This window comes from Peromyscus californicus, unplaced genomic scaffold (assembly GCF_007827085.1).
Source record: "Peromyscus californicus insignis strain IS unplaced genomic scaffold, ASM782708v3 Scaffold_16__1_contigs__length_79575227, whole genome shotgun sequence".
NCBI lineage: Eukaryota > Metazoa > Chordata > Mammalia > Rodentia > Cricetidae > Peromyscus > Peromyscus californicus.
The window spans coordinates 74,813,605-75,054,905 of record NW_026294458.1 but is presented as its reverse complement, the minus strand read 5'-3'; the positions used below and the strand labels follow the sequence as shown (position 1 = coordinate 75,054,905).

Sequence of the window (241,301 nt, the reverse complement as noted above, 5' to 3'; positions counted from 1 at the left end):
CCTGGGTTCTATAAGAAAGCAGGCTGGGCAAGCCAGTGAGCAGCACCCCTCCATGGCCTTTGCATCCGCTCCTGCCTCCAGGTTCCTGCCCTGTTTGAATCCCTGTCCTGACTCCCCTCAATTCACCCTTGGCTGTGGAGCTGGGCCATAAACAGACTGAGGAGTGCTGCTCTGAGGACCAGCCTTTGCAATCAAAGGAGGGCAGGTCCACCGGCTCCATCCATGCCCTTTGTCTTAGCTCAGCAATGTTGTCCTGGGAACCCGAGTCGCAGTTGCATGGCCCCAGTGGTTGAGCAGAGGCAAGCCAAGCCACAGGGAGGTTGGAGACAAATCTGGCAGCCTGGGACTCAGGATAGAGGAGGTTCAGGTCCTCCAGTTGGGGCTGGGACACTTGCCCAGCAGGGCCTGAGGATTACATGGGTCTGTGGCTAGCCGGACCATTTCTTCCATTTGTCCAGCCGCCAGAAACCAGGAGCCCCGGACAAACCCACAGCGCTGGCCTGAGAAGAAAAAGTAGCTTCATGGGCTAGGGCCGAAAGCACAGACCCTGTTTTGTCCCTCCTGCCAGGTGGCTCCATGGCTCTGCCTCCTGGTTTCCTCCACCCAGGGAAGTGCAGGGGTTGGCAGCTTCTAGGTCTGAAGGCCCCCTCTCCCCAAGGGTGCTTAGCCTGGAAGAGAAAGCCCACGGGAAGCGGAGTTGTCTTGAGTACCAGGAGGAGTGTGGGCTGCTGTGTGGGGCTCAGCAAATGCAAGCTGAACTGGGGTTTGACTCAGCGGAGGGTAAGGCCACCCGAGGGGGCCCCCGCAGAGAAGCACCCAGCCCCTCAGCAGTGAGCTCCTTGTCGCCAGAGGGAAGCTGAGGCTGGGTAGAATCAGCAGCAGGGACAGATTAACCCACCAGGGCTTTTGATCAAGTGTGTTTGCTCATTGGGAAGGAACGGCCTCCATCTTTGAGGCCGTTTCAATGTTCAGTCGCTCTCATACTGGTCCAGTGTCTTTTCATTCTGAAGGTGAGGAAGGACATCTGGATGGAGGGATTCTACTCAGCATCTGGGAGGTAAATCAGCCACAGACTCAGGCTGCGGACTGCTCTGGTCTAGGCAGGTTCAGCTCAGAGGTGCATGCGTTTGATCTCGGTTCCCACTGTTGTCCCGAGTTGGTGGCTAATTTTGTGAGTCAACTCCGAGTTTTTTAGATGCAATTAGAAATCCCTGGAGGCTGGATGGTTCAGAGGTCAATGGCACATGCTGCCTGTGCCAGGACCCGGGTTCAGTCCCCAGGTCCCCACAAGACAGTGATCACTGCACTGGATCAGACGCCCTCTCCTGGCCTTCCTGGGCACCAGGTACCCATGTGGAGCACATACATAAGTTCAGGCAAAACACTCATACACATTAAAGATTCTTTAAAAGTTTAATTTCTCAAGTCTGAGTGTAGTGAGAGGTCCCGAAGAGCATTGCATCTGGGCTTTGAACTACCATTTCTGATTGTTACTTGGATCTCGTTTTGTAGACCAGGCTGACCTTGAACTCACAGAGATCCACCTGCCTCTTTCTCTTGAGTCCTGGGATTAAAGGTGAGAAACTTTGAAGTTTTTGGTTCTTTTCTGAGTTCTTCCTAAAGGACTCAGAGCCTTTTCAAAACTTAGTTATGGGAGGACTTGGAAAACCAAGATGTCTCACTGCTGAGAATCGTTAGGGCATCTGGCTCCTTCAAACAGCTTCAGATAAGAGGTTTTGATCTGTGGAAACTGACTTGCTAAGAGGTATAGTGTGTAACAATAAAAAAAAGTTTTTCAAAGTAACTGTCAGCTCACCAGCCAATTCCCCTGCTGTTTGGCTAAACCTAAAATTCACCTTGGAGTGACCCTAATTCCTTCACAGACCCACACAAAACGGAACATGGACACTGAGTAAGCAGCCTGTCTTCCAGTGCAGTGGAACCACTCCAACACCTGAGGCTGAACTGCCCCTCTAGGCACGAGGGGAGCCTGCAGCAGACCTGCTTCCTGCCACCCTCCCTGGTCCACGTCCACCCTCCCTGGTCCATGGCCGCCCTTCCCACTGGCTCTGTTCTCTGGAGAACCAGGAGTGTCTCGGGCAGCGACATCTGCACGTCTGTTATGGATTTCCTGAGGTCAAGTCCCACCTGCCTTTCTGAAGTGTCCTCCAGCTCCCTCAGCTCCCCAGAGGGGAACCCTCAACACTGGCTGCCCTGGAGCCTCTGGGGGTGAGTGCTAACTATGCCTGGCTCACCCACAGAGGCTGACTCTAACGACCTAACCCACATGGGGGTTGATTTTATCCTGCTTCCTGAGCAAAGCAGGCTGGGACCTAATGGTGATGCCACCAGATCCACCACTCTAGGGTGAATAGGCAGGGGTCGGGTGGGGTGGGAAATAAGAGGGAAGAAGGGAATTGCTAGGGAAGGGGAGACCAGGGAAGGGGCGCTGCCAGGGCCTCCCACTTCTCCTCTCCTCCAAATTCATGTTTTCCCCAAGGTCTGACAAAGGCCTTGACCAGAGGCCAAGTAACCTAGAGCAAATCCCACTTGAGATGCCTTTTGGGGACAACATCTGAGGACACCAAGTCAGTTGAGTATTCAGAAATAAGTACCCCTGGGTGATCAGTGCTAAGTACTCCTTACCACAACTTTACAGACTCTTCACACCTCCCTTCAGAGCCCAAACTGGAGGAGAGCCCAGGCCACACTAAAGAGATCGCCTCCTCCACCACCACACAGGCTGCTGAGATGGCTCAGCAGATAAAGGAGCCTGCTGCCAGGCCTGGAGACCCGAGTTCAGTTCTCGAGACCCGACTACCAGATTGTTCTCTGACCTCGGCATGTGCACAGGGATCATACGCACACACGCGTGCACATACATGTACAAAACCAGAGGAAGCACAAATGAACCAATGAGCATTCACACGTTTCACTCATAATTCTCTTGCATGTGTGTCCAGCTCTGGCCACCAGGGCCTTAAGCTGACGTGGGAGACCACTCTGCCCATGCCTGCTGCAAGGCCAGGCAGGCCAGCCCTCCAGGCCTCCGAGCAGAGTCAGTGAGTGAGTGACCTCCAGTGGCCACTGGGAGCACTGCAGGCTTCCACTTGGATTTCTCATTTGTGGTCCAAGTGGCCGGCCCCTCCTGTCTCTTCTCCTCAGCACCCAAGTGTGTTAAGTCCCTCAAGTGAAGGGACCCAGGTGCAGATCACATTTCCTAGTCTCAGAAACTCATCAAAGAGGCGTTAGCCGGGCAGTGGTGGCGCACGCCTTTAATCCCAGCACTCAGACGGCAGAGGCAGGTGGATCTCTTGTGTGCTTCAGGCCAGCCTGGGCTACAAAGGGAGTTCCAGAACAGCCAGGGCGACACGGAGAGACCCTCTCGAAAAACAAAACAAAACAAACAAACAAAAAAAGAGGCATTGGCCTCGCTCCACAGAGTCCCCGTAGAAAGGGATGACAGAAGAAGGGTACGCTGGCTGCTGGAGCACAGTCAGCAGACACATTTCTCTACGGGAATCAACTCATGGGTATTTATTCCGCTCCAATACCACTGTAACCAGCCTCAGCTCTTGGGCCTCCTGCACACAGGGGTGCCGGACCCCAGCAGGCCTCAAGAAGACTTGGGAGCCTCATCAGGACCCAGGGTTTGGGCACCTCCTTCATGTTCCTGAAGTCTGGGCCTTTTCACTTCGGGAGGCTCGTCCTGGGGCTCTCCGGGCATCTCTGAAAAATGAACAGACATAAAGTTAGCAAGCAGTGAGGGCGAGTCAGGTCAGGTGACGGGAAACACAGAGTCAAGATGAGGGGTGAATGGCCTGTGAGATCCGGTACTGCCACAAGGCACAGAGATACACCAAGGTGACTGCGTGTCAAGACAGGCCACGTCTGCCACAGCTGAGGATGTGACAGGGTAAGAGGTGGCATCAGGTGGGGACTGGAGAGGTGGCTCAGCAGTTAAGAGCACTGAGTGTTCTTCTGGAGAACCCAGGTTCAATTCCCAGCACCCACACGGCAGTTCACAAGTGTCTGTAACTCCAGTCCCAGGGGATCTGACACCCTCACACATTCCTGCAGACAGAACCCAAAGTACATTAAATAAATAAATCCTTAAAAAAAAAAAAAAAAAGGTGTCCTCAGGGATGTTATTAAGCCCCCTGCAATACTACTCGTCTGCCCCAGACGTCAGCTGGCATGAAGTGGAGAGACCTATCCCCCAGAAGCCTCTACCGTTCAGTGCAAGGGTCACTTTACTCCTGGTAAAGCAAACGCCATCATGTCCAAAGGACAGTCGCGATAGGACATTGGCCTTCTCAGAGCTTCCTTTATAAGGTCAGGTGTTAACTTCCAAAGAACACATCCTATCGATGAAATGCCTGCCAAAGCCGGAACAGCCCTCTTACCTGGCTCCATCTCTTCTGTGGAGGAGGGGGCAGTTCCGCTGGTGGGCAGTGGATTGGGCGAAGCTTCTGCTTTTAACGGTGTTAAGTTTATTCTCCTTAATTAGAAAAAGTAAAAGGGGGAGCTGCTCCTTAGTGTCAGAGAAACTGTTTAGGTATAAAGCTAAGTTTCAAAACCACCAAAGGAAATGCATAGATTTTCCCCCAGAGCATATCCAGCAGGGTCATAAATGTTGTGACATGCTGCCATGCCCAGTGAGGACAATGTTCTCGTGGGAGGCTCTGCCACCACAGTTCATAGTCAACCGTCACCATAACCAATCACCCAAGTTCCAAAAGCTGAGCCCTGCTGGGTAGGAGTCTAGTTCACACCTTGCAGAATGTGAACCCAAAACACACATGGTCCCTTTTTAAATTTGGAGTTTTGCTTCCCAATAACTAGTGCTTTCTTTTTAAAGTTAAAACTGCAGGGAACTTGGTAAATGGATCAGAAGACATCAAGAGAAGCAATTTAACACCAAAAATATCTCAAAGAATGCCTTCCCACACCTAAAAGAAACAGAATATTAAAAACACATCTTACGCCCAGTGGTGGCAGTGGTGGCGCACGTCTTTAACCCCAGCACTCAGGGAGGCAGAGGCAGGTGGATCACTATGAGTTCGAGGCCAGCCTGGTCTACACAGTGAGTTCCAGGACAGCTAGGGATACATGGTAAAAACATGTTTCAAAACACCAAGAGACAAAAAAAGAAAAATTCACCACATTGTGGGGTTGGAGAGATGGTTTAGAAATGAGGAGTGTTTGCTGCTCTGCCAGAGGACCCAAGTACAGCTCCCAGGAGGATGTCTAGGGGACCTGACATCGTTTTCTAGCCTCCAAGGACACCTGTGTGCACATGAGTATGTGCACTCATGCGCGTGCACACACACACACACAGTTTTTAAAAATGCATTCTTATTCTATACAAAATAGATTTCAAAAGAGCCAAACATTACATTTGAATTGTATTATGAATTCAGTAATGGTCGGAGGAACACAGCAGGAGACTGGGAGGTAAGGAGTGGGAATCCAGCCTAGCAGCCCACACCTCACTGAGTCCACCTAGAGGATGAGAAGGGACAGGTGGAGTGGGCAGTGCAGTGTCAGGGGACAACTGGGCATCAGAGATGAAGAAGGAAGGAAAATCCAGGCTGGCACTGGCCCCTTCTGGTGGGCAGCAGCTGTTTGCAGCAGGAAATGCCGGCACAAATGCATGCTAGCAGATGGCTGTGGCCAGGACATCACCCGGGAGGCCCCAGCCCACCAATGCCCACAGCCAAGCAGCTCGGGAAGATGCGCACACAGCAGCTCTCCTCAGCCCTGAAGGAGGGAATCCCCCATTTGTGTCACGTGGATAAGCCTGGAGGATTTGCTGAGTACCAGACCAGGATCTCCCCGAGATGAGGGATCAGAAGGGTTGCACTCATGGATTTTTCTTGGGGGTAGGGATGGGGGACTGAGACAGGGTCTTGGATGTACTCAAGCTGGTCTGGAACTTATCACGTGGTCCAGGATGCCCCAAACTCAGTCTTTCTGCCTCAGTCTCCCAAGTGCCTGGAGGTGCGTGCCATCATGCCACGTGGATTGATCTCACATGGAGTGAGAGCGTGATGGAGGCTGGAGTAAGGAGAGGGACGAGGGGTTCGGCAGCTGGCAGTGTCACTGCTAGACAAAGATGCTGGGTGGTGGTGGCCCACGCCTTAATCCCAGCACTCATGAGGCAAGGGCAGGCCTCTGAGTTCAAGGCCAGCCTGGTCTACAGAGCAAATTCCAGCACAGCCAGGGCTACACAGAGAAACCCTGTCTGGAAAAAAAACAAACGCAATGTACCCCATGGGAACATATGGTAATAATGTACTAATCAAAATTAAATCAGGAGTTGGGAATGTAGTTCACTTGGCAGGGTACTTGCCTAGCATGGACAGAGTCCCCAGCAATACATAAAACTGGATGACCCTAGCACTCAGGGGACAGGGCAGGAGGACTGCAGAAAGTTCCAGGCCAGCCTGGGCTCCATGAGACCCTGCTTCCATTTTAAATAAATAAATATAAGACTCGAAGTTTATAGGAATGTGCCTGTGATGGTGTGGATAAGCCTCCTGCAAAGGCCCCAGTAGAAGGTCCCTGGGCTGTGGTGTTATGGGAGGGAGGGCCAAGGGACGCTGCTGGGTCACTGAGGGTGCCCTTGAAGGGGATACAAGGACACTGGTTCCTTCTTCCCTGCTCGGTCCTCTCGGCCTCCATGAGGTGAGCAGCCTCCTTCCCCCACACGCCCACCATCCTGTAGTGACACGGCCCAGAGCTAAGAGGCGGTTCACTTTGGACTGATGCCTCAGAGCCTGTGAGCCAAACAAGGCTTTCCTCCTTCTCAGTGACTGTCTCAGGCATTCAGTGAGTGTCGGAGAGCTCCGTGACGGAGCACTCCCGTGATTTCCTACACCACGGGGTGCCTGGTGCCGCTGGCTGAAAAGAGGGCTCTTCCTGTCCTTGTATGCTCATAACCTAAGCGGAACAAACCCCTGCCAGAGAACACTACCGGGGCGGGGGCCACAAGACCAGGAGACAGAAGATGCACTCAAATCGGTCTCAGCAAGACTCTAGCGTCACCAGGAGTAGGTATCCAGGGCCTCCCCCAGGACGCAGGCACGAAGATCGCAAAGGGCAGAGTGTACTCTGGAAACATGACAGCAGAGTCAGGAGACAAGGCAAGAAGACAGAAGAAAAGACCCAGGACCGACAGCAGGGGAGGCAGGCCACCTAGCACACATCACAGATGGTACCATGGGCAGAGGCTAGGCTTTACCCCTAGGTAGGACACGCAGGTCCAGAAGGAGGGAAGTGGTCCCTTCAGTGTTTGCCGGGGCTCATTTCCCAACGACAGTTTCTTGTTTTGTCAAATGCTCTTACCGGGGAGTTGTCTTGCTCCAGGACTGCAGCGTGTTCAGTGTGACCCTCCGGGGTTGAGGGGCTTTTGTGTTTTGACTAGCGGGCTGCAGGGTCTTCTCCTCAGAAGGTCGTGGCAAGGAGCTTTTGCCAGCAGGCGTGGCTGAGGGACTGTCCCTGATGGCAGACGGAGCTGGAGACTGTGTGGTTGGTGAGGGGGTGGTGCAGGGACTGCTGGGGTCCTGGATTCTGCCAGTGGGGGTCCCTTCGACCGATCTGGATCCTGGTGAAGATCCCTGGTGTGTCTGGTTCTTGGTTTTCTTTGCTGTATCAGGAGTTCTTATGCTCAAAACTGGCTTCTCCTTCAAAGGTATGCCAAGTTCACCCTTCTCGAAGGTCACAAATGAGCAATAACCATCCGTGGAGGAAATGGCCAGGAAGGTCCCATCACTGGACCTGTGTTCCCAGAACAAGGAAGAAGTCAGTTACTGACGTCTACAGATCACGCTCACACTTCCAAGACCAGGCAGGAAATGGAAGGTGGAGCCAATCACAAGTTGTGTTTGTTTGAAGGCAACAGTCAGGGGAACCACACAGCAGACGGTTTGAACACGCTCTTCAGGCACGCAGAGTGTCCTTTCCCAATCCCACCTCGGTCTCCGGAGCCACCGGGATCTATGTGCCCTCCGATCACCTTCACCTGGATAAATGTGAGGCGATCTTTTCTTTTCTCAACATAAAGAATAAATTTAGGGCGGCTGAGACAGGTCAGTCGGAGAAGGCGCTTGCTGTTCAAGCCTGATGACGAGCTGCTCCCGGGAGCTATGTGAGGAGACAGCAGAGGACCAACTCTACGGAGCTGACCTCTGACCTCCCGATGTGAGCTGTGGCACACACCCCCCCACACACACACACACATACCCACACACACTAAATAAAAAGTCTTATATAGGGAGCTGGAGAGATGGCTCAGAGGTTAAGAGCACTGACTGCTCTTCCAGAGGTCCTGAGTTTAATTCCCAGCACCCACATGGTGGCTCACAACCATCTGTAATGAGATCTGGTGCCCTCTTCTGGCCTGCAGTCAGACATGCTGTATACCTAATAAATAAATAAATCTTAAAAAAAAAAAAAAAGTCTTATATAAAAAAATTTAAAGAAAAACAAAGGACCTACAGAGGTAGTTTGGTTGGTAGAGTTCCTGCCTAGTGTGTCCAAGGCCCTGGGTTCAGTACCAAGCATGAACTGGGCTTGTGGGTAAATGCCTCTCATCCCAGCACAAGGCAAGGGGAAGCTGGAGGGTCAGGATTTCAAGGTCATCCTCAGGCACAGAATAGAGTTAGGCCACCCGAAGCTACATGGCACTGGGGGAGGGACAAGAAATACTGGTGAGTGGCCAGGCTTGCTGGGGTACAGGGAGAGCCCAAGGCAATGGAGTCTGCAGGGAGCTAAGGCATCGAGGAAGGGCAGCATCACGTGATACGGGCAAGTGAGGTCTCTGACCAGCAAGTCCCCAGGGCTTCCCCTCAGCTTACTGGGATTTGGCTGACCCCACAGAGCTATGTGCATGGCGTCAGAACTCACTGCTGGGAAGAGAGATGGCTCAACATGTCAGAGTGTCTGTGCGCAAGACCGATGACCTCAGTTCGGGTCCCTGGACCCGTGTGGAAGGAGAGGACAGACTCCTGCAAGTTGTCCTCTGGTGTTCAGACGCACGCCATGCACATGTGTCCTCTGGTGTTCAGACGCGCGCCATGCACATGTGTCCTCTGGTGTTCAGACGCGCGCCATGCACATGTGTCCTCTGGTGTTCAGACGCGCGCCATGCACATGTATGCGCGCGCACACTCACCCGAAACAAAACTGGTGAGCAAGACCATACTCCCTGACGGAGAGGCCCCACCTCCTCCACAGCCTCTGTCTGTTAGCTACTCACCAGGAAATGTCGCTCAGGGTGTGGTAATGGATGTTAGACACGTAGCCAAATGGGAAAGGCTGCTGAGTGTCATAGAGCAGCACGGAGTCCTCGGAGGCCACGGCAAACACCATCCGGTAGGGCAGGCTCACCAGCTCAGGGCTGGGCTCCTCCAACGCTTCCTCTGTGGGGAGAGGACAAGCTGACTGAGGCTGCAGAAGCGCAGTTCCCAAAGGAGAGAGCCAATCCTCCCCAAATTCCTCCCTCCGGGGAAGGGAATGCCATGTCACTAGGGGCTAGTTTACTGTAAGCCGTACAGACGAGCTCAGTTCCTGGCTGGCAGGACGGATCAGTGGGTAAAGGCGGCTGCCACCAGGCCTGCCCATGTGAGTTTGACCCCCACATGGTGACAGGAGAGAGCTGACTCCTTCAAGTTGTCCTCTGACCTGCACACATACCGTGAGGCACGAAACCACCACCCTCAACAACACACTTGCACATAATAATAAAATAAAAATTTCAATAAAAAGAATTCAAGCCGGGTGTCGGTGCTGAACACCTTTAGTCCCAGCACTCAGGAGGCAGACGGATCTCTGTGAGTTCGAGGCCAGCCTGCTACAGAGCAAGTTCCAGGACAGCCAGGGCTGTTACACAGAGAAACTCTGTCTCAGAAAACAAAACCAAACAAAAAAAGAATTCAGCTCCTTCCATTTATGTGAGGAAGAATAAGAGGCCCCCAGGAACCAAGGGGTTCTGAGTGTCGTGAACCTTCTAAGAAGTGCAGCTTTCTGTTAGGAGAACGGTTTCTTTCATTTAGTGTCTACTTTATAGAGTTCATAAAGTGTTTCCTTTAGCAAGTGATAGCTTGTCTCTTTTGGGGGAGGGCGTGGCAGGAGTGTGTGTGTGTGCGCGCAAGCCTCACTCTCTAGCCCAGGCTGACCTATAATCCCCATACAGCCCAAGCAAACTTCAAACTCACAGCAAGACTCTGTGCCAGCCTCCCAAGTGCTCAGATAACAGGTGTGAACGACCATGCCTGCTCAAGTCATGTTTTTAAAGCTCTATGTAGTTAGCGATGTCATTTACATTAAGGATTGAAAAGTTTAAAGTAGGGCTGGAGAGGTGGCTCAGAGGTTAAGAGCACTGGCTGCTCATCCAGAGGTCCTGAGTTCAATTCTTAGCAACCACATGGTGACTCACAACCATTTGTAATGAGATCTGGTGCCCTCTTCTGGCGGGCAGGAATACATGCAGATAGAATACTGTATACATATTAAATAAATAAATCTTGAAAAAGTTTAAAGCAGCGTCTGCTTCCACCCTGAAGGAAACAGGGACCAGAATACTTTCCCCACTCTACTAGACTAAGTAAGTGGACAGCAGCTTTCAAGACACTGGCCAGCAGGTGGTGAGGGACAGCGACCCCGAGAGTGAGCAGGTACACAGAGTCCACAGTCACCTCCACTGGCTCCAAGGCAAGCCCAGGAAAGGCACAGACCCCAGGCCCAGCTTCGGAGAGTCTCAGCTGAAAGCCTGGGCCTCGGAGCTCAGGAAGACCAAGGCAGCTGGAAAGCTCCAGGCTACAAGTGAATTGTCAGCTCAGTGCGGACTGGAGCAGACCAGCGGAGACACTTCCTGGGACTGAGGAAGGACCTCAGAGAACAAAACAGGCCAGCGGTGTGTGCTTCCCAGGCTCAGGGAAACCTCACAGTCGCTGGACATCAGTGAGTGTGCAAAAGGCTTTGCCTTAGGGTGCCAAGTGTGCTGTGAACCAAATGCTGCCTGGTCCTATTTAAAGAACCTTAAAAGCAACAGCCCAAAGGATCAAAATGTTTCTAAGCAATATAACTTCATCCCCGAACAAAGTTCAAGAATATTTACAAGACCAGCATTGGTTAAGGTAGACACAATCTATGGCATGAGGTTAAAAATTCAGACACACAAAAAGAAGAGGAAGGGCTGGGGCCGTAGCTCAACTGGCTTAGCATGCAGAGCCCCGGGTTTAAGACTCGGGGACACCTAACTGGGTGTGGTGGTGCATGCCCGGGACCCCAGTGTCCAGGGCCATCCTCAGCCGTGTGACAGTGAGTCTGAAACCAACCTAGACTACACAAGACCCCAAACAACAAAAAGCCTCATGGAAAAACACAATGAAACTAGTTAGTACTAATGTATTTTTTAACGTTGCTGTAGATGAGAAAGTGTACTCTTGACAATGAGAATAAAGGCACACTATGCATTATGGGACACTACACAGGAATATGCATGTCAAAAAGGCTATGGGCAGGACTCTTGATGTCTTCACAGCAAATGTCAACATCGAAGAGATGAGACACACCCTGATTTAAACATTATATTATACACACACTGAAACATCCTAAGAGACATGCCCTAATATAAACATTACATTGTACACACACTGAAACATAGGATGCCCTCAGAAATAGATCATTTTTACACGTAAAGGGAACAAAATTAAAAATCTGAGCCAAATCTGCACAGCTTTCTCCACAAGACAGCCACCAAGTCCCGACTCCGGGGAAAGCACACACCCCACACACTGTGGTTCTGATGTACCTGTTTCCGCCACTGGCCTCAGTTCAAAGTAGACAGGACAGCAGCGGACAGCGAGAGTCGCTTTCCCAGGGCACGGAAGGTGGGCGATGGGCCTGCAAGGGTGACCACAGGTTAGCAACAGGCCCCGCCGCTCGGCAAGGCAAACCGAGGCAGCTCTTCAGGCGCGTACCTTTTCAGGTGTTTTCTGGAGAACACATACGTTGTGTTTGTCACATTTTCACCAGATTCCATACATCCAGCTGGGGAGCAGGGGGAGGGAGGGAAGAGTCACGGTTACACTGTTGCCCAGCAAAAGATCCCAAGCCTTCCCATCTGGCTTGCAAAATATTCCTCCCCTGGAGTGGTAAACTGACAATGTGTCTGTGACAGAAGCACACACAAATGTTCCCTTTGTCCAGTTCCACCTGCCTGTCACCTCCACCTGAGGGAGGAAGCCCAGGGCAGGAAGAACTGGAGTCAGGAGCATTCACTTGTAAACCCTGTGCTTGAGAACAGAGGCAGTCCAGCAGGCAAGCGTCCTGCGGGCAGGCCACTCCACCACCAACGCCACCCACTGGACTAACCTACGAGAGCCACCGAATCCATCATCCTCCCCTGGCCAACCATCCCGCCAACACCAGCTAGAAGAGCAGACCCACTCTGCTGCCCAGTCCCACCTACCCCAGCTTCCTCCCCGGGAACAGCCCTCTCCAGCAACACCAGCAGATTATAGGCACAGGCACCACCCACACCAGCAGGAAGAACAGACCCCACAGGCACAGGGAAAGCCCACGTCAGCCAGAAGAACCGGACGATAAGCGGGATCTAGGTACCCAAACCCCACAAACCTCAGCTGAGACAACCCTACTGGACCTGACAACCGCCAATCACCAGAACCCTTGGCCATTCAGGCCAAGATTATAAAGGAAATAGACAAAAAAGGAACAAAAGACCCAACCAGCAAAGACATCACAGGAATCAACACCTGTACCTATAACTATCCCAAACCCAGGTGGGTAGACGGCAGTGTGAGAGCACATTCAACAACATAAAGAGCAATATGGCACCACCAGAACCTAGTGGTTCTATATCAGCAAGACCTGAACATCCCAGCGCAGATGAGGCAGAAGAAAACGATCTTAAAAATAACTGTATGAAGATGATAGAGGCCCTTAAGGAGGACATGAAAGAATTCCCTTGAAGAAACTGAGGAAAAGACAAACAAAAGATTGGAAGAAATCGATAAATCCCTTAAAGAGAGCCAAGAGAGCAGAGGCAGACCCAGCTGCCAGCGCTCCACCTCAGCGCTCCCAGGTCTGTTCCCAGCATTCAGACCTTGGCTGTCCATCTCCCCAAACCAACCCTTGGGTTGTCTGGAGACCTAGCCCACGCTGCATCCTGCAGCCTCTTGCAGAACTGACTGTCACATGGTTTAAAACGTATGTGCATGCGTCTGACATGTAAACGACCATTCTAGAACTACAAGGGACGCATTACTCTTGCTTTTGCGCTTAGCTAGTCCCTGCCCACCTCTCCTCACTACCCCACTGTGACAAACCAATGCTGGTTGTCTCCCTGGGCACATCCAACAGCTCCCCACAGCTCAGGCACACACACTCCCACAGGGTGGTCTTTCAGTCTATCTGTTGTAAGCAGCAGATTTACAGTTTGCTTGTTCCTGTCAACAGCTCATAAGTTGGCACACAGAGCACTAAGGCCTTTTTTTGGTCATGCTACAATATTTACTAGTAGAAAAATACCATCTTCTGTTGAGAGGTACTGATTCGGAGGCTTTAGATATTTTGGTTTGGTGGGAGGGTTGGTTGTTTTTATTTGCTTGGTTTTGATTTGTTTGTTTGAGACAGGGTCTCATGCATCCCAGGCTGGCCTCCAACTCACTATACAGCCAAGGATGACCTTGAACTCCTGGTTCTCCTGCCTCCTCCTTCCAACATTAAGTGATGAATTACAGCCAAGAGCCACCACATGGCGTTGACATACAGGCCTATAGATTCCTATGCCCTTTCCTTTGCTAAGGAATTATGTCTCAGATGTGAGACAGGGATTGGATGGCGTTAACTGTTGCCAGGCTGCACTTGAAACACTCTAACAAGCAGCATTCCCAGCGTATGTACCCACATCCTGCAGGGCACTAACTGGAACTGTTACTTTTTTCAATTTGAGGAGAGTAGCAACATCTACACTGTCACCACAGTTCAGTTCTGTGTTTGCCTGTTTCTGGGCGTCAGAACCGGTTCTTGGATGCACTGGACCCTTCCCTCATTACTCTATTTATTTATGGCCCTCAGAGCCTCACACACGTTAGGCCAGCACTTGACCAATGAGTTACAGCCAGTCCTCATTTTCCTTTAGGGCTGTCTACATTTGTGTTTTGTTTTCTTGCCAATTGAGAGGGCTGCTGCATAGGATACATTGTATCAAAAGCATCAGCTGCCACTTCTATCTGTGTCACAGCCGGCTACACCTTTACCACATGAAAGCTAAACCTTCAGACCCAGGCCCGGCGGTGCACACCGATAACCCCAGCAGTCAGGAAACAGATTTGGGGATCAGAAATCAAGATCATTCTTAGCTACATAACAAGTCTAGGGCTAACCTGAGCTACACAAGACCATGACACAAGACAAAACAAAACAAGTTCTGGGATACAGATGTAGCTCAGTTGGTAGAATGCTTGCCTAGTATGCTTGAGGTCCTGGGTTCAAGTCCCAGTACTGTTTAAACAACGTGTGCTGGTGCATGCCTGTCATCCCAGCTGCTGGGAGTGGAAAGGGAGGTGGAGTTCTAGGTTACCACTAGATACACAGTGAATCCCAGGTCTGCCTGGGATGTGTGGAACAAACAAAAATTAGGACAGACGGATGGGAATGTGTAAGAGCTAAAACTCTTTTAAGAAAAATTCATCTTAGAGAAAACACCGCTCCGAGCCTCTCAACTCCCAAACTGTTGTGAACATCAAAACCATGACATTATCCAATGGCCAGGGTGGCAGTGTCTGAAGTTCCCGAAGGACGTTGTGCAGACAGTACGCTCTGCTCACACTTGCCAGAGCTGAAAAGTGTCACAATGGGAACACAGACGTCCCCATGCTGCCATCACACCCCTGTCACGTGTTGTCAGACACACCTGGAGTGAGAAGCAAAGATCCGTCTGGAGTGAAACTGAGTCTGCGGAAGAATGACTTCATGCTGTCGTCATGAAACATCCGGAAGCTTCTTGCCTGTGGCACACAGAGCTTGAAGTCATTCCAAGACATCTCACACAAAGGCTCACCACCTAGAACTGGCTTGCTGAGAACTGAGGCACACCAGTCAGGAATAATTACCCAGAAACACAGAATTAAATCATTCATGAGAACTGGTCGGCCAAGAAGGCAGTCCGAGAGGAAGCCTCATTAGTTGGTTGATAGGTCCGCAAGGGTTAGGAGTCCCCAGATCTCAAAGCATTGTTGAAAGGAAAGGTGAAATAGTCTATGCTGGGCTGGCAAAATGGCTCAGGGGTAAAGGTACTTGTGGCCGGCCACACAGTGCCTTCAGAGAACTGACTTCTGACCTTCATAAGCCCGCTGGGACATGTGCCCACACACAGATGAAATTATAATAAAAAGTACTTCCTACCTCTCCTTCAGGCCCTAGTCCAGACAGCATCTTTGAAACGTTGAAGGCCACACGCTTCTTCTGAGTGCTATAGACGCGCAGCACCCTGAAGAAAGAGAAGTCTGAGTCGACACAGGAAGTGGATCTCTAACAACTTACTGCCCGGCTGTGGGTGCCACACAGCTTCAGCTGAACCGCTACGGACAACTAGACTTCACTGAGGGATTCGGAAGGAAGCACCTAAGTATGCCACAGTGGGAAATAGGGAACACGTTTATTTTTACTTCACTTCCCTTACTTATCTCTCACTGAATAAATAGTTCTGCTCCCCACACGAGGAAGGTGAATCCTCATTTGTGAGCCATGACGACTGGCCCAATATCAACATGTGTGACTAGAGTGAGATCTGTTCTGTGTGGACTGTCTTGTTTGCAGAGATTTCTAGTGTAAGGAATGCCAGACACAGAAACTCACACCTGTGATTCCAGCACCTAGAGGATCACCATGAGTTCAAAGCCAGTCTTGGCGACAGAATGAGACGCTGGAAGCTGAGACAGGAGGATCAGAAAGACATGATTGTGCCCCTCCCGCCCTCTAAAGAGCAAGGATGGAAAACGCCAGTGAATGAATCTTGCTCCCAAGTTACACTGTTCCCACTAACCAAACTGTTCTCTCTAACATGCCTCAAGGAGACAGCAGAAAATGCACAGCATTCCCGAGGAGGAGTGTGATAGTTTGAATGTAATCGGCCCCCATAATCTCATAGGGAGTGGTACTATTAGGAGGTGTGGCTTTGTTGGAGTGGGTGTGGCCTTGTTGGAGGAAGTGTGTCACTGTAGGGGTGGACTTTGAGGTTTCCTATGCTCAGGATACTGCCCAGTGAGTCAGTTGACTTCCAGTTGCCTGCAAGATGCAGGATACTCGGCTATCTCCAGCACCATGTCTGCCTGCATGCTGCCATGCTCCCTGCCATAATGAACTGAACCTCTGAAACTGTAAGCAAGCCACCACAAATAAAAGTTGCCTCTCTAAGAGTTGCCGTGGTCATGGTGTCTCTTCACAGCAACAGAAACCCTAACTAAGACAGGGAGCATCTACAATAAACAGACCCTAATCCTTATGTACTGTCCTTATTTCAGGGCCATATTAAACTCAATCTTTATATTAAAAGCAGCCGGAGACTGGGGCTGTGGCTCCGCTGCCCAAATGCTTGCCCGGCATGCCTGACGCCTGTCTTCAGACCCCAGCACTGCACAGCCCAGGGCATGGTGGAGCAAGCGGAAATCCTAGCACTCAGGAGGTGAAGCAAGAGGATGTGAAGTTCCAAGACAGCTTTGGTTATGCAGAAAGTTTGAGGCCAGTCTGGGCTACATGAAATATTGTCTCAAAAAAAAAAAACAAAAAACAAAAAACAATAAAGGGTTGGCGAGATGGCTCAGTGGTTAAGAACACTGGCAGCGATTGCAGAGGTCCCAGGTTCAATTCCCAGCACCTACATGGCGGCTCACAACTGTCTGGAACTCCGGTTCCAGAGGATTTGTCACCTGTTTTGACCTCTGTGGGCACACATGCAGCCAAACCCTCATACACATAAAAGTAAAATAAATCAATCTAGAAAAAAGTATATAAAAGCCGCTACAGCAGTAAACCACGATCAGCGTCAAGTGTGGGGTGTTTGCCCAGCATCAGCAGACTCTGTCTGATCCCCAGCACTGCAAAAGAAATGGGAAGTGACCATCTCAATCCACCCACCACCTTACTGGTGTGTCTCCTGGAAATCAAGTGGGATTCAGTTGAGTTGACGTTAAAACGTCCTTCGTAATGGGGTGGAGAGAGGGCTCGGTGACTAAGAGCACGCATGGCTCTTGTAGGGGACCCCAGTTTGTTCCCAGTGCTGACAGCTCCCAACTACTGGTAACTCCAGTTTCAGGGGATCCAATGCCATCTTCTGCCTCCAAGAGCAGCAGGCACACACATGGTGCATGGACACAAGCTCCTGCTCCATTAATTCACCCAGCCAATGAAGATTCAATGCTGTCAGCTCTGCATAAGGCACCTGACCTCATTGGTCTCTAATTCCTGTCTTGTCAGAATAAGCAAAACAAAAACAAAAGCCCAAACCAGACTGTCAATCCCCTTAGAGAGGCCGTGATAAACTCCGCAAAACCTTTCCTGTCACTTACACACCTGTCACAACTCAGGGTGGCAACGTATTGACCCAAAGGGTCCCAGGTAACTCCTTGTACGTAACTTTTATGTTCATTGAAAATGGAAATCTTCTGTCCTACAAAGAAGCACACAAAAGCATTACCAAGACTCCCGAAAAGCGCACCGCACGAACTAAGACTTCCACACGACTACCTAGTTCCAGCCCTCCCTTCCGCAGGCAGTCCAGAGAGGCTGTGTTCCAAATCCCGTGTCAGGCTCGAGGGACCCACAGGTCACCCCACACAGCCCTGCCCTCCAATCACAGCAGTCAGAGTAAGGGAGCCGGGCATCGACAGCAAGCATAAGGCTCTGTGGGTCACAGGAGGCAGGTGTGAGCATCCCAGACCTGTGTTGAGTCCTCTGGGTTGGGTAAGAAGGGGGGACGGGGACGAGAGCATCCCTCACCCGGTCACAGCTGAGCTTAGCATGCGTGGTGGTGACACCTGCTAATGGTGGAGAGAGGGGTCGGGAACAAGAGGAGGAGGAGGAGCCACAGCTGGAGCTGACCTGTGTTTCAAAGAGGAAGCTGAGGCCAGATGTGTGCACCAGTGACCACTTGGGAAGACGAGGGTAGGGGGATCCAGGGTCCAAGGCTAGCCTTGGCTATAAAGAGTTTCAAGACACCCTGGGCTACCTGAAACCCTGTCTCGAAAAACTCAAACAGACAAACCAATAAACTGAAGTTTAGAAAATAGGACAGAAGAGTCATAAGCTAGGTCACACCCACAGAAGGGTGGAGGGCTGGAGCTGGGATGGCTGGCATGGACACTCCGTGGGAAAGCCAGCGGCACAGAGCTTTACTGGATGAAAGGAAAACAGTTACCAAGCTATAACCAACCACTGACTAGCCCCCAAATTACTAGTATACTTCAGACTAGTATACTTCACTCGAACCATGCAATAGTTAATAATTTAAGTTACTGTGGGAGCCCACAGAGGTTTCCTAGTGAGATCTGAGCTTGCTTTACCAGCAGGGCTGCATAAGAGGATGACTGGACCACGGGCCTGGGTACCAGGTGTTTGGAAGGGTCTGCACTTGGCTGTGTTGAGGGGGGGAGTCGTCTTTTGTTCTTCCACTTGGCATTGTCAAAAAAAGCCCTTTGGAATAAAGTTCAGGGTTGAAGAATAAGGACCCAGGCCCTCCCAAGGCTATCCTGTGTTTCTGTCTTTCCTCTCGTCACCTGGGTATCTCCTTCTATCTAATATTTCTCACTTCTCCCTACTCAAGAGTACCCTGGGGTAAAAGTGGGAGCAGGTCTCCCACCAGTTACCACTCAAAGGCTTTAACCATTTGAAAGCAAACAAAAAAGCAAGCCCAAGGCCCTGGGTTCAATCCATGAGAGGGGTGGGAGAGAAAAACCTCCTCCAACAAGTGGTCTACCCTTCATTTTCCCAACTCCTCTCACCCACCCCACTGCCACCCAGCTTCCACACCCACCACCCACCAGCACCGCTAACCCAGTGCCCAGGACCCACATGGCACAGGGACATGCTTCAGCCTGATCTCCCTCCCTCTCTCTCTGTGTACCCCTGGCTGTCCTGGAACTCATAGACCAGGCTGGCCTCGAACTCATAGAGATCCATCCGCCTGCCTCTGCCTCCTGAGTGCCAGGATTAAAGGCATGCACCAACACCGCCCGGCCACTTCAGCCTAATTCTAATTGTGCCATCCTCCTTCCTCAATTTTTAGGGATTGAAAAGATCACTCAAGGGGGCCTGTGTAGATAGCAAGTCAGCTAGTCAAGAGAGGAACATGAGGACAGGCCTGCCCAAGGGCAAGGGTTCGAGAAACAGGCCTGAGGCCAGGGCTGGGAAACAGAGGCGGGACACAACACAGACGCCAGCTGGGCTTTGTCCCCAAGGGTGAAAGGGGCGGAAGGGGGTCAGAGGGACAGACTTTGATGATTTAGGATCACACTGGAGACAAGCTAGACAGAGAACGGCAGGCCAGAGGGAGCCTGGTGGTTCAGTGACACTGGCCCCATGGCTCATATATTTGAATGTTGGGTCCCCAGTTGGTGAAACTGGGAAGGATTAGAAGGTGTGGCCTTGTTGGAGAAGATGTGTCACTGGGGCTGGATTTTAAGGCTTTAAAACGGCTGTGCCATTTCCAGTTAGCTCGCTCTCCCTCTCTGCTTCACGGCTGTGGAGTAAGATGTAAGCTCTCCAGTGTGGCTCCAGTGCCGTGCCTGCCTGTCGCTGTACTTCCCACCATGACGGACGTGGACTCTGACCCTCTGAAACCATGAACGCCAAATTAAACACTTTCTTTTATAAGTCGCCTTGGTCTTGGTGTCTTATCCCAGCAACAGAACAGTAACCTGATAGGGGGTAACAAACCAGAGGGAGAGAACTCTGGGACCCGGGGGGGGGGGGGGGGGGGGGGGGTCTCAAATAATAACTCTGGTAAGCAGGAGGCAGGAGAGGGACACGTCATTGAGGTAGACACTGACAGAAGAAGTGATGGAGGTCTGGGATGAGGCCTTGATTTCTGCCTCTACCAAAACTGCTCCCTGTTCAGCACCCTTAACAACATTTCCTGCCTCCTCATAACAGCAAAAGTATACCACCAGCTGGTCTGGAGCTCAGCAGGTCAGAGCACTTCCTGCTCTTGCACAGGAATCAAGCTCGGTGGTTCCTAGTACCCAGACTGGGAGCCTTACCACTGCCTACAGCTCTATCTCCAGGGGATCGGTCAACCTAGCCTGGATTCCACGACACTGCACACATGCGCACATACACATAATTTTAATAAAATAAATATATCACTCACCTTTGCTGACATCCCATATGATAACTGTGTTATCCACAGAAGCAGAGGCCATCAAATTCCCGTCAGTGGCCCAGCAAATGTCATACACATCTTCCAAGTGGCCCCTGAAGCCCAAAGTCAGCAGAAATAACATTATTTCTGCAGAAGAGAAAAGCTATCCAAAAGTTCGAAGTCTGGGACCATGCGTTCAAATGAGACTCTAGAAGGTCTCAGTGGAGATGTGTCAGCCCTGGCTACAAACAGTGTTTTCAAATAGCTGGATCTAAAATAAGTCAAAGGGCCTCGCAGGCCTACGGGGATAATCCCAGCACTGGGAACTTGGGCAACAGGATGTAATTCAAGGCTAGCCTGGGCTACACAGCTAGGCTGCCTAGCTCAAAACCACCAGTTGCAGAAGGTGGGGGTGAGGGGGGTGGGAGGGGGGGATGTGTCAATTATTTTTTTTTAACCAAGGAAAATCTCATAATAGAAGGAAATATCTATTCTTATCTGTTTTTAATCCATTATTATGTTATGAAGTAGGCAAAAGTTTTAAGTTAGGCACATGAACATTTTGTTTTGTTTTTTTGAGACAGGGTTTCTCTTGTGCAGTCTTGCTATTCTGAAACTCACTCTGTATAACAGGCTGGCCTTGAACTTAGGGATCTGCCTGCCTCTGCCTTAAGGTGTGTGCCACCACCATCTGGCAGGTACACAAATTATTAAAGTATTCAGGCTGTAAAGAAGAGTCACGCCAGCTGGAACTTAAGCACACTTGTTGCCCTTTCAGAGAAATCAAATTTGGTTCTCAGCACCAACGAGTACCACAGTATCCCCTGTAACTCCAGTTCTAAGGGACCTGATGCCCGCTTCTGACCTGTGCAGGTACCCACAACGGCATGCACTCTCACTCGTACACATAAATAATCATAAATTATAAAAAGTAATAAAAACAGATCTTTAATTTAAAAAAAGGGAAGGCTCACTCCCACAGCCCCTCCCCTTACCTCAGGGTTTTTACCACAGTCCAGTGCTCCTTATTCAGCTGAGCCTCATCCTCATCCTGAAAGGCGGTCTGCTCTGGCTCCTTGCTATCATTCATCTTCCACAGCAGAATGACGGCGTCTGTGGAGTGAACAGGCACAGCATGAACAAGGCTTTCCCACACCATGCCTCCTCCATCTCTGGAGTTTTAGGGTGTTTTGTAAGTTTTATGCTGCTCAGTGGACACTCTGGCCATGAAGAGTCATTCACTTCTAAGAATATGGACAGACTGCCTGATGGTATGTGCCTGTAATCCAGCCTTGGGGAGTCTAAGCCAGGAGGATCAGGCATTCAAGGTTAGCCTTTCGCTACATGGTGAGTTTAAAGCTAGCCTGGGCTACATGGGACCCTCTCTTAGAAAAACACAAAGAATTTGAACAGGATAAGTAAATTTGCCTTCATCAATGAAACAAAACAAAAACAAAACCAATTCATAATAGACCCGACCTAGGATCATCACACATATAGGCGTCCCTGGGCCAGCTACAGACCACTTCAAAGTAACCAACTGCATCGAGAAACCAGAGAAACACGGATAGCTGACCAGAAAGAGGAAAAGTAAGGGTCTGCAAACCATGTCTGTGGAAGCTTCATCGTGCTGCATACCCATCTTACAGGGTCCCTGTGAGGACTGGACGGGGCAGTCCGCAGGAAGCCAACACAGGGGCTTGGACGCGGTAAGCCGCCGACTACTGCCACCTATTCATATCGTCATGGACACATCGGAAACCTTAGCTTGACACTAGCAACGGTCTGAACCGACGACTTCTCCATGCTGACTACAGGCTCACCGTATAACCTGCCATGCGATCCTTTCAGCATGTCCAGGAAGGAGATCGGATGAGTGAGCAGAAAAGAAGAGACAAAAACAGCTCACTTAAAGCCACCTGGAATCCTACCTCACAAGCTCATCATGGAGCCTGCTGGAGAGGAGGCAGGCCTGGGAAGATCGGCACCCTCCATGAGGTGACTGGAGGGAGATTTTGGTCTTCAAGGCTAAGGGGCTTTGTAAAAGGGTAACTGTCCAGGGCCAGTTCATAGGAGACAGCCTACAGTCTCCTCAATGCTGTTCCACATACCACTTTCCTGTAAATGTGTATATGCATGTGCATTGTATGCATGTGCACAGACACACACCCACACATTCTGGGCGTCATGACACAGAATTCAATCATGACACTTTTTCCAAACAAAAACCATGATTTGCTTTACGTTATTCTGTCCTCTAGAGTATTTAATGTATGGTATAAAGATTACTTTTTCTGTATCCTTTTTTCCCATCACAGCACAGACAATACAAATCAATCTACGCCAAACACAAATTATGGGAAGATTATACAGAGGTGCAGGCCCACGCCCAGCACCGTAGACAGGCTCAGCACCATCCCAGGCCAATGACAGTGTCACTGTGTGTCAACTCTTCCTACCACACCCAACCAGCCTGCAGGGGACAAATGGGGAAGGAGCTATTTTCAGACATACCTTCTGAGTGTAATGCTCTGTCCTCCATCTTCACACTCTGATACAGTCCAAAAATGTTACTTATTAAATAATTTGAAAGGCATACAAAGGCATACAGGGAGGGTAATGACACCCGAAATGGAAGACAGGTCTCAGGTCTCAGGTCTCATTTTTTGACTTTCTTTCCTCGACAGTATCTTGCTGTTTATCCCAGGCCAGCCCTTCAATTCTCAGTCACCCTGTCTCAGCCTCCAAGGTGCTATGGTTGCAGGCCCATGTCACTCCCAGCTCAAAAGTCACTATTAGACAGGAAACACGTCAAGTGTCAGATTGAAGAGCTATTAAGTACAATACTTACCATCTCCTCCAGATGCTAAGATCTCCCCAGCTGGAGAAAAACGTACGACATTGACAGCTTTGGTGTGCCGAGCGAGATTGGAGAGAAATTCCACAATGGCTTTCCCATCTGGCCCCTTCTCCACCTTCCAGATCTGTTGACAGCAAAATATTCACAAGAGAAAGACACTAGCCACCTTCCTCTCTCCCTCTCACTAGACAACTATCTGTTTTCTGGTAGAAAATGCAATTTCCTTTTTGAAACTTGGCAAATTGAAGGAAGTGTTAGCAAAAATGTAAGCCAGCAGTCCCAGGACCTGCGATCTTCCCTTCCAGTTCTTTCTAGAGGAAATGGGCACGGCACAGGAACTCTACTCAGTTATTTTGACAATGTCTCACCTAACCCAGGCAGGCCTCAAACTCATTGCTAAGGAGAATCTCCAACTTCGGATGCTCCATCCTGTACCTCACAGGTGCTGGGAGTGCACGCCAGCAACAGAGTTCTCATTATTCTAAGGTACTGGGAACCCACTCGTAACAAAGTAGAGAACTTTAATTAAGAAAGTCAATCTAGCCAGCACTCCTTGCTTACTTACCCCAGACCTGAGAATTTAGCATTCTGGGCTAGGTAGCAAACCGACTTGAGGTGCTGGTTTCCGTTTCAAATAAAGGAACGAAACCTTGGACTCCACATAGGACTTTCCTGTATCCTCCCACCGGCCCATTTACCCTGACGGCGGTGTCCACGCCCGCGGAAGCCAGCCTGTGGATCCTCCAGGCGGCACCATGCTGGAAGTCCAGGCTGTACACTGGTTCCTTGTTGTGCCAGGCGATTTCACACGTGATCACTTTCATCCTCCCAAGTCCCCACCGGGCAGAGGGAGGCTGGAAACGTTAGCAGAGTTAAACAGCGACCCTGGAACAGCAAGGGCGAACCAGGTAAACTGCACTGCAACGCAAGCTGCTACCGACGCGGGCATCGGCGAGCCTCAGCTAAAACGCTCACACCGGCACTGACTTCCACTACTTTACCGTTCCGGAAGAGAAAGAAACCAAATACCCCAGATGGAGGCGAGGCGGGGGGTACAGCGCATCCCGCCGAGGTGGGGTCCAGGGACCGGCAACCGGGTACGGGCAGTCACCCTGGGCAGCAGCCTCCGGGGAAGAGGGACTGGTGGGGAGGGGCGCGGGTTCGGGCGGCGCAGCCGGGCCTGGCGGGAGGCGCGCGGGTCCGGGTCCCGGTCGGGACTGCGGCCTGGGACCGACCGGCCTCTGTCTGCGCCCGCGCCCGCGCCCGCGCCGCGATCCCGCCCCGCAGCCCCGGCGAGCAGCTGCAGCCCGACCCGGTTCAGAGGCACCGAAACCCGGGATCTGCAAGGAACTTACCTGCAGGGACGCGGTCCGCAAGGAGCCGCCACCACCCGCGGCTTCCCGCGCGCCGAAGACCACGCCTCTCAGAGGGCGGGGCTACGGACGCTCCTCCTCTGAGTGGGCGGGGCTGTCTCAGGGCAAGGGCTCCGGCTGGGCGGGGGTCCTAGGGCGTCCCTCCTCCCCGTGGGCGGGGCTGTTGCGGCAGCGAGGCTTCCGGTGGGCGGGGCTCTGGACGCCCCTCCTTCCCGTGGGCGGGGCTGCCGGGGCCCGTGGCTCTTGCTGGGCGGGACCCGGAATTCTGTCCCCGAGCTGGTCCTACCTTGGAGGTGCAAAACCAACAGTTCTGTGGTGTTTTTCCAGGCGTCGCCGCAGCCTGCTCAACCGACCCGGGTCTGCCCGAGGGGAATTTACAGTCTGGAAGAAAAGCAGGGCGAGAGACGCAGCCCAGCCTACAGTGGCGGGTTCCATCAGCAGACCCTCCCTGACTGTGACCCCTGCACTCAGGGGGACCCTAAGCTCAAGGTTATCCTCAGCTACATAGAGAGTTCCAGGCCAGCCTGGTCTACTTAAGACTAAACAAAAACAAAATATAACACCTATTATAGGACAGATGGGAAACTGGGACTCATCCAATATTACCAGAAAACATCCACCCACCCAGTGAGTATTTGAATGCTGTCACTCCCCACCAAAGATCCCAGAATGCCTCTGAGGAAACTGTTTTCTGCCCTCTCCTAGTAATGTGAGCCTGGCATAGTTATATTAATCCAGCCCTCAAGAGGTAGAGACAAAAAGAGGACCAGAAGTTCAAGGCCAAGTTTGAGGCCAGCCTGGGCTGCATAAATATAGGAAATCAAGTTGTAACTCCCATTCCAATTATTTAATGTTTAATTCATCCTCCATGGCCCTTCTTAATAATTTCACATACTTTTAAATGGCAAGACTCTTGTCTCCTTTGATCCTGACTTCTTATAGGCCAGCGTATGAAAATTACATTTTTTATAAAGAATGAATTTCAGGAGCTGGAGAGATGTCTCAGTGGTTATCTTCAAAGCACTTGCTGCTTTGAGAGAGGGCCAGGCTTCAGTACCCAGTACCCACATGGTGGCTCACAACTATCTTTAATTCCAGATGCAGGTAATCCAACACTCTTTTCTGACCTCCAAGGGCACCAGCCATATGCATGGTGCACATACATACATACAGGCAAAACTCATACACATAAAATTTAGAAATCTAAAAAATAATTTAAATTGTAATCAACCTCTGACAGAATAATATTTACGTTTTCAGTTATTATTTATTCTGAGACAAGGTCTCTTATATCCCCACAAAGAGAGTAGCTCTCAAACACATAATATAGCCCGAGAATGACCTTAAACATCTGATCCTCCTGCCTCCGCCTCCAGAATGCTGGGATTACAGGCCTGAACACCCACCATGGCTGGTTTATGCTGGGAGTCAAACCTCGTGCTTGCTACCTGAGCTGAATTACAGCCCCAGCCCCAAGCTATATCTTTAATGTTAGAAATACAGAATAAGCTTTACAACAAAGCAAAACATACAAGATAGAAAGGAAGTGCAGTAAAAACCCAACTGTCTGTTCTTTATTTGTTTTTGTTTTTGTTTTGCTTTGTTTTTTGAGACAAGGTTTCTCTGTGCAGTCCAGGCTGTCCTGGAACTCGCTCTGTAGACCAGGCTGGCCTCAAACTCAGAGACCTACCTGCCTCTGCCTCCCACGTGCTGGGATTAAAGGTGTGCGCCACCACCGCCCAGCATTTAACTATCCATTCTTGACACAGCGTGGGGGACTTTGTGACAAAAAGCTACATCATTTTAACCTAACTATTCAAACCAACAAAATATTTCTCAGTGTCATTTGCATAAGAATTCATTTAGCAGCATCAGTCAATCCAAGCCACTTTCACCCAGTTTTCAACGAGAGAAGCATGGCCTCCTGGTTTGCACCTGAGGAATATGTTCTTAGAGCTGTGTAAAGACACCACTTCGTTCTCAGGAACCTGGAGCTCTGAAAAGCCCAAAGACTTCATACATTTGAGTCTTCATGGAAAAGTGATTTCTCAGCTGCCAGTACTGCAAGTGTACCTGTGCTCCAAATTTCAACTGCAGTAGTGTGCCCCGCTGATCCCAGCAATAAATCCTATACCATAGTGTTACTGCTTCATATGTTCTCTCTGTCTCTGTCTCTCTGTCTCTCTCTCTCTCTCTCTCTCTCTCTCTCTCTCTCTCTCTCTCTCTCTCTCTCTCTCTCTCTGTCTCTTTCTCTCTCATATAGGTATTCCAGGAGCTCTGCCAAAAGCAAGATGGGCCGGGCGTGGTGGCGCACGCCTTTAATCCCAGCACTCGGGAGGCAGAGCCAGGCGGATCTCTGTGAGTTCGAGGCCAGCCTGGGCTACCAAGTGAGTCCCAGGAAAGGCGCAAAGCTGCACAGAGAAACCCTGTCTCGAAAAACCAAAAAAAAAAAAAAAAAAAAAAAAAAAAAAAAAAAAAAAAGCAAGATGTGCCCACTTGTGTAACAGTGGTACCATTGCTATGGGGGCAACCAACACCAAAAGATGCGCCCGTGTTTTCGTTACATTTCTATTGCTGGGAAGAGGCAGCATGACTGAGGCAACATTAAAAAAGATAAATAAATAAATAAATAAATAAAAAGAGCAATTAGGGCTCACAGTTCCAGAGGGTGAGTCCCTGATCATCATGGCAGGCAGTATGGCAGAACTCTTCTGGTGTGACAAAACACACACCCCGGAGTGGCACAAGTTTTTGCTCTCCTCTGTGTCTGTGCACACCCATGTGTGTGCATTTATGAGGAGGTTAAAGTCCTTGAAGTACTGACCACTTTTTTTTTCCCAAGACAGGTTCTCTCATTAGCTGGAACTCAGGTAGGCTAGGCTGACTGGCCAGAAAGCCCCAGGTAATCTGCCTGAACTTCCAAGGACTAGACGTCACAGTACATCTGGATCTTTTTACAAGGGATCTGAGCATTGAACTCACGTCATGTCCTTGTGCAAACACCATCTCAACTATCACTCCAGCCCTGGTACAGATGGTTCGTGTCATGTGAAGAGTGACCTGACATGACAGGAGGGAAGGGTGTGAGTAGTTCATTTCATGAAGCCCATGGGAAGGAATGCAGGATAATGCGAGAAATCCATGGAGTCTATTTAATGAGCAAGGGAATTTATTAGGGGGTAACTCACTACAGCATGGGTATTTATCGTAGGGTCCAAGAAAGCCACGCTATGTCCCACACTGATCTTCTTCCAGGATCTGCCTAGTCACTCCCAGCATCCAAACAATGAGGGAGCAAAGAGAGCACCACATATGTGCATCCCAGGTCTTAAGGGACCCTGGTGGCCATGCCCCAGGGGCATGTACTTCAAGGTCATAGGCAGGTGTAGCAGTTACCTGATTCCTCACTAGGAGCAGTGCTTCAAGGTCATACCTATAACAGCTACCCACCACATCTCTCCCTTTTGTCTAAACAAAAAAGTTCTAACCTAACACAAAACTATATACAATAGAAATAATTATCAAGTATTGTCCAGGAGAAATAAAGGGTAATGATCTAAACAAAATGGAACTACAACCAACAAGAACAACATCAAACAAGAGACACATACTAAAATCCAGAGATTTCTAGAACATAGATAAATGGCATGTTACAGAGATTATTCCAAAATCAGTCCTATCCTGAAGAATTTGAATCTAGTGCTTATTATGTTCTAGCTAAGATACGAGAAAATTGTAACTGTAACTATTAGTCTTCAACTCCATCAAAGACCTGAGAAGGAATATAATAATACCTGAGAAAATGGGAAATGCACAGAAGCAAATTTAGAAAATCTTGTGAGAATAGACAGAGACAGCTGGCAGCCTGGATAGTCATCTAAAGTTTCTCAGCACTGTTGGGGCATCCAATTTGGCTACAGGCCTACAATATCTGACAGACCATTTTCAGAAGCAGGAATTTTGAAAGATCTTATCCTGTCTTGGCAGAGTTCAGTAGTCGCTTTTCCTTGTGTCCCACTCGTCTGGAAAGGAGAACATTTGTACTGTCAGCAGTCGAGGTAAGGGTAATTCTTTGCCCAGCAGGCCATTTTGTGCCAAGAAGACAAATTTCCAAACAGAAACATCTTAGAAGCCCAACATTCTCTCAGGATCAGATCAGTACTGCCAGGAGCAATCATGTCTCACGTCAACAGAATTCTAAGTTATCAAAACATTTAAATGTCATATTCTCTAGATCTATGAAGTGTTTGAAGATTACTTATCCATCTGAACTAAGTATCTGTAAATTTGGACAACCTAGCTACATAACTATAGAAATGACAAGCATGAGTGACTATAAATCTGTAACTCCTATCTACCTAAATAACCTAAGGACTAAGGCTTCATATAAGCAAGGTAAACAATCTGTAAACAGATGTACAGTAAAGGGCAATCACCTCAAAATTGTGACAATACACAAAATATCTTAAACAGAATTACAAATGTATAGTGCAATATGCAATATGACAGCAATATCCTTAATATGTATCAATATACAAACTATCCTAAATAGAGGTAGAACATACATACAGTGTGACAAATACAGTTTTATATTTGTATCAATATACAAAATATTTCAAACAGGAGTAGGAATATATGTACAATACGATGAATATAGTTTTGTATTTGTATCAATATACAAATTATCTTAAATAGGAATATAAAAAATAGTTTACATTTGTATCAATATACAAGAATCCATAACAGTGCAAATTATCTAAGGCTGATATTTTACTAAATTAATTTATTAGTATATACAATAATCTACTTAATATCTTATACCTATCCATTCCTCTTTTTCTTTACTTAAGGAGACTATTTAGTCTAATTTTTATTGTTCCACCCCCAACCCTATAACCATTATCCATAACCCGGAAAAAAAATGAAACCTTTGGGAGAGGGGGTATCATTTTCTTAGAATTGTTTCCTGTTGTTTAGGGAGCAAACATATCTCTGGGTTCCTATAAGAAAGCTTAGATAGCCAGGCGGTGGTGGCGCACGCCTTTAATCCCAGCACTCAGGAGGCAGAACCAGGCAGATCTCTGTGAGTTTGAGGCCAGCCTGGGCCACAGAGTGAGTTCCAGGAAAAGCACAAAGCTACACAGAGAAACCCTGTCTTGAAAACAACAACAACAACAACAAAAAGAAAAGAAAAGAAGAGAAAGCTTAGATAGTTAGGTCTCAACAGGACTAGCTGCAGATTCTGCAGCCAGTCTCAGAGTAATGGGTAAGATTGTCTGAGATCTGGCTAGAAATGTAGTATGACGGACCATCTCACCTTGGAACTGTCCTGGAGAGTTTTCAGCCCAAAGTTGATCATTGAGTAATGTTCATGGGTACCATAGCATCATTCTGGACTGGATAAATTTGTTGTTGTGGGGCCCCATCTTCCTTCTGGAGACTTAAGAGATTGCTATTGGAAAGACTTATTTTTTACTGTGGAAAACTTGAACATTATTAATATCAAAATGGAAAGTTTGGATTTATTCTGGATAGAGAAAGGATTCTCTGAAAGCAAGGACAAGCATGGAAAGAAATAGAATCTTGACAACAATGGTCCCTACATTATTGGTTTTCTTCTGTCTCACACCAATTGGCTCTTCCTATATGAGACAGGATCCCCAAATTCTTCTTTTAGCAACATGTTTGGGTTTAGAGAAGCCAGCTTGGTTTATTATTGAATCGGGACCATAACTATTCTAGAGTTAAAGAGATAATGATGTTAGGCAGTTAGATATTACCCCAAAGTATATATTGGTACCAATATGTCTTTCTTTTCTGCTGTAGATGTCTAGGTGTCCAAGGCCTTATGATTTTCAGAAGATGGGTATTCCTATTATCCTGTATTGACAAAATACAAAACCCTGCCCCAACCCTTGTTTGTTAAGTTTTTCTTACAACGTGTAGAATTGTCACATTGGTGTATGAGTTATTACTTCTCTTCATCAAGGTTTCTCCTGTTCAAATTGAATTTTTATTAATTTTGTTGGTGTCTATAGTTTTTCTTCTGTATAAACAAAAGCAAAACCCCTTCCCCAACATAGGACGTATCCTGGTTTCCATCCTGAGATCAACACATCTTTGAAGTAAACCAGTTGGTTTAGCTCAGGAGTTTTTTCTGTCGTCCAGTGTCTCTCCACAGCTGTTGTTCCTTTCTCATCAGCATTGAGAAAATTCAAGGTTAATAAAGCATTATGTAATTTATTTTAGGGGTCATGTTATCTCTTTCTGTTTATTTAACATATCCTTTAAAGTTTGATTAGATCATTAGTTTCTATGACTGCTTGGCCTGTGGAATTGTGTGGTATACCTGTAACATGCTTTATATTATAATAAGCAAAAAAACTGCCTCATTATATTTGAGACATATGCTGGGGCATAGTCTGTCTTAATTTGTACAGGTTCCCATGATGGCCATAATTTCCAATAGGTGTGTAATCACAGAATCAGCCTTTTCAGAACTCATAGGAGTTGCCCAATGAAATCCTGAATAGGTGCCAATGGTATGATGTACATATTTTAATCTTTTAAATTCTGTAAAATGAAATATCTCCATCTGTCAAATTTCATTTCTTTGTATACCTTTTGGATTGCTTCCAGGTAATGGAGTTTGGTTGTAGAAGGAACAAGTAGGACATATTTTTATAACTTCTTTGGCTTCTTGCCAAGTGATGGGAAAGTCCTTCTTCAAGCCCTTGCTATTTACATTGTTTTTCTAATGAAATTCTGAGGCTTCTAGCATATTATCTATTAATAGCTGATCAATCTCATCATTACCTTGTGCTAGGGGACCTGGCAGACCTGTATTGAATCTGATGTATGTTACATATATAGGATGTTCCCTATTTCTGATGACTTCCTATAATTGTATAAATAGTGAAGTTAATTCTGTATTATTAGGAATAAATTCAGCAGTTTCAATATGTAAAACAACTCTCTCTCTCTCTCTCTCTCTCTCTCTCTCTCTCTCTCTCTCTCTCTCTCTGCATATTGAGAGTCAGTGACTATATTGAGGGAGTCCGTGAAGTCCATTAGTATTATAAGAATGACATACAGTTCTGTCTTATGTACAGAATTGTAGGGGCTTTGAACCATTTTACTTTAGTCTCCTGATTTATATTCTGCCTTTCCTGATTTATTTGTATCAGTATAGAATGTGGGGACTCTAGAGATTGGCTTTTGCCATATAATGTGAGGAAGGACCCATTCAGTTCTTCTTATGAATTCTATTCTCTTACTTTGGAGATAACAGTTGTTAATCTCTCCCAAAAAGTTACTGCAGGCTCTTTGTCGGTATTCATTATCTTTCCATAAAGAGGAAATCTCCTCATTTGTTAAAGGCATTAGAATTTTGCTGGGTCCATTCCTGTCAATTTATGAAGTCTGAATTTTCCTTTTAGAATCAAATCAGAGATATTTTCTACATATGTCTTTAACTTCTTACTTGGTTTACATGGCAGAGATATCTATTCCAATATAATATCTTCCCTTTGCATCAAAATACCTATGGGAGAATGTATGGAGCGGAATATGACCACAATGCAGTTAAATTCTGTATTCACACAACCCACATGTGCCTCTTGTATTTTCTTTTCTACTAAAGCCAATTCCTTCTTAGCTTCAGCTGATAATTCTCTTGGACTAAGTCTTTGTCCCCTTTTGGGGTATTGGCTAAATGTACTAGTCCACCTTTAGGTATTCCAATGATAGCCTGTAAGTTGGAAATGCTTCCTAACAATTTTTGAAAATCATTGAGAGTCTGCAATCGATCGCTCCTGAGTTATACCTTTTGGGGGTCTAATTTTTTGGAGATCTATATTATATCCTAAGTCATTAATAGAATTTCCTCTTTGTATCTTTTTAGAAGTAATTTGTAGTCCCCAGTGAAGCAAAACCTTTTTTTTTTTATTTCTTTAAATGTATTCTCTAAGGTACCTAACTTTGGATCAGCTAATAAGATATCATCCATATAATGATAAATTATGAATTGTGGAAATTTCACATGAATTATTTTCAATGTTTTTGCATAAAATATTGGCACAGGCTGGGACTATTTAACATTCCCTGTGGGAGGACCTTCCATTGATATCTCTTGATTGGCTGGGAATTAATACTATTAGGTACTGTTAAGACAAATTTTCTCTATCCTTTTCTTGTAGAGGTATGGTAAAGAAACATTCCTTTAAGTCAATAAGTATAATAGGCCATTCTTTTGGTAACATAGTGGGCAAGGGCATCCCATTCTGTAGGGAGCCCATAGGCTGAATTACTTTATTAATGGCTCTCAGATCTGTCAGCATTCTCCATTTACCATATTTCTTTTTAATAACAAACACAGGAGGATTCCAAGGGCTGACAGATTCTTCAATGTGTTGAGCATTTAAATGCTCCTGAACCAGCTGTTCTAAAGTAGTTTTAGGTATTCCAATGATAGCCTGTAAGTTGGAAATGCTTCCTAACAATTTTTGAAAATCATTGAGAGTCTGTAATCGATATCTCTACCATGTAAACCAAGTAAGAAGTTAAAAGGCTTGTAGTTTCTCCTGTGTCATAGGCCATTGTCCAATCCAGACAGGTTTATCAGTTAGCCATTTTAAAGGTAGGGCTGTTGGTACTTTTGAGCGTTTAACAGTTGTTGTGCTCTGTTTATGTACAGCCTGAATGGTTGGTGGCTGGTTTTTTGTAGTATCTTATAATGTTATTCCTAGAAACATGAATTAGTCTATATTCCATTTCTGAGACTGTAGGAATTTTAATCTGGGTATTCCACTGCTATAACAATCTTGACTCCCAAGATTCACCGCTACATTTGCCACCTGTGGCTTCAGCCTTCCTCTCTGTCCTTCTGTCCCTATGCACTCTACCCATCTCAAACTTTGTTTTAATTGAGATAAGGTTCCAATCTGTAGAAACTGGATATCTACCCCTTGAAGAAGCCAATTCGGATGCCATGATTTTGGTGTAATTACATTCATTCATGTCCACACCTGTGTCTACCAGGCCTTCCAGAACATCACCATTAATTTGTACTCTAAGCTTTGGTCTTTGTTCATTTATGGAAGTCTGCCAAACTATTTGTTTTATGGTGTGTTTTTGGAAGTTTTGGAAGATCCATCTATCAGAGCTGTTCTATCTTCCAGTGCAGTATTATTCTTTACATTAGACACTCAGTTATTTAATTGTCCTGGAGAGGAATTTCCTCCACAGTGGCTGGACATTTTTGGACCATGTTCCATCTGGGGGCCGTGAGAGGTCCTCTGAGGCATTTCCCACTGGTAAAGGTTGCCTCATATATCTATTGTTGATCTGCATTCATTGGTCCAATGTCGGCCTTTGCCATGTCTTCTGCATAATCCAGAGGGTTGGGGTCTCCCGTTTGGGTTATTTCTAGAAGCATTTCTTCTATACAATTTCTTCTCATATGACCTGGTGTACCACAGTTAAAACATTTGGTACCTTGAAGCCTCCTTCTACCTCTGGAAATGGCCTCTCCTATCCAAGCCTCATTACCATAGTTGAGACTTAACACTGCTTATATATTGAATCCATTTTTCCAAAGGTGCTGGCTTGACCTTTAAAGGTGTAAGTATTCTTTTGCATTCTATATTAGCATTATCAAAAGCCAAGGATTGAGTTAATACTTGTCTTAATCCTTGGTCTGATATTGCCTTGTTTACAGCCGTGGTCAGCCTTTGTAAAAAAATCAGTAAATGGTTCTTCTGGCCCTTGGCAAACCTTCGTGTATAGCTCAGTTAGTTTCCCTGGTTCTGGAATTTTTTCCCGAGCATTTAAAGCTGCTGTACAGCATAGGGATACTGTATGCTCATCAAAGGTAGCTTGTACATTTATGTGGTGATATTGTGTTCCCCAATATATTGTGCACTCTAATAAATTTATCTGGGGTCAGAGAACAGAACAGCCACTAGACAGACATAGAGGCCAGAAAATGGTGGCATTCACACCTTTAATCCTATCACTTGGGAGGCAGAGATCCATCTGAATCTCTGTGAGTTCAAAGCCACACTGGAAACACCCAGGCATGGTGACTCACTCCTTTAATCCCAGGAAGTGATGGCAGAAAGCAGAAAGGTATATAAGGCATGAAAACCAGGAACTAGAGCTGGTTAAGCTTTTAGGTTTCTGAGCAGCAGTTCAGGCAAGATCCATTTGGATGAGGATACAGAGACTTCTAGCCTGTGGAAACATGATCAGCTAAGGAACTGGCAAGGGGAGGTGGCTGTGGCTTGTTCTGCTTCTCTGATCTTCCAGCATTCACCCCAATAACTGGTGCTGGGTTTTAAGATTCGTGCTACACATTTATATCAGTGAAATAGCCCTCACCAAGAATTTGAACTTGGGAGATCTCAAAACCTCTGATCTTACCTTGTTGTTCAAAGACTTTAGCCTCTTCTCTAGACTGCTTTTCCATTGTAATTGCTGGCTGTATTCTAAGACAGCTGAGATTAACTTATTTCAATCACCTGGTATGATTCTATTTGTAGACAACCACGTATTTAACATGTTTTAAATATGCTGAATGTATACCATAGGTGACTACCACTTTAATGTTTTTAAATCCCCCATATGAGTAGGTTGCCAGATATATTCTACAATGCCTCAGGATGTTTATTTATCATCTGCTGGCTTCTCACAGATATTGACAGGATAAGCCATTTTATGAGTCACCTGGTGATGTTATTACTTGTATGGCTTTGCCCTTCTGCTTATTAGTTTCTTTGTTATCTTTACTGAGAGACTATTCCAGAGCTTGAAATTGATTGACTACCACCTGTTGCAGTGTTTGATCCTCCTCTGTTGTAAAGGATTCTAGAGATTTCATGGAATCATACAATTTTATAAGTCCATCAGAAACAAACGATTCCATAGACTTTATTCTATCAGCTAGCGATGATCTTTCCTCCTTATAAATGATCTGAATGGCATTAAGATTGCTCTGAAAAGTTATTGTTTTATCCATTAAGTATTCATATTTATTATCAATACAATTAAATCTGGTTGTCCAGTTATTATTAATCAACTGAAGTTCTTATAGTAAATTAGCAGATTACACAGAAAGAATCCACTTTCTTAAATCCTCATTAGTATTCTGTAAAGCCTTAAGCTCTTGTGGTAAATTAGCAGGCTCCATAGAAAGAATCCGTCTATTTAAGTCATCATTACCAGTCTGAGTCCATTTAAAAAGCAAGGGAATTCATTAGGGGGTAACTCACTACAACACAGGTATTCATCATGGAGTCCGGTAAAGTCAAGCTATGTCCCACACTGATCTTCCAAGATCTATCTACCTGGTCAGTCCCAACATCCAAACTATGAGCAAAGCAAAGAGAGCACCACATATGTGCATCCCAGGTCTTAAGGGTCCCAAGTGGCCACGCCCTGGGGGGAGGGCATGTACATTAAGGTCATAGGCAGATGTAGCTGTTACTTGCTGCCTTACTGGGGCAGTGCTTCAAGGTCATTAGCTACAACAGCTACCCACTACAGCAGTAGACACAACCTGCTTGTATGTTAAGTACATCTTTTTTTTTTTTTTTCCTGTTTTTTGAGACAGAGTTTCTGTGTAGTCCTGGCTGTCCTAGAACTCGCTCTATAGACCAGGCTGGCTTCAAACTCAAGAGATCCACCTACTTCTGCCTCCCAAGTGCTGGGATTAAAGGTGTGCACTACCACCACCTGGCATGTAAGCACATCTTGAGTGCAGGCTTTATTCGGTGTTTTTCCAGTAGACAAATTCCAGAGTTTCAGTAATAACTATCTTTGGTTTTCATGGCCACTTTGCCTAGGCTTTGTGTCTACCCTTCTTACATACAACTCCTGTGCTGGTTTGAATAGGAATGGCCCCCATAGACTCCTGTGTTTGAACGCTTAGCCCATAGGGAGTGGCACTGTTAGGAGGTGTGGCCTTGTTGGAGGAAGTGTGTAACTGTGGGGGAGGGCTGTGAGGTCTCAGATGCTCAAGCTACGCCCAGGGTGGCACACTCTGCTTCTGCTGCCTGAGGATCAAGATGTAGAACTCTCTGCTATCTCTCCAGCACCATGTCTGCCTGCATGCTGCCATGTTTCCTGCCATGATGACAATGAACTAAACCTCTGAACTGTAAACTAGTCCCAGTTAAATGCTTTCCTTTATAAGAGTTGCTGGGGTTATGGTGTCTCTTCACAGCAATGGAAATCATAAGTGACAACCCCCTAGTATCACCTACAATTTTTCTATTTTATAGTCTTAATTATCAACATGTTACAAAAGATCTTGGTTTACTGTTTAGTGGTGGCTGCACCAGCAGTCAGTTTGACTGTGCAATAGTTCCTTTCCAGAGCCCTAAAATTAACATTGTAACCAAGAACCTTAATTCTGAGAAGCAATGGATATGGTTACACTTTCTTTTCCACTAAGCTGACATTCATGGTTTTGGGGACCTGTGGTTCAGTGTCCAAGCGACAATTTCAGGATCTAGGAATCCACTGAGACTCTCTCAAGTGAATCCATGCATGAAATAAAGTAACTAGTGTTTTCTGATATAGCTGCCTGGATGTTATTAGTGTTTATGAATACATCAGTACAAGCTTTTAGATTCATTACAGCAGCAAAACATGAAAGAGCAGGCAAAGAAAAAAGGTCAACACTTTCAACCTAAGACAAAGTGCAACTGTCCTGTTTTTATACATGTCAAATTACTGAAAATCAGTATGATGTACAGATTTTTGGGGGGAGAAGGGGAACAACTCATATACTTAACTGCACAAAGGAATATAAATCCCTGCAACATTTCTTTGAAAAACAGTAAAATGTATATTCTCTAACCTTATCAATATTTCCTGCGAAGAACTTACACTCCAGATATATTTGAAAAGGTAATTTGGTATTTATTCATTTGCATGGTATTTTTGACATATTAAAAGACAAACAACATATGCATGGCCCTGTTTCCAACCCCTACACAGCAAAAGAAATCCACAAATGAAGACTTGCAGCACATTCCTCTCAGAGAATGCAGCTAAAATCCCTAGCTGTCCGTAGTGCAATTCGGCCTGTCTTGAACCTTTCTCAAGAAGTGATGCTGAAATGTTACCAACATCTTGCTAAGTACCACTGTAAGTTGAGACATAAATTCAGTAAGTATATGAATGTTTCTATGTATGCAGCTATTTCTGGAAGGCCATACTCAAAGGAGTATGGCTTCAGACGATGGGGAGGCAGTCTTCACACTTCCCACTAGAGTATGACTCACTTTTTTCTTGCTTGTTGATTGTTCAATTCACAAACTCCTTGAGTACAGTACTTGTGGATACCCATCCATGAGCTACAGAATACGGGCTCATCACCAGTGGCAGCTGGAATTAACTGGGCAAGTGTTTTTAAAAAATGCTTTTATTGCTGGCCTAGTAGCACACACCTATAATCCCAGCACTTAGGAGGCAGAGGCAGGTAGGCTGCCTACCACGGGTTCTAAACCAGACTGGCCTATGTAATGAGTTCTAGGTCAATTAGGGACATACAACAAAAACAAACAAAAAAACCTGTTATTGGGCCTAGCCCCCAAAGACTGATTTAATAATGGGGTGTGAACAACTTTGGAAGCTCTAAAAACTCCCCATATGACCTCACTGAGGTGGCCCAGTACAGATCACCTTTAGGTGTGTCCGACAAAGCCATAACAGCTATAAACACGGGCAGCACAAGACTGTTGCTGTAACACTGCTCCTTTGGTTACTCAACTGTATGGTTCTTGTGTGTGAACTTCATGGATGACAACCTTGTGTCAGTGTCAGCATGAACAGGCCTGGAGCGTTCATGGACAGAAGTGTGAAAATCAAAACATCTGAGATGATGGGTAGTGTCAGAGGAAGCAGGCACAGAAGGGGTCTGGAGTCCAACCCAAGGACACGGGGATATGCACACCACTCCTATTCTGTGGGGTCTCAACTTTCTCTCCGCCTGCAGCCTTAGCTGACTAAAGCGGGTTCTGCTTGTGAGAGACTTTATATCGCTCTGGCTGTCTTGCTTACAGTTTCTGTTTTAGATTGCGCATCAGAACAGGAAGATCGCTCATCTAATCCCGTGCACCAGTGAAGCCCATGCATTTCTCTTTATCTCCACCTTTCAGCCTCTTTTGCTAAAGGGTGGAAGATATGAAAACACTTCAAAGAACCAGTTTTATAAGCAAATTATTTTAGGAAGCCTATGATTGATTTCTCATGAAGTCACATAAAGCCATATAAAATACATTTTCAGGGGTATAGCCAACCAAAAGAAAGATGGCATCTTCCAAGAACCCTTGTACACACCTCAAACATTCACAAAGCTTCTGTGACCTACAGAGGTGCTGTCACTCAGGCAAGATGAATGGTTTACACAAAAGCTTTCATTTTGGGCTGGGAATGTGGCTCAGTAATAAGAGTACAGGGCTTCAGATTCACCCCTAGGACCGTGAGACTCTCACCTTCAAGAGCAATGAGCCTGGCCTTACAGAAGGGAAAGTCTCATAAGAGCATCGCTTATAATTAATACAGTACACTATGTCAACTGAGGGCCCAGTGGGTATGTGCTTAAATATCTGAATTAACACTGATTCTTCAAAAGCATGTGAGGATCTGTCATTACATACACTTAGCATGTATTAAAGAGAAAATCAGCTTGACACCAAAAATAACTATCACCTTTATCAAGTAAATAAAAACAAAAACTTCATTTATTTGCAATTTCCAGAAGGTAATATACATAAAGACTCAATGTTGTATACAACAGATGTGTAACTAACCACACACACAAAATGAATATGTACTGAATTTTCAGAAACAAAAGTTAAAATAAATAGCAACAATAAAACTTTGGAAAAAATAACACATTTTAGTTGTGGAAAATATGATTCTTAATTATATACAGTTCATATGTAATAAAAGGCCATCTCCTCTTTTCAGATTGCACAAAACTTGGGACCAGTAAAAGCATATTTTCCGGCGTGTGACACTGTAATCGCAGGCCCGTTTGTGATTAACTCCAGGATAAAAACACGTACATTCATAATATCGTAGAAGATACGCAGTACTGTGTGAGAAAGACTGCCCTCTCAGCTCACGTTGGCCTGCAGGAACCCTACATAGGCTATACAGGAAATTTCACAAAAAGAAATCTCAAATAATTATTGCGCCCACTTCATGCTGAATCAACAGCCAAAAATGGGCTTCTAAGTAAACATGGTTGTCGCTGGATATTTTTAATACTTCAAAGATCTTTTCATTGTCCTGGAAAACATTTGACTTGATGACTAGCAATCTCAGCACAAGAAAAAGCCAGGCGAAATGAAGCTAGCTTTGGCTTTCCTTTCTCCTCTATGCAGAATGATCTCCGACAGGAGTTTACAGAGAAAAGCACTAGCCTCAGCTCCCTTGCAAGCAGTCCTCATCAGGAGGGTCACTACATTATTGAGAATCTTACTTATGCTCATTGAAAAGAAACAACAGTAGCAACATATCCATTTACATTATGGCACAGCCCTCAACTTTGAGAAAAATACATTTTAGGGAGCCAGAAAAATTGCACAAACCGTAGGAACAACCTGAAAACCTCCTGGTGAAAAACACCAGTCTCTAGGGCAATAAAAAAATACGTGTGGGCTCAATACAAATATTTACATTCAGAACAGAAGCTAGGGTAGCTACTCAGTTGCTCGATACCAGCCAGTCACAGGTTATTTCAAGTGTGTCCACAGTAGCTGTGACACTAGATGCATAGAATACAGTGAAAATGCGGTCCTTCAGTCTGTTGCCTGTTCAACTGAACTTGCCATCGTGAAAGCTGTAACCACATGTCTGCACCTTAAGTACTGCTGATCTCACTCATCTGCTCCACCACTTGTCCTAGAATCTCATCCACTACATCAACGTCATAGTTGACTTGCTGAAGATCCAGATCAGGCACAATCATAGCTAGCAGCTGTCCTACATTGACTCGAAGAGAACGAAGTTTGAGGCTGCAAATACAAGTATTAACTGATTAGGTGAACACTGCAATATAAATGACTTCTCTTATGGGATTTAAAAATTAAAAGTGAAAATACAGAAACCTCTGTGGAATGATACAGAGTAAAATGAAAAGTAGAAACTCTTTCAAAAACTGGATTTAATTAAATAACCAATTGACTCATCAGATGCGAGGCTAAACCCAAGTAGAATGTTTCATTAAACTAGAGGCTCTTGAGATAACCTGGACTAGAAAAACACACAAATTAGATGTTAGTTCCCAATTTGCTGTCACCTAGGAAGACAGCAATAAGTGAGAACACTAAGAACTAAAACACTGAGCTTTAAATTTCACCTTCTATTGGAGGAAAATAACCTGAATTGTACTTAAATTGTGTTAGGAAAAAATTCCGTGGTCAAGTAAGTATCCAAAACCGTGGTTTGAATACCATGAAGCGGGCTTTGTTCATCTGTGAGACTTCTCTAATGTGTGTCCTAGTAGGTTAACTGTTAAGCTGGTACAGCCTAGGTCATCTGAGAGCAGCTTCAACAGCCAGGCTGGTCTGTAATTATTAGTGTCTAAGGTGCACGAGTCAGGATGGAAGCCAGCAGCAGCCTTCGGCCTCAAGCTCCTGCTCGGACTCCCCTCTTGGAGGGATTGCAACCTGGAAGCTTAAGCCAAACACTCTTTACTCCCAAGTTGCTTTTGGTCATAGAAGAAGCCAACTGAGATCACGTGATAATTCATTTATTGTTTAGACTTGTAGCTCTTACACAGAACCCTGCACCCACGTAGAAAATAGCTGAGATCCTGTATCAAAAAGAACAAAACTCACCACCATCACCTAAAGCTAAACGAAAGCCCAAACCTGAATACCCAGCTCTCACTCAGGTGGTTATCCATTGTCCTGGCCCACTTTTAATAGAGTCCTAGATCATAGTCATAGTGAAATTCAGCCCAGTGTTCATTTTTTTTACCCAAATAACCCAAACCATTTCCTATCCCTTAATTTAGCAACTTGAAGCAATGTTCCTTCTCTTAACCTTCCGTATCAGCAGCTCTGCCAGGACCACAATGTGTGCCAGTGACTACAGAGAAGAGTGTCTACGGAGCGTGTGTGAGCAGAGGTAACTAGTGAGCAGACACCCCCACTCTGCAAACAAGCTCCAATACCTTTCCCCGTCCACACAAGTGACGGACTCCTCAGCATTGCTTGAAGTTGAAACATCTGCTCCTGCTGGCTGACTTGTGGACTTCAACTGTTCAATTTCAGTTTTGAGTTCTTCACACTGCGAATGAACATGTGATTTTTCTATTTCCAATAACTGAACCTGACAAAAAATACAGTTTATAAGCATAAAATTTTAAAAACACTGTAAGTGGACCCTAGAAAAGTGAAACACCAAGATGTTAATGCTGTTGTTTGAAAAGGCTCTCATTTCATCCACTTAATATTATTAATTACAATAAAAGCTTGTATTAACTTGCTTGTGTTTTATCATTTAACACAATAACCTATCATTCAGAGTGCACACAGGGCTGGAAAGATAGCTCACTGGTTAAGAGCACTGGCTGTTGGCAGTTCCCGTTCCAGGGGAACCCACACCCTCCATGCACCAGGCACCCACAAGGTACAAACACATACATAGAGAAAACACCTATACACATAAAATAATAAAGAAAACTTAAAAGGCTAATGTTACATTGGATGCGGTGGCACACACATTAATATAGCACTTAGAAGGGAGAGACAGGTACATCTCTCTCTCTGAGTTTGAGGCCAGCCTGGTCTACACAGTAAGACCCTATCTTAGAAATAAAATACTTTGCAAATCTGAAGTAGGACATACGCACAGGCTACCATTCACATCCTGATAGCTAATAATGCTTTTCTTTTTCCTCCAAAGAAAACACCTCCAGTAACTGCATTTTCCAGGCACCGATTAGCCCAGCAGAATATAAACACTGCTTTCCTGCAGCCTGGAAGACCCAAGTGCGATGGCTGGACCCGCGGAGCCATCTCAGATCACACTTACTGCGCACTAAGAAGTAAACCAACACCGTACAAGGAGCCTGTGTCTGAACTGTAGAGTTGCCATTTCATTGGACTTTATTATGTTGCTTGCACTCAGAGGTTTCCTCCATAAGAGGGTACTACTGGCTACCCCACATGGTTGTTAAAAGGTGTACTAGTTTTACACGCCAAGTTCTGACTATACTGAATAAAAGTTACTCAATCAAAGCAACATCCCATTCACTACAGGACACTCACCACCATAACTAACCATTGCCCATTGTTTTCTAGTACTCTCAAACCTCTTTTTTTGCAGGGAGGAGGGATGGAAGGCCAAGGAGGGGAGACACGGTCTTATGCAGCCCAGGCTAGCCTCAAACTTACCATGTAGTGAGGATGACCTAGAACTCCTGATCTCTGACTCCATATCCCAAGTGCTAGGACTACAGGTATTTACCACACCTGGTTTAATACATAGCATTAATTTATTTTACTTTTTTGTTTATTGGCGTGTGTATGTGGAAGCCTGAGGCAGACATTACTAACTCTTGACTTTCATTTACTGAGGCAGCATCTCGACCCTAGAGCTTGCAAACCTCAGACTAAACTGCCACACCCACTGGGCTTTTATGTAGGTGGTGGGATGTGAACTTCAGTTCCCATGCTTATAAGGCAGGGGCTTTATTCATTGAACCATCCTGTCAGTCCCTATTTTAGACATTTCTAAGAATCCAAAAGGCTTCTCCGTATCCCTCCATGCCGCCAGGAGGCCCTCTCCCCAGGTAAAAAGCACACGATGGCTGCTGACCGGCTGGCACTCACCTCACTTTTATACTGGTCCCTTTCAACGATGCACTTGTCCAGCTGTCTGAACACATCGTCCAGCTGCACAGCCATTTCATCCATCTCGCTCTTACTCTCACTGCCAGAGCACTGGCTGCACTCAGTCTTCACGTGCTGCAGAGCGCTGCACTGTTTCTTCAGCCTTTCTATTTCTTCCAAAGCTTGCTGATACTGGGACCCCACATGGTCCGGGCTTTCCGACTTCCCGTTAACACTTTCAAGCACAAACACAGCATCAGTTTCGGTGGACTGGTGGCAAGTCTCCTTCTTCACGCATTTGTCATTCATCTCCAGGATCCTCTGCTGCAGCACTTTTATCTCATCAGTGTACATCTCACACTGTCTCTTGTAGTCATCTCTCTCTTGTGTGACGGAAAGCAGCTCACCCCTCAGTTCCTGTAACTGACGGCCAGCATCATCCGCCGACCTATCCAAGGCTTCCTGCACCTTGGCTTCCGCACCTACACAGGAGGACAGCAGTGTCACTGGATCACTCGTCACACCCATCTCGTCGTCAACACTCTCCTCCTTTTTCACAACTAAACCTGGCGCATCAGTCTGCGTGGAGCCCACAGCAGTGCCCGGGTCGCACTTGGAGGTGGAGGTGCTTGTTGCACTGGCCTGGGCACAAGGTTCGGGGCTGCCTACAAGTTCAACCTGCACAGCACTTTGTTCAGAGCGGCTCTGCTCTGACTTCACTTCCACATCGTGATCGACTGCAGGTTTGGGGGTACTATTTTCTTCTAAGATGATGACATCTTCGTCATCATCATCTTTGTAAGGTTTTGAATTTTCAAAGGGAGGATTATTTAATCTCCGAGTCTTTGTATTCAGAATTGATGAACGAGTACTAAGTCTCCGTTTCAGGCTGGAAGAAATTATAGACATAAAATGTAAGTTTGTAAAACATGGGCATGACAAACAAACAAAAATTTTACCGGGCGGTGCCATGCCTTTAATCCCAGCACTCGGGAGGCAGAGGCAGGTGGATCTCTGTGAGTTCGAGGCCAGCCTGGGCTACCAAGTGAGTTCCAGGAAAGGCGCAAAGCTACACAGAGAAACCCTGTCTCGAAAAACAAACAAACAAACAAAAAAACATGGGCATGACAGAATACAACTTTCCCTGTTGCTGTGTCAAAATATATGACAAAAGCAATTTAACATGGGAAGGGCTCATCCGGCTCACAGTGTGAGGACACAGTCACCGTGGGAAGGGCTCATCCGGCTCACAGTGTGAAGACACAGTCACCGTGGGAAGGAAACCATGGCAGCAGGAGGTTCGATGGGGATGGACTTGTGGAGCTGGGACCCTCCCATCCTGGCAGAACAGGCAGAAAGTAGAGCCAGCTACACACCCTCACATCTATCCCCAGTGAGGTACGATTTCTTCAGTTTCAGTCTTCTAAACCAGTCCACTAAGGACTCAGTGCTCAAAGGACTTGAGTGATCATCCCAACAAGGTACTGTAACAACTCTCTAATTATCATGAAATTCTAAGAAATGCCCAGGTTGACTTTTTCAATATCACACTATTCAGTCCTAATGTTGAATTAATGATACAAATTATTTTCTCCTTTACTATTAGGAAATAATTGACTATTGAGATCTCTCTCTCTGTTTTTTTTTTTTTTTTTTTTTTTTTCCCTCCTTCAAGGCAGGGTTTCTCTGTGTAACAGCCCTAGCTGTCCTGGAACTCACTCTGTAAATGAGGCTGGCCTTGAACTCACAGAGATCCGCCTGCCTCTGCCTCTCGAGTGCTAGGATTAAAGGTGTGAGCCACCACTGCCGGGCTCTTTTGGGTTTTCAAGACAGGGTTTCTCTGTGTAGCCCTGGAACTCATTCTGTAGACCAGACTAGCCTGAACTTAGAGATTCACCTGCCTCTGCCCCCCAAGTGCTGGGATTAAAGGCGTGCACCACCACAGTCCACCATTGATCCCTTTAGAGTACCAATTGTCTATGCTGACAAAACATCTCTTCACGGGTGGTTTCCAAGCACTACAATAAATACAAGCCCTAAATCAGAGCCCTTCTTGAAACCAACAGTGATCAAAGCCCAACAGATTCTCTATTATTGTGTGTTGAGAGCTAGTCTAATCCAAGATTTTCACTGAAATATTGCGAAGCAATGTAGTTCCTTGTCTAAAATCAGGAATGAGCTTGGTAGAGGCAATAATGGCCTGGGGCCAGGCAGGGCCTTAGGGGCTGTGGATGCTGAGAACTCAACTCTTCCTACTGTACAGGGTGATGACCACCAGTCCTCAGGCTGCTGTGTGCAATCTGTACGTTCCCCTTGTGTGTTACTGTCTGACGAGCTTCCTACCGAAGCTAGTCCTTCCCGTTTTCCCTGTCAGGAAAACCTGTACATAAGATGTTGTGCTGAGCTATGTGTCTGCCTGGCCTAAGACATAGCTTGTGCCAGACCTCCTGACCTCAGCTTTCCTTTCTTCTTCACCTTCTCATCTGCTGCCCACCTCCCACTTAGGACCCCATCATTGAAGGATGACCTGCTGGCCCAAGTCAATTTCATATAAAATGATTCCCCCAAATTGGAAATTGTCTTGAGGCTGGGGAGATATCTTAGGAGGTAAGATTACTTGCTGTTTAAGAATGAGGACCTGATGCCAGGTGGTGATGGCACATGCCTTTAATGCCAGCACTTGGGAGGCAGAGGCAGGAGGATCTCTGTGAGTTCAAGGCCAGCCTGGTCTACAAAGCAAGTTCTAAGACAGCCAGAACTGTTGCACAGAGAAACCCTATCTTGAAAAACTAAAAAAGAAAGAATGAATGAAGACCTGAGTCCACATCCCCAGCACCCAAGGGAAGAAGCACTGAGCACTAGAGGGTGGAGACAGAGAGACTAGGGACTCAGTGATACTGTACCAGACTCCTTAATCCGCCTATTAGACTGTACAGAGAAGAGAAAGCTAGCTGAGCACTAGCATTCACTGCGTCTGAGTCCCGACCTTAGATGCCATGTGACAACATGCAACAAGTCCTGCTGCCACAACTTCACTGATAATGGACTGTACCCCAAGCTGAGCCACAATATATATGTATGTAGTGTTTTGTCTAAATGTTATGTCTGTGTATCACATGCATACAATACCCATGGAGGCCAGCAGGGGACGTCAGATCTCCTGGGAATCCTAACTGGACAGGCAGCTGGTGCTCTTACTCACTGAGCCATCTCTAGGCCCCTTAGGTGGCTTTTGTCAGGGTGTTTTATAACAAGGACAGAATAAATAACTAAGATGGTCACTGGCCATTATAAAGGCAGTGATTTTTATACTACATACTGTTAACAGGCCCCATATTTTGACACAACTGACACCATGTCAGAGGTGCCATTCTGAACACCCGCCAAAACAGGAACAGAAGAGCTACTCCACCAAAGACTAGGTCCACCGGTCCAGGAAAGATCTACTCCACCAAAGACTAGGTCCACTGGTCCAGGAAAGATCTACTCCACCAAAGACTAGGTCCACCGGTCCAGGAAAGATCTACTCCACCAAAGACTAGGTCCACCGGTCCAGGAAAGATCTAATCCATCAAAGACTAAGTCCATAGGTCCAGGAAAGAGCTACTCCACCAAAGACTAGGTCCACAGTTCCAGGAAAGAGCTACTCTATCAAAGACTAGGTCCACAGGTCCAGGAAAGAGCTACTCCACCAAAGACTAGGTCCATAGGTCCAGGAAAGATCTACTCCACCAAAGACTAAGTCCACAGGTCCAGGGAAAGTCCCCACATGCACTACCCTTGCATTTTGCTTCTGTAGTTCTGCTTCTTGCTAACTACACTTGCCAACTTAAGTGTGTCAACCAGGGTGTGGTTTCTGTGGCTTGTGCACAATAGGGAGGTGCTCACACAATTAAACTATACAGCCCTAGGTCTCCCATGCTTCTTGCTTTGAGATGGGGTGTACAAAAGCCTAGAACACTTACTCTGTAGCTCCAAGCAGAACTTAGTTACCCAAGGAGCTAGGATTACAGGCCTCTGCCACTAACCCAGCAAGAGGTAGAGATCTGATCAAACCACACACCCACACCCATATGCCTGTAAAATCTTGTTTCCGGCCCCCCCAAAACAACAGTCTTACATAGGCTGGCCTCAACTCTCCACAGGCAAACATGAACCTCCTGAGTGCTGAGATTACCAGTATGTGCTATTATAGCTCTCAGTTAATCGTTTTTAGCTAACTTAACTATGTAGTTGAAGACAGTAGGGAAAATCCTTGAGAATTTTCACATTCACGTGAACTCTAATTTCTTAGAATTGCATTATTGCTGAACAAGAGACACCACTAACCTGCTGCTCTCAGGTTCAGACTGAGGTGAAACAAGGTGGTTACTTATAAGCCTTGTTGTAAAGGGACTCCCGACTTCTGAAAGATGTGGTCTTGGAAGATTCTCCTTCATAGGAGAAAAGTTCTGACTTGAAACACTTGTTGGATACAGTAATTCAGGATTAATCTGTTGGAGGAAAAAAGAAAAAGGACCTTAAAAGAACTATTTTAATGTAATAGTTACCAAACACAAGATACACACAATCTATTTTCCTTTTACCTCGAAGATACTGAGAATCATCCTAAACATGTGGATCTCTCTCTCTCTTTTTTTTTTTTTTAAAGATTTATTTATTATGTATACAGTGTTCTGTCTGCATGTATCCCTGCAGGTCAGAAGAGGGCACCAGACCTCATTACAGATGGTTGTGAGCCACCATGTGGTTGCTTGGAATTGAACTCAGGACTTCTGGAAGAACAGCCAGTGCTCTTAACCGCTGAGCCATCTCTCCAGCCCTACATGTGGATTTCTTTTGCTAATTAGAAATGGGTAAGTGGACCAGTAAATTAATCCAGCCTGCTACGAGGGTAGCATGGTTTGATATCTTATCACTGTTTGTATATGTGCACGTATATGGTTGTGTGTGCATGTGTGCACATGTGGACTCAAGCTTGTGGAGGGCAGAGGCCAATGCTGGCTGTCTTCCTCACTCACTCTCCACCTCATGTTTGACATAGGGTCTCACTGAACCTGAAGCTTGCCCATTTGGCTGGAATCGCTGGCCAAAAACCTTCTGGGAACCCTGTCTCGGCCTCCCAAGCACTGGGTCACAAACACTCACTACGAGTCGTTTACTCCTGGGTGCCAGGCACCCACGCCTCAGCTCCTCACACTCGCACAGTGTGCTCTTAGCTGGCTGAGCCATCTCCAGACTCCAGTGTGACAGTAAGGAGATAAACAAAGCAAACATACAAGACAGACTATAAGTGGCCACAAAGGCAAAACAGATTTGCTAGGCTGTGAACCTAACACATACACAGCTTAGAAAATAGAACAAAAATATTCTTTTGAGAAATTGGAATGAAAGTGAATATAATCATACAGTACTTTCAAAACCAAAGTCACCCCACTGTTCTTCTCCCAAGTCCTGTACTCCCCACACCACACGAGAAAGCACCGCAATGCAATTACAAGTAAACCTACACCCCAGGCAGACCAAGACTTCCTGTCCAAGAACTATTTACAGTCAGCCAAAATATCCCACCAGTCTACCCATAGCTTATCAAACTGCCTGGCCTCCAAGAAATATTTACAGTCAGCCAAAATATCCCACCCAGCCTGCCCATAGCTCATCAGACTGCCTGGCCTCCACCTCACGACTCCCTTGTCAGCCTCCCCCACATATGGCTCTCTAATAACAAGATTCTTTGAAATCCAATCCCAGCTGCCCTTAGACAAAGTAGTGGAGATGCCCACTGGAGCCAAGTCAACCTACAGGAGCCATACCCTTAAAGAAAACTGACCCACAGGACTGGAGAGATGGCTCAGCGGTTAAGAGCACTGGCTGCTCTTACAGAGGAGCCTGGTTCAATTCCCAGCCCCCACACGGCAGCTCACAGTTGTCTGTAACTCCAGTTCTAGGAGATCCGACACCCTCACATGGACATTCATGCAGGAAAACAAAAACAAAAAACTCCAATGCACATAAAAAATTAAAAAGAGTTAAAAAAAAAAGAAAGAAAAAAGGAAACCTGACTCCCCTAGTACCATCAACGGCTGACAATGCCCCTCCCTTCAAGTGGGAAGCTGACTAGTCTGACCTTGTACTGACAGTCACAGAGCTCTCAACCACTCTCTCCTCCTGGCCCTCTGGTCCTCATCATCTTCCCACCACCTCTTCCCTGATGTTTCCTCAATTTTAGGGGAATGAGGATGAGATCCATGTCCCATTTATGGTTGTGCACTCCATAGACATTTATTCTCTTCATTTCAGCAATTCTGAGTGCCTGACAAGATTTGTGAAAGGCTGCCTTACCTCAATGATACACCACTAAATATTAATAGGACAGTCTGAAGACACTGTTGGGCTAGGAAGACTTGGGGAAAAGAGCAAGAATGGGCACCAAAAAGAGAGAGTGTGAATGCAACAAGTTCCTTTCAACTGGTTATAAAAGTCCAAAACTTTAGAATTCAGCATCAGTTAAACCAAGTACTTCTAAAAATTAAGACAGATATAAAATGGAAGGATTCATTACCCGAGGGATCATTTCCAGGTGTCTGATCCTGTATTTCTCCTTGCTGCTTTAAAAGAAAGATGAAAAATGAACATCTTGATATTTAGCCTATCAATATTTCCACAATCCCATTTTCAAATGATATACCTATTTCACTACCAAGTTACTCAAATATCTACAATAAACTTAGCTTTGATTTCATTATGATCACTGGTGAACATTTAGACTATGGAGCACCCCCCACCCCATACACATTCTCTCCTTTAATTAAAAAACAACAACAAAAAACCTTAGTAACACTTAAAGTCTGCCTGAGCCACATTACATAAACATAAACAGGGATATTAAAGGCTTTAAAGTGGTTTCATTACTTCCAAAACCACTCTAAAATTATGTAAATACTAGCAGACCATGGGGTTGTGTGTATGGTGACTCAGTTAGCAAGGTGCCTGCTGAGCAAACCTGAGATGAGAAACCAATCTCGAATGCCCTAGACTCCAAGTACAAGCTGGGCATGACACACATCTAGCCCCAGTGCTGCAGAGGTGGGGCCTGGAGGGGCCCTGTCCTTCACTGGCAGGCCAGTCAAGCTAAAAAAAACAGGACGGGAGAGCCTGGTGCTATGGTGTACACCTTTAATCCCAGTACTTGGGTGGTGGAGGCAGGAGGATTTCTGTGAGTTTGAGGACAGCCTGGTCTACATAGAAAGTTCTAGGCCAGATGGGGTTACATAGAACCACCCTGTCTCAAAACAAAAACAAAAAAGGAGCGCAAATGAAGACAGCTGACACTGACCTGTGGTCTCCACACACACACACAAACATCCATGTAACACACACAAAAGGTTCTTAGCCTTCTATGTTCAGTGCATTATGTAACTGCTCCATAGCTCATCTCCACTTCCTGTTTACCCCTAGTCACACTGCTTGAGCCCTACAAATGACTGACTGTACCCACGTACTACACTCTTACCACCCGGTGAAGACTGATTATAGAAGTGACCTCCTTCATGAAACTTCCTGGTCCATACCATTCCTGCCGTCCCTGGCCAGGCCAGAAGAACTCTCCTTTGAGCTCCTAACACAGGACTGTGCCCTTTACAGACTTCACCTGTTTTAATGTATGTATGTTCTGCCTGCATGTCTGCCTGCGTACCACATGTGTGCACTGCCCTAGGAGGTCAGGAGGATGCTGGGTCCTCTAAGACTGGAGTGTCAGGTGGCTGCGAGCTCCCACATGGGTGCCAGGAGTCAAATCTGCATCCTCTGGGGAACAGCTTTTTAACCTTGAGCCATCTCTCTAGGCCAGGCTCCTCAACTTCTCATTGTTAATGTACACGGCACCTTTTCTGTCAAGACGGAGGCTCCTAACAGGAGTGTCTCTGCACAGCTCATCTAACACAGCCCCAAAGGCCAAATTCTTCTTAGCAGAGCACGTGCAGCTAAGCCAGCAAACCCGGGTCCTCACAGCACACGCTGACACAGAGCAGCACTGCCAGTGCTCTTCACGGGATCACTGCTCACCACACTCTATGACACTGCACACACCAGTGCTCTTCACGGGATCACTGCTCACCACTCTACAACACTGCACACACCAGTGCTCTTCACGGGATCACTGCTCTCCACACTACGACACTGCACACACCAGTGCTCTTCACGGGATCACTGCTCACGACACTGCACACACCAGTGCTCTTCACGGGATCACTGCACACCACACTACGACACTGCACACACCAGTGCTCTTCACGGGATCACTGCGCACCACACTCTACGACACTCACGTCTTTTTGTAGGTTTTCTCATAAGTGGGATGGACCAAGTCCTCATCTTCAGGTTCTTCTGGAACGTCACAATTTCTAGAAAACAAAGATGACAAGAGAGTCACACGTCAGCAGTCCCAGCCGCCCCCTCCCCCAGTGCTGTCTGCCTCTCAGAAAGGGCATTGCTGTCTGGTACCTGAACTGTGGGTCAGGGTTATTGTAGCAGTACCATTTTTCTGGAAGCTGATCTATTCCATCTGGTAATTTTCGCCACTTTAGACAAGAATCACACTGAACCCATGTCTGATCAGGGCGCTTCCTTTAACAAAACAAAAACAAAATATTAAATGGAATTATGGACTCAAGTATTCCATTTCTTGTCTACATTGTCTCCACACTAAATATTTCCTTATCTCCAATCCTGAAAACTGTGTGATCAAACTGTATTTAATGTATAATGAAGTTTTTAAAGTTGGCAACTTTGCAGAGGTTAAGGCCACATACCGTTTTAATAGAACAAATGTCTCTTTACTCCTAGCCCTTGGAAGGCAGAAGAATGTCAGTAAGTTCTAGGCCACCCAGGGCTATAATGAGGCCCTGTCTTGGGGGGTGAGGGTGGGAGGTGGTGATAGTGTACACTTTTAACCCCAGCACTTGGTAGGCAGTAGAGGAAGGCAGATCTGAGTTGAGGCCAGCCTGGTCTACAGACCAAGTTCCAGGACAGCCAGGGCTACCTAGAGAAACCCTGTCTTGAAAGACAGGGGGAAAGTGAGGGAGAGGGGGAGGGAGGTTGTCTTAGGAAGAGGTGTACACAGCCAGCGAGAGAGAACTCACTGGATAAGAGCACTTGCTTCTTTCTAGGAGACCCAAGTACAAGTCTCAGCACACACTTGTAACTCACAACCATCTGGAACTCCAGTTCCAGGGCATCCAACAGCGAGGTGGACACCAGACACTCATGAGCTACACAGATATGCAAGCAAAACAACCATATACTTAGGTAAAAAAATTTAAAAAAATTATGAAGACACATTTTACATAAGACTTTCTTAAGGGTTTCAACTCTAGACTGACTTCAAACTTTGTAGACCAGGGTGGCCTCAACTCAGAGATCCACCTACCTCAGCCTCCTGAATACTGAAATTAAAGGTGTATGTCACCATGCCCAGTTGGCTTCAAATTCTTCGTCCTCTATTCTCTGATCACTGAGTGCTGGATCACAGAGCTGACTCACCAATAACATTTTCTTTGCTGTGAACGTTTGTGTGCATGTATGCTTGTGTGTGCACATGTGCTTGTGGAAGGCAGAGGTCAACCTGGAGAGTCTTTCTTTAGCAACACCATCCACCCTAGTTTTTTGAGGCAGTTCTCTCGTGGGCCATGTAGGCAAGGATTACAAGTGCATGTTCCCATGCCCAGCTGTCACACCTGTGTTCTAGAATCAAACTCAGATCCTCATACTTGCCAGCAAGCACTGTATTGCCTGAGCTATCTCTAGCCCCTCACCAATAACTTTTCAATACAGTTTTAAACAGTGGGTAGAAGCAGAGCATGGGGCACACGCCTTTCATCCCATCACTTGGGAGGCAAATTCGAAGCCAAAGTAAGCTTAGTGGGTCCTTGTGGCAGGCCACAAGAGCTGAACTCCAGCTCACTGACATGCTTGCCCAGCATGGGCCCAGGGTGAAGCTCAGAGGCAGAACAGGTACTCTGTATAAACAAGGCCTCATGAACGTACAACTTCAAATGAACTCAATGTTTACAAAATTAAGAAAGCAAACTAACCTAATGACCCTTGTTCCCTAAGATTTCTAGGATTCCAAATCCTGGCAAGGGCTTTCATGCTCACAAAGGCACAGGCCCAGTACCTTTCTATTGTTGCCTATCACTGCACAGGGATTTTACTCACTGTTCATTTGTAGAATTATTAGTACGCGCTACATGTACTAAGGAGCACATGCCAGGCATCATACTGTACAATTCTTTTTCTTTTTCTTTTTTTTTTTTACTTTATTGTTTCATTTTATATGTATGAGAGTTTTGCCTGCAAGTATATCTATGCACCAGGTGAGTGCCTGGTTCCCAGAGAGGTCACAAGAGGCTGTAGGATTCCCTGGGACTGAGTTAGACTGTTGCTGAACCAGCAGGTAGGTGGTGCTGGGAGTCAAAGCTGGGTCCTCTGGAACAGCTCTTAACACTGAGTAATCTCTCCAGTTCCAGGTCCTTCAATGCCCTCTCCAACCAGGAATACAAGTGGTACACAAAAACATACATGCAGGCAAAACACACGTACACATAAAATAAATAAATAATAGACATCCACTCACTAATGTGGAGTGTGTTTATTTACTTTCTCGTGTGAGCCCTACGTTTGTGCAAAGCCACAGACACACCGTCACCTTTGAAAGGACCTAGCATTCAGTACTTACTGTATGTCTTCGACTGGCAAATTTAGAGGGTATTCTGCATTTTTCTTCACTTTCATTTCATTCCAGTAATCATTCAGCTTTTCTCCTAATGCTAGTATTGTAAGCCTTAAAAAAATAAATCATAACATTAATTCCAGAAAAAATAAAACATCAATTCAAGATCAATTTTTAAAAAGTAAACATAAAACAAAAGTAATCTAACAATGATTATAACAATATTGTGAGCAGAAACAAAAACCTCCAATTGTATAACTAATAAAAACATTCAAGCCGGGTGGTGGTGGCGCACGCCTTTAATCCCAGCACTCGGGAGGCAGAGCCAGGCGGATCTCTGTGAGTTCGAGGCCAGCCTGGGCTACCGAGTGAGTTCCAGGAGAGGCGCAAAGCTACACAGAGAAACCCTGTCTCGAAAAACCAAAAAAAAAACAAAAAACAAAAAAAAAAACCATTCAAGTATGCCACCTTTCCTTCTGCAAAGATTGTTGTAAACTCCTAGATTATTGGGGGTGGGGTATGCAAAAAGTGAGGGAAAGGGACAGGGAGGACTGGAGGTACAGCTCAGCAATAGTGTACTTATCTAATATGTACAAAGCACCCAGAAGAAAGAGCAGTAGGATACTAGGACCTACCACTGCTGAGACACACACTATTGTCTTAGTTGGGGTTTCTATTGCTGCGACAAAACTCCATGACCAAAAAGCAAGTTGGGGAGGAAAGGGTTTATTTGGCTACACTTCCAGATCATGGTCCTTCATTGGACAGGAACTCAGGAATTCCTGGAGGCAGGAGCTGATGCAGAGGCCATGGAGGGGTGCTGCTTACTGCTTGCTCAGTCTGCTTCCTTATAGAACCCAGGACCACCAGCCCAGGGGTGGCATCACCACCATGGGCTGGGCCTCCCCTCATTGATCACTAAATGAGAAAATGCTTTACAGCTGGGTCTCATGGAGGCACTTCCTCAACTGAGGCTCCCTCCTTTCTGATGACTCTAGCTTGTGTCAAGTTCACACACAACTAGTCAGTACAGCTGCAAAGCAATATACCGAGAGAACCAGAAGCCCCTTGCATTTCAATCCCAACTAATAAAGTCACTGCTTCACAGCTTTTTCTTTCTTTCTTTCTTTTCCTAGTTTTTCATCCAGAAATTCACTATGTAGACCAGGCTGACTATGAACTCAAAGATAACACCTATCCCTGCTTCTGAGAACTATCACCATGTAACTTATTCTCGCTTAATGCCCGGTTGGAGGCTTTATGTTGATCCCCCCGGAAGTGCTTCTATCACCGACACATAGATGCCCTAATGACAACTCATCTTCCTTCCTAAAGTCACACCTATCTATCTTTTTATCATCATTTACATAACTCAAGCTATTGAACTACATTCATTTCTTCTTAGTGGGAACAAGGCTTCAAAGGATGTATATTAATATACAGTTTTACTTAATAGACTACTGGTTTTCAAAAAAAGCCAATAATCTCCACAGCTATCAAGGGATCTAAGAATGCCAACCCTGCTACATGTGTCAACATCTACCAGGTCCTTTTCATGTTTTAATTTTTGTCTATGCTACCGATGTTTGTGGTCCTACGTAAATAGCCTGCCTAACTGAGATGGAATCAGTGGTAGAGCACCTGCCCAGCAAGCTGGAGCCCTTGGGTTCTATCTCCCGTACTGCCACAAACCAACAGTTTTAGAGACGATCACTTTCCTACTACGTTATAACCTCTGAAATAAACTGAATGCTCAGAGGCATAAAAGGCCATCCAGTTTTAGACCATCTGTCCATCATCCCACTAAAATAGACTTCTTAGTTTCTACAAGTTTAGTGCAATCTAGCAACGACTAAAGGAATACTGTGAAGAGAAGAAAATTCCAACAATGAAAAAGCTGGGCATGGTGGTACGTGCCTTTAATCCCAGGACTAGGCAAGCACATCTTTCTGAGTTCTAGTCTAGCCTGGTCTACAAAGAGTTCTGGGGTAGTGAGGGCTGAAACATAGAAACCCTGTCTCAAAACAAAACAAATAAACAAACAAAAACACACCAACAATTCATAAACATTCAAAATTAGTCCATGTGCTTTCTTCTGTAGGGACTTACTGGACAGAATATAAAACAGGCTTATTAAGTACTGACGCCAATGCACATGTGTTTCAAAAAATCAATCACCTTCAATTCCATTCCACAATGCTTTATGGTTTAATTTATATGTCTCCGTATTCTCAGATAACAGACTCTTCATAAAGGTGATATTTTTTTCCTTACTCTATTACTACTACTACTACTACTACTATTATTATTATTATTATTATTGAGCTAGAGTCTCATACCTCATTCTGCAGACCAGAGGAGTCTTGCATTCAATGCCCCTGCCTCAGCTTCCCTATTACTGGGATTATAGGTGTGAGTCCTGACATTAAACAGCTAATTGTTTATTTTTCTTTCCAGTCTCTTAATATTTGAATTAAATGACTTATATTAATGTACGACGCGTGTGTGGGTATAGACATTGAAGTCAGAGGACCACTTCCAGGAGTGTTCTCCTCCTCCTTTAACACAGGCTCTGGCAACTCGGGTTGCCAGGCTTGCGCAGCCAGCACTCACCGCCGCACGCGGCTCCCCCCCCCGCAGCCATTTTGCCAGCCACTAGTCCTTCATTTACCTCCCTTGGATTATGTCAGCTATTGCCCTGGAACAATGGTGAACAGCTGATATTCCCATTCATTCTCACTGTTAGAGGAAACCTACCACTAAATTGCCATTAGCAATGTTACTCACTTCCTTTATAAATTATCTCGGCTTAGCATGCCCTTGGTTATAAGTGGTTCCTTTAAAAACCTCACAAATGGGGGCTGGTTACGGTGTACACCTTTGATCCCAGCAACTCAGGAGGCCAAGGCAGGCAGATCTTGGAGCTTGAGGCCAGCCTCGTCTGCATAGCAAGTTCTAGGCCAGCCAGAGCTACATAGTGAGACCCTGTCTCAAACAAACTTGAGGCTGGAGGGATATCTCAGTGGTTAGAACACTGGCTATTCTTCCACAGGACCCAGGTTTGACTCTCAGCACCTACACGGTGGCTCATAACCATCCATAACTCCAGTTCCAGGGGCTCCAAAGCCACCTTCTGGTTTCCACAGGCATTAGACGAATGGTCCATAGTTATAGATGCAGGCAAAACACCCCACACCTAAAATAAACCTGCAAACAAGCCAAAAAACTCAAAACAAGAAAAGTTCACAAACAGGTACTGAACTTAATAAAGAGCACATAAAACATACAAACAAGCCAAAAAACCACCCCCAAACCCAAAAAGTTCACAAACGGGTACCGAACTTAATGAAGTACACTTCTCCACAGATGTGAAGACACCTGGTATTTTTGCTTTTTTTCAATCAATGTGATCAATAATGCTGGTTTTTCAATATTGAAACTACCCATCAGGGTCCTGACATTAAACAGAAGTGTCTGTCACTGACCCTGATGGCCCTTCAGGGTACTGTATGGTGGTAGATAGCTGACTCCCTGAACTTACTGACTTCCTTGTGAACCACACAGATGCTCAAAATAAATAAACATAAAACAATTTTTACCAGTAATCTCTCAGAATATAGCCCCTTTGGTTTTAATAGTATTTGCTACTATTTTAAATCAGTAACAGGTCCATATAACCTTCTTTTCACAATGTGCCTGGGTTTATTATCAAGGCTATGTACTTTCATAATAGCTTCCAAAGAGTTTGTGAGATTCCTAACACATCTTCCTTAAATGTTTGCACTTAGAAATATTTTCTAAGTCTGTGAAAATTAGTTCTGTTACCCTCTTAATGGTCTAATTCTTAAAGTTTTATTACATTTACTTAGTGTGTGTGTGTGTGTGTGTGTGTGTGTGTGTGTGTGTGTGTGTGTGTACCATGATGCCCTTTAGAGGTCAGACAACTTGGAGGAGTTGGTTCTCTCCAGCTACCGTGTGGATCAGAGCAGCAGACGTGGCAGCAAGTGCTTTTCCCAGTCAACTCCCGTCAGGGCCTCAGTCTCTAAGCTGCCTTAGCTCACAGGTTCTCTTGCCTTAGCCTCTTCAGCACGGGGATTACAGGTCTGCATCACTTCTCACTGTGACCACTGACACGGACACTTGCTGGCGTCCCCCAGTCTCACTGTATCTTACAGACTACTGGTCTCCAACAACACTTGCTGGTGTGCCCACTGTTGGCATACTTTCCACTCCAAATCCAGTCCGGGACAGTGAGGACTCTGTGCTTATTTTATGCTGAAGCATTTTTGTGTCTTCACTGTTACTGAACTTCTGGTCTGAAGGCAAGTGCTCCCAGCTGTGCCCCAGCTGTGCCCAGCAAGGCTGCGAGCAATATGGACTACTGGGGCACAGCTCAAGAGGATACAGAAGGAAACAATGTTACAGCTGGGCTAGTGACCATTCATTTAATAATTGGGCCAAGAATCTGGGTGGTTTTTGCCCTTGTCCTAAGAATATGCCTGAGGCTAAATTGAAAATCTTCAGAATAATTTTGTTGGCAGGGGAGATTTCAAGATAGCCTAACATTAGCATGGTTATTAGCGACTATTTTGTTTGTTTGTTTTGGTTTTTTGAGACAAGTTCTCTGTGTCTCTGTGACTTAGAAATCACTATGTAGACCAGGCTGTCCTGGAACTCACAGAAATCTGCCTGCCTCTGTCTCCCCAGTGCTAGGACTATAAATATGTGCTACTATGCCCAGCTTATCGGTTATTTTTTTCCTTGTTTTCCTAGACAGGCTTTGGAGCCCGTCCTGGAACTCACTTTGTAGACCAGGCTGGACTCACAGAAATTCTGCCTCCAGAGTGCTGGGATTAAAGGCGCGAGCAACCACCACCAGGTTTAGCAATTATTCTTATGCAGATACCACCCAGCTAAACTTCCAACTTGTATAATGAAAAGGCCTAGGAATTGTCTGTTCCTAAAAAGAAGCAACAAAGGAAAACTTACGTGTAATATGAATCTTAAAGGGTCTAATTAATAAAAAATTCGGTGCCAGCTATTGGTGTAAATTCTGAAAGGTTAAAGGTGTGTGTGTGTGTGTGCCACCATTTTCTGGCCTCTATGTCTAGCTAGTGGCTGTTCTGTTCTCTGACCCCGGGTAAGTTTATTAGGGTGCACAATATATTAGGGGACACAATATCACCACACTTATGCAAATGAATTTCAGGGAGGGGTCAGTCTCCATCCCAAGCAGGAAGCAGAGGCAAAGTGGAGTGAAGGAGCTGTGGAAACTTCTTCCTCAGTTAAGGAAAGCTGCTGAAACCAGCTGTATTGCGGGAAGTCCCTGTATGGAGGCCTGAAGAGGACACTGTGTAGCTGTCCAAGTGAAGTCTGGACTGTGCTGGAGACCCTAGGACGTCAGAGGGGCCAGCTGTGGGGTGTCTGCCATGGGGAGTGCAGACAGGGTGTGGAACCAGCCCCAGAGGGAGGAGTGTGTTGCAGTCAACAAAGCCTCTAATTCCAGTAGAGGCAAGAGGATCTTTGTGAGTTCGAGGACAGCCTGCTCTACACAACAAGCTCCAGGACAGCAAGGACTACAGAGAGAAGCTCCTTCTCAGAAACAAACAAACCACTGAAAGAGAAAAGCTATCTAAGCCTTTTGACATCAGACACAAATTAGCTATAGGATTTGAAGTTTGCCAAGATAGGTTTGGATCTTGTTTTGGTCCAGTGTTTACTTCTTCTCTGCGCCCTTCCTTACTCCTTGCGTTTGAATGACAACCTATATTTTGTGGAAGAACAGAGTTTGCTTTTTCTTATTTTCCAGGGTTTTTTAAAAGATTGCCTGAGTCTCAGAAGAGACTCTGAAAGACTACAGGGACTTTTGAAGGTGGACTGAATGAACTTTGCATTATAGCTATGACCCTACCTGGGCCAGGGAGTGGACTGTGGTGGACTGAATGAGAAGAGCTCTCCTAGGCTCTTATGTTTGAATACTTGGTTCCTAAGTTGGTGGATTATTTGGGAAGGATTAGAAAAACGAGGCCTTGGAAGAGGTGTATCATTGGTGGGTGAGCTTTGAGGTTTCCAAAGCTCACACCATTTCCCAGTTAGCTTTCTTCTCTGCCCTGTGCTTGTGGGCAAAGGTGAAGCTTAGTCACTGCTCCAGTGCTATGCTTACTTGCCATCATGCTCTCATTCGTGATGGTCATGGATTTAACCTCTGAACTGTAAGCCCCAAATTAAATGCTTTCTTTTATAAATTGCTTTGGTCATAGCAAATAAAAAGACATCCAGAAAGAAAATGTATGGGGCTGGCGAGATGGTTCAAAGGGTAAGAGAGCTGCTCTTGCAGATGACCTGAGTTCGGTTCCCAGCACCAAAATCAGGTGGCTTACAACCTCCTATAAATTCAGCTCCAAGGGATCCAACCTTCTTTTGGACTCCGTGGACATCTGCATTCACATGTTCACAGATCCACACAGACACACATATGTATACATATTTAGAAAATAAAAAGGAGAGAAGCCCTATACTACAGAACTTTAAAACAGTGAGTAACTCATATAGAAAAGGGGCTGGTCTTCTCTTCCATCTCAGAATTTGTCATCTATCCCACCATGAGCAGAATATACAATTCTGTATCTCAACATGATACAGAAAATAGAGCAAATCTCTGCCTGTGGGTATTGGGGTACCTACCTGTAATTGCAGCACTTGGGAGGTGTAGGAAGGACTGTCAGAAGTTCAAGGCAGAGTAGACTACATAGCTAGTTCAAGGCCAGTCTAGACAGGTCTACCCCATCTCAAATATGTCCTCTGGCTAAAGGGGTGAATATTCCAGCCATCTCAGGAACATGTTTCCTCAGAACATTAGTATATAAATGGGCAACATACCTGTACTCATTAGTATAGTCAAAATCTTGCTTATTATGAGTTGGCTTAAGGAAATTACATTCTATAATTCCAACCACTCCAACGCCCATGTTGTTTGCCTGAAATATAATGAAACAGCATTTCAGACATAACACATGTTTACTATATCCTTCAACAAAGATTTACATCATAAACTGCTTTCTTATACTTTATATGACTCCCCTGAAATTTACTGGTAAGTGCTTAGTGTTTTTTATTAAGTTAATTCCTGGATATATTAGAGCTTCTTCCACACCCACTCCTGGCAGGTGTCCGTCTAGATGAGAACTGTGAGCAAACTAACCAAAGGAAAGGACCACAAGGAATTCAGTGCAGGGACTTTCACAAGCACAGCCACGGGTGAGCACAGTCCTGGTGTCAGTGCACCCACACCAGCAGCCCCTCATCCTGCCACCTGTAAACCACTGTACTACAGGCACCTGCAGCTTGTAGTTCATGTCTCCTTCTTACACCTGGTACAAACAGCAGTCTAAACGAACCCACACTACGATGCTGTCAGAATGTATAATACATTCTACAGGAACTCCGAATAAGTTGAAAGGAATGAAACGGAAATACTTGGGGACAAAGAGAAAGCGTGCCTGAACCCTTCACACGTGCTCACTTCAGCAGCCCATGCAAAGTTGGAAAGGCATACAGGTTAACACGGCCCATGTGCCAAGAGAGTCCTTATCTAAATCAAACAACACATCTTTAACAGGGCCATGTGTGCTCATGATTATCACCAATACTAGAAAATACAGACGCTCTGATGTATGCAGAACAAACTACATGGTGGGCTATGACTAAAAACCTAAACTAATATTACAACAATGAAAGTTACTTAAAAGGGCAGTAATTCCAGGGCCAGAAAAATAGCTTGGGGAACAGGCCCCTGGTACCAGCCTAACCTGCAGCCTCACATGGGAGGAGGGCAGTTCTAACCTATCAGCTACTGCTTTTCAGGGTGGTTCCATAAACACCAACAGAAACAGCCAAGTTAAACAACAAACGAACACCAATCAAATTCATTTCATTAATCACGTGACCCACATCCAAAGGCAGTTAAGAGACTGGCATCTACAGGAGTCACGCTAGCTCAGTTTGAGACCAGCCTGTGATACATAGTGAGATGGTCACACACACAAAAAAGACAAAACACCCAAACTTCCCTCCAAACAACTCAGCACAGAGATGTACCTCTGCGTCTGAGAACCACACTCCCTAAGTCTGGGGCAAACTACTTACTAGTCCCCATCTCCAAATCTGTAAGATAAAGTAAATCCTCCGTCTCCTCTTGTAGGACGGAGAACCAAATGACAAGTGACCACGGCCAATGACAGGCTAATGCTGCTTTAAAAGACTGATATCCAGCCAGGTGTGGTGCACGCACCTTTAATCCCCACACTCGGGAGGCAGAGGCTGGTGGATCTCTGTGAGTTCAAGGGCAGCCTGGTCTATACAATGAGTTTCAGGACAGCCAGGGACACATAGAGGGACCCTGTCAGAAAGCCAACACCCCTTCCCACCTCCAAAAAGACTGACACCTAAAAAGTCATGAGCAAAAAATAAATTATTCTTTTGCTAAAATCATTTTTTTTCAAATATAAACCTTACCTTTAACTGACACCCCACTTTTTCATAAGCCTTGATGAGTCTATTTTTGTGATACATCATTATCCCATAATGATCTTTATTTCTGCAGTTGAACCCAAAAGTAATTCTCACTGTTCTAGTCTTGCAATATTAAGGAAAATTCTGAGCACAACACTTCACCCCCTTGCATGACTCTTTGTGTATACTAATAAACCCCGACACACAGGGACTGCACAGACGGGTCTCCTTCCACGAGATGCAAGTTTGAGTCTCAGCATCTACATGGTGCCTTACAGCCATCTCAGTCCCAGGGGATCTCATACGCCACTGGCCTCCTTGAGCACCAGGCACCCGCGTGATATACACACACGCAGGCAACACATTCATACATATAAAATGAAAATATATAAATCTATTAAAAATAAGTAAGTCCCAAAGTACACACAGAAAGCAAATCTGGAGACCAGACTGCTGTGGGGAGGGCTCGTGAGATGGAGCAGCGGGTAGGACGCTGGCCACAAGCCTGGCAAACAAACGGACTTCCACCCCTGGGACCCACGGTGAAAGAGGAGGGGTGCCTGCAAGCCGTCCTCATCTCCATGCACCCACTTACGAGCACCCAAAGGAACCTAACTCCTTAGCGTCCCAGGAACAGAGAGGGAAAGAACAACCGACTCTGACTGTGTGTCCCTCCATCTGCACAGCCTCAGACATGAAGGATACTAGAAATTTAGGCCGGTACACATCACGTTCAATGTAGGCAAGGCTCTTGGAGACCAGCTGTGTCTTCACTTTCTGTCCACGCAGGATGATCTGCATTCGTGGCTTTAGGTATAAAATACTGCAGTAAGCCTGGAAAGAAACAAAGCAAAATCTGTCTTTTCCAAAGACTTATTCACAGATGTATTCAGTATTACTCAGATATGAATGTGGTAACGAACGCCTTAACTCCTCACTAAAGCGACACAGACTATAGAGGTGGGGTAGAGTTCATGAAAAAGGTATGCACTGAACATGTAGGAGGCCCTGGGTTCCACTCAAGTATCAAGCAATGAAAACAACACGAAATGACATTAGTTATTCTGATTTCAAAAGAATTTTTTTTGAGACAGGGTCTCAAAATAGCACAAACTGCAATACGAATTTCTAAAAATGGTCTTTCAATAAAAATCCCGGATCCAGATAATGCTAAAAGATCAGAGAGACAAAGAACAAGCCACTGCCACATCTCACCTCTAGGACTCCTCAGCCTGAAAAGCCTCTAGCTCCTGTCTCCTCACGCCTTATATAGCTTTCTCTGCCCAGGCATCACTTCCTGGGATTAAAGGCGTGTGATTCCCCAATACCTGAACAAGATTAGAAGTGTATGTACAGTATATTCTAACAATTTACCTCAAATTTGTATCAATATACAAAATTTGTATACAATATACAAAAACCCAATCCAATGAAAAATATGTAAAACTAGTAGTTGCTTTTTAAAAGTAAATTCAATAATCTACCTTTTTATCTTATATCTATATCCTCCCCCTTTGCTTTTCAGAGTAGGTTGAATAATCTACCCTTTTATCCTATTATTTTTTGTTTTTGTTGTTTGTTGTTTTTCAAGACAGGGTTTCTCTGTATAGTTTTGGAGCCTGTTCTGGAACTCACTCTGTAGACCAGGCTGGCCTCAAACTCACAGAGATCCACCTGGCTCTGCCTCTCAAGTGCTGGAATTCAATCCATGTGTCACCACCGCCCGGCTAATCCTATTATTTCTATATCTTTTTTTTTTTTTTTAGTAGATTCAATAACCTACCTTTTATCTTATATCTATATCCTCTTTCTCTCTTTTCAGAGTAGATTCAATACCCTTTTATCCCATCATTTCTATTTTTTAGAGTAGATTCAATAACCCACCTTTTATCCTATCATTTCTATATAATACATTTCTATATCAACAAGCTACCTAGAACTCAACATATAGCTAAAGACGGCTTTGAACACGTACTTCTCCTGCTTCTACCTCCTTGAGGAGCATTTCGGGTGTGCACCAGCACACCTATAAACTCCAACACTCGGAGCCCAAGCAGGAGGATCTCCACTTTGTGGCTACCCAGTGAGATCTTTCTCCAAAACAAACTCAATTGTCAGAACACAATTCAGGAATGGAGCCGTGTGAGGAAAATTCTTCACGCTTGTGAGCACACTTAAACAAGAGTCTGGTGACTTCAGTTTCTTCAGGAGAAACTGTTTGTGGCATGTGCTTTCATGGTCCTCCCCGTTGCAGGGAGAGGAGTGAGTTGTCTTCAGATTATTCACTACTGCTTGCTGCTGTTATTCAATTAAATGTTTAATCTACCCTTTATATGTTTGCCTCTATGGAAAATGTTTTTCGCCCTGTGTGGCTTGTCCTTGGGATTGTATACAGCATGAACTCATGAGAACTTTTTGTTTCTTTGAGACAGGGTTTTTCTGTGTAGCTCTGGCTGTCCTCAAACTCAGAGATCCGCCTGCCTCTGCCTCCTGAGTGCTGGGATTAAAGGCATACTAACCCTCAGAGTATAAACTGTCTGAGGCTCTGAATGAAGTTGGCTATTGCGTGAGACTTTAGTCTCATCATTTATCTCTCCCTTCTCCCAGGTCCCACCACTTCTAGAACAGTGACACTCAATGACACTAAGACCAGTGAAAAATGTGCTGATCTACATAGATACTGACACATTGTCAAGTGCTATGTATAAATAACATTTAAAATTTGTTTGTTTTTCGAGACAGGATTTCTCTGTGTGGCCCTGGCTGTCCTGAACTTACTCTGTAGACCAGGCTGGCCTCAGAACTCACAGAGATCCACCTGCCTCTGTCTCCTGAGTGCTGGGAGTAAACGTGTGCGCTACTGCCTGGCTTTATTTAAAGTTTTTAGAAAATGTTCACATATACCTGACTGAAACCTACAGGAAGGAGGGTCTAAACTTCAAGATGTCAAAGAGGAGGGCCAGGATGAGAAAATAAAGCTGGCGGCTCATGCCAGCAAGTTTATTAAGCAGCACAGCATCCCACATACTGTTACAGGGAAAACGGGACAAGGTCAGCTGGACTAATCAAGTATGGTTGAGCAAAGGGAACCCAGGACATCTTAAGTGTGTCACAGACCAGCATACCATGTCTCAGGGACTAAGAGCCACAGCCCTTCAGGGGTAAAAGTTAGGTTCCCACAAAACCTTGACTCCCTAGAGGCCATGTCCCCAGCCCCAAACCAGACCTTGCCAAGTCTGACCCTAGGCAAGGACACAGTATTCCCTTTGTCCTTTCTTCAGGATCTCTCAGAAGGGCTTGGATTGGCTTGGTCCCAACAGGAACCAGGAGTGAAAGCTCACACCTATACCCACCCTGTGAAGTAGAGGGAGGAGAATCAGAGCTCAAGGTCAGCTTTACTACAGAGTAAGTTTGAGGCCAGCATGCGAAGAGACCCTGCTTCAAAAGAACAAAGGGGAAGAGAGGGGTGGATATGAACAAAAGACACTGCATACATGTACATATTCTCAAAGAATTGTTGGGGGAAGGCGTTTTTTGAGATTGGGTTTCTCTTTGTAGCCTTGGCTGTCCTCGAACTTGCTCTGCAGACCAGGCTGGCCTTGAAGTCATAGAGATCTGCCTGCCTTTGCCTTCCAAGTGCTGGGATTATAGTCATACACCACCACTGCCTGGCCAAAGAATAATTTTTTTAAGTTAAAAAAACAACAACAAATAAATGGATGAGAAAAAAACATACCAAGGTACCAAAAAGGATATTTTCTGACCCTGACCTTTCATTATTGGTATTCTAATTTAAAGACAAACTAAAACAATGTATTAGGCAAAAGGTAACAAGCGATCTGGAACTCAAACAGGAGAATGTTGTCAGTTTGGCAGGTGTTTTTCTCGGGAGGCCTGGACTCCAATATATTTCCATGTAGCCGAGAACGACTGTGTACACTCATCCTCTGCCTCTATGTCTCTCCAGTGGTGGGTCCCAAAACTGTGCTAACATGCCCAGCTCAAAGCATGTTTTCATTCCTTTTCTTTTTGGGGGGAAGATTTTTGAAATGGGGACTCACTCTGCAGTCCAGGCCAGCCTTGAGCTAAGAGCAATCCTCTGCCTGAGCTTCCAAAGTGAGAGATGTGAGCCACAACGCCCAGCTTGTCTTTACTTAACATGGGACAACCTAAGCTTGGCATAATGGCAGATGCCTGGATTTCAGCAATTAAAAAGCTGAGACAGGAAGACTGAGACGGAAGGCCAGTCCAGGCTACCCAGGAAACAAAGAAAACTGAAAAAAACCATTACACGCTAAAATACGTTCTTCCGTCTCCCCATTACTATAAGAAATCTCTGAACAAAATGTGTTGAATAATTCAGAGAACAGATGAAAGACTCAATAGAAAAGCAAAATCTGAACATTTCTTACTTTTCCCCTGGCTTCTGATTTCAAGGACATGGCATGGTGTCTTTTCTAAAACCCACTCATGGTCTCTGTAAAGACTGCAAGGCGAACTGTCTGCTCTCACTGCCTGGGACCTGTTCCACCCTTAAACATGACTTTAACAGGATATGACGAACAGTATACATCTGCTATTATGTATACCTCAGACCTCAGAAAATGTACATTGCAAAGGTCAGATTCTTGGCTTGGGTGATGTAATAACTTTAGCACAAAAAGCATAAAATTAGTATCCTCTCATTCAAATCAAGAGACACTGATCCTGTTACCAACATCCCAGCACTGCAATTTGTGTGTGCGCACATGTGACGTCCACTGTCAACTGAACAGGACTGAGAGTCACCTTGTGTGTGTGCACATGTGACGCCCACACTGTCAACTGAACAGGACTGAGAGTCACCTTGTGTGTGCACATGTGACGCCCACACTGTCAACTGAACAGGACTGAGAGTCACCTTGTGTGCACATGTGACGTCCACTGTCAACTGAACAGGACTGAGAGTCACCTTGTGTGTGCGCACATGTGACGTCCACACTGTCAACTGAACAGGACTGAGAGTCACCTTGTGTGTGTGCACATGTGACGTCCACACTGTCAACTGAACAGGACTGAGAGTCACCTTGTGTGTGTGCACATGTGACGTCCACTGTCAACTGAACAGGACTGAGAGTCACCTTGTGTGTGCGCACATGTGACGTCCACTGTCAACTGAACAGGACTGAGAGTCACCTTGTGTGTGCACATGTGACGTCCACACTGTCAACTGACCAGGACTGAGAGTCACCTTGTGTGCACATGTGATGTTCACACTGTCAACTGAACAGGACTGAGAGTCACCTTGTGTGCGCACATGTGACGCCCACACTGTCAACTGAACAGGACTGAGAGTCACCTTGTGTGCACATGTGACGTCCACTGTCAACTGAACAGGACTGAGAGTCACCTTGTGTGTGTGCACATGTGATGTCCACACTGTCAACTGAACAGGACTGAGAGTCACCTTGTGTGTGTGCACATGTGATGTTCACTGTCAACTGAACAGGACTGAGAGTCACCTTGTGTGTGTGCACATGTGATGTTCACACTGTCAACTGAACAGGACTGAGAGTCACCTTGTGTGTGTGCACATGTGACGTCCACACTGTCAACTGAACAGGACTGAGAGTCACCTTGTGTGTGCACATGTGACGTCCACTGTCAACTGAACAGGACTGAGAGTCACCTTGTGTGTGCGCACATGTGACGTCCACACTGTCAACTGAACAGGACTGAGAGTCACCTTGTGTGTGTGCACATGTGATGTCCACTGTCAACTGAACAGGCTGAGAGTCACCTTGTGTGTGTGCACATGTGATGTTCACACTGTCAACTGAACAGACTGAGAGTCACCTTGTGTGTGCACATGTGATGTTCACACTGTCAACTGAACAGGACTGAGAGTCACCTTGTGTGTGCACATGTGATGTTCACTGTCAACTGAACAGGACTGAGAGTCACCTTGTGTGTGTGCACATGTGACGTCCACACTGTCAACTGAACAGGACTGAGAGTCACCTTGTGTGTGCGCACATGTGATGTCCACACTGTCAACTGAACAGACTGAGAGTCACCTTGTGTGTGTGCACATGTGACGCCCACACTGTCAACTGAACAGGACTGAGAGTCACCTTGTGTGTGCGCACATGTGATGTCCACACTGTCAACTGAACAGACTGAGAGTCACCTTGTGTGTGTGCACATGTGATGTCCACACTGTCAACTGAACAGGACTGAGAGTCACCTTGTGTGTGCACATGTGATGTTCACACTGTCAACTGAACAGGACTGAGAGTCACCTTGTGTGTGTGCACATGTGATGTTCACTGTCAACTGAACAGGACTGAGAGTCACCTTGTGTGTGTGCACATGTGACGTCCACTGTCAACTGAACAGGACTGAGAGTCACCTTGTGTGTGTGCACATGTGACGTCCACTGTCAACTGAACAGGACTGAGAGTCACCTTGTGTGTGTGCACATGTGACGTCCACACTGTCAACTGAACAGGACTGAGAGTCACCTTGTGTGTGTGCACATGTGACGTCCACTGTCAACTGAACAGGACTGAGAGTCACCTTGTGTGTGCGCACATGTGACGTCCACACTGTCAACTGAACAGGACTGAGAGTCACCTTGTGTGTGTGCACATGTGATGTTCACTGTCAACTGAACAGGACTGAGAGTCACCTTGTGTGTGCACATGTGACGTCCACACTGTCAACTGAACAGGACTGAGAGTCACCTTGTGTGTGCACATGTGACGTCCACTGTCAACTGAACAGGACTGAGAGTCACCTTGTGTGTGCACATGTGATGTTCACACTGTCAACTGAACAGGACTGAGAGTCACCTTGTGTGTGTGCACATGTGACGTCCACACTGTCAACTGAACAGGACTGAGAGTCACCTTGTGTGTGCGCACATGTGACGTCCACTGTCAACTGAACAGGACTGAGAGTCACCTTGTGTGTGCACATGTGACGTCCACTGTCAACTGAACAGGACTGAGAGTCACCTTGTGTGTGCACATGTGACGTTCACACTGTCAACTGAACAGGACTGAGAGTCACCTTGTGTGTGCACATGTGACGTTCACACTGTCAACTGAACAGGACTGAGAGTCACCTTGTGTGTGCACATGTGATGTTCACACTGTCAACTGAACAGGACTGAGAGTCACCTTGTGTGTGCACATGTGACGTCCACTGTCAACTGAACAGGACTGAGAGTCACCTTGTGTGTGCACATGTGATGTTCACACTGTCAACTGAACAGGACTGAGAGTCACCTTGTGTGTGCACATGTGACGTTCACTGTCAACTGAACAGGACTGAGAGTCACCTTGTGTGTGCGCACATGTGACGTCCACTGTCAACTGAACAGGACTGAGAGTCACCTTGTGTGTGCACATGTGACGTCCACACTGTCAACTGAACAGGACTGAGAGTCACCTTGTGTGTGCACATGTGACGTCCACACTGTCAACTGAACAGGACTGAGAGTCACCTTGTGTGTGCGCACATGTGATGTCCACTGTCAACTGAACAGGACTGAGAGTCACCTTGTGTGTGTGCACATGTGACGTCCACACTGTCAACTGAACAGGACTGAGAGTCACCTTGTGTGTGCACATGTGATGTTCACACTGTCAACTGAACAGGACTGAGAGTCACCTTGTGTGTGCGCACATGTGACGTTCACACTGTCAACTGAACAGGACTGAGAGTCACCTTGTGTGTGCACATGTGATGTTCACACTGTCAACTGAACAGGACTGAGAGTCACCTTGTGTGTGCACATGTGACGTCCACTGTCAACTGAACAGGACTGAGAGTCACCTTGTGTGTGTGCACATGTGACGTCCACTGTCAACTGAACAGGACTGAGAGTCACCTTGTGTGTGCACATGTGACGTCCACACTGTCAACTGAACAGGACTGAGAGTCACCTTGTGTGTGCGCACATGTGACGTCCACACTGTCAACTGAACAGGACTGAGAGTCACCTTGTGTGTGTGCACATGTGACGTCCACACTGTCAACTGAACAGGACTGAGAGTCACCTTGTGTGTGCACATGTGATGTTCACACTGTCAACTGAACAGGACTGAGAGTCACCTTGTGTGTGCACATGTGACGTCCACTGTCAACTGAACAGGACTGAGAGTCACCTTGTGTGTGTGCACATGTGACGTCCACTGTCAACTGAACAGGACTGAGAGTCACCTTGTGTGTGTGCACATGTGACGTCCACACTGTCAACTGACCAGGACTGAGAGTCACCTTGTGTGTGCGCACATGTGACGTCCACACTGTCAACTGAACAGGACTGAGAGTCACCTTGTGTGTGTGCATGTGACGTCCACACTGTCAACTGAACAGGACTGAGAGTCACCTTGTGTGTGTGCACATGTGATGTTCACACTGTCAACTGAACAGGACTGAGAGTCACCTTGTGTGTGTGCACATGTGACGCCCACACTGTCAACTGAACAGGACTGAGAGTCACCTTGTGTGTGCGCACATGTGACGTCCACACTGTCAACTGAACAGGACTGAGAGTCACCTTGTGTGTGCACATGTGATGTTCACACTGTCAACTGAACAGGACTGAGAGTCACCTTGTGTGTGCGCACATGTGACGTCCACACTGTCAACTGAACAGGACTGAGAGTCACCTTGTGTGTGCGCACATGTGATGTTCACTGTCAACTGACCAGGACTGAGAGTCACCTTGTGTGTGCACATGTGATGTTCACTGTCAACTGAACAGGACTGAGAGTCACCTTGTGTGTGTGCACATGTGACGTCCACTGTCAACTGAACAGGACTGAGAGTCACCTTGTGTGTGTGCACATGTGACGTCCACTGTCAACTGAACAGGACTGAGAGTCACCTTGTGTGTGTGCACATGTGACGTCCACTGTCAACTGAACAGGACTGAGAGTCACCTTGTGTGTGCACATGTGACGTCCACACTGTCAACTGAACAGGCTGAGAGTCACCTTGGAGATAAATCTCTGGGGGTGCCGGTAAGGATTTTCTAGATTAATTTACATGGAAAGATCCATCCTAAAAGTGGGTGGCTCCTGGGTTGGGGTCTCAAAATACCTAAGGAGGAGAAAGTTGGCTCAGCAAAATCTTCCTCCTTCTGTCCTCTCTGCCTCTCCCTTCTACCACAGCTTCCTCAGAAGTGTAAGCTGAAGTAAACCATCCTTCTTCAGTGCTACTGTAGGGTGTCTGCACCGGGAGAAAAGTAACTAACACACTTACTCGCACAAACACAACCCTACTTCTGCAGCCAAACCTCAAGAGATACTTACTACAAATGTCCCTACTGTATATATCTGGTCAATAATGTATTGCTTTAGAAGACAAATCAAGGTGTATTAGGTGTGTATCCTACAGCATCACATTTTTAAAACACTGATTTGGTGTTTGGTGACTTGAATCCATCAGTATGGTAACCTAAGATGTACGGGTTCGCCAACTCCAATGAACTCGGTGCAGAGTGGAGAAGCAAAAGCACCATATGAACTGATGTCTTCAAACTTAAAACAAGGTTTTCTTCCTCCCTGCTCTCTCTGAGACTGTGTGTCCTGTAACCCAGGCTGGCCTCCAACTCTCTGTAGGCAAGGATGACCTTGAAGTCCTGACCCTTTGGCCTTCACCTTCCCTGTTCTGGGATTACAGGTATGCACCGCCATACCCAGCTTATGTGGTACCAAGGGTCAAACCCAGGGCCCTGTGCATACGAGGCAAGCACTTCCTACTAAGGTATACACCAACCCACCGATTAAAAAGGGTTTTCACAGCAAATACCACCACCAGTGCCCAAATGAGCAGGTCAGTATGGTGACTCACGTCTAACACACTTTCAGTAGAGACAACCCAAGTGGCTAATGCAAGCCTGCTAAGAGCTCAGTGCTTTCTGAGTGCTCGTTTCCAGCGACAGCTGAGTACATACCCTTAAGGAGTAGTCACTCTCAGGGGCAATCTGGTCCATCCTCTCTTGTTTCTTGTACCCTTTCTTCCCTGCAATGTCATCTAAATCCTCGGGAATTCTGATGTCATATTTATCCTTTTCAAAATCAAATTCTGTTGCATTTTTGTAACTGTAAGAAAAGAATTCAGAAAGAAGCAAAATTTAACTTCACATCAAGAAAAATAAGCAAATACTAAATGGTAAGAAAAAACAAAAAAGCAAACGAACAGTAGGACAGGGGTCAGGGGTCAAGTACAAAGCAATCCAAGACAAAGAAGCAGCACCAGGAGGACTCAGGAAAACCACATCAACCAGGAGCTGCTGGGCAGAACATAACATGGCACAGTGCCCCTGGAGAAGGCCTAACAACACAGAAACTCTGTTCCTGGGCATTCCCAAGGACACCGCACTGATTTTACAGCAGTCTCTGATGGTGTCGGGCTACGCACAATCCACATGCTTCCGAACAGGCGAGGTGGTGAACAACTGGACCTGAATTCACGTCAGTGTGAAAAGCAGCCAACTGCCGTGCTGATAAATACAAGAGCTGGAGACACCCGAGGACCCAAGGGTTTCACACTAGTTACCTTTATGTCGCTTTCTGAAGGGACAGGATCAAGCAAAGGTCAGAGGCTGCCTGACTAGAGAAGCACAGCAGAGGAAGGGGGTGTGGCCACCGCACAATGTGGGTGCTGCCTGAGCCAAGTGTCCTGCACTGCACCACAGGGGACGCGAGAGCCACTGCACAATGTGGGTGCTGCCTGAGCCAAGTGCCCTGCACTGCACCACAGGGGACGTGAGAGCCACCGCACAATGGGGGTGCTGCCTGAGCCAAGTGCCCTGCACTGCACCACAGGGGACGTGAGAGCCACCGCACAATGGGGGTGCTGCCTGAGCCAAGTGCCCTGCACTGCACCATAGGGGACGTGAGAGCCACTGCACAATGTGGGTGCTGCCTGAGCCAAGTGCCCTGCACTGCACCACAGGGGACGTGAGAGCCACTGCACAATGTGGGTGCTGCCTGAGCCAAGTGCCCTGCACTGCACCACAGGGGACGTGAGAGCCACCGCACAATGGGGGTGCTGCCTGAGCCAAGTGTCCTGCACTGCACCATAGGGGACCCGAGAGCCACTGCACAATGTGGGTGCTGCCTGAGCCAAGTGCCCTGCACTGCACCATAGGGGACGTGAGAGCCACTGCACAATGTAGGTGCTGCCTGAGCCAAGTGTCCTGCACTGCACCACAGGGGACCCGAGAGCCACTGCACAATGTGGGTGCTGCCTGAGCCAAGTGCCCTGCACTGCACCATAGGGGACGTGAGAGCCATGGCACAATGTGGGTGCTGCCTGAGCCAAGTGCCCTGCACTGCACCATAGGGGACGTGAGAGCCATGGCACAATGTGGGTGCTGCCTGAGCCAAGTGCCCTGCACTGCACCACAGGGGACGCGAGAGCCACTGCACAATGGGGGTGGTGCCTGAGCCAAGTGCCCTGCACTGCACCACAGGGTACGCGAGAGCCACTGCACAATGGGGGTGCTGTCTGAGCCAAGTGCCCTGCACTGCACCATAGGGGACGCGAGAGCCACTGCACATGAATTACCAGTTACTGAAAACCAGAGAGCTTGACTGACAAGAAGAGAACTAACCAGAAAGAGGGACTCTGGAGAAGGTGAAAGCAAGCACAAGGAGACGCAGTACATCAGGAAAACAAATGCTAAAGCACTTTAGTTTCACACCATTGGTGCTTTGTTTCCAAGGTTCAATTACTGCAGACTTCGAACAACTACTTATTGAGATTTAAAGCTCTTGACTGTAAAGGAGTGTATCCAAGGACAAAGAAGGACTAATTTTAATTTTTAAATTTATTTCATTTACATTTTGTGTGCATGAGAGAGAGAGATTTAAAGATTTAAGAACAACTTTGGCGAGTTCACTCTTCTTCCACACCATCTGAGGGACTGCAGGCGTGGCTGCAAGCTTATCTTTACCCATTGAACCATCTCACAAACTCAAGAACTGTAAATTTTTAGCAAGGCAAAATTTTGCTGGATTGTTAGCTCATGCAATCTAATTTTTACAAGCTATTCTTCCTAGCTAGTATTTCATCTTTTTTCTTTCTTTTTTTTTTAGGTAGTTTTTGTTTCTGAGCCTAGGAATGGAATAATAGAGACACAATACTATTAAAAACTAATGATAGCCAGGTGGTGGTGGCACATGCCTTTAATCCCAGCACTCGGGAGGCAGAGCCAGGCGATCTCTGTGAGTTCAAGGCCAGCCTGATCTACAGAGTGAGATCCAGGACAGGCACCGAAACTGCACAGAGAAACCCCGTCTTGAAAAACCCTAACCAACCAAACAAAACTAATGATAGGATCAGGAAATTTTTAGAGCAATTTAAAGTAATTCTTTGAAATCAAAGTGGGTTCAATAAAACATCCTCAGAAAACACATATTACAGGGCTGGAGAGATGTCTCAGAGGTTAAGAGCACTAGCTGCTCTTCCAGAAGACCTGAGTTCAATTCCCAACAACCACATGGTGGCCCACAACCATCCGAAATGAGGTCTGATGACCTCTTCTGGCATTCAGGCAAACATGTAGGGAAAACACTGTATACATAATAAATAAAATGGGGGGGGGGGGAAGAAAGAGAAAATAAAAGAAACCACAAATGAGGAAGTATACCATTCATTTCTAGTCTGTGTAACAAGGCTAAACATAATGCAACCAACTCTGTGCATGGACTTGACTTCGCACACGGTCAACTACCAACAGGTCTACAATTACCTTCTAAGATTCCAAATGATGATCCTTGTCCCCTTCTTACCCATAATAGCATCAAGTTCTGCCACTAACTTCTGTTCCGTAGAAAACAGAGAATGTTCCAGAATTGCTGCTAGGCTTGCTTTTGATTCTGCTAAATTAATCATCTGACGTATGTCCTTAGTTAAAGATTGAAATCAACAACAAAATTTATACAATTACAATACAGAAGCAAACTTGAACCAACTCAAAGTAACCAATCCCTAAATTATTTATAACTCTTAAAAAAGCAATGTGATTTCAAATGAACACAAGGAAAGATGAAAAGTGAGCATGTCCCAGGGCTCAGTGGAATCTACCGATAACCCAGCTGGGTGAGGTAAGGAAGGAGGCTGAGTTCCAGGCAACTCACTTCAACTTCAAAAGGGGAGGAAAAGAGAGCAAACTCATTATTTCTAACTAACTCAGTGATTTATGTCAGTAAGTTCCTCAAATCATCCTGCTTTTTCTTCACTATTAGGGAAACTTTTAAGCCAGGCCAACACAGTCTTTCTCATTAATCCACAATAAGCTTGAAATAAGGAACTATATATAAAGTAGGCAAAGTGGCTCATGCCTGTAATCCCGCTGCCTAAGAGGTGGAGTCCAGTCATTTCTACCACACACGGAAGCCCCGTCGAAGAACAAGGAGAGCTATGGAGTACGCTTGCCCCCCGGTGGTCTACAGACCAAACCCAGGTCCTCTACTACTGAGCTTCACCTGCATCCCTGGAAAATAATCAACAGACTAGACATGGCGGCACCTGCACCTCCAATCCCAGCACGCAGGAAGCAGGGGGAGGGCAGGCAGTCGCTGTGACTATTTAGGACCAGCCAGGGCTAACTAGTGAGACCTTGTTTCAAACCAACCAACCAACAACCAAACAACTACAACCATAACCTCATTATGTTGAAGATTTCCACAGCAAATTTCCAGTAAAGAAAAAACAAATGCTGGGCTTCAGGCACAGGGTAAAAGAAGTATATACAGACAAGAAATGAAATATACATGATTTAAAAAAACAGGAATTAGGGGGCTGGAGAGCTAGTTCAGTGGTTAAGGGCACTTGTTGCTCTTGTAGAGAGGGTTCGATTCTCAGTACCCACATAGCAGCTCACAGCCATTTGTAACTGCAGTACCAGGGGAACCAACACCCTCTTCTGACCTCTACAGACACCACAAATGCACATGGTGTATATCCACTATGCAGACAAACAATACACACATAAAATAATTTTAAAAAGAACAACAAAATTTCACATGAGTGTGCTGGTTGGTTTTATGTGTGAACTTGACACAAGCTAGAGTCATCAGAGAGGAAGGAGCCTCAGTTGAGGAAATGCCTCCGTGAGACCCAGCTGTAAGGCATTTTCTCAATTAGTGATCCATGGGGGGAGGGCCCAGCCCATGGTGGATAGCGCCATCTCTGGGCTGGCGGTCCTAGATTCTTTAAGAAAGCAGGCTGAGCAAGCATGGGAAGCAAAAGTCAGTAAAGCAGCACCCCTCCATGTCCTCTGCATCAATCAGCTCCTGCCTCCAGGTTCCAGCCCTGCTTGAGTTCCAGCCCTGCCATACTCCAATGAAGGACTATGATCTGGAAGTGTAGCCAAACAAACCCTTCCCTCCCCAACTTGCTTTTTGATCACGGTGTTTCTTCACAGCGATAGAAACCCCAACTAGGACAATGGTATGGTACTATGTGCTCTTAATTCCAGCTTCTGGTTGGATGGGATGGAAAAATCAGCAGGTTGGAGGCAAGCCTGGCTAACATGGAGGGACCCTTTCTAAACAAGACAGGGCAAGACAAGAATTGAGGAAGACACAAAGGGGTGCTGCGGATGTTTGGTTTCTCTGCGGGTTAATTCCAAAATCGAAAGGATATGGTGTTTGCTGAATGTCACGATAGGGACAACTACGTGCTCCGCCTTTATGACGTCCAAATAGGTCTGAGACAAGAGTCCCACGCTCATGCTTTCTCCATTTTTGGTAAAAACGATCGCATCTTTGCCCAGTCTCATAGAACCCGACTTGAATCCATTCCCGTACAATCCAACCGGGACGTGACCATTCACGGTGACTTTGTCACTGAAGCCGAAGCTATAAAGAGAAGAAAGATTCAAACAATAAACACTCATTCATTTTTAAAAATTCAGTGAGTATAAGTACCTTTTGAAAATTTAATACTAAATAAAAAGCCTGGATTCAAATGCTGATTCCACCCACCCCGGGAGTATAAACAGTCTTGACTCTGACCTACCTTGATGTGTTTCCACATCTCTGAGAATGGGTTTCAGGGATTTACACCAGCTCATCACCTGAATGTACGGCTAAATGTCTGGGCTGTAACAGGAGGTCTACAGACCTTCAGATTTCAGGCCACAGATCACTTCCTCTAGATATGAACAATTCTCTTGTTCTGAACAAGGCTATGTGGCATGATTAATGATGGGGTCAATCTGACTTTTTGGCAGCATAAGGAACATTTAAGAAGACAACTGTAGCCATAAGTTTCTCTAGTCCACCCGGCCCCAGCAGTCTCAAAGCCACTTATAAAATAATCACTCAGAGGCTTAATATTAAATTATATGGACTATGGCTCAGGCTTCTTGCTAGCTAGCTCTTATAACTTGATTCAACCCGTAACTATTAATCTATGTATCATCATGTGTGCCGTGGCTTTACCTGCGTCCCATGGTTGGCAGTTTGGCGTCTCCCCCCACTCTCCTTTCTCCTCTCACTATCTCTCTTGGATTTTCCCGCCTGTCTCCATCCTGCCCTGCCATAGGCCAATGCAGATTTATTAGCCAATTGGAGTAACCCATACTCACGGCATACAGAAAGACATCCCACAGCAGACAACAGAAGGCCTCTGCTTCTGAATTCTCCCTCTGCTCTATACTGTTAGTTCTGTACCCAGTGCAGACACTTCACTGAGGCCACATGAATATTTTATGCCCCTTCATTCTCCCAAGCTCTTTAAAGACACTCCTCGATTCCCACAGGAAACTCTATAGAAACTCTACTAGGTAAGCCTAACTCACGCCAAAGGAGAAACAGCTACTACCTGTGTGCTCCAACCCTAAAGGAAGGCTGGAGTTGCAGGGAGGCAGACACGGGGAGGGGTGACGAGCACGGAGGGAGTGCCTACTAATCTAGTTGTAGGAGACAATGGAGACCTGATCACACTGTGGAGATGGCATCCTGTGTTTAAAAACAAACTGCAGGACATGAGATGGTGTTTTGTATGACACAAGTACATTTTCAATAGGCAGAAGCCATCACTTTCCCAAGTATAACGCGTTGTACACACCTCAGCATTTTATGTAACTTATCTGCAGTCATCCCGTTGCCATTATCAGTGAAAGTCAAGCATATACGGTCATTAATCACTGTTTTATCAATCCAGATCTGCTTCGCATTCACATCAGGATCATAAGCATTATCTGGAAGACAAAGGGTTTTGAGAAGTTCTGATTCGGTATTTTAAAGAAGCCGTTCATTAGAACAATGTTGTAACAAGCACTAGAATACCATTATTACTTTAAAAGCTGATTGCTAGGACTTCCTACGGTTTGAAACACACAACTAAACTGCCTCCACTGACCACATCAGCATTAGTGCTCCCCCAGCCCTTCACAGCACGCAGGGAATGAAGACTGGTGACCACCACACTGAAGTGTGAGACACCATGCTCCCCAAGACCTAAAACCAGCCTGTCTATCTATCCTGAGGGAAACAGAACTGAGGGCAGAGTACTAGGAGTCGACACAGAAGCTAACTAACAGTTCAGAATGAGAAGGCAGTATCCCTTTCTTCTAAGCTACATACAGACAGAGGATTTACCTCCTACAAGTATCTACCATTGGGATTCGTGTGAAGTTTCCTCCAACTGTACAACTCCATCACTGTACATTTCTCACTTTAACCCTAACATCGTGTTTATATACTCATTTCTCAGAACAGGCACAATAAAGGACTATGTTAAAAAAGAAAAATATTTAACTTATCAGTAATAAAATCAATTTGTGACTTATCCAAGATCCATGTGAATAGCCCCTAATTGAAATATACGTAGAAGTATTTATTAGAAATAATGAGGCCCTTTTCCTCATACTGGGTTGCCTTATCCAGCCTTAATACAGGGGAAGTGCCCTGTCTTACTGCAGCTTGCTATGCCATGTTTGGCTGCTATCCATGGGAGGCCTGCCCTCTTCTGAATAGAAACTGAGGGGGGGGAGGGGGAGGGGCAGGGGGAGGGCTGGGAGGGGAGGAGGGAAGGAAAACTTTGGTCGGATGTAAAAAAAAGTAATAATAATAAAAATCAAACTGGGCGGTGGTGGTGTACCCTTTAATCCGAGCACTTGGAAGGCAGAGGCAGGTGAACCTCAAAAGTTCGAGGCCAGCCTGGGTCTACAGAGTGAGTTCCAGGACAGGCTCAAGCTACACAGAGAAACCCAGTCTTGAAAAAAACCAAATTAATAATAATAATAATTAAAAATGGCTTTTAAACTAGTGTTCTATAAAGGATCTTACAATTAATCTCTTCCAACCACTTCAGGAAAGATAAAATAGTATTTCACTAAGAACTTAACTTGTTAATACCGTAAGGAGCACAACTGTCAGGCCTGGGTGTCTCTGCTAGGCTGCCATTTAAAAACAAAGAACACTCGCAGTGTTGTAGCCCATCCTTTGTAGAGTTGGGGAAAGAAAAATACAATCAACTGGATGCTTGTTGGCTCTGATGCTAGAAAAACCTTAGTAGTATACCAAAGGAAAGGGGCTCCTGCAAGCTGGGCAGGGTGCTCATCCTGCAAGTCCAGCACTAGAGAAACTGAGGACCAAGACTTACTGTGAGTTCCAGGCCAGCCTAGAGACCCTTCCTTAACAAACAAACACTCAGAAGTCCCTCCTCCTCCCATATCTCAGGTAGGACCTTCCTTTGATAAAGATCCCATTGTAAAATATACAAAGAAACTCCTGAGAATAACATTTCCTCCTTTAAAACATAAGCCTACATTGAAAAATAAAAACAAAACAAAAAAAACCCTATTCTTGCTCATGTAATTTCCTAAGAAGAAAATCATGACCTCATGATACAAATCTGAATATAACTTATATATTGCCTCATGCTCAGTAGAGGCATATTCCTGGACCTCATCATTCCCTTAGAGGAAATAAGAAACTATGATAAATTTAACATATTAATTCCAACACATGAAAGATGAATCCACTCTATATGTTACACACACTGTGAAGCATAATTCTTATTTTTTTATTTTCACAATTAGTAAAAATATTTGCACTGTAAGTGCTTTGTAAACTTAGCACATTAAGAACTAAAAGAAAGCTATGGAAACACCTGGTAGTATGGGGAAGGTGAGGAGTGATTCATGTGCTATGAACTTAAACAACTGTTAAGTCAGCTTTTACACCAATGTTATTCAGGATATATTTTAACAAGTATAGTTGCATATTACTTTTCAGAAGTTATTAAGTTATAATTACATTAGCAGATAGCATATGAAATATCAACTTACATACCTATTAATTCAGCAACTGCACTGAATGGCCAAGTATGACTAGTAGAATTTGTATGTAAAAACTTCGGGCAAAGCTGAAACAAACCAACAATTCATATAATTTAATGTATTCTTAATTACGAGCACAAGACCCAATATACATTGTCTCTGTGTTAAACAACGCTGAGACGAAATAAAAAAGGACTTAATTGCTTGCTCCAAAGAGATACAACCTTGAAGCTTCCTGGAAGGCTGGGGAAACAACTCAATAGCTTACCCATCAAGAACTTGTCTCCGTATGTCCACGATGCCATAGCTTTCCCAATTCCCTTGTAAGACCTGTTTTTAAATGACCCAGCTGAGACCCTAAAGTCTGACAAACATCATTTCCTAAACCTCACTACTTTGAGACAAGACTTTGCCAAGAGGTGTTTGCTCATTAGTACCCTGATTGGTCTAATAACCTTACTAAGTGACCATTGCAGGCAGCCTCACAGAGACTTAGTATTTGACACTCTGAGTTGGTTGTATTATCTATTCCAAGTTTACTGAAGTTGAACATTGGCGTGGTGTGTATCCATGACTTCTTCAAATAACAAACCACTGCAATTTCCAAGGTGTTAAAGTATGACTTTACTCTCAATAACAGATAGGAAGACATGAAGGAGAGAGAGGCCAATCAGCCCTATGCTATAGGAAGCTTAATGCACACACATAATCACTTAAATACTTTTTTTTAAAAGGGCAGGAATGGAAAGATGGCTCAGTAGTTGAGGGCACTCACTGCTCTTCCAAAGGTCATGAGTTCAATTCCCAGCTCACAACTGTGGGATGCCATCCTCTGGTGCGCATATGTACATGCAGACAAATTACTCATATACATAAAAAATAAAATCTTTAGCTGGGCTTGGTGGTACATGCCTTTAATCCCAGCACTTGGGAGGCAGAGGCTGGTGGATCTCTGAGTGAGTTCAAGGCCAGCCTGGTCTACAGAGTGAGTTTCAGGACAGCCAGAGCTACAGTGAGCTACTTTGTTGGGGTGTGGGTGAGTTGTGTATTCTAGGTAGCCTAGAACTCACCTTAAATTTCTGCTCCCCTTGCCTCTACTTCCCCAACCCAAGAGGATGTAGCTCAATATGTAGACCACTTGCCTAACACGCATAAAGTTCTGGGCTTAACCCCCAGCACCTCATAAAACTGCACATGGTAACCAAGAGCCTGTAATTCCATCACCTGGGAATCACGATATCAGAAATTTAAGGTCATCCTTACTGAGTTTAAGTTGGGAGGCCAGCATGGGCTGTTGAAGATCTCAAGAAAAACAAACAAATAAAACCTAGGCAACAAAAGACATCAGCTCCCTACAGGATAACCTGAGCAAGCTGTGGACTCCTAGGACAACCAAAACAAGATTCACACTAGCAAGTCAGCAAGCAACCTGCAATCAAACCCTATACATACAGTGCCAAGATCACTCACAGGAAAAAGGCCTTTTCAACAAATGGTACTGGGAAACCAAATTCCTAAATTACAACACATTTAGGAATTAAGTCAAAATGGATCAAAAACCTAAAATAACAGATAAAAAAAAGAAAAGCTTCATGACTTTAGAATTGGAAATCGTTTCTTGAATAGAACAAAAACGTATATAAATCAAACTATATCAAAATTTAGAACTACACATCTAAGGACAGTGGCAACATGAAAAACTATAGCTCTCACCTCAAAGGGGTAAGAGGCAGTTCATTGTAGAGCCAAATCTAAGTGCCCATGGCTGGAACACAGGTTTAGGTTACCTCGAACCCATGGCCCAGTATGGGAATGGTTTGAGGAGGTATTTACAGTAGCAGAACAAGGCAGACACATGTCAAGACCTTTGATCCATCAGGCTCCAGACACAGTAAAGCTAGGAAAGAAAACACTGCTTTCAGCACCAGCTGCTCTGGACAGCAGTCCTTGACCCTTCGGCTGGCTGGAAACCAGGGGTCTATTTGTACGTTTCAAGCCACAGAGGAGGGCAGTACATGGTTATTAAGGGGGCCAAAGGTGTCCTAAGGTAACTTGGCTCTGAACTTACAGCGTCCCAACCTCTCCACACCACAGCTGTCGATCGGCCTCCATAGCACACCCCACTTCCTAGAACCCAACTAACAGTGAAAACGGGGGTGGGGTGGGGGGTGGGGTGTGGGGGGTGGGGGTGGGATGTGCCCATATACTAGAAGCAGAGGACTTGTTTAACAGGTACACGAATCTTGGGTTTTGAAGGGGTTAAACTCTCCCACTTTCCCAACTAAACTCAGGTTCCAGTCCTCTGAGAAGGGCAAACAGGTGTCTTCTCCAACAAAGGACCATTTATCTACAAGACCCTTACATTCAGGGCTGAGGGAGAGAATGAACACAGAGGGTCTAAGTCAGCCTCACAGTGTCTCAAGGACAAACCCAGCAGCCCCCTTCTGAGTCACATCCAAGCTTGTGCAGATGTGTTCAAAAGTGATAAGACTAAACCTCAGCTAATTAAAAATATACTAATGTTAACTGCTGCTTGCTTACCCAATTATGTAGCTGACCCTGAAACTCCCCTTAGCTGTGCTTAAAAGGAGCCTACAAAAATAAGCCAGTTGTCAGTGTAGCAGGAATCTTAAAGAGTCTTATTAATAAAATCTAACCTGAGGCCAGTTATTGGGGTGAATGCTGGAAGATCAGAGAAGCAGAACAAGCCACAGCCACCTCACCTCGCCAGTTCCTCAGCTGATCCTGTTTCCTCAGACTGGAAGCCTCTGAGTCCTCATCCGAATGGGTCTCAGCTGAACTGCTGCTCAAAAGCCTGAAAGCTTAACCAGCCAAATGCTTCTAGTTCCTGGTCTTCACGTCTTATATACCTTTCTGCTATCTGCCATCACTCCCTGGGATTAAAGGAGTGAGTCACCATGCCTGGCTGTTTCCAATGTGGCCTTGAACTCACAGAGATGCAGAGGGATTTCTGCCTCTGGAATGCTAGGATTAAAGGTGTGAGTGCCACCATTTTCTAGTTTCTATCTAGTGGCTGTTCTGTTCTTTGACCCTAGATAAGTTTATTAGGGTGCACAATATTTTGGGGAACACAACATCACGTCAGGACCAAAATAAAACCAGGGAAAGCCACATAGGGAGGTAATATCCATGAAAGTATTTGCCAGGTAACAGAAACCATCACAAAAGACTGCTAAAACCACAGCCTCGTATATAGATGAAAATAGTTCTGCGAAGTCACCTGTCCAGAAACGCAATGATCAGCCTTGGACTAACAGGATCCTTGGCTCCTGGTCCTTGCAGCCAAGGACAATTGTTCAAAACACAATCCTTTCCCGTTTCCTTTTAGCATGCTTGTCTTCCTTGGCCTCGCTACATCCATGATGGTTACTATATTCCGCCTGCAATTCCCTGCTAATGCAATCTGCTATTCTGGAGAGCCATTCTGTTATTTAGGCTGACACTTGGTGGGAATGTAAAATGTACAGCTGCTATGGAACACGGTATGATGGTTCCTCAAAAACTTAAAACACAATCCTGTTATGGGTAAAGTTATCACACTCATCCTTCGGATTGGAATCTTGGGTACAAAGGAACTACACGTCCAATCATCTATGTCAGGAGTGAGATCATGAGGGCAGGCCAGCCTATGCTGTTAATCACTAAGCGAGGGCTTACTAAGGGAGTATAAGTCTCAACAGTCCTGTGGAAAGGTTAAAGGAAGTCCCCAAGACGGGACTATTCAGTCAAGGACTCCCCACTGATAAATGCTGGGTGTATCTGAAAAGGGATGAGCCCAGGGTCTCAACAACACTCTATTTGGCAATGCTGACAATTTTAAGGAATTTGGTTTGCTTGCTTCCTCCTTTCATTCGATCTTTACTTTTGAGACAGGGTTTCACAATGCTACTCTGACTGGCCTGGACTCATCTATGTAGATGAAACTCAAGAGTTCACAGAGCTTGCCTCTACCTCCTGAGTGCTGGATTACAGGCACAGGCCAAGCTTTCTTGTTTGTTTGTCTTTATGTATACTGGGGATGGGATCTAGAGTCTTGCCCTTGCCAGGCCAAGTGCTCTACCATTAGGCTATATCCCCAGTCCTCTTATATTTTGAGACAGGGTCTCACTAAGTTGTCCGTCCAGGCTGGCCTTGAACTTGGGATTCTCCTGCCTCAGTCTCTTGAGTAACTAGAACTATAAAAACATACTACCAGTCCCAGTATCAATTCAATCTTTTTGTGTGTTGGATGTGCATAAGTGTACATGAATGTGAAGGCCAGGGTTGACAATTATGCTCACCTTATTTTTGAGACAGTCTTCCACTAACCTGGAGCTGACCAGTCTGTCTAGACTAACTGGAGAGTGAGCTCAAGATACCTCCCTGACATTATAGATAGATTATGGACACTTTACTGGGGGCTGGAGATCTGATTTCAGGTCTTCATGCTTTCAATGTACTTTACTAAACTCAGCCATTCCCCTAGCCCTTCACCCCCATTTTGAAGAGTCAGAGAATGTAATATGTAAGGAGGTGGGGAGGGTGGGAACTCGATCCAGAACCAATTAAACATCTAATTCACCTTTTTCTCCTGATCATGACTCTAGCTGGGAGTACTCTTCAGGCTGTGGCTTATCTTTCTTATTTAGAAAAGGGCCATAAAACATGGACCAAGCTGGCCTGGAACTCTTGATCCTCCTGCTTCAGCCTTCTGAGTGTTGGGCTTATATGTAGTTGGAACTTTCTTTGGGCTACCAACCAGCTCCCAAAGAGACACAGAGACCTCTTTGAATGCTCAGCCTTGTCTTATGCTTGTTCCATTGCTTTTCTAACTTAATTAAGCTGTTTCTCTTCATCTACACTTGGCCTCGGGGCTTTTACCTTTCTTTCTTTCTGTGTGTCCTACCTTCCTGCTTCCTCCCTGTCTAGCTGACTGGCCCCTGGCATCTTGTCTCCTTTTCTTTCCTCCTCTTTACTCTCCCTGCCCAGAAGTCCTGCCTGCACCTCCTCCCTCACTACTGGCCGTTCAGCTTTTTATTAGACCAATCAGGTGCTTTAGGCAAGGTAAAACAGCAACACATCTTTACATATTTAAACAAATATTCCACAACACTTATGTGTGTGTGCAACTACGCCTGGTCACTTGGATGTGACATTAAAAGAAATAGCTCTTGTCTTTATTTTTTGTACTGGGGTAGCACCAAGGGCCTAGCATGTGCTAAGTGTGTGTGTCATTACACTAGGCTACATCCTTGACCCAGAATAGAGACTTCAAACTCTGTAGCAGAACTAATAATATCTGAGGCTAACTGGTGTGAATGGAAGCTCCCTGAAGCTTCATCTGCATTCAAGATCCTGTACGTGTCTGGCTAACTACAACACCATGATTGAGAAATGGAATGTTGTAAAGCAGCCAAAGTTCCCTTGAACTATCTTTAGTGCCCGCCTCTCAAGTGCTGGGGATTGAACTTCGGCCTGACACATGGAAGATAGATACTGTCTCACTGAAATACAGCCCGAGTCTGCTTTCCCTTCTATTTTGAGAACGCTGTCCAGGCTGGCCTTGAACTCACTCTGTATAGCCCAGGCAGGCCTAATTTACACTCCCCCTTCCTCAGCCTCCAGAGTAGATGAGATTACAACCTGTGCCACAAGGCCTGACTTTTCAGTCCCTCTTAGAGCTCTTTACCATCAACCCTGCATCTGACCTAACATTCTCAGTAGGTAAAACTCAATGTATTGTTAGGCATAGCAGAGATCTCCCTGCTCTGCTACCTGACACTCTAACCAATTATGTGGCAAATGTACTCATCTATGACTTTATTTTGTTTTTAGAAGCTTCCATAAGACTGGGGCTACAGCAACAGAACACTTTCCTGGCAAACAGGAAGAAGACCCTTGTTGAATAACCCCTAACACACACCACCACCACCACCACCACCACCACCACCTCATTACTCAAGGCAATCTATATCCCTGCTCCAGGACCTTGGTTACCCAGAACTGACACAGAGTAATTTCTTTTCTTCCTTTTTTTAAAGATTTATTTATTTTATGTATGAGTGCTCTATCTGCATGTACACCTTTATGCCAGAAGAGGGCATCAGATCTCATTATAGCCGGTTGTGAGCCACCATGAGGTTGCTGGGACCTCTGGAAGAACAGCCAGTGCTCTTAACTGCTGAGCCACCTCTCCAGCCCTGACACAGAATAATTTCTATTATTTCCCTGGGAACAAGAACTCTTTTGGCTCTAGAGTGGTGAGTGTTATTACTCTGTCCAGATTCACCCAGTTGGGGAGAAGAACTAAGAACTCGTAAAGAAGGGATAAAGTTACTCTTTTAACTACTAAACACCATTTCATTAAACAAACTATTTAACCAAAGGTCCTTGACCTGGAATATGTAAACAAGTCTCATAAATCAGTACGATTTCTCTCTCAAAAGGAAGGGGAATAAGAATGACCAAACTAGGGCTCTAGAGAAACGGCTCAGTGGTGAGAGCACCTGCTGCCCTCACAGAGGATCAGGGTTCAGTTCCCAGCACCTCACAGGCAACTCACTCCCCTCAGTAAGTGAAGGGATCTGAATCCCTCTTCTCATCTCCAGGCACACAGGAGGGTAACATACATGCACACATGCAGGCAAACCACTCATACACATAAAATGAATAAACGTGAAAAAATTTGGGCAAACTGTATGAAGAGGCAATTTAAAACAAAAACATAACAGAAAACGTGAAGAATGCTCAACCTCACAAAGAGGCAGGGGCAATAAAACCGGGCAACATTTCATGCACACTCGGACTATCACATCCCGCATGAAGAACACCGACAAATGAATGAACGTGGAGCAGACGCATTCTTCCAGTGCCAGCGAGAAACTACGGAAGGTGCTCCCGGAAATCCGTACCGCCCAGCAATGAAATATAACAACACCGAGTACCTTTTCGTGTTTGTCTGAGGCAGGGCTTCCCCGTATCCCCTACACTGTCCCGGAATTGGCTTGCTTCAGTCAGTCGCCCGAGCGCGGGGGTTATACAGGTATGCCACACCACAGCCCCGACACCCCAACCCCTGCAGCCACCCTCCAGACGTCCCTCTCCTCCGCGGCTGAGGAAGTACTTTCCCCGCCAGGAGCCCCGGGGCCTGCAGATGCAAAACTTTGCAGGAATCATCAGGTGAGGAAGCCACGCCCACCATGTTTTGGATCCGAAAGTATAAGTCGTTTTGTGCGACCCCTCCCAACTGCTGCACAAGGGTTTGTCAGAATCGGCCACGACCGGGAGCAGAGGCAGAGCCGCAAACCCGGCAGGCGGGGAGGAGACGAGAGGCCCGGGGCCTCGGGGCCAGGCCCGCGCGACACGGACCCGGGTGGGGACGGCGTCTGCACGGGCTGCCGCCCCCGACGGAGCCGTGCGGCTCGGCGCCTGCGGGCTGCTCGGGGCCGGGCGGGTCGGCGGGGGGGAGGGCGCGGCTCCGACGACAGCTGGCGGCGGCCGCGGAGCCCGAGGGGAGGAAGCCGCCCGCGGCGGGCGGGGAACGGCAGCCCGGCCCGAGCCGCCCGGCGCGCACCGCTCGCCTCACGGCCGGCCGCCGCTCCTCCGAGCGCAGCGACATGGCGGCGGCTCTGCGGCCGCGCCGCGACCCCCCCGGCCGCCGCGCCGGGCCCTCGAGCCGCCGCCGCCCACTGCCACCCTCCTCGCGGGCCCGCCCGCCCGCCCTCCTGGGACCCGGCCCGCTCCTCCCCTCGCGGCTGCTCACCGCGCTGAGGCGGATCCCGCTGGGTGACTGCGCCGCCATCTTGAGAGAGCTACAAAGCCAGGACCGGCCTCGGCCGCAGCCCGACTGGGAGGCTCGGAGTCCGCCGCGGGGCTCGAGGTCCCGCCCACTTCCGGGGCGGGCCGCCCACGCGAGGCCCCGCCCACTCACTTCCGCCTCGGGCCAAGCCGGATCGGGAGTGTAGGCAGGATGGCCGGACTCGGTCGGGCCAGCTGCGCGCGCAGCACCCCCCCCCCCCCCCCACACACACACACGCTCAGGCGTAAGGCGCATGCGTGCAGCCAGCGGGCACAAACTGCTGCTAGCTGGACCTGGAGACTGAAGATTGGCGCCAAGAATGATGTGTGTGGAGAAGCTAGATCAACTCGAATGAGAATCGCACTGCAAAATTGTTAATCCATGTCCACTAGTAAGGATGTTATTGAAACCTTACAAGACAAAACAAAGAAAATAATTGCTTTTTGGATTTGCCTGAAAATAATCAGCTTTTATCCTAGTGGTTGTTATGCCATGATTTCGGAGACCCCTGAAAGACCACAGGAGACGAATCCATACGCAAAAGCAAAGAGCCTTTATTCAAGCATATGCGAAAGCAAAGAGCCTTTATTCAAGCTCAAGCTTGGGCTCTCCGTCTGTCTGACATAGTGGTGAGAGCAGAGAGCTCCGGGCCTGGTCGGGGTAGGGTTTTTATCATAGCATAGGTTGGGGTGAGGGGATTTCCAGGGTTCAGGACCCTGATTGGCTGACATTTGTCTAGGGGTATCTTGGTGAAAGGGGCTAGGCATGTGCTGGGCTCAGGGACATCTGGTGATCTTATCTGTAATGGTCAGAAATCCTGAGTTTGGAATGTTTGGTATGTTCCCCTTGGATGCTGATTGGCCTGTTCTGGGGTGGTGCCAGTTTATGACTTTTCCTGGAACTGGGTATTGCCTTACAGTAAACAGAAACTTAGGCCTGCTCTCTGACTGGTTTTTATTGAGCCTGTCTTGGCAGCAGTATAGCCACGGACACGCTAATTCATCGTGTGTGTTGAGCCCAGTATTGCACCGAGTCGGATGTAGAAATGAATCAAGCAAGGGCTGTTGAATAGTACAAGACAGGGTTGAGAAGTCTGCAAGAATATTTACTGCAACCTTATGAAAGTCATACATTTTTAATAGGTTTTTCTGTAACGGGACAATAGGTTTCTCTGCCGATGCAGTAAGCCAGATCAAGTCGAATTGAAAAAGTAAAAGAACAGGTTTATTTGAGCAAAGCAACTCCCGGATGAGTCCTGCAGCCCCTGAGATTGGGGCCAGAGAAGTTATGCATGTAGGGTAAAAGAACCAGCCAAAGAAACATACTCTGACCCTGAAACCAGAGCCAAAGAAACACACTCTGCCCCTGGCCAACTCAGTACAAAAAACAACCAATCTCTAAGCAGGAAAACCAACCAATCCCTGAGCATGAAATCAACCAATCTCTGAGCACAAAATCCAGCCAATCTCTGAGTTTGTCCAAGCTCAGGAATTGAAATCCAACCAATTCCCACCCTGGAAATCTCCACCCTGGAAAAACTCTACCCCTAAAAAGACCTACATAAGCCCTGTGCCTGTTCAGCTTTCTCTGCCTTTTCCCACCCTGGCAGAGGCATCTACCCTCCTGGATTCTTCCCTCCTAATAAATATCTTGAATGAGGTCTGGGGTGAGAACTTCTTTTGCCAGAATGGAGCAGAGCTGAGCAGAACTGGAACACTTTCCCTGGGGAAACCCTCCCCTGCCGGGGCAGAGGTGTTACATTGGGAAAACCTTTCCCTGGAGCAGGGCTGTGAGCTAGTATGCTTATGGTCACTTTGTGGTACTCCTTACCTTCCGACTGCCAGGATCCTTTTCCATCAGAACTGCAATGCTTACAATGCAGCAGAACTAAAGCAGGCAGATCATATACCCTATAGGTGAGGGGTGACGTGTCCTCCACAAGCTGGGTTTGTGCCCAAGTGTGGTCAAAAGCTGACCAATTTAGGCGGGGTCTTGGGCCAATGGCAACTTCAGGGGAGAAGCTGCTGCAGCTGCCAAGAATGCGGCACTGGGCTTTTGGTGTCTTTTCTTTGTTGGAGATTCTCTGAGAGGGTGGGGTTTGGAGAGAGAGAGAGGAATGAAACTTTCGGGATTCAAGCAGGAGTGAGCTGGAGATTCCAGTCAAATAATTTTATTTGTAAAAGTTCAAGTAATACAGAAGCATAAAATTTACCCAGTTCCCCTTGTGCAGATTAAGTGCTCTTTATTCCAGACCCGCTGTCTATTAACACTGCCTGCCTGAGACAAGAAGAAGCCATTAGATGCCCTGGAACTGGAGTTACAGGTGTTTTGTGAGCTGCCATGTGGGGGGTTGGGAACCAAAACCAGTCCTCTGGGAAAGCAGCCAGTGCTCTTAACCACTAAGCATCTCTCCATTCATGGATTCTATACATCTTAAGAATGTGATATTCGGGCTGGAGAGATGGTTCAGTGGTTAAGAGCACTGGCCACTCTTCCAGAGGTCCCAAGTTCAATTCCCAGCACCCACATGGTGGCCCACAACCATCTGTAATGAGATCCAGTGCCCTCTTCTGGCCTGCAGGGACACATGCAGGCAGAACACTGTATATGTAATAAACAAATCTTTGAAAAAAAAAGAAAGAACATTGTATATGTATAAAAGAATGTGATATTCTTCCATCTAGAGAAGAATTGGTGGGCTCTGGCCCTTGTTCCCCATCCTAATCTTATCCTTCTTTATGGAAGAGGTCACATGTACCTTACGAGGAGTTTCGATGTAGTCATGCCTTAAGCCCAAGTTAAGAGTCTAGGGAGGATGATTGGAATAAACATAAGTCTGGGGGAGCCAGCTGTGGCCTGGCCCTACAGACAGCACAGAGGTCACCAGGCTTCCAACCACATCCATTCCCAATCTTCTGAGTGAAAAGCAGACTATCCATCCTTTGAAGAGACAACCCTGTGTGTATGATCGGTTTCATCTCAACATAATGTGGGGATTGGGGTCTAGGCACAGCCAGCTGTGCTGACCTATGTCTGGTTGAGAATGGTAAAGGTTCTGATAAACTCTTTCCAGCATCCTGAACACTGAGGGGCTGGCTCTGCTGATTCCTGAACCTCTATTCCCTGGAGTTATTAAAGGAATTCCTGGGGAAATTGGATTTCAGGGCTTGCCACCTTAGGGGGCTCATATTCTGGGGGTACCCAGATGGGCCAGTTTGGGCCAATGAGTCAGAGGACCCCACGTGTTTTTTTTTCTGGGACTATGAAGGGATCACCATGCTCCCAGGAAGACTTGGTTTCACAACTGAGCACAGTGGTATTTGCTGGGCTCCTGGCAGCTCAGGGAGCTGTCATCTGGGCAGGCATGGTACTGCATAGATGGGAGTCCCATCTCTTCACTGGTGGGCTCACAGCCCCAGAGCTGTGCTCCTCCCCAGGAGTAAGCAAACCATGTAATATTTTACAGAGATCTACCTGGAAGGCCAGTTGGGTCTCAGAGAACAGACTGGCCATGAGCTCCTGGGCCCAGTCTTTTTTAATTCCCATACCCATGTTCCTGGCTCAGAGGGGCTTTGGGCCTTTTCCACAAGGAGACAAAAGGACACAATTGGACAAGCATAATTATAGGGCCCATAGCAGTCTTATTTTCAGGGGGTCAGATGACCTGTTGACGATCCATCTGTGACTGCCCTCTGTAGCCTCCTTCAGTGAGGTGTGGTGGATCCATGGAGTGACATTGGTGGTCTTCACTACTGTGGAAGTGGTAGTGACCATGGGATATGGATTGTACCATGCTGGCTGCAGACTGTGGGTCAGGACCTCTTTACTCATACAAACTCTTCAGTCTGGAACTTGTGGGCAGGCTCAGACATAGGCAAAAGGGCATGGCCTCTTGAACCGTCTGGTGAGTAGCCCTTTGGGTCTGTTGCAGGGCCTGTAAGGACTTGAAGAGGAAGTGGATAGTAATTTCTGCTTTATGAATATTTCAGGGCAGAGGAGGTCTCCTAAACATGATTTCAAATGAGGTGAAAACACCTGGGTATGGGCGGCACCTGGTGCTTAGGACAAAAGGTGGGAGGCTGGTCCAAATTTCACTGGTCTCAAGGACATACCTAAAGTCTCCTTTAAGGTCCCATTTGCTATGGGATGCCTTTCTGTATGCTGTGAATATATGTTGTTCCTATTGGTTAAAAAAATAAGCTACTTTGGCCTATGGCAAGGCAGCTTAGAGGCAGGCAGGAAATCCAAGCAGAGATACAGGAAAGAGAAATGCAGGATGGGAGAGACACCAAACCACGGTCCAAGGAGCAACATGTAATGGGACACAGGTAAAGCCACAGAGCATGTGGCGATACATAGATTAATAGATATGGGTTAATTTAAGATGAAAGAGCTAGCTAGCAAGAAGCCTGCATTGGCCATACAGTTGATAATTAATATAAGCCTCTGAGTGATTGTTTTATAAGTGGTTGTGGAATCTCAGGGCCGGGCAGGACACAGGAAAACTTCCGACTACACCCAATCATCTTTTCTATCTGTCCTGAGCTCTGTGGCCTACAGGCATGATGCAGTTTCCAATCAACAATTAGGAATGTTGCCAGATTTGGCCATGAAGACCAGGCCATTGTCAGACCCCCTGGGAAAGGGACAATCCAGATCTAGGAATGAAGTCTTGAAGGACTGTCTTGGTGACCATTGAGGCTGTTCAATTAGGCTGGGAAAGACTTCCACCTATTCAGAGAAGGTGTCGATGAAAACTTACCAATACTGAGGAGGAACAGTTCCTGCCCAAACTCAGTTGGTCAGCTTCCTTTGTTAGCACGACTGTCGTGGCAACTGCCAGCAAAAAAGCCAGCCAACTGGCAGAAACAGGATGAAGTCTTTTGGCTGGATGGCCACAGCCTCAGGCTCCTGGATGCTCAGTGGACGGAGCCCTGGTCCTATCAGCCCTGACCCAGGCCTTCCTTCTTTACTGTTTCAATTGGGGCATTTAGTTTTCCAGTGTCCTTTTTGTTTACAATAAGCACACTGGTCCCTCTCTAGTCTCCCTCTCCCAGTGTCTCTGACTTCCCCCGCTGGGATCTCTTTTATTGGTCTTTATATTTGTGGGAAGGTTGAGAACTGCTGTTCTACAGCGTCACAGTCATTGCAAACCTTGTGACCAATCTCTAATAACTGTGACCTATTTTTACCCTCAAACCCTTCGAACTTGTGAAGCTTTTTCTACGATCTGGTGCTGACCATATAACAAAAGCAGTATCGATTGCTTGTTGTTTATCTGGAATGTTTGGGTCTACTGGGGTCACGAGCTGGCAGGCCTCTCAGAGGCACTCCAGGAAGCCAGGGACAGTTCGTGAGGCTCTTGTATGTCCTTGCTCACCTTAGACAGATTAGTGAGTGTCCTAGCAGCTGCTTTCAGTCCTCCTAAAAGGGTCCTGCTGAAAGTATCCAGAGTTTCCCTACCTTGGTCAGTGTTGGGGTCCCAGTCAGGTCAGGAAGAAGGGAACATCTGCTTTATTCAGGCTGCACTGTCCTCAAGCAATCCCCCACCCTGCGGGAGGGCTGCTTTCTTACCTTCTTCATGTCTGAGGTGAAGAGGTGGCCAGGAGCTGTTGACAGTCAGCCCAGTTCAGCTGGTGGGTGTAGAAGACAGCAGTCTCCAGAGGCTAATGAAAGCCTGAGGTTTTTGGAGAATGGTGAGTCCCGAGTTTTCTAATTATACAGATCCTTGTTTGAAAGGCATACATAAACCATGCAAGGTGGAGAGTACGAACTTTCAGGTCTTGGGTTCCCAGAGGTGCCTCCCATAAGGGAAGGATGGAGGCTGCCTCTGCCTCAGGGAAATTCCTCCTGAAGTCCCTGTAGCCAGAGCCACTCTGTGTGGCGGGAAGAGGGGGCCTGAGGTAGAAGAGACCACCCACCCACTGCTACCACCAGTGCAGCAGGAGAACTATTTCCCCTTTCTTGTACACACTCCCCTAGACAAGAGGAGAGAATGGTGATGCTTCTGCTCTTGGGACCAGAGAGGGACCAGAGGAGGTGTAGGGAAAGGGCCTGGCTAGAGAAACCCACCCTGACCCAGAACCAGGGAAAGAAACACAGCCTGGATCTGGGACCTGAGCCAGAGAAAGAAACACTCTGTCCCCAAACCCAGAACCAAGGAAACATGCCCTGACTCCGAAACCAGTTCCAAAGAAACACTCTTTGTCCCTAGAATCAGAGTCAGTGAAAGAAATGTGCCCTGGCCTTACAATTAGAGACAAAAAGCTAAGAAAGGCCAGTGAAAGAAACACAGTTTGGCTTTGAGATCAGGGCCATCTCTGCCCCTATCCCACAAAACTAACCAATCCCTGAGCAGAAAAAACTAACCAATCCCTGAGCAGAAAAAACCAACCAATCCCTGAGCAGAAAAATCTAACCAATCCTTGAGCAGAAAAATCTAACCAATCCTTGGACAGAAAATCTTCTCCCTGGAGAAACTCTGCCCATAAGAAACCCTATATAACCCACCCTGCCTGTTCAGATGTTGGCTCTTCTTTCCCACCCTGGCAGAGGCAGCCAGTCTCTTGGACTCCTCCTTCCCAAATAAATCTCTTTCTCAAAGGAGTTTTGGGTGCGAAGATCTTCATTCACCAGTTCAGAGAAGAACCTTGCTGAGACGTCCCTTAAGGAACTAAGCAGAAAAACCCTTGCAGAGATGTTCCCTTAGGAGGCTGAGCAAGGCTGAGCAAGGCGGAGCTGAACAGAAGAACCTTGCTGAGATGCCCCTTAGAGGACTGAGCTAGGTGGAGCAGAAAAAGTAACAACTTTTCGTCGGAGCCAGAGGAGATTGCTATATTTCTGCAGGGGGTTTCCCTTTAGCAGAATGAAGCAAAAGCAGCAACATCTTGGGCCAGAGAAGGAAGCAGAGCTCTGCTGGCCCCTTAAGTGGGGGCTGAGCAAAGCTCAGCTGTAGCAACTCTCCAGGAGAGGAGCAGGATTACTATATCCTGCAGGGAGACCATCCCCTACCACACCAGGTATAGCCCGACTCCCAGACAGTCAGGATACCTTCCCCTCCAGAGCTGAGCTGTCCCATTGCAGCTCCAGCTGTCAGAGCTGTCCTAGCAGCTCCAGGTGTCTGGGATACTTTTCCTCTAGGGCTAAACTGTCCCATCGCAGCTCCAGTTGCCAGAGCTTTTCCCGAAGCTCAAGGTGCCGCCTGACTCCCGAACAGTCAGGATACCTTTCCCCCAGAGTTGCAACACACTCACCTACGGGAGGTGCTCCCAGAGTTGAGAGCACCATTCTGGGGAGCAGAGCGAGGACACGGACTGAGACCGAAGGTGACAAAGCGGTCAGAGCCAGGGGTGAGCATGCTGGGAGGAGCTGGAGGAGGGGCTTCTAGGTGATGTCGGAAGGGAAGGGGGTGGGGGCCTGAGCTAGAAGAGAATAACTCCCTAACACACACGCTGTCAGGGCAAGGGGCACTACTTTCTCCTCCCTGGTGTGTCCAGGGGCTACAGTGTGACATACGGAGGGGGATGTCAATTTCCTCCCACAGGGCTGAGAGAACAGGTGGAGAATTTGGGCTTCTCTGGGGTAACTGGGTAAGGATTTGGTCCCGAACAAGGCGGCATAGGTCTTGAGCCAGGGCGGTGGGTCTTGCCCTGAGAGAGCCAGTGCTCCGTATATCCATCCTAGTCTGCAAACTCCTTCCGGAAGTGCTTCAGCATGCACCTCAACCGTGTCTTGGCACTGCTCACCCCCCCTTCCATTTTAGATCTGTTTCTCCAACCAACAGGCATGACAGAAACACACAGACTGACAACAATAAAGACAACCATGAGTGACCACCACAGACTGAAACAGGGTGATCCAGTGACATCTCATGCAGATCCCAGGCAGGAATTAGGGCTTTGTCCTGTCCAACGCAAGAAGGTACCATAAGCAGACTCCCCTCCAGAGGGGACAATCCAGGTGACTTTCTGTAGTTTCTTGTTTAGGGTGAAGGCATTGGGAACCTCTGTGTCTATAGGAGCAGAGACAAGAGAAGTCCCTGGGGTTCTGGAATGTCTCAGAGTGCACACCACCTAGGATCTGTATATTCCTCAAATGTTGTCGACCCAGGGGATCCAAGGCCCCCATCATCCTGATGTTTCAATTTCTGGAATCTTGCTGGCATCTCCAAAATGCTGTGAGGTAAGCCCACCAGAGAACACACAGAGACACTCTGAAAGCTGAATAGAAAGTCTGTAATTGCTGGCCAGCATCTACACAGGGAATTTGCCCAAATCATGCATCCCCTTTGTGTGGTTGACCCACATCAGTTAGTAAGAACAGTTAGCAAGAAGCAGAACTATAGCCAGGTGGTGGTGGTGCATACCTTTAATCCCAGCACTTGGGAAGCAGAGGCAGGTGCATCTCTGTGAGTTCCAGGCCAGCCTGGTCTACAGAGCAAGATCCAGGATAGCCAAAGCTACACAGAGAAACCTTGTCTCAAAAACAAACAAACAAACAAACAAACAAACAAACAAAAGGCTTCCCCAATAAACGTGTTCCAGCTCTGCTTTGGGTGAAGGTTTCCCAGTGCATGTGTAACAGCTCTAAAGGGAAAGGTGTCCTGCCGTAGGGAGCCAAGGAACACCACAAAATCACACCACGTAACAAACCTCACACAAGAGATTTATTGGGAGGGCAAAGCAGCAGAGCACTGAGCAGAAGACAGGATTTACATAGGATTTCTTGGGGAGGGTGCTTTTCAGGGTGACCTGGATTGGTGGGATTTTTGTTGCCTGATCTTGGAGTAGGCTTAGGGATTGGTGGGATTATGAGGTCAGATTCTGTGGCAAACTCAGGCATGGGATTGGTGGGATTTCATGCTCAGGGATTGGTGGGATTCTGTGGCCTGATCTTGGGGCAAGCTCAGGGATTGGTGGGATTCTGTTTCTTGGTCCTGGTTTTGGTCTTACAGGTCAAGTCTGGGTCAGGGTGGTTTTTCTTGGCACTTATTACACTAAGGTGTGGGGGCCTGTTACAGTGATGTAGATTAGCATCTGTGTGTACACTTTGAAAGCATCTTACCGTGTACATCTGGTTAATGGTTTATTCTGAGTTAATCTTACATCTAGATGTCACCCACATTGGTGGCTGAGAAGGAATGCAAGATTCAGTGGACTTGATGTTTGCAACTGCCCCCCATACACACTCACCCCCCCCCCACACACACTCAGTGGTGGGGGCAGAAGTTGAGGTTGAAAGAGACAGGGAATCTGACCCACCAGAGGACAGGAACAGGACTTGCCTTATTGCCATTGTTCTGGTTCTCTATAAAATTGCTAATGATAAAAAAAAATGGAGAATAGATGTTGCTCTGACTTCCCGGACTGACTCTGGATGAAGCTCAGATTTGGTTCCTGGTTTGTGTTTATGGGATGGGCAGCGGTGGCTGAGTGGCATTCAACAGCTTCTTCTCTAACAGTATTTGTCCTGAATGTTCACTAGTCTCCTTTGTCCCATTGAGCTGTAAAAAAAATACCTGGTGGTGTCAGAGACAGAGGAAGAAGCATCCCCCCAACCCCCCTTATCCTCCACCCCCATCCCCCACTCCTATCCTCCATTCCTATTCCCCACCTCCCACCCCTATCCTCCATCCCTATCCCCCACCCTCATTCCCCACCCCACCCCCATTCCCATACCCCACCCTCTGGGCTTCCAGGCATGGCATTCTGAGTTCTTTTCATCCACAGAACCTTCCTTTCACTGCAGAAAAGAATATGATAAGCAGTATGAAACAGAGTTGGAGTTCATGGCACAGATTAAGCATAGGAGTTAATACAAAGAGAGGCACTTTGGAAAAGATTAATATATACCCTCGTGTGAGTATGGGCTTCTCAAGGGAGAGTCACATCTTTATATGGATCCTGTGGCTTTCTTCCCCCCAGCCCACACGTGGCCCCCAGACAGGGTTTCTCTGTGTAGTTCTGGCTGTACTGTAGATAGCTCTGTCTCTGGCTCACTCTGTAGACCACTCTGGTCTCAATCTCACAGAGATCCTCTTGCCTCTGCCTCCCAAGTGCTGGAATTAAAGGTCCACACCGTCACTGCCGGGCTGAGGATCCTGTGACTTCCTAAGTTCTATTGTCTAAAGAGCATAATTCACAAGTTTGAAAAGATTAAGTAAAGCTTAAATACAAGCATCTGGCTGTGTCTACTAGTTTTCCTCACTAGGAGGTTCCTTTGTAAATGAAATTGTGCCCTGGCTCCCTGGAGTGTGCAGCTTGAGCTATTGTGCCAACAGGCTGAAACTCAAGGTTACAAACATTCTGACCCAAAGCAGAGCCATGTGAGGAGAGGGGGATCCCAGTGCAGCGGCCAGGAGGCCCAACTTCAGCGGGTAACCGAAACAATTGGAAAATATGGGGAAGGGCAGCCCAGCCCCCTGGGCTGGAGAAGTTTGGGGAGGGGGAGGGGCCTGCAAGCCAGAAGGACCCTGTAGGGGCTGAGGGTGCAAGGGAGAACCTGGAACTAGGTTGGCTTTGATATGTTAAGGTATCTCAGCCTTTTGTCCCAGGGTTTGTGACTTAACACTCTTCATTTGCTATGTTTGAGTTGTCTTTGGGAAGACACACAAATTATCTCTGCAGATAATTGGCTTTATCAGTGGTGCTGGAATTTCTTGACACTCAGCAGGGAAGACAACTGAATTCCAGGTTTAATAGCTTCTTCCTGTTCCCCTTCATTTCCTTCCTTGCCTGGGGAAGGCTTCCTGTGTGCTGTGGCCCCAGGACAGGCTGGTTTCCAGGAAGTTGTGCCTGGGTGGAGCAGCTCAAGAAACCAGTACTAACCGGCTTTCACTGCCGGCTGCCTCTTTCCTGTTCCGGATTTCTTAACACCAGGCTGACAGTGCGGAGCTCCAGGGAGTCTGAGGGACTTTGGTTTCGATTCCTGGCCTCAGCTCTGCTGCCTTGGAAATGTTAACAGAACAGGAAGAATCGAAACCGTGCGTGTGAGGTGCTGGGCACCCTGCCCGGTCCCTGCAGCGGGGATCGATTTAGGCGTGTACACACAGTCTTCACTCGACCGGCACCCCTGAAGTTCTTTGTCTCCTAAACTCCGGGCCCTTAGAAGAACACCAGGAATGTTGTCGTCTGTGCCTGTTACCCTTGGCCAGCACCACCCCTGCCAACACACTGCCTGCCCCAGTGTAGCGACTCTTGGGGTCAATCTCACTCCTTCTGGGAGGAGAACGGAGCCGGAGCAGTGGACTTCGTGGTGGGCACAGACACTCACTCATTGAGGAGAAAGAAAATACCAAACTGAGGCACAGATGGACTGGAGATTTGGCTCAGTTGGTCGAGTGCTTGCTTGGCTCTGGGTTCGAGCACCCACACTGCAGAGGCTGGAGGGCATTGCACATACCTGTAATCCCAGCACGTAAGAGGTAGAAGCAGGAAGATCAGGAGTTCAAAATCATCCTCAGTGACAGAGACAGCTAGAGGCAACCCTGAGAGAGATGAGACTCCGTGTCAAAAAACAAAGACAAGAAACTGAGGCACAGAGTGTCTGCCAGACGAGGACATGGGCGTGGAAGCTGCTGTGGAATAATCCCTTTGTACACTGTGAAGACATGTCGCTCTCATTTGTTTAATTGAGAGCCAGCTGGCCAATAGCTAGGCAGAAAGAGGTTAGACGGGAGAGCGAGACAGAGAACTTGGGGAAGAAGGGCAGAGTCGCCAGCCAGACACAGAGGGAGCAGGACTTGTAGAAAACGAGGCAACAAGCCATGAGCCATGTGACAGCATGCAAACTAATAGAAATGGGTTAATTTAAGTTGTGAGAGCTAGTTAGTAACAAGCCTTAGCTATCGTCAGAGCATTTATAATTAGTAAGTCTCTGTGTTGTTTATTGGGGAATCCGTGGTCCCGACCAAAAATGCCGCCTACAGGAAGCTGAGTCAAACTCAGACAACCCAGTCCACAAGCTGCCACCTATGCCTTTGCAACAGCCAAGAGGTACGCGCACATCACCTTGTGATGCTTTCTTCGTGGGTACCTTGCATAAACCTACTTAGTAAGATCCTAGTTAATAAGTGCAGATTGTTATATCTGATATTTGCAGAAATCAGTAAGATGTTCTAGATACCTGCTAGGTCTCAGGCCCTCTGTTTGTCTAGAAATGAGCTCAAGCTAGACTATAGGGTTTCAGCGTTCGGCAGGAACTTGTGAAATGGCTTTTTATCCCCAGGAGTCCCTCCCCTAAGCTACTCAGTCCCTTTACAAGTCCCCATGCCCAAGCCCTCTGACTACCTTCTCTCTCTCTCTCCTCTCCTCTCCTCTCCTCTCTCACTGCATCTTCTCTCTTCCCCGCTTCCCTAACCCTGGCCATGTACAGTGCTTTTTTTCTCTCTCTTCTCTAGAGTCTTCCAGATGCCTCTGGATAGTTCCTCTCTCTTATCCACAATAAGAACCCTCCCCCTAATGGAGAGGTCATGTCTGTGGTTACTTTGCTGCGCCCCCTCGCATACAATATCAAGAAGAAAAACGGTGCTTGTCTTAGGGTTTCTATTGCTGTGACGAAACACCATGATCCAAAAGCAAGCTATAGAAGAAAGCGTTTACTTGGCTTACACTTCCACATCGCTGTTCATCATCAAAGGAAGTCAGGGCAGGAACTCAAACAGGGCAGGAATCTGGAGGTAGGAGCAGATGCAGAGGCCGTGGAGGGATGCTGCTCACTGGCTTGCTCTTCATGACTTGCTCTTCATGGCTTGCTCTTCATGGCTTGCTCTTCATGGCTTGCTCTTCATGGCTTGCTCTTCATGGCTTGCTTAACCTGCTTTTTTTTTTTAAAACTCTTTCTTTTTTACTTACTTGTTGTGTCTTTCACAACATAACTATATGTTATGCCCAGATTGCAGGGAACCCTCGAAAGACCACCACGGAGACCGAATCCCGCATGTGAGTGAGTGTTCACAGTGGTGAGAACAGAGAGCCTGAGCCCCAGCGGGCTTTTTCTTCATAGCAGAGATTGGGTGAAATTTCCAAGGTTCAGGACCCTGATTGGCTGACATTTATTTGTCTAAGGGTGTCTTGGTAAAAGGGGAATAGGTGTGTGTTAGGCTCAGGGATGATCTTATCCAATCATATCTAAAAGTTGGAATGTTTGGAATACCAGATACTTCCCCTTAGATGCAGGCCCATTCCTGGGTGGTGCCAGGGTGGTGTATGGCTTTTCCTGGATCCGGGTATTGCCTGCCAGTAAGCCTGCCATGGCAGCTGCGGTCAAGCTGTTTTGGGCACACACACCCACACATGCATCCCATCTCTGGTTCCCTTGCATCCACCCTTGCCCCTGCAACCTCCCCCCACAAAATAAAACAAAATAAAATTCAAGATAGAAAAGGGAGGGAAAAGAAAAAAAAAGGAAGAAAGGAGAAAATGTCACCATGGAAGCTGCAGTGTGACACCGTGAGTCACACAGTAAACCCCTTTATCTGTACATCTTTATATTCAGGCATTCATTGCAAAGAATCGTTGGTCTGGCTTGAGGCCCCTGGTCTCTGCTACGCTATCAACACTGGTCCCTCACTGGGACTCTTCCTGGACACCCCGAGGCTGCCCTGTATCCTGGAGGTCCTGCAGCTCTGGGTCCACAGGACCACTGCTCCCCCTCCACCCCCCAGCAGATCACAGATGGGGTGGATGTTGGGTTGGGCCAACACTTAACCTTGGTTCTTGGCTTTGGTAGTTACAGTGTTTGTCAGCCCGCCAGCTCTCCCCTATCTTCACCACCAGGGTGAGCTCTCCGGCACTACCCTGGCTAGTTCACCCCTTGCAGCAATGAGCAAGGGCGGGGCCGTTCTCCTGCTTTCACACTACTGAATTGCCCAGGACTGGCTGATAAGGGGCAGTTATGACCTCAGGGCCAACTCTCCCATCTGGGGTAGGGTATATCTCTCCCCAGCCTGTGCCACCACATGACAGATGAGTAATGGGGACAGCACTCCCATCTGCCTCAGGTTCAGCCTGATTTCTTCTAAAACCCAGGACCAGCAGCCCAGGGATGGCACCACTCACCATGGGCTGGGCCCTCCCCCATCAATCACTAGTTAAGAAAATGCCTTACAGCTGGATCATATGGAGACATTTCCTCTTCTCAGATGACTAGCTGGTATCAAGTTGACACAAAACTATCCAGCACCGTGCTAAATTTGTAAATCTCCACATAGACGTCAAGAGTTGAAATTCATGGTCTAATAGAAACTGATGATGTAAAGAAGGTATCGATTTGTGTTTTTTCCTTTTCTTATACTTATTGTGTGTATACATGTGTGTTTATGTATGTACCTATGTGTGTGCACACTTGTGAGGTCAGAGGACAGCTTTTGGGAGTCCGCTCTCTTCCACCTGGGTGCTAGAGAGTAAACTCAAGTCACTGTGCTCGGCGGCGGCGAGCGTCTCCACCAGCTCAGCTATCTCCTTGACCCCAGGTTTTTCTTTTTTTAATGTGTGTAAGTGTTTTGCCTGCATGTATATCTGTGCACCACATGTGTGCAGTGCCCAAGGAGACCAGGGAATGGTGTCAGATCCCTTGGAACTGGAGTCAAAACCATTTGTGAGCCTCCATATGTGTGTTGGGAATTGAACCTAGGTCCTCTGCAAGAGCAGTGTCTTACTTAGGGTTTTTCTTGCTGTGAAGAGATACCATGACCACAGCAACTGTTATAAAGAAAACATTTGTTTGGGGTGGCTTACAGTTTCAGAGGTTCAGTCCAGTATCCTCATGATGGGGAGCATGGTGGCGTGCAGTCAGACGTGGTGCTGGAGGAGCTGAGAGTGCTACATCTTATAGACAACAGGAAGCCGACTGACTGTCAGAGTGAAGCTTGAGAAAAAGACCTGAAAGCCCACCCCCCCAGTGAGACACTTCCTCCAACAAGGCCACACCTCCTACTAGTGCCTCTCCCTTTGGGGGCCATTTCCTTTCACACCACCAGTGCTCTTCACTGCAGAGCTGTCTCTCCTGCCCCTCCCAGTTTTCTCTGTCAACAGGTTTTCTTGGGTATTCTGCCTCGGCCTCACAAATGCTGGGGCGTACGGGTAAGTCATCAGGTCGGTTGGTTTCCCCCCTTTTCCTCCGAGACGAGGTCTTGCTGTAGCCAAAGCCGGCCTGAAACTTTGGACACAGCTCAGGCTGGCAGTGATCCTCCTGCTGTAGACTCCAGTGTGCCGGGATTACAGGCGTGAACTCCCACCCGTGATTTTTGTCCTATGTTTTCACTGATGTGACACTGATTATTAGGCGGGGTGCGGCTACTTCCTCATACTGTGAATTGTTTGCACCTACAAGTACAAGCAGGTGTGAGTCACAGAACTTCCAAGTACGAGCAGGTGTGAGTCACAGAACTTCCAAGTACGAGCAGGTGTGAGTCACAGAACTTCCAAGTACGAGCAGGTGTGAGTCACAGAACTTCCAAGTACGAGCAGGTGTGAGTCAGAACTTCCAAGGTTACACGGATAGACTTTAGTGACCCATTGACAAATGCTTTTACTTTAAGCATAATCCCTTGACCACAGTTCCCATGTAATTTCCAACAGGTATTTGTGTGACTACCCATATACCTAGATGTATCTTTAAAATATACTTTTCAGCCCTTGTTGAGGCAGACCAGGTCCTGTGAGCCCCCATGCTGTGTTGAGACCAGGGACATAAATTGCTTTTCTGTTGTACAAGGTGTGAAATACTGAGAGAGGGTTAAGACGACTCAGTGGGTAAAGCACTTCTTGCCAAGCTTGAGGTCGGGAGTTCAATCCCAAGAACCTACAGGATAAACCGGAACTGACTTTCACAAGTGACCTCTCTAACTGCCCCTCCCATGTAATTAGATTAAAACAAATAAAACAACAACAACAACAACTTGCACTTCAAAAACAACACAAACAGAGAAGAGCAGTAGTAATCAAACTCAGAACTCCCAGCGTAGTATAGTAGGCATAGGCTCTGAGAGCGCGTGCCTCACGAGGCCTGGAGAGTAGAGTACACAGTGCTCTTGCCTAAAAAGTGTCGCCAAGCAGGCAGGTCTGGAAGGCGCATGGCACTCACTGGCAGAGTTAGACGTGGCTCCAAGCCAGGAGGTAAGTAGGGTAGCTGGCAGGAGGCAGTGAGGCTCGGGAGAGTGAGAGCCGATGCCGCCAAGCCCGAGGGATTATTTTACTGCACAGCAGTGTCAGCAGAGCGGTCAGGAGATCCCAGGGAGGAGAAAGCAAAGGGAAGAGAGTCAGCAGTCCCGACTGCTCCAGGCCGTCGGTGTAAGACTTGAAGAGTACCAGAGGTGGCACTAACTGGGGTCACGGCTGTGGGGGTCTGAAAACCACACGCTTCTTATGCAACTGGACAGTGCAAGTGTGAATTTAACACGCCCAAAGAGATCTATCCACCGAAGTGCTCCGACAGGCTAGTATTGCTGTTGAGAGCAGGTCTCGGTATCCAGGCCGGCCTTGAACCTGCTATGGAATGGAGGATGAGGAACCTCTGATCCTCACGCCTCCATGCCCCCCGGTGCTGCAATGACCTACTCTGTGGATGCCAGGGAAGCGCTCTACCAGCACAGCTAGATCTCCAACCCTGGGTTATTATTGGTTTTGAAGAGCCCAGGAATATGAAAAAAAATTGTATGCTTGTAGCCTGTACGCACATTTCTGAATGTATTAGGACTGATAGCTGCTGTGCCCCTTGCCCTGCATTCTCCCAGTTAGGGGAAAGGTGATTTAAATGACCCCACGACTATGTAAACATTTTAGACTAACACCCTGTAATCAGCAGCAGTAAATCCTGGATCCCCCTCCACCTCAGAGGTGCCTGGAGAGTGCTAGTTCAAGACACCGGGACGCACGAAATGGCATAAATCCCCAAATGTTCTCTCTGCCCTGTGTATAACCTTTGGCTGTAAAAAGGAGCTTGTAGCCCTTCCTCGGGGATACCGAGTCAAATCATTCCCTGTAGCCCTGACTAGTAGAATTTCTTCCCGAGGCGTTTCTGAACAAACGCTGCTTCTGGTTTTTAGACTTCGGTGTTCCGCTCCCTGTTGTGTTTGCACAGCTCCAGGACCCAACAGTTGTAATTTTTTTATACCCCAACCAAAGTCCCCGCCCTCACTCCCCATCCAGTCCTCCTCTGTTTCTCTTCAGACACAGGTGGGTCTCCTATGGATATCAGCCAGCCATGGTATATCAAGCTGCAGTGAGATTAGGCTCCTCCTCTTCTATTAAGGCTGGGTGAGACAATCCGGCATGGGGAAAGGATCCCCAAAGCAGGCAAGAGTCAGAGACAGCCCCTGCTTCCACTGTCAGGAGTCCCACAAGAAGACCAAGTCATGCGACTGGAACACATATGTAGAAGGCCTGCGTCATTTTTTTTAAAGTTTCAAACTGCAGTACCAAAGTAAGTGCTTTCAAGGTGACTGTGTGAAATGTTAAAATTACACTTTGGATAACCATTAAGAAAAGAACAAACCCCAAACACCCTTTAACTCCTTTAAATTAAATTGAGTGTGTGTGTGTGTGATGTATGGAGGTCAGAGGACAACTTTTCAGGAATTAGATCTTTCCTTCTACACACTGAACTTGGGTCATTAGGCTTAGCAACAAAACCATCTAGTCAGTCCCCCCCTTTTTTACACTTCATTATCTTGTGTGTACAGGTATGGAGGTCAGAGGACAATTTGGGGGGAATCATTCTCTTGTCATCCATCTGTGGTCCCGAGGACTTCACCTGCTGTCACCCTGCCAGCCTAACAACTTGCTAAAAGTTTTAGAGAAACAACATAGAACAGACCTACGTGTTTGCTTCAATAAAGACAAGGACTTTCACATGACAATCATGTGTGGTTAGATTATATATTAATTTTATTTCCATTACATAAAGTGAGGAAGAAACACAGAGATTGAAATATATTACAAGGTATTTAAGGGAGGCGTGTTTGGCGGCTGGACAGAAAATACCTGAATGGACTTTCAGGGCTGTGGTAGAGTTCATTCAAATCCCCAGCTCCCTTCTTCACAGAATATCCTGTCCTCATCAGGGACAGAGAGCAGGATGAAGCAGCAAGCCCTCCTGGGGCGCTAACATTCTGGATGTTCCAGGAAGTCATGCTCCACACACTCCTCCAGCTGCCGTAGGACCCTTGGGCTCTCTGCGACAGGGAATTCCGGCACAGAGGTTCCTGGAGCATCGGAGGGCAGTTGGCTTTGGGTTTTGAAAGCACAGTTTAACGTCTTGAAGAACGGCATCAATTGCCTGACGCTGGATACGGAATGTTGGCGCAGAAGGGGAAACTCACTCTCCCTGGTGATCTCATCAGAGCTGCCAATTTCCTGCAGAGAGACCCAGAGCCAGGGAAGTGACCTTGGCTAGCACTGAGATGCCTGTGCACACCTGTGGTAGGCTGTCAGCTCATGGCTGGTGCTAATAATAGAGGCAGAACCTCACATTCTGATCTTTCATCCTTTCTGTCGGGGTTTCAGCCCCAGCCCAGTCCAACACCAGGCTCCTGCCATTCCTCCTAGCAGGCTCCTCCTCTTCTTAGACTCAAAACCACAGAGCAAGTCGGGAAGAAAATCAACTTCTACGTCACCGGTACCCAGGAAGCTGTATTTCCCGCAAGAAAATAAGGGATGGAACTTATAACCATCCCAAGCTTTAAAACTAAGAGAAGAGGCTTCGAAGTCCTTAAAAATCAAAAATCAAGAGACGCTAAGGGTTCTGTCACTGCTCAGTCTGGATTCATCACTGGGATTTTTTTTTTTTTTTTTTTTTTTTTTTTTTTTTTTTTGAGACAGCGTCGTTTATAGCCCAGGCTGGTCTTGAACTCACTATGTGCCAAGGATGACCCCCAACTCCTGATCCTCTACCTCTACTTCCCCAGTGCTGGGATCACTGGTATGCACCACTCCGCCCTGTTTACATAGCACCCGCTGGAACCCAGGGCACTGTGTATGCCAGGCAAGCACTCTCCAGCTGAGCTCCATCTCTGGCCCTGTGACTGTGTCTTTTAAAAGGAAAGCACTTACCCCGTATTTTGACTTTAGAAGTTCTAGAATCCTGACAGTGTGAGGTCTGCATTCTTGGTGATTCTCTTCTAGCTCTGACAGGAAGCCAGGGTGCTCAGTGTCCACTTCTGGAACAAACGCCCATCTGTAACTGCAGGGCACAAACAAGGCCAGGTATGCTGAAGCAGAGCTCATGTAAACTGTCTACAGTAGCTAGAGTGAAATAATTTACATCCCACAACTCAGTGGCTTAATATGTTCATAGACTGCATCTTAATATGTTCATAGCAATGCACACAATTGATTTCTCTTCTATTAGCCCTAGAAGAAATCCTGTTTCCCTCACCATTATTGCTCAGTCTCTAGGATGAAGACCTAGGAAACCCACTAGCCTGCTTCTACCTGTAGATTTCTCATCTGGACCCGAGGAGTGGAATCAGACATGCTCCTCAGGGGGACAGCCGCTGTCACCAGCGTATTCTCCAGTGTCAGCCGTGGTGGAGCAGACATCAGCATCCCCTTGCTTTCTATTGCTGACTGATGTCTCATTACATGGACAGATCACATCTGTCTGTCCATCTGTTGCTGATGGACACACAGGCTGCCTCCAGCTTTTGGAGACCATACATAATGCCATTGTCCACAGCATCCATGGGAATGGCCTTCTTTCCGTGGCCTCTTGTCTCAGTCTTGCAGCTAAATGGAATAGCAGTGACGTTTCCTCAGATCCGAGGTGGCCATGCACAGCCCTCTACAGACACCGCACAGAGCAGAGTGTGGCTTCTACTGGCAGGCACCTACCACTCAAGCCTATGGTTTCTGTTAGGCTCCCATGATGCTGCAAGGAGTACTGATCTGTCCACCAGCTGGGGACCAGTGCAGTCCCACTGCCGTAAAACTGTGCCCCCCCACCCCACATCTGTGCCCCCAGCAGCCACTGCTCTTCTCCCTTGTTCCTAGGGTGGTGTACTTTCTAGAATATCACACAAACGGAATGACGCAGTGTGTGGCCTTTTCAGCCTGGCTTCTTTCATTTGATAATGGCCATTGAAGAGAACACACACGTGTTTTTACCCATGACTCCTCTCTTCGTGGGGGGAAGCTAGAGAGCAGCAGCCTTTGGGGCCAGGCATGAAACTCAAAGCAGGAACAGCTGTGTTAAGCCTGGGGAAAAGCGTGCCAAAGAGGCCAAGTGACCCAGAGAGGCCGCGCTCCAGACGGAGCCTCCACATCTAACTGCAAAAGACAACTGGAGCTACACAAATGCGGGAGGATTGGCACCAGCGACCCGGTTCAGAAGCTTCGGTAGCGAGAGCCACCTCAGCAGACATAAAAATACTCATCTGTCACGGAGCCACATTTGCAAGCCTGACCCTGAGCCAAGTCATGAAACCACAGCTGTTTGGGGAAACCTGAAACCTGGGCTGCAGTAGGCTCACAAGCTGCTGGGGTGCTGCGGCTTCTCACACACTCACTGCACATGAAAGGAAAGTGAAGTGCTGCTCGGCAGGGAAAACCACCGACTTCAAAGGGTGTGCGGGCTCCTCTGACTTACATCTGAAACAACGGCATCTTGTCAGGTGGGAAGGAGAGCGCTGTGTCCAGGAATTTGCAAGCAGAGAGGTACATGATGAGATCACTGGGGGACACAGCCCCGCCCAAAGGCCCATTCCCATCCGCAACTGGGGCTTTTATTCTGTTTTTGTTGCTGTTTCTACAAATTCAGAAAGAAATGTTCATTATACATTCGTCCACATCTTCTGCTCTTCATTCACTTGGGAAGAGTCCTTAGACACATTTCCCTGGAAACAGATCTTCTGAATATGGGCTCAGTGTGGATGCTGGTTGGGACTGTAGGAGCGGGAGCACTCGCTCAAGGTCATCTTCAGTTACAGAACCAGTTTGAAGACAGCTGACCATATATGAGACCCTGTCTGAAGACAGGAGGCAGCCAGAGGGTTGGCTCAGCAGTTAAAAGCCCTTGCTGCTCCTCCAGAGGACCCTCACTTCAATTCCCTGCACCCACACTGGGAAGCTCACCGCTGCCTTTATCTCCAGTTCCAGGGGATCTGACACCCTCTACCAGCCTCCTCAGACGTTTCATGGACATGGTGCATATACACACACAAAGGCACACATGTGCATACGCAAAATAAATACATCTTGAATAGAGAGGGGGGAGGAGTCTTCACGCTAGCTAGTCCCATCACGAGTACTCCCAGAAGATGGTAGGTGGTGTGACTGCCTACACTGTCACCTCCCAGCATGCAGCGTGGAGCTCCCATGGCTTACCTCAACGATTCATCTTCCTCTTTCAGATCTTCTTCAAGTTGTATGAATGTCTGGATCTTAGGAAGAAAATGTATATTTAAGTCACGATGTGAGAGAGATCCCATTTACCTAAATGTATCTAGCTATAAAAAACCAGCAGGTGGGGCATGGGGACACACATCTTTAATCCCAGCACTTGGGAGGCAGAGGCAGGTAGGTCTCTAAGTTTGAGGCCAGCCTGGTCTACAGAGTGAGTACCAGGACAGCTAGGGCTACACAGAGAAACCCTGTCTCCAAACCAAAGCAAACCAAATCAAAAACCTAGCAGATGGAGCCCAGGTAGAGCCTAGAGAGCAGGGAGGCCCTGGGGCGGATCACCACAAACCAACAAGAGGAAAACTAGCAAATACTATCGTAGTGTGTAGGTCACAGAATAAAACACTCTCTATTCAGCTGAGAGATAACTATGTGCTATCAACACGATTACAAACAACTCCTAGAGGGGTCAGGCGCCCACAGAGTGGGTATTGTCCGACGACAGAAAGCATTTTAAAAGCGCCATCTTGCCCAAGACAGACACGGGTGCACTCACGAGCTCAGAGACCATGATTGGCCACAGTGAGGTCAGATGCTGAGGAGATATCCTTAGCAGCAGAACTCTGAAAAACAGAAACATCTGAGCAGCGACTGTGGATGTCTGTCCGACTCGGAGGTTGTCTGTCAGGCGCTCTGAGGAAAGAGATTGTAGAGAAGTCACACAAATATGCAGGTTGGGGTTTCTCGTTAGCTAAAAAAGAAGGTATTTTTTATATCTTTGATATTGTGATGACAACCCAGGATAAGTGATGAATCCTATCTGGACCTGCAGGCAGGCACACACCTGTAATCCTGGGCAGAGGCAGGAGGACTACCACAATGCAAAGCCAGTCTGCTCTACTTAATGAATTCTATGCTAGTCAGGGCTGTAGAGTGAACTCCACTCCCTGTCTGTGATGAAAACAAAAAAGGAGGGGTAGGTGGGGGATGTAGCTTAGTTGGTTCAGGCTTGCCTGGTATGCACGGAGCCCTTGGTTTTCTCCTTGGCACTACATAAACTGGGCGTGGTAGCACACACCTGTCATCCATAGAGTTTGAGGCCAGCCTGGACTATATGAGACTCCTGAGATAGATGGGGAGGCAAAAAGTATGTGTTTGTGCTACAAACACCCAACAGGGTCCTGTTATATAGCCTATGTTATCCTCCAACACAGTGACCCTGCCTCGGCCTTTTAAGCGGTAGGATGTGCCACCACGCATGTCTGTCCCATCTACCCTCGTGACAATCACCATCTGATCACAGTTGTTGGCTAGAGTCCTCATGCCGTGCACTTCACCTCACCCTCATGCGGCAGGTGCATCTGCAGTACTGCAGCCCGTACCGCACGCCTTCCCATTTCCCCATCACTATAACGACGCTGTCACTCTGAGGCAGGTGTGTGTTCAGCTCTGCCCTCTGTGCACTATGCCCAGTGATGCCCTTCAGCACGAGAGCCCAGGCCTGCCCCGTTAGGACAGTGGTCGCTCATGAAGAGGCCGCACACCACAGCCAGGAGAGACTGGGTGATCCCTGAAGCTCTCTCTCAGACGGGTGTGTGCTGCCTAATAGCAGCCTCCGCCTTACGGCTCTAACTAGAACATGGCTCCTCCACACTCCTGTCATGTATACTATGTTAAATTAAATCACATGATACGAAACTTCCCATCAGCCCCCACAAAAACTTATAAAAGTCTGCTTTTTCCTTTGTTTTGGGGATCTGTTCAGGGGATTTATTCCAAAGAGGCTCCTCCCTCTGCCTGCCCTCAGCATCCCTCCCATAGCATGCCCCCATCTCTCATTTCTCACTCCTTTTAAAAAAGATTTTTTATAATGTTAACGCTGTGTATGTGTGTATTTTCACATGAGTGTAGGTGCCCAAAGAGGCCAGAAGAGGGCCCCGATACCCTTTTGAGCTGGAGTTACATAGGCAGGTGTCAGCTGTCTAACTTAAGTGCTGGGCGCTGAGCTCGGTCCATAGAAGAGCAGACGCTTCTCTTAGGTGCCAAGCCCGCTCTCTAGCTGCCACATTGGAACTGTAACTTTACACATATGGTGCACATGTGTGGATATGTATGTGATGTATACATGAGGCTCACACTATCACACTGCCTGGCTCTCATTCCCCTTCAGTAGAATGACTTCTCAGAGCTGTTTGCTGGAACTCTGCTCACCCCTGTTTGAGAAAGTACACCCCTGCTGTGTGCTTTTATTTACATTTTACTTTTGGACAATACGATGAAGTTACTGCTTACTGAATAATGCAGGCATATATATATACAGACTCATTATATCTAGCCCCACCACAGTGACACAACACAGGAGCCATTCTGTTTTGTAAACAGGAACCTACAGTTAGATGGTTACTGATGCCTAAGCAAAGCCTGGCTTCTACACACCCTTGCAATTTTTTAGCCCTCTGGGCCTCACCTACATGTCATGGGAGACAGGGAAGAGGAGGAGTATTCAGACTGGAAGGATTGGGGTGCAGCACACCCCTCCCCATAAAGGTGGAGGCTTTACGGTAATGAGGCCCATGTGAGTGGCTTCAGCCCCCATGTGAAGGGACAAGCTTGTCCCTTTTGTGTTCGTCCTCAGGACTCTCCAGCTTCAGGACTGTGAGCAGAGACATTTTTGTTCACCATGAAACCCCCAGCACTGGGTCTTCTGCTGCATAGCTTGGAGCAGCCGAAGGCGGGCGTCTTACCTTGTATCAGAGGAAGGTACAGGTGGTACTGGTCAAGCTCGCCACTGAAGACAGCAAAAGCCTGGCGCTTCAGCAGCATGGCCTTCTGCTCAAAACTGGAGAAAAGCTTTAAGGAACTGCTCTGCATGTCTGCAATAAACACATCACAGTCAACTCATGTGAGAAGATCATTCAATCTGTGATGCTCCCCCCATCCCTTCAAAAAGTTCGGTTCTCCTTTGAGAACATATAGAAATCAACCCTGCACACATTTAAAACAAAACAAAACAAAACACTGCCTATCTCAGCTACAAATGGCGGTTCATGTCTATAATCTTGTCACCTGAGAGGCTGAAACAGGAGGATTGCCAAGAGTTTGTGGCTAGAGTTGGAGTGGTGGTGGTGCACGCCTTTAATCCCAGCACTCCAGAGGCAGAGCCAGGTGGATCTCTGTGAGTTTGAGGCCAGACTGGTCTACAGAGCGAGATCCAGGACAGCCAAGGCTGTTACAAAGAGAAACCCTATAACAAAAAACGAAAAAATAAACAAAAAGAAGTTTGAAGCCAGCCTGGACTACATAATGATGAGTTCCAGGACAGTTCTCTAGGCCATAGACCTAGACCCTTTCTCAACAAAACAAAATGCCCAAATCAAAATGCTAATACCGCCAAACCTAACCCTACCCCCAGGAAAGAAACCAAAATAGTTGCTCTGTGGGTGAAAGGCAAAAGTCTATTCCAAACTGCCAAGACTGTCTCCTGGGAAAGCAAGAAGGAGCAGGGGGAAGAGTTGGGGGGGGGGGGGGGTAATGACTGACTGAGGGAGCCTAAGGCTAGTGACGACCTTGACAAGTTAGTAACACCACAGCCACAGTTAATGGAAGAGCCACATATTCCTCTTGCCAGAGGTGAGGAGAACACTCTCTTTTTAGCAAGCAGGAACTTTCTTCAAGCCCCTGAGGGAATGGGGGTTTTTGTCTAAAGGCTGGACCTTGGAAAAAGGAATTTCTTGGGGGACCAGACACCCCCAAACAAACAATTCATGACCTACTATGTCAGGGAATCAGGAAAGGCCTGGGCTGGGCATGGCAGTGCTGGCCTGTCACATGGGCATTTGGGGGCCAAGGGAGGAGGATTGAGAGTGTGAAGCCAGCCAGGGCTACAGGGTAAGACCTGCCTGAGAAGTCAGAGCTGCCCAACAAACTAGGCTGACTTTAGATGTTCTAGGACAGGTGTCAGGCTGTGGCCAAAGCCTTCAGCAGCATCTCCGCTGGAAACTGTGAAGCACAGGCAGTCAAGGCCGGCCAACAGACTGGGCGACGACTCACTTAGTCCTCTCCAAATCTACACACCCCACCAGCTGTCACTCAGCACCACAGAAGTTTTTGTGAAGGGGCACGGTGGTGCACTCCTTTAATCCCAGCACTGGGGAGGCAGAGCTACACAGATCTGTTTGAGTTAAGAACCAAGTTCCAGAACAGCTAGGGTTACACAGAGGGACCACCCCCACCCATCTCAAAGAAAGTTTGACATGGCAAAAGCTGATTATGAGGGTACCAGTCCTGAAGTGTGACAATTAATTTGAAACTTACTCATTAAATCCTTAAACATTGTTTTCTCATGAGTGAGAAGATGGTCTATAATGGACTTCCAGCTGGATATGAAAAAAGAAGCAAAATTAGTTAAATATGCAATTAATGACAATTTGATTAAAAGCATCAAGAAAATAACATGCCTTTCTAGAGCTATTAAAACTTCTCTGCAGAGCTGGAGAGAAGGCTCAGCCGGTAATAGCACATGCTGTGAAGCCCAGGGACCCAAGCTCAAACCTCAGCAGCTACGGAAAAGCCAGGCCTGGAAGTTCACGTCTGCAGCCCCAGCACTGTGGGCTACAGGGGGGCCACTGGGGCTTATCAGCTGCTAGCCTTGCCCAAGGTTTAGTGAGAGACCCTAAAAAAATAAGGTGCACGGGGGTGGGGGATGGGGTGGCGCACGCCTTTAATCCCAGCACTCGGGAGGCAGAGCCAGATGGAGCTCTGTGAGTTCGAGGTCAGCCTGGTCGGCAGAGCGAGATCCAGGACAGACACCAAAACTACACAGAGAAACTCTGTCTCTCGTGGAGAATGACTGAGGAAGACACCTGAAGTGAACCTCTAGCCCCCACCTGTGCGTGCGTGCGCGCGTGCGCACACACACACACACACACACACACACACACACACACACACACACGTAAACACACTCACCCAGAAGTGTAGACAGATTTTTCTTTGGGTCCCCAGCTCACAAAAGAAAAAAAACCAAAACCACAACTTGGAGACTTAACCTACATCATTTAATCTGTGTTCTTTCATGTGGCGCGGTCACCTTTACTCTGTCCTCCCCAATCTGCTTCCTCTCCATCGGGCTGGCGACTCCACCTTCTTCTTCCCAGAGCTCTCTGTCCAGAAGTCCTGCCTACACCGCCTGCCTAGCTACTGGCCGTTTAGCTTTTTAGTAAACCAATCACAGTGACATACCTTCACACAGTGTCATCAAATATCTTGCAACACAGAAGTGTGTACACACACACACACACACACACACACACACACACACACACACACACAATGAACTTGGAGTGCATGGACCAGGAAGCCGGGCAGAAATACTGCCAGGGACACCATGGGCTCTACTATTTCATGACTAAGATGGACAGGGGCAGACTGGGCACCCCCAGAACCTCCCATCGTGCTCCTTACGAACGACAGGCTCCCTCAATCTAGTGTAGTGTTTCTTTTGATGAAAAGCCACCTCGGTATTTTGAAGGATTTAACATCTTTTCAGCAAACACAGGATGGACGTGAGCACCCATGACAGGGACATCCTAGGAGGTGGCACTATCGGTCTGCTTTCACTTCAGCACTGAGAATCACGCAAATCCAAGCACTGAAGACACACAGCACATGTTTTTTGAGACAGGGTTTCTCTGTGTAGACCTGGCTAGCCCGAACTCAGAGCCTGCCTCTGTCTCCCTAATGCTGGGATTAAAGCCACGCGCCACCACTGCCTGGTCGGAGCATGCGTTTATGGGAACAGCGTTTCTTACTGAACACAGGAAGTATCCATCTGAAAGAAAGTGGGGTCCAGATACAGTTCCAGCACTTCCTTCTTCCACGCCCGTTTAGTATAGGCATAACCGCTCAGGGAGCTCAGCAGCTGGGCGCCGGCTCGGAAGCTGGGAGCGTTGTATGCACTAAGGGAAGAGGAGGGCCAGGGTCAGAGACTGTCCTGTCCAGGAACACCACTGGATCCATTTCTCGAAGGACACATCTCCGTCTGTGGGCGGGACGATGCCGTCACCTGTGGTTGCGCAGGTAGGGAAACACGTAGTAGAGCAAACGGGAGATGAGTGGCACTGCCTTCTCTTTCTCGTCACTTCGATACACCATGTCCAGGAGAGAAGCCAGAACCTAAAAGATCGAGGCCGTTAAGAAAACGGGCGTCTGCAGTGGCAATCAAAAGTGCCACACTACAACCTGATGTCTATTCTAATTTGATCTAGAATGTCCCCCATGTGTTAGAGACTTGGTTGCCAGCCTATGGCACCACTGAGAGAGGCAGAGACTTTAGGAGGTGAGGCCGAGGGGCAGGAGAGAGAGAGGTCCCTGGCAGCATGCCCTTGCTTCCTGAAAACCAGGAAGCTATGCGCCTCCCCACACTCCCACCACGAGGCTGTGCCTCACCACAGCCCAGAGCAACACGGCCAACCGCCCGAACTGAAGCCTCTACCTTCTTGAGCAAACAGACCTTCCCTTCCTTTAAAATGAGTCTCTCAGGTATTTTCTGTTGCAGGTACAGAAAGCTGACTGACTCAGGTCTGGACTTCAGAACTCATGCAGAGGAGTTCTGGCATCCAGAATGAATACAGGCCTTCAAAATGGCTGCAGAGGGCAAGCGCTTCCACGAGGGACCCCACGTCAGGCCCGCATTTACCTCTGCCAAGAGGGAGAGCGCCTGCACACTGTACACAGAGGGGGCGGAAGCGGACACCATCGCCGAGGCCGCTGCAGCATCTGCGACAGAGAGAGGCGTTTGTTTAGCACTGAGGCTGAGCCCGCACTTCCGTCCCCAAGCACCTTCGCTCTGACTGCAGACACTAGCTTCATTCATATTTGCATCACACTCAAGTTCACCCACGAAGGATGTCTAAGCTAGGTTTCTATTTATTTTGTTATAAGGATCACGACCAAAAGCCAAGCGGGGAGGAAAAGTTCACTTCAGCTCACAGTTGTTATCCTCCATGGAAGGAAGTCAGGGCAGGAACCTAGAGGCAGGACCTCAAGCAGAGACTATGGAGGAGTGCTGCTGACTGGCTTGCTCCCCACGGCTTGCTCAGCCCGCTTTCTTATACAATTTAAGACCACAGCCAGGGATGGCATGGCCCCATTATTCTGGGCCCTCCTACATCAATCACTAATCAAGAATATGTCCTACAGACTTGCCTACAGGCAATCTGATGGAGGCATTTTCTCAACTGAGGTTCCTCTTCCTAGATAACTCTAGCTTGTGTGAAGTCATCCAACCTCATTGGGACAAAGAATGTAGGTATTTGGATCAAATACACCAGCACCAGCTCACTGTCTCCAAGTCCTTTTGGGTGACCAGCCAGCACTGTGGTCTCAATGTCCAGGGTCCATCGTCCAATACTGGCTTTGCTCCCAGTCTACCGATGTCCTTGTCCCAGAACTGACAAGCCGTGGTGCCCAGCTCTGAGCACATGCGACCGTCTCTTAAGCTCCCACACAGCCTCTGCCCCTGTAGGCTGTCTCCACTGTTCGGGAGCTGCTGCGGGACACACTCCTCCATCTCCACACATCCTGCCTCTCACCCATCTGGCAAGTGTCCTCTACTCTCCTGCTTCTCCCTCCCTCAGAAGGGCCCACCCAGGAAACGGAAATGCTGGCCAAGCCCAATGAGTGTAGGTGTGATGATGATTTGTCCCCTCTGGAATTACTGCGCAGTCAGTGAAATTCCAACCTGAATTTGCTGAAAGCAGACTAATACCGAAATTAAAAGAGATCTTCTAAAATGAGTATCCATGTATGGATTTTGGTTGATAAACAATGATGTTTGTTATCTGGGTCAGTTGGGGTTGGCTGGAGCCAGTGACTCAATTCCTCCTCATAAAACTCAGCTAAAGATGTCTCTGACATACCCCATTCCTTCCCCCACGTGATGTTTTCTGGGCTGTTCAATAAATACAGAGCAAAGTCCTTTGTTAAACAGACACACAGTCACACAACAGCCAGACACAGGGATGGAGTCAGAAGACGGCATTCGGGCAAGCACACATTCAGACAGACAGACACCGGACAGAAGACACAGGGAGCACGAAGCAGTATTCAAATCTGGATTCAGTCTTGCTTCAGTGACTCCAGGGGGAAGTGCTTTTATTTCTCCCCTTAAAGCGTTATTGGTGACTCAGAGTTAAACACTGATGTGTCTCATGTACGCAGCACAGGAGAGCTCCCTGCCCATTTTATACATTGTCCTGAAGTAGTCACCTTGCTGTACAATAGTCTCTTGAAGGTACCCTTCCTACCCAAATAAAATCGGTGTGTCCTTTGACTAACATTCCCTCCTCCCGTATACAATCTACTTGCCAACCTTTAGCAATAGATTACAGGTTAAAAATCTTTTCTGAGAATTTCATATAGGAGTACTGCCTTCACACCATTTCTACCCTCTGTGATGGCTCCTTAATGGAGGCTACTACAGAAAGTCAAAACTGGTCAAGATACAAGGAATAAGTGTCCATGGGGGGCACAGTCCCAGTTGCTCCATCTGTAACGGAACTGCTACACCTAAGGCTTCAATGAACGAGGTGGAAGAGGAGGTGGAAAGACAAGAGCCGGAGGACCAGAACACCTGCTGCTTGGTCGTGTCTGAGAGACATGACAGGGAGGGTGCACCCACAGAACCTCAACAATACGACTGCCTGAATAAACCTGCACAAACACACCGTGGACATGATAATCAGGGGAGATTCCTCAAGGCCCTGCCCCTAGATGAAGAGTTACAGGCAATCAACGGCATAGAGAGGGAGAATTGGGGGAGGCCCACAGAGGTTTCCTAGTGAGATCTGAGCTTGCTTTACCCAGCAGGGCTGCATAAGGGGATGGACTGACCACATGCATGGTTACCAGGTGTTCGGAAGGGTCTGCACTTGGCTGTGCTGTGGGGAGATCTTTTGCTCCACCCCTTGGCATTCCTATCAATAGCCCTTTAGAAGAGACAGAAGGTGCTGGTAGGTTTTGACCCAGGCCCTCCCGAGGCTATCCTGTGTTTCTATCTGTCTCTCTCTCCTCTATATTTCTATCTAGATCTCTTATCCCTCACTCCTCAAGAGTCCCTGGGGGGAAAAGTGGGAGCAGGTCCCCCACAGAGAATCGGTCTTCTCCAGGGACAAGCCACCGGCTAGGTTATCCAGTCCCAAGTGCTCAGCCCCAAACACATACACATAGGAGCAACAACCAAGTAGGGTGTTCATAAAACAGTAGCTATAGAAGAAAGTGTCGTGAGCTTGAGAAGGAGTAAGGGGACATAATGGGGGAGGGGGAGGAAAGGGAGGGGTGGGTATGATGTAAATACAGTACTCTGATATGAAATTCTCAAAAAACGCAAACATTTAAATTTTACAGAGATGGATAAATGACTTTTTATGAGGGACTGGATTAGTTGCCATGAGAACAGGTTGTTAAACAGCAAGGCTAAATTGGGTTGGGCAACTGCTCCTGGGTAGATGCTTGCCCAGCATGTGTGAGGCCTAGGACTCAACCAAAACTGTAAAAAGAAAAAAGAAAAAAGAAACCAAGGATGGTGACACTACTGCCTGTCATCTCAACACGAAGAAAGTGGAGGCAGATGGATTGGGAGTTCAAAGCCATGCTCAGCTATGTACTAAGCGTGAGGCTAGGCTGGATTGTGTGAGAGTCTGCCTCAACAGCAACAAAGTCCCTAAATTGAAAACAAAACAAGCAAGCAAGCAAGAAGCTGGAAGCCAAGAAGCCAGCAGCAAGCCACAGCATTCTAGAGCCCTTACTGCTAACTGGTCATGATCCTGAGACCCGGCTTTGAGGTACCTCTCCCCTGCCTCTTCTCTGCTGGCCCCACCAAATGTCCCCCTCCCCACCCCACCATCCTGATCCTGGCCAGACAGGTTTCCAGACGTCATCCTTCCGATCCCTGCTCTACCAACCTACTTCAGTCACCGCCCCCCCCGCCCCCCCCCTCCTTTGGGAATTCCACCCCAGAATCTATTACTGTGCTGCGGGCTGTTTTCTCAGCTGGTGACTTCTTACTCACCCTTGAGGGTCATTTCTCTTCTCCTGACATCTCATGTGTAACGCTAACTTGCCTCTCCCATTCTTCTCCAAGCCAAAAATCTCAACCGTCCTTGACCGCATTTTCAGACCACGACATCTAACCTCCGGATCAATGGCAGAGCTCGCTGGTCCTGAGCTTAGATCACTTCTCTCAACTAGCTTTGCTGCCGATCAGCACTGTTTCTTGTGCAAACCACTCTGAAGTCCTTTTGACGGGACTACTGGTTTCTGCTCTTGCACCATGTAGCCAGCCTTAACAACAGCCCAAGTGATGTTTTCTGATGGTGGAGTATGATCACATGACTGCTCTGACTAATGGGGCCAGGGCTCTATGCCAAGCCCGACAACCTCCAGTCTCTTTCTCATTTCTGAACAATTTCATCAAGACAGTGTTCTTCACTTTGAGAGACTAGGAGATAGGCAGACTCCCCGGTAGGCAGAAAGATAGGGAGAGGGGCCATGGCTAGAAACAAAGGTGGCAAATCACCAAGATGGCTGACTTCTTCCTCACCCTCCTGATTAAAACAAAAGCCTGACAGCGTTTGTCTCTCACTAGCAGGCTGCCTGCTGACGGACTAGCCAGTCCGCACAACAGCTGCGGACCAATCAACCATCCTGTCTGTCTTCAAACCGACCAAGCCTAGTGCAAGGAAGGAAAGCTCTTCAGAGGTTTTAAACCGTCAGATGAGGCTGGATCTTCAGCTTTCCAAGACCCCTCTGCTGTGTGGGTCTTTCTCTCTGCTGTGTGCATGTCCTCACTGCCCCCAGACGCCTTCCTTCAACAGCTGATTCTCTCTGCTGTGTGCATGCCCCCCCCCCCCCCATGCCTTCCTTCAACAGCTGATTATCTGTTGTGTGCATGTCCTCACCCCCCCCACGCCTTCCTTCAACAGTTGATTCTCTCTGCTGTGTGCATGTCCTCACCCCCCCATGCCTTCCTTCAACAGTTGATTCTGTCTGTTGTGTGCATGCCCCCCCCACGCCCTCCTTCACCAGCTGACTCTGTCTGCTGTACTTGAGAGCTCTCTGCTGCCACCTGTTGTACGTCAGTTTTTCCTAATTTTTACCTCTTTAACTGGCAAAGAAAAGAAACTCCTATCAGGACCCCTAGACTGTACCAACTGGGGCTGGAGAGATGGCTCAGCGGTTAGAGCACTGGCTGCTCTAGCAGAGGCCCCGTCAATTCCCAGCCCCCACACGGCAGCTCACAACCATCTGTAACTCCAGTTCTAGGGGATCCAACACCCTTTCTTGCTTCTGTGGGCACTTGGCATACACGCGGTGCATAGACACACGTGCAGACAAAACCCCCACAACACATAACTGCTGTGGGATGTCCTTCTGTACGCTGTGAATATGTGTTGCTCTGATTGGTTGATAAATAAAGCTGCATTGGCCTATGGCAAGGGAGCTTAGAGGCAGGAGGAAAATCTAAGCAGAGATAAGGAGAGAAGAAAGGAGAGGAGGGGGAGATGCCAGCCGTCGCCCAAGGAACAGGATGCCAGCAGACTGGTAATACCACGTATAGATGAATAGAAATGGGTTAGGTTATAAGAGCTAGCTAGCAAGAAAGCTCGCCACAGGCCATACAATTGGTAATTAGTATTAAGCCTCTGAATGATTATTTTATAAGTGGCTGCGGGACAAGAGAAACCTTCCAGCTACACATAACAGACAGACAGACAAACGACACTTGTCTTCCAGTACAGGTGTCTCAACTTAATGCAAGGGTGCCCCTGAGCACCTGCACACCTCTGGCAGCACAAACACGTCAGGTGGCGGAGCGCCCCACCGCGGAGAGCATCTGTTCATCACCACTGCCACAGACGCAGCCGGAAGCCGAAGTGCTGAGTGCTGCTGTGAACTCTGCCGAGTAAGGCTTATGGAGAAGCTGGGAGTGGGTCACAGCACTGTCATCAGGTGGAGCTGAGTGACTGAACAGCAGACAGGCGACAACACTTGGTACGACAGAATGGATACAGCCGCAGGGGGTGTGCACCTTGTCGGCGCCCAAAGAAACAGCCACGGCACAGCAGGGAGTGTGCGGTTGGGGTGGGGGTGGGGCACTCTTTCCCTACAACCACAGTGCTAACCACAGCACCGTCTGGGAAAGCATGGTTATTGGCTTAAAGCAGCAAAGGAAGGGGCTGGAAGAGAGCTCAGTCGACAAGCGCTTGTGCAATCGTGAGGCCCAAGTTTGTCTCCCAGAACCGTGAAAAAAGCTGGGCACAGTGTCTGGCTCGTGTGACCACGGTGCTGGGGGGGCAGACAGGTGGTTCTCAGAAGCCCGGCGGCCAGCCAACTTGTCCAATCAGCAAGCTCAGGGTCCCGGGAGAATACCTGTCTCAAGAAATGAGGCAGGGGACCACTTCTGAAGAAAACTGAGGCCGACTTCTTGCCACACCCATACACCACCAGATCACATCACCACCACCAACACCATGGCCGTCGCTGCCACCGCCAACCACCACCACCGCACACTAGCAGAGCCTCCCCGTGACAGCATTATCACTACGGGACAAAGCATCACTACTTCTCAGCTATCCAGCAGCTGGACAGGACTGACGGGCTGAGCGACCAGGTCTGTCCCTCCAAGTTCTTCGAGAGAATTCCTCTTTGGGTGGCAAGATATACCACGTGGCTCCACCCCTTTTCAAACAAAAGATTTTCATTTTTGTTTTTAATTACATGGATAAGTGTGTCATTCTAATGGGAATTTGTGCATGTGAGTGCGGTGCTGAGTCGGTCAGAAGGGGGCATCAGATCCCCTGGAACGGGAGTTAGGGCAGTTGTGAGCAGCCAGACAGGGATGCTGGGAACAAAATACAGGCCCTCTGCAGGAGCAGAAAGCACTCCTAACTTCTGGCCACAGGCTCCAGCCCTTTTAGCCCCACTCTGAGTCAGCCTGTGACCCAGAAAGAGCCACCCAGAGTCTGCAGAGAACTCAACTCCACTTAAGCACTGGGCTTGGATGTGCCTGGAGCCTGATACTGATCAGAACTTCTCACCTGTGAGGTTTTCGTTTGTGTTTTGGTTTCTCATACACTAAGATTCACATCTGCATCCTGTGGCGGTATTGTGTTCCCCAAAATATTGTGCACCCTAATAAACTTATCTGGGGTCAAAGAACAGAACAGCCACTAGATAATAGTGGTACACATGCCTTTAATCCTAGCATTCCAGAGGCAGAAATTTGTCTGGATCTCTGTGAATTCAAGGCCACAAGGATACAGCCAGGCATGGTGACTCACGCCTTTAATCCCAGGGAGTGATGGCAGAAAGCAGAAAGATATATAAGGCATGAAGACCAGAAACTAGAAGCATTCGGCTGGTTAAGCTTTTAGGTTTTCGAGAAGCACAGTTCAGCTGAGAGCCTTTTGTATATGAGGACACAGAGGTTTCCAGTCTGAGGAAACAGGATCAGCCGAGAAGTTGGCCAGGTGAGGTTAGCTGTAGCTTGTTCTGTCTCTCTGATCTTCCAGCATTCACCCCAATACCTGGCTCCAGGTTTGATTTTATTAATAAGAACTTTTTTTTTTTGGTTCTTCAAGACAGGGTTTCTCTGTGTAGCTTTGCACCTTTCCTGGAACTCACTCTGTAGCCCAGGCTGGACTTGAACTCACAGAGATCCGCCTGGCTCTGCCTCCTCAGCAATCTGTGCCCACCTCTGCAGAACAACAAGCTGCACACCCCAAGCAGTTTCTCAGTGCTGAGGCTTGGGGATGGTTTGAGTGTTCCTTAGTGCTTTATGTGTTAAACTGAATCCCCGGCTGTGAGGTGTTCAGAGGATGAAGAAGTAAGCCAACTATGGTATCCTGAGGTGTGACTAGGGTTACATAAGGTCATAGGGTGACATCACCTTACTTCAGAACTGTACCAGCAGGGAGGATGCCACCAAATGTGACCCCCTAGGCTGTGCCCCCAGAACCACAAGCCCAAATCAAACTCCCTTCCTTGGAGCAGCTACTGGCAACAGAAAATGGACTAGCATGCCTGCCTGGAAAGACCAGCCACACAATACAACTCAGGGACAGACATCCCCCTGTCCCTCAACTGCAGTGGGCCACGCCTTAAGATCTGCAAGGGACAGCCCACATTGTAGCTCCGACAGTATTTCCTTTGGGGCTCTTGACCTCTGCCCTGGGAAGCTCTGGTGAGGGCAGCATCCCCAGCACTTCTCAGCCTTTGGCCAACATCAAGCATATACAAAGCCATGGAACTCTGAAGCCTAGGAATGAGCTGGGAGGACACTGGAAGATACACATGCCTGGCTGATTGCTGGGTGCTCTTTCCACACACCTCCGCCCTACAAAGGAAAACCACAGGTTCTCTGTTTCTATCACCAGGATATTGTATAATTAGCTTGTATAATTGGATGTTCCTCTGGAGACTCCCATCTAGGTTCAGAAGAAGTTGACTATGGCAGCCTATGTCCCTGGCATCCCAGAGATGATCAGAAGTGAACCAGACTTTCTCGCTGGGATCCCCAGGGGCCACACCGGACTCTGGTAAGTGCCTTGCTCAGCCATCGCCGGGGAAGGGAGCCAAGGAGGAGACCCACAACAGGACAGTGTGACTTTGGAGCATTCAGTCCTAAATGGGGATATCTCAACCAAACCCCTCCACGCAGGGCTCAGGGCTCAGTGCCCAAGAGGCGGCAGGGGTGGAGAGGCCAGAGGGGATGGATGACTCCGAGGAAGTGGTGTCTCCCAGACACAACAGACGGACACACATAAAGTCACACAGACTGTGGCAGCACAGGGACTGCACAGACCCAAGCCAGACGGTCTCAGTTGTGAGAGGAGGAAGTGGACAAATTTCCCACCCCTCACCAGACGCTTCTCCAGTCGACATCAGCTCTCAAAGGGAAAGCTAGTTTTCTCCAGGGGAGTCTCCCTGGGTATATTAACCACACTCAAGGGGGGCCCCACACCCATGAGCAGGTGGTCAGCACAGTGACCTCGACAGTAGTGTTGTCTCGTGTGGCTGTGCCTGAGCTTCTGTTTCCCTGACCCTTTGCTCGTATATTATTGTTTACTGACAACTTTGTGTTTTTATGGTTTCTGTGGATCGGTATATGCTTGTGTGATTCTTAGGCTTTTTCTTTTTCATTCTCTTTTCTTGTTTGTTTGTGAGAGAGAGATCATGGAGTTGGCTGGGGTGGGGAGGATCCGGGAGGAGTTGAGGGAAGGGAAACCATGATCAGAATATGCTGTCTGAAAAAATTATTTTCAATTTTATATATGCATAAATATATATGTGTATACACACACACACACATGCTCATATAAAATAGGCGTGAACAGGTGCAGTCACTTGGCCCACAAGGGCATGGATTCAGGGGATGGGATGGGATGGGGTGGGAGCCTGGGCCCATGAACAGCCTAAGAAGGCAGTGTGCTTGTTTATGTGCTTAAAGTAGGTTTTCGCTTTCCAATGCCTCCTGAAGCTCAACCAATGATAGCTGATGGGTAAAAATGGCGCACATTGGAGATTACAACCTGATGTTTCGATGTATGTCAAAACTGTGAGGTCATCATAATCAGGTTAATTAACATCACTCCCATCCCCACACAGACCCTGTGTTCTTCCCTTTTTGCATATGAAGAAGACTGAACGAACACTGACACTTGGTGAACAATGCCTCGGGAACTGTGAGAGGCTCCAGGAAAAGCAGAGGGTGTTTTTACCTCAGGTACATTTTGTTCCCTGGATTGTTCTTGGACATGATTTTGTGCCTCTCACAACAAACATTTACATCCAGTTTACAAGATGTGTTTACTCTTGTTGGATGTCAGATCATAGCTATAGAAGCCCATCTGGTGAAAGGGCGTGCTGGGTGCTGTCCTCAGGGCACGCTGAATCTGGATATGGCCTTCTGCTTTCCTGCTCTCCCAGACGTAATCTACAGAGCGGGCCAGGCAACTGTGTTTAACTGATCTGTCCTGAGAAAGTTCTGGGAAAGGACTGCTCTGCCCATATTTAGCATGTGCTTCCTGGCGTTTATTTACATGTTTTTCTGTAGCCAAGAACCTTCCTGGGATCATCGCTTTCTTTGTTTCATTCATGTATAAAGCACACTGAAACTGAAGTACAGTTGTCTACAGCATTAGACTGTATCTGCCCCGTTTTTTCAGGTCCTCAGATCCCAGGTCTCTCTGATACAGAACTGCATAGGTCAATGAAAGTCCAAAGAACACCTTTTTCTTAAAAACCCAGAACTTGAGCCCCTGGCCGAGGCAAGCGTTTCTTCCGAACCCTCCTCCACATACCGTGAACATCGTCTTCAGCATCAGACTCTTCCAGAGAGACCTGAGGCTGGGCTCTCACCTCCAGGTTTCTGCTCAGCCAGCTGGTTTGTTCCAAGGAGGAGCCAGCAATGGTCCCTACCGCTTCCAGGATTTTCTGCGTGATTTCCTGGAGAGCCAGCAGAAGCAAAATGGGACTTAGTCAAGGAGAAGGAAAGTGAAGGTCCAGTAGAAACAGGATACAGGCGACCATCGGGAGGCACTGTGGCAACATTAGACTTTTTCAATCATTAGACTTAATAAAAGATTCTCTACCTAAAAGATACCAAATAAAACAGCGTGATTCTGACTGGCCATGCTCCAAGTCTTCACTCAGCGCCTGGGGCTAATGGCTGCTGTTCTCTACCAGCCGGCAGACACAAGATACAGAGCTCAAAGTCAGCAGGACTGACAGGAAAGCTGTACCTGCACCCTTTACTCAGCTGCTGCATCAGCCCTACCACACTAGGCCAAAAGGGGACATGGAGTCACTCATGTTGAAACCCTCCTCACTGGCAGGGTGGCGACACCCCCTCTGCCTTAATCCTCACGCAGAAGAAAAGCAACATGGACCAATTACATTCTGCTCCTGTCCTGCCTCCCCTTGCACTCCTGATAGGGAGAGCCTCTGGGGCAATTGTATCCTTTGGCTTTGTTTTCCTGAGTCTCTGTCTGCAGAACCAGCGTTCTCTGCTTGGCACGCTGGGACACTTACTTAGTTCATGGGATGAAGTATTGCTTTATTCTAGAACCACAATAAAGCCAATCAAGATCTGTATAAAACGCAGTGTGCAGTAGTGCATGCTTGAAATCCCAACACTTGGTAGGCAGAGAGAGGAGCATTTGGCTGGTGCTACACAGGGAGACTCTATCTCAAACAAAGCTGTCCTCAAGATAAATTTGTTATTTGCATGAGAAATACATCTTTCAATAATATGAGAAGAAACAAAATTAAGTAAATAAAGCTGGCTGGACTGGGATGAAGTGAGCAGCCGTTTGCAATTAGGAGCATTGTCAGACAAGAGTCTGGTCAGGTTCTAGGCAAGAGCACGGGGCAAACCTGAGGACCTGAGTTCGAATCTCCAGCACCGACGTGGAGGGCTGGGCATGGCTGAAAGCATGCCTGTGACTCCAGCACTATGGGGGATGGAGAGAGAGGACCACTGGCCTCGCTGGAGGCCAGTCTGACTCCAGGGTCAGTGAGAGGCTCTGTCTCAAGGGAGTAAGTCAGAGAGCAGCCGAGGAAGACAGCCAATGTCCTTCTTTGGCCTTAGCATGTGTGCACGTGGTAGAACACACATGTGCATACACCATACACACAGACCCACACAGACGCACATACACAAAAAACAAACAAACTACCCCAATAAATTCTTTAAAAAGGAGATCTACACAGACACACACACACAGTGTCTGCTCAGGGACTGGGGCCCAGTTGTTAGAGGATGGCATGAAGCCCCCCGGGTGTGATCCCCAGCACTGCACACAGCCAGATACGGCACACACCAGCAGTCCTAGCACTAGAGAGGTGGAGGCAAGAGAATCATGAGTTCAAGGTTTTCCCCAGCATCAGAGAGTTCAAGGCCAAGCTGGGATCCATGAGACCTTGTCAAAAAGGAGGAGGAGTCTGGTCAGGAGCTAGATTCACAGGATGCCTGAGCAGGTTCCCACCACCATCACCACGTGTCACCAACGGAGAGTATCAGTGTCCTCTGACATCTGAGAACGTAACGACCCTAAGGACTGAGGCAAACCCTGACTGTGGACGGTTGGGACGATGCAGACCCACGGCTGCTGGCTCTTGGGTGGTGTTCACTTCCCTCAACAGCCATTTTGCCACGCCTGTCTGACCCAGCATCTTTACGGATGTCGGGGAATATGAACTGTTCAGACACCATCAGTGGCATCTGAAACCCACAGCGAAGATCCCTCACCTCTACTTAGACACAGAAGTCTGGTGAAAGGGGAGCCGCTGGAGGCCCTCGCCTGGCTTGCCTTTCCTGCTGAGAGGAAATTCCAACACCACTGTTGAAACCAGAATTGCCTGAAGAGACAATACATGTTATGCTAAAGGTATCTCAAACAAGGATGTCAGGGGTGGTACATAAACTGTGTTTACTCACTTTGGGCCAAAATGACCTATGACCTGGAGTTCCAGTTCTCTCTTGAGTGCAAGTTCCTGAAGAGAAGCTGTGCCTGCCCTGAACAGAACTCCAGGGAGGAGTCTGTGTCCGCAGAGACTGACCAGCCAATGGGACTTTCAGTTCTGTGGAGACACTGGAATTTTACTTTATCTTGGGCTGGTTTTAGCTTCTGGAATGGTCATTCCTTGCCCAACTCCGTATCTGAACTAACAGCTTGTGATGATAAAGACCTCTTAGGAGCTATTAACTCAGCAGAACACTGGCTTCTGCCAATCCAGGAGCTAAGGATGCTCTCAGACAGCCTCCTGGGCCTATAGCATAGCTCCTCCATCTCTTTGCAACCCACCTCTCTGGTGTACCCACCAATGTATTTTAAAGTTGTCTTGATTTATGACTTTGTTCTGTAAAACTGTTAAAACCTTCATGAAACTGCTTCTGAGTTGGAACATGGGATTTGGGGTAACCTAAACCTGTGTTCCCGGACCATGTCACTCAATGGCTCCTGTGGTGATATCATGTTCCCCCAAATATTGTGCACCCTAATAAACTTATCTGGGGTCAGAGAACAGAACAGCCACTAGATATAGAGGCCAGAAAATTGTGGCACACACGCCTTTAATCCTAGCATTCCAGAGGCAGAGATCCACCTGGATCTCTGTGAGTTCAAAGCCACAATGGAAACAGCCAGGCGTGGTAACAAGAGCCTTTAATCTCAGGAAGTGATGGCAGGAAGCAGAAAGGTATATAAGGTGTGAGGACCAGGAACTAGCCTGGTTAAGCTTTTAGGTTTTGAGCACCACAGTTCAGCTGAGATCCATTTGGATAAGGACATAGAAGCTTCCAGCCCGAGGAAACAGGATCAGCTGAGGAATTGTGAGGTGAGGAAGCTGTGGCTTGTTCTGCTTCTCTGATCTTCCAGCACTCACCCCAATACCTGGCATCAGGTTTGTTTTCATTAATAAGACCCTTTAAGATTCCTGCTACAGGCTCCAGTATAAACGATCTCTCGTTCTCTTTAGGATGAGAGCTGTGACTTTTTACACTGAAACTTCTCATTGCTAACCCTGGCAATACCACCACCACCACCCAACAACCCGCCTCAACCCGGGGCGTGTGATAAGCATCTAAGGGACAATCACTGGTAATGAGCTCCACAAGGTGACAGTTAAGGATGGAGCCCCCTGGCACTGCATCCCTGTCTCTCCATCTTGACCCTCTCTGGCTCTGCATGAGCCTCTTTATTTTCTCACAACATGACAGTGGATAAACATCTTCACGATGTGGGCCTCACAGTGTCACTGAGCAGCGCCAACTGTAACACCATCTCACCAGAACCGACTGTGCCCCTCCAGTGAGGGCAGCAACACCGTCCTGATGACCGCCCACAGAACCAGTACTGATGCCACAGCCAGAACACATCTTAGCCAGGACTGCCTCAATTATTGCTCTACGTAAACCTGAAGTGCCCTGTCGGGGCTCTGAGGATGGACTTGGGGCCACCGGAGCCCTTTGTCTGCCCTTGTGGCTGGTGTTCTGGGACCAGTGGCTGAGCCGAGCTCGAGTGGGGATTCTAGAAGTTTCTTTTCCCATTGCTGTGACCAAGCATCTGACAAGAAATAAGTAAGGCAAGGGGGAGGGGCCTTCTGGCTAACAGTTTGAAGGAATAGCTCTTGGGGAGGACATGGTAGCCTGCGGAGGCCAGCTGGATGTCCCCCACTCATCTCAGAAAGCAGAGAGTGAACCCGAAGATGATGTCAGTAACACCCTTCTCCAGAGAGACTCCCACTCCACAATCTCCCCAAACAGTGCCACCAAGCAGGACCTTGATTTCAGCATACAGCCTGTGGAGGGCCGAGCAAGTGCTTTCCGGGCATGCACAAGGTCCTGGATCCATCCCTCCTCCCCAACCCTGCAAAGCAAACAACCAACAGAATAAGAACAAGTTATGCCACAGTGCTGTGATAGAGCCCTAAAAATTGGGAACTGCTTTTAAAAACTGTCTTTTCCAGTTTTGGCTTCCTATAGCTATACGATGCTGAGAGCGAAAGTGGGCTGCCTCCACAGTGCTGGGCCTCACCTCCCAGACCCTGGCTGTGCCAAGAGACTCATCTCAGTAACCGGGGCTGTAACCAGGGCTGGCGGTTCAAACTCCAGGTGTGTTTGTGGCCGTGACTCCGTCCTTTCTAGAAGGTACATCACTGCTTTGGGCAAACCATAAACAACTAAGAATTTCTCTCCACCTATTTTAACCGAAAGTATCCATACATCCACTTTCCTATTTATATAAATATATTAATTGCTTTTTGGGCAAGTGTTCTAACCCAAAGCCAGGCTTTGTGGCAGGGGCCTCTAGTAACCTCAGTGACCATGAATGGACAATTCTTGACGGTGTCACATGGATGTGTCACTTCTAGAGTTGATGCTGATGGCTCACTGGCCTTGGACACCATGTCAGGAGGCAGACAGAATGAACTGCCGAGCAAATCAGACAAGTCCCGTCTGCCTAGAAGATTCCCAGATCAGCCAAGGTGGCTGGAGAAGGCAGAGATTAGCGAGCTGCCTGGAGAAGCCACAGACCGGATGAGCTGCCTGGAGAAGCCAGAGACCGGCCAAGCGGCCTGGAGAAGCCAGAGAAAGGCCAAGTGGCCTGGAGAAGCCAGAGACCAGCCAAGCTGCCTGGAAGAGGCCAGAGACCGGCCAGGCTGCTTGGAAGAGGCCCACATCAATTGAGCAGCCAGGAAACAGATACTCAGCAGTCGTCCATCTGCCTGCAGGCTGTCAGTGTGCCCCAGGTACCCAGCTGTCAGCCACGCTGGCGTGGGCTCCAGGGATGCAGCTGTCTGAGTGATTTCTGCTCCTATAACCCCTCACCCATACGCCTGTACGTAATCCCTGTAAAACTCAGCGGTTCACCAAGTGGGACTTGGGTGGGTCCCTTCTCTTGGTCTGTCATTTTTCCTGTCTGGGGCTAGAGAATGTTTGCTCATGTCTCTCAGGAACAGCATCACAGAACAGATACAAACTGAATTCTAGAGGGTTATAATTAAGTGCTATATATTTATTAGAATTTTTAAACTCAAGAAATGTAATTTGTTTTTTCTTTTCTTTTTTAAATTAATTTATTTTTTATGTATATGACTGCTCTATATGCATGTATGATAACATTCCTGGCCACTCCCCCAGCTACATGACCACACATGCACGGTCCAGTAGCCAAGCAAGAGGCTGAGTCATCTGTGGGAGCCCGTTCTCGGGTTCCTTGTGGCTTTACCCAGCAGGTCCGCATAGAGGATGATTAGGACCACGGGCCTGAGTGCAGGTGTCTGAGATGGTCTGCACTTGGCTGTGCTGGGGGAGGAGGTCTTTTGCTCCACCCCTTGGCGTCTCTATAAAAACCCTGGGGCAGGGACAGTTGGGGCCATTAGAATAGGTTCCAGGCCCTCTGGAGGCTATCCTTTATTTTCTGTTTATCTCCGCAAGATTCCCCACAATAAATCCTTCTATCTAATATTTCCTGCTGCTCGCACTCAAGAAAACTCTGGGGAACTGTGGGGGTGGTGGGTAAACGCCCCACAGTCATCCCAGGGCCTTACGTCCTACATAATCCATGTAGGTGATCATGTAATCTATGCGCATGTGTGGCATATGCACATGTGTGTGGGGAATCTACAAAAAGCAGGTTCCATCTTATCCCTCCCCTCTCTTCCTGCACAATCATTTCCCACAGGCCTAAGTACCCCCTTCTGTCTCCTTCCCCTAATAAACTCTTACAGTGGGTTTTGTCATACCTTGTGGCTTTTCTTGCACAGTAAACAGCGCTGCTTAATGAATAACACAGCGCCACATAATAACTAACAATGTACACCTGCAATCCAGAAGAGGGGACCAGATCTCATTACAGATGTGTGTGGGAAGTGAACTCAGGACCTCTGGAAGAGCAACCAGTACACTTTGATAGGAATTCCAACCACACCCCCATGGTTGTGCATGCCCAGCGGGACACTTAGTCATCTCCACCTAGTCATTTCCGGGTCATGCGTCCTACGTAACCCATGCCCCATGGCTACATGGTTATATAATCACGTGGACGTGACCACATGATCTATGCGCATGCGTGGGCCTGTGTGTGCAGGTGTGTCCTGGCCTTTATAAGACAGGTCCCAGGTTCCCCTACTCTCTTTCTCACACATGTCCTTCCACAGGCCTGATCACAGCTATCCCTTTCTCCTTGTCTTGATAAAACTCTTGTCAGTGGATTCTGTCGTGTTTCATGACTTTTCCTTGGTGGTAAGAGTGCCACTAAAAAACCATCACACTTAACCTCTGAGCCATCTCTCCAGCCCCTGTTCTTTCTTTTTCTTGTCCCTAGCCTGAAGTGGATACAAATACATCAACAGTGGATTTAAAAAGCACCAACATCACACACGCATGTCATCACTAAAGCCCTCTAAGAATTATAAAAGTTCTAAACTATACTGGGAGAGCCGTAAACCACTGGTTTTATAGAAATGACTTGTATCTAATAAAGCGGGCTATAAAAGGGGGCACTATTCATATTCTAAGAACAAAACTTAATGCACATACAGAAAACCAGAATCTAGGACGTCATTCTTGGAACAAAGCTTTCACAGACACATCATGGTTATGGGGCCAAGGGAGCTGGTGTCTTTGTGGTATAGCCATTAAGCTGTCCACACTCCAACAAGTGATTTCCCACCTGCTCATGCAGGCAGCCCTCATCAAGCTCCAGGAGACCCACCCACAGGAGAGCAGGAGGGCACCTGTGGGGGGGGGCTCAGGAGGAGGCTGAGAGGGGAAGTGCTGCAGGCCGCAGGAAATGTATGGAATCCAGCTACTATCACAAAAGCTAATATTTGGAAGGTCAAGGCCTTTTCAGAAGGTCAAGCCATGGCTTCAGAAGTCTTGGTGACATATTAGCTGGTTGCTGTAATAACTTTCTTGTGTGCTATGCATGGTTCCAAGAACTTCTAACAGTGTATTTACCTGAAATTCTTCTCTAGCATCATAGGTATAGCTTTGTTTCTTCTGCAAATGAAGCTCAGACCCTCCTTTCTCTCACAGATGTAGTGGGTAGCCATTCCAGCTTTGATCTGGAAGTTCCAACCCCCATTGAGACTTCGGCAACTGTCACGCCTACAAGGCGGGGCCAAGGGAGGCACCTGGAGACCTGAGATCTGGATGGGCGGCACACTCACTCGGTTCTGGGACCTTGGACGGTGAAGGTGGACCGTCCAAGAGAGCTCCAGAGAACACCGCTGGACTGCGATACACCTTCCCCAGACCCCACGACCTACCTATCCCTTAACTTGTAAGTTACGCCATTAAATAAATCTCCTTTTAACTACGTGGAGTGGCCTTAATAATTTCACCAATATCTGGCACTCACGTGGGGCAAATTCCAAAGGCCTGGGTGGCTCCCACCCTCAGCCTCCTCCCCAGCTAGCCGGTACCTAAACCCACCTGCAAAGTTCCATATAACCAGGAAACGCCGACACGGTTCCATTCCCAAAAAGGGAGCAGCTAGTCCGGTCTCAGCTCCCTAGCTTAGCCCCGAGACCAGCGAAAGAGGCACTCCCCAGCTTCCTGAGTGCCAGCACCGGCTCCGGCTCCCGCCATCTTGACTCCAGCGAGCTGCAGTCAGCCAAGATCACCAGCAGGCCCTGCTTTGGAGCTGTACCAACGCCACCTGCTGGCTGAAAAGTGCTACTACACCCCCCAAAACCACGAAAGGTAAGCAAAAGTACCTGATAATTTTACACCTTAAAATTGACTAACAAATTTTGAGTAATTCTTGTAATATGGCTGACAACATTACCTCACAAGAATTTGAAAACCTTTTTGCCTGTATGATGAATGACATCTTCCTGGAAATATACGACCTTCCTAAGGCATATCTGGCCTGTACCATTTTGGCATTCATTGTAATAATTCACACAGTGTTCAAACACTGGTTTAATAACAAGAACAAAGATGAGTCATTATTGGGACTGATACAGGATTTAAAAAATAGCAATGAAAGCTTGCAGAAAAAGATTCTTTCTCTGGAATCTGCTAACCAGGATTTACAGGCTTTAAAAGATAGCAATGAAGTCTTACAGAAAAAGATTCTCTCTCTGGAATCTGCTAGCCAGGATTTACAGGTTTTCAAAAATAGCAATGAAGGCTTACAGAAAAAGATTCTCTCTCTGGAATCTGCTTTAAGAGATAGCAATGAAAGCGTACAGAAAAAGATTCTTTCACTGGAATCTGCTGATCAGGATTTACAAAACAGGCTTGTACCAAAAATTAATCTTATTGATAATAAATGTGAATATTTAATGGACAGAACACTAACTCTCCAGACACTATATAAGGAAGAAAGATTATCATTAATTGATAAGATAAGGTCCATGGAATCATGTGTTTCTGAGGAACATAAAAACTTCTTTGATTCCATGAGAAATCTGGAGTTCCTTGCCAGAGAGGAGGTTCACTCCCTAGAACAGACCCTAGGTGCTCGTTTGCAAGCCTTAGAAGAAACTCTCAGTAAACATGACAAGGGACCTAATAAGCAGAAGGGCAAGACCATAGAGGTTGTAACATCTCCAAATGGCTCTCACACAATGGCTTATCCTGTTATCATCCATGAGAAGCCAGCAGATGACAAATACTCCGAGCCATATAATACATATACATTACAACCAATTTCAACAAGGGACTTTAAAAATATAAAGGAAGCAGTAGTTACCTATGGGATACACTCCACATACGTAAAACAGATGTTAAACTCGTGGTCTACCTCACATAGAATCATCCCAGATGACTGGCATCAGTTAATTTCAGCTGTTCTAGAATATAGCCAGCAGCTACAGTGGAAAAGCTGGTTGAGAGAAGAGGCAAAAAATTTAGAACAACAAGGTAAAATCAGAGGTTTTGTGATCTCCCAAGATCAAATACTTGGTGAAGGATGTTTCGCTGACAGGAAATGTACAAGCCACTTATGATGAGCATACAATATCCCTATGCCGTACAGCAGCTCTAAATGCTTGGGAAAAAATTCCAGAACCTGGAAAACCAACTGAGGTATACACAAAGATATTTCAGGGACCTCACGAACCCTTCACTGATTTTTTACAAAGGCTGAACACAGCTATAACAAAAGCTGCATCAGATAAAGAATTAAGAAAAGTATTAACTGAGTCCTTGGCATTCGACAATGCTAATGCAGAATGCAGAAGAATACTTACACCATTAAAGATCAGATCAGCTCCTTTGGAAGAGTGGATTCAGTATACTAATGGTGTTGAGTCTCGTAACTACAGTAATGAGGCTTGGATAGGAGAGACAAATCCCACAGGTGAAAGAAGGCCCCGTGTTACCAAATGTTTTAAATGTGGTACACCAGGTCATATAAGTAAAAACTGTACATGGGGTACTCCTAGAAGTAATACTCCTTTTAGGAATAGCCTAAACAGGAGACCCCAACCACCTCCCGGATTATGTAGAAGGTGTGGCAAAGGCAGACATTGGACCAGTGAGTGCAGATCAAAAATAGATATACCAGGCAACCCTTTACTGGCGGGAAACGCCTCAGGGGGCCTCTTGCAGGCCCCCAAATCAAATGTAGTACGAACATTCCCCGCCACTGTGGAAGAAATTCCTCTCCAGGACAACTGAATAAACCAATGCCTAATGTAAAGACCGATACTGCAATGGATGATAAAACAGCTCTGATAGGTGGATCACAGTTTACAAAGAACACTATAAAACAAATATTTTGGCAGACTTCCGTAAATGAACAAAGACCAAAGCTTAGGATTCTAATTAATGGCCTGGTTCTGGAGGGCCTGGTAGACACAGGTGCAGATGTGACTATAATTACACCAAAATCATGGCATCCGAATTGGCCTCTTCCAGAGGTAGATGTCCAACTTTTAGGGATTGGCACCCTATCTCAGATAAAACAGAGTTCGAGATGGGTTAAATGCATAGGGCTAGAAGGACAGAGAGGAAGGCTGAAGCCATATGTAGCAAATGTAGCAGTAAATCTTTGGGGCTGAGATCTGTTACAACAGTGGAATACCCAGATTAAAATTCCTACACTTTCAGAAAAGGAATACAGACCAATGCATGTTTCTAGGAACAATATCATGACATGCTATAAAAATCAGTCACCAACCATTCAGGCTGTTCACAAACAGCACGACTGTTGTTGAACTCTCAGAAGTACCAACTGCCTTACCTTTAAAATGGCTAACTAATAAACCTGTCTGGGTTGGACAATGGCCTTTGACAAAAGAGAAGCTACAAGCTTTAGAACAGCTGGTTCAAGAGCAGTTAAATGCTCAACACATTGAAGAATCTACCAGCCCTTGGAATTCTCCTGTATTTGTTATTAAAAAAAAGTCTGATAATTGGAGAATGCTGACAGATCTGAGAGCTATTAATAAAGTAATTCAGCCAATGGGCTCCCTACAGACTGGGATGCCCTTGCCCTCTCTGCTACCTAAAGAATGGCCTATAATAGTTATTGACTTAAAAGACTGTTTCTTTACCATACCCTTTACAAGAAAATGATACAGAAAAATTTGCCTTCACAGTACCTAATTATAACAATTCTCAGCCAGTCAAGAGATATCAATGGAAGGTCCTCCCACAGGGAATGTTAAACAGCCCTATTTTGTGCCAATACTTTGTGCAGAAACCATTGGAGATAATTTGTGTAAAGTTTCCACAATCTATAATTTATCACTATATGGATGATATCCTATTAGCTGATCCAAAATTAGATACATTAGAAAGCATGTTTGAAGAAGTAAAAAAAGTTTTGTCTCGCTGGGGACTGCAAATTGCTCCTGAAAAAATACAAAGAGGAGATTCTATTAATTACTTAGGATATAAGATAGAGCTACAAAAAATTAGACCCCAAAAGGTACAACTAAGGAGAGATCGATTGAAGACTCTTAATGATTTTCAAAAGTTATTAGGAAGCATTTCCAACTTACTGGGTATCATGGGAATACCCAAAGATGGACTGCAGAATTTGGCTAATACTCTAGAAGGGGACAAAGAATTAAATAGTCCAAGAGAATTATCAGCCGAAGCTGAGAAGAAATTGGCTCTAGTAGAAAAGACAATTCAAGCAGCACATGTGGATCGTGTGGATCCAGAACTTAAATGCATTCTTGTCATGTTCCCCTCCAGACATTCCCCAACAGGTATTTTGATGCAGAGGGAAGATATTATATTGGAATGGATATTCCTACCATGCAAACCAAATAAGAAATTAAAGACTTATATAGAAAAGATCTCTGATTTGATTCAGAAAGGTAAACTAAGACTTCGCCAGTTGACAGGAATGGACCCAGCAGAAATTGTAGTACCTTTAACTAATGAAGAAATTTCATCACTATGGAAAGATAATGAATACTGGCAGAGAGCCTGCAGTAACTTTTTGGGAGAGATTAACAAACACTATCCCAAAAGCAAGAGAATAGAATTCATAAAGAAGACTGAATAGGTCCTTCCTCACATTGTACGACAAAAGCCAATTTCTGGAGTCCTCACATTCTATACTGATGCAGATAAATCAGGGAAAGCAGGATATAAATCAGGAGACTTAAGTAAAGTGGTACAAAGTCCAAACAGCTCTGTACAAAAGGCAGAACTGTATGCCATTCTTATGGTACTGATGGACTTCACAGAACCCCTCAATATAGTCACTGACTCTCAATATGCAGAGAGAGTTGTTTTACATATTGAAACTGCTGAATTTATTCCTGATAATACAGAATTAACTTCATTATTCATACAATTGCAGGAAATCATCAGAAAAAGGGAACATCCTATATATATAACACATATCAGATCCCATACAGGTCTGCCAGGACCTCTAGCACAAGGTAATGATGAGATTGATCAGTTACTAATAGGTAATGTGCTAGAAGCTTCAGAATTTCATAAGAAATACCATGTAAATAGCAAAGGTTTGAAGAAGGATTTCTCCATCACTTGGCAACAGGCTAAGGATATTGTGAAAAAATGTCCTACTTGTTCCATCTATAACCAACTTCCATTACTTGCAGGGAGCAATCCAAAAGGTATACAAAGAAATGAAATTTGACAGATGGATGTGTTTCATTTTGCAGAATTTGGAAGATTAAAGTATGTACATCATACCATTGACACCTATTCAGGATTTCAATGGGCAACTCCTATGAGTTCTGAAAAGACTGATTCTGTGATTACACACCTATTAGAAGTTATGACCATCATGGGAATACCTGTACAAATTAAGACAGACAATGCCCCAGCATATGTCTCCAATAAAATGAGACAGTTCTTTGCTTATTACAATATAAAGCATGTTACAGGTATACCACACAATTCCACAAGCCAAGCAGTCATAGAAAGATCCAATCGAACTTTAAAGGATATGCTAAATAAACAGCAACAGGTAACAATGACTCCTAGAAATAGATTGCATAGTGCTTTATTAACCTTGAATTTTCTCAATGCTGATGAGAAAGGAACAACAGCTGCGGAGAGACATTGGACGACAGTCAAAACTCCTGAGCTAAACCAACCAGTTTATTTCAAGGATGTGCTGACCTCAGAATGGAAACCTGGATATGTTCTACGTTGGGGAAGGGGTTTTGCCTTTGTTTCTGCAGGAGAAGAAAAGCTATGGATACCAACAAAATTAATAAAAATTCGATTCGAACAGGAAAAACCCCTTGACGAGGAGAAGTAAAAGATCATCCACCAATGTGACATCTCTACAAGTTGTAAGAAAAATTTAACAATCAAAGGTTGGGGTAGAGTTCTGCTTTTGTCTTTCCAGGATAATGGAAATACCCATCTTCCCAAAATAAGGCCTTGGATATCCGGATGTTTACAGCAGAAAGAAAGAATCTATTGGTACCAATCTACACACTGTCTAACATCTATCTCTCTATCAATCTAGAAAAGTTGTGGTTCCAATTCAATTATAAGCCAAGCTGGCTTTGGAGATGGAATTGGCTCACTCCTTCTCTAAACCCAAGCATATTGCTAAAAGAAAAGTTTGAGAGATTCTTCAGTCCCATATCAGAAGAGCCCTCTGGTGTGGGACAGAAGAAAACCAATAAAAAAGGGACCATTGTCTTCTAGATTCTAATTCTCTCCATGCTTCCTCTTGATTTCTCAGAATCCTTTCTTACATGCTATGTCCTCTTTAAATCCAAATTTCCATTTTGATAACAAATAAGTTTTTCTAATAGCAATCTCAGAAGTCTCCAGAAGGAAGATGGGGCCCCAACAACAACTCTACCCAATCCAGAATGATGCCATGGTAATCATCATCATACTATACTTCTTACCAGAATTTCAGACAATCTTACCCATTACTCTAAGACTTGCTGCAGAACCTACAGTTAGTCTAACTGAGATTTAACTATCTGAGCTTTCTCACAGTACCCAACAGAGATAACATCACCCCCTAAACAGCAGGAAGCAATTCTAAGAAAACAACACCCCTTCTCCCTTAGGTTTCATAATTCTCAGGGTTATGGATGATGGTTATAGGGTTGGGGGTGGAAGGAAATATTAGACTCAGTATTCAAAAAAAAAAAAAGGAAAAGAAGAAATGGAATGGATAGGTATAAGATATTATGGTAGATTATTGTGTATACTAGTAAACAAATTTAGTAAAATAGCAGCCTTAAATAATTTGCACTGTTATGGATTCTTATATGTTGATACAAATGTAAACTATTTTATATTCCTGTTTAAGATAATTTGTATATTGATACAAATACAGAACTATATTTGTTATAATGTACATATATTTCTACTCTTATTTGAAATATTTGTATATTGATACAAATGTAAATTTATATCTGTCATACTTTATGTATGTTCTACTTCTGTTTAGGATATTCGGTACATTGATATATATTTAAGATTATTGTCATATTGCATATCGCACTATATACTCCTACCTCTGTTATAAATATTGCTAAGTATTTAAGATTATTGTCATATTGCATATCGCACTATATACTCCTACCTCTGTTATAACATCTTGTGTATTGTCACAATTTTGAAGTCATCGTTCTTTACCATACACTTGCTTATAGACTGTTTACCTTGTTTACGTGAAGCCTTAGTCCTTAGGTTATTTCGGTAGATAAGACTTATAGATTTATAGTCACCTATGCTTGTCATCTCTATAGTTACAGGTTATCCAGATTTACAGATACATAGATCAGATGGACAGGTAATCTTCAAACACTTCATAGACCTAGAGAAAATGGCATTTAAATAACTTAGAATTCTGTTGACGTGAGACACAATTGCTCCTGGCTGCACCAATTTGATCCCAAGAGAATGTTGGGCTTCTAAGACATTTCCATTTGGAAGTTTGTCTTCTTGGCACAAAATGGCTTACTGGGCAAAGAACTGCCCTTGCCTCGACGGCTGACAGTACAAATGCAATGCTATCCTTTCTGGACAAGCGGGACACAAGGAAAGTGACCACTGTACTCTGCCAAGACAGGTTAAGATGGTCTTTCAGAATTCCTGCTTCAGAAAATGGTCTGTCAGATACTTTATGCCTGTAGCCAATTTGAATGCCCCAACAATGATGAGAAACATTAGGTGACTGTCCAGGCTGCCAGCTGTCTCGGTCTACTCTTACAAGATTCCCGAAAGTTGCTTGCATCCATCTACCATTTCTCAGGTACCATTATATTCCTTCTCAGGTCTTTGATGGGATTGAAGACTAGCAGTTATAGTTACAACTTAGTAGATAGAACATATTAAGTATTAGATTCAGGTTCTTTAGGATAGGACACCTTTTGGAATGATCTTTGTAACATGCCATTTACCTATGCTCTATACTTCTCTGGATTTTAGTATGTGTTTCTTGCTTGATATTGTTTGCATTGGTTGTAGTTCCATCTTATCTAGGTCATTATCCCTCATTATTCCTGGACAATATTTGATAACCATTCCTTTGTATATAGTCTTGTATTAGGTTAGAACCTTCTTATTTAGACAAAAAGGGGGAGATGTAGTGGGTTGCCATTCCAGCTTTGATCTGGAAGTTCCAACCCCCATTGAGACTTCGGCAACTGTCACGCCTACAAGGCAGGGCCAAGGGAGGGACCTGGAGACCTGAGATCTGGATGGGCGGCACACTCACTCGGTTCCGGGACCTTGGACGGTGAAGGTGGGCCAAGCAGAGCTCCAGAGAACACCGCTGGACTGCGATACACCTTCCCCAGACCCCGCGACCTACCTATCCCTTAACTTGTAAGTTACGCCATTAAATAAATCTCCTTTTAACTACGTGGAGTGGCCTTAATAATTTCACCAATACACAGCCAAATGGCATTCCAGAGCAACTGACTCAGAACAAAAGGGATTTTTGCATACCACGTGCAGTGGAGCTATGAGGCAGGTTTCCTAGCTCCGAGCAGAGTCACCCACCCTGCCAGTATATGGTGTCATAGGAAAATAGAGGCATTTTTATTTTAGTGACTTACAGACTCTTTTACCTAACCACCTGTAAGATTGTAGATTGAGCACATTTATGATAGACTCGTAACGTTTCACCTAACCACATATAAGAATATATTTTGAGCACGTAAATTCCCTTTCTGACTTTTTCCAGGCCTAATCTGACCCCACCTCCTCTATTCACTCTCCTTTTGGGTTGCAAATGAAGCTGGCTATCCTGGCTCTTGTGGGGAGCTTGGAAGCTTTGCTTTGTATTTTAAGAGTCAGGCTGGCCCAGCGGTGATGGCACATGCTATGGTGATATTTTATTTGTATTAAAATGTTATTTGTATGTTAATAAATAAAGTTGCCCGGGGGTCAGAGCTATTAGCAAGCCATAGGAAAGCAGGGCAGTGGTAGCGTACGCTTGTAATTCCAGCACTTGGTAGGCAGAGCTGGGTAAGTCTCTGTGTGTTCAGGGATACAGCCATTATTGGATACACATGCCTTTAATCTTAATACCAATCATGGAAAACCTGAAGGCCTATACAGACAGGCTGTGAGGAGGCGGTCATGTGGTTGGGTTTACAACCAATGAGAAGGCAGGACAGGAACTCTATATAAAGACTTTAACACAGGGGTAGCTCTGGTTCGGAGAGGTAGGACCACCGCAGGAGGAAGGGTAAGGTTTTAGCTCTTAGCTCTGACCTCTTGGCTTTCTTCTTTGCATTGGTTCTGTGTTTCTTATTTAATAAGAAGGTTGGATACATCTACAAATGGCGTCCAACGTGGTGGCAAGAGTTTCCACCTAAAACCTGAGAAAAAAGATTCTAAAACGGAGCTAAAAACAGCTTCCTAATTGTCTCTCTCAAATGAGCGGCAGCTGCCGGTTTGAGCTACTGGCGGGTTGCTGGCGTGTGCGCTCGACCTACAGTATGGCGGGAATGAGGCCTCTGCAAGTGGCACATTAAGCTACATTGTGGATTTAGCCTTTGCTAGTACAAAACAAAAAAAGAGGTTTCTGGGCTACACGCTGCTTGGATAAAAGCATAGAGACCCACGATAGCTCCCAGAGCTGGTGGTAAAGTACCACGCCATGTTGGGAAGCTGAGGTGGGCGGAGCCAGCAGCCACAGCTGCTGCAGTTTAAGGCAATAGATTCACAATAAGACAGATTCAGATGTAATAGTTTAAAATGTGTGTAAAATATACGTAGGCTTGAAAGAGACAAAAAAAGGTGATATATATACAGTATAGAAACAAATACATGGTTTTAAAAAATAAAGTCTTTAAAGAGACAGTAAAATTAATATAAAAAATAAGCCACGTAGAGATGACTATTACACAGAGAGTCTGGATTGTGTTGTCTTTGGGATTCTTAACTATAGAGAGATATTTGATTGTAAAGGAAGCTGAGTTAAACCAGTATGTATATTTTAAAGATACTTTGACTTCAAAATTTGGATGTAAAGATATGTTGCTTTGGAAAAGAGTCTCTTTTGTTTCCACAGAAAGCAAGAGGCTATGGATTTGTTCCAGAGTAAGATACATCAGGTTTGACCAGCCAAGACCCCCTGAAAGGTCTCCGATGACACCATGGCCCAGATGACCCAACATCCAGAACCGTTTCAAGACAACTGGCTCAGATGATACAGCCTCACGGACTACTCCATGATCCTAAAATTTTCTTTGTTTCCCCAGAAGATACAGCACCCCCCTCCAGCAGGAAGTAGTAAGAGAAGCTACGCCCAAATTCCCAAATATACCAAGCTGACTTTGGAGATGTGTAAAGGTTAAAACCTTCCTTTTTAAGAAAAGAAAAGGGGAAGTACTGTGGGATGGTCTGTATGTCAAATGTGTTGCTGATTGGTCAATAAATAAATCACTGATTGGCCCGTGGCCAGGCAGGAAGTATAGGCGGGACAAGGAGGAGAATAGAGCTGGGAAGTGGAAGGCTGAGTGAGGGAGACACTGCCAGCCGCCATCAGGACAAGGAAGATGTAAAGTACTGGTAAGCCACAAGCCACGTGGCAAGGTATAGATTAATAGAAATGGATTAATTTAAGCTGTAAGAACAGTTAGCAAGAAGCCTGCCACGGCCATACAGTTTGTAACCAGTATAAGTCTCTGTGTTTACTTGGTCGGGTTTGAGCGGCTTGGGACTGGCGGGTGAGAGAGATTTGTCCTGACTGTGGGCCAGGCAGGAAAACTCAAGCAACAACATGCCTTTAATCCCAGCACTCGGGAGGCAGAGGCAGGCAGACCTCTGTGAGTTCGAGGCCAGCCTGGGCTACGGAGTGAGTTCCAGGACAGGCATCAAAACTACACAGAGAAACCCTGCTGTGGGATGTTCCGTATGTCAAATGTGTTGCTCTGATTGGTCAATAAATAAAACACTGATTGGCCATTGGCTAGGCGGGAAGTGTAGGCGGGACAAGGAGGAGAATAGAGCTCGGAAGTGGAAGGCTGAGTGAGAGAGACACTGCCAGCCGCCGCCATGACAAGCAGCATGTGAAGATGCCGGTAAGCCACGAGCCATGTGGCAAGTTATAGATTTATAGAAATGGATTAATTTAAGATGTAAGAACTAGATAGCTAGAAGCCTGAGCCATTAGGCCAAACAGTTTAAATAATATAAGCGTCTGTGTGTTTATTTTATAAGTGGGCTGTCGGACTGCCAAGGCTTGGCGGGACCTGGAGAGAAAACTCTCCAGCTAGAAAACCCTGTCTTGAGAAACCAAAAAAAAAAAAAAAGTCAGGTTGCTGGGAAGACAGGGGTGGGGGTGGGGAGAACCAAGATGGAGAAGAATGTGGATAAAGATGAGGAAGGAATGGAAAAGGGTTAGAGTTATCAGAAGACAGGAGAAGAAGGGACAGAGAGGAGCTAAATATGAGAATAGAATTGAAGCTGTGTAGACAGAATTTAACCTCAGAGGAATAAAGTAGACAGATGAAAGAGCATCGTGTACTTAGATTATTTTCCCACAGACAACCCCCCCCCTCCCCCCGCGCCGTTAGTAGCGTCTCTTCTGAGCCCCTGGTGTTAGGATCCTGTACATGTGCAGCTCGGAGTCTTGTGTCTTACGTCATCAGCAGGCACTGGTGACTACATGATAACACAATCTGCACCTTAAAAAAGCCAGACATGGACCCCCCACTCTCTCTCTGTGTTCTCTCTCTGCTCCCTCTCCCACTTCCCTCCCCCACCAGGCCTGGCTCTCCTCCCCCACCTCCCCGCCTTTCCCTCCTAATAAAGCTCTAAAAGTACCACTGGGTTCTGTTGTGACCTTTCCCTGCGGTAACCAGCACCACTTACTATCACCTGGCTAGGAAATTAAAGAGGCTGGACCTCAGTAATTTCTGAAAGGTAATGAGGAATGAATATGATCAAAACACGTGTGTGACGCTGTCAAAGAATAAATTAGAAAAAGATAAAAACTGGCCCACTCTTAATAAAAGTCACAAAAACAGGTGGATTTAAATTAAAGAACAAAAGTTTTTACACAGCAAGATAAGCTTTTGTGGGCTTCACTGTTTCTTTCCTTAGAGAAATTAAATCTTAAGAGAATCACTGCATCTGTCTGTTTTAAGGCTGACTTTAAGCTCCCCCCACAGGGTCTCATGTATAACAGGCTGGCTGGTTTTGCCCCAAGAATAACTATGAACTCCCAATTATCTGCCTCTACCTCCTGAGATCCTCCTCCTGAGATCCAGGGTGTTCAAATGCCTCTGGCAGAGCGGGCTAAAGGTATTTTCTTAACTGTACTGTTTGCGGTCACCTAGAAGCTAAATTGCAAGGAACATTTAATAAGTAATCATGTATATGTGTGTGTTCTTAATTTTTAATAATTTTTTATTTATGTGTACACAGCTCTGTATGGGTGGATGCTGACAGAGGCCAGAAAAGGGTGCCAGATCCCCTGGGGCTGGAGAGTTGATGGTCTGCTCCCTGTTAATTCCAGGACCCAACAATAGCTCAGGAGTCCTGGTTAATCCTCAGCACCACAAAAACAGACTCGGAAACAGCCCTAGGCATGGTGGCACAGGCCTATGGTCCAAGCATGGGAGACTGAGGCAAGAGGACCATTTTTAAAAAACCAGAGGCTAAAAGGAAAGAGAACCAGATTAGATTTCCATCAAGAGACAAATGGGCCAGGTGGTTGTGGTGCACGCCTTTAATCCCAGCATTCAGGAGGCAGAGGCAGGCAGATCTCTGTGAGTTCAAGGCTAGCCTGGTCTACAGAGAGAGATCCAGGACAGGCTGTTAGGTTTCTGCCACTCCTCCAGCTGCATGACCGCACACGTGCAGTCCATTAGCTAAGCAAGGGGTCTTAAGTCTTAGGTCATCTGTGTGCTGCGTGATTACGTAATGCATGCAGCGTGGTCACACAATCTGTGCATTATATAGTTCCGTAAGCCCACCTGCGCATGTGCAGGGAAATCCTTAAAAAGCCGGACACACACTCTCCCCTCTCTTCTGCTCTCTCCTCCTTCCTGCTCCGCACGTATCTTCCACAGGCCTGGCCACTCTGTTCTGTCCTCCCCGCCTCCTAATAAAGCTCTGATACTGGGTTTTGTCCTGCTTCCGACCTTTCCTCACAGAGTAAAAGTGCCGCATTTAAAACCAACACAGGCACCAAAACTACACGGAGAAACCCTGTCTCGAAAAACAAGGCAAAATAAAACAAAACAGAAAAAGAGGCAAATGGATAAAGAAAAATGTGGTACGATGGAATTTCACGGATATGTGTACAATGGGATTTTACGTGGCCACAAGGAAAAAGGAAATGCTGACATTTGCAGGAAGATGGACACAACTGGAAGTCATTATGTTAAGCAAAATAAACTCAGAAAACAAATACTGTGAGTTTCCTATATGTATATGTACACTATGTGTACGTGTGTGTGTGGGGGGGAGGGAGTGTCATGAAACCAGAAATGGGATTGTGAGGGGGTAGATGAGATCTTACGGAAGGTGGAAGACGGTGAGGATGATGGGAGGCACGCAGAAGAAGGGTGACTGGAGGTGGTGGTGAGGAACCAGACAGAGGAGGGGCGGGAGCGTGGGGGAAGAGGAACAAACAGAAGGAGATCTAATGACACAGATGAGCAAAGATGCTAGGATGAAACCAGTACTTGACACATTAACCTGAGATTAATAATAATAATAATAACAACAGCAATGACGATGACGATGAAAGCCAAGGGCTGGGATGCAGCTTGGTGGCAGAATACTTTTCTGGGTCTTGCCATGTGCACAGCCCTGGGTTTGATCCCTAGTACTGCGGGAGAATAGGAAAAAAGCAAAGGAAGAGAGGAGGGGGAGAAGGGAGAGAGAACACAGGAGGCTACGTCTGCATTCTGGCAGACACTGTCAGTTAACACAGGGACTTAGGCATTCTTGGATTTCGGCGTCTTATGTGTAAGTGTGGCAGGGCGGTGCAGAGGCTCCTCCATCTTTGGATTCTCACTCAGACCATTTCAGGTTTAACTAGAATGTGATCTCCTGATGGAGGATCCTGTGGAAACTTACCCAACTCTGTTCTAGGACCTGAGGCCAAGATGTCCCTGCTAACTTACCTTAGCTCCTGTAAACTGCTGGCTTGTGCAAACCTCCCCCTGCAGCTGCAGAGCGAGAAACTAGGACGTGGTTTTCCCTTTAAAGCCCCTTGGTCTAAACGCTCGGGGCTACACTTGGGTCCTGAATACCTGAGTGTAGTCCCGGCTGATTGGAATAAAGAACTTCAGATGGCTATGAACTGGTGGGCTCCCTGTAACATTTGGTTTTGGAGTCGAGGAATACTGTACATATGTGTTTAAACTGAAGCCTTTGATAAAAAAAATAAATATAGCCATGGACTTAATCAATATTAATAACTGTAGAATAGTGATGTTTTAACTATATCATGACTTTTTTTTTTTTAAGTGGAGTCTCACTAAGTAGCCATGTGATTTCCTGGAACTCATAGCAATCCCCTTGCCTCAGCATCCCAATTTTAGCCTTCTGACCCTCAAGTGCTGGGATTACAGGCCACTATATCTGGGTAAGTTTCACTGTTTCTAGTATTTCTGAATTTTCTTATGAACACATAATTGCTCTTTTTTATTTTTTTGGTTTTCTATATAAGAGTCCTGGAACTCACTCTGTAGACCAGGCTGGCCTTGAACTCAGAGATCTGCCTGCCTCTCCTGGAATTAAAGGCGTGCGCCACCACCGCCTGGCCGCATTGCTTTTATATTGGGGCAAAGAGAAGGTTTTGAGGAAAGCATCCTGGGATGAGAAACATCCATGTTTCACAGACATCAGCGTACAGGCAAGCAGGAGGGCGTCTCACAGACTCCCCAGCAGGCAGCTCCAACACCACATGGCTTTCAGAGAATACCCCAGCCCAAGCCTACTTGAACTCTTCACTAATGGGAGGGACTCAGAAGCTAGGCTGAGGCTCTGTGTACAGGTTCTTTGCAACAGTGGCATCCTGAAGAGGCTCAGCACTGCAGGATGGCCCACCATTTCAAACACTCCCACATACACACCTGGAGGTCTTTTTGGTCCTTCTTGCTTTCCAGGTTGGGTGTTCTTGTCACAAAGTCATTCAGCATGCTGTTGGGAGACAATCAGCTTCAGGTCAGACTGTTACAGCAATCAAGTGTGCTGCTATAGTAAACACTGTATCCCCCTGCATGTGGAGACTCTGTACCTGAGAAGCAGAAAATACCCAGGGGGGGCCAGGTTCAGCTGCACAGACTCCTTCAGGACACCCAAGAGCGAGGGGAAGTTCTCCTGCAAGTCTGGTATCGAGAGTCTATAGGAAAAGCAAAGACAGGGAAGCACAATCTCAGTGGGAAACAGAAGCGTGTTTACTCGGAAGCACATTTCAGATGCAGGAGAGCAGATGGGCGAACAGCGGATCTGACTGGCCCAACGCTGGCCTGTTTTTAGTCTTTTTTACAGTCTGTGCAAGCTTGGTTTTAGCACTGGGGCAAGCATCTGCAGTTAGGAACCTGGAATTCAGCTTCTGGCATGTGGGGTACTCTGGGTTTCATTGTCTGTAAAATGAAAGTCTCAACCAGCCGGGCAGCTTTCCTCTCTGGCTTTGTTTGCCCAGCACCGAGGGCAGCATGCATCATGGGTGATAAGGATGCAGCGTAAAGGAAGGTGGCACCCGCCAGTGACCACTGCCCAGGGCTGCTCTCAGGTCAGGCCTCTCCAGCAGCGAGGATGGTGATGATATCACCTGGCAGAGATTTGTCCTGACTGTGGGCCAGGCAGGAAAACTCTAGCTACAAATGGCGGCCAATGGCTCAAGTTTCCACCTTAAACCTGAGAATATTTAATAAGCAATTCTAAACAGAGCCAAAACCAGGTTCCTGCTTCATATCTCATATGGGCAGCTAGGCGCCACAAAACGCGGGTTTGAGCTACTGGCGGGTTCCTGGCGTTTGCACTTGACCTTCAGTATGGCGGGAATGAGGCATCTACAAGCGGCACATTAGCTGTGTGGTGGATTTAGCCTTTGCTAGTATTAAAAAAAAAAAAAAAAAAGAGGTTTCTGGGCTACATGCTGCTTGGATAAAAACATAGACCCACGATGGCTCCCAGAGCTGGCAGTAAACGTACCACCACCATGTTGGGAAGCTGAGGTGGGCGGAGCCAGCAGCCATAGCGCCGTTTCAGTCTTAGAATGCTGCAGTTTAAAGCAATAGGCTCAAGGTAATATAAAAAATAAGCCACGTAAAGATGGCTACCACAAAGAGAATCTGGATTATGTTCTCTTTGATATTCGTAACTGAAGAAAAACATTTGATTACAAAAGCTGTTGAGTTATGCCAAAATGTATATTTTAAAGGTACCTTGACTTCAAAATTTGGATGTAAAGATATGTTGCTTTGGAAAGGAGGCTCTGCTTTTGTTTCCACAGAAAGCCAGAAGCTATGGATTTGTTCCAGGTTAAGATACATCAGGTTTGACCAGCCAAGACCCCCTGAAAGGTCTCCGATGACACCATGGCCCAGATGATCCAACATCCAGAATGGTTTGAAGGCAACTGGCTCAGACAATACAGCCTCATGGACTACTCCATAATCCTAAAATTTTCTTTGTGTCCCCATAAGATACAGCACCCCCCTCCAGCAGGAAGTAGTAAGAGAAGTTACGCCCAAATTCCCAAATTATATGTAATTTTACTATGTTAAGGTTAAAACCTTCCTTTTTGAAAAAAAAAGAAAAAGGGAAGTGCTGTGGATATCGTTCTGTATAAATAAAACACTGATTGGCCAGTGGCCAGGCAGGAAGTATAGGTGGGACAAGGAGAGAGGAGACTTCTGGGAAGAGGAAGGCTGAGTCACGGAGACACTGCCAGCCGCCACCATGACTAGCAGCATGTGAAGATGCCGGTAAGCCACGAGCCACATGGCAAGGTATAGATTTATAGAAATGGATTAATTTAAGATATAAGAACAGTTAGCAAGAAGCCCTGGCATGGCCATACAGTTTGTAAGCAATATAAGTCTCTGTGTTTACTTGGTTGGGTCTGAGCAGTTGTGGGACTGGCGGGTGAGAGAGATTTGTCCTGACTGTGGGCCAGGCAGGAAAACTCTAGCTACAGTCACCACTACACAGCCAGGCACTGCAGCACAGTTTGCCAAAGCTCAGATGCAGGTGGGAGGCCACACCTCCACACGCTGGTACCTACCTCACTACCTCTGGCTCCACTTTGGTGGCTCCTCCTCTGCAGCAGAAGGATGATAAAAACCTACCCTGAATCTGCTGGGCATCTCAGAGCACAGAAGTCACTGAGGTCAGCTGGTGTCAGCACTGGCTATCCCAAGGAGTGGCATGCCTAGCTCAGAGGACTGCAAAGACTCGTGAGTGAAGACTGACAGCTAGTTTGAATTGAATCATCAACCCAGTGCCTGCTGGGATTACAGTCCTCAGTTTATCTTTCTGAGAGGTAGACTGTGAGGAGTGGGAATAGTTGAGATGTTAACTGTGCGAACCAAGGGAACTGCACTGGGTTGTCAGAATATTTACTGTGAACCCCGCTCCCTCCCCCCACCCGGAAGACAACCCCAATTGACAGGCTCACATGTTTCAAACACATGGGTTCCAGATGGTGGCGCCGTTTTGGGAGGCTGTGGAATTTGGGGGGTAGGAGGCATGGCGGGCTGAGGTGTATGCGTCCCCTCCATCCCTCACTTACCCCAGCACAGATGGCCCTATCCATGCTGTACCAGGGACATAGCTAGAGGCCCAGCTAAGTGCTCTTTGCATGCTGGGGAACCCCGCCCCCCACCAATTTCAGTCCAGACCGGGATTCAGCTGAGTAAAGCAAACCAGAAGTCACCCGGCATAAACCACATAAGCCTAAGCACAGGACACAAAACCATTTCTCCTTTTTCTAAAAGAGGCCTTTACCCTTTCCTAGCTGTGGGTCTCTAAAGTCAACCTCATATAAATCTAAACTGTTAAAGCTTGAAAAGCCTCATGCACAGCTTCGCTGAAGTGCAGAAATGGGTTTTAACGATGGCAGCTCAGCTCTTCAGAGAAAGAACAGTACAGTTACTGAGGCCACACCCTTGCCCTGGGAAGAGCGAAGCCACTAAGGCACTCTCTGAACTCAAGCCACGCTGTTCCTCGTGGTCCCACAGTGGCGCCTGCTGCAGGCATGCTGGAGGAGACGCCCACCTCTGGATGAAAGCGTAGCAGAACTGCAGCACAGGAATGTCCACCAGAGGCGATTTCTGAAAAGGAAGAGGACAGCAGTCACTCAGACTGGTAGGAAGGCGGCTGTCAAAGAACTCAACAGAAATCTCAACAAGTCTGCAGCTGCTGCGGTTGGAATGTCACACGCACCAGTTCCCCAAATGGAAGTGCTATTCAGGAGTCTGTGGGAACTTTAGGGGCTGAGTGAGACATCTCGCTAGGGGGAGGGGGGGAGGATGACAAACTTTGAAAGTCACATCCTGGCCTAGGCCTCTCTTGCCTCTTTTCCTGGTCTGCTGTGACATGAACAGTCTCCACACACATTCCTCCTGCTACCAGGAGCTGAGCGGCTCTTCCATACCTTCCCTACCATAATGGATGGAGCCGTCTGAAGCCACGAGCCACGTATGTGTGTCTGCTTCCTCAAGCTGTCAGTCTTGTGGTCAGGTGACATGAGACCAATAGGAACACACTAATAATACGGAGCTTTGAACCCAGGAGTTGCTCGTGTAAAAACACGAGGACACACCAAGACAGCTGTGCCGCTCTTGGGCTGGAACCTCCAGCTCATTCCTGCTTTATCCGGAAAGGCCCCACTCCTCTCTCTCCAAACCCCACCCTCTCAGAGAATCTCCAACAAAGAAAAGGAGCCGAACAGCCCAGTTCTGCATTCTTGGCGGCTGCAGCAGCTCCTCCCCTGAAGTTGTAAGCAGCCCAAGTCTCCGCCTAAAGCAGTAGGCTTTTGACACTTGGACACAAACCCAGCTTGTGGAGGACACGTCATCACCCCCTGGCCTACAGGGTATATGAGCTCCCTGCTTGAGTTCAGGAGTGTGACTTCTCCGGCACTGATCTCTGGGATTGGAGGACTCACCCAGGAGCTGCTTTGCTCAAATAAACCTGTTCTTTTACTTTTTCATTTCAGCTTGATCTGGCCTACTGTGTTGGCGGAGAAACCTATTATCGTGATACAGAAAGCCTATTGCCTGTGCAGCCCCAACTTCCCCGCGCAGGAAACTGGGGAGAATGTGGACCATGATAAACACACAGAATGACCCTAGACAAGGGAAGTGCCCGGTCCTCAGTGTAAGAGCTTGGCCTGCCTACCTCAGACTTCCTTACATCTCAAGTAGCTGGAATTATATAAAAATGGTCCCAAAACACTTTTTCTCTTTATTCTTAGAAAGCTAATTATGGAGCTTGAACTAAAATAACCAGAGAACCATCAACTTCAGCCAGAGAAAATCTAGTTTCTTTTTTACACTCTCCAAACAAGAAGTCATAGTTTTCTATAGACTTTCAAGTAACCTGAAGAAACACAACCCAAAGAGGTCCCACTGGCTGCACAGTGTGTGTGCCTCTCCAAGACAGTGCCCTGTGCATCCATGGCAGCGGAGCGAGCCTGACAAGGACCCCGTACCATGCACTCTAATTGGTCTTTTCTTTTTTTTTAAAGATTTATTTATTATGTGTACAAGTATTCTACCTGCATGTATGCAGGCAGGCCAGAAGAGGGCACCAGATCTAACTACAGATGGTTGTGAGCTACCATGTGGTTGCTGGGAATTGAACTCAGGACCTCTGGAAGAGCAGCCACTGCTCTTAACCTCTGAGCCATCTCTCCAGCATTTTTTTTTTTTTTTTTGTTTTTTGAGACAGGGTTTCTCTGTGTAGTTTTGGTGCCTGTCCTGGATCTTACTCTGTAGACCAGTGGCCTCGAACTCACAGAGATCACCTGGCTCTGCCTCCCGAGTGCTGGGATTAAGGGCGTGTACCACTACCGCCCGGCCTCCAGTTATTTTTCAACCTAGAATCTAGACAAACTGAAACAACACATTCAGTCTACTCTGCTTCCAGTTCATGTGTGTGCAATCCATGTGTGTACAGTTCGTGTGTGTGCAATCCATGTGTGTGCTGTTAGCACTTAGACATTACCTGCCCGGCTCCTTGGGAATCTTGCCAGTAAGCAAGTAGTACCTTGGCCAGCTCAGGGTCCTGACAACATCATCCTAAGGAGTCCTGTTTTCATAGTCCATTTGTGCATGCACCAAGGCTCTTTTAAGAGGTGGGCTCCACCCCACCCCCCTCCTCTCTCTCCCCTTTCCTCTTTTTTCTCTTCTCTTCTTCTCCCTCTTCTCCCTAGCTCCCTTCTTTCCCTTCTCCCCAATAAAACTCTCCACATGAGTGCGGTCTACATGGTGCATCTCTCTCTGGGTCCCACCTGCTGACTGCCGAGCACCATTTTTAAAACACAACACCTGCAGTTCGTGTGTGTGCACTTCCTGTGTGTGGGGCTCGTGCGCATAACTAGGAAAGGTCTTGATAAGGACTCCGTAAATGGTTAGGTAGAGACTTGCCGGAAGAACTCAAGAGCGTCACAGTTCACCCTGCCACCCTGAGAACTAAAGCTCTCATCTCTTCAAGCATCCTCAGATGGACACTGTCTGAGAAGGACCTCCAGAATGCTGCAGATAAAGAGCCCAAGCCATCTAGGGCCATCTTTAGGTCCTTCGACAGGCACTTTTGTCAGGCTGGATCAGATCTGCTAGCCTTGGGCTCGCTCCGTTGGGACTGACTGTCCTCAGTCTCCAACCGTACAGGTGCCAACTTCACAGAGGCAACATCCGATCCCTGGAGCACAGAAGTCCTGGCTTGCTGCAGCCCCTCCTGGAGACCACAGCAACGAGTCTGTAAACACACTGCTCGGTGACTTTCTTCCGTCCTGTAACTATACACTCACGTAACCTTTTCCACAGCCAGACACGTCCTTCAGGATAATTTAAATATGTGTTCCTCACAGGGTCACTCACATTCGGCTCCAACTATGTCTGTATCTCTCTTCAGGCAGAGGTGATTCGGTCATACACTGACCCCTTCTGTTCCACTGCGGTTCACACAGTATCTTCCTTCGCCGACTGTCTGAATAAGCTCTGTCTTCTGACTGTCTTCAACTTGTCCTCGGCCAGGGATTGACTTTGTACTGTAAGAGCTACAGTCATCAGGACCAACCGTTTTCTCGAACACCCTCACTCACACAAGACACTTGAGCCAACACTGGCCAAAGCTGCGTCACTCAATGGCCACAGAGAAAGCTCAGGGTTGCCAGAGGAATCTGGTTTACCCCTGCTGGTCTCTGCGCACAGCTCCTTACCGGCTTTCCTACAGCTTTTCCTCACGAGAGCTGAGGACTATTAATACACCCGCTGTTCCTGAGGGTGTGCCTTCGACAACCCGGAATGTCTTTCTCAGGGACACGTGGTCCTTCCGAAGTAGGATGCGGGAAAGCCTGACCTATATTTTTTAGGCTCTATGGGAGGGTCAGGCCTAACTGACTTCCACGAACACCGGAGAGCAAGTCCAGATGGCCTGATCCCACACGGCCTGTGCCTGTTCCACTCTCCCCCCCCCCCCCCCCCCCCGCCCCAGCCCATGCTCCTGTCCTTACCTAGTCTCTCCTTTTGTCACCACCGCACACGGGGACTGAGCCTGGCACCTCCCCTGCCAAGGGGGCTGCTGAGTCGCATGTGCCTGCCCGCCCCCCACAGCCTGCCTTTGTTTACTCTCCACACCTCTCAGGCTGTGGAGCTCCCGAGGGCAGGTGCCATTTCCTTTCTAAAAACTGTTCCACGAAGTACACAGAAGGTGCCAAGAACTGAGCACCAGGCCGTGTATGTGTGTGGCCGTGTGTGTGTGTGTGTGGCCGTGTGTGTGTGTGTGTGTGTGTGTGTGTGTGTGGCCATGTGTGTGTGTGGCCGTGTGTGTGTGTGTGGCCGTGTGTGTGTGTGTGGCCGTGTGTGTGTGTGTGGCCATGTGTGTGTGTGTGTGTGTGTGTGTGTGTGTGGCAGCAGGGGACAGGCAAGCTAACTCCCGTCTCTAAACAACACCGGGACCCTGGAGGCCTCCTCCAAACACAGTGACAGCCCCTCACTACAACCCAAGAATCCCGTGGCTGCCTCTGGGCCACAATTTATAGGAAGCAGCACCAGGAAGGACTCCGGAACTCCTGGAGATTTCCTGGGGCGTGCTCCCAGGGCGTGCCCGGGGTGTGCTCCCAGGTGGCTCACCTCATCCCCTTTGATCTGCAGTGGCCTCTTCACCACCTCCTTCACCAGCTGCAGCACCGAGTCTGTCTGCAGGGTGCTGAGAGCACAAACCAGGTCGACAAGGGTGTGCTGGGATGCGCTGGTCACGGGGACGATCTGCCCGGAAGAGAAGAATTCCTTGAAAGCTTATAGGAGAAAATAAAAATGAAATGGCACACACACGGCCTTCCACTGCGGCTATCGCTGGACAAAGGAATTTGCTTTCCCCATAGTATGTACATGTGTGAATCCACGTACACGTGTGTGTGTGTGTGTGTGTGTGTGTGTGTGTGTGTGTGTGTGTGTGTGTGTGTGTGTGTAGGCCCGAGGTTGATGTTGGCTGCCTCCACAGTCAGTGCCTTTTTCATTTCATGTCATTTATCACGTGAGTGCATAGGTGTCGGAACACCCGCCACAGCGAACATGAAGAGGTTGGAGGACATCTGTGGAAATCACTTCCCTCCTGCTACCACACGGCCACCCCTCTGCTTTCATCTACCTTTGTCTTGCTGTGGCGCCGAGCTTGCTTTCTGCTCCACACTGTAGCAACTGCAGCCATCAGCTGAACCCCAAGATGGGCTGTCAAGGGGTTCAGCAAGTCTAAAATTTTCTGTCTTATGATCTGGTAAACAGAAAAGCAGGAAGTTAGTTGCAAATAAAAAGATCTTCACAGAGCAGTACCGGGCCCTCACCTGATGCACACTTAGCTGCCATCTACGGTAAGAACTGACTCAGAATTCCAGCGGTGTGTTTCACAGCTGAGGGGGCTGGGACAGAGGACGGGGCGGAGACCCTTGTAAGAGCTGGGTATGAGACGGGACAGACACCCCTGCAGAGGGAAGCACAGTGTGTCCAGGAAGGAGGGACACAGTCAGGTGAGGTGCTTGCCAGGTCTTGAGACGGTAAGTATTCCCGAGGGATAACTAAACCTGGTCACGGGTGTGTGTGTGTGTGTGTGTGTGTGTGTGTATGTGTGTGTGTGTGTGTGTGTGTGTGTACACCTATGGATGTGCCTGTTTGTGTGCATTCCTCTGCAGCACTGGAAATGCAATCCAGGGTCTGGAGCATGCTTGGAAAATGCTCTCCCACTGAGGTGCATTCCTCTCACACGGAAACCCCACAGCCTAGGTTTATCTCCGGCAGCTGGAAGAGAGCCTAGATTCACTAGAAAAGTTAACATTCAAGTTCTAAAAGTATATAGCATCCACCAAATTGTATCGGTTAAGCCATTCAGGATGAAGCTGTAACTTGGCCTTAGCCATCATATACTCTGCCTCTGGCTTCTCCCATTTCCTGAAAGCTGCTGTTCATCCTTGCTGCCCTGAACACTCTGTCCTGGTTCTACCCTGCTACCCTGGTCTCGGATCAGCCTCTCTGCCCAGTACTGCACCCTCCCTGCACCACAGACCAGCCAGCCCCGTGCCATGCACTGTCAGAGCCTGCGGCCTCCGCAGGGTGCCCTCCTCTTCTCGTCTTGGCCTCGGCCATGAGGGCCAGGCTCTGCCTTGCTGGCCCACAGGAGCATGGACAGAGGTCACTATGTCCTCACTGCTCATGCTTACTTCACGGTAGACGAGTACTCAAAGCCTTTTCCTTGACTGCAGTTAGCCCATCCTCCCATGAGGCAGCAGAGCCCAGCAACAGCCTCGTCTTCCAGATGAGGAGACTGAGGCCCAGACAGAATGAGTCGTACAGAGGGTTTTCTGGACCTGCGGAGAGCAGCTTCCGCAAGCAGCGGGAATTTGCACAGACTTCCTTTTAATGTACCTACTGGGTTCAATTTTCCTGCAGAGATGTGAGGATCTATGAACCATGAAAGGGAACCAATGACAGACCAAAGAATGTTGTCACCCAAGTCCAGCTTGGTAACCCGTGAGTCTTTATGAGAGTCTGTCTCACTATTACCCTGGAATTTACTATGGAGACCACAGTAGGTTTGAACTCAGATATCCCTCTGCCTCTGCCTCTTGAGCACTGGGGTTAATGGTGTGCACTACCATGCCCAGCTTACTCATTTTTTTAAGAATCCAGTAACTGACTTTTATTTACAACTAGTGTGTGCGATGTGCGAGTGTATGATGTGTGCGTGAGAGACCACGTGTGTGCCACAGCTCACGTGTGGAGGTCCGAGGACAACCCTCAGGCCTCAAGCTGTTGTGTGGGTTTGGAGGCTCAGACTCAGGTCACCAGGTTTGAGAGACAGGTGCTCTACCCACTGAACCATCTCACCAAACCACAGTGAGCTTAACTGGGTTTACTCGCAGGCGCATGTGTGGGAGGGTTACCCACAGGAATGCAGGTAATGTACACCACAGGGAAAATCTCCTCAGGGAGGGGTGGAGCACCCTCCCCCACACAACGGAACGTTAGTGGGCCCCTCTTGTCAGAGTCCCATGGGGCCCATCACAGCTGCTCTGATTCCAAGACAGCAATGGCCATGTCATTCCGATGATGGCACTTGACAGAGCACCCTGGAGCTGATCCATAGGAGCACCTCTGGAGCTGATGGGAGCACCGCAGATGCCAGCCCTGCCAAGCACTGGTGACTGTGAGCCCGAAGGCCACGCCTGGGGTACCCGGCTCCTGTGCGAGGTAATTCTGAGCCACCACAAACAGTGACATAACCCCAGGCCAGCTCGCGTGCCTGCGGCCCTCTGAGGCGGAGATGTGAAAACTAACAGAGTCAATGTTTTGGGGCTGGTATGTTTAATAAGATAAACTCCCCAAAGCACACTGACAGCCCACACTGGAGTGCCCCGGCCTCAGACGCACGTCTAGGAGATGGGTCGTGTTTAAAAGCAGGGCTCCTTAGACACTCAGGTAAGGACTAACACTGTCAGACTTTAGCTTTATCAATAATGCATTTTCAACGAAGGCTGGATCACTCACACTCCTCTGTTCTGTATACAAATAAACATATTTGTTTTTGTGAGAATGGGTCTTAGGTAAAGGTAAAAGCTTAGGCAAGCTCCGTTTGTAGCTGAGGCTAGCCCTGAACTCCTGGCTTTCCTGCTTCCACTCTCAAATGCTGAAAATTATAGGCATGTGCCGTAATATTATCTTAGGGGAGATTTCTCCATTTGACTTGAACTGTGGGTCCCATCAAGTATTTTTTTATGATTTGTGTATACAATTGCGTACATACACATTTTTCTTTCTTTGTTTATTAAGACAAGGTCTGGCTACGTAGCCCTGGCTGGAACTCACTGTGCAGGTCTAGCTGGCCTCAAACCTGCAGCAGCAGCATTCTCCTGCGTGCTGCCACGCCTGGCAGCCAGAGACAAAAGAACTGATGAAGGCAGAGGAGGAACAGCACAGCTGTGCGCAGCCGCAGCAGCCCGGGAGGGAGGTGGAGGGAGCGGTGTGTCCCTGTGAGCCCAGCTCGAGGCGCTCACCTTGGTGGTTTTGAAGTAAACAGAGGAGGACCCTTTTGTGGCCCCCAGGAGATCCACCGGTCTCTTCTGACTTTCCTCCTTTCTGAGAACATTCCAGATGAGGGCCATGGTGTTCACGATTCGAGGCAGCTCCTCCAAAATGGCGTTCTTGGCGTTCCTCAAGTTGATGGGGTCGCTGATGGCAGCAGTCTGAAAGTTCAAACAGGGTGAGGAGGCTCACTGCACCAGCCAAGTCCCCTCTCCCCTGGGGATGGCGTCGCTGCTGGGAGTTGGGGTGGACCAACACCCATGTGGTGGTCTGGAAGCGACATTTGTCCCGGGATGTGTCGAGCTCCTGCTTATTTTCACAGAGAGAGAGCTGACATGCAACACTTCAAACTATAAACTTTTTTTTTGACAGGGTCTCTATTATGTAGCCCTGGCTGTCCTAGAACTCACTAGGTAGACCAGGTGGGCCTCAAATTCAGAGATCCACCTGCCTCTGCCTCCCAAGTGTGGAGATTAAAGGTGTTCTCACTACATCTGGCTTAAACTTTTTCAAATCAACCAACAGTAGGTGTACTTTAAGATTGTGTTTTGTTTTGTTTTGTTTTTTAAGAGAGGGTCTCATGTAGCCCAGACTGGTCTCAAACTTGCTACCAGAGTAGCCAGAGCTGACCCTGAGTTCCTGATCCTCCTACCTCTAACCCCTCAGTGCTGGCAGCATTACAGGCATGTACCACCAGGCCCAGCTTTTGTCCTGAGACTTATCTAGACGGGGTAGAGCAGCCTCCTCAGATTTCACAAGCACTGTATCACATCAGGAGGTAAAAAAATACTTAGACTAAGGTGTGTGCAGGGCAAGGGAGATGGTTCAGTGAGTACGAAGAGTGTTCGTTGTGCAGGCATGAGGACCAGGGTTCAAATCCCCAGCCTCCACCTGAGTTGGACACAGCTGTATAGGCCTGTCACTTCAGTATGATGCTGGGGGCCCACCAACCAGCTGGCCAGCTGGCCAAAGCCAGCTCTTACGGTTCAGTCAGACGCCTTGTCTTATGGTAAAAAGGCAGAGAGCAGCAGAGGAAGACACCCAAGACTTTCTCCGGCCTCCATGCGCACGTACACAGGCTCATGAACCTGCCCATACAGGCACCACACGCATGCACGCGCACGCGCGCGCGCGCGCACACACACACACACACACACACACACACACAGTCACTATAAGCCTAAAATCAAACAATCGGCTTTACATTTTATCCCCACGGCCAGCTGATTGAACAATGGGCAAAAGCTGAAGGAACTCACCCATATCTGTTTCCTGAGTATATATACCTCCGCGTGTGTACATTTGCATAGCTTGCATATATTTGCATAGTGTACACACATATTCATACTCAAATTTGCATCTCTCACATATATTTGCATGACATTTGCATCATGCATTACTATTATAGACTCGACAAAGTCACAACCCACTAAAAACAAACAATACAAGCAATGTGCCTCAAATTCAGGGGAAAGAAAACATACCTTTTTGTGCTGGGTGGGCTGTTCCAAAAGACAAAAATGGCTAATGGTTGTTAGACCTTCCAGAAGAGTGAGCGGGTAATCTGGAGAAATGTTTTCCTTCTTTGAGGTTGTGCTGTGGCGAAGAAATGAGAAACTGTTACATAAAACAATTGGGCGGCGGGTGTGGGGGGTGTGGGGGCGGTGGGGAGGGCAGCAAGATTGTTCAGTGGGTGATGACCTGAGTTTGATTTCTGGAACCCACTTAGAAGGAAAGAAGTGAGTCCTAAGTTGTCTTTTAAAGCATGCGCATGCACACACACACACACACACACACACACACACACACAACTGGTCAATAAATATTAGAAAAGTATTTAAAAATGAGACATTGAGTTGTGACAGGGATCCTGTGGTGTAGCTCTTCACGGCTGATGGCTTCTGGCGGGGGTGGGGGTGGGGAAGGACTCGGTTTTCTTTAGGGCTGGCCACTGGGACTTTGACCATGCTCCAGTGCATATATACAGCAACACAAAATGGACCAGGTATTTTCTTTTCCTTTTCTTTTGGGGAAGGTCACAATGGGGAGGGGGGAGTGGACCTGGGAAGATGGGGAATGAATGGGATCAGGTGCTTTCTGTGAAACTCCCAAATAATCAATAAAAAATGAGACCTTGGTTTTGAGAATTTAAAAGATCATGAAGCCATGAAGGTTTTCAGTCCGACACGTAAACATAGGAAGGAGAGAGGTCACTATGCTTGATGAACTGGGGCTCCCAAAATAAAACGTACAGGTATCTTTGGTGTTCTTTTACGTTTATGAAGTCACTATGGAAGAATGGTTTGTGGTGTCTTAGACTTACTCTGAAGCTGGTCCTAGTTTTGTTTATTTCCATTTGGCAAAACTAACAGACTCAACTGACTGGTAGCTCGGAGATGGCCCGGGTAGCTGTGTGGGGTTTATTTAATTTCACTTTGAGACAGGCTATCACATAACACCGAGCCCTTTAGCCAAGGATGGCCTCGAGTGCTGGTTTATGCGGTGCTGGGGACTGAACCCATGGGTTTATGAATGCTGCCAGGCAAGCGCTCTACTAGACTGTGTGGGGTTAACGCCAAGGGATCCAAACCTACATGCTCCTGTTGAATGCCCACCAGCCTTCTCAGGGGGTTGGACTATCTTTCAGTTGGTAGCTTTGGCAAAACAGACACCCCTTACAAAACCTGCCAGTAAGAGCATCAAGTTCAGCATACCTGACGGACAACTTGACAGATTCACTTTCATACTGCTTGACCAGCTCGTCCAGGTTTTTGCAAATCTGGGTAACAAAGGGTGTCACCGTCCAGCCCAGAGACTTTCCAAAGTAAGGCAGGGAATGTGTGACCAAGCTCACCCAGGCGGGGTGCATGCCATAGCCATAGGCAGGCTGCAGGCCCCTCACCACCGCTGAGACCAGCAGGCCCTGGGAGGTGAGGGGGTGGGGCTGCACGTACTGCATGGCGCCGATGGCCTGCTGAAAGTTAAGGGCCCTCTGCCACTCCCGGGACAGGGCCGGCTGACTCTGGGCATCCTCCTGACCCTGGCCCAGGTGGTGCTCCAGGACGATGAGGGCCTGCAGGAGCTTGAGCAGCTCGATCTGCAGCGGGTGCTCGCTCCAAATCTGGTCCTGTCCCAGGTTGATGAGGCTCTCCTCGAAGAGGCCGTCCTCCACCAGGCCCCTGCCTCGGTCAGCGGTGGCCAGGCCATAGCGCTTCTGGCTGGTGTACATGGACGCCGACAGCGACAGCAGCACAAACTCCTGGACCTTGCACCTCTGCAGCAGGCTGCGGATAAACTCCACGTTCTTCCCTTCCGAGGACTTGGCCACCGAGACCAGCTGCGTGGTTATCCTGATCAGAACCTCCACGCTCTTGACCTGCACGTCCCGGTTGCCGAGGATATCCCTGTGGCAGACCTTCAGGTGGCAAGGGTAGTAGGACCGCAGGAAGCTCAGGCAGAGGTAGGTGAGGAGCTCGATCAGCAGGGAGTGGGGGCACACGTTGGGGGCCTGGGTCTGCAGCTTGCCGTAAAAACTCTGGCCAATGAGAGCCTCCTGGTGTCGTGACAGGAGATTGGAGATGAGGTTGAGGTGTGCGGTGGAGCTGGTGTCTATGCCGGTCCTGGACACAGCCTCAATGAACTCCTTGGGGTTGGTCTTAAGCACAGCCTCCAGCACGGAGAAGGCGTAGAGGACCCTCTGGGAGTCGTAGGGCTGCAGGTAGAGCAAGATGTGTTTGAACAAGGCCTCGAGCGTCTCCTGCTTCTCCCTCTGCTGCTTCAACAGCCTCGATGTGGTGATGGCCTGGAGCTCCACGTCGGCCTCCTCGTCGCTGGAAAGCGACTCAGAAGCCTGTGTCTTGTCCGAGTCTGCTCGCACTAGGCTTAACCTGGCGCTGGACTTGAGGCTTTCTGGCTGGAAGGCTGCCAGCAGGGCCGCTCGCTTCGAGTACGCCCTGCCGGCCACGGGTATGGGTGCACAGCAGTTCTCCTCGTGGCTCAGGTCCTGCAGGTCGTGGGAGGGAGATGAGAAAGTGGACGTGTTCTCACTGTCGGTGTGGCCTGAGCTCGTGTCTGCAGACTCTGTGTGCTCGCTGCTGTCCTGGCCACCGGAGGCCACCCTGTCGGAAAGGTCCATGTAGTAGGGCGTGTCTTCCTCGCTCAGATCGCTTCTCGGTGGGCATTTCTCCGGTTCCTTCTCTACTTCAGCCCAGATGGCTTCACGATCCACTGTGGTGAACTGGCCGAGGGGCAAGTGCTCCTCGGGGGCACCTTCGTGCTGCTCGGACACCCCACATGCCTCTTTGAATGTGGGCTTCTTCCTGTTAAACCAACGATGGAAGTCCTCTAGAAATCACAAAATGACAAACAGCTTTAGACCAGAGTGGCTAGGATGACAAATGAGCTCTGAGGTGACCTCAGGTCTAAAGCAGACAATGCGCACCGGACCGCACCCAGGTCTAGTTCACGTCACAGGTAAAACAGACACAGCAACATAAACATGTTTAGCTGGGAGGGGTATACAGTCAAAAGAGAGCCATCTTAGAGTGGCCCTGGGTTCGAGCCCCAGCACCCCGCATATAGCTGGCGCACACAGGTACATCGGCTCTTTAGAATGTTCAGGAGACTGTGAAACTTAGTTCTACTGTCATGGTGTGTTATAACAGCTTTCGGGTTTGTTTTTATTTTGTGACAAAGTCTCACTGTACAGCTCTGTTTGTCCTCAACAACAGTCCCCCAAGGGCCGGGGTCTGTGTTATGGGCCACTGTATCTGTTGAACACATCATTTTTGTTTTTATTGTAAGTTTTGGGAGAAGGCACTTTGAGAAAAAATACAAATGATTTTGTTCCAGAAATTCCCTCTTCGGAAATGCATTCCACAGAAAATCAGCATATTCCAAAGCTGTGAGGACAGGGCATGTGCTGAAGGGAGCTGGTTAGGAACATGCTTGTGACAGACGGCAGCTGGACTGTTAAAGTGTGTACCTGTATGCATGGAGATGAGGCACATACAGGACAAGTAGAAGGGAAGAGCCAGCTGCAGAACAGCTGGACAGCATGAGTCTACTTGGAGCGTATCCATGATGCACAGCTGTGGGGCATGGGTAAGCTGCCAACAGCACCCAGCTCATCAACGGGCATTGTCGGTAATGTCTTTACTTCTGAATTTCTGTGTGTGTGTGTGTGTGTGTGTGTGTGTGTGTGTGTGTGTGTGTGTGTGTGCGCGTGTGGTGTTTCTTTGTGTATATGTACGCTCAGATGTATGTGGGGACATTCATGTGGGCATGTGTGGAGGCCTGAGGCTGATGTCTAGAGGCTTCCTCTATTGACCTCCAAATTATGTACAGAGACAGGGTCTCTAAAGGGAAGTCAGAGCTCCCAGACACAGCTAGGCAGTCTCTGTTTTCTGAGTGCTGGAATTACAGGAGGACCATTGTGTCCATCCAGCATTTATGTGGGTGCTGAGGATCCGAACTCAGGTCCTCACTTTATCCACTGAGCCAGCTCCCCAGTTCCATACCAAGCTGTTTTGTTCTTGTTATTGTTTTAAGTGGGAATCTGCTTTAAGTAGCTCAGATTGGCCTCAAGGTGATGATCCTCCTGCCCCAGCCTACCAAGTGCTGGAATTATAGGGGCGAGCCACTATGTCTAGCCATTGTCTAATTTTTAAAATAAGCACTTCTGTAATGAGGAAATACACAGCGTTGTAAAATATCAACCCCTCTTTTTCTTTCTTTTTTCCTCTTTCTCGTCTGAGTGCTCTGCCTGCATGTATGACTGCAGACCAGAAGAGGGCGCCAGATCTCATTACGGATGGTTGTGAGCCACCATGTGGTTGCTGGGAATTGAACTCAGGACCTCTGGAAGAGCAGCCAGTGCTCTTAACCTCTGAGCCATCTCTCCAGCCCTCAACCCTCCTTTTAAGAGAGGTGAAAATCAAGACTTTGATACTACGAAAATTCTTGGCTAAGTAGCTTTCACCAGGTCTATGCCATGAACACCAGCAAGATCAGGAGAGGAAGGAAAAGCAGAAATGAGAGGTGGGCAGTCTGCGGGTGCACAGCGCACAGCACAGCAGAGGCGGGCGGGGGACTTCTCTTTCTTTCAGTCTCTTGCGTTAGTAGGGAGCAGGCTGCATCCGCACCAGGCAGAAAACGGGAAGTGGTGAGGTGGTGCAGAGACAGAATCTAGAGGAGGAGGAGGAGGAGGAGGAGGAGGAGGGGGAGGAGGAGGAGGAGGGAGAGGAGGAGGGGGAGGGAGGGGGAGGAGGGGGAGGAGGAGGGGGAGGGGGGGGGGAGGAGGAGGAGGAGGGGGAGGGGGAGGGGGAGGAGGAGGAGGAGGGCTGGCTGGCAAGATAGCTCACTTGCCACAAAGCCCGAGGACCAGAGTTTGATCCTTGGGACTTGCCTGGTGAAAAGAAAGAACCAATTCTTGCAAGCTGACCTCTGACCTCTGCACATGTTCCATGGCATTCATGTGTCCATACAAATATATGTGTGGAACACACACACACACACACACACACACACACACACACACACACACACGTAAAACATAAGACAAAGGAAATACTAAAGCATAGAGCTGGTGTGCAGAGCGTCATGAAGGTGCTTGGTTTATATTTCTCTAAGCGTCCCTTTCTTAGGATGTGGAATAACTCAGTCTCCTCTCTGAGAAGGTGGCCAGCTTCCCCTCACTCCCCCCCATTCAACTGTTACAGGTTCTGGGAAGAACCTTGTACAGGGCAGCCCATTTCCTTTTTCTCCACCTACCTCAAGGTGGCGCTGTTTCTCTCTGTAAGATTAGCACAAACATAAAGGACTGTGGTGATATATTGTCACCCTAATAAAATTTACCTGAAGATCAGAGGACAGAACAAGCCACTAGATTAAACATAGAGGCCAGACAGTGGTGGCACACACCTTTAATCCTAGCACTTGGGAGGCAGAGAACCATCTGGATCTCTGGGTTCAAAGCCACCCTGGACTACATGAGATTGACTCAGCCTAGAAGAGACAACAGAGCCAGGCAGTGGTGGCACACACCTTTAGTCCCAGTACTGGGAAGCACACACGCCTTTAATCCCAGGAAGTGACAGCAGGGCGGAGAAAGGCATATAAGGTGGGAGGAGACGGGAACTAAAGGCTTTGCGGCAGAAGTGTCCTGATTTCAGCTAGAGGCTTTTTTGGCTGGAGCATTTCGGGTGAGGACTCAGAGAATTTCAGTCAGAGGATTTGTGGAATTGGTAAAGTGAGACGTGGCTGTGGCTTGTTCCTTTGTGTCTCTGATCTTTCAGCATTCACCCCAATTCTGGTACTGGGTTTTTAAATTATAAGACCTTTAGAAATTCGAGCAACAAAGGACAACTGACCAGATTCCACACAAAACACTGACATTTTTAGTCACCCCAAACTATCCCAGATTTGGGGTGCAGACCTACACAGAGTGCCGCCTGGCAGCCTCACTTAACAATGGTGCTCACACACAGGCACCATACCTCTCTCTGCTAAGCAAGTCGGGGGAGGGGAATCAGCTTGGGGAGTGCTGGCAAGGATGTTCTAGCTGTGCTAGAGACACACGTGGATTATTTTCTCCGTGAAATAATCAAGAATCCCTGGGCTTATTTGAAAAAGAGGCTACCCACTTGAAAAATGACAAGTATGTATCGTGGCAGGGTGGTATGTGGTTTTTTAATTGTGTACGTACAACCATGAAATAGTTAAAACATCACATACCTCACGTCACCGTTTCTTTGGTAGTGAGAACTTTTAGAATCTACTCCCACAGAGGTGAGAACAGAGGCAGCTGCCAGAGGCTGGGTGGGGAAGGCACGGGACGTGCTGGGTATGAAGGTATGAGGGTTGGCATCTAAGAAGGCTGAGTTTTTTGTGTCCTGTTGCACAGCAAGGTGACCACAGCTAATAATAACATATTGCATATTTCAACTATTTCCTTTCAATAACAAAATACTGACTTTTCAGTGAAAACAGCACCCACACCTTCTAGTTCAAAGTGCCAGATCCTGTGGTGCTTGCATTTCCAAAGTCCCCGAAAGTTTACAAGGTGCAGTCCGTCACACTGTTAGGCAGAGTAGACCTCAGCCTGCTGGCCTCCCTCCCCATGGGGACTCTGCAGGCTGCTCACCGGTTGAGTTCTCCTGCTTGAGGCAGTGGATCGACGTCCTCTGGGTTTTGGGCTGGAGCAGCAGCAGGAGCATGGGTTCGAGGATGCGTGCCACATCTCCGAGGGAGAGTGCGCGCACCAGCCAGCCCTGGGCTGCAGCACTGATGGCACCGTCTGTGCAAGCCAGGCTGTCCAGGACGACAAACAAGGACCTACGGGTGGAGAGCCGCCACTCAGTCCCCACTCTGCTGCCCCGGCGAGCCAGGCATCATCCTACACTGAGGCCCCGTTGTTGACCACAGACACCCCGGGGAGCCTCATCATGCCAGCCTTAGGGACCAAGTGAGTGACAGGCTGTGTGCCTAGCTGCATGCCATGCTTTTAGAGACAGAGTGGGCACATGGCGAAGACAAAGCAGAGCAGAATATACCAAAGAATACGACATCCTAAGCACGTAGTTGATGCTGTAACAAGTGAAGTGGCTGCCTGAGGTCTAGACCATCTGCATCCCCCAGGATGTCTTCTCATCAGGGCAAGCTGATTCTGAGGCAGGGTGGGTTCCTCATCCCCATCACATTATAAACTCTCAGAAGAGTCTTACACTTCTGGGCTAAATGAAATCACAGGACTCTGGATGCCATGTCCTGTGCAGCATGGACTGAGGTCAAGGCCGGGGTCGCAGCTCCAATGTGTCAGTCTCTCTCTCCCTCCCGAGCCCTGCACAAGCCTGGGGTCCCCACGCGGCTGAGGACGGTAGATCACGATGGAGAACGGCCTCACCTGTCAAAGGAGCGGTTGTGGGACGTCACGCGGCTGCCCTGGATCTCTCGTGTCAGGTGCCAGATCACAGAAAATCGAAACAGAGCCTCCAGCCTTGTTCCCTTATCAGGAAATAAACGGGAGGAACTTGGTCTCGTGACTCGGTATCAGTCACTGTAAGGCTCTTATCTATGTAGTTATTTGTGGTACTGGGGGTTGAGCCCTGGAATACTCCAAGCAATTACTCTACCTAGGCTTCTTTCAACTTTTTTGTTTTGATTCTGACACAGGGTCTCACTTAGTTGTGCAGGCTGGCCTTGAACCTGGAATCCTCCTGCCCCAGCCTCCCCTAAAGGGATCACTAGCCTGTAACACCAGGCTCAGTGCCTTATTCTGGCCTCAAGAGGCACCAGGAAGACATAGAGTACACATATAAACATGCATGTAAGCAAAACATACACATATAACAAAATTAAATAAATCTTTCTTTTTTAAGAATTATTTATTATGTATACATTGTTCTGCCTGCATATATGCCTTTATACCAGAAGAGGGGACCTGATCTCATTATAGATGGTTGTGAGCCACCATGTGGTGGCTGGGAATTGAACTCAGGACCTCTGGAAGAACAGCCAGTGCTTTTAACCACTGAGCAATCTCTCCAGCCCAAATAAATCTTTTAAAAAGAGATTTGGCATCACAGTGTCCAGAATCACACCCAAGTCCTATGGTCCAAGGAAAACACAGAACACAGTTCCTTTGTGTATGCTGGAAATGTCAGGCCCAGGGGCCTTAACGAACAAGACAATTAATTGGCAGAAAATTCTCAGAAGTCCAACTGTCTACGACTAAGCCTTACAGGCAGCTCCAAAGGCTTCCAAGTCCCAGTTTCCAGGAAATCGGGGCAAGTGTCCATGGTGAGCCTCAACATGGACACACTGCGTTTTTCAGGACCCTAAAAGGAATGCCTCCATCTGCTGGAATCTTCCAGCCCTGGGCTTCCAGATCACCTCTGCTCATTAGGACATCCACTAGCCCAGAAAAGTCTTCGCCTGGGTGGGTACAGTCTGCCTTGGGCATGTAAGGTGGGGCAGACTCAGCAGCCTGTCGGCCACAGCATATAGGATACAGGTGCACGGCTCACCTTGTCAGGGTCCAGCAGGGCATGGCAGATGATGTCCTCACAGATGTTGGCCGTCGGAGCCAGGCAGTGCAGGCGATAGAAGAGCTCGACGCAGGTGATGTGATGCTCGCGGGTCTCCTTGTTCAGCTGATTCCAGAGCACACGAGCCACCCTCTGTCGGGGGGAAGGAGCGGGGTGACTCGAGCTCAGAAACGCCTGTGCCTTTCCTCCTCGTGGGAGCCTGGCCCTGGAGTGCAGGCTTCTATTTACAGCTGCTAAGTGAGACTCGTTAGCACCCATGCCATGCCACCAAGGCTCAGGACCAAGCAGAGACCCACCAGCAGCCGCCTGGCGAGAGGCCCCAACTGCTCCCCTCAGAGCTTGCTTGGAGGGTGAAGGCTACATGCCGAGAGAGAGGCTTCTGCCCTGTGCCTGCTAAGGGGCACAAACAGCCAGGACTGGATCCAGAGACAGACCAGCCAGTCCAGGTCCCCCCCCAACCCTGTGGTTGCCGCTGGACCTTCACAGCCCTTGGGCCAGCCTGGTCTGAGGAAGAGGCCCACTGACCTACACGCACATGCTCCCAGTGAGAAATACCTGATAGAAGTCTGTTTTCTCCGCAATGACCTTCAGGATCCCGGGAGCAATGGGAGGGACCGTCACCATCTGTAACTTGCCAAAAAACGGGTTGTTCCCAGAGGTTTTGTAGCGCTTCATCTTGTCCTCGATGACGAGCGCCAGGGACTGGGAGTGGTTGATCACTTCCAGCAGGGTGGCGATGGCGATGTTCTGGAGGGAACAGTCGTTCACGCAGCAGCAAACGGTCATCAGGGATTTCAGCCAGGACGGAAAACTGCAGTCGCCGGCTCCTGGAAGGGCAGCGGACAGAGAAGAGAGGCAAGCCGGTGACAGCGGTCCCCGCTCAGGGGCCACAGCACCCACTCTGGACAGTGACAGGGGTCACCTGGACAGCAGTGCGCTCATCGGTAGGTGACCTCCGGGGTGAGACTCACTTGAAAAGAAGGCCTTCCTAGAGACACTCGGGTGAAGAGGAGCCCCACCAGGGTGGGCCTCTGTTACAGTTTGGAACTGAACTGTCCCGAGAGGCTGGTGTTGGAACACCTGATCCCCAGCTGGTGGCGCTGTCCTGGGACGTTTTGAAGCCTGCGTGTCGGGGAGGCGGGTCGGTAGGATGTGGCCGGTTAGGGCCTGCCACTGTCTCTATTGTCTTTCTCCCTGCTTCCTGATCTGCCAGGATGTAAGGGGTGGCCACCTCATGTTTCCATCACACTGGGTCAGCTGTCCCTTCCCTGTTACCAGAGACAATCTCCTGAAACCCTCAGCTGAAAGGAACCTCTCTTCCTCAGGTTGCTTCTGTCAGATAACTGGTCACAGCAGCAACAACAAAATTAACTAACAGATCCCTAAGGCACCGTGCCTGGAGCCCTCACTAAAGGAGTCGTCTGTGTGGGGTGATAGGGCTGTGCTCCAAGGACCGCTTGCCACAGTGGCAGCCTGGAAGACACAAAGGGTTGTTCCCACTGCAGACAGACAGAGTACAGGTCTGCTGACGCCTTGTTCTGAGGCTTCTGGTCTCTAGAACTATGAGACAGGAAGTTTCTGTTGTTTAAGCCGCTCGGCTTTGTGATGGGCGGCTACGTCTCTAACAACACTGGGTACTTTCCATGAGTCAGATCTCCGGGTGGGCCAGATAGGTTTACAGACAAGGCCCAGAGAACCTGCTTGCCAAGCAAAGCCACAGGAGTCAGACGCGAAGCCAGCAAGCTACCACTGGTGCAGCCCGTTAGGAGCAAGAAAGGGAAGAGCGGGGTTGGTACAAACCCCCTAACCAAAGGCTTGGTGTCCAGCGTGTTTCGATCCACACGTTTTCAGACTTGGGGATGTTTTCAGAGTTTCCTGAGTGATCTTCCCTAATCTAAACCGACCGTAAATGGTGTGTCAGTGTCTGACTGGGAGGCTGTTGTCGCTGCCCCCTTCTTGCCCGCTTCTTGGTGGGCATGATTGTAGGTATTTGGACATCAGGCCTCTATCACAGGATTCCCAACAGGCTGGCCCTGCCCGGGGAGGGTTGCTCTCTCACCTGGCGTCTGGAAGAGCGTGTCACACAGCTGCTCGGTCTCCTCCTCAGACAGGTAGACAGGGAAGGTGGCGCAGTCCAGCAGCAGGTGGCAGGCGGCAGCGAAGGCCTCCCTGAAGTCCTCCTTGGGGCCCACCAACTCCATGACCACCTGGTCAATGTCCCACTCGGTTTCCGCTTTCCTACGCGGGCTGCTGGGCACAGATGACGGCGACTCTGAACTTTTTGTCTTAAAGGGAGACCCGCGCGCCGTGAACAAGTCCGAAAGCATTTGTTTAAACTGGGGCACAGTGATGGGTCTGGGCTCCCAGGAGCCCTTCCTGCCAGAGTGGCTGACGCTCTGTGTCTGACCCTTGCTGCTCTTCCCCGGGGGCTCCTCGGGTTTGCTTTCCTCCCCAGACACTGCCAGGGATGCTGCAAAGATGTTCTTGCTGGCGAAGTTGGCAATGAGCTCCTGGATGCAAAAGAACGTCCTCTGCATGCTCCCGTCCTTCTTCCAAATGTCGTCTCTGTCAGCAGACACCCGAGGCACCCTCAGGTGCTCAGAGAGCTCTGGCGACGAGGCGCTGAGCCCGATCCCACTGTCTTCAGATTTCAGTGGGGGGAAGGAAGCCTCCTCATCACCTGCAACTACAACCTTTGTTTCTAAAATGACGTCACTGTTTTCTCCTTTTACTGGACTCTGTAAAACAAAGAAAGCCTGTATCCCGTCCCTTATGGCTCTTCCGCTGCAGCTGAACCAGGACGATGGCGGTAACCACAGTAGTTTGGTTTCCAGACCTGAAGTTGTTTCTCTAGATTCTTGCCTTCCCTGCCCTATAGACACCTCCCCACATCCCCAGTAATGGCCAGCAGGAAGGACACTTCGGACCGCCCGACATTCTTTAACTGACCAATCGCTGGGCACTTCTAGCAATGCTCAGCTAGGGCTGAGATCAGGAGCTTTCTAATCTTCTCACCCATGTGAGAAAGGAAGGTCGCTCTGCCACGTGGGCCTGAGCTCTCCTCAGAGGCCCAGCATGCTGCAGTCCACCCGTCAGTCTACAGCATTACCAACTCATCCAAGAACTCTCACCCCTCAAGAGCAATCTGCATCAGTATCCCCCTGAGCCCCAAACCCGTAACTGTTCAGCTCGTTTGGCAACACCTCTCACAATTTCAAAGGAGCAATCATGGCTTTCAGTCACAGCCCACTGACTAAACTGTATCCTTCAGAGACACAGGCACCCACCTACACACACTGTGTGAGGATGCTGTCTGCAAACCTTCTCAACAGCGAAAACCAAGGGAAGCTAGACAGTGGATCGTGGGTACAGTTACGGGACAAGTCCACATCAGAGGGACATGCAGAAATTACCACACACACAAGGGTGCTCCCATGGTACAGTCTGAGAGAGCAGACAAAGTGACCACACAGAGTGGGTTATGATGGACTGTGCCCCAGACAGGTGCTCAAGTCCTAACCTCCAGAGCCTGGAGTGGGGTCTTATTCGGGGAAAGGGTCTTAGCAAATCATAAGTGGGGGGCATCTGGGTAGCCTAAATCCAAACAGGCTGTTGTCTTCATAGAAAGGGGGAATTTAGGCACAGACTGCACACACAGAACACCATGTGCATGTGAATGCAGAGGTGGGGTGGGGTGGGGGTGGTAAAATTCTGACAAGCCTCAAGTACCACAGATGGCCAACAAGCCCAGCAGAAGCTTGCAAAGGGGTCTGGGGCAGCTTCTTTTATTTATGCTGGGAGAAAACAACCCGGAGCTCCAAACTGGGAAAACTGATTTCTGTTATTTAAGCCACACTGCCAATTCAGGGCGTACTCTATCTGCATTTTAAGTGAGTCACGTCACATGCACACAAACTCGCAGGGCTGCCTGTGGTTATTAGCACTGTCTAGCCATTCATGGTGGCTCTGGGGCATGGGCATGGGTGACATGAAGGAGATCAGCTACTCTAAACCTTACAAGTGTCCTGAACACAGTGGCTACACATCTTCTTGTCCATATTGTTTTCCAAACCATGCCAATTACCTCCCACTACTCAGAGCACCACAAGCACCCCAGTCCTGGGGTACATACCGAGTTTCCACTGGTGGGCTCCATGTCTAGGTAGGAGGGAGGCATCTGGACTTTGCTCAGCACCTTGAAACATGTCTTCAAGGCGTGTGTGAGCTCAGATAAGCTCAGGGCATCCACCTCCTCAGCCAGAGGCTGCAGCAGGCAGCCAAGCAGCTGTGGGAGGTACTGAGTCTGCACCTCCGAGTACAGTTCCTGCAACAGAGAAGAAGGGTCAGTCACTCCCCACTTCTAGTCACACCAGGAGAGCAAGAGACTCAGAACAGCACCTTAGACCATTTAGATTTTAGAGTCAGTGTCACATTAGCCCCAGACCAAGGATGTCATCCTCTCCTTTCCACTGCATTACCTTCTCTTGGATAAAGTACTAACACTGTCTGCCACATGCATCATATGTGTTCACTGTCACCTCCAAAACTGTCCATCATCTGGTTTCTATACTTTGGCTCAGCCTATAACCAGGTCCAGAATTTACAATCCCTTTAATTAAAACAGCAAAAATGAGCCAGGTGGTGGTGGCACACACCTTTAGTCCCAGCACTCTGGAGGCAGAGGTAGGCAGGTCTCTGTGAGTTTGAGGCCAGCCTGGTCTACAGAGTGAGTTCCGGGACAGCCTGGTCTACAAAGTGAGTTCCAGGCCAGCCTGGTCTACAGAGTGAGTTCCAGGACAGCCTGGTCTACAAAGTGAGTTCCAGGCCAGCCTGGTCTACAGAGTGAGTTCCGGGACAGCCAAGGCTGTTACACAGAGAAACCCTGTCTTGAAAAACAAAAACCAAACAGCAATAGCTGGGGTTTTTGCCCCAGCTCAGAGGCAAGCGTGTGCTTGGGAGGCAGGAGGCGCTGGGATTGGTCCGATCGTGAGAAAGGAAGGTAAGATTACACAGGCTACACTCTGACAAGCCAGTAGAAAGAGCATTGAGCGTGCAGGAGAGCATCGCGTGTACCTACCAAGGGAATCACATCCAGCAGGAACACCAGGAGGGTGCAGAGCTCCGAGACGCTGGGGGGAGGGCCGGCGGCTTCTCCAACAGCCGCAGTCTGCTTCGCTGGTCTACGTCAACACAGGACAGGAGGTCAGTCCTCTCCCACAGCCCCTGCAAACACCTCTTTCTGGTTTACCAAGACGGTCTCTCTGGGTAGCTCTAGCTGTTCTGGAACTCACTTCACTGTTCTGTAGACCAGGCTGGCCTTGCACTCAGAGATCCACCTGCCTCTGCCTCCCGAGTGCTGGGATTAAAGGCTTTTTGTTTTTGAAACAAGCCCTCAGTAGAGTAGCCCTGAGTAGCTTCAAAGTCACTGGAATTACAGGTATGGGCCAGCATGACCAGCTCAATTTCAAACATCTTATGGTGTCCAGCAATTACTCTGTTTCAAACACTGTGGAAGACAGCTTCTGTGGGGGTCACACCTCAGTTTTGGTGACAGACTGCCTAATATGGAGAAGTACTGGTGAGTGTCCTGCTGGAGTGCCTCTGAAACAAATTCTTCTGACTTAATTTTTATCTGTTCAGGTGTGGACTCATCATCCAACAGACACACAGCGATGTTACTATGTACGGCTGCAAGTCCCTAGTGCCAAACCGAAGACAGGTTTCCAGGGGAACCGGCCTGCGTTACACAACATGGGCCAGAGGCTGTTTTTTACTGTTTGCTTGTTTTTTTCTGTTTGTGTTTGAAACAAGGTCTCACTACACAACCCTGCTGACATAGAACTCACTCTGTAGACCAGGCTGGCCTTGAACTCACAGAAATCCTCCTGCTTCTGCCCCCTGAGCACTGGGGTCAAGGGTGCACACCATCACACCCAGCTTATGTTTTCCTTTTTGAGGTCCCTGAGAGACACTCACGAGATGTCTTCTGGGGACTGCAGCCCCACTGACTAATCCACTGCCAGGTGCTCATCCCCGGAATCAGCGTTTGTTTCTAAACAAGCAGAGATGAGCAGGGGTGGTCCGGATGGGACAGGCTCTCACGGTCTCCGGCACTGGGGCACTTGGTCCCCAGTTGGTGGCGCTGTTTGGGGAGGTTTAGGAGCTGCGGTCCAGCTGGGGAGAACATCCTGAAGGTGGGTCTTCACTCTACTCCCTTTTGAGCTCTCTGTGTGGTGCCTGCGGTTCTACATGTGAGCGCCCAGCTTTCCTGTGCTGCCAGCATGGCCGCCACGCCTCCTGGCCGGGAATGCTTTCTCACCCTCTGGAGCTACAAACCGAAATAAACTCTCCCATAGTTGCTTTTGGTCATGGTGTTTTATCACAACAGAAAGTTAACTAATTCTTGAGGACCTGAGTTTGAATCCCCAGAACCGAGGTAAAACACAGATGCAGCAATGTATACATATCATCCAGTGTTCCCACAGGGAGAAGGGAGGTGGAGACAGGAGGACTTTACAGACGCTCATGGGCCACACAAGCACCATGGTCCACATGCACACAAATAAACACACAATATTGATAAAATAACTAGCCCGGGCCAGTGATACAGCCTGTAATGCCAAATACTTAGGAGGCTGAAGCAGGAGAGCAGTAAGCTCAAGGCCAACCAGTGAAACTCTCAAAAACTGCAACAAGCAACAGAACATGGTGGCGTACACCTTTAACCCCAGCACTCAGGAGGCAGAGCCAGGTGGATTTCTGTGAGTTCAAGGCCAGCCGGGGCTACATTGTCCATGCCAGCCACAGCTATATAGTGAGACCCTGTTTCAAAACAAACAAAACAAGGACAGGAATGTGTGGTGATGTTTTATTTGTGCTCCAACAAATAAAGCTTGCCTGGGGATCAAAGGAAAAATCCAGCCACTATATTAAACATAGAGGCCAGACAGTGGTGGTGCACACCCTTAATCCTAGCACTCGGGAGACAGAGATCCAGACATCTCTGTGAGTTCAAGGCCACACTGGGAACAGAGCCAGGCGTGGTGGCACACACCTTTAATCCCAACACTAGTTAATCACAGAGGTCTGGAGACAGGAAGTAACAGAGCTGGGTGGAAAGAGGAAGTGATGTAGCTGGGCAGAGAGAGGAAGTGAGATGGCAGGGCACACAAAGGTATACAGGCATGAGTGTACAGGAAGTAGCTCTCTCCAGGGCTGAGGATTTCCTAGTGGTAAGAACTTGTGGCTGGCTTGCTCTATCCCTCTATCTTTCAGCTTTCACCCCAGTATCTGGCTCTGGGCTTTTATTAATAAGACTGTTTAGCAATTCGTGTTACAGGAATGTGGCTTAGTGGCAGAGGGGCTTTGTGGTACATTTGCTTAACACGCACAAGCCCTTGAATCTGATCCCAACACTGAAAAGAAAGGAGAAAAGAGCCAAGCTGCCACAGCACACTCTACCCTCCCTGCCGTCGCTGCTGCTGCTGACTGGGCACAGGGACAGTCAACTCGGGACGGTTTCAGGGAGGCGGAGGAGCACTGAGGAGCCGCTGAGAAGTCAGGCATGCCTGGCATCGGATTCGGGCCTGCTGTGCGGGACAAGACCCTTTCCGTCTCTGGGCTCCAGCTATCTCACAGATCCACAGCATGAAAACAAAATGCCTGCTTCTCAAGTGGCTGCCCAAAGAATTCACCTCAGGCTTTGTAGCCACAGGACATGCATGGGCAAAGTTTACATGGGAAGTTAGTTTCCTTCACAGTTCCAGGCCCCTGTAGGATGGGGTGGGAGTTTTGAGCCCATGCAGTATTCAGTGCTGGGTTAACAGTGGCACAAAGCTCATCATAATAGCTTAAAACATGAACACTGAACCATTTCATGGTAATTTCGTAAGAATTTAAGAAGACTGGAGAGTCTAAGTTCAGCACCAGACACCTGCACCTACGCCTGGGAAGGCAGACAGGGCTTGCAGGAGAAACTGCATTGATGAACGCAGGAGAACACGAGCAGGGTACATTCTAAAGTTAGAATTTAATGAATAATAAAGTGGCCCAGGGTCCCGCAACACAGATCCAGTCTCTGTCCTATCAGAGTCCTACATGACAACCAGCCTGTGTCCACTGGCCTCTGAAGCTCAGGAGAGACCACTGAGAGTCACTACCCGTGAGACCCTGGCCCTCCACACGGCCACAGAGCTGGCCACCTGCTCCCCTGCCCACACATCGTCCTCATCAGCACACTCACCTAAAGCACTCCTCGAAACGCCGCGCCATGTAATCCCACAGGAAGTCTGTGCTGAGCGAGGAGACCAGCAAATTGACCGTCTTCACAATCTCGGAGGCGTGTCTGTTTTCTTTGATTGTGCTGTAGAAGAGAGAGAGCGACTAAACACACCGATGGAGGATCCGAATCACGAAGGTGATGCTGAAGAAGCCTCTGACAAGTTGATCAAGACACAAACGCTGCTGCTTCAATTACAGGAGAGGGGTTCCACAACGCCTCCCTAAATAATAGCTTTTCCAATGTTTTTCACCTCTCCTTTGACAATCTCATACATATATACAATGCACCATGGTCAAGCCTACCCCGACCCCTCCTGCCCCTAACATGTCCCCTCTCACCTTCTTTTCATAAACAACCCACTGAGTCAATTATCAGTGCCTGCACGAGCACGGTCACTGTGCCAGCAGCCACACCCCTGAAGAAAACGACTCCCTGCTAAACAGTGTTCTTACTGATGGGTCTCTTAGAAACAGATGTAAGGGTTATTGTGGAAAGAACATGACGTTCAGCACTGGTACCCAACCCCACCCTCACCCTCACCCATCTGTAGGTTCAGCAGAGAGACTTGGCTACAGTTTTATGTATTTGCTTACTATGATGCTGGACGTCAACCCAGGACCTTGGACATACTAGACAGGTGTTCTACACCAAGCTCCACACCCGGCCCATTGCTAACAGTTTTAAATGCATATGTGCAGCTCAGTAAAGCCCTCTAGGGAACACTACAGAAATCCTTACATAGGTATACAAAGATACACGACCAGTTGAAAACATGGGAAATATGGAAGCCACCTGAAAGGTGATATCAGTTAGTAAGGGACTGGTCTTTTCATCAGGATTAACTTAATGCAAGTTCCTGAAGAGGAAGCTTGGGTGATTACATTCCAGAGAAAAACAGTGAGAGCTGGTCACAGCCGTACTTAACGACACCATGCAGCTCCAGCTATGGGCTGGGCTGGGGTTGATGTGTTTAAGCATGCGGGAGGATCTGGAAAGAAGTGGAGACCTTTTTCCTCCAAGGTGGTAGGATTATGGAGAACAATATTTTTGTTGTTTTTTTTTTTGATAGCTTCAAATATCAGGGTATTCTACAATAAACATCTATTGCTTTCATATTTAAAAAAAAATCCTCTTATTTTTTGAGAGAGGAAAAAACCACCACAACAGAGTCCTAAGGACATTTACAACAAATCAGAAAAACTCAAGAATTAAATTTAGTATACACAGTACCGACCCAGGCAAAAAGCCAGTGCTTATCAGAGAAGTGTAAAAAGTTGGCTTTATTTGTTTATGTAAAGACAAGGTCTCAAGAGGCCCAGGCTGGCTTTAAACTCACTATGTAGCCAAGGATGGCCTTGAACTGATGGTTCAATAGCATCTTGGCCCTGCCCTCAGTGTCAAGCCTGGCCTCTCCTCCACCTCTGAGGACTGCCATGCCCATTTCTGAACTCCCCCCTCCCACTTTCCAATCCCCTCCCCCTGGCCTCACCACCTGCACACCACAGATCCAGTTGCCTTTGCTGAATGATGTTCAGGCTTGATCTGTAATACCCCTTATTGCAGGCTAGGAGGAGACCAAAGCTTTCCCCACATTCCCAAGGAGGGGCTGACCATGGGGCTCCGACCTGTGGCCTGCCCCCCACCCCTCAGCACTTGATGACTCATACTGAAGAGCAGAGGGGGACCATGGAGGAGGGATTATCGAAGCGGAGGCTGTGCTCATACCTTATTAGCAGATTCCCACTCTGAGTGTAGCTAAGTTTAAGGTCAGAGCCAAGGACATCATGGCAATAAGCATAAAAGGCTCTGATGACTTCCAGAAACAAATTCTCAACCACTTGAGGTCCTGAAATCAATAGAAACCAGTTAGAAAAGAACTAATAACATAGTTAAATGTTTGTTTTGAGACATGGCGCGGGCTGGTCTCGAACTCTCCACATAGTCAGAGGCTGGATGCTGTTTCCTGATGCTGGCCAGGCACTCTACCCACTGAGCTACACGCCCAACCCTTAACCATCAAATTTTAAACTAACAGTACCAAGACACACATAGAACACACGGAGTAACTCCATATGTGTAGTCTTTTTAAGATGTATAGGTATAGTCGAGGGTTCCGGCGGCGGCGGTGGCGGCGGCGGCGGCAGGAACATCTTGAGGAAAACAGTTGCACTACTGCACAGCGCACTGGGCCACACACTGTTGCATCTGGGCACAGACTGAAGCCTTCCCACAGCCCCACAGGCAGGCACTGCGCTGCTGTCCCTGACTAGACAAGGTGACAGGGTCACAGCAGGCTCCAGCAGGTTGTCCAAGCCAGCTTCCCCTGGGTGGAGGCAATTGAACACCACATGTTCCAAACCCGTGGACTGCTTGGCCAAACACCACTCCGTAGAAACACCACAGGAGACAACTTCCCTGCCTCCCGTTCTTGCAATTAAGAGGAAGAACACCAAACGAGTGTCCTGAGAAGCTGGACGAGAGCCACGGAACTGCACCAGCCCCGTGTCAGCGCCGTGTCCTGGCCCACGGGGTCACGTGGAGGGACGAGTTTTCAAAGTGAGGATCCTGGGCATATCCCGAGGGATGAAAGCACGCCCACTCTCAGCGAAGGGAAACTCCGCCTCTTGGCTGTGCAGATGGCGAGAGCACGCTCCTCTTATGTGCATTTGTTTTTCGGCGCTACGACCAAACCTGTGGCCTCACCAGCAAATGCTCTAACACCGAGCTACACGCTGAGCCCTGAATTAACCTTTGACACTTTTCACAGACTCACAATGTGCCTCTGAGAGAACTCTTTTTATAATTTATTTATATTTTATGTGCATTGGTGTTCTGCCTACATGTATGCTTGTGTGAGGGTGTCGGATCCCCTGGATCTGGAGTTACAGACAGCTGTGAGCTGCCATGGGGGTGCTGGGAATTGAACCTGGGTCCTCTGAGAGAGCAGCCAGTGCTCCCAACTGCTGAGCTAGAACTATTTTTATAAGCTTTGTGTGTGTTTTATCTGCTGGAAGGGTGCCAAATGCTTCCTACCACAGAATGTTTTGCAGCCCCTCTCATGGAGACAAGAAGACACAGCTAGAGCCCACCGGTTAAAAGAGTGGACAGGACTGAGTGACTGCCTTGTACTCCTGTTTCCATATAACCGACTCTTATCTACCTACACACACGTCCCTCAGACAACCACGTCAGCAGAAGAGCAAATGTAACAACTGCTCTCTTAAACACTCACCCTCTTCTAGAAAGTCCAGCCTGCACCCGGCTAAATGGTGCGGTGTCTTGGCTCACGACAGGGCAGCTTTGACACAAAACACACATCTCCTAGTGCTAAGTCTTGTTTCTCCTTTGAATGTCTCCCTGAGCCACACAGCAGGCACCCAACATGCTAACACCACTCGATCCACTTCTTAGGCTAAAACACGACTTTTCTGAGATGGAGTTTACTTCCAGGTACAGAGAAATCTAATGAGCCATTGGTGGTGGCTGGAGGTGGGAAGGGAGGAAAAGAGAATTTGAAGGCACGGGTACTTTAGGAAGAAAGGCTCACACTGTGGGTTGGTTAAAGCCAATGGGGACTGTGAGGCTCAGCAAAGACCCTACTTGTAATGTATCAGGCATCTCCGGGCAGCTGCGTTCAGCACACCAGGCCAGCAGTGCTTCCTGAAAGGAAGGCTCGGGCACTGGGCGACCTCAGGGAAATGAATCACCTTCTGACTCTCCCTTTGTAAAGTGGGTATCACAGAGGTCCTACACATGAGGCATGCAAGTCACCCCAACAAAATAACTGATGGGAAAAAACTGCAGGCAGGACCTGTCCAGACGGCTCAGTGGGGAGACGTCTGCCACCGAGCCTAGCAAACCGAGTTTGACTCCTCAGAGTTGTCCTCTGACCTCAACATGTACTCTGTGGCACGCACAAGAACACGTGAGAGTACACACGCATGCACAGTACATAACACATGCAATCGTTTTTAGAAAACTGCAGTGACACATAGTCCTGTGTCTAGAATCCCAGGACTTTGGAGGCAGAGGCAGGAGATGATGGATTCAAGGCCACCTGGTTACAGATTCAGTTCCAGGCCAGTCTGGGGGATACAGACAGACGGTCTCAAAAACCCAACGCACAAAGAAGACCAGCGTCCCAGTAGCTGGGGTGTCTCTTCCATCGTGCTGCCCTGGAGCACACACTGTCCCGGCCACACAGCACACACTTCTCACACTGTCCCAGCCACACAGCACACACTCCTCACACTGTCCCGGCCACACAGCAGACACTTCTCACACTGTCCCAGCCACACAGCACACACTCCTCACACTGTCCCGGCCACACAGCAGACACTTCTCACACTGTCCCGGCCACACAGCAAACACTCCTCACACTGTCCCGGCCACACAGCACACACTCCTCACACTGTCCCACACAGCAGACACTTCTCACACTGTCCCGGCCACACAGCAGACACTCCTCACACTGTCCCACACAGCAGACACTTCTCACACTGTCCCAGCCACACAGCACACACTCCTCACACTATCCCAGCCACACAGCACACACTCCTCACACTATCCCACACAGCACACACTCCTCACACTGTCCCGGCCACACAGCAAACACTCCTCACACTATCCCACACAGCAGACACTCCTCACACTATCCCACACAGCAGACACTCCTCACACTATCCCACACAGCAGACACTCCTCACACTATCCCACACAGCAGACACTCCTCACACTATCCCACACAGCAGACACTCCTCACACTATCCCACACAGCAGACACTCCTCACACTATCCCACACAGCAGACACTCCTCACACTATCCCACACAGCAGACACTCCTCACACTATCCCACACAGCAGACACTCCTCACACTATCCCACACAGCAGACACTCCTCACACTATCCCACACAGCAGACACTCCTCACACTATCCCACACAGCAGACACTCCTCACACTATCCCACACAGCAGACACTCCTCACACTATCCCACACAGCAAACACTCCTCACACTATCCCACACAGCAGACACTTCTCACACTATCCCGGCCACACAGCAGATACTTCCCATATTATCCCAGCCACACAGCAGATACTTCCCATATTATCCCAGCCACACAGCAGATACTTCCCATATTATCCCAGCCACACAGCAGATACTCAGAGCCCAACTCTGAACTAATGACCGGAGGGCTTCACGGCCGATGGATGCTCTTGGCTTTGTTCTGGCCAGAAGGCGCACGTACCCTGGCCTCTTAGACAGTACCCTTGAGCTTGCAATGCCGTACGGGGGTGGGGGAGGGGAGTCTCCGTCCTGTTATGGGGCTCAGGTGACTAGACATTAGATCTGATATGAAGGGCTAACAGAGGGAGACGTAACTTTCCTCAACAGATTCTCGGGGATCACAGTATGTGTGCAAGAGGGGCCAAGGGTCACAGTATGTGTGCAAGAGGGACTAGGGGTCACAGTGTGTGTGCAAGAGGGGCCAGGGGTCACAGTGTATATATATGTACAAGGGATCAGAAGGCCACAATGTATGTGGAAGAGGGGTCAGGGGTCACAGTGTGTAAGATGGGTCAGGGGTCACAGCGTGTCTGTAAGGGGGCTCAGGGGTCACAGCGTGTGTGTAAGAGGGGTCAGGGGTCACAGTGTGTGTGTAAGAGGGGTCAGGGGTCACAGTGTGTAAGGGGGTCAGGGGTCACAGTGTGTAAGGTGGGTCAGGGGTCACAGTGTGTGTGTAAGGGGGCTCAGGGGTCACAGTGTGTGTGTAAGAGGGGTCAGGGGTCACAGTGTGTAAGAGGGGTCAGGGGTCACAGTATGTAAGAGGGGTCAGGGGTCACAGTGTGTGTGTAAGAGGGCCCTCTAAATGCAGAGTCTAACCCAACCTTTTCCATTTTATACTAAATGTTCTCATTTACAGAGGAGCAGCTTGCTCGTGGTCACAGGAGTATGAGGTCCCTTACGGGTTCTAAACCAAGGCTCATTAGTAGTTACGACAATGGAGGGAACAGATTCGCTCTGCAGGACCCACACGCACCCACAGCAAGAGCCTGAACTTCTTCATCTACGGTGCAGAGCAGAACACCGAACCATATGCTTTCAAGACTCTGTATGCTGACCACATCTGTGTTTAAACTCCCCCAAACATGTGATCTACATCTGTCCAGCGGCCGTGGCTTTTCCCACAGTACCTATTTCTGGCTTGTCCAACAGACTGACGAGGATGCGGAAAGGCTTCAGGTAGGCATGGTGGCGCTCCTCTACGTCAGTGTCTGAGAACTTCTGATGCAGTATCTCAGCAAGAGCCTGTGTTTGTTTACAAAGCCACACATTAGGATACGGTATGTGGGAGGGGACAGCATTAGTGGCTGTCTTCATGTTAAACACGGAGGGAGAATGAGGACCAGCCTCAGTCCATAACATGCGAATGCCAGTTGGTCCTTCAAGGGCCATACTCAAGTGTCTACTTGGAGGTCTCACAAAGAAATGCACTGAAGAGCTATGATAAGGAGCTGGGGCTGGGTCAGTGGGTGGGGTGCCTGCCTAGCATGCATGCCATCCTGGGTTCAATCTCCGGCACCAGTAAACCAGATCCAATGGCGCACACCTGTAATCTCAACACGTAGGAGACAGAGGCAGGAGGGTTAGAAGTTCACGTTCATCCTAGGCTGCACAGTGAGTTTGAGGCCAATCTGGGAAACATGAGATTTTGGCTTAAAACAAACAAACACCCAAAACAAAACACAAAAACAGAAAGAAAGAAAAAAGACTGTAATGAGAAATGTCCTGATTGTGGTCAGATTTCCATTTTCAGAAATGTCCTTACCTCAACTAAAAGATCCTTGGAGTATTTATCAAAAAAATATGAGGATTGGTCTTCGTAAGAATTTGAAATGACAGATTCTGGCACAACGGTATTTCCTTTAATGTCTGAACCTATAAAGAATAAACACAGGCAGTAAAAAGACCCTGTGTTTCACAGGGATACCGCATTGTGCAAACTCCTCACACTGCAGTATTTTAATAAATCCAAACTCCTTCAACAGAAAAGCAAAGTCAGGTCCAGTCCCTTTTCCCTGCTCCGGGAGGTACATTTACGAGGCAAGTGTCCTACAACTGAGCCCCGTATCTTCTGACAGTGACGTCCTGGCTCAGATCAGGCAGGGAGAACTCCTCCCCGCGGGCATCAGTCAGTTTGTGCCGATCATTCAGGATATAAGGACTGGAGCAAAGATCATTTCACCTCACAGTTTGTCCAGCATTGCTTGACGTCAAGGCAGACTGCCTGACCCACTGTCTGCATGCCCTCATTTGGGGCTCTGGATTAGTTAGTGGGATCTTCAGGGCAAAGAAGAACATTCTCATGGTATAAGCAAAAACCTGAGGTCCCAGGTCATGGCTAAGCAAGGCCTAGAGCTTTCTCTACACAGAATGCCATGTTCTTTCCTTTATTGGTGTTTTAAGACAGAGTTTCTCTGTGAAGCCCTGGCTGTCCTGGAATTCATTCTGTAGACCAGGCTAGCCTCAAATCAGAGATCCGCCTGCCTTTGCCCCCTGAGTGCTGGGATTAAAGGCATGCACCACCACTGCCTGGCTGGGGCTGGAGACCTGCTTTGATGGTTAAGAGACATCCTGCTCTTGCACAGACCTGAGTTAAGCTTCCCGAACCCATATTAGGAGGCTCGTGACAGCCTGTACCTCCAGCTCCAGGGAACTTGGCAGTTCCTGGCCCTTGTAGGCACTGCACACTAACATGCACAAATACCTCAACACACACACACACACACACACACACACACACACACTTTTTTTTTTAAATCTAAATTTTCCAAAGTGAGCTGGAGGTATATGAAGCCCTGGATTTTTGTCCCCAGAACTATATACACTGGGCTTGGAGGTGAAAGCCTGTAATCCCAGCACTGTAGTCTGTACAGAGCATACACGACAGGCCCCTGCCTCCTCCGCCTCTTTTCTTCTTCTGTACTGAGGATTGGGCCCAGGCCTGTATATCCCAGGGAAGCCCCTCCTATTAGGCCACACCCCTTTCCTAGCTTAATTTGGTTTTGAGATAGGGTCTTGCTATGTCTCGGCCTAGCCTTAAACTCTTACTGTCCCGCCCCCTTGTCCTTTGGTTAACACAAATGTCCCACCACACCTGGGTTTATAACAAGCTTCTCATTAAATACCATTTAACTATAGATTTTTTGGTATTTCCAGATCTTAAAATGGGACTCAGCTGGAATTTTAAAACCCCACTTACTTCTCTTTTTACAAAAGTTGCGGATAATCACCGCTCCTGTAGGAAGCCGACCTCAACTGGCCAGGGCTGTGTTAGTCATGGCTGTCTTTCCACAACTCATGATTCAGAAACGTCACTCAAGGCACCACTTATCCCACAAACCAGCACTGAGGCGCACACTCACACACCGCTCAGTACCTAGTAACCAGGCGTAGAGTCTTCTATTGAGAGACATGTCCCTTCTCAGTAGGGTCTGGGTGGCAGCAGAGAGAATGTGTACAACATCACGTCTGAGCAGGGGGATGGCTCTCTCCTCAGGATCCTAGCGGAAGGACGGAGAACGCATTACCTGAAGGGAACGCTGAGGAGGCCTCTGCCTTTTGACATGTCCCACCCCCAGAAGACAGCTGCCCACCAAAGACTCCAGTCCATTGCCGCTTGCTTGGCAGCCAGTTCCTCAGAACTGACAGTCTATCCTGGAGAGACCAAGATGCGGAAGCTAAGGAAACGTCACCAGAGTCACAAGGTCCTTCCCAGTGATATGTAAGCAGTATAACCAACTGCCGGGGAGAGGAGACTCTGCCGTGAAGGTGGTGAGTCTCCCAGGGGGTTCCAGAGAAGTTTCTCTGAGTCTCAGCGATGCCAGGGGAGGCCCTTCCGTGATGATAATGCAGCTGCCTCTGAGTCACCAAACAAAGCCATTGTTTCTCCAAGCTGGGCTAGGGGGCATCATTCTCTGGTCTGTTGTTGGTGCCCTATCTGGCATAAGGAACCATCTGTTCACCTCTTCCCAGGACAAGTCACACAAGGCCCACAGAATAAATAAGGGCCATCCATGGGCTGAGGTGATGGAGACTGTCAAGCGGCTGAGCTCCATGACTGAACTGCTGTGGATACAAACACCTGCCCTTCGCCTTTGAAGTAACAGGAAGTGTCCAGGAGGGCAGACGTGACTCACCAGACAGGTATAAAATGGGAAGAAAAACAGAATGATTTCCAGGTTATTTCTTTGTACAAGAACATTCGCGTCTAGCAGTGATGCACACAGTGATTTCACCTGAAAAAAAAAAAAACAAAAAACAACAACAAATCAGAGTGCTTGTTCCTAAGAGACCCAGTACCCTCGGCTGGCTGCTCTTGTGCAGCCACAAAAACTAGGTAACCTTTGCTGGGAGTCTTGACATGACATTAGTCCACACAGGAGGCCGGGGGTAGGAGCAGGGCTTCAAACTCTGGGGACTATGAGGCTACATGACATGAAGAAGACACACAGCTGTAGACCTCACCTGAGAGCTGGGGGGAACTGACTGTGCACCCAGTTCGAGATCTTAAATTCTGTAACAGGGTCCTCACATAAAACGAAAGGAAGACATAGGGTCCAGTGGATCCCAAGTCAAGGCAGTTCCTACTGCATGTCCTCTCTGAATACAGAGGAGGGTGCAGACACACCAATGCTGAAAGCCACGAGGCTTGTGGGAAGCTATGAGGTTATGGGGCGTGGGGGCCCAGAGTCTGAGGAGAGAGCAGGTGAGCAGTCAGCTGGGAGCAGACTAGGATGCTCCTGAATTGGGACTGTGTAAGCCATGTATCACAGCAGCACAAGACAGGTGTGAGCAAAGTCTGTCTTTACAATAGCAATCCCTCAGTGACTGACAAAGACCCGGTGAAAGTGGGTGGGTGGAGGTAGTCAGTGGGAAAACTGTGGGCCCAAGGGAGGCTTAGGCAGGAGAAACAGGACCGTAGAAAAGGAGAGAACAAGCAGGTTATACTCACAGGGCAGGAAAGAGGGACACACACATATGCAGGGATCTCCTACATCTCAATCACAGCCTGGGGGGGGGGGGCGGGTCTTCAATTCTATCATGTGACCCCCAGAAAGAACTATGGGAAAGTTCTACCACTCCTCTGCAGACAGGAATTCCTGCTAGCAGAGACTTTTGTAACCCATTGATTTAATCTGGAAACATTAAGTTCAAAGTGCCGGTTCACGACCAGGTGGTGACAGACAGCATGCCATCAAGTACAGGGTCACGGGTGGGGAAAGATAAAGGTCTGGGGTGCTCCCATTACCCAACTCATGGGCAGGGTTTGGGTTACCAGGAAAGGCGGGTTCCCCTGAAGGGCCTGGAGAAGGAAGCTGGGGAACCTGACATTTAGGCGTGAGGGCAGCCTAAGAGGACCAGGGCACAAAGAACTGGGCAGGAGTCCCCAGGACACCAGAGCAGGGGAGGAATCAAGACCGGAGAGAGGCACAGCAGACTCCTGGCAGCGGCTTCAGGCGCCTGTGTGCACAGCCACGGGTCACCGAGGAGCCACGCTGCCAGGCCAGGAGAGCGGGCTCAGTGGGTAAAGGGAGTGTGCTGCTGTTCCACAGGACAGGACCCGAGTTTAGTTCCCAGTACCCACATGCTCCCAGGGCTCGGGGTCTTCTTCTGGCCTCTGTAGGTGCCCATCCATCCTAATACCTCTCTCTTTCTCTCTCTCTCTCTCTCACACACCACAAATAAGAATGCTCCCTGATGGAGAAGCCGTGCCCACATCTCCGGGGGAGCCAGGCACCTACCGCGAGCTGGTAATCAGTACCCAGCATGTACTTCTGCTCCTTGCCCGGTGAGTCCCTGCTGATGTGGCTCACCACAAACAACGAGGCAGGGAGGCGGATGGAGGGGCTTGTCAGGACGCTGCCCCACAGGGCGGTGTAGAACACCTCCCGACCCACCACCAGAGACAGTCTCAGGAGCAGGGCATCTGTTCTGTTGGGGAAAGACAACACCGGTTCAGGGCTCCTCCCACCTCCTGCACTGTGGGAGAGCAGGACACTCAAGGGCTCGCCCCTAGCCAGGGAACCCCATCTTCCTGTCACTCCAGACCGCTGTCATGCCTACACTGGCACACGTCCCGCCCACCTGCTGTCACGTGTCCCACTGATGTGGCACACAGACCACCTCTCGGTTCTGGGGGTGGAATTCAGGTTGCTGGGCTTGGTGACAAGCACCTTTACCCATGGAGCCATTGCCCCCTTTACTACATTTTTAAGTAGATTTACTTTATTTACGCCTGTATGTCTACGTGTAGGTATGTGCATGTGTTTGCAGGTGCCTGTGGAGGCCAGAGGAGGGTACTGGATGCTCTGGAGATGGAGTTAAAGGAAGCTGTAAGCCACCCAACATAGAAAGTGGGAACCAAACTCCAGGCCTCTTAAGGCAGCAAGTGCCCTTAACTGCTAAGCTATTCCTCCAGCCCCACACATTTAATTAATGCATTCATGTGTGTTTTGTGTGTGCAGTGTGTATACCTGTGTGTGCATATGTATGTTGCATGTGCTTGTGTGCTTGCATGCATGAGCAACAGGCACGGACAGTTTGGAGGACAGTCTGGAAAAGCTGACCTCTTCTCCCACCATGCGGGTCCTGGGTATCGGACTCCAGACACCAGGCTTGGTAGCAGCCACCCTAACTGCTGGGCCATCTGCCAGCCCCCCTTTATTTTTAGACAGGGAGGCTCTGGTATCTCAGCTGGCCTCCCGCCTCAGCCTCCTGAGTGCTGGGAGTCACAGGTGTCAGTCACCAGGCTTGCCACACCTCCTTTCTTCACTTCATCTTCCCCTGACGTGACGCAGAGTCAGCAGCCCATGACGAGCGTCACCATCAGTGGATCAGGGCCCGTTTTCCATGGGTGCTAAAGCGAGGCTCTGTTCTGTGGTGTTGGCACTGAAAACCGCATGTGGGCTGGTGACAGGCCTGCCAGTGACCTGGCAGAGAGGGTTCACCCCTGGGTTGACTCATCACCTGCAAGGACTCCATTTCTCATGTTTCCTACCTGCAGAGCGTTGGGAGGAAAGAAGGCCAGGAGCTGCTCAGTGTAAAGAGCAGCTCACAGCGTTCCTCAGCTCAGCCCTTCTGTGTTCAAATCCCGGCTATGGGACCTGGGACAGGACTGACCTCCGCACGAACCCACACTCAGCCAGGAGAGAGAGCCAAGAGTCTCTGCCTCGGGAAGACGGTGCAAAAGTGGACTGGGAGTGTGTGTGTAAAAACGGCACAGGGCAACAGTGGGCACGCGGGCTACGCTGCTGGATAGTAGCCCTAGTGCCCCGGGTCCTTCACGGTCCCAGTGCCAGATGAGGAGCACGACACACCAATCACCTTCAGCTTGCTTTTTGATTTCAAAAGCAAATCAACAAAAGGAAAGGGAAAAATACTTCCTGCAAATATATACTACGATTATATATTAAAACAGAGTTTGTTTTTAAAAATGAGTCTGGGCGATTAATACAGAGACTCACACCTGGCCAAAGTGTAGAGGACTGCAGAATGCTGTGCTCCAAACGGAGCACCTGGATCACCCTCCTCCCCTGAGGCTCAGGGGTGGAAAGACCAGGAGCCAGGGGCCGGGAGGAGTGCCGGGACAGTGTCTGCTGGACGTGGTATGGCCGATGAGCTCACAAACTCACCGCACCTGGGGTCACTTGCACAAGACCAGCAAAGACTGGGTCCCTCAACAGTTCAAGAGAAGGGAGGGGCTGGCGAGGCCCCACCCTCCCTAAAGGGTCACTTTCTGCAGTGAGGGAGTCATTCCTAAGGTGACGACGCTCTTCAGGAACCCTGTTCAAACTCAGTGGGTCACACACAGCAAACACATGAAAGTGGGAGCCTTGCTGGGAAGAGGACGGGCTTTGGGGCCGGAGAGGGTCAAGGGCACAAGGAGGACAACATTCATTACATAGATTCATGAAACTGCCAAAGAATAAAAAGTTAATGAAAGTTTTCAATGCACCTGAACCTTACTGCCTCATAAAATATCTGCAGGAAATGATGCACTGGATCTTAGGAGAACAGGGCTGAGGAGGTGAAAGTCAAGCCAGGAGGTTAGGCAAAGTACACAGGAGGGTTTTGAGGATGAAGGTATTGATTGGTCCTCTATTAAAAGCTGAGCAAACACACAGGGCTTGGCTCTGCTCAGTTCTGGGCCGTCACACTGGGCGGAAGTACTGCTCAGAGGCTGCATTATATGGTAAACTGGACAGATGAGTCAGTGTGTGCCCTGCTGGGCAGCCTCTGGGCTGGGCAGAGGAGATGCTCCTATGTGAGGAAGAGACTCCTTACCAAGGAATTACTTCAGGAACTCCCTGCCCTTGACCTAGATAAAACCCACTGTGAGCACTAGAACATACATGCACATGCTCTTTTGTTCTGAACAGACCACCCCCGAGTATGAGACACAGGATGAGCTGCCAGCCGCTTGCACAGTTCCCTCAAAGAAGGCTCCCCCATCAAAGCCCAGGAGACTCTCCTACTGATCCAACACTCAGGACACTGGCTGGCTTTCTGTACTGAAGAAATGCAACTGTATATCTCATCACATTATTCTCATTACAAAAGAAAGGCCAGGCCTGGTTGGCAGCTTTGGGAGGAAGAGGCAGGTAGATCTCTGAGTTCGAGGCCAGCCTGGTCTACAGAGTGAGTTCCAGGACAGCCAGGACTGTTACACAGAGAAACCCTGTTTCAAAAACAAAAACAAAAACAGGGGCTAGAGAGATGGCTCAATGGCTAAGAGCACTGATTGCTCTTCTAGAGGACCTGGGTTCAATTCCCAGCAACCACATGTTGGCTCACAACTGTCTGTAACTCCAGTTCTAGGGGACCGGACATCCTCACACAGACATCCATGCAGGCAAAAATACCAATGCACATTAAAACAACAACAGCAACAAAAAACACAAATAAAAAAGGTCACAAAGAATAACTCTGACATAACTACACTCTGGAAAAGCAAAATAACTAGGGTGAAAAACTAGGAAACTTTCTATCATGATAGAATGACTCAAATTACCTCTGTGGTTAGGATCTAAAAATCAGTGTGCAGTTTACAATACAGAACCCTAAACTTTCCTTCAAAGCCAACTGACAGCAATCATCACCACCATAACCGATCAAGCCCACGGTATCTCCATTCTTCCTCATTCTCCCTGGCTGCTGCTACCCTGTCCCTCCTGCAGACACAAGCGCCATCAAGTGACACCGGCCTTGATGTGTGTGTGTGTGAAGTAAGTGGGTAGCCTGCCTAGGGATGGTACCACAGCCCCAGGCACCTCACAACCTCGGCTCTGACAGACAGGAGGCTTGGTGTCGCTGGAGCCATAGCTCGGTGTGACCCTTTGAAACTGAGCAAGCAACACAAATAAATGTGCACGAATGTCATCAGGTATTCAAATCAGCATTTCTCACCACCCTGCAATCCCAGCTATGGGACATGGGGGCCAGGGAGAGGCTCCCAGGAGCCTTGGGATTTAAGACCTGTGGGGGAAGGAAACACAGCAAAACCCACTCTCAAAAGCCCAAACGGATAAATCAGAGTTTCTTAACCTGACACTACTGACTTGGGGCTGGCGCTTTGTCCCAGGAGAGTTTACGAACCTAGGTTGCCTGTGGCACTGTAGGCCTCTGACAGCTACCCACCAGCAGCCAACCCTCCCCCAACCTCCCCCAGAAAGTTCCAGGTCCTGCCGAGCAGAGCAGTATCACTCTGCAGATGAGGAGCCTGATTGTGCTGTTGTTGAGACAGGGTCTCACTATGTAGTTGGGGCTATCTTCAAACTCAGGGTGATCCTCCTGCCTCTGCCTCCTGAACAATGGGATTAAGTGTATGTACCCAAGAGCCACTGACTCAATGGGTCATTTCTAGTTAAGCTGTGTCTCTTTTTCTTTTCTTCCTTTTTTCCTTCCCTGTGGATTTCTGAGGCAGGGTCGAAGCTGATCTGGAAGATGCTATGTATCCTGGCTGGCTCTGCCTCGGCCCCCCTGGGGCTAGGATCCCAGTGTATGTCACTATACCTGCCTCTAGCTTTCACTTTCTCACAGCCATCAAGGCACTCCCTCCTCTTCTCCTAGAAAGGAGTCTGGTGAGTATTCGCCATTTTAATCTCATTTTCTTAGTGCAGCAAAGCACAGGCGTGTGGCTTTGGTACCTTCAAAGGGCTCTGGAATAGGTAATAAATACACCAGCCTCCAGAGGTCAGGAGCCAGAACGGTGACACTGTCGCACACAGGCCAAGAGTCCCGTTTGTTTGCGCACACTGAGAACTGCAAATGGGAAGTTTCCACCTACGTGAAAGCAGTGCGTTACTTCATCTGCACAGCTGGGTCTAGCCCAGCCCTTCCCAATGTCTCCCAACACTGACACTGTGACCCTGGTCCCTCCTCTTCCTGTCTAGGCATGAGAATTATGTGCTGGGATATTTCGCTCTCTTCCTAAGGGCTCAGGAGTCCAGCTCTTTCTCAGATTAAAACAAAACCAGCCGAAAACCATCTTCTACTGCCAGGCTCACTCACTGTGCCTATAACACACTCAGCCATCACATAAACCTTGACCAGCGTCTGCCTTGGAAGCTGGACACCACATCTGGAGATGGCAGACAGGCTTGGTTTCCAGTAACAGCTAAATCTACTCAGAGATCCACGCAGCTACCCAGCTCTTGGTTCAATGTCAAGAAATCACAACGTTGGGGAAAAAATACCACTATTAAACAACACTATCAACTGTTCAAACAAAGTCTCATTCCTCAACCAAAAGAGCAAACAAAACTCCAACTTTCAACATGTTTCCAGTGTGAGTAACATAGATTTGAAAAACCTTTGGCGAGCTAAGTAATGTGTCCACCTGTTAGAGAATGTAAAAACTCAAATATGCACATACTAACACACACAGACACTCATGGGCGCACACGCGAGCACGCACGCACGCATGCACCTGTTGTCAGAACATGAATGCACCAGAACTTGCAGGAAGTCAGGTGATACCTGCCCTGCTACCTCCAGTGTCACCATGACTACTGAGTCCACACACTCCCAGGCCTCACCATGTGTGCTAGCCACCATGGGTGCAAGGAGACAGATTCTTCCTCCAGAGATGTGACTATAATGGTGGGCTCTCCGCTGGGGAAACCAGGCCTGAGCTATGAAAGCCTCAAGCAGTCCACACTAACCCTCTAGTTAGGCTTGACCCATCCAAGTACAGATGCAAACGAAATGCAGCCTGGGCCGCCGTCACGGGCTACCATACTCCAAGCTACTCCATTCCAGGTTTTCTGGAGCTTACAGGAACACTCCAAGTACGGCTGGGATTCACTTCCTGAGTCTACAAGGGGCCCCAGGCACCACCCCAGTGCACGCCAGGGTGATGTGGCTGAGGCCTGGGAACAGCATGGCAAGGGGGGCCCGGTGCCAGCACATGGGGTGTATACAGGCACAGTCAGCAGCCACCACAGATGGGCTGGAACATGGTCCTATCACCAGGAGCTAACCATTGCACTATCTCAGCACTGTCAATGTGAACAGCAATTCTTTACGACGCTTGGAAGGGAATTTAGAAAGGGCTTTGTGCACATGCAATGTTTTACACGCCACAAACTTTCTCCAGCTTCAGAGCGTCACCAGAACCCTGTGAGAAACTTAAGAGCTTTAAGCACTTCTTCAGGTCCTGCTGAAAGCCGTGAAGAGACTCCGCTCTGTTCCAACATGGCAACACGTGCCTATGATCCTAGCACTTGGGAGGTAGGGAACTGAGGTAGGAGGATTGCAGTTAGATACCAGTTGGGGCTACATAATGTAGCAAAACCTCTGTGTCAAAAAAATAAGAAGAGCCGGGCAGCAGTGGCGCACACCTTTAATCCCAGCACTCAGGAGGCAGATCTCTGTGAGTTCGAGGCCAGCGTGGTCTACAGAGTGAGTTCCAGGAAAGGCCCAAAGCTACACAGAGAAACCCTGTCTCGAAAAACCAAAAAAAAAAAATTAAAATAAGAAGAAGGAGGAGGAGGAGGAGAAGAAGAAGAAAAAGAAGAAGAAAGAAGAAGTGGGGAGGGGACCCTGCTCTGCACACTACTGATTATCTCTATGTCCTGCCTGTTGAAGAACCTGGCTTTGCCTTATTATTTAGAAACTGGAAGGGCAGTTCTGGAATCTGAACCACGTGGATTCTACTCCCAGTCTGTTGCTCCCTGTGGCGGCGATGGCACTGAGAACCCTGCTCATCTCCCCTCCCCCACCTGTGAATGGAGGTGCCCATCAGGGGATGCATCCTCCACCAGAGGAAGCGGGCATGTGCATCTGTGTGTGTCTTCTCTCCACAGACTAGTGGACAGGATATAATGGGTGCCCTGCACGAGAGCCTCCCTTAACAACTAGGACTCTTCTCAAGGTCAGGGTCTAATACAATCTCTCCAGCCTTTGACTTCCCCTCTAGTAAAGAGCTTCCTGGGAGCGTGGGGACTCTGTTAAGTGGTGAGCAGAGAAATGTGAGCTAATCCTACCTTCTCTGCACCTTCCAGCCCCATCGTGTGTGTGTGTGTGTGTGTGTGTGTGTGTGTGTGTGTGTGTGTGTGTGTGTGTGTGTGTGTGTTGTTCTGCAGTGGGAGATCCCAGACCCGGACAGGTAAAGCCAGCACCCCAGACATGCTGTCCACCAACCTGTCATAGATCTCGGAGCCCTCTTCCAGGCCGGGCAGCAGGCCCATGAGGAAGGCCTGGAGACTGGGCAGGAGCAGCTTCTGCAGCGGGAGGAAGTACTTCTCGTACAGACCGAGCAGCACGGGCCGCACGGACATGGCGGCGTAGGCCAGCAGGGGAAACAGGCCGCAGCTTTGAGGAAGAGAAGGGCAGGTGAGCGCAGTCAGACACCTTGTCACAGATCCCAGGGGTCAGCTATGGAGGGGAGGTTTGGGGTTTGCTTTCCTTTACTTTCAGTGGCTGGGGATGAAACCCAGGGCCTTGCCCAGGCAAAGGCTGAGCTCCACCCTAGTCCCAGAAGGGAACTGTAAGGAGCAAGCAGAGCCATTTAACTGGTGACAGATGCATGTTTGACACGAAATGGTCACATGACACCGTTAAGTCAAAAGCAGGCAACCAAGCTATATGCACATTCCACTCCTTACACATACCATGGAGCCTGGATGCAGGTCTTTCTGAAGGTGCCCTGTCTCCTGGTCATGGATGGATGACCAGATACTGTGTGGTTTTTCTCCCCTATGCATATTTTGCTTGTCATTTTCCTTTAAAAAAATTTTTTGAGGTAGGATTTCACGTAGCTAAGAGTGACCTTGAACTGCTCTTCCTGCCCTCACCTCCCAAGTGCTGGAATTAGGAGCATGCACCACGACACCTGGCTTCTCAGTGCTGGAGGCAAGCACCCTACCCGCAGAGTGACACCCCAGCCCTTGCTTGTCATTTTCCACCGGTGAACTGGAACACTCTTGCCCTGGTGATGACAGTCCTGGAGTGGGAAGCGGCCGTACCTGTACAAGAACAAGTCCTTGGCCAGCCATTTGGTCCCCACAATCTTAAAGATGATCTCGTAGGTCTCGAGGGCTTTGAGGTGCACACCACTGGGCAGGGCGGGATGCAGACACTGCGCTAGCCTCTTGCTGATAAGGAGTCTTCTCGGCAGCAGGGAATACTTGAGGTTGCTCTGGAGAGCCTGTGAGTCGAGAAAGGGAGGTGAGAGAGCAGCTGTGCCATCTCCGGAGGGAGGCAGCTCTGTGGAGGCCGGAACACAGCATGGGCCGAGAGACAGACAGACGTACGGAGAGGGCTCACAGGGACTGTGTGGAGGCGCCACGGAGACTCACAAGCCAGGCCAATGCTGGAAGGGAGGCAGACAGCTTGGTGACACCATGGTACCCAAGGACAGACAAGGGCTGGATGCACCTCCATCCCAGGAGGCCAGCAGTCCCACAGAAATGAAGAAGGATACTGGGCTGTAACCAACACAGACACCGCTGTCTCCCTACAAGGAGCCTGCTATGTGCATGGAAGCCCCGGCTGTTTGCTTAGGGAGAAGGGGTCCCGTCACTCTTCAGCTCAGCTACCTAACCATGCAGTTATGGGTGGAGCCCATACATGGGGGAAGGGCAATTTCTGGCATCTCTACCAATTAGGGATTGTGCTGAGAACATCTGAATTCCATAGGAAGAACACATTGCAACCCCACTGAGATGTGTACAACAGTGTCCCCAAGCAAGTGGACACAGAACCCAGGACAAGGGTTCCTCATACAGTAGCTTCCGGAGCTGGGGGTACAGCTCACAGCTAGGGTATTTGCTTGATGTGTGCAAGGCCCTGAATACTGAAAGCAAACAAGAAAACCTGCTCTTCCTAGCATCGAGGAGCAGAGGCAGAGTGCCATGGCTGGGAGATTTCAATACCATCTGACGCTGCGGTCTATTAACCCACGCCTCAGGTTATTTGCACACACATATCTGTACTGAGAGCATACGGGGTAAACTCCAGGTTTCCCGAGAGCCCCTCAAGGCCTCCAGAGCATGGCTGTAGTCTGCTTGGCCTACCTCATTTCCACTTTCTTTTTCTTTGTGTGTATGTATTTGCACATGTGTGGAGGTCAAAGGTCAACATTGGGTGTTTTCCGCAATAAATTTCTACCTTTAAAAAATGACTTATTTAGTGTGTGGGGAGTGCACGTACTACAGTGAGTGTGTGGAGTGTGTGGGGAGTGCACGTACTACAGTGAGTATGTGGAGGTCACAAGACAACTTGTCGGAAGTAGTTCTCTTCTTCCACCGTGAGGGTTCCAGGGATATATCAAACTCAGGCTGTCAGCCCTCCGCCTTACTTCCTGAGACGGAGCTCTCACTGAACCTGGAGCTTGCTAATTCACTGGGCTGGCTGTCCAGGCAGCCCCCGGGGTTGGCCCATGTCCTCCTCCCTGACCCGAGGATTACATGTGTGCACTGCTGCACCCGCTTCTTTACATGAGACTGACCCCAGGATCTCACGTTTACACTGCAAGCCCTTCACCCACAGAACCACCTCAGCACCTGGACCTCACTTCTTAACAGCCTGCTCCACATCTGTCACCACACGGAGCAGTCTTTGCTTTCTGCCTACACTTGGCAGCGCCTCACCTGAACACCGCGCCCCCCACCCCCCACCCCCATCCACCTTGCTCACTCTTCCCCACGGGTGACTCGGGTGACTCGGCTCAGGCCCCCTCCCAGGGAGGCAGCAGGGTCCCCAGACAGGGCACTTCCTGCATGCAACTCTGGGCAAGGACTGTCTCATCCACTCTGCAGTCCTCAGCATGCCAGCAGCGCTTGACACCAAGCAGGTGGCAGGCTGGACCCTTGCTGCACCAGCCATGCCCCAGCCCCAGTCAGGACGCTGGCCCTGGGCCATGTGCCCTGGGAGCCATGACAGTTTCTACTTATAAACAGAGACTGCTTCCACCTCTAAACAACCCGGGTTAGGTGGGAGCTGAAGGGAAGAAGAGAAGGAAAATATTTTTCAGCAGAAGTCTGTAATCTACATGAACTCTCAAATTTAACACAACTGCATCTTTAAGAAGAGTTAGATAAACTGGAGGTTATCAAGACGTATCTTTTTTCTCCTTTGTTTTGTCTTTGTTTTTCCGAGATAGGGTTTCACCGTGTAGCCTTGGCTGTCCTGGAACTCACTCTGTAGACTATCAAGAAGGATCTTAAAGGGCTGGGGCTAGGGCTCAGCTGGTAGAGTGTTTACCTAGCATGCATGGGGTCCTGGATTCAGTCCCCAGCAATGTGTAAACCAGGCATGGTAACATACTCAGGAGATCAAGACAATCCTGGACTACACAGAGTTCAAGGCCAGTTCAAGGCCAGCCTGGACAGATGTGGGCACGGAGCAGGAAACAGCACATTTTATGTGGGACTTTTCAAACATACAGAAGAACAAGCAGAAAAGCCAGGTGGCTGTCACCCAGCTTGGCAGATCAACTGATGGCCGGTCCTAAAGACGCGCACTTAGACATTCTCTGGGACTAGTGGCCGACTAAACAGCGGTGACTCCTCAGGGCAGGAGCTGTCCTCACTGTCTCCCTGCTTCTGACAACATGGTTTCTCTGGTCAAGTCCACACCGAGTCTCAGGTGTGTTCAGTGCGTTCCAAGGACTGCTATTGTCTGTGGTTTCACCGAGGTGCTCCACACCAATGTGGGCAACTGGAATTCATGAGCACGTGCACAGAACAGGACGGCCATGTGATGTACGAAAACCAATACGGTCAACGGAATTGTCCGAGTCCTTTCTGTGACGAGGTAATTAATAGGTTTTTCCGCCGTAAGCCAGATCAAGTCAAACTGAACAGGTGTACAGAGCAAAGCAACTCTCGGGTGGGTTCCCTTGTCTCAGAGAACCAGGCCAGAGAAGTCCTTGTGCCTGAACTAAGGAAGGAGATTTTAAAGACTGTAGGCCTGAGGGGTGATGGCGTGTCTGCCACAGCTGGGTTTGTGCCCAGGTATGGTCAAAAGCCGAGCGCTTAGGTGGGGCCTTGGCAGCTGGCATCATCAGGGGAGGAAGCTGTAACAGTCATCAAGAATTCGGAACTGGGCTTTTTGGCACCTTTCCTTTGTTCAAAACTCTGAGAGGGCCAGATTTGGAGGGAGGGAGGGAGGGAAGGAGGGAGAGAGAGAGAAAGAGAAACAGAGACAGAGACAGAGAGACGGGGGGGGGGGGGGGGGGAATGGGGCTTTCTGGACCGTGCGGGGAGAGCCAGAGGCTCCAACTGAGCAGTAGCAGAGGCCTGTGTGGTGAATGAAGACATGACCCAGGCATAGTGAGTCAGGGTGAGGGTCACTCCAACATGGCACCGTGACATCCCCACAGCCGACAAGCTGGACAAAGGACAGTCACATCCTGAAGATACTTAACATCATCAAAAGGGTGAGGGTGGGTTCAGGCTGTGCCTGCCCCCCGTCTCAGCTACTCTGTGGGCTGATGTGGGAGGACTGCACATGTGATGTGCACATGCTGATGTGGAGCCCAGAAGTTTGAGGCTCTGAGGGCAGCCTGCACAACACAGCAGGATACTGTCTCAGAGGATTGAAGTGTTAACCTTTGTATTATGTCACAGCGATTTTAAAACGGAAAGGTTCTGTACTTCAGCCTCTTGCCAGCTGGGGTTGGGAAACAGGGTCTTGCTGTGGAGTGCGGAGCTGGTCTCAAACACAAAGCAGTTCTCTGGCCTCAATTTCCCAAGGCTTTGAAAACAGCCTGTGTGACAGAGCAGCACTCTCAAGAAAAGAAAGCTAGAACGGCGACTTCTATACTGTGTATTTGTTACGGCAATTTAAAAAGGAAGAGACCCCATGTCTCACAGCAACAGAGGAGTTGGGGGCTAAGAGCCAGCTTTACAGTTTTTTGTTTGTTTGTTTTTGTTTTTCGAGACAGGGTTTCTCTGTGTAGCTTTGCACCTGTCCTGGAACTCACTCTGTAGCCCAGGCTGGCCTTGAACTCACAGAGATCCACCTGCCTCTGCCTCCCAAGTGCTGGGATTAAAGGCGTGCGCCACCACCACCGCCTGGCTTACAGTTATTTGTGACACGAGATGCTAAGCATGTGCCACTGTGCTTAGCTAGCCATAGCCACTCTCTGCCAATAACATGCCTCAACGCCCACCGCCCATGTGTCTGACATCACGACCCCTCAAACCTGGCTGAAAAAATGTGAAGACATAAAGTATTTGGGTATTAAAAGGAAGCCCTAGCCACAGAGTTAACTCTCAGGCTATCTTCCTACCTCCCATGTAGCAGGATGAGGCAATACCCTGCCTGCACGTCCCATCTTAGAGACTTTGCCCCACACTAACTCAGGGTTATTCATGAAGAGCTAGCCTCTTTTCCTAGTCCTTATCCCCTGTCCTCATCCCTCACACATGCCAGCATCCCGGCCCAGGCGGGGAAGGCCATCCACTGTGCTGCTGTTTCCAGCCCCTGTAAGAATGCTGCTGTGGAATAGACTTCAGTGAGGAGGCCTTAGAAACACTCCCAGAGCAGGTCAGAGTGGTATAGAATGTTCCTTTGCACCATGTGAATATATTCCATTGTGTTTGGTCTAATAAGGAAGCTGCCTGGCCAATAGCTGGGCAGGATAAGCTTGGGGGAGAGCCAAACAGAGAATGCTGGGAAGAAGAAGGGTAGAGTCAGAGGAGTTGCCAGCAGACGTAGGAAGAAGCAAGATGGGAGTGCTGTACAGAGAAAAGGTACCAAACCACATGGCAAAGCAAAGATAAGAAATATGGGCTAACTTAAATGTAAGAGTTAGCTAGTAACAAGCCTTAGCTATTGGCCAAGAATTTATAATTTATATTAAGTCTCTCAGTAGCTATTAGTGAAAGGCTGCGGAGACACAGAAAAACCCCGCCTACAAATGGCGCCCAAACATTCAGTACCAAATCCATGTAAGACCTGAGAAAGCTTAAAAAAGGTTCTAAACACACAAAAATGGAGCCAAACGTGGTTTCCTAGTCTTGCGTCTCTCATGCCAGCTGCAGTGCAGAGACACATATCCTGGCAGCTGCTAGCACACCATGAGCTAAGCCGCATGGCGGGTTCCAGCAGTCTCTCACTACAGAGGCATCTCCCAGCTGCTGCCTTCCGACTTGAGCTGCCAGCATGAGCTCCGCCAACTCGCTTCATAGAAGGCTTGGGGTTTTGCTCATGCAGACAGAAAAGATTACAGATATGCAGTAAAGACATAGGCAGAAAAAAATCTCTAAATGGGTTATAATGTATTTAAAAATGTACAAAGCTTGGGAGAGAAAAGAAAAAAGGTATAGACAGTCATAAAAAAGGAATACACAGTTTTAAAAATAATGAAGTCCTTAAAAATTGGGTAAAGTTATATAAAAGAAAAAAGCCATGTAGAGATGGGAAATACAGAGAGTCTGGATCCTGTATGTTACTGTGTTGTCTCTGAACTTTCTGGCTGCTAAGGGACACTGGATTATAAAAGCTGCTTGATTAAACTAATCTATATATTTTTAAAATGTCTTGACTTCAAAATGGAAGTCAAAAGATATATTACTTTGGGGAAGAAGTTCTGCTTTTATTTCCACAGAAAATGAGAGGCTATGGATTTTTTCAAAGTTAAAGATGATCAGATTTGATCGAGGAAGACCCCTGGAAATCCTGACTACAAACAAAAAGAAATAAAGCTAGAAGAACTACAAGACACATGATGTATATTTTACCTGCTCAAACATAAAACAAAAAAATCATCTTTGGCTGACTTGTGTAAAATACAGTCTATATTTGTATTAATACAGACACGTATGTTACCTTTAAAAGTTTATGTATTTTCAGAACAAGGGGACCAGACACCAATAAAAATGGATGGCCCAGGTGATCCAGCATCCAAAACAGCTTCAAGGCTGCTGGCTGAGATGATCCAGCCTCACAGAATATTCCAGCCAAGACATAACAATTATCCTGATTTTTCTCAAGGTTCCTCCAAAGATTCCAACACCCCCAAGCAACAGGAAGTTGTCTAGAGAGCAATGCCCATATTCCCAAAAGATGGATTATGGATGTTTATTGTCATTTAAGGGGGGTTGGTTACAAATTGTTATTGGTCTTAGTAAAAAAAAGAAAGACTAAACAAAAGCATTAAATTAAAAAAATCTCTTTCTAGAGGAAAAAAGGGGGATATAATACAGACATGAGATAAAAGGTAGATTATTGAATCTACTTTAATAAAAAAAAACAACTATTAATATCAAAATATTTTAATTGATATAGATTTTGGTTTGTTGACACAAATTTAGAGTTAATTTTATTCTACTGTATGTATGTTTCTACTCTTGTTTAGGGTATTACATTTATGCAGCTCATTTTAAAATGTAATATATAATTAAGAAATACAGATAAATAGTCATCTATAATAGTCAAACTTATAGTCATGTTAGGTATGTTTTCAAGGTTATACATAGATATATTTAGATAGATAGATGGTCTTTAAACACTTCAAAGACCTACAGAATATGGCATTTAGTATGTTTAATAACCTAGTGAGACACATCTGCTCCTGGCAGCATCAATCTACTTCAGAGAAGATGATGGGCATTGAAGAAACTCCATATGGAGTTTGTTTTCTTTCTTTCTTTCTTTTTCTGGTTTTTTGAGACAAGGTTTCCCTGTATAATTTTGGTGCCTGTCCTGGATCTCACTCTGTAGACCAGGCTGGCCTTGAACTCACAGAGATCCTCCTGGCTCTGCCTCCCCAGCGCTGGGATTAAAGGCATGTGCCACCACTGCCCGGCAGAATTTGTTTTCTTTATGGCAAAAGCTAGCCATTTGGACAAAGAAACTGCCCTTGCCTCAATTGCTGACAATATACTGTCCAAACTGGACCAGAGGGACACAAAAAAGCAATGGTCAAACTTTGCCAAGACAAGGTAGGACAGTTCTCAAAATTCCCTTCTTCTCAGAAATGTCTGTCAGATACACTAGGCCTATAGGCCAAAGTTGGATGCCCCAATGTTACAGAAGAACCTAGGGTTACTGTCCAGACAGTCAGATGTCCCTGTCATTAGGTAACATTTAACTTTCTGGGGTCTTTGATGAAGCTGAAGACTAGACAGTCATAGATAAAGTTTTCCTTTGTTATGATAAAAGGTAAATTAAGTATAAAACTTTAGAGTCACAAAGATAAGATAAATAATAGAGTATTTTCGCTAAATTATGCCAAATACAAATGGACTGCAGCCGCGGAGACACAGAGAAACTCCGCCTACACAGTGGAGGTTTATTTTCAGGAAACTGGAAGCCCAGATTGGTTGGTCATAAGCCTAACACACACAGTTCATGACAAACGTCTACAAATACAGAACAAACTCAGAGAAGCCGCCGAGCTGGTGGGGAAATTAGTCATGGTTTCAAAATCATTTTCAGTCAGCTCCTGATTAACAGGAAAGTAAGCTTCCCTGTTCATTTCACTCAGGAGCTATATAATCCCGAAAGAATTCCTGAAAGTACAATTAGGATATAATTACAATATTCTTGACCTCATTGCATCCACAGACACAGCAGACTGACCTTAAAACAAACTACCAGGGGCCAAAGGCATAATGTCCCTAAGTAGTTCTGCTTGCATTCAGAAGCCCTGGGTTGGATCCCTAGTCCCAAAGTAAATAAATAAATAATAAAACAAGAACAAATGTAAGTTTGAGAAAAACGGCTGAATTACAGCAGAGTTTCATGACTAGAAACCAAGAAAGACCTATGTTCCACCCCAGGGTTTCTCTGTGCCTCACTTTGGTTCCTTCTGACATAACACAGTTGGACAGTGCAATCTTCTCCAGGACGCAACTGGATCTGAAAGTGCGGACCATGCACTTAAAAAGGGGTAAGACAGCAGGTGGTGGTGGTGGTGGTGGCGGGCGGCGGCGGCGGCGGGCGGCGGCGGCGGCGGCGGCGGCGGCGGCGGCGGCGGCGGCGGCGGCGGCGGCGGCGGCGGCGGCGGCGGCGGCGGCGGCGGCGGCGGCGGCGGCGCACGCCTTTAATCCCAGCACTCCGGAGGCAGAGGCAAGCATATCTCTGTGAGTTTGAGGCCAGCCTGGTCTATAGAGCGAGATCCAGGACAGTCAAGGCTACACAGAGAAACCTTGTCTCAACAAACTGAAAAAAAAAAAAAAAAAAAAGAAAGAAAGAAAGAAAGAAAGAAAGAAAGAAAGAAAGAAAGAAAATAAAGGTGTGTGTGTGTGTGTGTGTGTGTGTGTGTGTGTGTGTGTGTAAGGTATGTTTTATGTTATGTGTATTTTAACCATTAGTAAAAAAAATAGTTTAAACATATTTAAACTTAACAGCACGGGCATGGGTTTGATTTTAAAATGCTTTATTTAGCTAGTAAATGTCTCCTCTTCAAATTCCCAGAAGCGGGGAGGTGGGGGTGGGAGGTGGCTCAGTGGCCCCGACACATAAAGCAGGATGTGGCCACATGCACACTGTATTCCAGCCCTGGGTTGGGGAAGCATGGGGATGCAGAGATCTGGGGATCACATGGGCCTGTTGGTCATCAGTTTAGCTCCAGGTTCAGTGTGAGACCCTGACTCAACATCTCCCTCTGATCTGTGTGGATGCACATCCACACACGTGTATATACTACAAACATCACACACACACACACACACACACACACACACACACACACACACACACGGCATAGTCCAAACTGCCCCTGCAGAAGACAATGCTTACTGCAGGGGTCACATGCCACCTATAGGAAATGTAAGCAAGCCGGTTTAACATATGTCTCCTGTCAGGACAAAGAGGCACAACAACCATCTAGTACAATACTCTACGCCTTCCTCTGGATGTCTGTCACCTTTATGAGGATGCCCGTTTTACAAAGCAACAACCAAGCTGTAGATGTCACAGTGAGTCAGGCTGGCCAGGTGTATCAAGCTTCAGCGCTGAGTTACAGCTTTGCCAAGGGACACCAACAGTGCCCTTTAGACCAAACGGGATGGGAACAGATATTGAGTAATAACAAATTGGCCAGGACTTCCCACATTAAGGCAAGCCGCGGACTGACAGCAGGAAGTGTCACACCTCACTTGAGATGGCAGTGACCCGGGGGTGGGAGGGGTGGGGGTGGGGGGGCTGCAAGGGACACACTGGAGAAATGGGTCTCCTGCCTCCCCTGAGAGCCACAGCTGGAGTCGGGACCCACAGCAAGGCTGGCCGGTGTTTAACTGGGGGGTGACACCACTTCAACTTCTGGGCAAACAGGAAGCTTCCTTCTCCAAAGGTTGTAGGCTGGCCAGCACCGAGCTGCATTCAGTAGGCGAACTCTAACCCAGAGATGCCGGGATGAGTCAGCTCTCCACGCAGCTCCCACCTCCTGGCACCTCACTTGGTAAAGCTGCCGGAGAGGAACCTGTGTGGGTTAATTCAACTGTTTGTCTCACGTAGAGATACATTAGAAAGCTAAGGTTTTCTTTTTACAACTTAAGCCAGGTATGGTGGCATATACCACTAGTTCCAGCACTCAGGAGACAGAGGCAAGTGGATTCCTGAGTTCAAGGCCAGCCTGGTCTATAGAGCAAGTTCCAGACCTCAGGCCCCGACACATAAAGCAGGGCTACACAGTGAAACCTTGTCTCAAAAAACCAAACCAAATATATACTTGTATTTATATATAGAGATAGGTGAATAAATAAAAATTCTTATTAAGTCAGATGCAGGGGCTCAGGCCTATAATCCTAGCATTTTCAAGGCAGAGGCAGGGGGATTGCCATGAGTTCAAGGCCATTTGTTCTTGCCCTATCAGCCAGTGCTTTCTGGGCTGCTGCTGGGGTGGTGAATAGCAGCAGGTTGATGATTTGGACTAGAAGAGTCCCAAAGGTGCAGGCAGGAAGGTGAAGGGGCCTGATTGTAGCAGGCCAAGTGCAGCCAGCGGGCAGCGGACAGGTGCAGAGACATTTATCATTCACCCAGAGCGGGCTCTGTCAAGAGGAGATGCTTGGGAAAGAGCTCAGGAAGCCATCATAAGGCCAAGGGTCTGTACCTAACCTGCTGGGTTGGGTTAGGTCAGGGATCCTCCTCTCATTGGCTGCCAGGCTGTCACAGGCTACCTGAGTGCCCCAAGGCTGTTTTCTCACACTGAAAATGTGCTGCCACCCACCTACTCACTGGCTGGCCATGTAAACACTGAAAGGAGCTGAGACACCCGGGGCATCCACCCCACTTCTCCAGTACTTTAACATGAAGTGTGCAGACATGCATACACACAGAGACATACAACCTACACATGCATATACACATTTCTGCACATGCATATGCACACACAGGTGCCCTCTACATATGCACACACTCCACACATGTATACCTGTGTGTATTAGAAACGTATTCCTTCCCTGTGTGTGTGGCTCACACGTGTGTGTGTGTGTGTGTGTGTGTGTGTGTGTGTGTGTGTGTGTGTGTAAGACTCCTTCTGTGTGTGTGTGTGTAACCTCAGGCTAATGTCAGGGGTTTCCTCGGTCACCTTCCACCCTATCTACAAGGTCTCTCACTGAATTTGGAGCTCACAGATTCAGCTGGACGGGCTGAGCAGCAGGCTCAGGGCCATTTGTGTCCCCACCTCCTCAGCCCAGGGTTACAGGCATGCACCGTTTCACATGGGTTCTAGGGATCTCAGCTCAGGTCCTCAGACAGCAAGCCCTTACAGCCAGAGCCACCCTCCCCCGCCTGCCCGTTAGGACCCCTTAACTTCTCCCTGGAGCCGCACCCCAGCTACACCACTCCTTCACTGTTCCCCTTTGGGCAGCACAGTGGGGCTCACCTGGTGTACACCAGGCAAACCGAGCTCTACCCTCAGCCCCATCCTGCACCTTGTAAGGACATACAAACACTTTCGCTGTCAATTGTCAAGTGTGTCTGCGTGGCCCACAGGGGAACCAGGCGCCAGCTCCGATGAGGTTAAAAGATGGGCTTGGTTGGGACACATTTGGCTGTATGGAGACAGAGTATCCAGCCACACGATTTTAAATAAAGAAAACATAATGTAACTTATAAAACCAAAAATCCAGAGCAAGGTCCCCCCCACTTGGGGGAGGGCATTCAGAAATACCTGGAGACATTTATGACGTTTCTGTTTGGGGGCAGAGGAGGGATGACTGGGCTGTACTAGTACGTCGTGGACAAGAGGCCAGGACGCTAACAAACATCCTACAGTGCACAGAACAGCACCCACCTCCACCCCAGATGCCCCTGAACCGTGGCCGAGACACTCGCACACAGAGGGGCAGGCTTCCATCTCTGTTACAAATATAAAGAGAAGCACAACAAAAATAGCTCACTCTCAATGGAATGAAAACAAGCAAACAGTGTCTGTTCCTTTTATGTCTTCGGAGCAGAGGAAATCCCTTTCAGAAGCTGGCCTGCAGCCTTCCGCCCACGTCTCAGGGGTCCCACAAATCACAAGGCCACGTCTAAAGTAAACTGCGTCATGGAAAACGGAATCAGCAGGATTCAATCTGAGAACCAGAGCATTACGCCTCCAGCTACCTCAGAGCCCACTCCCACGTGATCTCTCCACAGAACAGGGGTCTTTTTAACAAGAAGGAGAAGGGACTGGCTATCGGGTGGGCAGCCACATGCCTGCCCCACATTCAGAAGTAAGGAGTCTGAACTGAACCCAGTTGCTCCCTCTGAGCATGCTCAGTGCTCCTGCCTTCCAAGGCGGCAGCCCCATTAGACTATCTGCCAGCATACCAAGGCACTGAGACATCTGGCTGGAGAGTCACCAGAAGCAAGGATCTTTCACTCGCGTAAAAAGTAACACTTTGTGTATCATTCATATACACACATTTTAATGGCTTATTTTATTAAAAAAAATAACGTATATGTGTCCATGTGTGGGTATGTAGATGTGAGTGCAGGTGATTTCGAGGCCCAGAGACACTGGCTCCTCTGGGTTGGAGTTACGGCAGTTGTGAGCTGCCTGGTGTGAGTGCTGGGAACTGAACAAGAACTGCACACACTCTTAGCTGCTGAGCCATCGCTCCAGCCCGACACTTCACATGTTGATCAGCTAGTGAGATGACACACACAGTGACTAAGGAACACACTGATTCTTAATGACACAAGCAACAGAGGCCGGGCAGGGGTGAGGCAGTGAGAGGCACCAGAGGCCGGGCAGGGGTGAGGCAGTGAGAGGCACCAGAGGCCGGGCAGGGGTGAGGCCGTGAGAGGCACCAGAGGCCGGGCAGGGGTGAGGCCGTGAGAGGCACCAGAGGCCGGGCAGGGGTGAGGCCGTGAGAGGCACCAGAGGCCGGGCAGGGGTGAGGCCGTGAGAGGCACCAGAGGCTGGGCAGGGGTGAGGCCGTGAGAGGCACCAGAGGCTGGGCAGGGGTGAGGCAGTGAGAGGCACCAGAGGCCCTTCCGTTAGGATCACTGCCTAATGAGATCACCTGCCCATTCTCCCACAGTAAAGGCTTGTTGGGCCATCTGCTCAGGCAGGGGACATTTTTCAGTGTGCCTGGAAGATGTGAGTGGAAGGAACATGTGTCATTAAAACTTACCAAAAGTCCAAAAGTATTAGGGCTGAAGAGATGATCAGTGGCTAAGAACTTGTTCTGGTCTTCCAGAGGACCTGAGTTCTGTTCCCAGCATCCCTGTTGGGCAGCTCATAACTGCTGGTAACTTGAGCTCCAAGGGGTCTGACACCTCTCTGTAGCCACCCGCACTTACACGCACGCACGTACGAGCACATAAGCAGGACGGAGAGAGCTATGTAGAAACTATCCATTTCCCTCCCTTCACTTTATCCCGGGAACATTCTCCTTTAGACTACTGGTCTACCTCATCTGAAGGCCACGTAAGCCATTGTACTGTCACATCATGATTTACTTCAAGGAACTCCCTAACTGACATAGTTACTTCCCATTATTTGTTACCATATACAAGAATAAAGGCCCTTACAACTGCCTTTGTGTTTTATGTCCACAGGATTAAAATAAATTTATAGTGGCCCATGTTAACATTCTAATTGTTTATCATGTGAAAAAATGCAAAAGTCACAATGAACTTTTACTCCATTCCCTCTGAATAGTGGCTCAAGTCTGCTCACACCAAGTGTTGAGGACAGGGAAGGGCTGTAGCTCTCACACATGAGCAGGATGTAGAATGGTGCATCCCCTTGGCAAACCTCTTGTGGCCCCTACAGACATTAAACATGCAGCCAGAGAGGTGGTTCAGCAGTTAAGAGCACTTGCTGCACAATCCTGAGGACCAGGGTCTGGAGCTCAGCACCCTCATTAACGAGCCTGTGACTCCATGAGATCCTAGCTTGCTTCTGACCTCCACTCAAGCATAGGTACATGCACCTGCACACACACAAATAAGTAAATAAATAATAAATAAATAAAGCTTTAACAAATTAAAACAGGAGCTGGAGAGATGATTCAGTGGTTAAGAACACTGACTGCTTTTCCAGAGGACCCAGGTTCAATTCCCAGGATCCACATGGTAGCTCACAACTCTCTGTGACTGCAGTTCCTGGGGCTTCTCACGTAGGCACACAAATAAATCATTAAAAAAAAAATAAATACATACCCACTGGAAGAAAGTCAACTGTCTTCAACAGGAAATGGATCTACAAACTGTATATCTGTGGACCTTCTCTAGCAGTACAAGGAAATGAGTTATCAATATCTACAGCTTCGTTAACCTTCAGGATAGCTTTGCTAACTGCCAGAGGTCAGAGCAAGAAAAATAGGGGATGTGCCCCTTTTATACAAAGTGTAGAGTGGCTTACTTTTAGGACTGTCGTAGGTAGCCCAGGCTAACCTTATGCTCACTATGTAGCTGGAGGCTGTCTCCTGCATCTAGCACCCAGCTGCTGGGATTACAAGCCTTTACCACCACACCTGGCTCTGCTTACATAAAACTTTTTAAAATTCGAACTCCTTTACAGTGGCAGAGAGGAAGGAGACAGTTGTCTGGTGATGTGGATAAGAAACACCAGGAGGGAACTTCTGGAGGTGACAGACACATGCTCTTGATGGTGGTGACGGTCTCACGGGGCTGTATGCATGTCAAACCCCATCAAATCCCACTGGATATGTGCAGGGCTGGTGTTGTGGCTCAGTGGTAGAGTCTTTGTGAGTGCCTGGGTTTGCAGAACTGTGTTCAGGCTACTGTGCGTCCATACAGCTTGGCTGGAGGTATGGGGCCTACTAAAAAGGACAGAGAGGAAAGCCTATAATGGACTCAAACACCAGCTTGAAGGTTGGTGTTCACGTCCGAACCATTGCCTGGACTGAAAGGCAGCCAAGTTTAACTTCGCCCTTCTGTTTCAGTCTGATTAGGCTACTTTTACAAAATACTACACACTGTGTCTTTCAAACAACATGAGTTTACTTCTCACAGTACCAGAGGCCATGAGCAAGGGGCGGCTGACTCCGATCTCTTCCTGGCTTGCAGATGACTACCTTCTGGCTGTGTCTTTGCATGGAGTGCTTGGAGAGAGCAGACAAGGAGGGAGGTGTCTTTTTCCCCTCTTTCAAGGGCATAGTCCTATCCGATAAGGGCCCATTCTATGACCTCATTTAACTTAAATTGCCTACTAATGACACTTTCTCCAGAGTCACGTGGGGGTTGAGTCTTCAACATACTGCTGTCCATGTGGGGAGAGTTCAAGCTTCACTTTCTAGACAGAGCAATGTAATGGGTCACCATCTCTTTCCTGGACCTGAACTCCATCCATTTTGCTGGATGGCGCACTGCTGTTGTTTGGTTATTGGTTACTGAAGAGTTACTTGTCTGTGTGAACCTGGCTGACTTCCATCCCTCCAGCAGACTGGAGAGGATGAACCACAAACAAATTCTTTCACTCAAACACAAAATAAGTCAGCTTTCCTGGTCACAAATTATTGCAAAGCATAAGGGACTCCTCTGCAGACAGAAAGCTCTTCTCAAAAAAGCGCCTCAACCTTGTCATGTTTGAGAAGCTCACACTGGGCAGCTGAGTCAGCAATGCCCTTGGAGTCTCGGCAAGGGCCCAGCAATCTGGGATGAGGGCCATGGTGTCATCTGAACCCCTGAACTGGGCACAACACACCAGAATTCAGCAGCTGCTGCCACATGCTGGAACCAGGGGTTTGAGCTGATCACTATCAGTGGAGAACATCCAACAGTTGCCAGCAAGTACCTAAACCGACCTAGCCCCACACAGAGGGGCCACATGCCAGCAACGGACAAGAGACAGCTCGGCATCCTATGGCTGGGAGGGGCGTCTCATCACCCCCCTTCTCAGGGCCCAGGCAGCGGGAGTGAGGAGGGCTGGCCTAGCTCCTCAGCGTCGGGAAGAGATCCTCACACACATCTGTAGGACACCCCACAGTGTTGTCCCTCCTGGAAGGAGTGGGTGTAGTGTGAATCACGGCAGCCAGAGCTCAAGTCATCAGGAAGGCTGCCTGGAGAGAGCAGCGGAGCCTGCCCAGGACGTCCCCAGGGTCACTGTCACTCTAGCACTACACAGGCAAAGGTCTCCCTCCACAAGGCTCCTGGGCAGTGAAAAGGTTTGAACAAAGAGCACCGTAGCCTCCATTGGTGAGAAAGCCCATCTGAGCATCTGCGAGAAAGGAGCTTTTGAACTGTGATGTGGACAGACGTCTGGATTTCACTGTCAGATCTACTAATTGCTATCTGAAGTCCTAATACCCAATACCTTTCAGCGGACCTGCATGTGGAGAGACCCTTTCAAAGGTAATTAGGATAGAGTGAGGCAGTGGGGTGTGCCTTTTCCAGGGAGTGTCACTGGTTTATGAGACCGGACAGAAGACAGGGAAAATAAAAAAGGGGGCATGGGAAGGAAGAGGAGCCCCCACCTCAGATGAATGGAGATTTTTGACACAAATGACTAAGTTCGCTGTGGAGGTTGCCTAACTAGGAACACTATTCTTCTTCCATGGAGTATTTCCTACAGAAATGTTAAAATGGCACTGAACCATACTTAATGCCAGAGTGTACACAACCTTGGATTAAACCTTACTCCTTTTCAAGAGTAAGACCCCAAACTTCCTGAGAATCTCACAAACAAAATTAGAGAGCTTGCTATGGCCCAAACATGTCTTAACTCCTGTGTCTTACTATCGTAAGGATCCCTTGAATTCCTGTGATCTTGGATTTTTGTCTATCAGACCTCAATCCTGTCCAACACACCTCAGGAACCACCCTCAGATCCCATTTCCTAAGAAGGAAAATAAAAAGAACTCCTTAGGAACCTGTGGAACACATGCAGCCATCACCACGACACCTGAACATAGCCTTCTCTCGAGAAGCTCACCAACTCATTCAGGGGTACAAACTCGTTTTCTTCAGCCTCTTGTTCTCTCTAACGCCCGGCTGAAATCTCTTCAAAACCTTTTCTTAAGCCCTGCCCAGCTACACACAGATTCATCCTGAAATTCTCTTCTGCCCTAAAGCCAAGAGTCCTGGCTTCACCCGAGCAGAGGTCTCAGCAGGAGAACTCTGCTTCCGCTGCCTACAACACTTAAAGAGAGGACAATCAGGACATAGTGACGCCCAGGGGACATCCAGGCTGTGACAGGGCTGCCCCTTTACCACCACCACCACCACCACCGCTTCCCGCTTCTCCCTAATTCTGCTAAAGAGAATCCACACCTAGAGTCAGGCACAGTGGTACACACCTTCAGTCCCAGTACCCAGGGGCCTGAGCAAGGAGGATCGTAAGATCAAGGCTAGCCTGGGCTACACAGCAAGACCCTGTCTCCAGACTACAGTAGAAATGCTCCCACCTAGTTGGTTAAAGTGTTAACTACCAAAGGAATTTTCTTTAGACTGGGATTCCCCAGGACATCTGATGGTCTCTGTCAGATGCCACCACAGTTATTAGTTTTGCTACCCAGTCCCTGCCCAGCAGCTCTCTTCCTGCCCAACTCCTCCTTTCCCTTGCTATAAAAACCCTGTTGCGCCGGGCGTTGGTGGCGCACGCCTTTAATCCCAGCACTCGGGAGGCAGAGGCAGGCGGATCTCTGTGAGTTCGAGGCCAGCCTGTTCTACAGAGCGAGATCCAGGAAAGGCGCAAAGCTACACAGAGAAACCCTGCCTCGAAAAACCAAAAATAAAAAAACAACCCTGTTGCTCCCCACACCTGAAGGACTTAATCCTAGGACTCCCCTTTTCTCTGTCACTCTCTCTGTCTCTAAAGCAGCCATACTTCACTGTGCCTTGGACTCAGGCCTTCAATCACAGACAGCCCCCTGCCCGCTCACTCAGGCCTCTGCTCCAATGTCATGTCAGCAGAAAGCCACCTCTGTCTAAAAACAGTCACCGTCCCCCTTCCCCGCCACGTCCCACATTTAATTTTCCCTCCTAGCGCTCAAGACTCAACGTCACGCTGGTTGCTGTCCCACCAATAAAGCCTCATATTCCACGTGAACAGCGGTTCTGTGTTACTGACACAGCCCGGCACCCAGATGTTCAGTCTACTGTGGCATCTGGCATCCTCTAACGAACCTGCTCTAACAGATACGGCTGGCTCACAAAGTGACTTAAACTATGTTCTGTAACAGAGAGTAGCTGAAGCCACTGTCCACTCACACTTCAGGGGTCAGCACACTGGCTCCTCATGAGAGCTGACGATAATCGGCCCCCACATCCCAGCTGCTCTGATAGTCTGCTGGTCCGTGGTGTTCCCTAGACGGCACGGTCCTGTTCTTGTCACACATGGTGTCACTTATCCATACATGCCTGTCTGTGTCCAAGTCCCCTCCTTTTTCCGCAGAACCGGGGGCTGAGCCTGGGGCCTAACGCATGGTGGGCAAGTGTCCTACCGTTAAACCACAGCTCTCTGGCCCTCTCTCTAATTTATTAGGTCAGAGTCTCACAAACTTGCCCAGCCTGGCATCAGACTCTCTCTATAGTCCAGGTGGCCTTCAGACCTGCTGTCCTCCTGCCTCAGCCTCCTGAGTAGCTGGGATTACAAGCCTGAGCCACCAGGCCTGGCTCAAATGTCCCCTTTCTGTGATGGTGCTCACCTTTACTTCCACTCTTGGGAGGTAGAGGCAGGTGGACCTCTATGAGTTCGAGGGTAGCCTGGTTTATATAGCAAGTTTTAGGCTAGGGATACATTATGAGACCTTGTCTCAAGAAAACATGCCCCTTTATCATAAGGATACCTAACACAGTGGGTTCCAGCCATCACTAATAACTTCACTTCAGCTTGATCAGCTCTGTAAAGAGCTTATTTATTTGCAGATACAGTTACATTCTGAGGACCCAGAGTGAGGATTTTGATAAGTACAGTTCAACACACAACAGCCATTAACAGCTACTTGATCTGAACGAGTTAGGTAATAGCTACTGGCAAAGAACTCGCACTGGCCTCACCTGGGCAACGGAGTGGGCTCCTTGGCCACGAGAAGGCACAACCCATCCTCCATCTATAAACTGCATAGACTTCGGCAAGAAGACATAGGAAAAGACTAACAATAGCATGGCTCTGGGGGTCAGGCTTGTGGGCTGAGCCTGTGCAGGGGCGTGGTCAGAGCTGGGTGTCAACTTATTTTACAAGTAGCTTTTTATTTTATTCTATGCTCCAATACTGAGGATTGAACCTATACCTCACACGCCAGGCAAGAGATCCACCACAGAGCTGTACCTGAAACCCTCCTTTTACTTTGAGACAGTGTCTCGCCTTGCCCAGGCTGGCCTTGAACTCACTCTGTAGCCCAGCCAGGCCTTGTATTTGCCACACTCCTTTCTCAGCCTCCCAAGAGCTAGAACGGCAGGCCAGCACCACCAGGCCTAGGGTGTGTTACAGGTACGACACAACACGGCACAGCGAGTCCTTAACACACAGAAAGTCCTCAGTGAACGTCAGCTACGGAAGGCAGAGCTGAGGCACCCTTGTCCCACTGAAGTCTTGCAAATCCTCCAGGCTGGACACTCTGATCCATGGCCTAATTACAGCAGCAGAGAACAAAGGGCCAGGGCTGCAGCTCAGCTGCCACACACAGTTCAACCCCCATCACCACATACACCGATGCACCGTCGTGGGGGTGGAGGTGGAGGGTAGGCAGAGAGGCTAATTGGCGGGGGTGGGGTGGTGGTGGTGGTGGAGGTGGTGGTGGAGGTGGTGGTGGAGGTGGTGGTGGTGGTGGTGGTGGTGGTGATGGTGGTGGTGGTGTTAAGCAATACTGCCCAAACGACAGGGTGGGATACCTTGGGTAAAAATCTGTAGAAGAAGTAACCTTTTAAATCAAACCTTTATCCAGTGCAATACCACAAACAGGGGTCCTATCAGGGGACAATCCTTAGGAAAATAAAGTGTTAGGAGCTGCACTTGGCCCTTCCCAGAAGGGAGGAATGATTCAGTTTCTACCATTTGCTGGGGACCGTGTAGACGAGACAAGTCCAGCAGGGTGACGAGACCTGCCACTCCAGCTCCATTCCACTCAGGGCTGCAGCCTGGGCCAGGTGTGTTTACGGAGGAGCCCTCCACACCTCCATGGCCCGTCTCAGAATCTGCTCCCACAACAGGACAAGCAACAAAAGTAACGCTCGGTGCAGGTTGTACTTAGGAATCAAGCCCTTCAAAGCGTCCAAGACACTGTCCATCCAGCACCCATGACAGCCCTGGACACCAGGACTACAGCGGGAAGGCAGAGCCCCAGGGTGCCTTAGCTGCACCCACAGTAATAGATTAGCTCTCCAGGATTCTGTTCTCTCACCTGAAATGCATCCGAGAATGTCAGCCCTCTCCTGCAGGAGAGTCTGCGAAAGAAACACATTTCTTTCGGACTGCTATACGAGCATTAGCTCTACTAGACGTGACGGTTAATACTGTTAACTGTATGAGTTTCTACAGTAAGATAACTAAGGTGGGAAGACCCACCCTCCCTAAATGTAGGTGGTTCCACTCCTGAGGTCCTGGACTGAAGGAGAAAGTGAACTGAGCGCCAGTGTTCATCTCTCTGCTAATGAAGTGCAGATGCCATGTGACCAGCTCCTTAAGCTCCTGTTACCATGACATCTCTGCACGCACGCACGCACGCACGCACACACACACACACACGTGCACACGCGCACACACACACACACACAGAGCTCAGTGTTCTTTCTGTCTTTCCTTTGTTTTTGACACAGCCACAATAGCTCAGGCTGGCTTTGAACTCATCCTGTACTTGCGGCAGGAGCCTTCAGCTTCCGGTCTTCTCCACATCCCCGTGCTGGGAGCCCAGTACTTCGTTAGACACCTGGTAAGTCAGGGACTGAGTAGTAAAGCATCTGGCAGGACTCCAATGTGCCTGGGTCTCCTGCTGTGCCTCCCCCCCCTCCCCCCCCCGCCCCTTTAACCAGTCTCTGAGAGTCCCTAAGTGTTTACCTCCCCACCCGCCCCGAGTCCCGAGTATTCCTGGGCTGGGGCTGTCCAACCAAGGAACCTCAGGCTCCAGTATCGCCTCAAAAAACCTCGGGAGTATAATTTGTCTATCCTATTGAGCACTTACCTGTCTGTGACATTTCCAAGTAGATGTGCCTTGCAGGAAACCAGGCCTTTCCTGGCCAATGGGCTGCAACCTCCTATCTCTCCCCAAGCCCGACAGCCATCTGCCAGGCTGAGCCGCTCGCCCCACCCCCACCCTATGCTGGGAATTGAGCCCAGGGCCTTAGGCCAGCCAGGCAAGCACTTTGGGAGCTGCTTTCTGGCCGGAGTGAGGGTGTTAAGGTGGGTACATGGGGAGGGGGACACACAGCTGCCTCACTCTTCACCACACCCCTACCCCTGTTCCTGGAAAATAAAAGGAGGCACTCTCTCTCCTCAGTGGGGTTTTCTGGGGCTCCCTGACCTGCAGAATAGAGATGGAGGGGGAATCCTCCGACTTCCACCTGACCCTCACGCTCCAACCCGAGTCCTGGCCAGACAGCCTGAGAGTTCTCTACTGTGCACCACAATGGCCACAGCGTGCCTAAGATCCCTGTGGTGTCCTCCCTTTGGGCAGGACAGGAGAGTCACACAGAGACCGCCGGAGCCCCATTTGATCCGCTTGGGTCTTCCCAGACCATAACCCTTTCTCCACACCCAGTCTCCACACCCAAACACATATACACACATGCACTCACTCTCACACACTCATATACTCACATGCACACACACTCACATACAAACTCACACTATTAGTTTACTTTCTATTCTTCTAGAAGTTACCAGTTAGTAACAAAAGGGCCTAAAAAGTAGAGCACAAAAGAAACAGAAAAACCCTCAGCAGACACGGAATAATCTTTCAATAACTAGGCTGACGATTTTAAATTGTCAGTACATAGACTTATTGAGAAAAGGCTACCCACAGGTGTAGTGTGGTGGCGCACACCTTTAATCCCAGCACTTGGGAGGCAGGAGCAGGTAGATCTCTGAGTTTGAGGCCAGCCTGGTCTACAGAGTGAGTTTCCAGGACAGCCAGGGCTACACAGAGAAACCCTGTCTCAAAAAACCAAAGAAAAGAAAAAAAGAAAAGGCCATTCCACTGTATCAATGCTATAAAAACCCAACACAATCAATTCTGTGCTCAGCAGATGCTGGAAGAGTTCTATGCGGTGACCTGTGCTAAGCATGCTAAGTCTGAGGTACAGAATCTCTGGCTGTTCTCTCTTTTCTGTTTTTCTAGATGTTCTAACCTTCACAAACTCCTTACCATAATAAAAAGACAACTCCGCCCCCACCTCCACACCTTCCAAACAGGAAATGTCCCGGTACCTTGTTGAGTTTGCCCAGTGAAGATATAAGATCCGCCCATTCACTGGAGGACTCAAAGTTTCTTAAAGCCTTTTCGATCACTGAGGAATAACTTCTGTATCTGTAATCGCTTAGCAGCTCCTGCTCCTCTGGGTCCATCGTACATTCTCACACTGAAGGAGGGATCTAAAGGCGAAATCAGAAAACGACATGAGGGAGCCGCCCCCAGGCAGAAATCCTTCCCAACTCCGAGTTACGAACGAGAGACCTGTGTCCACAAACTCACTAGGCAATCCAATTCAAATATTTAGCAAGGCTCCTAGGCCAGGCAGTACGTAAATAAAGATAAAGAGTTCCCACCCTCCTGGATTCTGAGGGACACAAGTGCACTAGGCAGAAAGAAGAAGGATGCTAGGACCTGTCTAACGGACAAAATTAATTCCAGGAGAGAAACTAGCAAAATTACATCTTACTGCTGGCTGGTCATTCTGAACGCAAAAGGCCCCTCCTATTACAAACCTAAGGGAGTGCTTTCAACCTGAAGGGTCCACTTAGCAGTTCAATCCTCTACAACTAGACTAGGGTACTGGAAATATTCTCCACAAAAACCAAGTAAGAGAGCCGGCTTGATGGCTCAGGAGGGAAAAGTACTTATTACAGGAGCCTGGCAACCTGAATCTGGGCTAGACATGGCGAGCATGCCTATAATCACAGCACTAGGCAGTGAGGCAAGAGCATTAGGAGTTTGAGGTTATCCTCAGAGACATAGTGAGTTCAAGACCCACCTAAGACACATAAGATCCCGGGGCTCATGACAGATGGAGACAGACAGACATAGGTAGTCTGGGGAAGGGGGACATGAGATGCTGCGGGGTGCAGGGAAGAGAAAGAAAGCATAAGCTTAGTGGAAACGGTCAGCCAAGCAAGATCATATATTGTATGACTTCATTTGTATGAAATACCCAAGGTGTGCAAGTCTCTCCTGATGTCAGCATGTTAGTGGTTGCCTGGGGCAGACCAGAAACAGACAAAGATAGGGTCATTTGAGGTCACTGAAATGTGGTTATGGCGATCGCTACTCAACTCTGTAAATCTACTGAAAATCGCTGAATTATACACTTGGCCAATTTTGCAGTCTGTAAATTATACCCAAATTAACACTTTTTTTAAGCTAACCTAAACTGAATTCCATCCACTCAGCACACTCTTCCCTCATCTTCCCATTCTATAGAAGGTGCCCCCTCTGTGGGCCAGACATGTTGCTCTAGACTCTTCCTTCTCTTGGCCTGCCACACTCAACCCAAATCCTGCTGGCTCTGCCTTGTCCCTCTGTCCCGAGGTGCAAGCCCCCTGGCCCCTGCAGGTGTCCAGAGTCTCCCACCCACTCTCATTCTCCCCGTCCCATGTTCTCACACAGCACTCCCAGAATCCTCCTGCAGCAGCGTAAGTGAACACTCCCTACACTAACGCCAGTCTCCAAGGCACCCCTCTCTGGTCCCTTCACACCACACAGAGCACGTTCCAAGACAGACTCATCCTACCACAAAGCCTCTGCGCTGCACTACGCAAACGAATCCGCAAAATCCACTCTCAGGAGGACCTGTAAGCCTTTTCTGAAATAACAAGCTCACACTTGGTGAAATCAGAGTGAAAAGGTGCTGAACTGAGGCAGCGGCTTATTTTACCAAATCAAGTCTATGAAGTTCCTATAGCTGAGCACCCCCCCTTTTTTTAATCTAAGGAATTTCCAGTCTGAACTCCAACGTAACTTCAGTCCTGAAATACCCTATGTACAGCTTTCTTATTAAGTGTCCCAGAATCAGGGAAAGAAACTTGAGCAGGACTAACAGAGGAATTACTTAAATAGTTGCAGGTGAATTTGGCATACGGTGACCAAGGGTGGGCTGGAGTCAGGAAAGCGCTGAGGATCTGAATTCCACCCCCAGATATGGTGGGGCACACTCTTGTGATCCAGGCACCGGAGCTCTCTGTCCAGAAGCCCAACACAACCTGAGCTCCAGGCTTAAGGAGAGACTTTGCCTCAAAATAAAATGGATGGCCTTCCTGAGAAATGAAACCCACACGTTTGCCCCCAACACACACATATACATACACACACACACACACACACACACACACACACACACACACACACAGTCAGACAAGAAAAAGAAAGAGAAGAGGAAGTCCAACCATCAACAGACGTGTCCTCAAGGTCCACAGGTGTGGACTCTTGTGTTACCAGGAAGAGAGCCACCACTGATAAGATCAGTGTTCAGGACATGGGTGCCTGGCTGCTCCCGGCAAGGAGGCTCTCAGCCAGGGATGAAGGCCGCAGGTGCAGTTCTCTGTTATGGTCTGATGCTGGAAGAAAGTGCTAGCTGGCAATAACAGTATGGCTAAGAAGCTTGGAAGTTATTCATGCAAGCTGTTGAAACACCTTCAAAACATGGGGCATGGGGAATTACAAAACTACACAGCGTCTGTGTCTGCTCAATACACCTCTCACTTATGAAACACACTGGAGTTCCATGAGGGACATGCCAGCCGAATGATGGGAATATTAGGAATTAGTGGTATACGTAGGATTCAGGGCTCAGTTCAGCGGGAATCTCTGTTATACCAGTGCAAAGAATGACCAGGTCAACCTCTATCGTGCAGCTACGCTGGACACCTTGGTGAGATGCAGCAGTTCGGTAAACTGATAGTGCTAAGTAAGCTATATTATATATATAAAATATATGTGCTACGTCTATACACAGAGGAACAGGTGTACGCACCCGAGTCATTAACCTCACAACAGAAAGCATCAGAGGAGCTCTCTCACATTACCCATTCCTAATTTCGTAGCTCAAACGAAAACCCCAAACCATCTGCTAGATCCGGAAGTCGATTGTAAATACGCTCACAAGGAAGGAGTCGGATGAACACGGTAAAAACCGAGAACCAGCAAGCAGCCTTCCCATTTACCTGTCGATGATGTCCCTGCGTCTACAGCACATCAACCCTCTTCACCAACTGGCCCAGTTTTGACTTCGTTCTTTCAGAGCGAGATCAAATGGCACTAGAAAAAAAAAAGGAAAAAAAAAAAAGCAGACACCTGACACCTCACAGCAACAGCTTTTAAATGTGGGGTGTCCTCAACAAACAACCCTAGACAGGTCTCCCGAGAGGGAGGCTGCTGTCACCGGGTGAGAACCTCCTCGGCGGCCGCGGCTAATCCTCCGGCGCAGAGCCAGGCTGGCTGGTGCACCCGCAGCACGGAAGCTGGGACCCCATCGGGGAACCGGGAAGCCCTGCCCGACCCAGGCTGACCTTCTAGAACCGCCCTGGGCCGGCGAGGCGGAGACGGGTGGCCGTCCGACCTCCACCTGCTCGCAGGGACCCTGCCGAGGCGCGGAAGGCCGGGGCTGAAGCCCACACCCACGCGCGGCCGTACCCGCAGTGCAGCAGACGCGCCGCCGCCCGAGCCCTGCGCATCCGCCGCTCCCGGGCCCGCGGGCGGGGACGAGACTTACCGGCGGCCGGGGACCTCGGCGGCGGGCGTGTGGCGAGCCTGTCGGCTGCGGGAGACAGCGGCTCTGAGATACGGCTGCGAGCGGAGGAAGCGCAGCACCTCAGCCCAGCCTCCGTCGCCACTCCCGGGGTGTGTGGGGGGGACCAGGCGGCTGGGGGTGGGGCCGGAAGGCGGGGTCTCGGGGGCGGGGCGGGGCCTCGGGACGGGGCGGGACCTGGAGGCAGGCCCTCGGCGAGGGGCGGGGTCCTCGGGGTGACTGGGCGGGGACCATGGTGAGCGGAGCCGTGACCTTGGCGCATGAGCGGGGTCGGAGGGGCGGGGCCTCGACCTGATGGGGGTGCCTCTCCCCTCGTGGGCGGGAATCTAGCCGCGTGGGCGGGGCCTTGGTGGCGGGTGGGTGTGGCCTATGCAGGATGGGGCCGGGCCCTGACCACATAGGGCGGAGACAAGGCGGCGGGGTGAGAGGAGGTTGGGCAGGGTGGGCGGGGCCTCGCGTCTCAAGGCGGGGCTCTGGGGGCGCCTAGAGACCCCCGCTTGACGGCTGGTGGGTGGGGCCTCTGAGGGCGGGGCCTTGGGGTCAGAGGCCGGTGTGGGCGAGGTCTAGACTAAGCGTCCAAGCGGCCCAGGGCTGCCCGTGGTGGGCGTGGCCTCGCGATGCAGCCCTGCAAGCCTCCCACGGATGGGCAGGTAGCCCTGGGCTTTCCTGACACGACCAAAGGACGGAGGACGTCAGTCAGGGCCTGCCCAGAGCCGTCCGCCCCTGCTTCTTTGTCCCACGGAGGGCTGTTCCCAGGCTTTGCGTCAGGGCCACACCCACATCCTCCACCGCGGGGAGGAGGCAGGAAGAATCCCAAGCTCCAGGAGCGGAAGGCTGGGGGACTCCGGGTTAGGGTGTCTCTGCATCCTCGAACGTTCATATCTCCGGGTTCACCCAACCGGATGGGCCTGACAGCTACGGATCAAGAAGAGTGGTGGGGTCTGGGAGGTCGCAGGGCTCACCCTGACATTGACCCTGTCTGGATCACTCCAGCCGCAGCTCCCAGGCAGCTGAAACAGCGCTGCCTACCGTCTAAGGTTGTCATTTCAGTGGTGGCCTCTTCTTTTCACCCGTCAGAGTCCCTCGGTTTTAGAGCTGCTCTGGGGCTAGGCAGTCCATGAAAGTTTAGAAGGAGTCATCTGTGCTGGCCAGTTTCATGTCAACTTGACACAAGCCAGAGTCATCTGAAAGGAGGGACCCTCAATTGAGAAAATGCCTCCATCAGATCCAGCTGTACGGCCTTTTCTCAATTAGTGATTGATGGGGGAGGGCCCAGCCTATTGTGGGTGGGGTCAGCTCTGGGCGGGTGGTCCTGGGTTCTTTAAGAAAACAACTGAGCAAGCCATGAGAAGCCGGTAAGCACCTCCCCTCTGTGGCCTCTGTGTCAGTTTCTGCCTCCAGGTTCCTGTCCTGTTGGGAGTTCTTGTCCCGACTTCCCTCAGTGATAAACAGTGCTGTGGAAGTGTAAGCCAAATAAACCCTGTCCTTCCCAAGTTGCTTTTGGTCGTGGTGTTTCATCACAGCGATAGTAACTAAGACGCCATCCAAATCCATTTAGTAATCGTTTATAATGTTCAGTGAATATAGGTACACATTTCTGGGAGAAATATATGTAGTTTGTATCATATTCCAAAATAGCTGTATCCAGGTGGGCTAAGCGGGTAAAGGCGTTTGCTGCTAAGACTGAGTTTGATCCCAGAAGAAAACCAACTCATAAAAACTGCCTTCTCACATACACTTACAATGTAGTACAGGTACGGACATACACATCTCACACAAACAAATGTTAAAAAAAAAAAAATCCGGGGCTGGAGAGATGGCTCAGAGGTTAAGAGCACTGGCTGCTCTTCCAGAGGTCATGAGTTCAATTCCCAGCAACCACATGGTGGCTCACAACCATCCATAATGAGATTTGGTGCCCTCTTCTGACCTGCAGGTGTATATGCAGACGGAACACTGTATACATAATAAATAAATAAATATTTAAAAAAAAAAAAAATCCACAAAAGCAAAGCCCAAATGATAACCCCAAATAGGAAGAGTTATGTTAATGGTTAAATCTGGGATGCTGGGGGGAAAAAAAAATGGGTCTGGAGGGATGGCTCAGTGGTCAAGAGCACTGGCTGCTCTTCCAGAGGACTTGGGTTCGGTTCCCAGCATCCACGTGACAGCTCACAACTGTCTGTAACTCCAGTTTGAGAAGATCTGACAACCTCACACAGAGATCCATGAAGGCAAAACACCAATGCACATGAAGAGAAAAAAAAAAAAAAAAAAGAAGGCTGGGTTGCTGGGTGGTGGTGGCACACACCTTTAATCCCAGCACTCGGGAGGCAGAGCCAGCTGGATCTCTGTGAGTTCGAGGCCAGCCTGGTCTACAGAGCAAGATCCAGCCAGGAAAGGAACCAAAACTACACAGAGAAACCCAGTCTTGAGAAACCGCAAAAAAAAAAAAAAAAAAAAAAAGAAAGAAAAAAGAAAAAAAGGGGGAATGGGGGAGTGGAGGGCTGGGTTGTGAACAGCTGGATACAAGGCCCTGGTCTTCTAGTGACGGGTTCTAGGAGTGGTCTTAAAATGGAAGGAGTGGAAAAGCAAAGACTTGAGCCAATTTAACAGGGAAATGTTGATTTCAGGAAAATTAACTTCCTAGCGAAGGTTTGATGAACTCTCGTCTTAGAAGTTGTACAAAGCAGGGAGACAATCGGCAGTGGTTTTCTCTTTTCTTTTCTTTCTTTTTTCTTTTTTTTCTTGGTTTTTTGAGGCAAGGTTTCTCTGTGTAGGCCTGGCTGGTCTGGAACTCGCTCTGTAGATCAGGCTGGCCTTGAATTCACAGAGATCCACCTGCCCCTGCCTCAATTGAGGAATTGCCTCCATTAGACTGACCTGTGGGCACATCTGTAAGGTGTTAATGATTGATGTGGGCGGCCCAGCTCGCTGTGGGGGAAGCCACATCGGAGCAGGTAAAATAAAAAAGCAGACTGAGCAAGCCATGGGGGCAAGCCCAATAAGCATCGTTCCTTCAGGATCTTTTCTTCAGTTCCTGCCTCCAGTTTTCTGCCCTGCTTGAGTTCCTGCCTCGGCTTCTGTCTTAGTTACTTTCCAGTTGTTGCAACTTGACATCATGACCAAGACAATTTATAAAAAAGTATTTAACTGGGGGGCTCACGGTGTGAGAGGTTTCGAGTTGGTCACCTCAGAGAGCATGGTGACAGGTGGGTAGGCGGGCAGGCATGGCGCTGGAGCAGTAGATGAGCTTACGTCCAATCTACCAGCACAGGAGGCGGGGCGCAGGGAGGAAATGGAATGGTGTGGGCTTTTGAAACCTCAATGCACACCTACTCTTTCCCAAACAGTTCCACCAACTGGGGACCAAGTATTCAAATATATAAGCCTATATAAGGGGACCATTCTCATCCACACCACCACAGCTTTGCCAGTGATGGGCTGTAATCTGTAAGCAAATTAGTCCTCTCCTCCTCCAAGTTGGTGTTGGTTAGTGTTCATCACAACCACAAGTAGCAAAACAGGATACTGTCTTAAACAAACAAACAAAAAAAACAAACAAAAACAAAAATAATCGAGGCAGAGGATGGAGCTCAATAGTGGACTACTTACCTACCATGTGCAACCTCTGGATTCAGTTCCTGTTAGGAAGGAACCTAATATCTGTCATCTGCCCAGAAAGCTAAATCGGACCTGCTTTCCAGCCTTTGCTCTGTCTGTGTGGATAGAGACTTCTCCAGCTCAGGACACGCCCCCCAGACCCTTATGGTAATTTTGTTTTTCTCAGTCATTCTATAGAACCTATCTTTATGGGTTTTTCAGTGTAGTCACATCTGATCCGCATTTAGCTTACTTTGTTCCTCAAGGAGATTTATGTATGATTTGTTCTACATATGGGATTGCGTTAATTATTACCAGAATAATTTTCACAAAATTGTGCTGTGCTTAAATATGCCTAAAATTAAGCATTCAGGGTCAAAACACCAGAGGTTTGAACCTGGCTATTGAGTATTGAGATAAATTCCTGTGGCTTGTCTCTCTACAGCCAGTGAAGGTCACAGAGACCCCGAAATCTCCCTTAAGTTTTATATCAACAGAGTTACCCATGTGTCTTAGGGTTTCTATTGCTGTGAAGAGACACCATGACCACAGCAACTCTTATAAAGGAAAACATTTGAGGTGACCACTTACAGTTTCAGAGGTTTAGTAAATTATCATCATGGTGGGACATTTTGGCGTGCAGGCAGACATGCTGGAGCGGGAGTTGAGAGTCCTACATCTTGATTCAAAGACAACAGGAAGTGAACTGAGACACTGGGTATGGCATGAGCATATATGAGATCTGAAAGCCTGCTTCCACAGTGACACACTTCCTCCAAAAAGACCACACATACTGCAACAAAGCTACACCTCCTAATAGTGCCACTCTCTATGGGGGCCATTTTCTTTCAAACCACCACACCATGGCTTCTAATAGAAACCAGATGGGCCCAGTGTCAGGTACCGAAGGACTTGATTCAGGCAGTCCTGGATATACCTTGTTTTCCACAGCTGTGTGGTCCAGGACAAGTGAATTAAGGTCTCTAAGATTTTATACCTTCACTTGAAAACAGAGTAAATGCAGGGTATGGTAGCTCACACCTGTAATCATCACACTCGAGAGGCTGGAGCAGGGCTCTGATACAAGTTTGGGCTACATGGCTCTAGGCCTGGACTACAGAGCAAGTCCCCTGCTGTGGGAGGTCTTTCTGTACGCTGTGAATATGTGTTGCTCTCATTGGTTGATAAAGCTGTTTGGCCAGTGGAGAGGCAGAATAAGGTTAGGTGGGACATTCAAACTGAAGACGGAGATGAGGAAGGGTGGAGTCAGGAGAGACTCGGCAGACGCCAAAGGAGCAAGATGCCAGAGCACTGGTAGGCCACGGGCCACTTTGCGATACAAAGATTAATAGAAATGGGTTAACTTAAATGTAAGAGCTAGCTGGTAATAAGCCTGAGCCGTTGGCCAAACATTTGTAACTAATATAAGCCTGTAAGTGATTATTTGAAAACGGCTGTGGCCCGGGACCAGGCGGGACAGAAAAAAGTCTCTGTTTACAGTCCCCATCTTAAAAAAAACTCCCAAAATTGGGCTGGCAAGATGACTCAGAAGGTAAGAGCACTTGTCATACAAACCTGAAGACCTCAGATCCCTGGCAACCACGGTGGAGAGAACCAATTCTTGAAAGTTGTCCTCTGGCCTCCATACACATACTGTGGCATGCAGATGTCATGACTTACTCGTAACATGGCATTAACACACACACAAACATACATCCACAGTAATAAACACAGATAATAAAGAACAAAATATGGTATATATATGCACAATGTCACCATGACACTTCCTTTTTTGTATGCTACACCCTACCCCTCAAAAAAAAAAAAAAAAAAAAAACCCGAAGGAACAAAAAGCAAAATGACAGCGTCATCAACAACGCCGCCTTACCATGCTGGTCACACAGAGCCATGTTGGGAAACACCAGCATGACACACAGGCTAGTTAGTAAATGGTGCGTCTTTAGGTTGTGATTTTGCTCTCCTTTGGGTTCTAAGTAAGCCTGATTATCATTTTCTCTAAGCACATGAGAGTATCTCGCAGCATCTCCTGGATGCCCATGCTCTCAGGAACTCTCAGGCAAGGGAAGAGCCATCTTGGGAAGGGGACTAGTCCCCACGCCACTTTGTAAATGCTCCTCTTGAGGGTTGACCTGTTTTTTTTTCCCACTTTCTATGGCCTGCCTGGGTCTGAGACTCTGAGCACATGGTTAACCACATGGTTGGGGTGTGGCCATTCACAGCTCTAGCCCTAAGCCAGTTCAACCAGTCCTGCTTTTATTAGATGGAGATCAAGTCACCTACACTTGTCACTCAACCATGAGGACCCAGAGGAGGGGCAGCACATCCAACCAGTGTTCTCCTGTGTGCTGCAGCTGACAAGGGTCTCCTAAGCCTCACAGCTCCACCCTGGAAGCTGGGATTGGCTGGAGAGGAAGCAGAAACAGAAAAGAGGCAGGTGACTTCACTTCCTGTGTTTAAGCAGAGCCTGTAAAGTTGGGAGCTTCCTTGCTAAGTTCCCAGCAGCAGCAGGACCCTGGAGGCTGGCTGCAGGGGGACCCTGGGCTGTGGAAGCTCCTCAGAAGCTCGCTGAGACCATTAATGTTGTAGGAGCTACAGCCTGGCTGAATGGATGTTGGAGTTAGTCAGTGAAATAAGAGCAGGCTGAGGGGCTGGAGAGATGGCTTGGTTGTTAAGAGTGCTTGTTGCTCTTGAAGGGATCCTTCACAAGCACCTGTAACTCCAGTAACTCCAGTTCCAGGGGATCCAACACCCTCTTCAGGCCTCTATGGGCACCAGGCATGCACACACACACACACACACACACACTTGCATATATACATAAAATAAAACACACACCCCCCCTTTTTTAAATTTGAAAAACAAAGCAGGCACAAGTGACTGGATGAAAAAAGTCAAGGGCCAAAGAGTTTGGACAGAGCAAATTGTTCAGATTTAGATTGTGGAACCACACAGGTATGAACGGACCTTCCTTCTCAGCGTGCAAAGAGAATCGAAGCACATCAGCCTCCATTCATCTCTCTCCCCAGCGTTTATTAAACCCCTAAGTCCCAGAGCAGACGGTCACCATGTTTGCACGACTTTGTCACGGACTAGCTGGCCCTGAGGCTCCGTGGCATCTGGAGGCAGGAGGGCCAAGTAGACAGGGGTTTCAGCGCCCTCCTCCACGGTCCTGGTGCCCTGGTCCCTCGCCATGTCGGTCTTCACCCATCCCGGGCAGCAGGCATTCAGCAGAATCCTGTCTGCTTTCCTCTTTTCATCCAGCTGCCGGGCCAGGATTCTTGAAAGGACTGTCACCCCCAGCTTGGACACCCCGTAGGCCGAGTCCGGCCAGCCTTCCCTCTCGTGGACCTCATTTTTTGTGTCCTCCACAAACTTCTTCATGAGGTCGACCAAGTCCCCCTCGGTGAGTGTGTCACACCGGAACCTTTCCTGAAGCTCCTCACTGCAGTTCTCAAGGGCCCGGGACCCCTGCAGACTGCTGAGGTTCACTACTCTCCCTGCAACAGACAACATGTATGTACATGCATGAGTGGACACCCCAAATAAATTAAACAAAAAATAAAGATAGAAAGCAAGTCTAGAAGACATACAGTCCATGCACCTGTGTGTGTGTGTGTGTGTGTGTGTGTGTGTGTGTGTGTGTGTGTGTGTGTATTCCAAGGGGACAGACACATCTCTACCACTGGCCACCAGGCTTTCCTTCCACAGAAATTCTATTCTACTGTTGCTGATTTAAGTTCATAAAAATTAGTAAAATGCATAAAATTCCAACTGCCTTTGAAAGGGCCCCAACATACTTCCGTCATTTTGTATTATGTATCGATGTGAAGAGGTGTTCTTGGCACTAATGGTTATAAAATCAAAATACCGATTGACTTTGGGAAATGTTGAAGATATGCTGCATCCTACAGCATCAAATGTTCAACTAAGATCAAAACTTCTGTGTAAATAAAGAAGTACATGCATCTCATTAGTATGCAAATTGGCCTTAATCTTAAATGGTAAAACTCTGTGTGTGTGTGTGTGTGTGTGTGTGTGTGTGTGTGTGTGTGTGTGTGTGTGTGTGTTTTCTTTTTGAGACAAGTCTTCTCTGTGTTGCCTTGGCTGTCCTGGAACTCAATCTCTAGACCAAGTTGGCCTTGAACTCACAGAGATCCACCTGCCTCTGCCTCCAGAGCACTGGGATTAAAGACGTGCACTACCACCACCCGGCTTCATATCTGCCCCCACCTCCCCATAGTCTTTCATTAGCTTAGGTTGGCTTCAAACTCTCCTTAAATAGCTGAGGGTTAGGGTTAGACATTAGAGTTAGGCCAGATCCCCCTGCCTCCACCTCTGGAATACAGGCATATGCCACCATACCCAGTGTATACATTACTAGGAATTGAACCTAGGACCTTGCGCATGCTAAGAAAGCACTCTACCAACTGAGCCACATCCCCAACTCTAAATGAATTGTTTTAAAAATAAATGTCTTGATGGTTCATTATCAGAAAATGTTGGCTTATATATCTATTTCATATTCCTGGTGTTGCATTAAATTTCCCTCAGAGTAAAAAGGTCACGGATGGAAAAGGTTTAAGCGGCCTTGCTTTAAAGATGATGGTATGTTAGGTCTGTAGGAGATCTGTAGCAGCTGAGGACCACCCAAAAGGGAACTAAAATACTGAATCAGGGAAGGAGTCCTTGGGATCACATCTGTTTTATGTTTTTCACAGCAAAGACACAGGAGCATATGTGGGACCACCCACAGCCCCAAAGTTAAAGAAACCACCCCAGGCAAGCACATCCTACTCACAGGCCAGGGCCAGCCTCCTGACAACTTGCTCAATCAGGATGGGATGCCCTATGCAAATTGGAATCCTCAGTCCCTCCAGTGTCAGCTACCTGCCTCTTCCTTTGTTCAGAGCGATGCCCCCCATCCAGGTAGAGCAGACACCCTTTAGCTGCCACTGTGGTTTTGTTTTTTAAGCAGCTGTCATAACAGGAAAGCTTCACCTATTACCCCCCCCCTATTCCTCCCCAACTCTCCCCCTCCCCCAGTCCAGACCCAGCTACTATTTCTAGTCCCAAGTCATCACGTCAGGTGACAGAATCACCAGGCAGCTCTATAAAAACCCCTCTTCCTTCGACACACATACTCCACCTCCTCACCACCTGCATCCCAAGGGGCCCTGCCCTTCTCCTTCGGGATTAACCTCCTCAGTTCCCTAAATTTGCATGGTTGGCTAGGGCTGAAGGCATCCCTGAGCTCCAAGTGCCTAAACCAGAATCGGGCCACGCCTGGGGGTGACCAGCCTAGTGATGACCACATCTACATAGGAGGGAGGCCTGTTCCCCACCCTGGTTCTGACTTCATTAATCTAAGTTAACCATAACATGCTAAGTAACCAATTCATGAACATGAATTGACATTCACGTTGACAAAAATTCACAGCTACTAAAGAGGCATTTGGGTTCATAATATAATTCCAGCACGTAGGGGGCTGAGGCAGGAGGACTGCTATGAGTTCAAGGCCAGCTAAACAGTTTCAGGTCTGCAGAGTCTACCCAGAAGGGAGGGAGGGAGGGCAAAGAAGAAAGTAAACAATAATTGTCGGAGCTGCTGGACGCCTTCGAGGAATTCTGATCCTTACGATGGGGAGTTGTCTGGTGTCCTCTTTGATCTGAGGGTACATGTGTGGGAGGCGCTGGGGTTGATTAAAGGTCAGCCTCATAACCAGATGGGGGGTGTGTGTGTCTCCATGCATCCAGAAACACTGCCCGCCTCTTTTTAGAGAGAACAGGCAAGTAGCTCCCTCTCGTGGCTTAATTGTTGCTTCAGTTATTATTTTTGTCTTGCGCAAGTAAGCAAGACCCATATTTCTTAAAAGTAATGTGCTAAAAGCTAGATAGAAAGTAAGAGGCCGTGATGGTTAGTACTGTGTCCCTCAGTGACCATACCTTTAGCAAAGTCAAATATTCTTTCTATACTATAAGTCAGATTTCTCTTTGGGAAGGAAATCACCAACTTAATTAATACATGGTTCCTCTTGTTCTTACACCCTGGGTTAACCCCAAACCCCACTCTCCACAGGACTTTCCTTTGTCTTTCAAAATAGCCTGGTTCACATTTGATGCTATGTGTATATATATATACATGTATATATATAATTTTTTTTCAAGAAAGGGTTTCTTTATAGCCTTGGCTGTCCATGAACTCACTCTGTAGACCAGGCTGGCCTCAAACTCTCAGAGATCCACCTGCCTCTGCCTCCTGAGTGCTAGGATTAAAGGTGAGCACCACCACTGCCTGGCTGATGCTATAATTCTTATTTCAGTAGAATGAATTGTATTTGATCAGATGGTGTAGGTCGTGTTGACCTCTAGAATCTCAGGCTCCTGAGTTTGGGGACTGCAGGTATGGAGTTCCTGTAGACTTTCTATGATCCTTGCAGGTTGGGAGTGAACAGGTGGGTGGGCAGGAATTCAAGTTCATCTCTTATCACACTTTTCAGATTGAAAATTTCTTACAGCTAAACTGATGTGGTGGTGCACCCCTAGAATCCTAGCATTCAGGAAGCAAAGGTAGGAGGGGGCATCAGAAGTTCAAGGCCAGCCTGGTCTACACAGCAAATTCAAGGATAGACAAGACTGTAGAGTGAAATCCTGTTTCAACACAACAACCACCACCAAACCAACCAAACAAACAAAAACAGAGAAAGAAAAATTCTTGTATCTTGAGTTAATTCTCATTCAAAATGTTTTAGATTTACTTATGTGTATGTATGAGTGTTTTGTCTGCAGTACGTATGTGCACCAAATGCATGCCTTGTGCCCAAGGAAGTCAGAAGAGGGTGTTGGATCCTCTGGAACTAGTTACTGATGGCTGTGAGCTATGTGGGTGATGGGAACAGAACCCACGTCTTCTGCAAGAACAAGTATTCTTAACTGCTGAACCATTTCTCTAGCTCTGAAAATTACACTTAAAAAACAATAGCCACAGGGTTTGCCCTCAGTATCACAGCTAATCTTGGCAAAAGAAAATCCTCAGAGAAGTGTTCTGCCCCCCCAGCACAGCTGCCCATTTCCCACGCTTAATTAATTAATGTTAATTAATCTCTGTATCCCAACTCAGCTCCAGGATCTGTGAATGAGATGGTCCTCATGTGTACGTCACCAGTACTGGTATAAATATTAGAGGGAAAATTAATAATCTATTGAACCCTCACAGGCTGGAGGTAGGGAGTTTCCCATCAAAGAGCATTTCTTTTGGATTCTCTCAGTCAGTTTACAACATCTAGAATAAAAACGTTCACATAAGTTTTCTGAAATTTTACAAAAGAAGAAAGGGGTAGGCTCATCCTTGCAACATCAGGGTAGGACTCTCAGACATCACAGACCTTTGGGGACAGGCTACATCTCGTGTCGGAGGGTTGAGCTCATGATCTGTCCCACCAAGTTCTGACAACCACAGCTTAAAGGCTCCATCGAGAAGCCAGACACTTTGAGAAAATAAGGCAGTTCTCTATCCCCAACTCAGGAACAAATAACAGCGCTGGTGATTCCTGTAGGTGATTCCTGAGGGATCTGTGGCTGCTTCCTGAGGGACACCAGTCCCACGCTGGACTTACCATGTGGTTTCATTATGGGCAGTAACTCAGTGCAGACATTTCTGGTGGCGAAAAAGTTTGTCTTCAGCGTCGTCTCAGCTTGAAGGTCGAAGGGTGTTGGATCATCCACTTTGAAAAGCATAAGAGAAAAAAAATGAATTACATTTCTCTCTGAAACTCTTATGAGACGGTGGATCCCATCACATAACAATTAAAGGAGAAGTAAGCTAAATTTAGAACAGTCTTGCTGGGCATGGTGACACTCACATCTGCAAACACACACACACACACACAATCTTACAATCTTTAAATTAAACGTTAATAGTTCTAAAGCTATTGTGAGCATAGGGTAAGAATTTTCTGGTCCACACACCAAGTTTCTCATCAGCAGTGTTCACGCCACACCTTAGGAACACCTAGTTTGACTTTCCCATCTCAGGCTTGAATATACATAGGTGGTTCCTGGGGACTGGGTGAAATGCAGGCTCTGATGCGGCAGGTGGTAAGACCTCAGTTTCTGTGTGGACAGCTGGAGCTCAGATATACCTATGCATCGCATCGCATCACATCGAATCGATCACACTTCCAGAAGCAGGAGCTTCCGGGGCCATCGTTCACAATCCCTCCTCCATCAGTGGCTCAGGGTTGCTGGGGTGGTGAACTCTTGCTTCCCCTTCTCGAAAGTCCAAGGACTGAGTTTGCCAATGCAGGCTGGTGGCGGGTATCCTTTGGTCTCAGGCAAGAAACCTGTGGCTGCTCAGGACCAACAGGACAGAGACTTCTGCTACATAATTGTCTCCGCCCCTTGTCAGTCTCACTTCTCCCAGCTTGTTAAGTGAAGCTGGCCTGTTTGTTTTTGCTCCCAGCACGTGACAAATAGATAATTTTATTAATTGAGCATTTGTTAGAGTAAATGATCTTGATTCCCTCCCCCCTTAAGGAAGATGCTTTTCAAAAGCACACTTGCATGTTTGATAACAAACCTTAGCTCCCAGGAGGAGGAGAGAAGCGGGGTTTGCTTCCTTTTTGCTAGAGCCTCTCAAAACGCTCCAATAAAGCCCGTAGGAAACCCACTCTCGTGCCAGCGCGCGCTAATTGTGTCTGGGCGACGCATTTCCTGTCCTCAGCAGATGTCCCCTGGCATCCATGAATGCGCCCTTGTTCCACGCGAAGCGAAAGCTCCAACCGCTTTTGGAAACCCCCTTTCTGAGAAAAGCCTTCGTGCGTGGGACAGAAAGCTGATGAGCTTGGCAAGGCGTGGCCCACTCCCAGGAGGCCGGTTTTCTTGCAAACAGGCGCAGCTGAAAGTTCCAAGGAGGGCCTCGGGCAGCGCACAGGCCAGCACAGGCCGCCGACCGACTGGGCAGGCTGGGCGTGGAGTGGGGCGCCTGGGCAGGCCGGCACCCGTGTCACCGCACCCGGGAACCCGCCTCGCAGGGTGTGAGCCCGGCGCACCCAGAGGGGATGGCGCAGCCCTCCCGGATCACCAACGCTCGCTGCCCAGCACCCTCGTAGAACCCCGGGCACCTCCTCCTGGAACCCCGCACCTACTTCTAAAGGCGATGCCCGCGTTGTTGACCAGCACGTTAAGTCCTCCGTACTCCCTGCGCAGAAAGTCGCGCAGGGCGCGGATGCTCTGCATGTCATCGATGTCCAGCTGGTGGAAGCGCGGGCTCAGGCCCTCCGCCTGCAGCTGCTGCACCGCAGCCTTGCCCCGCGCCTCGTCCCGCGCGGTGAGCACCACGTCCCCCGAGAACTTCCGACAGAGGTCACGCGTGATGGCGAAGCCGATGCCCTTGTTACCCCCGGTCACCAGCGCCACGCGGCTGCAGGACGACATCTCGGAGGGACACGCGGACCACCGGCTTGCTGGGCCGGCTGGGCAGCGGGCCACGCGTGGTCAGAACCGTGGCGCAGGGCTAAGTTCTGGGACCCGGCGCTGCGACTGCTGGAGAACAAGGCCCTGGGAGTCGGTCCCTCCCCTCCGAGGAGGGGCCATCTGTTCCCGAAGGGTCCGCCTCCTCCCGCACGCCCGCCGGAGTAGGGATACCGACTCGGCAGCAGAGCGTGTCAGGGACCTGCTCCTAAAGGAACCGTAAGGGATCAGCGGGACTTGTGGCAGTCGGATTGAAGCAGCTATTTTGGGAAAAAAAAAAAAAAAAACCTCAAAAGGAGGAAAACAAGTGCTACGTAATTTTCTTGGGCTGGAGCTCGTGGGCTGGAGACCGTCGTTTTCTGCAAAATGTAAATGCTTGCTTCTGCGAAACTCGCACTTGAGATTACCGAACACAGAACTACTGTAGAGCCGATTCCCGGCTGCTTGCTTTAGAGAACAGAGCCTGGGAGTAGGTTTAACAGGTGTGGGCGAGCTCTGCGCGACTGGAGCTCTGCGCGCCCCCACGTGGGAGAGCAGGCTGGTGTTTTCAGGACCATTTTATGTAATCCGAACACCTACAGGAGCCAGCAGCGCCAAGGCCGTTGGCTTTACCCAAGTGTACAGGAGTGTATAGATGGATAAGTATGGGTCTAGGTCGACGCAAATCCTCTCCCAAGAAGACTCTGAATTCAGAAGCAAAATTCCAGGCGCGCCTAAGTGTGGGCATGAAATTAGACCTCCTCCTGTCTTTAGTGGAATCCCAGTCTGTGTTGATCCTAGCAATTGGCTAGCGATTCGGGGTTTAAGGACAACTAAGTCCTCACGGTGATTCAGCTTTTCCCAAGCCGAGCCTGTCAAACTGCCCTGGCCTCTTGTTCCCGACTCCACCTTCTCTTTCAAAAGAACCCTGAGGACAGAAAGATGAGCTCCGTGGGGGCCTAGTGTGCCTGAGATGGTTAACTTGATAGATCCTAGACTCACCCAGGAGACAGACCAATGGGCATGTGAGGGACTTTCTCAATTAGGCTGACAGGGGTGGGAAGGCCCATCCTTAACGTGGGCAGGATGGGATGATGCGCTGAGGCTGTGGAGCTGGCTCAGTGGGTAAAGGTCATAAGGCCTAGAGTTCAAATCCCCAAGATCCACATAGGGCAGGGTGGCTGGTCTGTAATCCCAGCCTCTGGAAGAGATGGATGGAGGCAGGCGTTTGATGTCAGCCTCTGGCCTCTGCTCATAGGCACCCCCCCCCCACACAAACATGGTGGCACATACATGCACACACACATACACATGCAAAGAGAAACAACATAAGCCGGGCGGTGGTGGTGCACGCCTTTAATCCCAGCACTCGGGAGGCAGAGCCAGGCGGATCTCTGTGAGTTCGAGGCCAGCCTGGGCTACCAAGTGAGTTCCAGGAAAGGTGCAAAGCTACACAGAGAAACCCTGTCTCGAAAAACCAAAAGAGAGAGAGAGAGAGAGAGAAAGAGAGAGAGAGAGAGGACATGAGATGAGCCCGAGTGTCTGTTTCTCTCAGCTCCCTGACTACAGACAGTTCCACCATCTGTCTTATGCTCATGTCCTTATGATCCCACAACAGACAGGACCCTCAAACCATGAGCCAAAATAAACCCTTCCTTCTTTCCCTTCCTTCCTTCCTTCCTTCCTTCCTTCCTTCCTTCCTTCCTTCCTTCCTTCTTTCCCTTCCTTCCTTCCTTCCTTCCTTCCTTCCTTCCTTCTTTCTTTCCCTTCCTTCCTTCCTTCCTTCCTTCCTTCTTTCCCTTCCTTCCTTCCTTCCTTCCTTCCTTCCTTCCTTCCTTCCTTCCTTCCTTCTTTCCCTTCCTTCCTTCCTTCCTTCCTTCCTTCCTTCCTTCTTTCCCTTCCTTCCTTCCTCCTCCTTCCTTCTCTTTCTTTCCTTCTTCAGGGTGGGGGTGGGGGTGAGGCATGGTTTCTCTGCTTAGCCCTGGCTGTCCTGGAACTTACTTTTTAGACCAGGCTGGCCTCCAACTCACAGGGATCCGCCTGCCTCTGCCTCTCAAGTGCTGGGATTCCACTGCTTTCTCCCCTAAAGACCAGTGGGGATTTGGAGTGTTGTTCAGTGACAGCACACTTGCATAGCACACCCTCGTGAGTGCAAGTTCCTGAAGAGAAGCTGTGTCTTCCCTGAACAGAACTCCAGTGATGATAAATAAAGACCTCTTAGGAGCTATTAACTCAGCAGAACACTGGCTTCCACCAATCCAGGAGCTAAGGATGCTCTCAGACAGCCTCCTGGGCCTATAGCATAGCTCCTCCATCTCTTTGCAACCCACCTCTCTGGTGTACCCACCAATGTATTTTAAAGTTGTCTTGATTTATGACTTTCTTTGTTCTGTAAAACTGTAAAAACCTTCATGAAACTGCTTCCGAGTTGGAACAGGGAACTTGGGATAACCTAAACCTGTGTTCCCAAGCCATGGTCCCTCAATTCCTTAAGGATAAACTGTTTTGTTATGGAAATTATTTTAACTATGTAAAGATGTGTTACATTTGTTTAATGATGTAAGGATGTGTGTTCAATTATGTAAAGATGTGTTGCATCTGGTTCACCTTGCCTGCCTAAGGCACCTGATTGGTCTAATAAAGAGCTCAATGGCCAATAGCTAGACAGAGAGAGGTTAGGTGGGTGGGACTTGGGGGTGGGGGGAGACACAGAGAGGTCTCAGGGAAGAAGATAGGCATAGTAGCCAGCCTGAACACAGAGGGAGTAAGACATACAGGAGGAGAGGTAAAAGTCTTGACTCACATGGCAACAAGTAGATTAATAGAAATGGGTTAATTTAAGTTATAAGAGCTAGTGGGACAAGTCTAAGCTATAGGCTGAGCTTTTTAAAAAATTATAAGTAATAGTAAGTCTCTGTGTCATGATTTGGGGGCTGGCAGTCCAAAAAAGCCTGCTACACTGTCTCTTACTCCTTTTAGGATGAGAACTATGGGTTCTATTTATTCATTTATTTATTATTTATTTTTTTTTTTTGTTTTTTGAGACAGAGTTTCTTAACAGCCTGGCTGTCCTGGAACTCACTCTGCAGACCAGGCTGGCCTCAAATTCACAGAGATCCTCCTGCCTCTGCACTACTGCCTGGTTGAGAACTGTGGTTTTTAGGTCAACACCTGGTACTGGGGTGGGGGGAAGGAAATTTATGTTAAGTGCATACTCTGGGCCTGGTGAGATGGCTCAGTTGTGAAATTCCAGGAAGTTATTGGTTAGGGCTTGGTTCTCACTCTAAGATCTTTTTGTTTTTGTTTTTCAAGACAGGGTTTCTCTGTGTAGCCCTGGTTCTCCTGGAACTCCATTTGTAGACCAGGCTGGCCTTGATCTCAGAGATCTGACTGCCTGTCTCCAGAGTGATTAAAGGCATGCGCCACCACCACCTGCTCACTCTTAAGATTATTAAACAAGGGGAAAGGCACTTGCCACCAAGCCTGATGACTTGAGTTTGATCCCTGGGGTCAACATGGTGGAGTGAAAGAATTGACTCTTGCAAGTGGTTCTTACACACACACACACACACACACACACACACACACATACACACACACACACACTCATGCGCACGTGAGTGAAATAAAAAATGTAATAATTTTTTTAAAACAACAGAGTTCTATTTAATTTTTCCCTCCTTCCCTCTCTCCCCCCTTCCCTTCCTAGATAAGATCTCTTGTTGCTTCCCCAGGTGACCTTGAGCTCAGCTGAGGATGACCTTGAACTTCCTGCTGGAATCACAGACCTGCATCACCTTGTTTCTTTCTGAGTCTTATTTTTCTGACACAACACTGATGTTTTGTTTTGTTTTGGAGATAGGGTCTCACTGTGTTTCCCTGGTTTGTCTTGAACTCCTGGTTCCAGTAATCCCCCAGCCTCTGTCTCCAGAGGAGGCACTGGTTCCACAGACACACACCACTATCAGACTTTCCATCTGTCTGTCCTCTTTACATATCTGGCAAAGATTTAACACTTTCAAGAGAAAATTTCCCAAGGAACCAACTTTTGCATTCCTTAATCCTCTTTTCTCCATTTCCCCTGATTAGTTAAATTTTGTTTTTGATTTCTACTTCCTGCTTTTTGCTTACTGTGGGTTTTATCCGCTTATTAGTCCCTTGAAGCGGAAGCCATGGTTGCTGGTTTGAGATGTTTCCTCTTTTAGTAGCATTCTTAAAAACTGCTTTGCTTTTGGGTTTGGGTGTTGGATCTAGAGCCAGAGCCCAGTGCAGACTAGGTAAGCACTCTGCTGCTGAGCTGTGCTATCAGCCCCTTCCAGTCTGCCTTTGGATACCTTTTTTGACGAACGTTATTCAGAGAAAACTTTTAATTCCAAACTATTTAGTTAGGGTTCTGGCTATTTTTCTGTTGATGTCTAACAATTTCATTTGTTATGAAATTAGAGACGCCAAACTCTAATGGCGTCGTTTAAAAAGAGTACACTACCTATAGACTGTCAAGAAAGGAGGATGAGGCAGGGGCGTGGGTTCAGATCAGGAGTTCAGACCAACCTTGGCAATGCAACATAGCAATATTTTCTCCCTCCCCCCCCCCTCCACCCACCCTCCAGCCCCTTGTTATGCTCTCCAGTATGCTCTGGAATTTGTCATCTTCTCTCCTTAGTCTCCCAAGTTCTGAGCTTACAAATCTGTGCCCTCATGCCTGAGAAAACCTGTCTCTTAAAAGAAAAAAAAATCTTTCAAAAGCTAAGAAATACTAAAGAGTGTTTTATGTAATGATAATTATTTCAGAGAAATGTAAAAATTAGCAGAGACAGAATAATTGGAGAACAAAATGTGTGGGAAGACAAAGAAAGTTGCCGGTTCCAGGTGTCCCGTGGAAACCTCAGCAGGCTGGGTCCCTGTCTGCTGGGAAGTGGAAGGGAAGCTGTGGGGCAGACACGCAGTCCTAGCATGGGTCCTACCACGGACACAGTCACGTGCATATTTTCCAAAGAGAAATGTGTTCTTGTGGTTTAACAAAACTTCCCATTTTGTTACCATGACAACGATGTGTTTCATTAAGACGTTTCTGTACATGCATACCACTCTGCTCATTTCCACCCCAGTACTCTCCTGACCCCACTTCCTTTTGCTCCTTCTCCCCGCAGTGTGCAGTCCCCATCCTACTTCCTGTCCTACATAGACCAACCTGGTCTCTGAGTAGAGAAAATGGGTCACGCTCTTGTACATGGCTTATTTCACTTAACACGATGCTCTTCCTCCAATTCTGCTCATTTTCCTGCAAATGATACCATTTCATTCCTCATGGCTAAATAAAACTCCACTGTGTACAAATGCCACATTTTCTCTCTCCATTTGCCTGTGTGTGGCCATCTAGGCTGGTTCCCTGTCATGGCTATTGTGAGTAAGGCCTCAGTAAACATGGATGTCTAAGAATCTCTGCTGTATGCTGACTAATATTTCTTCAGGAACAGTCCCAGTCACAGTATAGCTGGGTCATATGATAATTCTATATCAAGTTTTTTTGGAGGAACTTCCTATTCTCTGGAGGGTTTTTAATTAATATGATGAACTTCTTAACTTGTCTTTGTTCTCATTGAGGCTATGATTACCCCCGCCTCCCAGCCTCCTTCTGTGTCTGCCTTCCACAAGGTCTCATGTAGCCCGCTTAGACCTCATGAATTCAGGGATCACAGATACACTCCACTGCTGTGGATATCGTTCTGTATAAATAAACACTGTTTGGCCAATAGCCAGACAGGAAGTATAGGCGGGACTAACAGAGAGGAGAATTGAGGAAACAGGAAGGGAAGGGAGAGATTGTTGGAGCCGCCACCAGGACAAGGAAGATGTAAGGTACTGGTAAGCCACGAGCCACGTGGCAAAGTATAGATTAATAGTAATGGGCTGAATATAAGAGTGAGAGCTAGACAATGATAGGCCTGAGCTAACAGCCAAGCAGTTTATATAATATAAGCGTCTGTATGTTTATTTTATAAGTGGGCTCTGGGACTGGCGGGACCTGGCAGGAGCTGGAGAGAAATTCTCCAGCTACACTCCGCCTTACCTAGAGACCGGCTGTGTTTCTTAATCGTAGAGTAAAAACTGAGTCCTAACCAACAGCCTGCTGTATTGAGGCTCTCTTTTGAGACTCCTGCTGTGTGTCTGTGGAACTGGGTGCCCACAGATAGTCCTTCACCTGCACCATTCAGTCGAGGTTGGGTACAGGGCATGTTCAGGAGTGAAGCTCCCTGCCCCGGGGCTGCTCGCATCTCTGCTATTTTCTGTGTGACTCTGGGCAAGATTCCCAGTCTCCCAGTGCCTCAGTTTTGCTCCCCTGAGATGATTGTAGTGCTGGGTTGAGTGACAGCTGTAAGTTCCTACTATAAACATGCTGGGGTGGGGTGGTGGGTGGTGTCTCAGCTGGAAGAGCACTGGTTGTTCTCCAGGGGACCTGTTTTTTATTCCCTGCACCCACACTATTGCTCACACTCATCTGTAACTTCATTCCCATGGGCTCCATTGCCTTCTTTTGGCCTATGTAAGCATCAGGCATGTACATGATGCACAGACATAGATGTAGGCAAAGCACCTATATACATGGAGTACATTTTTAAAAATTAAAGGTAGATGCTGAATTCTTGGGTCATGTCTCCTTTAAGCTGTTTTGTAGACAAAATTCTGGTGACATCAGACAGCTTCCATGCTCCAAGAATGAGTAAGAAAAG

General features: G+C 48.1%; 4 protein-coding genes and 1 long non-coding RNA gene across 11 annotated transcripts; all 5 read right to left on the bottom strand.

Annotated features, from left to right (window-relative positions):
- Nucleotides 1–3,260: 3,260 nt before the first annotated feature.
- Chaf1b (chromatin assembly factor 1 subunit B) lies at nt 3,261–24,733 on the bottom strand. The gene is made up of 14 exons (XM_052741237.1): nt 24,602–24,733; nt 23,945–24,131; nt 23,238–23,370; nt 21,382–21,499; nt 20,396–20,499; nt 17,602–17,698; nt 15,436–15,520; nt 14,945–15,038; nt 11,988–12,057; nt 11,819–11,910; nt 9,263–9,425; nt 7,351–7,782; nt 4,407–4,501; nt 3,261–3,729 (listed from the first exon to the last, which is right to left on the bottom strand). The coding sequence occupies exons 2-14, from the start codon at nt 24,068–24,070 to the stop codon at nt 3,617–3,619; spliced, it is 1,722 nt and encodes a 573-aa protein (XP_052597197.1). The 5' UTR covers nt 24,071–24,131; nt 24,602–24,733; the 3' UTR covers nt 3,261–3,616.
- Nucleotides 24,734–39,351: 14,618 nt separating this feature from the next.
- Morc3 (MORC family CW-type zinc finger 3) lies at nt 39,352–89,021 on the bottom strand. Of its 4 annotated transcripts, none has more exons than XM_052741233.1 (17): nt 88,777–89,021; nt 81,028–81,100; nt 78,797–78,929; nt 77,370–77,583; nt 75,471–75,619; nt 72,666–72,813; nt 63,422–63,550; nt 62,720–62,839; nt 61,085–61,182; nt 54,212–54,316; nt 51,979–52,101; nt 51,804–51,878; nt 50,039–50,084; nt 47,806–47,969; nt 43,477–44,365; nt 41,814–41,971; nt 39,352–40,650 (listed from the first exon to the last, which is right to left on the bottom strand). In XM_052741233.1, exons 1-17 carry the CDS (start codon nt 88,813–88,815, stop codon nt 40,497–40,499), a joined length of 2,817 nt encoding a protein of 938 aa, XP_052597193.1. In that variant the 5' UTR covers nt 88,816–89,021; the 3' UTR covers nt 39,352–40,496. The 4 variants fall into 4 exon arrangements, with proteins under 4 accessions (XP_052597193.1, XP_052597195.1, XP_052597194.1 ...); XM_052741235.1 differs by having other exon boundaries at nt 41,814–41,929; XM_052741234.1 differs by having other exon boundaries at nt 50,039–50,081.
- An 8,439-nt stretch (nt 89,022–97,460) lies between these two features.
- On the bottom strand, nt 97,461–101,601 carry LOC128112268 (uncharacterized). The gene is made up of 2 exons (XR_008218929.1): nt 98,495–101,601; nt 97,461–98,314 (listed from the first exon to the last, which is right to left on the bottom strand). It is a non-coding gene; the product is annotated as an uncharacterized LOC128112268 (long non-coding RNA).
- A 5,073-nt stretch (nt 101,602–106,674) lies between these two features.
- On the bottom strand, nt 106,675–221,605 carry Dop1b (DOP1 leucine zipper like protein B). 4 transcript variants are annotated; one of them, XM_052741229.1, is made up of 39 exons: nt 221,464–221,603; nt 220,916–221,009; nt 217,967–218,131; nt 196,215–196,396; nt 195,391–195,561; nt 188,490–188,679; nt 186,885–186,983; nt 186,125–186,248; nt 184,514–184,623; nt 183,879–183,993; nt 179,409–179,529; nt 177,645–177,764; nt 174,480–174,582; nt 173,535–173,726; nt 171,462–172,140; nt 169,958–170,229; nt 169,382–169,534; nt 168,259–168,359; nt 167,500–167,690; nt 162,071–163,700; nt 160,841–160,952; nt 159,329–159,517; nt 156,433–156,555; nt 155,916–156,050; nt 151,834–151,889; nt 150,842–150,877; nt 148,847–148,951; nt 148,683–148,749; nt 126,509–126,653; nt 116,845–116,924; nt 116,212–116,321; nt 115,958–116,104; nt 114,462–114,523; nt 112,892–113,020; nt 110,704–110,840; nt 110,133–110,188; nt 109,396–109,554; nt 107,862–107,991; nt 106,675–107,165 (listed from the first exon to the last, which is right to left on the bottom strand). In XM_052741229.1, the coding sequence occupies exons 3-39, from the start codon at nt 218,102–218,104 to the stop codon at nt 106,914–106,916; spliced, it is 6,921 nt and encodes a 2,306-aa protein (XP_052597189.1). In that variant the 5' UTR covers nt 218,105–218,131; nt 220,916–221,009; nt 221,464–221,603; the 3' UTR covers nt 106,675–106,913. The 4 variants fall into 4 exon arrangements, 3 of the variants coding, with proteins under 3 accessions (XP_052597189.1, XP_052597192.1, XP_052597190.1); XM_052741232.1 differs by lacking the exon at nt 150,842–150,877; XM_052741230.1 differs by lacking the exon at nt 220,916–221,009.
- A 6,527-nt stretch (nt 221,606–228,132) lies between these two features.
- On the bottom strand, nt 228,133–237,442 carry Cbr3 (carbonyl reductase 3). The gene is made up of 3 exons (XM_052741228.1): nt 234,267–237,442; nt 232,737–232,844; nt 228,133–228,620 (listed from the first exon to the last, which is right to left on the bottom strand). The coding sequence occupies exons 1-3, from the start codon at nt 234,553–234,555 to the stop codon at nt 228,184–228,186; spliced, it is 834 nt and encodes a 277-aa protein (XP_052597188.1). The 5' UTR covers nt 234,556–237,442; the 3' UTR covers nt 228,133–228,183.
- Nucleotides 237,443–241,301: the final 3,859 nt, after the last annotated feature.

What these genes read in the sequence shown, in the direction of transcription:
- Morc3 (XM_052741233.1), bottom strand. Translation starts at nt 88,815, where the DNA reads ATGGCGGCGCAGTCACCCAGCGGGATCCGCCTCAGCGCG. An exon ending in TTGCCAGTCGAAGACATACA is followed by an intron (nt 52,102 to 54,211) that starts GTAAGTACTGAA and finishes GTTTTGTTAAAG; the next exon opens with GAAGCGCCCTGATCAGACAT. An exon ending in ACCTGGAAATGATCCCTCGG is followed by an intron (nt 47,970 to 50,038) that starts GTAATGAATCCT and finishes TTCCTCCAACAG; the next exon opens with ATTAATCCTGAATTACTGTA.
- Chaf1b (XM_052741237.1), bottom strand. Translation starts at nt 24,070, where the DNA reads ATGAAAGTGATCACGTGTGAAATCGCCTGGCACAACAAGGAACCAGTG. An exon ending in CTTAGCATCTGGAGGAGATG is followed by an intron (nt 21,500 to 23,237) that starts GTAAGTATTGTA and finishes TTCACTCCACAG; the next exon opens with ACGCCGTCATTCTGCTGTGG. An exon ending in TGGAGCAAGACAACTCCCCG is followed by an intron (nt 4,502 to 7,350) that starts GTAAGAGCATTT and finishes TTTCTAATTAAG; the next exon opens with GAGAATAAACTTAACACCGT.
- Dop1b (XM_052741229.1), bottom strand. Translation starts at nt 218,104, where the DNA reads ATGGACCCAGAGGAGCAGGAGCTGCTAAGCGATTACAGATACAGAAGT. An exon ending in AGTGGGAATCTGCTAATAAG is followed by an intron (nt 177,765 to 179,408) that starts GTATGAGCACAG and finishes TCTCTTCTACAG; the next exon opens with CACAATCAAAGAAAACAGAC. An exon ending in GAGGAAGATGAATCGTTGAG is followed by an intron (nt 109,555 to 110,132) that starts GTAAGCCATGGG and finishes CTGAATTTGTAG; the next exon opens with AAACAGCAACAAAAACAGAA.
- Cbr3 (XM_052741228.1), bottom strand. Translation starts at nt 234,555, where the DNA reads ATGTCGTCCTGCAGCCGCGTGGCGCTGGTGACCGGGGGTAACAAGGGC. An exon ending in CGCGGGCATCGCCTTTAGAA is followed by an intron (nt 232,845 to 234,266) that starts GTAGGTGCGGGG and finishes TGCTTTTCAAAG; the next exon opens with TGGATGATCCAACACCCTTC. An exon ending in GCCCATAATGAAACCACATG is followed by an intron (nt 228,621 to 232,736) that starts GTAAGTCCAGCG and finishes TGTCTGTTGCAG; the next exon opens with GGAGAGTAGTGAACCTCAGC.